This window comes from Patagioenas fasciata, chromosome 21, assembly GCF_037038585.1.
Source record: "Patagioenas fasciata isolate bPatFas1 chromosome 21, bPatFas1.hap1, whole genome shotgun sequence".
Taxonomy (NCBI): Eukaryota; Metazoa; Chordata; class Aves; order Columbiformes; family Columbidae; genus Patagioenas; species Patagioenas fasciata.
The window spans coordinates 15,104-288,171 of NC_092540.1; the positions used below are offsets into that span (position 1 = coordinate 15,104).

The window sequence follows — 273,068 nt, forward strand, 5'->3', positions numbered from 1 at the left end:
TAACCCTAACCCTAACCCTAACCCTAACCCTAACCCTAACCCTAACCCTAACCCTAACCCTAACCCTAACCCTAACCCTAACCCTAACCCTAACCCTAACCCTAACCCTAACCCTAACCCTAACCCTAACCCTAACCCTAACCCTAACCCTAACCCTAACCCTAACCCTAACCCTAACCCTAACCCTAACCCTAACCCTAACCCTAACCCTAACCCTAACCCTAACCCTAACCCTAACCCTAACCCTAACCCTAACCCTAACCCTAACCCTAACCCTAACCCTAACCCTAACCCTAACCCTAACCCTAACCCTAACCCTAACCCTAACCCTAACCCTAACCCTAACCCTAACCCTAACCCTAACCCTAACCCTAACCCTAACCCTAACCCTAACCCTAACCCTAACCCTAACCCTAACCCTAACCCTAACCCTAACCCTAACCCTAACCCTAACCCTAACCCTAACCCTAACCCTAACCCTAACCCTAACCCTAACCCTAACCCTAACCCTAACCCTAACCCTAACCCTAACCCTAACCCTAACCCTAACCCTAACCCTAACCCTAACCCTAACCCTAACCCTAACCCTAACCCTAACCCTAACCCTAACCCTAACCCTAACCCTAACCCTAACCCTAACCCTAACCCTAACCCTAACCCTAACCCTAACCCTAACCCTAACCCTAACCCTAACCCTAACCCTAACCCTAACCCTAACCCTAACCCTAACCCTAACCCTAACCCTAACCCTAACCCTAACCCTAACCCTAACCCTAACCCTAACCCTAACCCTAACCCTAACCCTAACCCTAACCCTAACCCTAACCCTAACCCTAACCCTAACCCTAACCCTAACCCTAACCCTAACCCTAACCCTAACCCTAACCCTAACCCTAACCCTAACCCTAACCCTAACCCTAACCCTAACCCTAACCCTAACCCTAACCCTAACCCTAACCCTAACCCTAACCCTAACCCTAACCCTAACCCTAACCCTAACCCTAACCCTAACCCTAACCCTAACCCTAACCCTAACCCTAACCCTAACCCTAACCCTAACCCTAACCCTAACCCTAACCCTAACCCTAACCCTAACCCTAACCCTAACCCTAACCCTAACCCTAACCCTAACCCTAACCCTAACCCTAACCCTAACCCTAACCCTAACCCTAACCCTAACCCTAACCCTAACCCTAACCCTAACCCTAACCCTAACCCTAACCCTAACCCTAACCCTAACCCTAACCCTAACCCTAACCCTAACCCTAACCCTAACCCTAACCCTAACCCTAACCCTAACCCTAACCCTAACCCTAACCCTAACCCTAACCCTAACCCTAACCCTAACCCTAACCCTAACCCTAACCCTAACCCTAACCCTAACCCTAACCCTAACCCTAACCCTAACCCTAACCCTAACCCTAACCCTAACCCTAACCCTAACCCTAACCCTAACCCTAACCCTAACCCTAACCCTAACCCTAACCCTAACCCTAACCCTAACCCTAACCCTAACCCTAACCCTAACCCTAACCCTAACCCTAACCCTAACCCTAACCCTAACCCTAACCCTAACCCTAACCCTAACCCTAACCCTAACCCTAACCCTAACCCTAACCCTAACCCTAACCCTAACCCTAACCCTAACCCTAACCCTAACCCTAACCCTAACCCTAACCCTAACCCTAACCCTAACCCTAACCCTAACCCTAACCCTAACCCTAACCCTAACCCTAACCCTAACCCTAACCCTAACCCTAACCCTAACCCTAACCCTAACCCTAACCCTAACCCTAACCCTAACCCTAACCCTAACCCTAACCCTAACCCTAACCCTAACCCTAACCCTAACCCTAACCCTAACCCTAACCCTAACCCTAACCCTAACCCTAACCCTAACCCTAACCCTAACCCTAACCCTAACCCTAACCCTAACCCTAACCCTAACCCTAACCCTAACCCTAACCCTAACCCTAACCCTAACCCTAACCCTAACCCTAACCCTAACCCTAACCCTAACCCTAACCCTAACCCTAACCCTAACCCTAACCCTAACCCTAACCCTAACCCTAACCCTAACCCTAACCCTAACCCTAACCCTAACCCTAACCCTAACCCTAACCCTAACCCTAACCCTAACCCTAACCCTAACCCTAACCCTAACCCTAACCCTAACCCTAACCCTAACCCTAACCCTAACCCTAACCCTAACCCTAACCCTAACCCTAACCCTAACCCTAACCCTAACCCTAACCGTAACACGGGGGAAGTACGTCAGAGGAAGCACGTGACAGGAAGTACGTCAGAGGAAGCACGTGACAGGAAGTACGTCAGAGGAAGCACGTGACAGGAAGTACGTCAGAGGAAGCACGTGACAGGAAGTACGTCAGAGGAAGCACGTGACAGGAAGTACGTCAGAGGAAGCACGTGACAGGAAGTACGTCAGAGGAAGCACGTGACAGGAAGTACGTCAGAGGAAGCACGTGACAGGAAGTACGTCAGAGGAAGCACGTGACAGGAAGTACGTCAGAGGAAGCACGTGACAGGAAGTACGTCAGAGGAAGCACGTGACAGGAAGTACGTCAGAGGAAGCACGTGACAGGAAGTACGTCAGAGGAAGCACGTGACAGGAAGTACGTCAGAGGAAGCACGTGACAGGAAGTACGTCAGAGGAAGCACGTGACAGGAAGTACGTCAGAGGAAGCACGTGACAGGAAGTACGTCAGAGGAAGCACGTGACAGGAAGTACGTCAGAGGAAGCACGTGACAGGAAGTACGTCAGAGGAAGCACGTGACAGGAAGTACGTCAGAGGAAGCACGTGACAGGAAGTACGTCAGAGGAAGCACGTGACAGGAAGTACGTCAGAGGAAGCACGTGACAGGAAGTACGTCAGAGGAAGCACGTGACAGGAAGTACGTCAGAGGAAGCACGTGACAGGAAGTACGTCAGAGGAAGCACGTGACAGGAAGTACGTCAGAGGAAGCACGTGACAGGAAGTACGTCAGAGGAAGCACGTGACAGGAAGTACGTCAGAGGAAGCACGTGACAGGAAGTACGTCAGAGGAAGCACGTGACAGGAAGTACGTCAGAGGAAGCACGTGACAGGAAGTACGTCAGAGGAAGCACGTGACAGGAAGTACGTCAGAGGAAGCACGTGACAGGAAGTACGTCAGAGGAAGCACGTGACAGGAAGTACGTCAGAGGAAGCACGTGACAGGAAGTACGTCAGAGGAAGCACGTGACAGGAAGTACGTCAGAGGAAGCACGTGACAGGAAGTACGTCAGAGGAAGCACGTGACAGGAAGTACGTCAGAGGAAGCACGTGACAGGAAGTACGTCAGAGGAAGCACGTGACAGGAAGTACGTCAGAGGAAGCACGTGACAGGAAGTACGTCAGAGGAAGCACGTGACAGGAAGTACGTCAGAGGAAGCACGTGACAGGAAGTACGTCAGAGGAAGCACGTGACAGGAAGTACGTCAGAGGAAGCACGTGACAGGAAGTACGTCAGAGGAAGCACGTGACAGGAAGTACGTCAGAGGAAGCACGTGACAGGAAGTACGTCAGAGGAAGCACGTGACAGGAAGTACGTCAGAGGAAGCACGTGACAGGAAGTACGTCAGAGGAAGCACGTGACAGGAAGTACGTCAGAGGAAGCACGTGACAGGAAGTACGTCAGAGGAAGCACGTGACAGGAAGTACGTCAGAGGAAGCACGTGACAGGAAGTACGTCAGAGGAAGCACGTGACAGGAAGTACGTCAGAGGAAGCACGTGACAGGAAGTACGTCAGAGGAAGCACGTGACAGGAAGTACGTCAGAGGAAGCACGTGACAGGAAGTACGTCAGAGGAAGCACGTGACAGGAAGTACGTCAGAGGAAGCACGTGACAGGAAGTACGTCAGAGGAAGCACGTGACAGGAAGTACGTCAGAGGAAGCACGTGACAGGAAGTACGTCAGAGGAAGCACGTGACAGGAAGTACGTCAGAGGAAGCACGTGACAGGAAGTACGTCAGAGGAAGCACGTGACAGGAAGTACGTCAGAGGAAGCACGTGACAGGAAGTACGTCAGAGGAAGCACGTGACAGGAAGTACGTCAGAGGAAGCACGTGACAGGAAGTACGTCAGAGGAAGCACGTGATGGGTAATTTGTTTGTGTGTTTGTAAATTTGTATGGTTGTATGTATGAAGTGTGGGGGATGAGTTGTTAAGGAGGTGTGAAAGGGGTGTGAAAGGGGTGTGAAAGGGGTGTGAAAGAGTTCTGAAAGGGGTGTGAAAGGGGTGTGAAAGGGGTGTGAAGAGGTGTGAAAGGGGTGTGAAAGAGTTCTGAAGGGGGTGTGAAAGAGGTGTGAAAGGGGTGTGAAAGGGGTGTGAAAGAGGTGTGAAAGAGGTGTGAAAGGGGTGTGAAAGAGGTGTGAAAGAGGTGTGAAAGGGGTGTGAAAGAGGTGTGAAAGAGGTGTGAAAGGGGTGTGAAAGAGGTGTGAAAGAGGTGTGAAAGAGGTGTGAAAGGGGTGTGAAAGGGGTGTGAAAGAGGTGTGAAAGAGGTGTGAAAGAGGTGTGAAAGAGGTGTGAAAGAGTTCTGAAGGGGGTGTGAAAGAGGTGTGAAAGGGGTGTGAAGAGGTGTGAAAGAGGTGTGTATGGTGGTATTTCTGGTATGTATTGTTTTGTTTTTTTATGGTTTTAGTTGCGGTGGTGGCGAAAAAAAATTTTTTGCCTAATTTGCATAATTAATTAGGTAATTTGCATAATTAATTACTAAATTTCCTAATTAGTATTTGATTGTTATGGTTGTGTGTCTTTTATTAAGTTTGATTTTAGGTCTGGTTGGCTTTTGTAGGTGGTTCTTGTGTATTGAGTAGCTGTTGATTTTTGATGTTTTTTTTTTGTATGGAAAAAGAAGAAAAACTAAAAGTCCGGTGCAGCAGTAGGGGTTTGGGTGCTCTAGGGGAGTTCTGGAATTTATTTTTAATTTTTTTTTTTTTCAAAATCCCCTAGAGCACCCAAAGCCCTACTGCTGCACCTGAAAAAAATAGAGGAAGAAGCAATCCTTAGTTTATTTCTGAATTAAGACTGTATTTTATTTTATTTTTCTTTAGTTTATTGAAAATGACAAACTCATCTGATGTGACAACCAAAAGAAACCCATCTGGAACTTGGCGCTCGCTGCCGTTCGACCTCTCCGACCGGTCCGCTCGCTCGAAGTCCGTCGAACTGACGCTCCGACACGGACGACTCAGATGTGCGTACCGATGAAGTCCGACGCCCGGGCGTACGAAGTCCGGCACGGAAGGTCGACGCCGACTCCGGCGTGCCCGTAGATGGGGACCGAGTCCGACGTGCGTAGTGGCGAAGTCCGATGCGACCGTGGACGCGGACGGACCGAGTCTGACCCTCGCGCCGCTCGGGACGGATCGCCGCGTCGACGCGCTCTCGAAGCCTCTCGCGCCGGTGAAACTTCTCCGACTGAAAATGATGCCGCACGATGACGAGGTACGGCTGCTTTACTGCCTGTGTGAAGGAACTGACTCTGGTAGAGCTAGGTCCCTCAAACTCAATATTACCCAAGAAATTACAGGGAGTCGTAATAAATAGTAACATCACATACAAACGGCTTGTTATATCGTCCTTCCCTTATCGCTATGACCGTAACACAGAAAACTCCCCCACGTTACTGCATTTTGTCGTAACCTGTCGCGGCGCCGAGGCTACGGGAAATATCGTGGCCTTCGTACGGAGCCGTCGCGAAGGTTCGTTCCGGACCGCGGCGATTTACGGACTCTTCGCGACCCCGTCCCTTTGACCGCGCCACGGAAGGGACTCCTCCCTGCTCTGACTCTTTAACCGAGTATCCTCCGGACGGGTAACCAAAACTGCTAACACACGACTCGATAACATATTTTACCTATTTCCTTTATCACGCTAAGCAGAGAAGCCGACTCCTCTATCTCACGGCATCCCTGACGTGGCATTACGGAGGACGACGCGCTCCCGTCGCGACCCTGACCGACTCGTGGGCCGTTTGGTTCGACCGCTGCCGGGGCAATCGCGACCAGCTTTCCGGGACCGTTCCCTAAACGAACCTCCCGGCCGCTACCGACCAAGACCGCGATCCGGAATGACCGTCACCTGAAAAGCTGCTCCCGGAGCCTGGACGATCTCCCCGCCTCCGAAACCACCGTCCCGGTCGGACCCGAAACGAAACGCTGACCGTGAACTTCACCTGGCGGCCGGGACCTGGGAAAAAACACCCTCCTGGGGGGGCAGAGCATGGGAATCCCCTGGCAGTGGCTTCTTTTCCTATTTCAACTTTTTTCTCCTTTTCAGGTAAATTTCAAAATAAACCTGCAAAGAAAACAACTACCCCAGAACACAATCCTACCAGACGTCACAGCTAAACGGCACCGCTCGCTCCGATACCAAACCCACCGCCCTCTCGCACGGCGGCCGTTCTCCCGGCTCGAACCGTGGCCCCGTGCCCGCGTCGCCCCTCGGGAACGTCATTCCCAGGAGCCTGAAAAATGGCCCTGCCTGCCAAAACCCCGGTCCTACGGCCAACCCTGTGCAAACCTTGGTGACAAATGTCACCTCACAGAGTGGCCGGGACCAGGGAAAAAAAAACCCAGCCGGGGGAAAAAAAAAATCCCCCGGCTGGGGTTTTTTTATTCTATTTTAAAATTGAAATGTACCTGAAAATGAAAAACCATTAAACTGCAAGGACAAAAGCCCACAACCCAGAAACACAAACACACCGAATCTCACAGCTCACCACACCGCTCATTCACCCGACAAAGCCACCTCACGCATCACATCCATTGTCCCCTCTGTGCCGTCGCCCCTCAGGAACGTTGTTCCCGGGAGCCTCGCATGGCCCTGCCTGCCAAAACCCCGGTCCTACGGCCGACCCCGTGCAAACCTTGGCGACGAACCTCGCCTCGCGGAGCGGCCGGGACCGGGGAAAAAAAAACCCAGCCGGGGGAAAAAAAAAAAATCCCCCGGCTGGGGTTTTTTTATTCTATTTTAAAATTGAAATGTACCTGAAAAGGAAAAACCATTAACCTGCAAGGACAACAACCCACAACCCAGAAACACAAACGCACCAAATCTCACAGCTCACCACACCGCTCATTCACCCGACAAAGCCACCTCCCGCATCACAGCCACTCTCCCCTATGCACCATTGCCCCTCGGGAACGTTGTTCCCGGGAGCCTCAAATGGCCCTGCCTGCCAAAACCCCGGTCCTACAGCCGACCCCGTGCGAACCTTGGCGACGAACGTCGCCTGGCGGAGCGGCCGGGACCGGGGAAAAAAAAACCCAGCCGGGGGAAAAAAAAAAAATCCCCCGGCTGGGGTTTTTTTATTCTATTTTAAAATTGAAATGTACCTGAAAAGGAAAAAACATTAACCTGCAAGGACAAAAACCCACAACCCCAACTATACAAATGCATCACAATCACACGGCTCACCGCACCGCTCATTCACCTACCAAACCCACCCCACGCCGCACCCATCGTCGCCTCTATGCCGTCACCCCTCGGGAACGTTGTTCCCGGGAGCCTCGAATGGCCCTGCCTGCCGAAACCCCGGCCCGAGGGCCGCCCGCCTCCGAACCTTGGCGACAAACGTCGCCTCACGGAGCGGCCGGGACCGGGGAAAAAAAAACCCAGCCGGGGGAAAAAAAAAAAATCCCCCGGCTGGGGTTTTTTTATTCTATTTTAAAATTGAAATGTACCTGAAAAGGAAAAACCATTAACCTGCAAGGACAACAACCCACAACCCAGAAACACAAACGCACCGAATCTCACAGCTCACCACACCGCTCATTCACCCGACAAAGCCACCTCCCGCATCACAGCCACTCTCCCCTATGCACCATTGCCCCTCGGGAACGTTGTTCCCGGGAGCCTCAAATGGCCCTGCCTGCCAAAACCCCGGTCCTACGGCCGACCCCGTGCAAACCTTGGCGACGAACGTCGCCTCGCGGAGCGGCCGGGACCGGGGAAAAAAAAACCCAGCCGGGGGAAAAAAAAAAAATCCCCCGGCTGGGGTTTTTTTATTCTATTTTAAAATTGAAATGTACCTGAAAAGGAAAAAACATTAACCTGCAAGGACAAAAACCCACAACCCCAACTATACAAATGCATCACAATCACACGGCTCACCGCACCGCTCATTCACCTACCAAACCCACCCCACGCCGCACCCATCGTCGCCTCTATGCCATCACCCCTCGGGAACGTTGTTCCCGGGAGCCTCGAATGGCCCTGCCTGCCGAAACCCCGGCCCGAGGGCCGCCCGCCTCCAAACCTTGGCGACGAACGTCGCCTCGCGGAGCGGCCGGGACCGGGGAAAAAAAAACCCAGCCGGGGGAAAAAAAAAAAACCCCCCGGCTGGGGTTTTTTTATTCTATTTTAAAATCTAAAAGAACCTGAAAAGGAAAAACCATTAACCTGCAAGGACAACAACCCACAACCCAGAAACACAAACGCACCAGATCACACAGCTCAGCACACCGCTCATTCACCCGACAAAGCCACCCCACACATCACAGCCATCGTCCCCTCTGCGCCGTCGCCCCCCGGGAACGTTGTTCCCGGGAGCCTCGAATGGCCCTGCCTGCCAAAACCCCGGTCCTACGGCCTCCCGCCTCCGAACCTTGGCGACGAACGTCACCTCGCGGAGCGGCCGGGACCGGGGAAAAAAAAACCCAGCCGGGGGAAAAAAAAAAAATCCCCCGGCTGGGGTTTTTTTATTCTATTTTAAAATTGAAATTTACCTGAAAAGGAAAAAACATTAACCTGCAAGGACAAAAACCCACAACCCCAACTATACTAATGCGTCACAATCACACGGCTGACCGCACCGCTCATTCACCTACCAAACCCACCCCACCCTCACACGGGACCCATCGTCCCCTCTGTGCCGTCGCTCCTCGGGAACGTCGTTCCCGAGAGCCTCGGATGGCCCTGCCTGCCGAAACCCCGGTCCTACGGCCTCCCGCCTCCGAACCTCGGCGACGAACGTCGCCTCGCGGAGCGGCCGGGACCGGGGAAAAAAAAACCCAGCCAGGGGAAAAAAAAAAAAATCCCCCGGCTGGGGATTTTTTATTCTAATATAAATTCTAAAAGAACCTGAAAAGGTAAACCATTAACCTGCAAGGACAAAAACCCACAACCCCAAAATACAAACGCACCAGATCACACAGCTCAGCACAACTCTCATTCACCTACCAAACCCACACTCACACTGCAGCCCTCGTCCCCTCTGTGCCGTCGCCCCTCGGGAACCCGGCTCCCGGGAGCCTCCGAAACGGCCCTGCCTGCCGAAACCCGGCCCGAGGGCCGCCCGCGTCCGAACCTCGGCGACGAACGTTGCCTCGCGGAGCGGCCGGGACCGGGGGAAAAACCCGGTCGGGGGGGATGGATCCCCCGGCTGGAGTTTTTTATTCTTTAACTTTGGAATTTACCTGAAAAGGAAAAAAAATTGAACCTCCAAGGACAAATAACTACAGCCCCGAGCCGCATTCGCTCGAGGTTTCGCGCTATCCGAACGCTCTGCGCGTCGTCTACCCCGTCGACCGCTTGTTCCTCTCCCGAAGATTGGCTTGACACGGGGATTTCACGCTTGGCACTTATTTCCCTTGCCGTCCTTCGTATAGTTCTTGACCGTGGTGACCTATTCTCGCTCGGCTTCCCGATCCCGTCGATTACCGTGACCTCCTTCCTCTGAGATTCCGCGACTCAAACTCGCCCCGCGTCTCCGTCGCCGAACGCCGACGACGCCCGCGATCCCCCCGACGTCGCTCGGTCTCGCCGGACGGCTTGGGCTGAGGCGGAATGTAATGGCGAGGGACACTAATGCTGACTAGGAGGACAGAACATGCTAAGCGAATTCGGCTGAAACTTGATGCGGAGCGATTTCGACGTGGACGGGAGATGCCGAAGGCTACGGGGAGGTCTTTCCGTCGAGACGTGAGGTTGGGATCGGACCCCCTCGTTTTCTAAACTCCTCTGCGGACGGGAGCCCGGGTGCGGCCGGATCCGAACTCGGCCCCGCGCTGGATCTACGGTCGGCCTCCCGGCCGTGCGGGGAACAGGGAAAACACCTAAGATATTATATTGACATATGGCTAAAGGACTGGATGTGCACACCTGACTCCTCATACCGCTCAGCCTGAATTTCAGAATGGCATCGCTCTACGCCTCGGCGTCCGTACCACCCTTCCAGAGGCACGGGGACGGTTGATCGTGGTCTAAGTCCTCGGTCTATCGGGGCGACCTCTCGGGCAAAATCCGTGTAAATAACCAACCGAACGGAGCGGTACTGCGGGAAGGCTGACCGGAGCTGCCGCTTCTGCTGAGGTCCCGGCCGAGCGTGGAAATCCCTGGGTATTTATACCCTTACAAACTATTCACCCGCCCCTCTACGCTGCGATTCGGTCCGATAGCGATAGCCGAGTCTCCGGTCTTCTCGCTTCTGGGCGGATCCTTTGCACCGACCTCGCGCCGGACTCGGCTCTGCGCGGCCGTAGATTCGGTTTACGGTCCGTGGGAGCGTCCCGACGGCCTCGAACGTGGCGTTTTCGGCGACGGAAGCCTATTCCTGCGGGAACGTGTAAAGCGCGCCTTACGGGATGGGTGACGATCGGAGTCTGTAGCTGCTTTTGTTACCGTCGAGTAAAGGCTATAATTATGAGTGCTACATAGCCTAATAAAACGCCTTGTTATAAGTGAGTCGTGTTCACAATGTAGTCCCCTGCAAAAAAAAAATACAAAAAGATTTCATTAAAACAGGCTTTGTCTATGAAATAACAGCACACCACAGAAAACACTAGTCAACAATGGTCTCTGTAACAACTGCAAAACACCACTAAAAGGACTTGCAACTCCCCTGCCCCCAGCTACTGCGTCCCAGATGACTACTGGCTACACATTTTAACACGTCAACAGATTAACCGTGGACTCCTAGAGCTCACTCCACCCGCCCCTGACTCCACACCGCCGGGCAGAGCAGCTCCAAGCCGAATGCGCACGTGCGCAGACCAACACGCCACAGAACGTTACAGACGACATCATGTCAACAACACCAACAACACCCAACGATGGCAACAACTCCCAAGCACAGAGGCATTGATCAAAAGAACCTGCAGGGGGGTAGTGGTGTGGCAAGGAGCCTCCACTGCAACCCCAGAAAACAAAGGAGCCAAACGTCACGGCCCCTTATGAGACGGCGGCACTGGAGCACACACACGCAGAGACGGCGGCACTGGCGCACACACACGCAGAGACGGCGGCACTGGCGCACACACACGCAGAGACGGCGGCACTGGCGCACACACACGCAGAGACGGCGGCACTGGCGCACACACACGCAGAGAGGGCGGCGGCACTGGCACACACACACGCAGAGGAGACGGCGGCACTGGCGCAGACACACGCAGAGGAGACGGCGGCGCTACTTAAAAACTTCAAGATGCTGGGAAGAAGTGCCAGTCCCTTAGACTGGAGTGGTACAGAGCAGAGCTGCTGATGCAGCCCAGAACTACACCATAAAACACAACTGAGCAGAAACATCCAAAATGCAAAAACCATTCACACTTTCAGCTACTGATACAATAAAACTGGGACCCAATTGGCGCTACGCCAATTGGCTCTGGCATTCAAAATCCCAGGACGGCGCCCGGGATCCCTGTCGGGTCCCTCAAACGCGATGAGACCCCGGGATCGTCTGACAGGCACAATGCAAGCCTCCCGACCTGCAACACAACACTGACACTGCTTAAAAACTTCAAGATGCTGGGAAGAAGTGCCAGTCCCTTAGACTGGAGGGGTACAGAGCAGAGCTGCTGATGCAGCCCAGAACTACACCATAAAACGCAACTGAGCAGAAACATCCAAAATGCAAAAACCATTCACACTTTCAACTACTGATACAAGAAAACCGGGACCCGATTGGCGCTACGCCAACTGGCACCGGCGTTCCGGATCCCGGGATGGCGCCCGGGATCCCTGTCGGGTCCCTCAAGCGCGACGAGACCCCGGGACCGTCTGACAGGCACGATGCGAGCCTCCCAACCTGCAATACAACACTGACACGAGGCTGGAGCTGCCCTGCCCGGGACACGCTGGCATCGCACTGTGAAGTTCCCTGGACCCTTCGCCTGCCCAAAAGGGACTGTTCCTGGATCACCCTTGCCCCAAAGAGAACTTTACCCCCCTCCCTGCAGTTCCCAACCCCTTCCCAGCCCCCCAGCCTCCACTTATCTTTCAGAGGGCCAAGAGACTGAATCCATCTTCAACAGAGGAAAACACCACATGTGCTGATGGAGATCTTCCTGCATCGCCGGGTTCCTCCTCGACATCTGCAATAACACAAGAAAACACACGCTCACTAAGCAGAGCGAGCACACAATATAAAGGCACAAGGCACATCTTCGCTCTGACACCACGCACCCACCCACCTGCTTACGGCGCTCTGCTCGGCTCTTCCGTCGCTCTTTCGTGCCAGGTTGTCCCTCTGCATCTGAAATCAAGGTATTCAACAAGTCACCCAAATGCTCATCAACAGCTTGACCATTCCACAGGTCTGCTTTCTATTCAGGAATCCCACCCGACACACTAATTGAGTCCCTAAAACACTGGGGAAGGGACTGCCAGCTCCCCTGCCCACAGCTACTGCATCCCAGATGACCGCACAACCTTTGCCTACACAATTGAATCTGTCAACAGATTAACCCTGGACTCCTAGAGTTCTCTCCACCCGCCCCTGACTCCACACCGCTGGGCAGAGCAGCTCCGAGCCGAACGTGCACGTGCGCAGACAAACGCGCCACAGAACGCTACGGACGACACGACCGCAACGGCACCGAAAACGCTCCGCAACGACAGCGACGCCAAAACCAGAGACGGCATCAATCCAAATGCCCTGCAGGGAGGCAGTGATGAGGCAAGGAGCCTCTTCCGCAGCCCCACGAAAAAGGAGCCCAACGTCACGGCCCCTTATGAGACGGCGGCTCTGGCGCGCACGCACGCACGCAGAGACGGCGGCTCTGGCGCGCACGCACGCACGCAGAGACGGCGGCTCTGGCGCGCACGCACGCACGCAGAGACGGCGGCTCTGGCGCGCACGCACGCACGCAGAGACGGCGGCTCTGGCGCGCACGCACGCACGCAGAGACGGCGGCTCTGGCGCGCACGCACGCACGCAGAGACGGCGGCTCTGGCGCGCACGCACGCACGCAGAGACGGCGGCTCTGGCGCGCACGCACGCACGCAGAGACGGCGGCTCTGGCGCGCACGCACGCACGCAGAGACGGCGGCTCTGGCGCGCACGCACGCACGCAGAGACGGCGGCTCTGGCGCGCACGCACGCACGCAGAGACGGCGGCTCTGGCGCGCACGCACGCACGCAGAGACGGCGGCTCTGGCGCGCACGCACGCACGCAGAGACGGCGGCTCTGGCGCGCACGCACGCACGCAGAGACGGCGGCTCTGGCGCGCACGCACGCACGCAGAGACGGCGGCTCTGGCGCGCACGCACGCACGCAGAGACGGCGGCTCTGGCGCGCACGCACGCACGCAGAGACGGCGGCTCTGGCGCGCACGCACGCACGCAGAGACGGCGGCTCTGGCGCGCACGCACGCACGCAGAGACGGCGGCTCTGGCGCGCACGCACGCACGCAGAGACGGCGGCTCTGGCGCGCACGCACGCACGCAGAGACGGCGGCTCTGGCGCGCACGCACGCACGCAGAGACGGCGGCTCTGGCGCGCACGCACGCACGCAGAGACGGCGGCTCTGGCGCGCACGCACGCACGCAGAGACGGCGGCTCTGGCGCGCACGCACGCACGCAGAGACGGCGGCTCTGGCGCGCACGCACGCACGCAGAGACGGCGGCGCTACTTAAAAACTTCAAGATGCTGGGAAGAAGTGCCAGTCCCTTAGACTGGAGGGGTACAGAGCAGAGCTGCCGATGCAGTCCAGAATGACACCATAAAACACAACTGAGCAGAAACATCCAAAACGCAAAAACCATCCACGCTTTCAGCTGCCGATACAAGAAAACCGGGACCCGATTGGCGCTACGCCAACTGGCACCGGCGTTCCGGATCCCGGGATGGCGCCCGGGATCCCTGTCGGGTCCCTCAAGCGCGACGAGACCCTGGGATCCTCTGACAGGCACGATGCAAGCCTCCCGACCTGCAATACAACACTGACACAAGGCTGGAGCTGCCCTGCCCGGGACACGCTGGCATCGCACTGTGAAGTTCCCTGGACCCTTCACCTGCCCAAAAGGGACTGTTCCTGGAGCACCCTTGCCCCAAAGAGAACTTTACCCCCCTCCCTGCAGTTCCCAACCCCTTCCCAGCCCCCCAGCCTCCACTTATCTTTCAGAGGGCCAAGAGACTGAATCCATCTTCAACAGAGGAAAACACCACATGTGCTGATGGAGATCTTCCTGCATCGCCGGGTTCCTCCTCGACATCTGCAATAACACAAGAAAACACACGCTCACTAAGCAGAGCGAGCACACAATATAAAGGCACAAGGCACATCTTCGCTCTGACACCACGCACCCACCCACCTGCTTACGGCGCTCTGCTCGGCTCTTCCGTCGCTCTTTCGTGCCAGGTTGTCCCTCTGCATCTGAAATCAAGGTATTCAACAAGTCACCCAAATGCTCATCAACAGCTTGACCATTCCACAGGTCTGCTTTCTATTCAGGAATCCCACCCGACACTCTAATTGAGTCCCTAAAACACTGGGGAAGGGACTGCCAGCTCCCCTGCCCACAGCTACTGCATCCCAGATTACCGCACAACCTTTGCCTACACAATTGAATCTGTCAACAGATTAACCCTGGACTCCTAGAGCTCACTCCACCCGCCCCTGACTCCACACCGCCGGGCAGAGCAGCTCCGAGCCGAACGTGCACGTGCGCAGACAAACGCGCCACGGAACGCTATGGACGACACGACCGCAATGGCACCGAAAACGCTCCGCAACGACAGCGACGCCAAAACCAGAGACGGCATCGATCAAAACGCCCTGCAGGGAGGCAGTGATGAGGCAAGGAGCCTCTTCTGCAGCCCCACGAAAAAGGAGCCCAACGTCACGGTCCCTTATGAGACGGCGGCACTGGTGTACACACACACGCAGAGACGGCGGCACTGGCGCACACACACAGAGGAGACGGCGGCACTGGCGCACACACACGCAGAGAGAGACGGCGGCACTGGCGCACACACACAGAGGAGACGGCGGCACCGGCGCACACACACGCAGAGGAGACGGCGGCACGACCTAAGAACTTCTTCCCAGCATCTTGAAGTGCCAGTCCCTGGGACTGAAGGGTAGAGAGCAGAGCTGCTGAAGCAGCCCAGAATGACACCATAAATCACAACTGACCAGAAACGTCCAAAATGCAAGCACCGTCCACGCTTTTGGCTGATGATACAATAATCCAGCACCCGACTGGCACTACGCCAATTAACACCAGCATTCCGGATCCCGGGATGGCACCTGAGAGGCCCGTTGGGCCCCCGGAGCGCAGCGAGACCCCGGGATCGTCTCACAGGCGCTAGGCAGGCTTCCCGAACTACACGACAACGCAGACGCAGGCTGGAGCTGCCCTGCCCGGCACGTGCTGGCGTCGCGCTGTAAAGTTCCCTGGGCCCTTTATCCACCCAAAGGGGACTTTTCCTGGACAGCCCTTTCCCTTATCGGAACTTTACCCCCAGCCCTGCGATTCCCGGCCCCTTCCCGGCCCCCGTGCCTCCACTTATCTTTCAGAGGGCCGAGGGATCGAATCCACCTTCGACAGAGAAAACGCCACGTGTGCTAACGGAGATGTTCCTGCATCGCCGGGGTCCTCTTCAACATCTACGGTAACACGAGAAAACACACGCTCACTAAGCCGTGCCAGCACACGGTATCGCGGGGTAAACGCCGACTCCTCCCGCGACACCCACCTCCTCCTAAGATCCTCGGCGTTCCGTTCGGCGCGTCGTGTCACGGGTGCGGTCACAAACCCTCGTCGCTCGTAACGCCTAAGACAGTGAGAAACGAAAGAACTGTAGGGCTTGGAGCGAGTCCCCAGCCCCACGCTCCTCCTCGCCCATACCCCGGCTCACCAGAAACGTTCCTCCGAGTCCAAAGGGCCCAAAAGGAGCCTGCAAAACAAGAAGGAAACGCTGAACCGAGTCACCACGCGACACCGGGCTCCTCGACACCCGCCGCCGCCTCACCTTCTCGGCTGCTGGTCGGCGTGCGGCTTCGCCCCTCCGAGCCGGTCTGCGGCACCTGCGAAAACAAAGGCACCTGCTCAGACACTACCTGAAAACAGCCTGCCCGCAGACAATTCCATCTCCCGCTCCTTTACCTTGGCCGCTCGCCTGCCTGGCCGCCCTTGCTTTTGACTGCAACGCTGTTGACGACAGAGGTTCAGCTGCCGCCTGTAAAACACAACCAAAGGACGCTCACACCTGCACTGGCAACACGGGAACTGAAACGAGCTGCTGCTCTGGCCAAACACTCGTTCCTCACCTTGCCCGAGGAGCTGCGGTGCCGATACCCAGCTTTCCTCTTCGCTTCGCACCTGTAAAACAGACAAACAACCAAACTTAAATAAAGACAGAGGGCACATCTTCCCTCTGACACCACGCACCGACCCACCTGCTTACGGCGCTCTGCTCGGCTCTTCCGTCGCTCTTTCGTGCCAGGTTGTGCCTCTGCATCTGAAATCAAGGTATTCAACAAGTCACCCAGATGCTCATCAGCAGCTTGACCATTCCACAGGTCTGCTTTCTATTCAGGAATCCCACCTGAAGCTCTAATTGAGTCCCTAAAACACTGGGGAACAGACTGCCAGCTCCCCTGCCCACAGCTACTGCATCCCAGATGACCGCACAACCTTTGCCTACACAATTGAATCTGTCAACAGATTAACCCTGGACTCCTAGAGTTCTCTCCACCCGCCCCTGACTCCACACCGCCGGGCAGAGCAGCTCCGAGCCGAACGTGCGCATGCGCAGACAAACGCGCCACGGAACGCTATGGACGACACGACCGCAACGGCACCGAAAACGCTCTGCAACGACAGTGACCCGAAACCAGAGACAGCATCAATCCAAATGCCCTGCAGGGAGGCAGTGATGAGGCAAGGAGCCTCTTCCGCAGCCCCACGAAAAAGGAGCCCAACGTCACGGCCCCTTACGAGACGGCGGCACTGGCGCACACACACACGCAGAGACGGCGGCACTGGCGCACACACACGCAGAGGAGACGGCGGCACTGGCGCGCACACACGCAGAGGAGACGGCGGCACGACCTAAAAACTTCTTCCCAGCATCTTGAAGTGCCAGTCCCTGGGACTGGAGGGGTAGAGAGCAGAGCTGCTGATGCAGCCCAGATTGACACCATAAATCACAACTGACCACAAACATCCAAAACGCAAGAACCACCCACGCTTTTGGCTGATGATACAATAATCCAGCACCCGATTGGCTCTACGCCAATTAACACCGGCATTCCGGATCCCGGGATGGCACCTGAGAGGCCCGTTGGGCCCCCGGAGCGCAGCGAGACCCCGGGATCGTCTGACAGACGCGAGGCAGGCTTCCCGAGCTACACGACAACGCAGACGCAGGCTGGAGCTGCCCTGCCCGGCACGTGCTGGCGTCGCGCTGTAAAGTTCCCTGGGCCCTTTACCCACCCAAAGGGGACTTTTCCTGGACAGCCCTTTCCCTCATCAGAACTTTACCCCCCTCCCTGCGATTCCCGGCCCCTTCCCGGCCCCCGTGCCTCCACTTATCTTTCAGAGGGTTGTGGGACCAAATCCACCTTCGACAGAGAAAACGCCACGTGCGCTAACGGAGATGTTCCTGCATTGCCGGGGTCCTCTTCAACATCTACAGTAACACGAGAAAACACACGCTCACTAAGCCGTGCCAGCACACGGTATCGCGGGGTAAACGCCGACTCCTCCCGCAACACCCACCTCCTCCTAAGATCCTCGGCGTTCCGTTCGGCGCGTCGTGTCACGGGTGCGGTCACAAACCCTCGTCGCTCGTTACGCCTAAGACAGCGAGAAACAAAAGAACTGTAGGGCTTGGAGCGAGTCCCCAGCCCCACGCTCCTCCTCGCCCATACCCCGGCTCACCAGAAACGCTCCTCCGAGTCCAAAGGGCCCAAAAGGAGCCTGCAAAACAAGAAGGAAACGCTGAACCGAGTCACCAGGCGACACCGGGCTCCTCGACACCCGCCGCCGCCTCACCTTCTCGGCTGCTGACCGGCGTGCGGCTTCGCCCCTCCGAGCCGGTCCGCGGCACCTGCGAAAACAAAGGCACCCGCTCGGACGCTGCTCAAAAACAGCCCGCCCGTAGACGGGCCCGTCTACCGCTCCTTTACCTTGGCCGCTCGCCCACCTGCCTGCCCACCCTTGCTTTTGACTGCAACGCTGTTGACCACAGAGGTTCAGCTGCCGCCTGTAAAACACAACCCAATGACGCTCACCTGCACTGGCAACACGGGACCTGAAATGAGCTGCTGCTTCGGCCCGACGCTCATTGTTTGCCTTGCCCGAGGACCTGCGGTGCTAATACCCAGGTTTCCTCTTCGCTTCTATGAAAGAGACAAATGACCAAACTTCCATAGAGCCACACGGCACATCTTCCCGCTGGCACCACACACCGACCCACCTGCTTATGGCGCGCTGCTCGCCTCTTCTGTTGCTCTTTCGTACCAAGTCATCCCTCTACCTCTGAAAACAAGGTATTCAACAAGTCACCGGGACGCTCATCAAGCGCTTGACCATTCCACAGGTTTGCTTTCTATTCAGGAATCCCACCCGACACTCTAATTGAGTCCCTAAAACACTGGGGAACGGACTGCCAGCTCCCCCGCCCACAGCTACTGCATCCCAGATGACCACACAACCTTTGCCTACACAATTGGATCTGTCAACAGATTAACCCTGGACTCCTAGAGCTCACTCCACCCGCCCCTGACTCCACACCGCCGGGCAGAGCAGCTCCGAGCCAAACGTGCGCGTGCGCAGACAAACGCGTCACAGAACGCTATGGACGACACGACCGCAACAGCACCGAAAACGCTCTGCAACGACAGTGACCCGAAACCAGAGACGGCATCAATCCAAATGCCCTGCAGGGAGGCAGTGATGAGGCATTGAGCCTCTTCTGCAGCCCCACGAAAAAGAAAAGGGAGCCGAACGTCACGGCCCCTTACGAGACGGCGGCACTGGCGCACACACACGCAGAGGAGACGGCGGCACTGGCGCACACACGCAGAGGAGACGGCGGCACTGGCGCACACACGCAGAGGAGACGGCGGCACTGGCGCACACACGCAGAGGAGACGGCGGCACTGGCGCACACACGCAGAGGAGACGGCGGCACTGGCGCACACACACGCAGAGGAGACGGCGGCACGACCTAAGAACTTCTTCCCAGCATCTTGAAGTGCCAGTCCCTGGGACTGGAGGGGTAGAGAGCAGAGCTGCTGATGCAGCCCAGATTGACACCATAAATCACAACTGACCACAAACATCCAAAACGCAAGAACCACCCACGCTTTTGGCTGATGATACAATAATCCAGCACCCGATTGGCTCTACGCCAATTAACACCGGCATTCCGGATCCCGGGATGGCACCTGAGAGGCCCGTTGGGCCCCCGGAGCGCAGCGAGACCCCGGGATCGTCTGACAGACGCGAGGCAGGCTTCCCGAGCTACACGACAACGCAGACGCAGGCTGGAGCTGCCCTGCCCGGCACGTGCTGGCGTCGCGCTGTAAAGTTCCCTGGGCCCTTTACCCACCCAAAGGGGACTTTTCCTGGATGGCCCTTTCCCTTATCAGAACTTTACCCGCCTCCCTGCGATTCCCGGCCCCTGTGCCTCCACTTATCTTTCAGAGAGCCGAGGGACGGAATCCACCTTCCACAGAGGAAAACGCCACGTGCGCTAACAGGGATCTTCTCGCAGTTGTCGCTTTCTCCATCGTCGCCTACGGTAAGGAAAGCGAGGACACGCATGCTATAGAGCGCCCAAATAATATTTATCCGTAGTAGCCTACGGTTCGTTGCTCACCTTGGCTGAGTTCTGGGAGGTACATTTGAATGATCCACCGGGGATCGCCGCACGCTGCAAAGGTTCTGGAGACGAGATGCTTCTCCAGGAGAAGAGATTATATTAACAACTATTAATACAGCAATACAAACCGAAAAACAACACTCCATCTCCATCGTGGTCAGGAGTTTTGGGAAAATGCAAAGCACCTGGAAATGAATCAACAAATGAAACATAATGAGAAACAACTCTTCTACTACAGCTATTGTTAAACCTTCGCTGTCCCTGAAGCTCTTACGTCAAACAGGCACCTCTGCTTGTCCAAAGACATCTGCCCACTTAGATTAAACGTCTCAAAAGCTGCTGGCTGCTGAAGGAGCAGCAGAGAACCACCACCCAAGCTGCCCTGGAGCAGAAAGAGCTCCCTGCCCGGGGACCGGGGCTCAAATACCCAGGGCTCCGCCCACCCCTTCCCACAAACCCCTGGGAAAGGGGCGGGGTCATTCACCCCAGACCCCCTCACCACCCTTACCAAATTACCTGGAATCTCCCTGAAAATGACAGCGCCTGCACTTTATTGCTGCTATTGCAGCTACAATGAGATTGAGTATGGATTTCAACTTAGTTTTTCTAGGGAGTAAATAGAAAGTGAAATACCACCACCAGCACTCCAGCATCTTCATTGTAGTCAGGAATTTCAGGAAAACGCAAAGGACCTGGAATTGAATCAACAAATGAAAAATAATGACAAACAACCTTTCTACTACAACTGCTACTGAACCTTTGCTGCTCCTGAAGCTCTTACGTCAAACAGACACCTCCGCTTGTCCAAAGACATCTGCCCATTTGGATTAAACAGCTCAAAAGCTGCTGGCTGCTGAAGGAGCAGCAGAGAACCACCACCCAAGAGGCTCTGGAGCAGAATGAGCTCCCTGCCCGGGGACCGGGGCTCAAATACCCAGGGCTCCGCCCACCCCTTCCCACAAACCCCTGGGAAAGGGGCGGGGTCATTCACCCCAGACCCCCTCACCACCCTTACCAAATTACCTGGAATCTCCCTGAAAATGACAGCACCTGCACTTTATTGCTGCTATTGCAGCTACAATGAGACCGAGTATGGATCTCAACTTAGTTTTTCTAGGGAGCAGATAGAAAGTGAAATACAACTGCCAGCACTCCATCTCCATTGTAGTCAGGAATTTTCGGAAAATGCAAAGCAGCTGGAACCGAATCAATGAATGAAACATAATGACAAACAACCTTTCTACTACAGCTGCTACTGAACCTTTGCTGCTCCTGAAGCTCATACCTCGAACAGACACCTCCGCTTCTCCAAAGACGTCTGCCCACGTAGATTAAACGGCTCAAAAGCTGCCGAGGGGAGGGGTCGATCGTCCCAGGCCCCGCCCACCACCCTTATAAAATCACCTGGACCCTAACTAGAAATGACAGCACCTGTGGGAGATTTAAGGGATGTTCTTAAGGTTGTTGTGCGGATGGGTTTCTGTTAGGTAGAGATTTATTTCTGACCTAGACAAAGCGACTCCGAGGCCGGCGTGAAGGCTGAAAAACACCACCTGTTATGAGAGTGAGGTAATTCTATAATAACGAGACCCGAACGTGGACGATATCCGATCAGCCGACGCGTGTTTGGAACGTGGACGCTTATCGGGAAACAACTGCGTATATAAGGAGGCTTGTCTCTGCAATAAATGGCTTCGCTTGAATTCGTATGGAATTGCGTGGAGTCCGTGAGTTTGCGCCCTCGCGAGCGGTGACCCCGACGTGATCCCTAAGGAGAATTTACGGAAGGCGCGCGACCGCTGCGAGGAGCGAGCCCCAGCTGGAACGGCTCGGCTGGACCGGGACCGGGACGCGGGCTGCGGGCTGCGTGACTCCCGATTGATGGCTACGGAGCGACAGAGGAGGGATAAAGGATCCGATATCGTCGCAATGGACGCCCAAAGAGGTGAGCGGCTAGGGGCGAGAGGAGATGGGGCAGAATATTTTTAAAGAAGAAGAAGAAGAAATACTGGGGGGTTCTCCCGCATATTCTCTCTAAGAGAGGGGTGAAGTATGAGGAGAGTAACCTCAAAAGACTGTTAATTTGGTGCAGAGGCAGTGGGTTTCCTGCTGAACTGTTAGGAGTTTTTCAAATAGAGACCTGAGAAAAAGTGGGAACTGTGTTGTGGAAGGCGATTAGTCGCAGTGAAAAATATATTCTCGGCCTTGTAACCACCTGTAAGCTGGTAATTACTACGGTGAAGCAATTAAAACCTGAAAAGACTGTTATGAGCATTAGTGACTCAAAACTTTAACTTGAACTTTGGGATGATATCTAAAAACCTAACCCTAATCCCTAACCCGGTGTGAAGTGGCGGGGGAGGGGGTGTGAAGTGGCCGGGAGGGGGTGTGAAGTGGCCGGGAGGGGGTGTGAAGTGCCCGGGGAGGGGGTGTGAAGTGGCCGGGAGGGGGTGTGAAGTGGCCGGGAGGGGGTGTGAAGTGGCCGGGGAGGAGGTGTGAAGTGGCCGGGGCAGGGGTGTGAAGTGGCCGGGGCAGGGGTGTGAAGTGGCCGGGGCGGGGGTGTGAAGTGGCCGGGGCGGGGGTGTGAAGTGGCCGGGGCGGGGGTGTGAAGTGGCCGGGGCGGGGGTGTGAAGTGGCCGGGGCGGGGGTGTGAAGTGGCCAGGGAGGAGGTGTGTTTACCTCATTTGCATATTTAATTAGGTAGTTTTCATAATCGGGGTTTAATTTGCATAATCAGGGTCTCATTTGTTTCATGTGTGTTTGGCTGTTTATTGTTTGAGTATTTCCTAGGGGTACGGTAATGTCATGTAATGGATCGGAACGTATAATTTAGTTTTTTCTTCTTTTTCCACACAAAATACCTACAAGTCTGGTGCAGCAGTAGGGCTGTGGATGCTCTAGGGGAGGACTGGAATTATTTATTTAATATATATTTTTTTTAATCCCCTAGAGCATCCACAGCCCTACTGCTGCACCTGAAAAAAACAAGACAGTTTAGTTTGCATTTTATTTTCAGTTTGGCAATTTAGGTAAACTGACATGCTGTCCAATAGAAACCCTGCCAGAACTGCACACGCGATCCCATTCAACCTCACCAATCGGTCCGCTCAAACTCCATCAAACACACGCTCGGACAGAGTCCGACACTCACAGAAAAAAAGACCGGCACGCACAGACAGACAAAGTCCGACACTCGCACACAACAGCGATAGACACCGAGTATAACGCGCCCACACGGATGCCAAGTCCGGCACACGGACGGTGACGCTGAGTCCTACGCGCACGCATAGACACAGACAAAGTCCAACACTCGCACGGCACGGAGTCCCACACGCTCACATACAGAGACAGAGTCCAGCACGCAGACAGAGAAAAGGACAAAGTCTAACACACGCCGCACGGTGACAAATTCCCGCACGGACACCAGCGCTCCAGCCCTCCCGCGCCCTCTGATTGGCCCGCTCCGCACCCTCGCTCGCCTTCTCGCCGGGACCCCCGCGCCCTTTGCCCGCGCGGCTTCCGGCAGCCGCGTTTGGAAGGAAACAACAAACCACGCTCCTTTGCTTTACGGGGACAAGGGGGGGCAGGTGGTCACCCCCGGCAGAACAAACCCTTCTATCTTGCATGGCCCTTCGCCATCAGAATCGCACAGGAGTGAACTCGTAAGAGCAAAGCAGCCGTCTGACAGACGCGCTCAGAACCAGACGAGGCTGGGGTTACACAAACGGACTCGCATTGTGGTAACATCGCTTTATTTATTGCCCCCCCGCCCCGTGCTTTAAGGTGGGTTGTGCGGGACTGGGCGGAGTCTTCAGAGGCACTGACGAATCAGGTGAGAGCGATGGTCACCTGCGAGAGGAGCTCGGCCAGGCGGGCGGAGCAATTGGGGGCGGCGGCTGAGGGCGTGTCGGCCGATCGGATGCGGCGCGGCTGGGGGCAGGTGGCCGATGGGGTGAGGGCGGAGGCGTCGTGAATCGCTGGGGTGAGAGTCAAAGGGAGGAACCAAGCAGAGCCTGACCCCAGCGCCCCCAGTTCACCACAGTTCACCCCAGTTCCCTTTGATCTTGTCACACTGCTCCCCATTGACCCCCACTGACCCCTCAGTGTCTGAACTCCTGGGTCCCTCCTGAAGTCTGGATCCTTTGGGGCACTCCTAGGTCCCCCCCCGAACTCCTGGGTCCTTTGGGTAACTCCTGGGTCCTTTGGGCAACTCCTGGGTCCCCCCCTATACTCTTAGTTCAATCCTGAACTCCTGGGTCCCTCCTGAACTCTGGATCCTTTGGGGCACTCCTAGATCCCCCCCCTGAACTCCTGGGTGGGTCCCTCCTGAACTCCTGGTCCCCCTCCTAAACTCTTTGGTCCCCCCCTGAGCTCTTGGGGGCCCCCCTGAACTCTTGGGTTCCCCCCTGAACTCCTGGGTCATTTGGGGCACTCCTGGGTCCCCTCCTGAACTCCTGGTTCCTTTGGGGAACTCCTGGTTCCTTTGGGGCACTCCTAGGTCCCTCCTGAACTCCTGGGTCCCCTCCTGAACTCTTGGGTCCCTCCTGAACTCCTGGGTGGGTCCCCTCCTGAACTCCTGGGTCCCCCCCTGAACTCTTGGGTCCCTCCTGAATTCTTGGGTCCTTTGAGGAACTCCTGGCTCCCGGCCGAACTCTTGGGTCCTTTGGGGCACTCCTGGGGCCCTCCTGAACTCTTGGGTCCCCCCCTGAACTCCTGGATCCTTTGGGACACTCTTGGGTCCCTCCCGAACTCTTGGGTCCTTTGGGGCCCTCCTGGGTCCCCTCCTGAACTCCTGGGTGGGTCGCCCCCTGTACTCTTAGTTCAATCCTGAACTCCTGGGTCCCTCCTGAGCTCTGGATCCTTTGGGGCACTCCTAGGTCCCCCCCCTGAACTCCTGGGTGGGTCCCCCCCTGTACTCTTAGTTCAATCCTGAACTCCTGGGTCCCTCCTGAACTCTGCATCCTTTGGGGCACTCCTGGGTCCCCCCCCGAACGCCTGGGTGGGTCCCCCCCTGAACTCTTGGGTTACCCCCTGAACTCTTGGGTCCCCTTCTGAATTCTTCGGTCCACCCCTGAACTCCTGGGTCCTTTGGGCAACTCCTAGGTCCCCCCCCTGAACTCCTGGGTGGGTCCTCTTCTGAACTCCTGGTCCCCCTCCTGAACTCTTTGGTCCCCCCCTGAGGTCTTGGGGGCCCCCCTGAACTCCTGGGTCATTTGGGGCACTCCTGGGTCCCCTCCTGAACTCCTGGTTCCTTTGGGGCACTCCTGGGTCCCGCCCTGAACTCTTGGGTCCCTCCTGAATTCTTGGGTCCTTTGGGGAACTCCTGGCTCCCGCCCGAACTCTTGGGTCCCTCCCGAACTCTTGGGTCCTTTGGGGAACTCCTGGCTCCCGCCCGAATTCTTGGGTCCTTTGGGGCACTCCTGGGGCCCTCCTGAACTCTTGGGTCCCCCCCCTGAATTCCTGGATCCTTTGGGGCACTCTTGGGTCCCTCCTGAACTCCTGGGTGGGTCCCCTCCTGAACTCCTGGGTCCCCCCCTGAACTCTTGGGTCCCTCCTGAATTCTTGGGCTCTTTGGGGAACTCCTGGCTCCTGCCCGAACTCTTGGGTCCTTTGGGGCACTCCTGGGTCCCTCCTGGACTCTTGGGTCCCTCCCGAACTCTTGGGTCCTTTGGGGCCCTCCTGGGTCCCCTCCTGAGGTCCTGGGTGGGTCCCTCCTGTACTCTTAGTTCAATCCTGAACTCCTGGGTCCCTCCTGAACTCTGCATCCTTTGGGGCACTCCTAGGTCCCCCCCCTGAACTCCTGGGTGGGTCCTCTTCTGAACTCCTGGTCCCCCTCCTGAACTCTTTGGTCCCCCCCTGAACTCCTGTGTCCCCTCTTGAACTCTTGGGTTACCCCCTGAACTTGGGTCCCCTTCTGAATTCTTCGGTCCCCTCCTGAACACCTGGGTCCCACCCTGAACTGCTGGGTGGGTCCCCTCCTGAACTCCTGGGTCCTTTGGGCAACTCCTGGGTTCCCTCCTGTACTCTTAGTTCAATCCTGAACTCCTGGGTCCCTCCTGAACTCTGGATCCTTTGGGGCACTCCTGGGTCCCCCGCTGAACTCCTGGTCCCCCTCCTGAACTCTTTGGTCCCCCCCTGAGCTCTTGGGTTCCCCCCTGAACTCCTGGGTCATTTGGGGCACTCCTGGGTCCCCTCCTGAACTCCTGGTTCCTTTGGGGCACTCCTGGGTCCCCTTCTAAGCCCTCGGTCCCCTCCTGAACTCTTAGGTCCCCTTCTAAGCTCTCGGGTCCCCTCCTGAACTCCTGGGTCCCCCCTGAATTCTTGGGTCCTTTGGGGAACTCCTGGCTCCCGCCCAAACTCTTGGGTCCTTTAGGGCACTCTTGGGTCCCCCCCTGAACTCCTGGATCTTTTAGGGCACTCTTGGGTCCCTTGGGGCCCTCCTGGGTCCCCTCCTGAGCTCCTGGGTCATTTGGGGCACTCTTAGGTCCCCCCCCTGAACTCCTGGGTGGGTCCTCTTCTGAACTCCTGGGTAGGTCCCTCCTGAACTCCTGGTCCCCCTCCTGAACTCCTGTGTCCCCTCTTGAACTCTTGGGTTACCCCCTGAACTTGGGTCCCCTTCTGAATTATTCAGTCCCCTCCTGAACACCTGGGTCCTGCCATGAACTCTTGGGTGGGTCCCCTCCTGAACTCCTGGGTGGGTCCCACCCTGAACTCCTGGGCAGGTCCTACACTGAACTTCTGGGTCCCCCCCTAAACTCTTGGGTCCTTTGGGGCACTCCTGGGTCATTTGGGGCACTCCTAGGTCCCCCCCTGAACTCCTGGTTCCTTTGGGGCACTCCTGGGTCCCCCCCTGTACTCTTAGTTCAATCCTGAACTCCTGGGTCCCTCCTGAGCTCTGGATCCTTTGGGGCACTCCTAGGTCCCCCTCCTGACCTCCTGGGTGGGTCCCCTCCTGAACTCCTGGGTGGGTCCCACCCTGAACTCTTAGTTCAATCCTGAACTCCTGGGTCCCTCCTGAACTCTGCATCCTTTAGGGCACTCCTAGGTCCCCCCCCTGAACTCCTGGGTGGGTCCTCTTCTGAACTCCTGGGTGGGTCCCACCCTGAACTCCTGGGTCCCTCCTGAACTCTGCATCCTTTAGGGCACTCCTGGGTCCCCCGCTGAACTCCTAGGTCCCCCCCCTGAACTCCTGGGTGGGTCCTCTTCTGAACTCCTGGTCCCCCTCCTGAACTCTTTGGTCCCCCCCTGAACTCCTGTGTCCCCTCTCGAACTCTTGGGTTACCCCCTGAACTTGGGTCCCCTTCTGAATTCTTCGGTCCCCTCCTGAACACCTGGGTCCCACCCTGAACTGCTGGGTGGGTCCCCTCCTGAACTCCTAGGTCCTTTGGGCAACTCCTGGGTTCCCCCCTGTACTCTTAGTTCAATCCTGAACTCCTGGGTCCCCTCCTGAACTTTTGGGTCCCCTTCTAAGCTCTTGGGTCCCCTCCTGAACTCCTGGGTCCCTCCTGAACTCTGGGTCCTTTGGGGCACTCCTGGTTCCCCTCCTGAACTCTTGGGTCCTTTGGGGCACTCTTGGGTCCTTTGGGGCACTCCTGGGTCCCCTCCTGAACTCTTGGGTCCTTTGGGGTACTCCTGGGTCCCCTCAGAAGTCCTGGGTTCCCCCCTGAACTCCTGGGTCCTTTGGGGCACTCCTGGGTCCCCCCCTGAACTCTTGGGTCCTTTGGGGAACTCTTGCGTCCCCCCCCGAACTCTTGGATCCCCCCGGAACTCTTGGGTGCCTCCCAAACTCTTGGGTCCTTTGGGGCACTTTTGGGTCCCTCCCGAACGCTTGGGTCCCCTCCTGAACTCTTGGGTCCCTTGGAGCACTCCTGGGTCCCCTCAGAACTCTTGGGTCCCTTGGGGCACTCCTGGGTCCCCTCAGAACTCTTGGGTCCCTTGGGGCACTCCTGGGTCCCCCCCTGAACTCTTGAGTCCTTTGGGGCACTCCTGGGTCCCCTCCTGAACTCTTGGGTCCCCTTCAAAGCTATCGGGTCCTGCCCTGAACTCCCGGGTGTGTCCGCTCCTCAACTCCTGGGTCCTTTGGGGCACTCTTAGGTCCCTCCCAAACTCTTGGGTCCTTTGGGGCACTCCTGGGTCCCTCCTGAACTCTGAATCCTTTGGGGCACTCCTGGGTCCCCTCCTGAACTCTTGGGTCCCTTGGGGCACTCCTGGGTCCCCTCAGAACTCTTGGGTCCCGCCCTGAACTCTTGGGTCCTTTGGGGCACTCCTGAGTCCCCTCTGAACTCCTGGGTCCCCCCCTCAACTCTTGAGTCCTTTGGGGCACTCCTGGCTCCCCTCCTGACCTCTTGGGTCCCCTTCAAAGCTCTCGGGTCCTGCCCTGAACTCCTGGGTCCTTTGGGGCACTCTTAGGTCCCTCCCAAACTCTTGGGTCCTTTGGGGCACTCCTGGGTCCCCTCAGAACTCTTGGGTCCCTTGGGGCACTCCTGGGTCCCCTCAGAACTCTTGGGTCCCCTTCAAAGCTCTCGGGTCCTGCCCTGAACTCCTGGGTGGGTCCGCTCCTGAACTCCTGGGTCCTTTGGGGCACTCTTAGGTCCCTCCCAAACTCTTGGGTCCCTTGGGGCACTCCTGGGTCCCCTCAAAACTCTTGGGTCCTTTGGGGCACTCTTGGGTCCCCCCCTCAACTCTTGAGTCTTTTGGGGCACTCCTGGCTCCCCTCCTGAACTCTTGGGTCCCCTTCAAAGCTCTCAGGTTCCCTCCTACACTCCTGGTCCCTGCAAAACCCTGGCCCGAGGGCCGCCCGCGTCCGAACCTTGGTGATGAACGTCGCCTCGCGGAGCGGCCGGGACCAGGGGAAAAAAAAACGCGGTCGGGGGGGATGGATCCCCCGGCTGGAGTTTTTTATTCTTTAACTTTGGAATTTACCTGAAAAGGAAAAAAAATTTGAACCTCCAAAGACAAATAACTACAGTTTCACGCTATCCAAACGCTCTGCGCGTCGTCTACCCCGCCGACCACTTCTTCCTCTGCTGACGATTGGCTTGAGACGGGTACTTCACGCTTTGCACTTATTTCCTTTGTCATCCTTCATACAGTTCTTGACCACGGTGACCTATTCTCGCTCGGCTTCCCGAGCGTGGCAGTTACCGCGAGCTCGTTCCTCTGAGATTCCGGAACTCAAACTCGCCCCGCGTCTCCATCGCCAAATGCCGACAACACCCGCGATCCCGCCGACGTCGCTCGGTTTCGGATGATCGACCGGGGCACAGCTGACCGAGAGCGGCGCTAGGTGGCTTGCGCTGCGGCGGAATGTAATGGCGAGGGACGGTATTGCTTACTAAGTGGACAGAATAAGCCAAGCAAATTCAGTTGAAACTTGATTCGGAGCGATTTCTACGTGGACAGGAGACGCCAAAGGCTACAGGGAAGTCTTTCCGTCGAGTCGTGAGGTTCGGTACAGACTGGACCCCCTCGCTTTGTAAACTCCTCTGTGGACGGGAGCCCGGGTGTGGCTGGATCCGAACTTAGCCCCGCGCTGGATCTACGGTTGGTTTCCCAGACGCACAGTGGATAGGCGAAACGCCTAAGATACAGTCCTTTGACCATATATAAATATAGTATGTGCACACCTGATTACTTATATCGCTCAGCCTGAATTTCTGAATTGCATCGCTCTATACCTCAACATCTCTACCTCCCTTCCAGAGGCATGAGGATGCTTGGGTCCTGGTCTAGGTCCTCGGTCTATTGGGGCAAACTCCCAGGCAAAATCCATGTAAATAACTAACCGAATACAGCGGTACTGCGGGAAGGCTGACTGGAGCTGCCGCTTCTGCTGAGGTCCCAGCCGAGCGTAGAAATCCCTGGGTATTTATACCCTTACAAACTATTCACCCACCCCTCTACGCTGTGATTCGGTCCGATAGCGATAGCCAAGTCTCCGGTCTTCTCGCTTCTCGGCGGATCCTTTGCGCCGACCTCGCGCCGGACTCGGCTCTGCGCGGCCGTAGATTCGGTTTACGGTCCGTGGGAGCGTCCCGACGGCCTCGAACGTGGCGTTTTCGGCGACGGAAGCCTATTTCTGCGTGAACGTGTAAAGCGCGCCTTATGGGATGGGTGCGGATCGGAGTCTGTAGCTGCTTTTGTTACCGTCGAGTAAAGGCTATAATTATGAGTGCTACATAGCCTAACAGAACGTCTTTTTATAAGTGAGTCGTACTGACAATGTGGTCACCTGCAAAGAAAAAAAACAAAGATTTCATTAAAACATGCTTTGTCTATGAAATAACAGCACACCACAGAAAACACTAGTCAACAATGGTCTCTGTAACAACTGCAAAACACCACTAAAAGGACTTGCAACTCCCCTGCCCAAGGCTACTGCATCCCAGATGACTTCTGGCTACACATTTTAACACATCAACAGATTAACCGTGGACTCCTAGAGCTCAATCCACCCGCCCCTGACTCCACACCGCCGGGCAGACCAGCTCCGAGCCGAATGTGCACGTGCGCAGACACGCGCCACAGAACGTGACAGACAACATCATGTCAACAACACCAACAACACCCAACGATGGGAACAACTCCCAGTCAGAGAGGCATCTATCCAAAGAACCTGCAGGGAGGCAGTGGTGTGGCGAGGAGCCTCCACTGCAACCCCAGAAAACAAAGGACTCGAACGTCACGGCCCCTTATGAGACGGCGGCACTGGCGCGCACACACGCGCAGAGGAGACGGCGGCACTGGCGCGCACACACGCGCAGAGGAGACGGCGGCACTGGCGCGCACACACGCGCAGAGGAGACGGCGGCACTGGCGCGCACACACGCGCAGAGGAGACGGCGGCACTGGCGCGCACACACGCGCAGAGGAGACGGCGGCACTGGCGCGCACACACGCGCAGAGGAGACGGCGGCACTGGCGCGCACACACGCACGCAGAGACGGCGGCACTGGCGCGCACGCACGCACGCAGAGACGGCGGCGCTACTTAAAAACTTCAAGATGCTGGGAAGAAGTGCCAGTCCATTAGACTGGAGGAGTAAAGAGCAGAGCTGCCGATGCAGCCCAGAACTACACCATAAAACACAACTGAGCAGAAACATCCAAAATGCAAAAACCATTCACACTTTCAGCTGCCGATACAATAAAACCGGGACCTGATTGGCGCTACGCCAATTGGCACCGGCGTTCCGAATCCCGGGATGGCACCTGGGATCCCTGTCGGGTCCCTCAAACGCAATGAGACCCCGGGATCGTCCGACAGGCACAACGCAAGCCTCCCGACCTACAACACAACACTGACACTACTTAAAAACTTCAAGATGCTGGGAAGAAGTGCCAGTCCCTTAGACTGGAGGGGTAGAGAGAAGAGCTGCCGATGCAGCCCAGAACTACACCATAAAACACAACTGAGCAGAAACATCCAAAAGGCAAAAACCATTCACGCTTTCAGCTGCCGATACAATAAAACCGGGACCCGATTGGCGCTACGCCAATTGGCACCGGCGTTCCGAATCCCGGGATGGCACCTGGGATCCCTGTCGGGTCCCTCAAACGCAATGAGACCCCGGAATCGTCCGACAGGCACAACGCAAGCCTCCCGACCTACAACACGACACTGACACTGCTTAGAAACTTCAAGATGCTGGGAAGAAGTGCCAGTCCCTTAGACTGGAGGGGTACAGAGCAGAGCTGCCGATGCAGTCCAGAATGACACCATAAAACACAACTGAGCAGAAACATCCAAAACGCAAAAACCATCCACGCTTTCAGCTGCCGATACAAGAAAACCGGGACCCGATTGGCGCTACGCCAACTGGCACCGGCGTTCCGGATCCCAGGATGGCGCCCGGGATCCCTGTCGGGTCCCTCAAGCGCGACGAGACCCCGGGATCCTCTGACAGGCACAACGCAAGCCTCCCGACCTGCAATACAACACTGACACGAGGCTGGAGCTGCCCTGCCCGGGACACGCTGGCATCGCGCTGAAGCTCCCTGAACCCTTCGCCTACCCAAAAGGGACTGTTCCTGGATCACCCTTGCCCCAAAGAGAACTTTACCCCCCTCCCTGCAGTTCCCAACCCCTTCCCAGCCCCCCAGCCTCCACTTATCTTTCAGAGGGCCAAGAGACTGAATCCATCTTCAACAGAGGAAAACACCACATGTGCTGATGGAGATCTTCCTGCATCGCCGGGTTCCTCCTCGACATCTGCAATAACACAAGAAAACACGCGCTCACTAAGCAGAGCCAGCACACAATATAAAGGCACAAAGCACATCTTTGCTCTGACACCACGCACCGACCCACCTGCTTACGGGGCTCTGCTTGGCTCTTCCCTCGCTCTTTCGTGCCATGTTGTGCCTCTACATCTGAAATCAAGGTATTCAACAAGTCACCCAGACGCTCATCAACAGCTTGACCATTCCAGAGGTCTGCTTTCTATTCAGGAATCCCACCCGACACTCTAATTGAGTCCCTAAAACACTGGGGAATGGATTGCCAGCTCCCCTGCCCACAGCTACTGCATCCCAGATGACCGCACAACCTTTGCCCTGCCCGGCACGAGCTGGCATCGCTCTGTAAAGTTCCCTGAGCCCTTTACCCACCCAAAGGGGACTTTTCCTGGACAGCCCTTTCCCTTATCAAAACTTTACCTGCCTCCCTGCGATTCCCGGCCCCTTCCCGGCCCCCGTGCCTCCACTTTATCTTTCAGAGGGCCGAGGGACCGAATCCACCTTCGACAGAGAAAACGCCACGTGCGCTAACGGAGGTGTTCCTGCATTGCGGGGTTCCTCTTCAACATCTACAGTAACACGAGAAAACGCACGCTCACTAAGCCGTGCCAGCACACGGTATCACGGGGTAAACGCCGACCCCTCCCGCAACACCCACCTCCTAAGTTCCTCATCGTTCCGTTCGGCGCGTCGTGTCATGGGTGCGGTCACAAACCCTCATCGCTCGTGGCACCTAAGACAGTGGGAAGCAAAAGAACTGTAGGGCTTGGAGCGAGTCCCCAGCCCCACGCTCCTCCTCGCCCCTACCCCGGCTCACCAGAAACGCTCCTCCGAGTCCAAAGGGCCCAAAAGGAGCCTGCAAAACAAGAAGGAAACGCTGAACCGAGTCACCGGGCGACACCGGGCTCCTCGACACCCGCCGCCGCCTCACCTTCTCGGCTGTTGTCCGGCGTGCGGCTTCGCCCCTCCGAGCCGATCCGCGGTACCTGCGAAAACAAAGGCACCTGCTCAGACGCTGCCCGAAAACAGCCTGCCCGCAGACAATTCCATCTCCCGCTCCTTTACCTTGGCCGCTCGCCCACCTGGCCGCCCTTGCTTTTGACTGCAACGCTGTTGACCACAGAGGTTCAGCGACCGCCTGTAAAACACAACCAAAGGACGCTCACACCTGCACCGGCAACACGGGACCTGAAACGAGCTGCTGCTTTGGCCAAACACTCGTTCCTCACCTTGCCCGAGGAGCTGCGGTGCCGATACCCAGCTTTCCTCTTCGCTTCGCACCTGTAAAACAGACAAACAACCAAACTTAGATAGAGGCAGAGGGCATATCTTCCCTCTGACACCACGCAGCGACCCACCTGCTTACGGCGCTCTGCTCGGCTCTTCCCTCACTCTTTCGTGCCATGTTGTCCCTCTGCATCTGAAATCAAGATATTGAACAAGTCACCCAGATGCTCATCAATAGCTTGACCATTGCACAGGTCTGCTTTCTATTCAGGAATCCCACCTGACACTCTAATTGAGTCCCTAAAACACTGGGGAACGGACTGTCAGCTCCCCCGCCCACAGCTACTGCATCCCAGATGACCGCACAACCTTTGCCTACACAATTTAACACGTCAACAGATTAACCCTGGACTCCTAGAGCTCACTCCACCCGCCCCTGACTCCACACCGCCGGGCAGAGCAGCTCCGACCCGAATGCGCACGTGCGCAGACAAACGCGCCACGGAACGCTATGGACGACACGACCGCAACGGCACCGAAAACGCTCCGCAACGACAGCGACGCCAAAACCAGAGACGGCATCAATCCAAATGCCCTGCAGGGAGGCAGTGATGAGGCAAGGAGCCTCTTCTGCAACCCCAGGAAAAAGGAGCTGAACATCACGGCCCCTTATGAGACGGCGGCTCTGGCGCGCACGCACGCACGCAGAGACGGCGGCTCTGGCGCGCACGCACGCACGCAGAGACGGCGGCTCTGGCGCGCACGCACGCACGCAGAGACGGCGGCTCTGGCGCGCACGCACGCACGCAGAGACGGCGGCTCTGGCGCGCACGCACGCACGCAGAGACGGCGGCTCTGGCGCGCACGCACGCACGCAGAGACGGCGGCTCTGGCGCGCACGCACGCACGCAGAGACGGCGGCTCTGGCGCGCACGCACGCACGCAGAGACGGCGGCTCTGGCGCGCACGCACGCACGCAGAGACGGCGGCTCTGGCGCGCACGCACGCACGCAGAGACGGCGGCTCTGGCGCGCACGCGTGCGCACGCAGAGACGGCGGCGCTACTTAAAAACTTCAAGATGCTGGGAAGAAGTGCCAGTCCATTAGACTGGAGGGGTAGAGAGCAGAGCTGCCGATGCAGCCCAGAACTACACCATAAAACACAACTGAGCAGAAACATCCAAAATGCAAAAACCATTCACACTTTCAGCTGCCGATACAATAAAACCGGGACCTGATTGGCGCTACGCCAATTGGCACCGGCGTTCCGAATCCCGGGATGGCACCTGGGATCCCTGTCGGGTCCCTCAAACGCGACGAGACCCCGGGATCGTCCGACAGGCACAACGCAAGCCTCCCGACCTACAACACAACACTGACACTACTTAAAAACTTCAAGATGCTGGGAAGAAGTGCCAGTCCCTTAGACTGGAGGGGTAGAGAGAAGAGCTGCCGATGCAGCCCAGAACTACACCATAAAACACAACTGAGCAGAAACATCCAAAACGCAAAAACCATCCACGCTTTCAGCTGCCGATACAAGAAAACCGGGACCCGATTGGCGCTACGCCAACTGGCACCGGCGTTCCGGATCCCGGGATGGCGCCCGGGATCCCTGTCGGGTCCCTCAAGCGCGACGAGACCCCGGGATCCTCTGACAGGCACAACGCAAGCCTCCCGACCTGCAATACAACACTGACACGAGGCTGGAGCTGCCCTGCCCGGGACACGCTGGCATCGCGCTGAAGCTCCCTGAACCCTTCGCCTACCCAAAAGGGACTGTTCCTGGATCACCCTTGCCCCAAAGAGAACTTTACCCCCCTCCCTGCAGTTCCCAACCCCTTCCCAGCCCCCCAGCCTCCACTTATCTTTCAGAGGGCCAAGAGACTGAATCCATCTTCAACAGAGGAAAACACCACATGTGCTGATGGAGATCTTCCTGCATCGCCGGGTTCCTCCTCGACATCTGCAATAACACAAGAAAACACGCGCTCAATAAGCAGAGCCAGCACACAATATAAAGGCACAAAGCACATCTTTGCTCTGACACCACGCACCGACCCACCTGCTTACGGGGCTCTGCTTGGCTCTTCCCTCGCTCTTTCGTGCCATGTTGTGCCTCTACATCTGAAATCAAGGTATTCAACAAGTCACCCAGACGCTCATCAACAGCTTGACCATTCCAGAGGTCTGCTTTCTATTCAGGAATCCCACCCGACACTCTAATTGAGTCCCTAAAACACTGGGGAATGGATTGCCAGCTCCCCTGCCCACAGCTACTGCATCCCAGATGACCGCACAACCTTTGCCCTGCCCGGCACGAGCTGGCATCGCTCTGTAAAGTTCCCTGAGCCCTTTACCCACCCAAAGGGGACTTTTCCTGGACAGCCCTTTCCCTTATCAGAACTTTACCTGCCTCCCTGCGATTCCCGGCCCCTTCCCGGCCCCCGTGCCTCCACTTTATCTTTCAGAGGGCCGAGGGACCGAATCCACCTTCGACAGAGAAAACGCCACGTGCGCTAACGGAGATGTTCCTGCATTGCGGGGTTCCTCTTCAACATCTACAGTAACACGAGAAAACGCACGCTCACTAAGCCGTGCCAGCACACGGTATCGCGGGGTAAACGCCGACCCCTCCCGCAACACCCACCTCCTAAGTTCCTCATCGTTCCGTTCGGCGCGTCGTGTCATGGGTGCGGTCACAAACCCTCATCGCTCGTGGCACCTAAGACAGTGGGAAGCAAAAGAACTGTAGGGCTTGGAGCGAGTCCCCAGCCCCACGCTCCTCCTCGCCCCTACCCCGGCTCACCAGAAACGCTCCTCCGAGTCCAAAGGGCCCAAAAGGAGCCTGCAAAACAAGAAGGAAACGCTGAACCGAGTCACCGGGCGACACCGGGCTCCTCGACACCCGCCGCCGCCTCACCTTCTCGGCTGTTGTCCGGCGTGCGGCTTCGCCCCTCCGAGCCGATCCGCGGTACCTGCGAAAACAAAGGCACCTGCTCAGACGCTGCCCGAAAACAGCCTGCCCGCAGACAATTCCATCTCCCGCTCCTTTACCTTGGCCGCTCGCCCACCTGGCCGCCCTTGCTTTTGACTGCAACGCTGTTGACCACAGAGGTTCAGCGACCGCCTGTAAAACACAACCAAAGGACGCTCACACCTGCACCGGCAACACGGGACCTGAAACGAGCTGCTGCTTTGGCCAAACACTCGTTCCTCACCTTGCCCGAGGAGCTGCGGTGCCGATACCCAGCTTTCCTCTTCGCTTCGCACCTGTAAAACAGACAAACAACCAAACTTAGATAGAGGCAGAGGGCATATCTTCCCTCTGACACCACGCAGCGACCCACCTGCTTACGGCGCTCTGCTCGGCTCTTCCCTCACTCTTTCGTGCCATGTTGTCCCTCTGCATCTGAAATCAAGATATTGAACAAGTCACCCAGATGCTCATCAATAGCTTGACCATTGCACAGGTCTGCTTTCTATTCAGGAATCCCACCTGACACTCTAATTGAGTCCCTAAAACACTGGGGAACGGACTGTCAGCTCCCCCGCCCACAGCTACTGCATCCCAGATGACCGCACAACCTTTGCCTACACAATTTAACACGTCAACAGATTAACCCTGGACTCCTAGAGCTCACTCCACCCGCCCCTGACTCCACACCGCCGGGCAGAGCAGCTCCGACCCGAATGCGCACGTGCGCAGACAAACGCGCCACGGAACGCTATGGACGACACGACCGCAACGGCACCGAAAACGCTCCGCAACGACAGCGACGCCAAAACCAGAGACGGCATCAATCCAAATGCCCTGCAGGGAGGCAGTGATGAGGCAAGGAGCCTCTTCTGCAACCCCAGGAAAAAGGAGCTGAACATCACGGCCCCTTATGAGACGGCGGCTCTGGGGCGCACGCACGCACGCAGAGACGGCGGCTCTGGGGCGCACGCACGCACGCAGAGACGGCGGCTCTGGGGCGCACGCACGCACGCAGAGACGGCGGCTCTGGGGCGCACGCACGCACGCAGAGACGGCGGCTCTGGGGCGCACGCACGCACGCAGAGACGGCGGCTCTGGGGCGCACGCACGCACGCAGAGACGGCGGCTCTGGGGCGCACGCACGCACGCAGAGACGGCGGCTCTGGGGCGCACGCACGCACGCAGAGACGGCGGCTCTGGGGCGCACGCACGCACGCAGAGACGGCGGCTCTGGGGCGCACGCACGCACGCAGAGACGGCGGCTCTGGGGCGCACGCACGCACGCAGAGACGGCGGCTCTGGCGCGCACGCACGCACGCAGAGACGGCGGCTCTGGCGCGCACGCACGCACGCAGAGACGGCGGCTCTGGCGCGCACGCGTGCGCACGCAGAGACGGCGGCTCTGGCGCGCACGCGTGCGCACGCAGAGACGGCGGCTCTGGCGCGCACGCGTGCGCACGCAGAGACGGCGGCTCTGGCGCGCACGCGTGCGCACGCAGAGACGGCGGCTCTGGCGCGCACGCGTGCGCACGCAGAGACGGCGGCTCTGGCGCGCACGCGTGCGCACGCAGAGACGGCGGCTCTGGCGCGCACGCGTGCGCACGCAGAGACGGCGGCTCTGGCGCGCACGCGTGCGCACGCAGAGACGGCGGCTCTGGCGCGCACGCGTGCGCACGCAGAGACGGCGGCTCTGGCGCGCACGCGTGCGCACGCAGAGACGGCGGCTCTGGCGCGCACGCGTGCGCACGCAGAGACGGCGGCGCTACTTAAAAACTTCAAGATGCTGGGAAGAAGTGCCAGTCCATTAGACTGGAGGGGTAGAGAGCAGAGCTGCCGATGCAGCCCAGAACTACACCATAAAACACAACTGAGCAGAAACATCCAAAATGCAAAAACCATTCACACTTTCAGCTGCCGATACAATAAAACCGGGACCTGATTGGCGCTACGCCAATTGGCACCGGCGTTCCGAATCCCGGGATGGCACCTGGGATCCCTGTCGGGTCCCTCAAACGCGACGAGACCCCGGGATCGTCCGACAGGCACAACGCAAGCCTCCCGACCTACAACACGACACTGACACTACTTAAAAACTTCAAGATGCTGGGAAGAAGTGCCAGTCCCTTAGACTGGAGGGGTAGAGAGAAGAGCTGCCGATGCAGCCCAGAACTACACCATAAAACACAACTGAGCAGAAACATCCAAAACGCAAAAACCATCCACGCTTTCAGCTGCCGATACAAGAAAACCGGGACCCGATTGGCGCTACGCCAACTGGCACCGGCGTTCCGGATCCCGGGATGGCGCCCGGGATCCCTGTCGGGTCCCTCAAGCGCGACGAGACCCCGGGATCCTCTGACAGGCACAACGCAAGCCTCCCGACCTGCAATACAACACTGACACGAGGCTGGAGCTGCCCTGCCCGGGACACGCTGGCATCGCGCTGAAGCTCCCTGAACCCTTCGCCTACCCAAAAGGGACTGTTCCTGGATCACCCTTGCCCCAAAGAGAACTTTATCCCCCTCCCTGCAGTTCCCAACCCCTTCCCAGCCCCCCAGCCTCCACTTATCTTTCAGAGGGCCAAGAGACTGAATCCATCTTCAACAGAGGAAAACACCACATGTGCTGATGGAGATCTTCCTGCATCGCCGGGTTCCTCCTCGACATCTGCAATAACACAAGAAAACACGCGCTCACTAAGCAGAGCCAGCACACAATATAAAGGCACAAAGCACATCTTTGCTCTGACACCACGCACCGACCCACCTGCTTACGGGGCTCTGCTTGGCTCTTCCCTCGCTCTTTCGTGCCATGTTGTGCCTCTACATCTGAAATCAAGGTATTCAACAAGTCACCCAGACGCTCATCAACAGCTTGACCATTCCAGAGGTCTGCTTTCTATTCAGGAATCCCACCCGACACTCTAATTGAGTCCCTAAAACACTGGGGAATGGATTGCCAGCTCCCCTGCCCACAGCTACTGCATCCCAGATGACCGCACAACCTTTGCCCTGCCCGGCACGAGCTGGCATCGCTCTGTAAAGTTCCCTGAGCCCTTTACCCACCCAAAGGGGACTTTTCCTGGACAGCCCTTTCCCTTATCAGAACTTTACCTGCCTCCCTGCGATTCCCGGCCCCTTCCCGGCCCCCGTGCCTCCACTTTATCTTTCAGAGGGCCGAGGGACCGAATCCACCTTCGACAGAGAAAACGCCACGTGCGCTAACGGAGATGTTCCTGCATTGCGGGGTTCCTCTTCAACATCTACAGTAACACGAGAAAACGCACGCTCACTAAGCCGTGCCAGCACACGGTATCGCGGCGTAAACGCCGACCCCTCCCGCAACACCCACCTCCTAAGTTCCTCATCGTTCCGTTCGGCGCGTCGTGTCATGGGTGCGGTCACAAACCCTCATCGCTCGTGGCACCTAAGACAGTGGGAAGCAAAAGAACTGTAGGGCTTGGAGCGAGTCCCCAGCCCCACGCTCCTCCTCGCCCCTACCCCGGCTCACCAGAAACGCTCCTCCGAGTCCAAAGGGCCCAAAAGGAGCCTGCAAAACAAGAAGGAAACGCTGAACCGAGTCACCGGGCGACACCGGGCTCCTCGACACCCGCCGCCGCCTCACCTTCTCGGCTGTTGTCCGGCGTGCGGCTTCGCCCCTCCGAGCCGATCCGCGGTACCTGCGAAAACAAAGGCACCTGCTCAGACGCTGCCCGAAAACAGCCTGCCCGCAGACAATTCCATCTCCCGCTCCTTTACCTTGGCCGCTCGCCCACCTGGCCGCCCTTGCTTTTGACTGCAACGCTGTTGACCACAGAGGTTCAGCGACCGCCTGTAAAACACAACCAAAGGACGCTCACACCTGCACCGGCAACACGGGACCTGAAACGAGCTGCTGCTTTGGCCAAACACTCGTTCCTCACCTTGCCCGAGGAGCTGCGGTGCCGATACCCAGCTTTCCTCTTCGCTTCGCACCTGTAAAACAGACAAACAACCAAACTTAGATAGAGGCAGAGGGCACATCTTCCCTCTGACACCACGCAGCGACCCACCTGCTTACGGCGCTCTGCTCGGCTCTTCCCTCACTCTTTCGTGCCATGTTGTCCCTCTGCATCTGAAATCAAGATATTGAACAAGTCACCCAGATGCTCATCAATAGCTTGACCATTGCACAGGTCTGCTTTCTATTCAGGAATCCCACCTGACACTCTAATTGAGTCCCTAAAACACTGGGGAATGGACTGTCAGCTCCCCCGCCCACAGCTACTGCATCCCAGATGACCGCACAACCTTTGCCTACACAATTTAACACGTCAACAGATTAACCCTGGACTCCTAGAGCTCACTCCACCCGCCCCTGACTCCACACCGCCGGGCAGAGCAGCTCCGACCCGAATGCGCACGTGCGCAGACAAACGCGCCACGGAACGCTATGGACGACACGACCGCAACGGCACCGAAAACGCTCCGCAACGACAGCGACGCCAAAACCAGAGACGGCATCAATCCAAATGCCCTGCAGGGAGGCAGTGATGAGGCAAGGAGCCTCTTCTGCAACCCCAGGAAAAAGGAGCTGAACATCACGGCCCCTTATGAGACGGCGGCTCTGGCGCGCACGCACGCAGAGACGGCGGCTCTGGCGCGCACGCACGCACGCAGAGACGGCGGCTCTGGCGCGCACGCACGCACGCAGAGACGGCGGCTCTGGCGCGCACGCACGCGCACGCAGAGACGGCGGCTCTGGCGCGCACGCACGCGCACGCAGAGACGGCGGCTCTGGCGCGCACGCACGCGCACGCAGAGACGGCGGCTCTGGCGCGCACGCACGCGCACGCAGAGACGGCGGCTCTGGCGCGCACGCACGCGCACGCAGAGACGGCGGCTCTGGCGCGCACGCACGCGCACGCAGAGACGGCGGCTCTGGCGCGCACGCACGCGCACGCAGAGACGGCGGCTCTGGCGCGCACGCACGCGCACGCAGAGACGGCGGCTCTGGCGCGCACGCACGCGCACGCAGAGACGGCGGCTCTGGCGCGCACGCACGCGCACGCAGAGACGGCGGCTCTGGCGCGCACGCACGCGCACGCAGAGACGGCGGCTCTGGCGCGCACGCACGCGCACGCAGAGACGGCGGCTCTGGCGCGCACGCGTGCGCACGCAGAGACGGCGGCGCTACTTAAAAACTTCAAGATGCTGGGAAGAAGTGCCAGTCCATTAGACTGGAGGGGTAGAGAGCAGAGCTGCCGATGCAGCCCAGAACTACACCATAAAACACAACTGAGCAGAAACATCCAAAATGCAAAAACCATTCACACTTTCAGCTGCCGATACAATAAAACCGGGACCTGATTGGCGCTACGCCAATTGGCACCGGCGTTCCGAATCCCGGGATGGCACCTGGGATCCCTGTCGGGTCCCTCAAACGCGACGAGACCCCGGGATCGTCCGACAGGCACAACGCAAGCCTCCCGACCTACAACACAACACTGACACTACTTAAAAACTTCAAGATGCTGGGAAGAAGTGCCAGTCCCTTAGACTGGAGGGGTAGAGAGAAGAGCTGCCGATGCAGCCCAGAACTACACCATAAAACACAACTGAGCAGAAACATCCAAAACGCAAAAACCATCCACGCTTTCAGCTGCCGATACAAGAAAACCGGGACCCGATTGGCGCTACGCCAACTGGCACCGGCGTTCCGGATCCCGGGATGGCGCCCGGGATCCCTGTCGGGTCCCTCAAGCGCGACGAGACCCCGGGATCCTCTGACAGGCACAACGCAAGCCTCCCGACCTGCAATACAACACTGACACGAGGCTGGAGCTGCCCTGCCCGGGACACGCTGGCATCGCGCTGAAGCTCCCTGAACCCTTCGCCTACCCAAAAGGGACTGTTCCTGGATCACCCTTGCCCCAAAGAGAACTTTACCCCCCTCCCTGCAGTTCCCAACCCCTTCCCAGCCCCCCAGCCTCCACTTATCTTTCAGAGGGCCAAGAGACTGAATCCATCTTCAACAGAGGAAAACACCACATGTGCTGATGGAGATCTTCCTGCATCGCCGGGTTCCTCCTCGACATCTGCAATAACACAAGAAAACACGCGCTCACTAAGCAGAGCCAGCACACAATATAAAGGCACAAAGCACATCTTTGCTCTGACACCACGCACCGACCCACCTGCTTACGGGGCTCTGCTTGGCTCTTCCCTCGCTCTTTCGTGCCATGTTGTGCCTCTACATCTGAAATCAAGGTATTCAACAAGTCACCCAGACGCTCATCAACAGCTTGACCATTCCAGAGGTCTGCTTTCTATTCAGGAATCCCACCCGACACTCTAATTGAGTCCCTAAAACACTGGGGAATGGATTGCCAGCTCCCCTGCCCACAGCTACTGCATCCCAGATGACCGCACAACCTTTGCCCTGCCCGGCACGAGCTGGCATCGCTCTGTAAAGTTCCCTGAGCCCTTTACCCACCCAAAGGGGACTTTTCCTGGACAGCCCTTTCCCTTATCAGAACTTTACCTGCCTCCCTGCGATTCCCGGCCCCTTCCCGGCCCCCGTGCCTCCACTTTATCTTTCAGAGGGCCGAGGGACCGAATCCACCTTCGACAGAGAAAACGCCACGTGCGCTAACGGAGATGTTCCTGCATTGCGGGGTTCCTCTTCAACATCTACAGTAACACGAGAAAACGCACGCTCACTAAGCCGTGCCAGCACACGGTATCGCGGCGTAAACGCCGACCCCTCCCGCAACACCCACCTCCTAAGTTCCTCATCGTTCCGTTCGGCGCGTCGTGTCATGGGTGCGGTCACAAACCCTCATCGCTCGTGGCACCTAAGACAGTGGGAAGCAAAAGAACTGTAGGGCTTGGAGCGAGTCCCCAGCCCCACGCTCCTCCTCGCCCCTACCCCGGCTCACCAGAAACGCTCCTCCGAGTCCAAAGGGCCCAAAAGGAGCCTGCAAAACAAGAAGGAAACGCTGAACCGAGTCACCGGGCGACACCGGGCTCCTCGACACCCGCCGCCGCCTCACCTTCTCGGCTGTTGTCCGGCGTGCGGCTTCGCCCCTCCGAGCCGATCCGCGGTACCTGCGAAAACAAAGGCACCTGCTCAGACGCTGCCCGAAAACAGCCTGCCCGCAGACAATTCCATCTCCCGCTCCTTTACCTTGGCCGCTCGCCCACCTGGCCGCCCTTGCTTTTGACTGCAACGCTGTTGACCACAGAGGTTCAGCGACCGCCTGTAAAACACAACCAAAGGACGCTCACACCTGCACCGGCAACACGGGACCTGAAACGAGCTGCTGCTTTGGCCAAACACTCGTTCCTCACCTTGCCCGAGGAGCTGCGGTGCCGATACCCAGCTTTCCTCTTCGCTTCGCACCTGTAAAACAGACAAACAACCAAACTTAGATAGAGGCAGAGGGCATATCTTCCCTCTGACACCACGCAGCGACCCACCTGCTTACGGCGCTCTGCTCGGCTCTTCCCTCACTCTTTCGTGCCATGTTGTCCCTCTGCATCTGAAATCAAGATATTGAACAAGTCACCCAGATGCTCATCAATAGCTTGACCATTGCACAGGTCTGCTTTCTATTCAGGAATCCCACCTGACACTCTAATTGAGTCCCTAAAACACTGGGGAACGGACTGTCAGCTCCCCCGCCCACAGCTACTGCATCCCAGATGACCGCACAACCTTTGCCTACACAATTTAACACGTCAACAGATTAACCCTGGACTCCTAGAGCTCACTCCACCCGCCCCTGACTCCACACCGCCGGGCAGAGCAGCTCCGACCCGAATGCGCACGTGCGCAGACAAACGCGCCACGGAACGCTATGGACGACACGACCGCAACGGCACCGAAAACGCTCTGCAACGACAGCGACGCCAAAACCAGAGACGGCATCAATCCAAATGCCCTGCAGGGAGGCAGTGATGAGGCAAGGAGCCTCTTCTGCAACCCCAGGAAAAAGGAGCTGAACATCACGGCCCCTTATGAGACGGCGGCACTGGCGCACTCACACGCAGAGACGGCGGCACTGGCGCACTCACACGCAGAGACGGCGGCACTGGCGCGCACTCACACGCAGAGACGGCGGCACTGGCGCGCACTCACACGCAGAGACGGCGGCACTGGGGCGCACTCACACGCAGAGACGGCGGCACTGGCGCACTCACACGCAGAGACGGCGGCACTGGCGCACTCACACGCAGAGACGGCGGCACTGGCGCACTCACACGCAGAGACGGCGGCACTGGCGCACTCACACGCAGAGACGGCGGCACTGGCGCACTCACACGCACCCGCAGAAAATCTACGGCACGACCTAAGAACTTCTTCCCAGCATCTTGAAGTGCCAGTCCCTAGGACTGGAGGGGTAGAGAGCAGAGCTGCTGATGCAGCCCAGATCGACACCATAAATCACAACTCACCAGAAACATCCAAAATGCAAGAACCGTCCACGCTTTTGGTTGATGATACAAAAATCCAGCACCTGATTGGCTCTACGCCAATTGGCACCGGCATTCCGGATCCCAGGATGGCACCTGAGAGGCCCGTTGGGCCCCCGGAGCACAGCGAGACCCCGGGATCGTCTCACAGGTGCGAGGCAGGCTTCCCGAGCTACACGACAACACAGACGCAGGTTAGAGCTGCCCTGCCCGGCACGTGCTGGCATCACTCTGTAAAGTTCCCTGGGCCCTTTACTCACCCAAAGGGGACTTTTCCTGGACAGCCCTTTCCCTTATCAGAACTTTACCTGCCTCCCTGCGATTCCCGGCCCCTTCCTAGCCCCCGTGCCTCCACTTATCTTTCAGAGGGCCGAGGGACCGAATCCACCTTCGACAGAGAAAACGCCACGTGTGCTAACGGAGATGTTCCCGCATCGTCAGGTTCCTCTTCAACATCTACGGTAACACGGGAAAACGCACGCTCACTAAGCCGTGCCAGCACATGGTATCGCGGGGTAAACGCCGACCCCTTCCGCAACACCCACCTCCTAAGTTTCTCGGCGTTCCGTTCGGCGTGTCGTGCCACGGGTGCGGTCACAAACCCTCATTGCTCGTGGCAGCTAAGACAGTGGGAAGCAAAAGAACTGTAGAGTTTGGAGCGAGTCCCCAGCCCCACGCTCCTCCTCGCCCCTACCCCGGCTCACCAGAAACGCTCCTCCGAGTCCAAAGGGCCCAAAAGGAGCCTGCAAAACAAGAAGGAAACGCTGAACCGAGTCACCGGGCGACACCGGGCTCCTCGACACCCGCCACCGCCTCACCTTCTCGGTTGCTGGCCGGCGTGCGGCTTTGCCCCTCCGAGTCGGTCCGCTGTACCTGCGAAAACAAAGGCACCTGCTCGGACGCTGCCCGAAAACAGCCCGCCCGTAGACGGGCCCATCTCCCGCTCCTTTACCTTGGCCGCTCTCCCACCTGCCTCCCCACCCTTGCTTTTGACTGCAACGCTGTTGACCACAGAGGTTCAGCTGCTGCCTGTAAAACACAACCCAAGGACGCTCACACCTGCACCGGCAACACGGGACCCGAAACGAGCTGCTGCTTCGGCCCGACGCTCATTGTTCGCCTCGCCCGAGGAGCTGCGGTGCTAATACCCAGGTTTCCTCTTCGCTTCTATGAAAGAGACAAATGACCAAACTTGCATAGAGCCACACGGCACATCTTCCCGCTGGCACCACGCACCGACCCACCTGCTTACGGCGCTCTGCTCGCCTCTTCTGTTGCTCTTCCGTGCCAAGTCATCCCTCTGCCTATGAAATCAAGGTATTCAACAAGTCACCCAGACGCTCATCAACAGCTTGACCATTCCAGAGGTCTGCTTTCTATTCAGGAATCCCACCCGACACTCTAATTGAGTCCCTAAAACACTGGGGAAGGGACCGCCAGCTCCCCTGCCCACAGCTACCGCATCCCAGATGACCGCACAACCTTTGCCTACACAATTGAATCTGTCAACTGATGAACCGTGGACTCCTAGAGCTCACTCCACCCGGCCCTGACTCCACACCGCCGGGCAGAGCAGCTCCGAGCCAAACGTGCACGTGCGCAGACAAACACGTCACAGAACGCTATGGACGACACGACCGCAACGGCACCGAAAACGCTCCGCAACGACAGTGACCCAAAACCAGAGACGGCATCAATCCAAATGCCCTGCAGGGAGGCAGTGATGAGGCAAGGAGCCTCTTCTGCAACCCCAGGAAAAAGAAAAAGGAGCCGAACGTCACAGCCCCTTACGAGACGGCGGCACGGGCGCGCACACACGCAGAGGAGACGGCGGCACGGGCGCGCACACACGCAGAGGAGACGGCGGCACGGGCGCGCACACACGCAGAGGAGACGGCGGCACGGGCGCGCACACACGCAGAGGAGACGGCGGCACGGGCGCGCACACACGCAGAGGAGACGGCGGCACGGGCGCGCACACACGCAGAGGAGACGGCGGCACGGGCGCGCACACACGCAGAGGAGACGGCGGCACGGGCGCGCACACACGCAGAGGAGACGGCGGCACGGGCGCGCACACACGCAGAGGAGACGGCGGCACGGGCGCGCACACACGCAGAGGAGACGGCGGCACGGGCGCGCACACACGCAGAGGAGACGGCGGCACGGGCGCGCACACACGCAGAGGAGACGGCGGCACGGGCGCGCACACACGCAGAGGAGACGGCGGCACGGGCGCGCACACACGCAGAGGAGACGGCGGCACGACCTAAGAACTTCTTCCCAGCATCTTGAAGTGCCAGTCCCTTAGACTGGAGGAGTAGAGAGCAGAGCTGCTGAAGCAGCCCAGATTGACACCATAAGTCACAGCTGACCAGAAACGTCCAAAATGCAAGCACCGTCCACGCTTTAGGCTGATGATACAAGAATCCAGCACCCAATTAGCTCTACGCCAATTAACACCGGCATTCCGCATCCCAGGATGGCACCTGAGAGGCCCGTTGGGCCCCTGGAGCACAGCGAGACCCCGGGATCGTCTCACAGGTGCAAGCCAGGCTTCCCGAGCTACACGACAACGCAGACGCAGGCTGGAGCTGCCCTGCCCGGCACTTGCTGCCCACGGCTACTCCATCCCCGATGACTGCGCAACCTTAGCCTACACAATTTAACTCGTCCACAGATTAACCGTGGGCTCCCAGAGCTCAGTCCACCCGCTCCCGACTCCAAACCTTCGGGCAGAGCGGCTCCGAGCCGAATACGCACGTGCGCAGGCAAACGCGCCACGGAACGCTACGGATGACGCGACTGCAACGGCGCCAAAGCCGCTCCGCAACAGAAACAACTCCAAACCAGAGATGTCAACGATGAAAATGACCCGTGGGGAGGCAGCGGTGAGGCGAGGCGCCTCTGCTGCAACCCCAGGAAAAAGGAGCCGAACGTCACGGCCCCTTATGAGACGGGGGCACTGGCGCAAACACACAGAGGTGGCGCAAACGCAAGAAGTTGCTGCAAGACTTAAAAACTTCAAGATGCTGGGAAGAAGTGCCAGTCCCTGAGACTGGAGGGGTAGAGAGCAGAGCTGCTGAAGCAGCCCAGAACCACACCATAAAACACAACTGACCAGAAACGTCCAAGATGCAAGAACCACGCACCCTTTCAGCTGCCGATACGAGAAAACCGTCACCAAACTGGCGCTACCCCTATCGGCGTTGGCGTTCCAGACTCCGGGACGCCGCTTGAAACGCCTTTCATGCCCCTCGAGCACGACGGGACCCCGGGATCATCTAACAGGCGCGAGGCAGGCTTCCCGAACTACACGACAACAGGCGCCGGCTGGAGCTGCCCTGCCGGGCACGCGCTGGCGTCACACCGTAACGTTCCCTGACCCCTTATCTGCCCGAAGGGGACGGCTCCTGGACTGCACTTTTCTGTCCGAGAACTTTAAACCCACGCTGCGATTCCCAGCCCCTTCCCGGCCCTCGTGCCTCCGCTTAACTTTTAGAGGGCCGAGGGACCTAATCCATCTTCGACAGAGGAAAACGTCACGTGCGCTAACAGGGATCTTCCCGCAGTTGTCGCTTTCTCCATTGTCGCCTACAGCAAGGAAAGCGAGGACACGCACGCTGTCAAGCGCCCAAATAATATTTATCCGTAGTAGCCTACGATTCGTTGCTCACCTTGGCTGAGTTCTGGGAGGTACATTTGAATGATTACCGGGGGCCGCCACACGCTGCAAAGGTTCTGGAGACGAGACGCTCTTCCAGGAGAAGAGATTATATTAACAACTATTAATACAGCAATACAAACCAAAAAACAACACTCCATCTCCATTGTAGTCAGGAGTTTTGGGAAAATGGAAAGCACCTGGAAATGAATCAACAAATGAAACATAATGACAAACAACTTTTCTACTACAGCTATTGTTAAACCTTCACTGTCCCTGAAGCTCTTACTTCAAACAGACGCCTCTGCTTCTCCAAAGATGTCTGCCCACGTAGATTAAACATCTCAAAAGCTGCTGGCTGCTGAAGGAGCAGCAGAGAACCACCACCGAAGCTGCCCTGGAGCAGAATGAGCTCCCTGCCCGGGGACCGGGGCTCAAATACCCAGGGCTCCGCCCACCCCTTCCCACAAACCCCTGGGAAAGGGGCGGGGTCATTCACCCCAGAGCCCCTCACCACCCTTATCAAATCACCTGGAATCTCACTGGAAATGACAGCACCTGCACTTTATTGCTACTATTGCAGCTACAATGAGATTGAGTACGGATTTCAACTTAGTTTTTCTAGGGAGCAGATAGAAAGTGAAACACAACCACCAGCGCTCCATCTTCATTGTAGTCAGGAATTTTGGGAAAATGCAAAGCACCTGGAATTGAATCAACAAGTGAAACATAATGACAAACAACCTTTCTACTACAGCTGCTACTGAACCTTTGCTGCTCCTGGAGCTCTTACCTCGAACAGACACCTCCGCTTCTCCAAAGACGTCTGCCCACGTAGATTAAACGGCTCAAAAATCTGCTGACTGCTGAAGGAGCGGCAGAGAACCAACACCCGAGCAGTCCTGGAGCAGAATGGGCTCCCTACCTGGGGACTGGGGTTCAAATACCCGGGGCTCCGCCCACCCCCTTCCCACAATCGCCTGGGAAAGGGGAGGGGTCGATCGTCCCAGGCCCTGCCCACCGCTCTCACCAAATCACCTGGGAAAGGGGAGGAGTCGATCATCACAGGCCCCACCCACCACTCTCACCAGATCACCTGGACCCTGACTGGAAATGACAGCACCTGCACTCCTGTCAGTCTGTGTCGGTCTTTGTCAAGCCCTATCCAGATGTCCTGGGGTCTGTCAGGCTTTGATGGGCTCTGTAGGGCTCTGTCGAGACCTTTTGGGCTCTGCCGAGCCCTGTCAAGATTTCTCAGGCTCTGTTGAGATGCCCAGGGCTCTGTCAAACACATAAAGGCTCTATCAGGAACTCAAAAGATTTGTCGGGTCCTGTCGGGCTCTGTTGGGATCTGTCGGACACCGCTGGGCCTTGTCGTGCCCTGTCGGGCCGTTTAAGGCCCTGTCCGGCTCTGTCGGGCTTTGGCGGGCTCTGTCGGGTGTTATCGGGCAGTATCGGGCTCTGCCGGGCTTTGTTGAGCTCTGTCAGGCCTTATCAGGCCCTATCGTGTCCTATCGAGACTTGTCGGGCTCTCTCGGGCTTTGTTGGACCTGTTTGAGCTCTGTTGGGCTCGTCGGGCTCTATCGGGCCCTGTTGGGCTCTCTCAGGCCTCGTCAGGCCCTTTTGGGCTCTGTCTGGCCCTGTCGGGCCCTGTTGCGCCGTGTCGGGCCTTGTCGGGCCCTGTCGAATGCTGACAGGCCCTGTTGGGCTCTGTTGGGCTCTGTCGCGCCCTTTCGTGCTCTGTTGGGCTCTGTCAGGCCTTGTCGGGCCCTGTCGGGATCTGTCCGGCTCTGTCGGGCCCTGTCGAGACTCGTCAGACCCTGTCGGTCCTTGTCAACCTCTGTTGGGCCTCGTCGGACCTCGTTGGGCTCTGTTGGGCTCTGTCGAGCTCTACCGGGCCGCGTTGGGCTATGTCGGGCCTCGTTTGGCCCTGTCAAGCCTTATCGGGCCCCGTCGGACTATGTGGGGATCTGTCAAGCCTTGTCGTGCTCTGTTGAGCTCTGTCAGGCTTTGTCGGGCCCTGCCGGGCCTTGTAGGGCACTGTCAGGCTCTGTCAGGCCTTAACGGGCCCTGTCGTTCTCTGTCAGGCCTTTTCAGGCCCTGTCGAGCCCTGTCCGGCTCTGTCGGGCCTTCTCGGACCTTCTCGGACCTTCTCGGACCTTCTCGGGCTCTGTCAGGCTGTGTCGGTCTCTCTCAGAAGCTGTCAAGCTCTGTAGGGCCTTGCCAGGCCCCATCGGGCTCTGTTGGGCCTCGTCGGGCTCTATCGGGCCCTGTCGGGCCTTGTTGATCTCTGCCGAGCCTTGTCAAGCTCTGTCAGGCTTTGTCGAGCCTAATCAGGCCCTGTCGGGCCCTGTCAGACCTTGTGGAACTCTGTCGGGCTCTATCGGGCCTTGTCAGGTCCTGTTGGGCTCTGTCAGGCCTTGTTGTGCTCTGTTGGTCTCTGTCAGTACCTGTCAGGCCTTATCGGGCTCTCTTGGGCCTTGTTAAGCTCTGTCAGGCCCTGTCAGGCACCGTTAGGCCTTGTTGGGAAATGTCAGGCTCTCTCAGGCCTTGTCAAGCTCTGTCGGGCTCTGTCAAGCTCTGTCGGGCCCTGTCGGGCTCCGTCAGGCCTTGTCGGGCTCTGTCGGGCCGTATTGGGCCTTGTCAGGTCCTGTCAGGCTCTCTCGGGCCTTGTCGGGCTCTGTCAGGCCTCGTTGGGCTCTGTAGTGCTCTGTCAGGCTCCGTCAGGCCTTGCCGGGCCCTGTCGGGCTCTGTTGGGCCCTGTCAGGCTCTGTCAAACTCTGCAGGGCCTTGTCGTGCTGTGTCAAGTCTTGTCGGGCTCTATCGGGCTTTGTCGGGCCTTTTCAGGCTCTGTCAGGTTCTGTCGGGCCTTGTCGGGCTCTGTCGTGCCCTGTCAGGCCCTGTCAACCTCTGTAGGGCTCTGCTGGGCCTTGTCAAGGGCTGTCGGGCTCTGGCGGGTCCTGTCGGAGCCTGCTGGGCCTTGTCAAGCTCTGTCAGGACTTGTCAAGCTCTGTCGGGCCCTATCAAGCACTGTAGGGCCTTGTTGGGCCCTGCTGAGCTCCGTCAGACTCTGTCAGGGCCTGTTGGTCCTTATCGGGCCCTGTTGGGCCTTGTCAAGCTCAGTCGGGCTTTGTCGAGCCTTGCTGGGCCCTGTCAGGCGTTGTCAGACCTTGTGTAACTCTGTCAAGCTCTGTCAGGCTCCGTCAGGCCTTGTCGTGCCCTGCCAGGCTCTGTCAGGCTCTACTGGACCTTGTTGTACTCTGTCAAGCTCTGTCGGGCCCTGTCAGGCACCGGTAGGCCTTGTTGGGAAATGTCAGGCTCTGTCGGGCCCTGGTGGACTCTGTTGGGCATTGTCGGGGATCTGTCGGGCCTTGTTGTGCTCTGTTGGTCTCTGTCAGACTCTGTCAGTACCTGTCAGGCCTTATCGGGCTCTCTCGGGCCTTGTCAAGCTCTGTTGGGCTCTGTCAGGCCTTGTTGTGCTCTGTTGGTCTCTGTCAGTACCTGTCAGGCCTTATCAAGCTCTCTCAGGCCTTGTCAAGCTCTGTCGGGCCCTGTCAGGCTCTGTCGGGCCCTGCCAGGCTCCGTCAGGCCTTGTCAGGCCGTATTGGGCCTTGTCAGGTCCTGTCAGGCTCGGTCAGGCCCTCTCGGGCCTTGTCGGGCTCTGTCAGGCCTCGTTGGGCTCTGTAGCGCTCCGTCAGGCTCCGTCAGGCCTTGTCGGGCCCTGTCAGGCTCTGTTGGGCCCTGTCGGGCTCTGTCAAACTCTGCAGGGCCTTGTCATGCTGTGTCAAGTCTTGTCGGGCTCTCTCGGGCCTTGTCAAGCTCTGTCGAGCTGTGTTGGGCTCCGTCAGGCCTTGTTGGGCCCTTTTACATCTTGTCAAGCTCTGTAGGCGTTTATCGGGCCCTTTTGGGCTCTCTCGGGCCTTGTCAGGCCCTGTCAGGCTCTGTCAGGCCCTGTAGCAGTCTATCGGTCTCTTTCCGTAGCTGTCAGGCCATGTCGGGCTCTATCAGGCTTTGTCTGGCCTTGTCAAGCTCTGTCGGTCTCTGATGGGAGTTGTCAGGCTCTGTCGGGCTCTATCAGGCCCTGTTGGGCTCTATCAGGTGTTCGTAGTTACGGTCTTGCGTTCGGAAGATCTCACGCTGTACGGGAAGATAGTGGCCCCTCCCCTGATAGGTGTAGTGTTTCGTGTGTTATCTGAGCAGGCGGATGTGACGTTGTAAAACTCAAGGTATATATTGCTTTATTGCCTACCAATAAACGCCATTTGCCGTCCACCACATTGGTGTCTGCGAGCTGATGGACCGAGCGACCTGAGGGTGGTTGCCGTGCCGTTCCTGAACCAGGACACCTACGTTGCAGGGTGAACCACAACACCTAACCCCTAACCCTAATGACCCTAACCCTAACCTTAACCCCTAACCCTAACCCTTCCGTTAATCAGGTGCAGTTTGCTTTTTATTTTAAATCTATTTAGAATTAACACCTGTGAGGTTTGCACGCCTCCCCCCCACCCCCCAAGTTCTGTTTAAATTTAGACAGTCATGACACTGTTTTCTAATTTTATTTAATGTTTAAATCTTGTTATGTTTGGCATCATTACTGCCTGGGAATTTTTTTAATAACTCCATTTATAAACAGTCACTATTTAGTGGCTCCTTTTTATTTCTCTCTTTTTTAAAAAAAAATCTACAGCTTTGACTATTTGGTTCTGAGTTTTGTTGCCTCCAATCTCACTCATGGCTCTAATTTAAATACTAAACACTCCCGATTACTTTCCAATGCTGTGTAAAATCTAACACTTCCTTACTTTGCTTCCTATACATTCATTTGTGTCTGCAGTTTATTTCATAACAGTTGTTCAAATGTGGCTACTAATGACTCCCAATTAGTTTTCTGCCTGTATCATTTAAAAGGAATTCCAAACTATGTGTTTCTCAAACTACGACACAGATTGGGAATCATTACTGCCTAGTTCACCAAGTAATAGCTGAAATTAGATTCAGTTATTGCTTACGCCTAAATAATTTCCTTTATTTACACTTTAACATTTTTATCATTAATTTACTACTAAGTGGATTAACTAGCACACATTATTTGTTATTATAAACTAGAGGTTTTTTTCTCTACAGGTGTTACTTCCAATTAGTGCTTCCAGTATTTATATTCCACTGTTTTAAAGTGTTTTATATATATTGCGGGTAATTACCATCTGCAGAGTTTTACGTAATAGCTGCAGTAGATTATAGGCATTATTGATTCCCAAGAACTCCTCTAGTTACTGGTATTTGAATTTTTATTCTGAGCGCTTTACAGTAAATAAGTAGTTAAAATTAAAATAATAGAACCCAAGGACCTGGAATGTCCAGAACAAACCCCCAAGATTGTCAGCACCGCATTGGGGCGGCTGGGGGCAGCACCGCGCTGTGCCCACGGGACAGCAGCACTGAGACCCGAGCAGCACCGCAAAGAAAGGATTTTTTTTTTTTCCATTAGAACATTTATTTCTCAGAGAGAAAATATAGTCTCAGCCAGCCAGATTACAGTAGGTAAAATTAGCATTTTTCCTTTACAAGCATTGATTCTTATTACATCTCTTATACCATCTGATATAAACAATTCTAGAAAGCAAATACTTCTACAATAAATACAGCAATCTGTGCTTTACAGCAGACTGACAGTAACGTTTAGGTCTCGTAGCAACAGCAGGATATTAGCCATTTCAAATTCTAAAATGTCATTTTAAAAAAGCAAAACAAAACCAAAAAACCCAGATCCCAAGATCTTATAACATATACACAGGTCACAAGTCCACAGCTGAGCTACCACCTGGAAAAGTGTATGTTCCTTTAAATAAATTACACTGTGTGCCTATAAAATACCCAGCAACACAACTGAGGACTTCAAGAATGGTGACAATAGGTCTAAATAATTTAGAACACTATTTTACAACTATATACACAACATCCTTCTGAAGCCACACTCCATAGGCATTATTATCAATATTTTTACAAAATCCCATGCCCCATCTCTCTTTGTTACAAGAATCTTCCTTAAAGTGTGGCTCCATGTCCCAATGTATAAGAAGTGGTAGTTTTAAAAAGTAGACCAGGTAGAAACGGCAGTGATTACTCCCCACTATTCATTATTAATTAACTATTATTATCTTGACCCCACATTCTCTTCAGTATGACAAAGTTAATTTTTTTTTTTTTAATTCAGTTAGAAAGCAAAATTATTATATTCAATCTACAATCTTGGTCTGCACCTTTGGTTCTTAACAGGAAAGCAAAAAGGGAAACACAACAGAAGAGATCAGAGAAATCATAAAGTCCTTGGCTAATAGAAAAGGTTTTGTCATCAAGTTTCCAAATATCAGTTGTCCCCATTTCTGCAATGTAAACCCCAAATCAGGGATTGTCTGCAGAGCTGGGTTTACTCGGGTTTTAATGGACAACAGCGCTGGAGACCCCACACCACGGAAAGGAGAGACGAAAAGGCAAAATGGTCATGTGCTCTAACTAGTGCTTGGTTTTAAGCCAAACTGAGCCACAGGAAAACATCAGAGACAGACAAAAAAAGGAACAGGAGCCATACACCAAATGTGCATAAATCAACACAAACTATGTTTTCTCCCTCCAAACCTGATCAAGCTCAGTACCTGCAAAGCTGCTCTATCTCATTAGACACCTCCAAAATTAGTTCTGTTTCTTAAAAAAAGGAAGTTATTTTTGCTTAGTACTGTACTAAAAACCATGACATGAAATGTTACTGAAACAACTAGAGTTACAGAAATCAGAATTTAAATGTGAAACTACCGAATAATTTTAGGACCTACACACAAAAATCAGGTAATTTGCTTTTCGTATTTAAAGCTCTGTGCATCTGTGTATGTAAGTGTGTGCAGCAGAGGGGAAAGTTACCAAAACATCTCCAGCATTTCTAAATGTAATGAGAGCAATCTAACACGAAAACACTACGTACATAGGCAGGAAAACGGTAACCTGGACTCCCAGCTATGATTTTTTTTTAAAAAAAGAAAAGTGATGGGACAATCACAACATCATTTAAAAAAAAAAAAAAAAAATGAAAAGGCCAGTGATGGTTAGGGTAATATTGGCACAAGAAGTCCAGTTGGGGTTTCCATAAAGGACCCTGGTTCGGTTACACTGGTGATGGGGCCCCAGGAATTAGTCAGGGCTGGTCAACGACTGAAAAGCCTCAGCAGCAGGAGGGAGGTGGAGGCGAGGGAGAGCGAACACTCTGCTCTGTGTGCTGTACCAGCTCACCTTGGCTCCCATCACCCAGCAGGTTTTCCCGACTACCTTATTGCTGGCCCTGTAGACTATATATTACATCTCCTGCCAGCTCTTCAGCAAGACACATTTTGAAATAAGCTGGACAGCCTTTTTGGCACATTTCAAGGTACTCTGAGGAGTGCTGAGAGCTACTGGGAACAGCATTCCCCATCCAGTCAGCGCACGGGACAATCCGCTCTGAAGGAAAAGAAGGACCAAAGACCCTGACCCCTCACAGATAACTGGACGTGACGAAGGGATGATCTCCCCGCACGCGACTCATGTGGATCATGGCTCGGTCATATGCCACCTGCACAGACTTGCGGATGCTGGTTTTGCGTCCTTCCATCATCTTTAACTTGTCCACCGTGTCATCCACGCCGAGGGGATAGACTTTATCACGGGGAAGCCACTGCCTGCAATGCAGAGTAGAAAACCACGTTACTGAGGGCATCAAGAGGGGAAAATGGGTAAAGAGCAAATGCCTGGAAGCCTCTCACCCTTGCAACCCTAAGCCTGAGCTGTTTAAAGTCAAATGCTCTTTCAAATTTCCTGCAGATTCTGACTACTGAATTGGATTTTCATGTGTCTCAATATTTTTGTGGCAATCTGACCTCCGGGTGAAGGATGCTGGGCTGTCCACCGTGGAAGTGGAGCACTCAGATGTCACGCTCTTGGGCCAGGAAAAAGCAGGTTGGCTTCCTCATTTAGACTTTCTTGGCTGCTGCATGTTTAATTTCTCCAATTTACATGAAACATCACCATTATCATCATCCCATATACCAAAGATTACATTAAATCCTCCCTCTCTGCCATAGCACTCACCACAGGCCCCTGCCTCTCTGCACACACTCACCAGGTTCTCTTGTTGTCAAAGAAAAGGACAAGGAAGAGCTTTTCTCCTGCCTCCGTCTGCCTCTGCTGCCCCAATTTCAACACATCCATTGGTGGGACTGGGATGGGGACTCCATTGTGGAGCAAACCCTCGCGCGGCATCTTGGGATCGATTATCTAGTAACACAGGGAAACGACATTTAGGCACAAAGCCCTTCAAATACTGCAGAGAGTGCATTTTTTTTCCTGTTCTTTCAGTCTATCCAAGCTAGACAGTTAAAATCTACCTAGGATGGGTAAGCAAAATTACTTGCTCTGTCTCAGCAGCAATTTTTAAACAATTTTACTATTCTGGAGGCTTCCCCAGTGGAAAGGAAGCCAGTCAGCCCAAAAGCCAAGCACTCAAACTCAAAAAAAAACAAAAGGAAAGTATGTAAATATGTGGCTCTGTGTAGAAGTTGATGCATTTATGCTAACTGGTAATTTAGTACAAACTCAGCATTGTGTTCACCAAAGGATTTCCCTCCCACTCTCCCTCCCAGCTCATACAACAAATGCGGCACCGTTGCTGTACTCAGCAGGTGCAATTTCACAACAGCTTCGTTCTGGTGCAATTCAGTTGACTTCAGCAGCAATGCTCAGATTTATCCCGCTATTAGATCAGAATCAGGCCCAACATTTGGAGAGAGTCAACAAGCAGTGCCAGCTTTATCAGGCATGGTGAACACAGATTATAGGCATTTTGGAGAGAAATAACAACAGGTCCATCAAGTCTCCCCATACGAAGCAGAAATGTCAGTGTCCAGCATTTGTGCTGTGATCACAGGAGGTGAATAAAATAGCAATGGGTAGATACAATACTCAAAATACTCTTCTTTGCCTCCTGATTTTGGCTCCTAACAGCTTGAAAAAGCAGTTTGGCTTTGACATTGGCCAGCTATAGGAATTAAGACACTTTGCAACCACAACAGATTGGTATTAAAAAGCCTTTTTGGGGGGGTGATTTCACCCTTTAATGCCACACTAAAGCACAATTTAACTTCAGCTATAGGCACAAAGATCTAAAAATGCTTCGGCTGGCCAACATGGCTAGGAGATTGATCACCGTTCCCTCCTCTGGCCTCCCACTTTGAGGAAGAACATGAATGAGGATCGCTCTTTAGCAGAATCTGCCCTTTTTGACAGCATCAGAACTGTGCTCGGTGCCGGCCAGGCAGACATGCTGTGTCAGCTCATGCCTGGTTTCACAGAATCCCAGAATGTTAGGGATCGGAAGGGACCATGAAAGCTCATCCAGCGCAATCCCCCCATGGAGCAGGAACACCCAGCTGAGGTTCCACAGGAAGGTGTCCAGGCGGGTTTGAATGTCTGCAGAGAAGGAGACTCCACAACCGCCCTGGGCAGCCTGGGCCAGGCTCTGCCACCCTCAACATCAAGAAGTTTCTTCTCAAATTTAAGTGGAACCTTTTGTGTTCCAGTTTGTACCCATTGCCCCTTGTCCTGTCATTGGTTGTCACCGAGAAGAGCCTGGCTCCATCCTCCTGACACTCACCCTTTAGATACCTGTAAACATTAATGAGGTCACCCCTCAGTCTCCTCTTCTCCAGCTCCAGAGCCCCAGCTCCCTCAGCCTTTCCTCACATGGGAGATGCTCCACTCCCTTCAGCATCTTTGTTGCCCTGCTGCTCTATCAATTCTGTTATGACCACACTTCCATTCACCCCCTGCAATCTCTCAGCAGTCACAACGATAAAGGTACTAAAGGGGATGGCTGCAGCCACACAAAAATTAGATGGCACAGAGATGGCGGGAAGAGACACATTTCAAGGGACGTATTTTAAAGTAGCAGAAATGAGAAAATGTAGTCAGCCTGTCTCATGTTCTTACTTGTATACTTACTTCAGCAAGCTCTGTTCATCAGGCTTGGGGAAAAGCAGCTGGAAAGCTGCCTGGAGGAAAAGGACCTTGGGGTGTTGGTCAACAGCAGCTGAAGATGAGCCACCAGGTGGCCAAGAGGCCAACAGCATCCTGGCTGGTACCACCACTGGTGTGGCCAGCAGGCCCAGGGTAGTGACTGTCCCCTGTGCTGGGCACTGTTGGAACTGCACCTCAAATTCTGGGGTCAATTTTGGGCCCCTCACAACAAGCCCTTGAGGTGCTGGAGCGAGTTGAGAGAAGGGACCGGAGCTGGTGAGGGGCTGGAGCACAAGTGTGATGGGAGCGGCTGAGGGACCTGGGTGGATCAGCTGGAGAACAGGAGCTGAGGGGAGACCTTCTGATCTCTGAACTGCCTGAAAGGAGCTTGGAGTCAGGAAGGGGTCGGGCTCTGCTCCCCAGGAACAAGTGCCAGGACCAGAGGAAACGGCCTCAAGTTGCGCCAGGGGTGGTTGAGGTTGGATCTTGGGAACAATTTCTTCCCCAAAAGGCTGTTGGGCATTGGAACAGGCTGCCCAAGGCAGTGGTGGAGTCACCATCCTGGAGGGGTTTAAAAGACACGTAGATTAAATTCTTAGGGACAAGGTTTAGCGGTAGACTGATGTTGGGTTAACAGCTGGACTTCACGATCTCAAAGGTCTTTTCCAATCAAAATTATTCTATGATTCTATGATAACTTAACAGGCACTTAAAAGCCTTCAGTAGTACTGGCACTCCTTAGCACGAGCTGCATATCATGTCTTGCATCGGAATGGATTATGGTGCTCACTGCAGCCAGGTTTATGGATTTCATCTTGATTGTCAAATATGCAAAGATGGACAAGTATTAAGGAAATATCGTCCAAAGGAACAGGTGCAAACACATGCATATGTTCTCATATTTAAATCAAACATATTGTTATTGCAAGAGGATATATACATCACAAGGCCAGTTGGGCACCTACAAATGGAGTTGTACTCACTATATAGGAAAATGTATGGGCAGTTAGACACCAGTGGAAACTGGTGCATGCTTTTATAAAATTTAGGTCTTCTCACTCCAACAGTACCGATTACTTTTCCCATAGCTGAAGAGAGGAGAGATCTCCTCCTGTCCCTGGCACCAAGAGACCAAAGTTTTAAGAATCCTCTGCAATGCTCTGAAACAACAAGCACAGGGAAAATTAACTGTGCAAAAGGGATACAAAAATTTTAAAAGCACATATCGCATGACTTTGGGAAGTTTTCCTTGTCTGTCTGGTTACACTGCACATTAGCACTGTGTTCTGTGCTACCTGCACTGCCACAGGGTACTTACCAAGGCAGGGTAGGAGGGATAACCACGGCACTTGGCCCACACGAGCTCCAGAGGCTCCAGCTCAGCCTGACTCTCAAAGGACATCAGTAGAGGCCTGCCTAAGGGACAGGAGAAGATACAGCTTAGGAGAGCAATTACTGTAGTAGCAAGAGGGTTATGATAACGCAAGAAATGACATCGTGATCTAACCCAGGCATGATGGCCTGCATTGTCTCAGTAGCTACCAGCTAAAACAGAGGAACTACTGTTGTACTTAAAACATACTGACAATATTTCTATTTTATTTCTTTAATCTATTTGCTTCTGCAGCCAGCAGAAAGCTGAAATTTCACCTATTTTTCATAGCAGACCAGCTATTCATCACACAAGAGCATACATTTAATCATTACTGTGTACACATATGCATAATTCCAAACCGTTTCTCTTAATCAAGACCTAGAGCAAAATGGAAAGCAAATTATTGTTTGTACCTATGTGCATCAGGTGTCAAAATGAAAGGTGATAGGATACACATCTCATCCACAGTAAGTTTATGATAAAATTTAACATGCAGTGAGAATCCAGCCTGGCCACAGTGAATGTCCAGCCTTCTTTATGCTCTGTCAGTACAACCATGTCCTGCATTAAGATAACGCCATGATCTCCTAAATCACAAGTCTAAGTCTATGCATGTGTGTAGTTTCAGATGAACTCCTCAATATGCAAATACTAATCAGAGTCAGTTCTGGAATGAAAAGCTGCTATATCACTGAAATTAAATGGGTATAGAAGAGATTAATTTGGACTAGTAGGCTCCCCCAAGCCAAATCCATCCTCAGTTGGATTGATCAAGGGCAACACAGGGCACAGGCAATCAGAAGAAGTGAAAGCAGGAAAAACCTTTTATGCAACTACCTTGACATGCCTTAGGGACAGGATCTGTCCAGTGGGACCTGGACAAGCTCGGGAAGTGGGCCCCCATGTGAACCTCCTGAGGTTCAACAAGGCCAAGTGCAAGGTCCTGCACCTGGGTCGGGGCAACCCCTGGTATCAATCCAGGCTGGGGATGGAGGGATGGAGAAGCCCTACGGAGAAGGACTTAGAGTGCTGGGAGTGAAAGACTGGACACGACCCGGCCAGGTGTGCTTCCTGCCCAGAAGGCAAATCATATCCTGAGCTGCATTCCCGGCAGCTTGGGCAGCAGGTGGAGGGAGGGGATTCTGCCCCCCTACCCCACTCTGGTGAGACCCCCCCGCAGTGCTGGTCCAGCTCTGGAGTCCTGAGCACAGGACAGACATGGACCAGGTGGAGAGGGGGCAGAGGAGACACAGAAATGATCTGAGGTTGGAAAGAGCTCTGCTGGGAGGATAGGCTGAGAGAGCTGGGCTGTTCAGCCTGGAGAAGAGAAGTTCTGGGGAGACGTTATTGAGGCCTTTCCGTACTTGAAAAGAATCTATAAGTAAGAGAGGGACACACTTTTTTGCAGGGCCTATTGCAATAGGAGAAGGGGTGATGGTTTTAAACTAAAAGAGGGGAGATTCAGGCTGGACACGAGGAAGAAATATTTGACACTGAGAGTGGTGAGACACTGGCCCAGGTTGCCCAGAGAGGTGGTGGACGCCCCATCCCTGGAGACATGCCAGGACAGGTTGGACAGGACTCTGAGCAACCTGATCTGAGTGAAGATGTCCCTGCTCATGGCAGGGGCTGGACTAGATGAGCTTTAAAGGTTACTTCCAACCTAAACTATTCTATGATTCTAGGTACCTAAATTTGTAACAGGTAATAACGCACATGCAAGTCAGCAGCCTGATCGTACAACCTGGATAGTTCATTCAGGACTGGAACCTTGTTCCCCTTTGTTCAGATGGACATCAGCCCTACGGGATGGTCGGACCAGAGCAGGGTGTTCCCAAAGCAGGGCTGCGGTGCAGCCATTCTCACCTGAGCTGCTGTAATCAGAGTCTCCATTCACGCCTTCCAAGAAGGGTACCCGAGAAAGAGCTGGCTTTCCTCGACTTCGCTTGGGAGGCATCAAACCACTGTTAGAAAGATATGGAAAAGCAGGTACTAAGAGAAAACAGATTACCCTTGAAAACAAAGCCAAGTAAATGGATTCCTCAGCTCTGTTTAAAATGCTGCGCAATTACCGTATTGGTGCACCCTTGACACAAAAAGGACACCGAGTACTTGAGGAAAATGGCATCAAAACATCTCTTCTGGTGCAAGTACACTGGACATCACATCATTTGCCACGAGCAATGAAAGGGGCCTAATGGAAACCAGGCTATGAACATGAGGAAGAAACCCAGCAAAGTCTTCATGCTGGAGAGCATATACACAGTTGGACTCTATCAGTCCATGTCCTGAACGCCCTTTTACCTCATTACTACAAACATTTCAGAAAATTTACTAGCTCCACCTCAAGTAATCATATTTTTTCACTTCCCGTAATTCTATATATTTGTTAAAATTTTTCTAATAACCAGCCCATTCTGAGTGAATTTGGTGCTCAAAAACAAAGAGTTGAGAAAACAGAGTCGTAACTACATAGAGTAACTGTACAAGCTATCGAAGAGACAAACGCTTGGTTTTAATTCCTTGTTTTGTGGGTGTCACATAGCTCTACTGTAATTTTTGCTATGTGAATTGCTTGCAGTTATTTTAATAAGAACTTATATCACACTTTTCATCTTCAAAGTACTATACAAACACCAACTAAGTCCCCATGCTTCCCTGTGAATTCAGATTTGTCTCCCTCGCCTACAGATGGTGAAACAGAAGCAAATATGGTGGGGCCATAAGGCCAAGACATGGTTTGAAGATGAGTTTCTGGCTCACGGTCCTGTTCTGAGAGCATATATTGCTCAGAATATCAACTACGAAAGTCTTGCTTCTGCCTGTCCTGGACGATCTCACTTACCAAGGTCAAATGTTCTCAGCCTGCCACTCACAATGCACACAAACAAGATTCTCACATAATACAGGTTTTACCATGCAGTGAAAGGGCTGTGAAATGACTTGAGCCAGCATTAGGAGGGCGGCATAGGTAGGGGCGACCAGAAAACGGGTATGGTACCCACTTTAAGTCTGCTCAGTGCTGTTTGAAAAGCCCAGTTCTGCTTTTAAACCTCTGACAGGAAAAAAGCAGCAATTCAGTAGGTGGTAGTAGTTCAGCTTCACCTGCAGTACTGAACTGGGTATGTGAGTTCAAGTTTTTTCTAGCTTTGTCTCTCAAGAACTGCAAGAAGGTACGCATCAGCACAGGGGATGTGTATGTATTGAGAAACAGAAGTGTAACATACCCATTTGCTTGAAAAATCAAGCACTGCTTTTGGGATCTATAGCTTAAGAGGACAGGATGAACCTCAGAAGCTTTTTGTCTTTAGAGTCAACACACAAAATAGGTAGCAGTTTGGGCTGGGTTTGAAACAAAGACGACAGACGATAAAACCAGGCAGATTAATCCACACACAGTAGGCGTTCTGGGGAACAGTTTTGCATGGGGCACTTACCCGCAGGCTTCAAACCCCAGTCTACCACCCAGGCCAGAGCCGCACTCAGAGTCAGAGCCGCTTTCTGCGTGTTTTGCAAAGCCGTTAATCACTCCTGCCAACGAGACAAATGGGAATCAGGTCAAAGAAGCAGCAGCAAGACACAGAGATGGTACCAAGACTGGCAGGGTCACTGTCCTATGACTGCTAACCACAAAGGTGTTGAGTACTTCAGGCAGAGAGGGAAATTCTGCACAGAGTTCCCCACACTCAGCTACAACCAAAATGCGATTAATAAAAGGTATTTCTACCCCCAACACATGAAAAATTAGGCTGTCTCTGAAGAAGCAAGTGCTGGAGAAGTGCCCAGGGATGGCACAGGAGAGCTCCACACAGCACCCAGCCCAGAGGCCAGGAAATGAACCATTTGCTCATATGGCCTCAGGTGTACTTGGAAAAGACACAGAGCCTTCACAATGACTGCTGTGGACTTCTCCTCACCTCACCCCAGGTCTGGCTGCCGGGCTAGTTCCCGCCCACTGGAACAGAAATATAAAATGATAGCTTATTCAGCTACAGGTTCCTTGCTGAACAAAACCACTCTAGGAAAAACTCACTCCTTCAGTTTTTCAAAATGAGATTTTCCAGCGGACGGAGCAGACACTGAGAAAGCAAATTTCCCTGGGGTAGAAGGTGGTTCCCCACCACCTTCCTCTTCAGTCACTATAAATGTCACTGTAGCTGCAAGTGGAACATTTGACTTTGCCTCAGGCACCAGTAGTGCTGGAAATCTTCCCTTCACTGCCAGGTTTACTGCTCAGTGCACCTACATAGAGAGCAGCGATCACCTCCAAGTTTAGACAAGAACCACAACAGAGACAGACAGGTGGGACTGGGAACAGCCCCCGAGAGCATCCCAAAGCCCAGAGCTGGCACAAGAAGCCAGATGACCATGGCCTTCCCCCATTCAGAGACACATCACCCCCAGTCACAGAAAGGCCAAAGTCATGCCAAGGTCGCTATTTTTTTTCCAGCTATAAATATGGAATGGCCACAAGGAGCACATTTCTGGGAAAACACCTTGTTCTGACAATGCAGATCATGCATAAAGTGAGTTTCAGGTGAGTAGTTTGGATGCAGACATCTTTACTCAGCCCCAGGATTTCCATTCCCTCAGCCTGATCTCACAGTTTCCAAGGGTACAGAAGGAAGAGAAATCCCAAGGAATTACCTCTCTGTCCTGACTGCCTGGGTGACTTCTCTCCATCGCTCTCATTGCAGTTCCTGCTCTGCGGCCGCTTCTGAGCTTGTCGCTCCCTGTCAGGGCGGGTGGGCAAAAACTGCCCGCTCTGCCCATGGTCCTCCCTGTTCTCCGGGGAGCAGTCCAGGCCTCTTTGCAGCTTCACCCCATTCTTAGCTTTTTTAAAAAGGACAGATGTCCGTCGGCCCACACCACTGAAGAGGGGGCTGGTGGGGGTGTCTGCAGGTGGCAAGGCCAGTCCGTTCAGGCCATTGTCACTGAGCAGGCGCTGGAAGGCTCGGCTCTCCCGCTGCAGAGCCTTCCTCTCGAAGAGATCCCTGTCCGATATCACTCTCTTCTGCAGCCAATTCAAGGACTTGCTTTCATTGATGGGTTTGAGCGTTGGAGGATCCTGCAGAGACTCCAGCTCTGAGAGGGAGGGTGCAGGTCCTGTGGGCTCCAGGGTTGGAGGGTGCAGGGCCTTGGTATCATCTGCTAAAGGAATAAAGAATCTACCTGAACATTTTAGAAATATTTGTTCCCAAAACTACCAACAGGCATTCCCATCTTTCACTAGGGCCTCAGACAGGAGAAAAAGCAAGTGCTGACTGTTGACGAGCATTAGAGAGCTGGAGCTAAAAATCCTGCTGCAACCTCTCACCTTTCTCCCCTTCCTCATCCTCTTCCCTTGATGTTTTATCCAGTTCCTCTTCCTGTGGCAGAGGCTCCCCATTGGGCACAGTCTTGTTCTGCTGCTGGGCCAGCTTCTGCCGAATGGAGTTGATCTCCCGTCTCAGGAGTCGGACACGTCGCGTCCGGGCGCCACTGGACCGCATGGTGCTCACTATGTCCAGCTTCTCCAGCAGCTCCTTCAGCTGGGCCTCCAAGGAGAGGTGAGCTCGGTTCTCTCGGAGGAGGATGTTATCCACTGCACCAAAAGAGATTGTAACAGTGAAGAGAAGGAGTAAGACTTCTCGAAGAAGCATTTGGGACCACTGCCGTGCCTCATTCCCCTTGATGCTCTTCGTGAACTAAGTGCTTTAGTTCATCGATTTAGCAATTTTTAATCTCGGAGCTCAGACTTCCTTCCTTTGGGTAAAGAGCTTACGAGGAGCAGCTGAGGGAACTGGGGTTGTTTAGCCTGGAGAAAAGGCGGCTGAGGGAAAACCTTATCGCTCTCTACAACTACCTGAAAGGAGGTTGTAGTAAGGCAGAGACTGGTCTCTTCTCCAAGGTAACAAGTAATACAACAAGAGGAAATGGCCTCAAGTTGCACCAGGGGAGGTTTATATTAGATATTAGAAGAAAATTCTTCAAATAAAGGGTTGTCAGGCATTGCAACAGGATGCCTAGGGAACCCCACCATCCCTGCAGGGGTTTAAAAGATGCAGAAAGGAGGTTTGTAGGGACACGGGATACAGCTGGACTTGGCAGTGCTGTGTTAAGGGTTGGATTCAATGACCTTAAGGTCTTTTCCAACAAAAATGATTCTATGATTTAAGTTGCACTGTCCTCCAGTTCCCATTACTGTCCCAGGGACAACAGTGAAAAGATGTGTGTCTGCACCTCACACAAGACAGCTTACAGTCCAGGTCCTTGGCAGAAACCTACTTCATAGCCAGATTAAATGACAAAAATCAGACCACAAACAGAACTGGCTAAATAGCCTAACGCTTGCTATTTGCCTGGCTCTGCTGAAGGGCTGGCATCTGCAGCAGCATGGCAAACAGCTGAGAGACCTACTATTATACCCCAAACAAATCTAATAACAGACTGTCCACGTGCATCCACGAGGGCTGCAACATTTAAGAATCAGACAGCACACTGTGAGCTCTGCATGCTGGGTAGCAGCAGTATTCTGTCTTAAAGTTTAGCCAAGTTACTCAATGCTTTGGAGTGGCATCTCAAGACAGCTGTGGGAGTGGATGTGGTCATGTTGTGCATAGAAAGCCTCAGCTAGAAGGACTGTGTGGGTCCCACATCACCCCCTCCCAGCCCTCAGTGCTCCATCTAACCCAGTTTCTCTTTGCCTTCCCAATTTACAATTAAATGTATGAGCTTTCCTTAGAGTAAAAAATCCTAGATCCCCCTCTTTAAAATACCAAGTTTGTACTACAGCCACGGCACAAATCAAACAGTATTGGCAGTAACAAGGCTCTTTCGAGACAGACACGCACTAGGAGGGCTGGAGCTAAGCCTCACCTAGCCCAGAGTGCCCGGATCACCTGATATCCCGCTCTTTGAGGCTGTAAAGGAGTTAGATGTATGCTCCGGTAAATAGATGGATAGGGAAATTCCTGTATGCTGAATGATGGCTATGATTTCCATGCAGGCTGAGTGACATGCTCAGGACAAAGAACACAGTAATGATCTGCCTGAAAAAAACAAAAAGGTTAATAAAGACTCACCATCCTCCCAAGAAAAGCGGTAAAAGTCTTCAGTTTTGGGTGACTCAGGCAGGTGAATCCCCATATCGGTGTCAAAGCCAATGTTTTCAGCCTGTCGCCGTGCATGACGCAATATCGCTCCTCCAAGGTCTCTGAGCCGGACAGCTGCTCGGTGGAAAATCGTGTCTTTAGCATTATACCTCATGCAGTTGGTAACTATAAGGTTAAAGTCTTCCTCAAACTCATCCAATGTTCGGTACAGGTGGGACTCCAGCTTCCGCCTCATGGTGGAAAAATCCATTGGGTTGGAAATGAATTCCAGGTAATCTGGAACCTAAACATATAAAACCTGTACAATTACAAAAACCATTTACTAGCCATCTAGAGCGCATCCATCACAAGCACTCTTATTTCTGTGTCACCCAGTCAAGGCAGACACATCCTGGCTCTGCAAAACATTACTTGTCTGAGATGTGCTGAAGTTTCCACAAAACAATACCTTTTTTTGGCCTGGAAGGATACCCACATTATGAGTCCTCTTTGAGATATTCTTTAGTCCACCAGCAGCTTGGGACAAGGTGGTTTGTGCTTCCAGGATTATGAGAGCACATGAGCTTCTGCCCAGCAATACCTCATCTACAACCCACTAGACACCACTAGGAAAGAGACTTGCCTCTTTCAGGTTAACAGGCTCTGCAAAGATCTGGGCAGCATCCTTCTCCTGCAGCAGGTCCAGTGTTGTGCGCAGAAGTACATTGAAAGGAGTCAGCTGTAGCTCCATAGCAGCCTGCTGAACCTTGACCTGGCAATGGAAAAACAGCGATGAGCACAGTTATTGAGGACAGGACATGTGAACAGTGTCTCCCTCTGGTTTCTCCTGAATCATCACCCCAGCTCTGCTCAGTGGTGGAAACCTCAGGTGATCGTACCATGAGCCTGGCAGACTCACTGCTGAAGAATTTCTATCAAACACCTTGTCCCTTCCATGTGCAGGATGCACATTAGCAGACACCACCTTGCAGAGTCTAACTGCACAGTCCAATCCTTTTGTATGGGGAACTCCTGTTTAACCAGTCTCATAAAGCCAAAACAAGAGAAAACCCCCTAAAATTAAAAGATAATACAACTAAAAACGAAAACAGGAAGAAGCTTTTCATGCCTGGTAAATTATCCTGTAGAACTCCCTACTTCGAGATCTTATTATGCCAATTAGCAACACTAGATAAAAGTTAGAAGTATGTGGACGTTCACATGAACAACATCATCCATAATTAGACTACAAAGCATAAACAAAGCTTAAGATATAAGCTCTCACACTCCAAGGCAGAAGTCAAACAACAGTGTTTAGATGTTTGCAGCTTCCTTATACAGTTTTCTGTATTCTTTATGAAGTCTCTAATACTGTCTGACTTCAAGCCAACAAGGATAGAAGTGTTTCTTTCTCTTTTAACATTTTAATTTATTTGATCTTATAGTCCCTCATTATGTCATTAAATCAACCCCTTCAGTAGCAAAGCAAAACAAGACTGTTTACACAAAGCAAACTGTATTTGAAGTGCTCAGCAACAAGACAGCATCAACAATAGAATGAATGAAGACAGATATGAAGACCACAGTACCCCCTCAAAACAGGCAAGCAGCTGAACAGACTCAGGACTCTACCTGGAGCTCCAACTAGATATATCGTCTGTGAAATCTCATCCTTTCATAAAGCACACCGTAATTTCAACAAGCTTTAATGGATTTAGCCAACTATGATATAGACATATCAAGATACCAAAAGCAAACCAAGCCCCAGAGTGATTTTATTTTTGATCCTCCTACCTAAAATACACCCACACAGCAAGAAGGACTGAACCTCTGCTGTATATCAGGGACAACATAGCAAATCAACCAGTGCTGGCATCAAAAAGACTCCACAAAAGCCGTGGGTAGTTATTGCCACCAAAAAAAAAAAAAAAAAAAAAAACCACAACAGCTCGCAGATGGGCTGTGATCACAGAGGATGCTGCTTTCCCTCTGCTTGGTGCCCTGCAGGCATCCTGGGAGTGCCCTGGCAACACCTGAGGCCACATGTCCAGGCTCACTGTGCGCAGGGCGAGTCTTTCACAAAGCTGTTCTTGAAGATACTCATTCCAGAAAGCACAGCTGTGGCTGCAGTGACCAACCAGGTATGGCAAGCAAAGCTGGCAAGCATGGGAAGCAATCTTAACTGGTACAACTTTGGAGAATTGCACACAGATCAAAGAGGAAAGTAGGAAAGGCAGTAAATGGTCTCCATCTTAAAACTTTTTCTTCCAAAAAAATGTACTTAAAGGGCAAAACACAGCAATTTTTAGCTTTAGAAATGAAGAGTAGAATTGTGATTTAGACCTCTCTCTGGAGCAGGTGTTACCGAGCTCCTGAAAAAAATAATTAAAGAGATCAAACTTCTACTCCGCAAAACACCCGGGCCATGCTCAGAAATAGAAGAGGGGCACCTACCTGCTCCCGTTTGAGTTTTTCCCTCTTACGGATAAGCTCAATGAGCAGCCGGGCCCGCTCCAAGTCATGCCGCAGTTTTTGCCAGTACTTCAGCTCTTCCTTCACTGCACTGGTCTTCTCATCCTGCTCCTTCTGTGAGATAAAACAGTGCGGGGAGATTAAAAACACAACTGGCTTCCTGCATTTCCTCCTCTTTCATGACATCCCCTGTGAATTGCTCTCATAGTCTTCGTCCTGTCTGCTTCTCTCTTGTTCAGACTATGTCTGCTCCTTCCCACATCATTTAGCTGTCTAACAAACACAAACCCAGTCTTTCTGGATTTTATGTTACCTGTGAAGTTAGGCCTAAATCACACTGTAGCTAGACTCTAGCAACACGCTTCAGTGCACGCTCATTTACACCCTCCCTGCTTTTAAATCCAAGTTCATGACAGAAGCCGGACATTATATCTGTTGGCTGCACTGAAGAGGCAACCCAAAGCACCTACAGTACAAATGCAAGGCAAGCAAAAGCATGGGAGAAAAGAGCTATTATTATCCTCTTTGTAACCAATACGAAGTAGAGCCATGGAAAGAGACTCACCAAAACTCAAAGGAACAGCCAACACTGGGAGATGAACTCACACCTTCCAAGACACAGTTCAGTGGCTTTGAAACACAATCATCTCACCTCTCAAAAATCTGCAGCTTTATTAATGGTTTTGAGGATATAGATGAAGTGTGTACACTTGAGCATGATTGCCAAGAGAGGACAATCGCTTCACAAGATCTTGATGGTTTATACTTATAGAACTTTTGTGTTTAAGAACTTACTAATTGTAAATGGCCAATATGATACACCAAGGAAATGCTGCACTTCCTCAATCTCCAGACTGATTAGTGGGAAATATCTTTTTTTATTAATCACCCAGAGCAGTCTTCATGCAAATCAAAAGCCTATAAATTCCTCCAAATACAGTAAAAATATACATGCACAACAAGCACAATGCCTACTGACAGGCTACATTAGAGGGCAAAGTCTGACAGCTTCTCTACTTCACCAACTACTTCTTGTGCCAAGCGCAGTCCTGTTTTAATAGCATCGAGATCGAGTGACTCTGTACACCAGCACAGAGGAGGAAGCAAAGGAGTCCAGAGCTCATGAAAATGACTAAACTTCCATATGAATGTGCATGGGAGGGTCAAAAATTGAAGCTGCAGGAAGAATGACCCAAACTGGAATCCATTTTCTTGAGGAAGGGATCTTTAATGACTTGTGAGGAATGTGGTTTTATGATTAATCTGAGAGATTAGTCCACCAAGGGCCCATCATACACTTGCACAATTCCAGGTCTCCTGACTCAGGGGAAAAACTCTTACCTGTTGGTTCATCCACACCAATTCTACTGACATGACAAAGATCCCACTGATACACTAACTCAGCTCTTAAGGTATGAGCATATGAAGAAGAGACCGAAAGAGACTTAAATCAGGTCACCCTCTGATCGTTTCACCCTTATTCCCCTTCCCATCCACGCACCAAGCACATCTCCCCGCAGGCTGCATGCTCTCCATCCTTCCAAACACATCCAGCTGGGAACCAGTACCTGCTCCACATTCCTCTGGGACTGGAGATGCGAGTGCAGGCGCCGGATCAGGGGCACCCCATTCCTTGCCTGTCGCTTCAGCAGCCAGTAGTTGTGGAGCCTCTGCATGAACTGGTTCTTCCTCTGGAGGGAGAGGCCACTGCAGATTTTGTTCAGCCTGAAGGACGCAAAGAGATGACACGGAGGGAAATGCGAATCATTTGTGACTCTGTGGACCCTGGTGATACCATCAGCTTTCCCAATGAAGCTTTGCAGTGTTGTGTCAATGTGCCCACTGAGCCATGCACACAACTGGTGTACTCTGGGATCTGCCCACTGCAAAGATGTGCCTGCTTTTCACAGAATATCCCTATGTTAGTAGCAGCTCAGCTGGAGATTCTTACCAAGCCCTTGCCACAGCACAGTTGAAGTACACAATCAGCAATTCGGCTCCAAGCCTTAACTTCAAAACTACTTCCAGTGTCAAAAACCTTCCTGGGAGCCATTGAAGTCTGATGTTCTTAAGCTGGAGTCTGGGAAACTAACTTGAGGGGAGCCCAAGAAAAATTTGCCACCTCTTTTAACCTTTTCAAACCATTTGTTTGATTATATGTGGTGCTTTATCAGCATCTTTCCAAAGCTGATCTGTTAAAATACTGGCGACACATCATCACGCTTCCTAAGGCATCAAACAAAAAATCAGCCCTACCTAGTTCTGCATGAGAGAGCTGGGAGAAAAAAAACAGACAGCCAAAGTCAAAGCAGCTTGTAACAGTGAGAAGTCTGATATGGTCTGTAATAAAATAAGGAATTGAGAAACTATAAGAGATTAAAAAAAGAAAAGACAGCAGGATGACCCCTATCCCCCTGCCAACTTGTAATGCCTGAAGTATTTTAAAAAAACTTTCACAGCCATCTGTGTAAATTCAGATGCTAGATGCGTGTTTGCCATTAGGGACTACCACAGATTCTGCGTTACACGACAGTTTGGGATGACTGCTTGGCAAAGCAGGAAAACTAGTGTGCCAACAACACTCACGCAGAAGAGCACTGGTCAGGGACGATCCTGCAGAGCATGCTTTGAACACAGTTATTGCTAAGTCTTGACGATAGATGGTGCTTCCAACATCCACGAGAGAGACTGAGTCCTCAAACCAGACCCTGTCCAGCTCCAGCTGTCCAGTTCCTTTCCATCCACCTGAAATACTCACCTGTAAGAGGGGATTTGTGTGACTGTCAGCATGGGTGCAGACGAATGCCCATTGGTCATATCACCAGGCTCCTTTTTGATCTTCTGCTTCAATTTCAGTTGGTTCTTTTTCAGAGACCCTTTGGGAGGGCCAGAATTGGCTTCCTCCTCTCCCTCCTCCTTCACAGTGTCCTCCTGCCCCTCACCACTAACAGCCGGAGATCCTTTTTTCACCATCCCAGGTGGGGAATGACTCTCACAATAGGCAGTCTTGCGCACGCTGAACGTTGTGCCATTGACACTGGTCTCTCTCATGGGTTCAATCTTCATGAAGAGACCAGCCCGTTGGGCACAGGTGACATGGAAGGCAGTGTAACAGTTCACCTTGTGGCACTGGATAGCAGCTCCCATGCCCTTCTGCTTGCAGATATAGCATGTGAGCTTCCACCGAGCTGGGGGGATGTTATTTATCCCTTCAATGGGCTCCAGGAACACAGTGTTTGCAAAGCAGACCTCTGGGATCCAGATGGCGCAAACCACGTGAGCCCAGCGGCCATCGCTGGTCTGCTTGAAGGCTCCACCTTTGTTCGGACAAAGGACACAATCCACAGGGTGAGAAGGGGACTGTAAGCAGCAGCGGCAAAGCCACTGCCCCTCAGGGATGTAGGGCACGCCGTAACATTCCTGGTGCACGGCCAGATTGCAGATATCACAGAACAGGATGACATTGCTGTTGTGACACTCATCGTCCATGCAGACACAGCAGAAGGCATCCTCATCAATGAGAGACTGTTGAACCCCGTTGTTCCGGCTCTCGAGGTATGACTCCTTTTCCAACCTATCCACCAATAGCTCAAAAGTATCAGGAGAAACCGCCCCATAACCATCATCCCTTCTCTTCTCATTGACCATTTCCAGCCATGCCAGATCCTCCTCATCCATATCATACTCCACCTCTACATCGAGATCCTCAGGAGGCTTTTCAAAGTACCGGTAGTAGGCAGCAGGGAGAGGAGGAGCATCTGACTGGCTGAAGGAGTCCACCACACGGAAGTTGGGCTGGGGTAAGTGTAAAGACATCCCTGTTGCATGTTTGGAGCAGGACTCCTTCTTCCTGCCTTTGGAAGGTATTTTCTTAGATTTGGAAGGGAAAAGGGGCTGCTCGCTGTTTTCCTTGTTGCTGTTACACTCCGTGATGTCCTCGGCAGTCAGCTCATCCTCTGTGATGATTTTTAAGGGATCATAGATGCTGATGCGATGAAGTCGCCCATCGATGTCTACCTCCACGATCCGCTGGGCCTGAGCGTATGTCAGGGTCTCCCGAGTCGGTGAGCACTTGAGGCTGTAGGGTGAGGGAGAACGCCTCCCGTCCAAGTTCTGCCGGGACCTCCTTCGAGGCTTCCTCATTGCTGCAGTCCAGAGACCCTGTAACAAAAGAGGACAGCATAAGCCAAGGAGACATACAAACCCCGTTCAACCAGATGTGAAGGGCTGAAATACCTCTTACAGCATAGTATCCAGTCTGCTCTGAATTCAGCTCAGCAAACCATTCAAGATTCCCGGAAATTCAAACAGCATTCATCACATTCGCTTGCACCATCCACATACCAAGTTCATGCAAGCCAAGGAGCCCTTCTCCATTCTTTTGCCTGTGGCTTATATACTCAACAGCACACAAAATGTGCTGGATATTTTCCAGATGGAAAGGAAAGCACGGTTCCTGCCCTACAAAAACTGTTCTCAATTTTTTTTTTTTGGTCACTGAGCTTCACATGAGAAAACTAGCGGTGCTCCCTCACTGCAGACACAAAAAGTCCCACAATAAAGGTCATCCTCCAGCTTTGTTTTCCCTTTCCTTGCAGATGCAGCTGTTCCTTGCATCACTCTCTGGACAGTGTGCACTGAACCAACTGTGTTCTTCCCAACACGTAAAATGGGTCACAAAAGCCCAAACAGAACCAGAGCATGAACTGAGCAACGTAGCAGGTGCTAGAGATGCATCTATTCTGCTCTTCAATGAGATCCAAGAGGAAGCAAAGGGGAAGAAGCATGATGACAAGCAGCATGGATCCAGATGGACTTACCAGTTTTGGCTCAGCATTAGCCCCTCTGGAGCCCAAATCCATGTTCGGGCACTTGAGCTGGAAGCACCTGCATGGAGGGTCCACAGGGGTTTGGGCAGGAAAAGAGCAAGATGGGTTCCAAACCACACCACGAACTGTGCAATAGGTTCACTCAGAGTCTTAACTAAAAGCCCAAGTCAGCTCTGCCCTTGCAAACTGCTAATCAGCAACCCAGATAATTATTTGAGACTCCGCTCCTAACACTAAGGAGGTTCCCATCAAGGGGGAGCGAAGCTGAAGCCTGGAGCCAGTGAGACAAGCTGGGGGAGGATGGAGATGCAGGAGCCTGCTGAGCTCAAGGGGAAGGAGGGAGGCAACAAAGAGGAAGCCAAGTGAGTAATGCAAACGAGAAGGGCAGTGTCAGAGCTGGCAACACAAGCTATGGGAAGGAAGGGGCTGAGGCTGAAACACGACAGAGAGGATACAAAGAAAAGCAGGTGTAAAATCTCTCCAAGAAAATAAGTCAGCCCAGAGCTTATCTTTTGGTACGCAGAGGCCCAAACCAGCACCTCACCCTTCTGTAGAGCAATCCACGCTTTCAGCCTCTTTCTGTAGGACTCACAGACAAGAAAACACACTACAGACCCATGATTTGTACTCAGCTGTTGCATTATTTCTGCTAAGGACACAGCACCACAAACCCTCAGCCGTGTAAGAATAAGCAGCACCTCGCAGGACCAGGACCCAACAACAATTCCTGAGCTTATTCTAAAAAGAAGTAACAAATTCCAGGAGCAACATATTTTTCTTCAAAGTACTGGCTCTGTAAACCATGAAATTAAGCCACGACACAACGTGTCCTGAGAAATACACAGGCTCTGGAAAGTTTCCAAACTCTTCGCACGCACAGAGGTTCGCCGCGCTCAGCACCGGACCCGCCACCTCCGGGACAGCGAAAGAGTCGCTGAGGAGAGCGTGACCAAGAGCGCGCACGCAGCACCAGAAGACTATTGGCAGGGTCCATCCCAACTCCATAACCAATAGCGAAGCAAGGTGCTGCGGGTCTAAACGAGCGTGCGCTGAGCTCCCCTCCCCCGCCCCCCGGGCCAATAGCGTGGGAGAAGGTGGGCGGGGCCCCCACGGACACAGCGAAGAGGGGGGCCAAGATGGCGACAGGGGGGCCCGATTGACACAGAGCTCCCCATTCCCCAGTGTAGGCGCTTGCCGCCGTCACCCACTCCTCGGCGAGGGGCCGCTGGCCGCTCCCGCCGCGCGGGGACTGAGCAGGGACGCGGCGAGCTCCCGCAGGTGCGGCGCACCGACCTCCCCAGCTCCTTCCCGCCGGGTCACCTTCCCGCGACCCCGGCACGGGGTGCGTGAAGAAGAAGAGACCCCTGAGGGAAGGGTGTCGCGGCCTCCCGCGCAGCGCGTTACCTGGGCACTTGAGCGCGCCGCCGCCGCGGCGTCTTCACTGCTGCCGTCGCCGCCTCTTTGGGGGAATTTTTTTTTTCCTTTTTTTTTCTTTTTTTTCTTTTTTTTTTTTTTTTTAATCCTCTTTTTCCACCACCCCTTCCCCTCCCCTCCCCCCTGCGGCGGACGGGCTCACCCAGCCGGCGGCGGGAGGGGAGGGCACAAGATGTCGGCTCAGTCCGCTCCAGCTGCCGCCGCCTTCTCAGCGCCGCCTCCTCATGCCGTTGCCGCCGCTGCTCCTGCCGCTCCGACCCCGGTGCCGCTTCGCCCCACGCCACCCTCACCTTCCCCCCGCCCCCCCCACCCCCGGGGCCCCGCTTGCCCCAGCGCCCCCGCCGCTGTGTGGAGACGAAGCGGGGGAGCAGGGGACACACGCACAAGATGGAGGCGGCGGCAGCAGCGGGGCCCGGCCGAGCGGCGAGGAAAGGCGGCAGCCAGCGGGCAGGCGGGGGAGGGGGCTGCCGCGCTTCGCTCCCCCCCCCCCGCAGGCAGGGACCGCCCGCCCCTCACCGATCCCTTCCCACCCCCGGGCCGCGCGGAGCGGGAGGTCCCCGGGGGCTGCGGGGTAACGGGAGGGAGGGGGGCGTCCCTCCGCGGTAGCCTCATAGTTGTGGGGGGGAACACCGCTACTTCCCACCCCCGCTCCGCGGGGCAGCGGCTTCCCGGACCCTGCTTCTGGCTCCGGGCAGCCTGAGGGGAACAGATCCACCTTCCTCGGGCTGGGGTTCAGCCCCGGGGGCACTTGCTAGGCCGGTGCCTTTCTTCCCAGAGGCCCCGTACCGCCCGAGTTAGACAGCTTGGATTTTTGCCCCAGACTCATTGGAGTGTCCTCATCCTGCACTTGCTTTTTGCAGGAGCATCACCAGGGTCTGACTTGGCTGCACCTCCAGGGAGCCTTTTGCCTTATCTCTGACGCTGGTAGACCAAACAAGCAACATCAAAAAAAGGATGGGAATAATAAGAGCCTGTGTTTATTTTCTAGTCTGATACTTTAGGTCCAGGTGGCCTGTGAATGTGCAGAGGTGTCACAGGGTGCAAGGACAGTGAGAGGGGGACTGAAAGGATGAGCAAGGAAGAAGTTATGTTTGTAGCTGAGGTAAGTGGTGAGATAACTGCAGAGGCTCCTACAGTTATCTTTTATAGTGCGTACCACATAGTTGGGCACATGCACGCTCCACCTCCCACTCGAGATTGTTGCAAGTATTGCATAATTTTACCATCTGATTTTATGGAATTAACCAAATTGCTTTCAAAGGAAAAAATGAATGCTATTTAACTTCATTTACAGTCAACCATAGAGCTTTTGTCTTTTAACGTATGTTAACCGCGGAATCTGACAAGAGCCGAACAGTCCATGACACGTCTGTTTTGCAAAGCATGCAGGTTGGACCGGAGCTCACCGAAGCCTTAAAAGCATGGGAAAGCATGTTATTTAATGCTGAACAGTCTTACATGTCAACCTCTAAGTGCACCTTTCTGTGTATACTTTTTAAAGAAGCTACTGTTAACACATCAGAACTCAAAAGTAAATAATGATCTATTGTGTTCTTGTCATGCATGAAATGCAACGTATAAAAAGATTTAAAGTCCCAATACTCCCACTGATTGACACAGGATCTCCCCTAACCTCATTAGAACAGCTGTGCAACAGCCCAGTCCGAGCCAACTCCAATCCAAGTAGAGTTTTGGGAAGACAGACAAAAAATAACTCATTTCCCTTCATTATGTGAGAACTTAATTTTGATTTTAATATTGGGGTTTACTTGCATTTTTTTTTCTAGCACTTTTAGTGGTGGTTCTTTTTTTTCTTTAATATGACAAACTTTTTTATACTCTTTCATCTTTACCTCAGTTTTGAAACTCAGATTAGCACTGGAATTGGCTTATTAGAATCCCATCAGGTTCCAGTCTTGCAAAGGTTTGCATACATGCTTAACGTCAAACATGTGAATAGCCCTGTTCGGTAGGATGAGTTGGGCGCAAAGCAGTGTACAGACATCTCCAAAAACTGGGGGACACATGTTAGAACATCAAAACAAGTTATCCATCATTTAGTTTTATAGTAGAGCCATGGAACTAATGTGTTATTTGAAAAAACATTCTGACCTTACCTCAAATCCCAGATGCTCAACTTAATTAAATTTCTTCACTCTCCTAGTTTTTAAAGGGTGCAAGTTTGAAATCAGTCGTGTCGCTTCAAATGAAAGTAGCAGCCAAGACAGCTGAAACAGAGCTGGGCACCTTCAATCATATTATAATTTTCTTCATATTTATTCAAGTATACAAAACATACTTAGGGAGAAAATTATCATTTGGAATTGAGGACTAACCTTTTTTGTGTGATTCATTAAGCCTCAAAAATTAGTAACGTTTGTATCTCTGCTTCAGTTGTTTGTTCTGTGGCTATTTTCTCCACAGTTATTGAAATTATTGCAATTGCTAAAAAGGACCTGTGTGCATTGAAGGTTAAAAATCCTGATCTCTCAAAGGGATTAGCTTCAGCTGCCGTTTTTTTCAGCTGGATTTGCCAGTGCTCAGCTGCACTTTCTAAGACCTTAGTTTTGTGTGGAGCATATATAACCCTATTCGGTGTCATTAACTTCAGAGAGGTGCCGCAAGTACCCAGCACTATCACCTCAGTGATGTTCTTTTTTTAAATCTTAATATGCAAATCACCGTTTTAAAACCCTTTCTCAGGTGAAGTGTTCTGAAATTATGGCTGATGGTAGAAGAATTTTTATTTCTTCAACAAAACTTGGCTAAAACCAGTTAACTCACTCTCATTTAACAGAAAATCAATGAGGGCTGAAGATATATGCTAACTTTCAGTACTATTTAATAGAGCGCAGTCCAACAAAAAAGGAGTTATCAATTAGCTGAAGTGCTGACTGAATCAGTTGTGAAGCAGCACTTTAGGTGAACATTGCAGTATAAACTGTATAAACCCATGTGCTCAGAAAATGGCCTTGTAGAGAGAAATTGAGCATAACATCCTGTATATCACATTCTCCTGGAAACTGGCATTTTCACAGTGTATAAGTGCTGACAGCCTCAAACATAACCACAATTAGGGCAACAAGCTTTCAGCCGTTTTGGGGGAAAAATGAATTAGTACTGGCTATTTTGGTCTTTGTTCAATCTTTCTCTTTCATGTCTTGTTTCTCTTAGTTGGGAAAAGAAAAGGAGCCATAATCGTGTTATGAGCCAACACTCCGCTGACCCCTGATACTGGAAACTGCAGATAATTCACAACACTTTCCCTGCTTGCTCAGGCAAGAGTGAGACATTGAAATATGAAAAGGTATTACTGTCCTTCATACAGTATCTCACCAGAGTTCTCAGCTATGTTTATAATTTCCTATGTTTTTCTTCTCTCCCGTTTTCACATGCTTAAAACCTGAAAATTGTTTAGTCTGCTACCTAGAACGTGAAAAGGTTAAATATCAAAACAGATTCTTTTTCCTATAGGGTAAAATAAGTATACAGTTTTCCAAGAGGCTGTAGATACTTTCAAAGCTCCGCACCAAAAGGTTTCTAGGTGGTGTCTAAAATGTGGCAAGTTAAAACATGTCTCCATTAAAAAATCCTCATAATTTCATACTGTCTCCTAAGAAAAAACAAAATAATTAAAAAAAAAAAAAAAGTTCCATGTGCTTTTTTTTCGTCCTCTTACATTTGGAAGTACCTAATAAACATGGCCCAAAGTTGCAACAGTTGCAACATCACAGACCTATTTAGCTGTCAAAACTTACACAGAAAGATTGTCTACAATGAAGACTTCCAAATTAAAAAAAAAAATGCTTAGATAATAAACTCAGAAATAAATGCTGGAATAACAAGTAAGTCGTATTTCTAGATAAACATCTGTACATTATTTGAGACAGGCACAAAAATTCTATTCATATAAACTTCTATCATACATCCTTAATATAAAGAGCAAACATATTTCTGTCTGGCCTAATTTATCGAATTTAGCATGTTCACTTAACGGCTGAGTGATTTTTATGACTAAATTTTGGGTTTAAGTATGAAAAATACAGAAGGAAAAAAAAAATCAGGAAAGCAATATACATCAATTAAGTGTCAGTGTGGGTCATATAACACACACACACCTGTGCCTTGGCTAAGATCATTTCTTCTTTGGCTAATGGTGTCTGTCAGGGTCACACACCCCCCTCTGTTTCTTTCTCGTGCTGCTTTTGAACTGTTTCAAAGTTGGTCTGAGTCACTAGATCTGTTGAGTAGGTGTTTTTCAAACTCCTTCAATGAAATGTGAATATGATGCAAGGAAACGCGAGCCCCACTGAGAGATAAAGGTAGCCTGCAGTAGGCAGGGTGGCTCCAGGGAGACGCTGCCCAGTGATAGATAAGCGTGGTGAAGAGAGAACCGTTGGGGAAACCAGGCTGAGCAGAAAGGGCAGCAGGACAGTTAATTATAACCCAGCTCCTTGGGATACCCAGTCTATCAATGGGGGAAGTGACCATAATTTCCCAGGCTGTGTTTGCAGCAAGTAGTAAGGAGTAGATGGCACTGATCAAACCCTAGGGAATGCAACAAGCTGAGCAAAAAGAGGAGACAGGAGCTGTCTGGAGGGGGAAGCACCCTGGCATGGAGTTGTATGTATAGCAAAAGTTTGGAGTTGTTCTGAACACAGGCCACTCCCATGATCCACTAGATTCCCACAGTGTCCTGGGGTCGAGACCGTCCCAGCAACCTCACTGTGCTGGATGCTCTTTGATTGCTCAGGGAAACGGAATGCACTCAGAGTTAGACTGGATAATGTCGTCTTAGGCTGAATTTCACTGTTTATTTTTCTTTTGCATGGGACTCACTTGGGCCTCAAGTTGCGCCAGGGCAGGTTCTTCACCTAAAGGGCATTGGAAGAGGCTGCCCAGGGAAATGGTGGAGTCACCATCCCTTGGAGGTGTTTTTGAAAGATGCGTAGATGAGGTTCTTAGAGACGTTGTTTAGAGGTGGGCCTGGCAGTGCTGGGTTAACGGTTGGACTTCATGATCCTAAAGGTCTTTTCCAACCAAAATAATCATATGATTTCTGGAAAATTTTACTTTTTTCTCTACCTTATATATAAATAATGTACTAAAACCTGTGCTTGGAAAGGTTAATGAGAAAGGAGCAATGAAACCCCTGCACTGTCACGTGGATGAATATGGAAAAAAAATCAAACAGGTAAAATTGTCACACTTGAAGTTTTAAATGAGAATATATTTATCTTTTGCACTGAAAACTGTTTAGGCTCAGGAGAAAAAAGTCTGATGCCCACAGCATGGTGTCATCCTTGTGTTTGCACACAGAGAAGTCCCACAAGGCCAAATGCTGGCCACCAGCAAGGTAGCGTGGAGTAAATCCAATTGGTCATCCAGGAGAATGAAATCCTGGCCAGAGCCATACCAGTTGCTACAATGACATCCCACTTCGCTTCTTTGAGTCCTTCCGTGCAATGGGACTGAAGGACAAGATCTCCTTGTAAATATGCTCTTGAAAAATAGAAAGAAAACTTATTGTGAATATCACTAGCATGCGGGATTTTAGAGGACACAAATTAAGTTTGACCATTATATGTGTGGAGAGGAGGTATTCAGTAGAGAGGATATGGCAGGTACAAGCTGGAAGAGAAAGACAAAGCAGAGAGGAAAAAAAAAAAAGTCTGGCTGAAGAGATGGAGAGACCTTTGCTGAATATATGAAAGCAAGAGAGCAAGAAAAGGGAGATGTACACGATCATTGAGAGGCAATTACAGCCTTACTCAGCATGTGCACAGGGAGCAGAGAGAGGCAGGAAAGTCCCATGCTAGACAGGAACTTCAAAGAAGATAAAACTTCTTACTTCTCCACTCATCTATTGAGAGCTTTTCATGTTCCAGAGAATCATCATAGGACTGTTGCGCTTCTGTCTCCTCCTCAACATCTCGGAACTGGTCGAAGTAGGGGTGAGCCAACGCCTCCGTCGCTGTGAGGCGCTTTTCCACATCGAGCTGCAACATCTTGTCAAGCAGGTCCACTGCTGTAGGAGAAGACAGGAATGGAGCCAAGCAGGGTATGACTGAGAACGGGCATGCTGTGCCTGAACCCAGTGATGGGACTAGTGTTTCCGGTACTACCTTTCCAGACCTGAAAATGAGAAATTCCTCAACCTGGCCAAGGTAGCGTGGAGCTCCTTTCAGTGGGTATACAAAATCTGCCCAACAGCAGCCTCAGGGAGCTCTTGCTAGCAGAAATGGGCATGTAAGTTGTGTGAAAACAACAGATTAGTCTTTAATAAGCCATGCTGCACAGATGGAGCTGCAAGAACATAAACAGTGAGCTAGTAACATCAAGATATTTTTCAATTTTAATAATTTGCTTTCACTCTGACCCTTACAACTCAAAGTAGTCTTAAGTCTATATGTCCCTGGTAAACAGGAAGGCAGGAAACTCAGATACTGACTGGTCTGTCAGCCCCGTTCCCCCTTGGTTTTAACAGCATAATGCTTTCTTCCTTTCAGCTTTTAGAAGAGTTTTGCTCTCTCACCTCTAATCTGCTTGGGAAAAGAGCTCCTTATAAGAGATCAGTATTTACACTGAAAATTGCACATCTCAGCTGCCTGTTAAGTATCAATAAATCCAGGTGTTCAAACAACAGTTAAGCTCTAAGCTGCCCTCAAAAAAAAAAAAAAAAAATTGAAGTGAAGAAATCACTTAAGTGGACTGTGGGGCTCTCCTAGTACATTATCAGAACAAATGATGTCTTAGATGTGGGGCTAGGAAATAATAATGAAAAAATAAGAGTTTGTTGGGTTTTGTGGGGTTTTTTGTTTGTTTGCTTGGCGTTTTTCTTAATCTAAATGCTACTGATCTTAATATCATGTGCTTGGCCACAACCGTCAAGCTCTGAAAGCCAGTATCAGCCAAAATTCATCCCAACTCTCATACGAAGTGGAGCTGATAATAATGCGACTGTCCTATTCTCATAATTTGCATCCCGCAACCTGGGCATCCCATTATATACAGCACTCACTCTCTTCTGGCTCGTTGATACCAGAGTCAGAAGTTTCTCTCTTCCTTAAATATTGTATGTTACAGGCTGTGTCAATTTAAAATTAAATAAATATTTTTTTAAATAGAGTAAATTACAAAGGACAGCAGAACATTGCAACTCTAATGCCAATAAAGAATAATTTTGCTTTAATTCATACATATTTACCCTGGGGAGGAGCAAGACACAAACTGCAAGGGAGGAAGAAGCAAGAAGTCACAAGAAAGAGAAGGAAGAAAATCGCAGCTGTGGCAGTCAGCCTGCCTCCTTTCCAGCTGTGAAAACTTGTGAGAAATGCTGGAGATTACCTACCCTGAGGATTGGCTTTGGGGAAAAGCACAGACAAATCCTTCTTGGGGATTTTAGGAAGGGACTTGATATAACTCTTGGCCTGAAACAGAAAGGAAAGCACAGACATTTACTGCACATGCACAAGTGCCAGGGGGATGGGAAATACAGCTCTTGCGTCTCATGACTCAGGTGAGCTAAGGCAAACAAACAGCAAATCATCCCAGATGTCACATTTCAGTGATCAGTTTGCAAGGAGATACAGAAATATTCCTGATTTAAGGGCCCAACTGGAGAAAGGAGGAGGTTGGTGGCTTGCTGGGGTGTCAGGCACCTCACACAGGAGTCCTTGCAATCCACACATAATGCCAAATCCATCAGATGTGGCAGTACCCCACTTCTTTGCCAAGGGGGAAGAGACTGCTGTGGCTTCTCTGCTGCTGTAGAAACAACACCTCTCCCATCTCAAAGACATGGCCAAGTTAACCTCTCCCCATCACACCTCTGCCAGCGAGACCTGAAGCCACAGTGAACCTTCTTACCGCTTTGTCCTCCAGCTTCTCCATGAAGTCTTCTCCTGGATGCCCTGTTACTTTCAGGATCTGAATCAGTTGATCTAGGTCTGTCAGGCCATGTTAAAGATCACCCATTCAGGAGTGAGCCCTGGGCACCCCCACCCGCTCAGCCTGCGGGCTGGGTGCAGGAGAGCCCGAGGAGCCGAGCGAGCTACAAGTAGGTTATGGTACAAACTCAACAGAACTGCCCAAGTGGAGACTCATGAAACTGACAAAAAGAGCTCCAAGGCTCTCCTCCAAGGATGCCATTTTCATTAACAGATAATTTTGCTGGCACAATGCTGCCAGGGTATGTGCCCTCAGGTTTGGGCATGGAGCTGTGGCTGCGCAAGGTTGAACTGCTGATGTGGAACGCATGTGGCCCACACAGGTGTATTTCTAAGGGTGGCTTGGTCCCTTCCTACCATCTGTGTTTTCCTCACCAAAAAGACCCACAGGTCCCTGTGATTACCTCCTGGTAAACTAGACTGACACCTGTTTCTCTCAGTAGCTTATTTCATAAAAGCTCTTTTACACATGCCAGGAATTATTACCCCCCTACCCAGGGAGAAGGTTTAGCTTCAAAGGATACAATCTTTTCCTTTAAAAAGTGTTTTCCCAGTCAGCATCTCTGCCATGATGCAGCCAATAGACCAGATATCCACTATTCAGAGAGAGAAAGGAGAAAAAAAAAAAAAAGACAGTAAAAGCAAGTAACCATCTCTGGGGCTCTCACCTGCTTTTTCAGTCTGCAGCAGGCAGTGATTTAAATTTCACTCCCACTTCCCACCTTCCCATGTTGTTTCTAGGCTGTAAAAACCTCTGCTTTCATCATTTCCCCAAGGCACTAGCTTTGGGAGTCATGCAACAGCTTTGGGACTTGCTCCACCCCAGGGGACACTGATGATAAACTGAAAAAACATCTGGACAATTACATGAGATTTGACCCAGGCATGACAGCAGGATCCCTTGGCTTGTCACTGGACATTCATACCGCTGAAGCAACCCAGCTCACCTGTCTGGTTGTAGTGCATCCAGTTCAGAATTACTTCTGGGGCTCTGTACCAGCGTGTAACCACGTAGCCAGTCATTTCGGCATCAGCATGTCTGGCCAAGCCAAAATCCAAGATCTGCAGTTCACCAAAAGAAAAGGGAGAAGGAAGGGAAGGGAAGGAAAGAAAAGAAAAGAGAAATCCTACGAGCGAGTAAGAATCTACTTCTAACAGGAAACAAAGCAGATCTAGTCAGATAATAAGGAAGCTCCAGCTACACACCACAGGGACCCACAGGATGGTTCAAAGAACTAACAAGTTCTTAATTTTCTTAATTCCACCATAAATCACAAGCTGGCTTCAAAACCAGTTGTTGTGCAAAGACCTTGCAGAAATAATCGGTGCTGTGTGCTACCTGAAAGGTCACTTCCTTTCTTGAAGCTTTAAGTAAGTTATTGTATAATCCAGAGGAGGAGGCATGCTCCCAGGCCACCATGACTCACCATTTCATGTTAAAACACCCTGCAGCTGATAGGGGTGGCCTCTCCCTCAATACTGGAGATGAGCATGGCTTGACCCAACCTTTACAGGCAAGGGAGCCATTCCCTGTAACATACATTGCAGAAAATGTGTGCTACAGCACCGCACCAGTGAGCTGCAAGGAAACCCTTCAGTGCAATACTGAAAATTACTTTGTCTGGAATCACAACCATCATGTCAATGAGAACCAAAGAGTAACTGTAGTTATTCTTCAGGGATCATTCACCTAATGCAAGTATTGCTCAGCAGTAGGAAGTCATTATGAACTGCCGTGCCACAGGAATTATGGTGACAGGATGTTCATTCCAAGTCTTGAGCCCTGATTCAGCAAGTTACATCAGCAGGTGATTATTTCCCACTGCCTGCAACCTCCAAGTAATGAAATGCCTTGAATCAGGTCTCAGAAGGCAAGAGGAAACATGACAGTGCTTAAACGCCGGTATTCCTGCTGGCAGAGCAGTTCCTCCGCAATCTAATATGCTACACACTACAACGTGGTGCTATTCCACTTACCTTTAGCTGACAGTCTTCGTTCACAGCCAAGTTGCCTGGCTTCAGGTCCTACAACAAACAAGAGCAGAATAATGAGGAAGTTTTGATTCGCAACACATCAACATGAGCCTCAGCCGAACCTCTGTTGCCTTTGATGGAGTCCCATAAAATCCCAAGTCCAGTATCAATACAGCAAAGACACCATGTCTGATACATCGTACAGCTTTAGATTACTATTTTATTTTTTTCTGAAAAGGTTTTAATTCAAAAAATAATCATAAAATGCATCAGAAAATACAGCATTACCTCAAAATTACGCGCAAATGAGCAAATCCAAACACATATAGGGTATAAGAGGGAGAAGAGGGAGGAGGAGACCTTACAGCAGACAAGGCTATTAGTGAAATGATGTTTAGGAATTTGTTAACTTTACAACCAAGCTGTGTTTCTCCTAAACAGACAAAAATCAGAATCATAGCACATATGAACTTACCCTGTGGATGATGCCAGCTGAATGAATATACTGCAATGAAAAGAAGAGCCACAACGTGAGCACCAGCAGACAAGACTTTCTGTTCTCCAGCAGAGAAACAAGAGCTACAAACACGAACTTGCTGAGAACACAATGCTGCCACCTGCAGCAGGTCCCAGGCCCCCAGGGCAGCAGTTTGAAAAGAAATCTTTGCCTTGAACTTCTGACAGTATTTACAATGATATTGCCAAGTCTAAAGAGGCATAGAGCAGAAGAAGAGGTATGGAGTAGTATTTCCTTAGAGCAAGTAAAATAATAGTTTAAATTATATAAGCCATCAGGAATCCAGATAGGAACATGAAAACTTTTTTGGTTTGGGTGTTCAACTATGTGGAAAAAAAAAAATCTCATAATTAAAACACAAAATTGGAAATCAGATTTGAGTTACAAAAAGCTACTGTAGCTTTTATCACACCAGTTAAACATTCTGTGTGTTCTTCTCCCCTTTATTTAAACTCAAGATAACGGTGATCTGGGGAAAGGTGTTATTAAGGTGAATTCATTAACGCCTTTAAGCCACTGCTCTGAATGAAGGTGACAAATGTTACAGAGAGCAGCATTAAGACACAGTCTCTGCATCCCAGGGTTTGCAGAGATTGCTTTCTGCTCTCTCGAAGCCAGTGAAAACAGCATATTCCTTCCTTATTCTACTGAATAGAAAATCATTCCCTCTGTTTTCTCCTTAGAAAGCCTCTGTTCAGAATCCAGTAGAAGGTCCTGTTGCTGCCAGCCTCTTCCTTTCTATGCAGAGTTTTGCTAAGGGTGTGGGCAAGTCACATAAAAACTATCCCAGGGTCTGTGACTGACAATTGCTTCAATACCCAATTGACAGATATGAACGAGCAGTCATTTTGACTGATGCATGCTGGAACAAGAGTAGTTCAACAGCAAATATCTGTTCTCAAGGGATGCCATAAACCCCCCAAATCTTCCTACACAGCGTTGGAAGGGGGGTTTGTTACAGCCAACCCAGAGGTGATGTGTAGAGGAGACATGAGGAGTCACTAAACTCCCCCAGACCCACCTACCTTCAGCCCTTTAAGCATTTGGTAGACCAGGTACTGGATCTTTTCATCACTGAATTCATGTCCCATGATCTTTTGTAAATCTGTCCGCATGTATGGCATCACCAGGTAGCTAAAAGGCAGTAAGACAAGGCCCTTGAGTCTATAAGAAAAACACAGGGCACCAGGCTAGCCTTGTTCTCACTTTGGGTTTTTTGGCTGTGTAACTAACTTACTGTAACTAAGACGAGGTTTTGTGACAATGTTCCTAGCATAGCCACAATGATCCTGAGATTTCAGCCTGCCCTGAAAATTGTCCTCTCTCCTCCCCTCAAATCAGATATCTGATGTCAAGGAAGAACAAGGATCTTCTGAACCTCAGTGATCCTGAATTAGTTTACTGTAGACTTCAAGCGATGTTCAGTTCTGGATGGCCTTACCCCATCAGGGAGCTGAAACGTCTTGCACAGCTTTAAAGAGTCTTGCAAAACTGCTGTGTTGGCTGCTAAATTTGTCTTTGTGATGTTCTGCAGCCGTGCCTCGGAAGACATCATCTAGCTTCCTTCAGTCTTTGGGTTGCCTGCTGAGACTGCTAATTAGTCAATGGTCTTCCAGCAGGAACTCCTCTGAAAGTCTTCAGACACTTTTCCTGCAGACTGCTAAATCCCCAGGCATCAGCCAGAAAACCCAAACCCTGCTTGTGCCCAAGGATGGGGAGTGAAAATGACTCATTCAACCTGACCATCAACACCAAGGGAAACACCAAAAAAATAATAATAAAAAAAAAACAACACCAGTCAGAACCAAGATGAAAAGAAAGCCAGATCTTTAAAATTCTCAGTTTAATTACCCCAGGGCCTGATGAATACCTTTCCTATTCTGACTGCAGCCGCTTAGCTCAGCAATCACACAGGCCGTGTGTTAGCATGGATCACACTACACATCACACACCGTGGAATGTACTGCCTCTTCATTACATGCATTGGTCTATATGTACTGTGTTCTCCCGGCTGTGAGCATGGCACAGGATCATGTTATGTATTCTGGGTGTTTTAGCCTTTGCAACTGACTTGTGCTTTTGATTCTCCTCATTACTTGGGGATGTCTGGCTTTAGTCTGGCCCCTTTTCAAGTCAGCCTGTTGGAGTGCACATCAACCTGACCTGTTATCCTGCTGCTAGGTCACCAGTGTTTTGGGCAAAGGCTCAGTAGGCAGAGCAAACATGAATTCCAAACTTACAAGTCCTGGAATCCCTGGTAGGAGGCAGCGGAGGTGAAGACATCAAGCAGTCCAATGACCTTATGGAGAAGAAATGTCCAAATTTAAACCTGGAAAGCATTTGGTGTGCACACAAGACTTGGGTAGCAGCTCTCCATTAGCACCACACATGTGGGTGAGCACCAAGAACTCCATCTGAGGAATCTGACTCCTCCTCACTATGCTTCACAGCTGCTTTTCGTCTTACTAATACACAGGAGCACCCATTACACATCTGCTTCAGCCTGGTGCCAACTGGGCACAGCAGACAACAGTTAAACCATGAGACTGCCCGCACATGCCAAATGTCAGGACCGCTCAATTAAAATAAAGGTGATGCCACCAGAAAGGACTTGCTCCCGGGTGGCAAGAAGACCCCCTTGTTTCATCAGGAATGGAGAGAAAGGAGTACTTACGTTTTCATGCTGCATATGCTTCAACAGCATCAGCTCCCTGTATGCTCTCTTGGCAAAGATCTCTGACTGGAACGGGCGACAGAGCTTCTTGATAGCCACTTTCTCCCCTGTCTTCTTGTCTGTGGCTGAACTGTGGCAGACAAGTAAAACCCAGTTCTGACATTGGTGGTATGTTTTGACAAATTTTACCTAGAGAAGAGCTAATTCTGGAGCTCACAGAAGAACAAAGAGATGCCCTTTGAGAAACCTCATGGAGCTCTGCACACATAGAAGTTACTCTGTCTGAGTTTGGGCAGCAGCCCACAGCCCATGGTCTTTGGAGGACCAGGTGGGATACCAAGCAAAGTATTAGTGACTCATTTTTATTCCCCTTAACCTGCAGAAATGAGCTGGAGCTTAACAGAGCCATGAGAAGAGGGAAACACAAATGGTTAAAGGTCAGGATTAGTTCAAACTCTGTCTGGTCCTCTAACTCATGGACATAAGGTAATTTCTGCTTTGCCATCTGCTTGGAGAATGTGGTCTTTTAAGGTACATCAGCCACCTTTGCTGTATTCTGGAGCCAAGACAGCGGATGTCATGCACTGACAATACAGGCTGCTGGAATTAATTCTCCTGCATTTGGGATCTTCGATGCTCTATGTATGCTTCTGTGTAAACACATTCTGGCTGAAAAGGATAGTCTTTTATAAAGCTAAGGAAAACATGGTACAACAGCCATTGCTGGAGTTGTGACATGTTACTCCCTCGGGTCACGTTTGCTGTTTGCGGCTGGATAGGGCGATCCCATGACACTTTCTCTGCTTCTGGAGCCTCTTTGATCAGATGGCAAAGGACACCTCAGGTTTCACCAGGTAAGAAGTGGGGAGGGAGGTCCTCAGGCAGAGATAGGCATAATTAGGGATTCTGGGTGGTGTCAGTGTACCCCATTACAGATTGGTGCTTCAGACCTTCCTTGACCCCTCCAAGAGGCAAACAGATGAAGAAAGGGCTTTCCTTGCCAAATCTCACTGGGTTTCCAGAGCAGTTCTCACTGCTTTGTAAACCCTTATCTCTTGGGGAAACGAAAGGGCTTTAAATCACATGTTCAGTCCCACGGCTTCAGTTGCAGAGTACCCAAGCCCACAGGAATGCCAGCACCAGGACTTTGCACTCATCGTCCAGCCTCGCACAGACACTGCTGCTGCCTTCTCAGAAGGGGCATGTGACTCAGCCCCACCAGTCCCAGCATGCTGAACTCCAGCCACCGCTCCTGCCTTGAGGCTCTGTGGACACAGACATGCTACTGTGACCTCCAGAGCCATCACTTAGAGGCAAGACTCCATAAACAGGGAAATGCCATCTATAACGGTGCATTTTGCTGAGTTTAGGGCTGATTACAGTAGAAGATGGGGGGAATATCCCACTCTGCATGGCTTTCCCTTCAGTTTAGTGCTGAGGGTATGAGTTCCTTGCTGCAAATTTTGGAAGTCTCTTGCACAGCTTTATCTGATTGTCAGCCACAAGTGATCAGATTTGGTGCATACTCCTGCAGTCTGGGCTATTAACAGCTCTCAACAATCTCCCCAGTACCATCAGGCAACCTCTGTGCTCTTGGCCACGGCTCTGAATGAAGGTGATGAGAGCAGACACATCCTTTGAGAGGTGCAATGGTGATTTCATCAATGCATTCAGCCAGGAAAAGCAAAGGAAGGGCTGGAACTGCCACAGGAGACATCTTTGGTGCTGCAGATGACATGGGGTATCTTAGGAGGGCAGGGAAGAGGTCTCTCAGTTTCAGGACTTCAGTAGGTGTCAGCAGAGGGGACAGCACAGTGTAAAGTTCTTCGAGGAGCCAGGGAAGACAGAGGAAGGGACTAGAACCATGTAATCAAACAGCTTCTGCTGAATTCAAGGCAGATTTCCTAATCTGAGGGTGCATGTTCTTACGGGCCTTCCCAGCTGCCAACCTGCAGAGCATCAAACCTCACCACTCAACCAAGAAGAGTTGGGGTGATGGAGCTTCTGCCTACCCAGCACAGACAGCGCTGCTTTGTCCCCCACCCAAAGGCACAGCTGAGAGTTAATTCAGCTGGGAGAGCCCACCACATTTTTCCCAGCACAGGTTTAATGAATGGCTGAAGTTGGGGGGATGACACCAAGCAGGCAGAGGTCAGCAACACCAGCATCAGAGGGGTCAGAAAACTCGTTTTCCACAGTTACATTCAGCTGGAAGCCAAATCACTACAGATTTTGGCAGAATTAATGAGGGAAGAAACCCGCCTTCACTGTTTTGCCTGAGTTAGTTTCTCAGTTGCTTAAGGAGGTTTAAAAGCCGGCAGCTTTGAATGCTGCCACGGTAGGAAAGCTTCCTAGCAATTCCCAGCAGAGGACAGCAAATCCTCTCTCTACCCACTTCCACCTGGCTTTGTGCAGGAATCAGCACCAACCCTCCCTGCTGAGCACTGTCCAAGTGACACCTCCACTCCCTGGCACCTTGGGGCTCTTTTAACACTCATCCCTCCCCCCAGGATCTCCAGAGTGACTGAAAATTTCCCTGGGACCAGTAAAATACTTGTTTTGTTGGTTGGTTGTTTCTGGCAGTCAGAAATTTTTGAAGGACTTATCTCCCAGTTCTTGGCCTGTTTTTTTTTTGGTTGGTTGCTTGCTTGCTTGCTTTTGTTTTGTTTTAGTCTTCCTGCTTTGCACTATGGAAAAACCCAGAAAACGCTGTACAGATACAAATAATGTCTTTAACCTTGTCTGATTTTGTAGGCCTTATTTAAGTGTCTCAGAAGCTTAAATGCACCCGAACAGTAAAGTGGGGAAGGTAATCTCTGGGTGACTCCTTACAAATCGGTAGCCAGGGGACAAGGACAGAGCCTGGGTCCCAGGATTTCAAGATCCATGCCAGGACAGTCAGAGAGACTTTGCCCAACACCTACAAAAGGGAACATGCCTTATTTTTTTATTTATCTCTGCATGTTATGAAACAAGAGCTCCGTTCAGATCCTATCAATGGACTGCTTCATATTTAACCTATCGAAAAGTCACCTATCTCCTCCGGTTTGTCAGTGTAAACCAAACAAGCTCTGACTTCTGTGTACTCTCACTACAGCCACCTTTGATGAACTAATTACAGCAGCTCATGCAGTTTGAGGATTACAATCAGCTGGGAAGGAAGTCATAGTCTGTTACTGATCCTGGTTTACAATAATGTCTATTTGATGATTTCAAGCTGGAAGCAGTATCAAGGCAGAGTCCTATCAGCCCAGCATCAGCTGCCTTAGACAAAGCAGCAAGGACACTCCACCCCTGTTCCAATACCCCCCTCTGTTATCATTTACAAATCCCCTGCCAGACAGAAATCCTCCCTTAACACAAGCTCGAGACCAAGGCAGCTCAAATGCTGCCTGACCCCCACCCTCAAGGTGACACCCCACGCTGCCGCACTACACATGGCAGCCCTGTGCCTACCTGGTCCTTGAGCTGCTGCCCAAGGACACCTGCCAAGGGAGCTCAGGGGGGGAAACTTTCACCTCTCTGCCCACCCGTGGTGACCACAGGAAGAAACATCTCAGTTTCTTCAAGCGACCAAGCCTGCAACCCGCTGTCCACACCAGGGTGGGAGGCAAAACTCCATCACACATGCAAATGGCCTTTCCTAATGGAGGGGTGCCAACAGACACCTCCTTGTTTGCCCCCCGGCACAATACTTTAAACACCCCCAACTTGCCCCTTGCTGCTGCCTGCTGTGCAGGTAGGACCCCACTCACCACACTGAGCCGTATGCTCCGGACCCCACGGGGTGGAGGGACGTGTATCTCCTGGGCAGCTCCCAGAGGGTTTTGTTCACCTCCTGTCTGTAAAAGCCTCTTCTTCTTGCGATGTTCATCGCCCGGCAGGGGCAGGACAGCTGCCCCCCCAGAGTACTGGAGTATGGGAGGGCTTCGGGGGTGAGAGAAGGACTGCGAGGCCTCCTGCACTGCTAAAAAAACCGTCTCTAGTGAGTTTCCTTCTTGGTTTTCAGCTGTTGCGAACTTGAAGGGACATGTCTTTGAGCCCTCCTCCCTCCGCCTCCACATCCGTGGAGGTGAGGCATCACGTTTCCTGACACGCCTCAGTCTTGTACAGGTGCCTCTGGACTCTGGTGCAGGTACAGAGCACCCCACCCCGTGGCAGGGACACCTCCGGGAACCCCACTGTCACCCACAGCTCTTTTGCTCCTGCTTCCACCAGGCCACCAGCCCAGAAATGTCCTGGTGGGGCTCAGAGGGGGCCTCCTGAAATCCCTGCTCTGAGCAAGTGGATGAGTAAGGACTCGTCGAGCCGGGGAATCTGGGGGACAAGCCACAGCACCTCGTCAGACAAGCTGGGACATTCTTCTGTCCAGCTGATGGAGGACAGCTCCAGGCTCATGACGAAGGACACCACAGTGTTAAATCCACCGAAGAGCAAGGAAGCTATGGTGATTTCCTCCCAAGCCTGGTTTCTCAGCAGAACGGGAATGTGGCAAAAGCAGGATGAGGTTCTCCACCTTAGTACAGGTGACTGCAGCAAGGCAGCTGAGGAGTAGATGTGATTTGGGACCATCCCGAGAACGGTTCATGCCCAAGGCTTTGCTGGTTCTGGTTTAATTTCCTCCAGCAGGTCTGATCCCTCCTTGGGTATTCTTGAGCAGCACAAAACCCAAGTTCTCTGCTGTGCCTACTGGTACCACACCAGACCAGCACACCCAGCCTGCAAGAAGGTCTGTTCCCAGTAAGCAGCAAATGCCTGAACATTTTACTCCAACTTTAGGAGGCTCAGGTGGGGCTCCCCCAGGAGGTGGGTGCATCCTCCATACTTCCCAAAGGAAGTGACTAAGCTGCGCCTTACCAGGCCAGCCCAGCTGCGTTCACTGTGCTCAGAGCCCACCAGCCCTCACCCACAGCCTAATCCACAAGGGTGTCCCTGCTCCAAGCACGTCTGTGCAGCCAGATCAGAGCCAAGTTACCTGATAAATAGGAATTACTGGAAAAGCACCATCAGGGTCTTAGGAAAGACTCATTTTATGTGCTCACAGGCAACTGCTGCAACACATATTGGCGTTGGCCCTTACAATCTTCAAATAGGCACAGTAAGGTCTGCTGTTTCATAATAAAACACAAACGACGGACAAAGTGCTGTGGCAATTTTTGAAACCTTGCTTATGTAAATACCTGCAAATAAGCCCTGGCTGTAGCAGCAGCACAGTAAGGAAATAAAATGGCAACTGGCTTGGTTCTATAAATACACCTGTGAGCAAGAGGTGTTACAGCAAAAACTCCGGGTACATAAGCAAACATGTAACTCATTTGCCATTTTATGAGCACAACTCTTGCTCAACTATGCATGCACATGCAGGTAATCAACACATAATTAAGGAGTTTCAAATATCTAGGGCATGTCTTGGCTGTAGAAAGATGAATTAATTCAAGTGACTGATTCAAATCGAATAGGAATCCTTAAGTAATTTGATTTTTTTAGATATAGTTAATTTTTTGCTCCCAAGTCAATTTTCAATTATTTTAGTGGGGTCTTTTTGTTTGGTGTTTTTTTTTTTTTTTTTGCTAACCAGGGCAACACATTCAGGAATTGTAAATCTTGTGTGTTTTGGATTTCTTTTTTCTCCCAGAAAAAAAATGACAGGTCCCCTGTTCAGGCTTTTTCCCCCCCTCACCTCTCAGTTCATACCAAGGCAAGCAGAGGGTGAAAACAACCAGGAAAGCAGCTCCTACGTCGCTAACACCCCCGCACTTTTCTTTGTACTCACTGAAATCAGCTGCTGCGCAGCCATACACCTCCTGGCCATCTGCCACCTGGCTTGGATCAACACAAACCACCCAGCTTTATTGAGGCTTTTGTTAGTGTGAGGAACACAGCCCTGGTCATTCTTCCAAGTGAAAGTCAGAAAATCTCCACTGCAGCGAGCCATGATGCTCCTGCTCCCATTTGCACTGTTCCACCACGAATTAGATGGCAGCTGAGGGAGGGGGAACAGAAAAACCAAATCACTTCTAAAGAGCAAACACACACCAACCAGTTGTACTGGGGAAGGTCCCAGGTCGGGCAAGTAGCAGGACGCTGGTCTGTTGTGTCGAATAAGCACTTCCCTATACTAAACATAAAATACAACTATTTTTCTGTGTCTACTACTCGTGCTTGGACTCCAAGCTGCTTTTGTAGCAAATAATTCACTTGGGACAAACATGGACACAAGCCCAGCGTCAGAATCAATCAACAAGTCACGCGGCCCTGGCCCCCCGCCCCAACCATTGCACACGGGATCCTGTAATGACAAGAAGGAGAAATTCATACCGTGCTGACAACAACCCATTAATGCAAGAGGTTTTTAAATACCATCAGCACAGTAAATCTGAAAAATAGGTTTTATTTTTAACCAGTGGTATTGTGACATCTGGCATAACCAATTACAGCAAAATTCATGGATAGAAACAAAATTACGGATCTTGTCTTTGAAGCGAGTCCTCCTGTACCTTAGGCCTTGCGCTGAGGCAGGGAGCACACGAGTGAAACCTTCCCACTCACACCCCCACACAGACACACACACAACATCTATATTTTTAAAAATCTTTAGCAGTATTTCCACATAAAATCACATTGTAGCATCTACACATAAAATGGCTGATAAAAATAATCTTGCTGTAGGTTTACATAGTGTATCTATATTTTCATTTGGATACCTGGACTGCTGGTCCAGCAGAAAAGAGAGGTTTACTGTCTTCATTTTGTTGGGCTGAGCAGAGTTTTATCCCAGAGCAGGAAAGAACTACTCTCTTCATCTCACCCCAGACCTCAATTAAGTGTTTGACCTGAAGAGATCACTGGAAAGTAGCCTAGGAAGAATCAATGGCTTTATCATCCATGTCCCATCCATTCGTGCTGCCTCTTCGAACACGGGGTAAAACCACTACAAACAGCTCCTGCTCTGTCCCATCGGTAACAAGAACACAAAATACTGCAAAAAAGCCTTTTTTCTCACCTTCGCAGGTATATTGTCCACACAGGATGCTGGCAACAAACCAATGTCTAAAAGTCATTCACCCCATGAGCCCTAACATCAGGCCCCTGGGCTCCCCAGGTATGGTTCCAGCACACTAACACGCTGAGAAGCCTCCCTTCAGTTCTGGCATTTCATTCACGCAGAGTCCTACTAGAAAATACACAATATTTGTATTCAAACATACTCCCTTTTCATGTTTCCTCAGGCTGAGATCAACCTGCTAAAAAACAGCCAAGAAGCTCTTAGATAAGAGGGTAAAAAAAACCTCTAGTAAATGTTAGTTTTGTATATATAAATATTTATTGATATAGAGAGTGAAAGGGAGATTGTGGTTTTATGAGTGCTTATTTCGTTGCTTTGGATTCAAATACTCCTAAAAAAATTATTTTCAGAAAATAACTTAAGTTTTGGCACAAGATGCTGTAGCTGTTTCTCTGAAGAACCTTTTTTCACACTTGATCACGCAGGAAACCCTCGGTCCCAAGCTCTCCTTCTCTTAAACCAGAAGGTCAGAACAAAGCAAAAACGTGCATGTTTCTGTGCCCTATATTTTACCCTTTCCTCAAAGCTCCAGAATGGCGGGTATTTCACAATGAGCTGTGGCACAAGAGGAAGGATGCTATGATTTTATGGCACTGGCTGAGGTACTCAGTAAAATAGTTCACTGGTGATTTAACTGACCCAGTGCCATCCCCAAAAGGTAACTACAAAAATCAAGAAGCTTTACATGCACATACAGCTACAACATGCACAAACACCCACCTGTTAAGGAACAAAATACACAAATGTGTGGCTAGCAAGAATCTTCTCCAGACTCCATCTCCTGGGAAGTAATGCTGGGGAGCCTCAGAACAAGAGAAAAGGAAGAGGGAAAAATACAGAAATACCCAACCCAGGGGTAGAGGCTCTTGCCTCAGAAAGCTGTTTCCTGATTACATCATGCCTGGCTATCTGGGAGCCTTCGCCCTGAAAAACAGCAGGGGCAGAGATTTCCACCCCAGACTTGCTTTCCCTCTCTCCCTATTCAATTTAAGGCACAAACATATTTACAGTTTCAAACAAAACCTTTTCATGTCCCAAGAATCAGACATTGGAAGGCCGGTATGTTCTACTGTACCAGGAAGATCTGGATGTACATCAGCAATCTGGCACCGAACAAGGACACTCCCCAACCCCAACATCAGTCCTGAAGAAAACGGGCCTCTCAGCCTATAAACCAACCTCCGTTATTTTGAGGTTACCTTAATTGTAGAAGAATTGATAAATGGCAACAATTGTAACCAAACTTTAAATACCAGCTTCCCCACCTTGCCCAGCAGTGTGAACCGGGTGAGCGCGGTCGCTCCGGCAGGACCGACAAGCAGCCGGAGCAGGTCTGCAGAGGCTTTGCCCCAGGCTGGACAGACACAGGAGAGCATGCAGCACATTCACAGAGACTCAGCTTTCTTCCCCCCCTCCCTCCCCAATTCCACACACACAAAACCCCTCCACCAAGGAGAATATTGTTGTGATGAGGCACTTGAACAATAATTGCAGAGTCCGTAGGAAAAGGCCTTCCCCTCACAGTGACGTGGGACAAAGAGACAAGAGCAGCTTCTCAGGACTCCATCTCCTCTTGGTCAAGCGGTGGGGGCACAAAGCTGATTACTTCGTCGTAAGTCAGGCCTGGTGGGAAAAGCATGACAGAAACTTAATAGGCAGCACTGATGACATCCCTCACGCAAGAAAACCTGCAATCATCTTACAGGTTCTAATACTATTTTAAGGAAAAAGCATGGTTTAACTGAGAAGAAAAAGAATGGATACGCCATTCTCAGAGACTAGTATAGACAAGATACTTCCAGAGCATTGGGGAGATGTGAATAAGCTTGAAAACAAAGATATAAGCAACCATGTCACCTGCAGACTTGTATGGTCATAGTAATAATTAGTTACCAGGGATTACGCTAATTAGGTGCGCCACACGCGACAGACTCACTCAGTATATAAGGACCTCAGAACAAACAGGATGCCCATGTTTTTATCAGTTTCTTTTGTGCCTCTAACTACCACAGCTTAGCTGAACCACAGCTTTGGAACAGAGCACAAGGCAATCAGGTCGGCTCTGTCACCTGTCCCCCAAACTCACTTTTCCATTCTTCAATCTCAAGTTCTCTGCTTTCAAAAGACTGGTCATAAGGGTCTGCCACTGGTTCATCATCCGGGTCGTGATACTGAGCAAAGTAGGCATGAGCCAACGCTTCTGCTGCAGTAATTCGTTTGTCTGTATCCAGTACCAACATCTTCTCTAGCAAGTCCACAGCTGCAAAAGCACCAAAACACAGAAGGATTTTATAGAGAGCCATGTGAGGCTGTATTCCAAAATGTAAGCTCATAAAAGCCCAATGTTACAAGGAATCTGTAGCTTCTCAGGACCCACCCGTCATCCACAATTTCTTCCTCTTATACCTCAGACCACACGTACTTTGTAAACTCCAGAAGTGGTCCTCAGCTCTGTTCTGAGCTACTTCTGCCGTCCAAACAAAACTTTGGGAAAAGTCCTGGTGTTCCAGGCCATGCCAGCTTCAGAAAGAGCACAACATTTAAAAAGCAAGCCTTACCTAGCGGATTGGCACCAATAAACACATTTTCAAAGTTCATTTTCGGCATGTAAGACAAAGACTGGATGTAGTTTCTTGCCTGCGAAAATAAATATTCTGTTGAAGCATAATACAATCCACAGTACATTTCAATCATCCTAAAGCACTGGCTGTTATGGTTTGTCTCCTCGCTTTGCCTTCTCTTTACTTATTCTAGTACTCAGCCCATCATTGTTATCTCTTCCCAACTAAACGCCACTCAAGACGGCAGAGAAGAGCTGACGTGACGTGGGGTTCACGCAAGACTGAAGAGCAAAAAGGTGCCGCAAGGGCTGACCGCCTCAGAGCCTGGTATGGCTGCGTGCAGCCCGGTGTCTGCTGGGAGGCCCCACAACGTGGCACACAGTGCAAAACCAGCTCCCATCCAAGCTCTCCTGAGAAGTCTGTGCGTGTGTACATACTGTTCAAGCCTCACGTCTCCATTTAGTACAAAAATCTTGCTGAAGAGCAGGGGGCTGATCGCCCACCCATGCCACATGCGAGTAGATCATCTACAGAAGCAGCAAAAGCAGCCAGTGAAGACCTGCCCTGCAAAGCCCGCTCATCTGCTCAGGTCTCACCTCATGGCTGGGCATCCTGTTAATGAGATATGCAGGGGGTGTTCCCGTCAGACGCATGATCTGCTGAAGCTGGTTAATATCTTAAGTGCCTAGTCAAGGGCTTTGTTAAAAACAGTGCAGAAACCATTTTAAACAGAAAAACAGCTGCATACAAAGCATCTCTTCTGCAAACCACAAGGCAAGAGCCACACAGGCAGAGTCCACTAATTTTTTTCCAATTCTTGTGAAAAGTTTAGCAACTGCGTTAGCAAAACACTTAAAACAATGGAGAATTACTGATCAGTTGGTAACAGTGTCATTACAGAAAGTATTTCTGTCCACCATAAATAGCACTATACTACAGCATGGTTGCGTTCACATTTCCCCACTGTTTTCATCCACCAGAATGGATGTTTCCTTTGGCTGAAGCTACACCTCAAAACTTTTCCCTAGGCTGCTGCAGCTACAAACAGCCTCAGGCAAACGAGCAAAAATTAAACTGAAACAAAACCAGCATCCTCCGCACTGGTTACCAGGTTTTTTTTCTTGCTGCATAGAAAGTACTTAAGTTCCTTGTGGTGCAAACTGAAATCGGCTCACAAATGACACCTTCTTCTAAACAGCTTTGAATGCACTTTGATATGTGGGCGAGGTTACAGAAGGCAATAAATGCAAAATTAGCAAAACATGAGCATTGCGTAAGAGAGTCAGCGAGCGTCGGTGAACAGAGAGAAAGCAAGAGCCAGTCAAGTAACGCAGCAGAAAACCACCATTTGTTACTGGTACGCTAAAGGCCCTCAAACACCTCATAGTTTTGCTATCTCCAGAAAATGGAAGAAAAATAGTAGAAACAGTACTTTACTGTATTTTGATTTTAATCAGACTCTTGAACTGGAACTGGCCAAGAGCAATTATTTTTTTTTATTGTGCAATCTTGGGGGAAGAAAAAAAAAAAGACCCCCTTCAGTGGTACGTATGCAAAGTAATAAAGTAATCTCGTGCTTAACCTGGCCAACCGCTAAGCTGTTCTCTGTCGCTAATCCCTGTACTTCAGACGCCAGACTACCCTTAAGGTCACTTCACAGGGCACCCAAAGCACCCTGTGATATTCAGTTCTAACCTTTCCAGGGCTTTTTAAACTGCTGTGATATTCAGCAAGTTGTCCAATCGGTTCCAACTTGTACCACAGGCCTACCTTCACCAAATATAATTCAAAGCTAACCTCATATCTGGCATTTATCGTCACTGTTGCATGAGAAAGAACACAAGCTGCAGCACAAAATAACCTTCTCGCCACTCTCCACCGCACTGATCCTCCACGAGGAGGCAGAGCCAGCAGCGCCCTGCTGAGGTGCGCTGCACGTCACCTCTGCGCAGCTCACTGCTCGCTACGTTCACCCGCAGTTACGGCATCTCTTGCTCCAACTTTTACACATTTCGCCTTCAAAACCATGTAAAATTAAATGCCATTTAACACTGTCTTTGCAGAAGTGCACAATTCAAGATTAGAACAACATAGAAGAGGCAGTATGGCTGAAAACAGAGGTCACCCTTTAAAATGGAGACTGCAGAAAGCTTTTTGCTATTACCTTGATAAAAGGGCCCCGTACAGCAACATCCTTTAAATACACGGCACAGTTAGTTATATTCTCAGCAGACTACACACTGTGTGCCCTGGAAACAGCTGCCACATGAAAGCACCTAAAAGGCATTTTGGATTTTATGCTACAAAACCAAAGATGGTGGCAGGAGTGCTTCAGAAACTGATCACACTACATAAGGGACTGTGTGCATTCAGAGGATAACACACTTGCTCTGGTTAAGATTCATCCTCACGTAGGCAGTCTGGAGAAATAATAATTGACACAAGCCTCAAGCTCTTAGCTGTGAAAAATACTTCCCCAGCAGCATCTGATCATACAATACATCACCAAGTATAAACCCACAAAGTGGAAAAAAGTCACAAAGCAATATAATAAAAATATGGAAGAAATCATAGCACAGGCAGAAGAATAAAGATGAAATACACACAGCATACGAACTCAAAGCCATCCAACAGCAAAGAATGAATAAGGAAGAAAGATGACAGAAAATAAATCCCAACACATACTACAGGAGGGCAATACACAAATTTGGGACTTCCAGAAGGGCAGATATTACAATTGAAGTGTAAACTCACAGACTCTGAGGAGATTTTCTTCAAAAGCTCAGGCCCTGGTGTTCCAACGAGTCTCAAAATGAGCTTCAACTGATCAATATCTAATGATGGACCATAAAGGAAAATGCTGGGACAAATCAAAATGAAAAGCGCAACATATCAGCCTGTCAATGTTGAAAGTTAATGTCTGCCAAGGCCTGGACTGAAAAGCTATTTCAAGCAAACTGTATTAATTCTTCTTGCTTACAGTTGAATACCCCCTTATAACACAGCTCTGTCTGCATCAGACAGACTGAACAACTTGTCTACAAATACCCCATATGCACTGAATCGATCACTGAATCCTCAGCTATCGAGGAGCACAAGTCAAAGCTCTCGCGCCACTGGCAGCGGCTCAGCTCTATGCTCACCCTTCTCAGGCCCCACACCAACGCAGAAGCAATTAGGAGGATTAGGTTGTGTTAGTGACGGATGAAGTAAAGCAGAAGGCTGGAAAGCGCAGGGGCTCATATTAAAAAGTCAAGACGGTTTGTGAACACCCTCCAAGGTGATTCAGCCACTTCTAAAACTTAGAAAGTAAGAAAACAACTTGACACTGCAGCATCTCTGCACCCAAACGTGGGTGCGCACCCCAGCAGCTCCCTGACCAGCACCCGAAGGAACACAGCATTGGCTCAGACCCAAAGGCTCTATGTAGGAAGCTCAAGGGATACAACATTGCATGTGCAAAGAACGTTTTATCCACAACAGAGCTCCCACCAGGCCGTGTGCCAATCTGAGCGGTCCTCACTAGGAAGGCAGTGTATTTAAACATTTGGCATAAGTGACACAACACACACTTGAGGGGAAAAAAAATCCACTGAAGACACAGTTTTGTGTCTAAAATTCAAAATAGTAAGGAAACCCAATGTTTTTAAAACCATTAAAAGAGTACTCTCCCGTCTTCTCTGAATTACCCTCACGGCTGCTCTTCAGAACCTGCTAGCAATTTCAGACTCTGTCTGTAATGTTTATATTTGCCCTTTAAACTATGTCAAACCAGTTACAGATTTTACAAGTAATACACAAATCTCTGGGCCACCAGTATCTGATGGACTGTAAATAACACCACAGCATTTCTGCTAAATCCTTGGTGAAAGGGATCAGTATTTCAAACAGGAGAATCATCTGAACAGGATGATCATCCTGAAAAAGCATTACCTATTCTATAGCTATCTATTTCACTTTGGAAATGTAAAGCTGTATCCTTGAGAAAAATCACATCTTTAGATCAAAAAAGCAAGAATGTCAAATGGCAGCAGTATCCAGCTTCCTGAACATACAGAATACATAGCGACATTGCCTCCAACTGCAAAGTCAATTCCCTAGAACCGCAGTGGATTTCGATATACGCTATCCTTACCTACTAGGAGCAGAGTAAATATACACTGGATTAAGCATGTTAATATTAATTGCAAAGTCAGTAAGCCAGCAATTGCATAGTGACACTGCAGGAAGAACACAGGTCTCAGCAAAACCTGTGGGTACCAAGAAACTATTAAGAGCCCAGAAGTACCCAACAGGATCTAAATCTGGAAAATTCTTAAAACCTTCTCCAAAAAACAGGCATATATAAATATTTCACAGAATCCCAGAATGTCAGGGGTTGGAAGGGACCATGAAAGCTCATCCAGTGCAATCCCCGCTGGAGCAGGAACACCCAGCTGAGGTTCCACAGGAAGGTGTCCAGGCGGGTTTGAATGTCTGCAGAGGAGGAGACTCCACAACCTCCCTGGGCAGCCTGGGCCAGGCTCTGACACCCTCACTGAGAAGAAGTCTCTTCTCATATTTAAGTGGAACCTCTTGTGTTCCAGTTTGCACCCATTACCCCCTGTCCTGTCACTGGTTGTCACCCAGAAGAGCCTGGCTCCATCCTCCTGACACTCACCCTTTCCATATTGATCCCCATGAATGAGTCCCCCCTCAGTCTCCTCTTCTCCAGCTCCAGAGCCCCAGCTCCCTCAGCCTTTCCTCACACGGGAGATGCTCCACTCCCTTCAGCATCTTGGTGGCTGCGCTGGACTCTCTCCAGCAGTTCCCTGTCCTTCTGGAACTGAGGGGCCACAACTGGACACAATATTCCAGGTGTGGTCTCCCCAGGGCAGAGCAGAGGGGCAGGAGAACCTCTCTGACCTGCTGACCACCCCCTTCTAACCCACCCCAGGTACCATTGGCCTTCCTGGCCACAAGGACCCAGTGCTGGCTCATGGTCACCCTGCTGTCCCCAGGACCCCCAGGTCCCTTTCCCCTACACTGCTCTCTAATAGATCATTCCCCAACTTACACTGGAACCTGGGGTTGTTCTGCCCAGATTCAAGACTCTACACTTGTCCTTGTTCTGTTTCATTAAGTTTTTCCCCACCCAGCTCTCCAGCCTGTCCAGGTCTGTGGATGGCAGCACAGCTTCCAGTGTCACCACTCCTCCCAGGTTGGTGTCACCAGCGAACTTGCTGACAGTCACTCTATTCCCTCGTGCAAATCATTGATGAGTATATTGAATAATACCGGTCCCAGCACTGACCCCTGAGGCACTGCACTGGATACAGGGCTTAACGGGACTGTGCCTCTTGGAAGGCTCGTGGTCAATGGGGCAAAGAAGCTAGAGCCCATGGTTACTTTCCTTGTGCTTGCTGCCCTTAGATGCCAGCTAAGCCAGAGTGAATGCTGACAGCTTGCTGCCTTTCTAGGTCCTTGGAAAGGTGTTACATGCAGAAATGAGATCCATAACCACAAACTCTGCTCCCCTTACAGTTCTGACCTCCTGCTCAAACAGCAGGTACATTGCTTAAAGTAGGGATCCACACACAAACTGTAACAACTGTAGCACTACAAAGTTTTATTTACAATGGGAGAGAACTGGGCCTTATTTTTCTTAAAATCTAACCAACTCAGAACAGAAAAAGCATTTAATTCAAAAGCGTTACTACCATTCGCAAAAGAATTTGAGCATTTAAGGTAAAGAATCACAAGCATCTGCTAGGAGATATAAATTAGTAAAGTACCTTAATGTGACAGAGCTAACAATTCAGATTCTAAGAGTAACCTTTGTTTTGCATTGCAGACATTATTTGCTATAATTCACAGCTAAGAACAGAGTTGGAAATAAATTTTTCAGGCTAGGAAGATAATCATTTTGTTTAATTCATGAAGAACACACAAGTTTGTCAAAGTGTCCTATCCAGCCCTGTCCTGGTTTTGTTAAAAAACAAGTTTCTAGTGAATTTACCTGTCAGCTAAAGCTTTCGTATTAGCTGCATTTTCCTGGAGAACCAGATACATGTTTTGATAAACGTAGCAATGGAATGCAAAGCTATTGATAAGCACACATTCACATCTCTCCAGATGGGCAACGAGAAACAGGTGACCAAGAAACTGACCAACTGTGTATAACATTCCATTCACACGAATGCTTCATATAAAAGTGGGAGATCACGAGGATCTCGTCCCTTTTTTGCCCCCTTTTTTTCCCTTTTGCTTACGGGCAACAGTTAGGAGAGGACCTCACGAGTCGTCCCTGCGAACCGAGGCCTGGTGAGAGACTGAATCCAGCTCTCTGTCCTCCTTTCCCTCCCGATCGCCTGTCCTTAGTGGGAAGGGGGGGAGAGGAGGTTAACAACACATCTGCCATGGTTTTATTGTCACCCCGCAATCTAAACCCTTGACAAGCCCACCTTGGTGATGCAAAGAAATAGTTTTGAGAAGATGTTATTCAAGCTTGATTTTTCACATTAGTACAAACATACAGTAAAAGAAAGCTCACCATCTGTTTATGCTCAAGCATGGAAGTAGAACCTAAACATTTCAGAGCAATTTGGTACGAGACCCTTGGCGCTACAGAATCTGCAAACCCGCTGCTTTCCCAGCACAGAACCAGCACACAGAGGGGAGGCCAGAAGGGATGCTTCACATTCGCTAGAAACCTGAAGCGTGGAAGGATTCATAGCAGACAGCCTACTCCATGCAGTTATTTTCTACAAACTCAAAGAGCAATGAATCTAAATAAAGGAAAGTAACTCCCATAAACAAAAAACACATAATTCTACTGATACTAATAAAGAGGAATAGATTTGCCTTCTTGCACACTGTGACTGTTTAATGTGCAACAAAATCAAGAACTCACCTCCTTGTACTGTGAGTAAAAGAAGCCATTAATTTACAAACAAACAAAAAATCACAACCAAACAAACGCAGAACATCTTTCCTTGTGAAGTGTGTGAAAGCAAAGATCTCTAACTTCCATTTCAGGAAAGTATATTACTTTTAAAGGATACGGTCTGTACCAGGAAACAACGTTCTTCCAGTCAACAGTTCAGCCATAATGCATCCCACTGACCAAATATCAACTGAACAAAACAAAATAAAAGAACAAAACAACATAATGGAGAAAAATAAAAATCTCAATAGAATCACTCTATCCAACAAGTACAAACAACTTTATCCTTAAATAGTCTTATGGTGTTGAAACAGTCTGAGATACGTTGCAAGGTAACTGATTTTGTTCAGAGACTGCGTCATCTAATACTTGTCCAAATAACAGAACCCTAGATCAGGAAAACTTTCCTTCCAGAGCACAACATGCACTGAACACCAAAGAGCTGGGAAGGAATCTGTACCATCAAAGAGGAAGACACCTGTTCAAGACAACTCTGAGGAATGAATTTACATATGGCCTTACATAAATGCTACACAAACCACCACCAACTATTATACTGTATATACGAGTCCATAGACATGCAAGAGGAAAAGAGAAGAAAAAGTAATGACTTATGAAATCAGAGTCACACATTATTTTCTTTAATCCATATGCTTTAATCCGTACAAGAACTATTCCCAGATTTTTATCTTCTTTTCCATGCCTGATCTGGAAGTATTGTAGGGAAGCTGGAAGTTTCCCTGTGTGTTGCTCAGAATATACTGGAAACTGTGAGAAAGATATAACTGTGAAAAGTGGCTAAGAGAGGAAAGGGAGATTTATATGGTTTTTAGTGTTTCTTCACGCCGTCACTCCAGACATTTTTCAGTGTATTCCCAGCAGCTTCCTAGAAACACACCTTCACCTCATCCAGATACATTCACTTACTTGAAAAACCACTGTGCTAGGAAAAATAAGGGATAAGTGCAGAAAATATTTTGCTGATTGCCATTTCAAAGGCTCAAGTTTAAAATCTTGTGAATGCTATCACAATGATTCTCACCTTACATGTGGCAGACTGTGGTTCAAATACTAATCTAAGCCTTCCTTCTTGCAATCACCCTTACTGAAGTCTGATTAACATGACTACCAACTTACACTGTTTTCTTTCCTTTATGGAAAGGAGCATGTACAAAGGAAAACCTCTTTTCTCCACAATTCAGAAACTGAAAAGCCTCGTGTTAGTTAAATGCATTACCTGTCTGGTTGTAATGCATCCAGTTCAGCATGATCTCAGGAGCCCTGTACCACCGAGTAGCCACGTACCCGGTCATCTCATCATCTGTGTGTCGGGCCAGGCCAAAATCCAGGATCTACAGAACAGAAAAGACATCCACCAACTACTGCAGTGGAACAATGCCAACTAGTTAGAGCAATTAACTAGGCAGTTATTGGACTGGGTGGAGGAGAGGTGCTGCAACTGCAAAATCAGATTATGACAGTAAATTTCACAACCTGTTCAAAGAAACCAGCCTACAACTGCAGAGGACTCAACTATCAGAATTACATCAGGGTCTCTCTAAAACAACTCGACCCAAACTAAAGATGTTAAATCTTCCCTTTCATGATGATTCCTTAAAAACACATGAACAGATACAGGAAAAAGGAGGCCTTACGGTCCTTTACAGTTTAGAATGACATTATTACTTTGGACAACAATAGTATTTCCATAAGGCAATATTATGTCCCTTGGATTTCAAGGGACATTTACAATGCATTCACTCAAATCTACAATGTATTGAGTATGGTCCAGGAGTGGATGAGGAGCGAGTTTAGAGTCTATGGGTGAAAGTTAAGGGGCAGGCTGGCAAGGGTGATACTATTGTGGGTGTCTATTACAGGCCACCAGATCAGGATGAGGCCTCTACAGACGGCTGAGAGCAGCCTCACAGTCACGGGCCCTGGGGTTGTGGTGGGGGATTTTAACTCCCCTGATGTTGGAAGGATGACTCGGCCGGCAGCCACAGTCCAGGAGGTTCCTCCAGTGCCTTGACGATAACTTTCTGATGCAAAGGGTGGAGGAGCCGACTAGAAGAGGTGCCCTGCCGGACCTCATCCTCACTGACAAGGAGGGTCTGGTTGAAGTGGTAGAGGTGGAGGGCTGCCTTGGTTGCAGCGACCAGGAGATGGTGGAGTTCACAATCTCCTGTGGCAGGAGCAGGACAGCAAGCAGAATTGCAACCCTGGATTTCAGCAGGGCAAACTTTGGCCTTTTCAGGCAATTGCTGGGGGAAATCCCATGGACAAGGCTGCTTGAAGGTAAAGGGGCCCAAGATCGTTGGTTGGTGTTCAGGGACTGTTTCTACCAGGCACAAGATCAGAGCATCCCGACACGTAGGAAGTCAAGGAAGGGAGCCAGGAGACCTGCGTGGTTAAAACAGGGAGCTGTTGGGTGTGCTCAAGTGGAAGAGGAGAGTTTGTAGATCATAGAAGGAGGGGCTGGGCACTTGGGGGAATATCAGGCTGTTGTCAGAGGGTGTAGGGAGGCAACTAGGGAAGCTAAGGCCTCCTTAGAATTAAACCTGGCGAGAGCGGTCAAGGACAACAGGAAGAGCTTTTTCCAATCTGTGGCAGATCAAACTAACAGCTGAAGCAATGTAGGCCCACTGATGAACAAGGTGGGTGCCCTGGTGACAGAAGATACAGAGAAGGCTGAGTTACTGAATGCTTGTCTCTGCCTACTCTGCCAGGGGCTGTCCTGAGGAGCCCTGCATCGCTGAGGCCCCAGAGGAAGGCAGGACAATGGAGGAGTTTGCCTGGGTTGATGAGGACTGGGTGAGGGAGCAGTTAGTCAATCTGGACATCCATAAATCCATGGGTCCGGATGGGATGCACCCACGGGTGCTGAGGGAGCTGGCTGAGGTCATTGCTGGACCGCTCTCCATCATCTTTGCCAAGTCTTGGGAAACGGGAGAGGTGCCTGGGGACTGGAGGAAAGCAAATGTCACTGCAGTCTTCAAAAAGGGCAGGAAGGAGGACCCGGGTAACTCTAGACCGGTCAGCCTCACCTCCACCTCTGGGAAACTGATGGAAAGACTTCTCCTTGGTGCCATCTCAAGGCAGATCAAGGATAAGAGGGTCATTAGGGGCAGTCAACATGGCTTCACCAAGGGGAAGTCGTGCTTGACCAACCTCATTGACTTTTATGAGGACACAACAAGATGGATGGATGGTGGCGGAGCGGTGGACGTGTTCTGCCTTGATGTGAGTGAGGCATTGGACACAGTCTGCACAGCATCCTCACAGCTGAACTGAGGAGTGCGGTCTGGATGAGCGGGCAGTGAGGTGACTGCGAACTGGCTGAAGGGAAGAAGCCAGAGAGTCGTGCTCAATGGGGCAGAGTCAGGCTGAGCCCTGTATACAGTGCAGTGCCTCAGGGGTCAGTGCTGGGACCGGTATTATTCAATATACTCATCAATGATTTGCACGAGGGAATAGAGTGACTGTCAGCAAGTTTGCTGGTGACACCAAGCTGGGAGGAGTGGTGACACTGGAAGCTGTGCTGCCATCCACAGACCTGGACAGGTTGGAGAGCTGAGTGGGGAAAAACTTAATGAAACAGAACAAGGACAAGTGTAGAGTCTTGAATCTGGGCAGAACAACCCCAGGTTCCAGTATAAGTTGGGGAATGATCTATTAGAGAGCAGTGTAGGGGAAAGGGACCTGGGGGTCCTGGGGACAGCAGGGTGACCATGAGCCAGCACTGGGCCCTTGTGGCCAGGAAGCCAATGGTACCTGGGGTGGGTTAGAAGGGGGTGGTCAGTAGGTCAGAGAGGTTCTCCTGCCCCTCTGCTCTGCCCTGGGGAGACCACACCTGGAATATTGTGTCCAGTTGTGGCCCCTCAGTTCCAGAAGGACAGGGAACTGCTGGAGAGAGTCCAGCGCAGCCACCAAGATGCTGAAGGGAGTGGAGCATCTCCCGTGTGAGGAAAGGCTGAGGGAGCTGGGGCTCTGGAGCTGGAGGAGACTGAGGGGTGACCTCATTAATGTTTACAGATATATAAAGGGGCAGTGTCAGGAGGATGGAGCCAGGCTCTTCTGGGTGACAACCAATGATAGGACAGGGGGTAATGGGTTCAAACTGGAACACAAGAGGTTCCACTTAAATATGAGAAGAAACTTCTTCCCAGTGAGAGTGGCAGAGCCTGGCCCAGGCTGCCCAGGGAGGTTGTGGAGTCTCCTTCTCTGCAGACATTCAAACCCGCCTGGACACCTTCCTGTGGAACCTCAGCTGGGTGCTCCTGCTCTGGCAGGGGGATTGCACTGGATGAGCTTCCCAGGGCCATTCCAGTCCCTGACACTCTGGGATTCTGTGAAACCACAGTCAAACCAACTACAGCTTGTGATTACATTACCTTTAGCTCACAGTCTTCGTTTACAGCTAAGTTACTAGGTTTTAAATCCTAAAAAATTAAACAACATCAGCATTAACAGTGGTATATATGCTGTTTCATAAATCTAAAGTAGGTAAAAATGTAAATGCAGACAGAAAACAGATTCTAATTGGCTGTAAACACCAACTCCATACTCAGGAAAATTATGTCAGAGTCAGCTCTCTCTTTTGCAGTCCTCAGAGGTGTCGCATATAAGCAAAAATGCATTAAGACTTATTGCAACACCAGTGCTGTATATGTATATTTACCACATAGAGAAGATATTTCACAAAGATACAAGTCAAACATAGGCAGGAGCAGAAACCTTTGTTTAACCTCTGACTGTTTAACCAAAATAATTACAAAAAAAAACCCTTTTATTTCTATAGGTACTACATTGTAAGACTCTGTGCAACATTTTTTTGAAGACATTGGTTCAGAACAGGAAGCAATCTCAGGATAAATACTCACCCTGTGTATTATGTCAGCTGAATGGATATACTGTAAGGCAAGATGACAAATTTTATACATATAATTTTATACTCCAAATAGCCTACTTCTCATTTCTTCACTAGACAATACTGCCTTACCCCATCCCACACAATTCAAACACTACAGCTTGTCTGCAGAAGGGATCAAGTGGGTGTCTATGGGTTTCAAGCAGGTAGGTGTTCCACTTTGTCTCTCCTCAGGAACACCCAGGAGCTCTGCCACCACGAGCAGAACACCAAAAGGAAACAAAACTTAAGAAATGGAAGATTCATAGCCAGAGCAGATTAGAGGGCAGTATACTTCGTAACTTTCCAAACTCTGCCCATAGCAACGTGTAGAAATATCTTCTTAAATAATACATAGCTCTACTCGGAGCTGCAAAGAGGCATGAACAGAAGGAAAAATAACAACAGGTCATCCTACCATATGTTAGAAAAGTTACAGAAGCCCCACTATGTACTCAAACGGATCTCTGAGGATATGATGTTCATCAAGAACTTCCACCTTCTGATGATAAGCTATCAACATTCAGGTAGGACAGGACCAAGTACCTTCAGTCCCCGAAGAATTTGGTATATGAGGAACTGCACATGGTCATCGGTAAGTTTCTGACATTTCACAATGTTGTTCAGATCTGCTCCCATAAGGTGTGTCACCAAGTATCTGTGAACAAAAAAGGAAACACAAAGGCTATGAGGCACTCCGTTCAACAGAATTAGGATTAAAACTCCCTACGAAGCTCCAGCAGCAGAGCTGACTGTCTCAAAGCCTGTTGCTGAATGAAATACAGTTCACGATACTTCAAATAATGTAGCAAACTAGTGCAGCACTGGTAAATAGAATACAAGTGAACAAGTTCAAAGAGTCCAACAGTTCAAGATGTCCTATTATCTTTTCTGTAGGAATTCAGAATTTGTGAGAACGTTGGCACACAAATTAAGGTAGCAAATATATCCAGAATAATCTGGGAGATGTAAGATACAAAAGATTTTTTTGTTGCAGCCTTCAGAGAAGTTACCTACACATCATTGAATTCTTCTAGTGACTTGGCAGGGGTGAACACATCCAACAAGCCAATCACCTAGAAAGAAAACAAGAAAGTGAACAAGATGTGAAATACATTTATAATATAATGCTAACAAGATCCTTTGTGGGACAGAAATTCCATGTTTAATTTCTGGCTACATTAATCATTCAGGTTTACAGAAACCAGCATTTATAAGAAACAAACGTTCAATCCTTGTGCGAAAAAAAAAAAAAAAATTAAGGTTCAAAAATCCACAGTTGTCCTCCCACACCAGCCATCCCCTGAGAGCACCCAGCAGGAGCCGTGACAAAGGCAGGTATAGACACTGGTTTGGAATACCTTATTTCAAAAGACAGCTAAAGACTGTTCAGGAAATAAAGGGATAAGGAAAAAAAAAAAAAACAACAGAAAAAACTCAAACATAAACCACAGCCACCACCGGACAAAAGTTTGCTTCCTGCTCAATTCTCAGTTATACTGTTGACTACATATTAAAATACCTGTGTCCTAAATCCTAAAGGCAGCATGTCCTTTAGCATGAATCTGCTAAACCATAATTTCCAGATTATTCTAGGAAATATTAATTTTTTTTTTAATATAAAATTGGGGGGGAAGGGTGCTTGGTTTTTGTGTGCGTTTGTTTTGTTTTAATCTGTATGCTTTTCTACAACTATAATCCCCTGGACCATTGCAAGCTTTGTATTTAGTGTCACAAAAAAAAGGTGTGCAAAAAAATTCTTAAACGCAATCATGCTGGACACTCGGGATGGTCCAACTGCAAACCAACTGTTTGTACTGTCTCCTTCCACTTACATTTTCATGTTTCATGTGCTTAAGGAGCCGTAGCTCTCGGTAGGTCCTTTTGGCATGGATGATAGACTGAAATGGTCGGGACAGCTTCTTTACAGCCACACGTAACCCAGTTTTTGTGTCAAAGGCAGAACTACAATAAAGAGTAATCAAATTATCAAAATGAATTATTTACAAATGCCTTCAAATCCACACTTAGCAACTCCAGATAGCAACTCTCTAGACACGGAGTCACAGTCAATGCCATTTCTCCATTCCTGCAATGAAAATCATTTCTAGGCATCCTGGTCCACAACCTGCCACCCGACCCAAAATCCCCACATATTTACCAAACGTTGGTTTCTACAGAAAATATTTAAAAGATGAGTCTTCTTCACACAGTATAGGGAAATTTTGTAGAAAAAAAAAGAAATGTTTACAATTTTTCTGTCTAAAACCAACTGTGCTCTTAAGTATAAATACGGCAAGAACAGGCTGAAGAGAGGAAGAGTACTTGCAAATATTATCTGCATTCCTAAACATATTTTCATACACCACACTCCATCACAACCTGCTGTGCTCAAGATGCTATCTTTTATGGTTTTTGTCCACACAAAAATCCAAGGCCTGTGTCTAATAAAATCAACTCCGATTGCTGTTAATCACAACTGAAGATGAAATCAAACCTCTCTGGTAAATCACACCTAGTCCTAAATTCCTGTTACACAAAGTGCATGTGAATAAGTGATATTTAGCTGCACATTGCTAAAACTTGTCCCTTTAGCAGAAACTTATATGTAAAACCTGTACATATAAATATCATTTATTCTTAGAACCCACAAAGACTAATTAAGGAGCATTTTATTACATTGTAACAGAATAATGTAGTAAACACACATGGAAATATATTTAACCATTCAGTTTAAGCATTGTTAAACCCCTGCAATTTGCTACCCCAACACAGAGGTACCCCAAACACAAAGTCTCACTAGGTAAATTTTTACTGGGGACAGGGACAGACTGGGGAACAAGTCCTTGCATTAATACCCTAAATACTATGGATCACCATTTGCAGCTTAATAAACTGGCTTTGTTGGTTGTTGTTTAATTCTTACAGTTTCTATACCACTCATCTTTCTGAACTGTATCTTTTATGAAATACATTTTTAGAAGAACATACAGAAAACCATTAACATGGACTGCACTAAGGCTCATGTGTCACATGTCTGAAATTGCTTCCAATACAAAATTGTTTCATCTTGTCTGAGCACAGTTGCACAATTTTTGGAGGTTTTGACGCAGCAAAACAGGAAATTAATGATGCAAACTCTTTGGTTATTGGTTTGTGAAAACAAACTTTGGAAGTATTACACACACAATGGAGATAGCGGGGAGGGGGAAACAGAAGAGGAACTGACCAGATGGTGTAGGCTCAACCTTAAACATACAATGGACAAGGCGCTGAGCAAATTAATTTCCTATTACATTCAGGGAGTTACGAAACTGTGGCACTTAGAGGAGTATTTATCAGCTATGGCAGCGAGGTCCTTCTTTCACCAGAACTATAATCTTCTATTTAAAAAAATTCAGTAAGTACATTGATTAATCTTGCTACTAGAATTGACCAGCCTTTGCCTTTTTTGAAACATAAGCATTTTGATATTTGAACCACAGCAGTTTTAAGAAATGCATGTTATTTAACCTGAACTTACTAATACTTTTATAACAATAATTCAAGAACAGCTGAGAACTTTATTTCTTTGAAACTGCAGCGCATGCAAACCTACTCCTCTTCTTTACTAGTAGAGTGCAGTATGCAAACCTCCTTATGATATAATGCAAATGATATTCATGGTATAAATTTGCATATTATGTTAATGAAAAATATGCATGCCTGCTCAAACACAGCAGCAAAGCAAACATGTAATCCTTAGGCACCTGTATTTGAAAATACTGATTGCACTTTGACAGAGCCAAAGAACAGAGAGCAAAAACCAGAACATCAGTGGGGGAGACATTTCTTAATAAAAGGACACAGTGATCTGTGAACACTTTCATACAGTTCTGCTACATGACTGCTGAAGTCCAGACGTCAAAGCAACCCAAATACAACCTTCTCTTTAAGACTAAGCAATGTATGCAGCCCAGTTAACTTATGTTTAATGATCCAACATACTTCACCTACGAAACTAAAAATTAAGGAAGTATTGTATATCCCACGTGTAACCTGTCATATGTTTTGTACCTATTAGGTAAGCATTAAAAACTAAAATCTTATCTTCGAGCTCTCCATATTTCTGTAGGTCTCATACCAAGACTTTACTCTCCCAGACAGCACATACTGCAGTAATTCTGTCATTCTACAGTAATAAAACAAGTTTTCCTGTGTTGATTTACTATTGCCAAGAAAATATCAATACTTGCGTACCCACTGTTAAAGCCAGAGATGCAAAAACAGCCCCCACAGCCTTCCCTCTACCCTTCTTGCCTACCAACAGGATCCAGCTAAAAATATAATTGCCTCAACATAATCTATCCTTCAGATACAGCAAGAAACTGGGACAAGACCTGCCAGGCCTTCAGCTCTGCAAAGCCGGCTACAGGGGACATGCCAGCCTCCATCCCTCTCCACCCCCCAGTTACTAACAGCAAGAAAGCAGAGGAAAATATGCCTATATGAGATCACTGAGGGGGGCTGGGACATGATTATCTTCCCCTGCAAAAATGTTTTAGTGCCACCTGCCAAGTGGCGCAATCCCCGACGCATTCCAAAGACAAGACTGCAGCTTCCCGGCAGTACAGCGCTTAAACCGGGAGGAGAAGCGTTTCTTGCAGCAGATTGGTAAAAAGCTGGGGGACGAGAACCCCCGGAGAACAAGCAAGGCCCGCTGACCTCGCTGCGCGCCTCGCGGTGACCGCCCCGCCCGCCGCCGGTGCCCACAAGCCGGGGCAGGTTTGCAGGCAGAGAGCCCGGCGGGGAGGGGCAGCGACCTGACGCGATACCCCCTGCACACACGCCCCCTTTCCCCAGTCCCCTCCAAGCACTCACCAAACGGAGCCGTAGGCCCCGGAGCCGACCGGGGAGAGGTTCTGGTAGCGCTCGGGCACCTCCCACACCGTCTTATTCAGCTCCTGCCGGTAGAACTTGGGCCGCTCCTGAGACATCTCGGCTCCGGAGCCCGCCCCGCCCGGCCCGGCGGGAGGGGGAGGCTCTGCCCGCAGCTGCAACAGCAGCAGCACCGCCACCTCCTCCTCCAGCAGCGCCCGCTTCCTCCTTCCTGCTCTGCTCTCCCCGCCTCGCTTCTCCCGCGAGCGGGGGCGGCCCAGCAACAGCAACGCCCTCCCGCCGCCGTTGGCCGCCCCGCCCGCCCGCTCGTCCTCGCGCCGGCAACTGCGCTGCCCTCGCCAACTCCCGCCTTCACCTCCCCTCAGGGCCGGGCGCGGCGGCTGCGAGGCCCTGGCACCGCTTTCCCCCCGCTTCTCTCCCGGCTCCCTCTATCCCTCCCCTAGACCGCAAGGGGCGGGATAGCCCGGTGAGGCCAGGTGAAGCAGCGCGCGGCAGGGGTTGTCTGTCCAGCAGCGACCGGGACGGAGGGGCGGGCAGACACTCCCGTCACAGGTAGGACGGCGCTGACGACGCCACAGCCGCTGCCTCCACGCCTGCCTGCCTCCCTCCCTCCCGCCCGCCCGCCCGCCCGCCCGCCTCGCCTCAAGCGGCACAGCCCGGGCTGGGCCCGGGCAACCGCCCCTAAGCACACCCCAACAGCGCCTCCACAACGCCCGGCCGCTCGCTATGACCGCTCTCGCGAGACCTGCAACACCTAGCGCAGAGATGACCCAATATGGAACCAGAGCGGCGACCTCTCGCGAGAGCGGCCCGGCGGGAGGGGCGGGGCCTGCCCGGGTGGCGCCGGGTGCCGACCTTGTGCGCGTCTGCTGTTCCGCGAAGTAGGGGCTGCGCTGGTGTTTCCGTGAGGGCCGCTTAATTTATCTGCAGCGTCCCTCTTAGGGTGTGCTGTAACTGAGAAAAGGAAAAGGAAAATAGATCAAAAACCTTACCTCAGGCAGCACTTTGCAGGCCCAGGGTAACCTGGCAGGGTCACTGGTGAGTCACAGCTTGTCAAGGTGTATCTCACGCTAAACTTGAGTGCCTCCGAAGCCTTACAAGCTGGTATTAATTGTTCTTGTAAGCTAAGGACATGTTCCCTTCCAGTGGCTTCAAACCGGCAGTGATGGGGAGAGCTGAGCTCTCCCTGCCCAGATTTCCCAGTGTCCTGATCTTTCTGCATGTGTATAGAGAATAAGCTATTTCTCAATACTGTAATAGTCCTTGCAATATCAAAGATATGCACGCGTTTGCTTTCAAGTACATGCCTAAGACTCAGGTCACCAAGTACTGCAGGTTAAGCATGCTTTGGAGTGGAGCCCATGGTGTCTTTACCAGGCAGTAAGTACAGAATGCCACACCAAATAAATAGTGTTAGGCATTTGCATTTAAGGCCACTTGGCTTTTGATGTCAAGCTTGAGATGAGTGTTGTTAGGAGTACTGTGCAAGACAGGCACATTCTGAATGGCATATGGAAGCCTGCTTTTAAAACATTGGCTTCCCATGTCAAAACTCCTCTCTCTCAACACAGCGTAACAGCATGGGACCTTGCCCGCTGCTGCCGTGAGTCATCACTGAAGTCCAAATACCAGGAGTGAACAGCTGAAAGTTACCACTACTTGCGTCTAAAAAGTGACTGCTTCTTGGCATACAGGCATTTTTAATGCCTTTAGTTTGCAAACTCTAGCTTCTTGTTGGTTTTTCTTGTTGTATTCCTTGCCTTGAAAATAAGTGATTGTGCTCTAAGATGTCAAAAACAGCTAAGTCTTCAAAAGCTCGTACTGGGTATGAAAAGCTAGTGAACAAAATGGTTCTTAAAGTCATCTGCGGACAACCTTGATTTATCTTCTCTGTAAAAAGAGGGAGAAACTCTGCCCTTGGGATGGAGTGTGTTTGAGACGTGTCTACTAGTAGCTGCTTCTGTGGTTTAGAATGACAAGGGGGTGTATGTGCTGGTAGGTATGTCTCACCAGACAGTCAATACCATGCCGGAGTCCGTGTTCCTGTATCAGAAGTAGCCAATCTCAGTGGTGCAAAGCGCTAGACCTGTACAAACTGATCCTGGCAGTGCAGGAAATAAACATGAAGAGAAGACTTAAATACTAATGATTTTTTTGCAGGTTTTGATACTTAAAACTTAGATTGCATTCTGAATAGACTCTCAACTGCTTGCTTTTTATGTTTCCTCTTTTCTTTCTGCTTCTGCCCATAGCCAAAAAAATACGTTCCTACATGTCACCACCCTTCTTCTATGTACTTCAATTTGGTAACTCTGGATGGGGATTTTTTTTCTGCCTCAGCTGTCTGTATGAGAACTTAGTTTGAGATCTGCTCTCGCACTGGATTTTACTTACTCGGTATTCACTTTGGGAACTCACATCTTCGCTCCTCTGAGTTATAGTGATTTAATTCAGATCTCCTTCCTGATACTAACATTCTAAGGAGCTGGAGTCAGACATTTTGGGGATTTAAAAACCTGAATGGTATCAGATACCGATTTTATACAGCAAATTGCGGCATTTCTACAGCCTCACATTAGAGCTGCTCTCTGTGTGTCAGACTAAGCCTTTTTTCTCCAGGACTGGAGCAAGGAGAATCCCAATGGGTTCCTCAGCTCTGGTAGGTTTATGGAGAGGGATTATATTTAGTTCCCTGGCCGGCTTTTGGTATCACAAAATGGAAGGGAATTAGGCTCATTTTTCCTATGGAGTAGGAGCAAGGCAAGTTCCAGAAGGACCCAGTGTTCCTACAACTGATTTGCAGTTGATTATTTTTGATCCTAAAAGCAGCATGTCTTCTTGCATGGATTTCAGTTGCCAGAGCCTTGCTTATCCCTGCTGTAACTACTGGCTTCACAGGAGTTATCTTGGGATGGACCGATCGCAAATCATACTTTTAATTTTGGTTTTCGTAGATACTTCAGTCAACGGCCCTATTTCTTTCTTCCAGTCTCACTGCCAAGAAAGGGAGCTTTCTTTGTGGTCTCCAGCATTTGCTGTTCCTCTGGTTTTGACTGGGATCAGAAGGAAAATACAGCACTAGGCAACGAGCAGCCTGCAGGGTCCAAAGAGAAATGCAGACCGAGGAGCACTTCCAGGCACACTTGGAAAGAAAACTGCCTTCCGCCTTGCATGGAGCACTACAAATCTCTCAGGAGAACAGACGGCTGCAATGCAGGTGAGTTCTGTGCCAGGAATGTATCGGATGTAAAGGAACTAGGGAGGCTTCAAGCCCAAATGTAAAAAAGGTGCTGACTTCCCTACAGCTGGTAATTAAAATGCTGAACTGCACTGACTGATAACTGAAGCAGAACACCAAGTTGCAGCAACTTACACCTGAAGTGTACAAGTTCAGCTTAGGATTGCACTACCAAAGTTGCTATTTGCAATTTGCAAAAGCGTGTGTTTGCTTCAGGACTATGATAGTATGAGGGATGTATTCACTGTAAAGCCAATAGTTGTAGTTCCCTCCAGGGCTTACCTCAGCCCAGCTGCCAGACACAAGCTTTCCTTGGCGTTTTTCTGATTTGTGCCTTTTGATACTTTTATTTCTTAAATTTCAAGAGTCTTTTTCTGTTGTCTCTTAGCTGGGGAAATGGAACGTTGCATAATGGTATGACTGAGATTGACTGAACCGCTTTGGTATTATTTTGGAGCTATGTTCCTGTGTTCTTTGAAGAGAAGGGATGAGGCTGGGGTACTGATCAAGCATTAATGCTTCCACAGCCTCTTTTTCCTGTCTGGCCAAGGTCTCTTTTGGGCATTTTGCTGTTCTGAGCAGCCCTGCAGGCGCACCAGAAGGCCATCCCTGTTGGCAGCACAGAATTCCTGATGTTCTTTCATCAAGGCAAACAGAATAAAAAAATAGGAAGCCTGTTAATCAGCTTCCCTTTTAGTTTTGTTTGACTATAAATACTCTCAGTTTTCTTTCTGAATCTGGTTTTGGATGCAGAGTGGACTGTCAATGGTTATGGCTATGTCTACAAAGTCCTCCTAAGAAAGTAAATACAAGATTTCTGATTCATCATTTATCTGCGCTTTGTTTCAGCACATATACTGAATCTATACTGAAACTTAAACTGTCGTTTTGAGTCCATGGCAGCACTTGAGACTCAAGTCTAGCTATGGGTGAGCTTCTGGAGTCAGAGAAACAGAATTACTCGATGGAATTACTTTGCCCAGAGAGGTTGTGGAGTGTCCTTCTCTGGAGACGTTCAAAACCCAGCTGGACACAATCCTGTGCAACCTGCTCTAGGTGAACCTGCTTTAGCAGGGGGTTGGACTAAATGATCTCCAGAGGTCCTTTCTAACCCCAGCCATTCTGGGATTCTGTGTGAAAGGGTTGAATTGTGTATAATTATGACATGACCTAGAGTTAACAGTCTATTCACCCAGAAACACAATCACAGGAAGAATTTTGTTCTGAAGTCATAGCTCATACTGTTGGAAACTTTACCATTGCACTTCATGCTAATAAGGAAATCTCTTTTATTTCCTCCCCCAATTTGTCGTTTAAGAGCTGCGTCTGCCTTGGTTCCTTATATTCTTTTCCCTGTTTCTTTTCCACTTCCCTATCTCCTGTGTTTTCTCTCTTCTCAACTTTGTACCCATTTGTCAGCCCAGTGTGTCATCACCTTGGACAATAAAATGATGGAAAGAGACTCAACTCTATAATGTTAATTGGGGGTCAGTCCCCACAGCCACTGGTCAAGGATGCCAGAAGCCTTGGGCAGATGCTACATCACTTATATTTAGTTTGTAAGTAGAAAGTCACCAACATTGTGAGGGGATTAAAGAGGGAAAGAGGGAACACAAGACTGTGGGAATTCTGATTCAAAAACATATACACAAAATAAATCATGTAGGTAAAGTCCTGCTTCCATCCCCTTATTAAAAAAATGTAATATGGGAAACATTTGACTGCGTTTTGGAAGGTGGGATAGACTTGCCTATCTTCCCCACCCAGATGTAGTGTTTGTATGTTTTTTTCTAGATTAGGAGGAATCAAAAACTATCTCCTATTTTTCTGTGGTGTTAACAAGGTCAAATAATAGATGCATTGAGCTCTCTGGGCTCCGGTGCTGACAGGCTATCTTATGGATCTCACACAGAGTATTTGCCGTTCATCTGAAAGGAACGCAAAGGCATGGGGGTGCCTGTGCTGGATTCGTGTTCGGCGCCAGCCGGACCTGCAGAAGGCTGATACCTGTGTGGGTTCAGAGGGCTCACCGTGGCCTCTCTGCCTGCGGAGCATGCACTGCAGAGACGGAGGTGTAAAAGGCATCGCACATAGCTTCACTTATCTGCTTCTTTCCAGCTTCTCCTGGGGAAGGTTCAGAAAGATCACACTCCAGATGTTCCCTGTCCTGAACTGGCTGTTTTCGTATCGGTTCAGAGAATGGATCTTGAGGGATCTACATGCAGGCCTAAGTGTTGGGATGGTTCAGGTTCCTCAAGGTAGGCAGAGAGAAAAAAACACTCCAACTTCCTTCGGTATATCATGCTTTTCATAATCTATCTCCTGTGTGTGTTTCTGTTCTTTCTAATATCATGAGGTTATGTGGGAACTTGAACGTTGGAAGTTCCTTAAATCATTTGTTTGCATATTTGCAGGAGAACTTCTTTTCTATAATCAGATGTTACATGGTCCAATTTCAAGGACAGGACACTTCTCAAAATATAAACTAATAGCAGCATTTTCCTGTATTGCAAACAAAATAACCTGCTCTTTAAAATCCACCTTGCAAAATCAGGTCTGTTAGATATTCACGTACATAGCCACCCCACTAATAGGTGGCCTAAATTAAGAGTTGTTCTGGTTCTCTGCCTAATTTCTAGTTAGCAAGGGCCCGTGTTGTAAAACAGTGTTGGCTTTTGTCACTAACTGACCTGGCTTTATCAGATCATGAACCTGGATTTTCATAAAGGTTGTCAGGTTTTCACCAGCAAAATTTTACTTAAAAATAGTAACCGAAGATAGAGAGCTGTCCCAATTTGCTTGATTTTAGAAAAATATTTTTGTTTTCCAGGGCTTTTAGGAGTTTGGCTGACCAGGTTACCTCTACCAAATGTGAATGGCTTCCTTTCTGCATTCTGCTGCTCGATGACATATGTCATATTTGGGACTTCACCTCATATCTCAATTGGTGAGGTTTATTTTGTACTGTGAAATGTTTCTGCAGGATTTAGAGATTATGTTCGGTGCTGCTTCAAAAAACTGGCAAGATGTCCTATCTCTTTCATCTGATAGGCAGATGGTATTTAGGTGACAATCCAGACCCCCAGCTTCTCAGTTCATTGTTGTTGAACTTCTGCAGCTGTTGTGCAATGAGAATTTTCACCGAATCGGTCAAGTTTCAGCTGCGAGGTCCTTTGTGCCCCTGAGGACATGAGCTAGCACAGCTCCTGTGCTACAGCCACCAGTGCAAAGGACATGGCTGGGGTGGCACACAGTCGTCTCCTGTGTGAGGTCAAGGACAAGTGCAAGCTGCTTCCCATTTACCCCCAGGATGTTACTGTGAATCGTGATTTGGCTTCTGGTCTTCTCTGTGCAGTTTCTTGCCATGAATGAACAGTCGATGCGTTTCCATTCTTAATTTGTTCAGAAACTAGATTATTAAAATGCCGCTTACACGTGACAAGGCCCTTCACGCCATCATAATAAGTGGATGTGTGGAACTCTGGCCTTTTGGGTAACCTGGCAGTTCTTTCTCTATGTTTTTTCAGCCTTTCTGGCGGCTCATTGTAATGCATCCATTTTTTGTGCTTTACGTTAAAATCTTGTTGTTGTGCATTTGACCAGTTGAAGACTTCACTCACAAAATGGCAGGAATCTGAAATTTTCAGACAGGACTTTGGAAATTTTAGGTACTTAGTCAGAAATGGTAAAAATGAATTATATAAGTGGATTATATATATATGAATGAAAATAGACTGTCTCATACTGGACAGACTGACAGTGGGGGAAGAGATGGATTTGTGGTTTTAAGATAAGTCTTTGTTGCAACATCTCATGTAGTTCCATTTTCTGTTCTCTGTTTTGTTGGTTCCAGGCTCGTTTAGCATCCTAAATGTGGTGGTGACAAACATTCTGAAGACGCTTAACTTCAACCAAACATTGTCCTCTAATGGTTCCTTGGACAACTTCTCAGACCCTACTTTTATGAAAGATTACATGGAGGCCTTAACATTTACAGCATCAATAACATTTTTTACTGGCATAATTCAGGTAGAAGATGAACCTGTTTTATGTCCTTCGTGATGTATCCTTGTGCGCATTCTTTGTTCAAATGTAATAATTGGTACTGCTTGCTTATTCTTACCACAAATACTAAGTTCATCACATTTGAATGCATACGTTGTGCAAAATGGGCCATGAAGGTCTGTCTCTTCCTCTTATGCTGTCTGAAAGACATATGATAGCTTAAGATTAATGTGTCCATGATTTATATATTGATGTGTGAACTAAATTATTATATTTTATGTCCCCCAGTTCTGCAGTACTTGCACCCTTAGGTAGACCTGCGTAACTGCACACACTTGATGCAAAGTGCTCCTATTTCTGGTTTGGCAGTGTATTGCTTAAATGTGCATAATATGTTCAAATGTGCATGTATGTTCAAATGTATGTGCAAATAACTATCCATCATGTATGGCAGTGAAGAGTCATGCCCTTCAAATATGAAAAGAAGAAGGGTGGATTTAGACATTGATCATTATATCACGTCTTGCTTCTCATTTGTTCCATGCAGTTGCTCCTAGGCTGCTTCTGCCTGGGGTTTGTAACGACTTATGTGCCGAAGACTATAATTGATGCTTACCTCACTGCAGCAGCGTTGCACGTAATCGTATCGCAGTTTGCCTTTATCTTTGACATCGTGCTTGATTTCCATGAGGGCCCACTTGGCATTTTCTATGTGAGTAAATTCATTGTTAAGTCAAAGAAACACCTGCTTCTTGGAGGTGGGGAGAAAAAAGAACAGCTTCAGAAACAGAAGGCAATTGCCATCTAAGTCCATTGCTAAGGGCTATGTGTGCAAGCCTCAGCTGTGGTTTACTTTGCCCTCCTGTTGTCTTGAACAGTGTATGAAGCTTATTGTGTGACATGCAAGAAGAAAAAATATGTATGCATATTTTAAATTACTTACGTAGCTCTATAATATATTTTCAGTATGCCTATAATTGTAGCAGGGCACAAGCTAGAAGAAAAGCTACCTTTCCCCTCAGTAGATTGTCATGGGCAAGCCATTGGGCTCACAGTATCTTTATTGTATCTAACAGAGACTCAGGAGAGTCCAAGTTAAAACAAGTTAAAGCTAATTCATCCTAATTTACTTTAGTAATGTCAATCAGACAACTTGAGAGAAAGATAGTGTAGAAGAGAGAAGAATGACCGTACTAGATCTGAGCTATTTTGTGGCGGTGTTTTCTCTGCAGATACCAATACACAAGATAGATTTTAAAATACTGTTTTTCTCTTAGCATCTCTTTTCTTCTAACTGAAGATACCACCATAGCAGAAAGGATGAATTCAAGTGTCAGGGCAACCTATGTCAGTCTCCTGGAATATAGAAATAGTTGTAGTATCTGCCTCTGATCCTCCTATTACGATTGTTTTCCAGAATCTCTTTCATTTCTTCCTGGCTCTCCCAAAAGCTAATGCCACCAGCATCCTGCTGTTTTTAACTAGCACGGCTGCACTACGAATCAGTACATCTATCATGATAAATTATAAACACAGTCCTATTGTATTTCCCATGGAACTTCTCTTGGTAAGTGATCTCCAAAATGTCATTGTGGTAACTGAACTGACACAGTGTATAATATACTATATTTCAAAAAACATTTCACATATTACTTCAGGATGCAGTTACGTTTACAGACTGAGTCTTTGCTTAAGTCCTTTAAATACTCCTACAAGATTAACTGTCTTTAGATGTATTTTGCACAGTTGCAGGAGCACAGAATCACAGAATATATCTGTAAACATGAACGAGGTCACCCCTCAGTCTCCTCTTGTCCAGCTCCAGAGCCCCAGCTCCCTCAGCCTTTCCTCACACGGGAGATGCTCCACTCCCTTCAGCATCTTGGTGGCTGCGCTGGACTCTCTCCAGCAGTTCCCTGTCCTTCTGGAACTGAGGGGCCACAACTGGACACAATATTCCAGGTGTGGTCTCCCCAGGGCAGAGCAGAGGGGCAGGAGAACCTCTCTGACCTACTGACCACCTCCTTCTAACCCACCCCAGGTACCATTGGCTTCCTGGCCACAAGGGCCCAGTGCTGGCTCATGGTCACCCTGCTGTCCCCAGGACCCCCAGGTCCCTTTCCCCTACACTGCTCTCTAATAGATCATTCCCCAACTTACACTGGAACCTGGGGTTGTTCTGCCCAGATTCAAGACTCTACACTTGTCCTTGTTCTGTTTCATTAAGTTTTTCCCCACCCAGCTCTCCAGCCTGTCCAGGTCTGTGGATGGCAGCACAGCTTCCAGTGTCACCACTCCTCCCAGCTTGGTGTCACCAGCAAACTTGCTGTCACTCTATTCCCTCGTGCAAATCATTGATGAGTATATTGAATAATACCGGTCCCAGCACTGACCCCTGAGGCACTGCACTGTATACAGGGCTCAACCTGACTCTGCCCCATTGAGCATGACTCTGGCTTCTTCCCTTCAGCCAGTTCGCAGTCACCTCACTGCCCGCTCATCCAGACCGCACTCCTCAGTTCAGCTGTGAGGATGCTGTGCAGACTGTGTCCAATGCCTCACTCACATCAAGGCAGAACACGTCCACCGCTCCGCCACCATCCATCCATCTTGTTGTGTCCTCATAAAAGTCAATGAGGTTGGTCAAGCACGACTTCCCCTTGGTGAAGCCATGTTGACTGCCCCTAATGACCCTCTTATCCTTGATCTGCCTTGAGATGGCACCAAGGAGAAGTTGTTCCATCAGTTTCCCAGGGATGGAGGTGAGGCTGACCGGTCTAGAGTTACCCGGGTCCTCCTTCCTGCCCTTTTTGAAGACTGCAGTGACATTTGCTTTCCTCCAGTCCCCAGGCACCTCTCCCGTTTCCCAAGACTTGGCAAAGATGATGGAGAGCGGTCCAGCAATGACCTCAGCCAGCTCCCTCAGCACCCGTGGGTGCATCCCATCTGGACCCATGGATTTATGGATGTCCAGATTGACTAACTGCTCCCTCACCCAGTCCTCATCAACCCAGGCAAACTCCTCCATTGTCCTGCCTTCCTCTGGGGCCTCAGCGATGCGGGGCTCCTCAGGACAGCCCCTGGCAGAGTAGGCAGAGACAAGCATTCAGTAACTCAGCCTTCTCTGTATCTTCTGTCACCAGGGCACCCACCTTGTTCATCAGTGGGCCTACATTGCTTCAGCTGTTAGTTTGATCTGCCACAGATTGGAAAAAGCTCTTCCTGTTGTCCTTGACCGCTCTCGCCAGGTTTAATTCTAAGGAGGCCTTAGCTTCCCTAGTTGCCTCCCTACACCCTCTGACAACAGCCTGATATTCCCCCAAGTGCCCAGCCCCTCCTTCCATGATCTACAAACTCTCCTCTTCCACTTGAGCACACCCAACAGCTCCCTGTTTAACCACGCAGGTCTCCTGGCTCCCTTCCTTGACTTCCTACGTGTCGGGATGCTCTGATCTTGTGCCTGGTAGAAACAGTCCCTGAACACCAACCAACGATCTTGGGCCCCTTTACCTTCAAGCAGCCTTGTCCATGGGATTTCCCCCAGCAATTGCCTGAAAAGGCCAAAGTTTGCCCTGCTGAAATCCAGGGTTGCAATTCTGCTTGCTGTCCTGCTCCTGCCACAGGAGATTGTGAACTCCACCATCTCCTGGTCGCTGCAACCAAGGCAGCCCTCCACCTCTACCACTTCAACCAGACCCTCCTTGTCAGTGAGGATGAGGTCCGGCAGGGCACCTCTTCTAGTCGGCTCCTCCACCCTTTGCATCAGAAAGTTATCGTCAAGGCACTGGAGGAACCTCCTGGACTGTGGCTGCCGGCCGAGTCATCCTTCCAACATCAGGGGAGTTAAAATCCCCCACCACAACCCCAGGGCCCGTGACTGTGAGGCTGCTCTCAGCCGTCTGTAGAGGCCTCATCCTGATCTGGTGGCCTGTAATAGACACCCACAATAGTATCACCCTTGCCAGCCTGCCCCTTAACTTTCACCCATAGACTCTAAACTCGCTCCTCATCCGCCCCTGGACAATACTCAATACATTGTACTTGCTCTCTCACATAAGGAGCAACTCCACCACGTCGCCTGGCTGGCCTGTCTTTCCTGAAAAGGACACAGCCATCCATGCCCACATTCCAGGCACGAGTGCTGTCCCACCGTGTCTCCGTCATTGCCACCAGGTCATAATCTCCTGCCCTAACACAGGTTTCTAACTCCTCCTGCTCATTCCCCATGCTGCACGCATTGCTGTGCAGGCATTTCAGAGAGCGAGCCGAGCACACCCATTTCACCCCAGGGGTATGGGAGGCCTCCCAGCCTTCATCAACTCTGGAGTGATGCCCCACTGATGCAAGCCCAGCTACAACCCTATCCCTCTTTGAGTCTAGTTTAAAGCTCTAGTTTAAAGCAAATGCTGTATAATCTCTGGTATTGCTTTTTGTTTTCTTTCCCAGATTATCACAGTCACCATTATTTCTAATCGCATTCATCTTCATGCTGAATCTAGTAATGCTGTGCTCAGTATGATTCCTCAGAGGTTAGTTGTCTATGCTGTTAATGAGGTTGTACTTTGGAGATACAAAAAGATTATGTACTTGTTTTTGAAATCTGACATGGGCTGATTTTACTGGGAAGTAAAAGGAATAACTCTTCAAGAGATTTAATTGCATAATCATTTACGAGCAAATGCAGAACTCCAACTACAGTTTTCTTTTGTTAGATTCAGGTTTCATTTACACACAGAGGAAGGAACTTGCATTTTTTGTGAGGTGGAGTTCTTACATATTGAGATCATCTCCTACGGGGTGCTGGATGCCTCTGATAATGATCCTGGGTTTGGAGTAAATGTGGACAGAGCTCAGAACAGGTCTAAACTTATCTGTTCTCTGATTCTGTAGGTTTCTGCCTCCTACGTGGCCAGACTTATCAAAGCCAAGCAAGATCATACCACATGCCTTCTCCCTTGCTATTGTAAGCTATTTCCTTCTTGTTTTTGTTGGAGACAGGTATGCTTTGCTTCACAACTACCATATTGCCAGCAATCAGGTGAGAGCAAAACTGTGCATACCTCCTAGGCCAAGAAGCAAGTTGAACTTGACTTAGAAATGAAAGGATGGAGTGAATATGCCAGACAATGATTTTGTAGCAACTTGCTACCATTCCCTATGGAAAGTGGATTTTATAAGCCAGTAATGTGAAGGCCAGAACATGTCCACCTTTGACCAACAGGCCTTCGTAACTTCCCAGTGATTAGGATGAACCTCACACACAGAGTGCTGCAGCTGATCCGTGAGAACCATTGCTGTCATGAATCCAAGAGACTATAAAAGCATGATAAATTAATAGCTGAAACTGTACATGGCCAGAGAAGCTGTAGTGTGGCTGCTGCCCCAGTGTGTGGATTCTCTGCCCAGAGCGACTGCTCTGAGAGGTTTTTAGGCTGAAACTGTGTTAGTTTCCAGCGTGCTAGTAAGCATTAGGTGTTTTGCACTACTCCAAGTTTAGCTTGTTGTGATGACTTCGAATCTTCACTAGAATGAAAATAAGCCAGTAAGGAACCTGCCCTGACTTCTCAAAGCCTCTGGGGATAAAGGGAATGTCTCTTCCACTCAGCTTTTGTCCAGGTGCTGTGGGCTGACATATGCTATATGTTCAGCCTGAAAGGCAGTGCTTCATAGCTTTGGGGTTCTAAGTGGATTTCTTTGAAAGAAGGAACTGAATTTTTGGGTCCATGAGATCCTCACCTGTGAAAACTGTATGACTTTTGAGATAATTCATTTAACCATGGGAGACGTTGCTTCCCAGAAGGTTTCCTGAGCTCAGCAACACAGACGAGCAACAGCAAGTGTGAGCAAAGGAAAGGACTTCCTGATAAGCTCCTTCTATGAAGGTAAGTAATTCATTTGGGGTTTCCTCTGCATGTTTCTGTTTTACAGGAGCTAATAGCTGTGGGGCTATGCAATATTTGCAGCTCATTTTTCAAAAGCTTTGCTGTCAGCTCTGCTATTTCTGGAACTGTCATTCAGGAGAAGACAGGTGGGAGAACACAGGTGAGCTGGCCTGGATTTGTTAAGGTTCCAAATTCTCATCTAAACTCATTGTATACTGAGCAGAGGCTGAGATTAAATCTAAACAATTTGTGAGATATACAGTTATGCACCCATGGATCATGAATTCAGATACCCTCTGTGTGTGTGCTATATTATGTACTATACTTACATGATCTTTACAACACATAGTGTGCCACGAAGAATGCCAGGATAATGTGGGGAGAACAGGATATGTTCATGCAGTTTAAAACTGTATTTCAGTGAATATATGGAAAAAGCCACAGAATCCCAGAATGTTAGGGATTGGAAGGGACCATGAAAGCTCATCCAGTGCAGTCCCCCCATGGAGCAGGAACACCCAGCTGAGGTTCCACAGGAAGGTGTCCAGGCGGGTTTGAATGTCTGCAGAGAAGGAGACTCCACAACCTCCCTGGGCAGCCTGGGCCAGGCTCTGCCACCCTCAACATCAAGAAGTTTCTTCTCAAATTTAAGTGGAACCTCCTGTGTTCCAGTTTGCACCCATTGCCCCTTGTCCTGTCACTGGTTGTCACCGAGCAGAGCCTGGCTCCATCCTCCTGACACTGCCCCTTTCCATATTGATCCCCAGGAATGAGTCCCCCCTCAGTCTCCTCCAGCTCCAGAGCCCCAGCTCCCTCGGCCTTTCCTCACACGGGAGATGCTCCTCTCCCTTCACACAGGTCTCCATATGAAAAATAACTCACACCCTCTTAATTCTGCCATTTCTTCCTAACTTTTGAGTACTTGACTTCATGATTTTTATTTTTTTTTAAGGGGGGAAATGAGGATATCATATATAATAATATGTAATAATGTTTTTATCGTACCTTTTAACTGAATACCTGTAAACACTTCACTGCATCATAGAAATAATTTTGTTTCATAAAGAGTTCATTCCAAAGTCTGACTTGCAAGAGAAGTATCTTATTACTCAGGTGAAATTATCAAGCCAAAGTCCTGCATTGTTCCGTTGTGCCTAAGAATAGTCCATTTAGGAAAAAATTTTAGCTCCAGAGAGCTCTTGCAGCTCGAGTATTCCAGAATTTGTACCGTGCATTGCAGCATACCTGTGCCCTTTGTTCATCGCTCCCTGGTGATTCTTCCCAGTTGGTGGTGCTACATGGCCCATACCGACTTGTTTAGAGAGGACAAGTAAGGAAATGGTTCTGTCAGGCCTCTCTAATAAAGTATTTCTGCGCAGTTGGCAGCAGCGATTGGAGCATCTGTGATGCTGGTGACTGCGCTGAAACTAGGACACTTTTTCCAGATGATACCTAATGTAAGTGAACCTGAAATAGTTATGGCAGCAGCCTACTTACTTCCTAAGCATAAAATAAGTGAATTCAGTTATAAGACTTTAATTTTCAATTTTCTTAGCATGCTTGTGTTTGCAAATAAAAAATAACAAAATAATAGACACTACTTTTCTGATTTGCACAGGGTATATTTGCTGCCATTGTGGTATTTAACGTGCTCCCTTTTCTTGAAAAGTTTCTGGACATCCCCATCCTGTGGAGGCGGGATAAGTACCATTTGGTGAGTGGCAAAAAAAAATAGCCGCCTGGAGTTGGGAATGTGCCTTCAAAGGAGGAATGGATGTTGTGCGAGGGCAAGGCAAAGCAGTGGTCGTTTCCTTAGAAAAGGGATCCTTTGAAATATCCGCTACAAGAAGTGTATTGAAATACCTTCAAAACAATTTCCAATTAATTCTATACAGGGAGAGCTGGTTATTGTTGTTGCTTCCCATATCCCCTGAGAAGGAAATTGTCTGGCTGCCCATGGGGCCACATTCCCCTGTCAGCTCTTGTGCAGGACTTCTCATGAAGAGAAAGACCCCCGATATGATGCGGTTTTTCCTAATAATTGAAGCTATTAAAAAGTCTGGAGATTTGAACTGTCGTTCACGATCCTTGTTTGTGACTACTTCCAGGACGGGGTTCGAATAGATGTGCCAACAAACCTTTACATGTATTACCATTTCTAGACTTTTTCTCTTTTTTTGTCTGCAATTTGCAAGTGCTGGGGCTGAGTTGCAGGTCACTGTGCATCTTTTTACCCTGCATGTTCTCTCTCTCTTGTTCAAAGGTTATCTGGCTTGTAACTTTTGCTGCAGTGCTTTGTGCTGGTCTTGATGTTGGTTTAGCGATTGCCATGGGATTTTCATTCTTCATAATCACCATTAGGTCACACAGGTAATTGTAACTTTTCAAACCAATTACTAGTTTCTCTTATAGTTGATGTTTTAGTCAGACGTGTGACAATGAAAAATCTGTTTCACGTTTGTAAACACTTCAGTCAGGTCATTTTGGAGTCTCTCTCGTGCTGTCCCAAACTGGTAATTCCTTCAAGTTTATGGGCTCTGGATTGGTCTCTTCTGCAGCTCTACCATGCTGTTGCAGGCTGTTTATTGAGGTGTAGGCATCCGTTGGGATAAACTATCTGTGTACATACTTCTACAGGGATAAAATGAGATGTCGTGCCTTTCTTTCACATACATTCCTCAGTCTTTGCTGCCGTTTACCAAGTTGCTTTGTTTTCTCCATAAACTCAGTTGGGGATCAGGGAGGGTGTTTATGTCAGGCACACATTGCTCAGTTATTAGCTGCTAATCCAAACAGGAAAATTATTCATAAATCCAAGCCACACCTCCTGAGATTTACCACAGTAGGGAGATGCTTGTCTGAGTAGACTGAAGCCTCTAGAACTACATGGAAAGAGTTAGGAAATAACTCCGTTGCTGCAAATACCGAGCTGCTTGTGATCTGATCCGGAGTGGCTCTGAGGGAATACCTTTGGGACGAACTTCAGTTGCTGTCTGAAACCCACCACATTTCCTCTGCTCAGAGGTATCCTCTTGGCTTTGCCTTGGGGTTTCTTGAGCATTGTGAAAGGGCATTTCTGCAGCCACTGTTCAGTTAAGTGTCCCTGTTGTTCATACTACCTTCAGGGTATATAACTGCTTATCAATTTCCTCCCAGTGAGACCATTGTGCTGACAGCACTCAAAAAAGCTTGGGAAGTTATCTGCAAACAGTTTGCTTTGAATAGAGTGTTCTGACAACAACTTTCCATACATGGGGGCAAGCAAACAGCCAGCTAGCCACATGTTTATTCCACCCGTAGCCTGAACTGACCAGAACTTGCCCGAAAACTATGCAGCACCATTGGCGAAGCGTGGTCCCCAAACCAAGATATTCTCCTTAGAGGCGAACCCCTGCACTAATGCTGCTCCACAACCTCTGGATCAGACCCGGCCTATATGCAGCCGGCTCTAGCCCAAGTTGTAGCTGCCTCCACCTGCCTGTGTAGATGTATCTTTGAGAACGGCTGTGGGAAGGCTGAGAGGGAACATGCTCCCTAGCATAATAACAATAATGCAAGTGTTCCAGAGCTAGAAATGGGACATTATACATTCTTGAGGGCACCGGTGTACCTGAAGGCTCTGTTCGTGTACTGCTCCCCTACTCAAAGAACAATAATTATGAGTTAATAACTTTTTGTACTCACACCCTCTAAGTTACAGCTGGCATATTCAGTGAAGAGGAGAGAAACGGAGATCAAGCTTTTGGGAACAGATGGTTTTTCTCTGTTCTCTCTGAAAACCTAATAAACGTCTTGTTTCAGAATGAAGATGGTGGTGCTGGGACAGATTCCAAACACGAATATTTATAGAAGTTTATCCGCCTACAGAGCTGTAAGAGGAAACAAAAGCAAAATGTTCCATCTCTCTCTGTAATCCAGCTTCTTCCCTTAAGTGCCCAGGGGTGACCATTCAGACTCGGCTCGTTTGATTCAAAACTCTGAAGAATGCTTAAGTATCTGTAGTGTGAACTGAGTCAGATACTGAGCTCGTCCTGCTTGGGCCTTTGGAGCTCTTTGTGTCCGTCTGTGCTGTCTCCATGGTGGAAGCTGCACTGCTGTCATTTCCAGAGCTCTTTGGCATTTCTTCCTGACCTGGTTTTCTCAGTCTGGCTTTGTCCACCCTACATCTGTTTTCACAGTAACAACTGTCCATGTACTAGACTGACTCACAGGTTAGGTGCTCCTGGTGATGGGATAATAGGTAGGGCACGAGCCTTTTTAACACGTTATTTTCAAGACTTGCAACATACTGAACTGGGCAACACAGTAGTAGGGAGCTTTGCCTTTGCCACATGGGTACATTCCAAAGAAACATTTGCAAACAGTGGAATCATATAAGGACAAGGTTAGTAAGACAAAGGTATAGTGTATGTTTTCTGTAATGAGCATTAAAAATAATGTGACTTATTTTATAGTCAATCAACCAACCGTCATCTGTGATAGATCTGCTGGAGGTGTGTTTTTAATTGCAAGAGAAGCAGATTAGTTTATGGTAATCAGGTCCATGTTGCCAATGCCACTACTAGTATGCAATGTCATCAGTGATGTGACCAGACAAACTCTGTCCTTAGGGTAGAACCTTTTAAACTACAACACAGACAGGAGGGGAAAAATAGCTCTTGCTAGGTACAGCTTTTGTTTTACAGGCAAGGGAGATTGAAGGTATCAAGATCTTCCAGTGCTGTTCTTCCATCTCTTTCGCAAACGTGAATCACTTCAAAACCTATTTGTTACACAAGGTAAGCCACTTCTTCTGCCAGCGGAAGTTTCTCCCCTGCATTGGGGAGATAAAAACTCTAATGAACTGCCTTTCTTTTTCAGATGGACATGAAAGCAGTGCCTCTAGATGAAAGTGAAATGAGGGCTTTAATTTCACGTAGTGTGTCTGACACCACAGTGGAAAGAAAAGATCTGAAATTCATTTGTGTCTGTGATCCGCCTCTACCACCACCTACGGTCAGCTTTAAAAGTGTATTTATCTAGTCTGTTTGAGGTGTTACTGAGGACAATGTTCTTAACTTGCCAGTACCAAAAGGCTGTAAATGTTTATCTGAAGCATATATATATTTACTGTATGAAAATAAGCAGACATTACCCCTGTATTTCTTTACACAGACTTTATGTGATAGAGCAATTGTAGATCAGCATACTGGGTGAATTAAGTAGCAGTTGAAGTATTCAACGTATCCTCTCCTCAGCTGAAAGAATTAATTTTGTCAGTGCTTCAATAGGGATTTTCTTCTGTTTCGCCATAGAAGTCAGAGAATTCCCGTGCGTATGAGGAATTTGTTCCACTGCCAGTACTGCCAAGTGCAAGTACAAAACACCTCAAAGGCAGCTACGATTATCATGAATAGAGGATTTCTCATATTTACAATAACTGGCAGCTGTGCATCTTCTAGGGTCACTCTTATCCCTCTTTCCCTGAAGTTTCTGAATTGTCTTAGACAATGAAAGGAAAAGGGAATGGACTATCTTCAGAGATATTTTTCAAGCAGTTACCTGTGATTTGTAAAAGCCATTGTAAGAGAAATGGGTTGAAAGACAGTGGTTTGGAAAACATAGCACCAAAGTGCTTAAGAAGGGGAAGTGATAGATAATTTAACATTATCTTCCGAAGTACAAAAATGCAGAGAGTGAGTTTTCCTTTCTTGCATTATAAAAATTAAAACACACATTTGGAACTATTAAGAAAGAAAGAATGATTAAATCGGTCCATTCTGTGACCAGCTGCCATGCAAGAAAGCCGATGAATTGAGGTGTGCAGAACTCAGCTCCTCATGGTAGGGTCAGCTCACTGCTGCTCAGACGGCAATGGCAACGGGCAATCTTGTTGTTCCTTTATTTTCTGAAAGGTAGAAGTAACAAGTGAGATTCCAGCATCACAGGCCATTTCAAGGTGTGGAAGAGTGAGGTACCACTGTACCTTTTATTTATTTCTTTGGTGGCCCAAGGCACTCTGGTTAACCACATCTGAGGCTTGCTAAGTTCACCTGCTACTTTGCATACTCGTGTGGCTTACTGCTATATTTCACGTGTGTTTTTTACCATGAAATATCATATAATTTACAGGGCTGTCTTACTTGCAGTAAAATATTTTCTGCCTCATGGTCCCAGTTCTTCCAGCCACTGGTGTACTCTCCATTCTCCATCTTAGGCACCATTTACAGAGAAACTGGTGAAGCAACATCACAAAGACAGCAATTCCTCATCATCTTCAGCTAATTTGGTACATTGGTCAAAGTATGGAGACAATCTCAGCTCTAGGACACTGTTGGTAGGAGCAGCCGATGTGCGGTGTGTATCCCCAGGCTCTAACGCCGCATTTTGGACTGAAAAGACCAAGGATGAAGGGAGAGGAGCCTGCCTGTCACCAGGCTCTGCAATAGATAACTCATCAGTGCAGTTAGAGCAAGAAGAACAGCCAATGCGTTTGCCATGTTCGGTTCACACCATTATTTTAGACTTCAGCATGGTGCAATTTGTGGATTTGACAGGTTCAGAGTTACTGCGACAGGTAAACAACCCAACTGATACAAATGTGAAACTTGAAGTTTACCCAATGTCTTACGTTTCTTGCTAGCCTAAAATATCTTGCTGCATAACAATCTATGCATCTTCCAGTTGACCTTTAAAGGTGCAAGATTTAGCTATCGCTTCAGATTTCAATAAATTCCCATTTAAAAAGCCCCACCATCCATCCAGAGGAGGTGCAAAAACCTGTCCTCCACTGTGCCCAGTTGTAAAATCACGTATACTAAAACTCCATTTATCAAAATGCCTACTTTGTTTTTTCCATTTTGGCTGTTTATTTTTTTCTCCTTTCCCTGTTTGTTTTACCTTCTAGTACACTTTCACAATGTGGAATTGCTCTAATGCCTGTATGGATTTCTTTCCACAGCTCATCTATATGTTTCACAATATTGGCATTACAGTCCTTATAGCTAGCTGTCACGGTGAGTATAGCATTTGTTCACTAATATCAACTTATCTCCTGGGATAAGTTTTAAACTTTAGTGGAATGTTCTAGCCGTACTGCTTGAAGTGATTTCGCTGCTTTATGTATTTTCCTCCATTTTTAATAGACTCTGTGATAACACACTTCGAGAAGAGCGATTTCTTTGACAGCTGCGTCACCAAAGAAATGTTTTTCCTAACTCTTCATGATGCTGTGCTGGCTGCTTTGGGCAGGCATCAAAAGCCAGATGAGCTGGAACCTTCTGCCAAAGAGTTTCCTGAAGAACCACTTGCTGAACAGCAGAAGGTAGAATGTTTATTAAATTATCCTGTGAGTAACTTAAATTTTGTCATGTGGTTGAGGAAATAGGGCAGAGCAGATGCTCTTTCGAATTCTCTAGTTTTTCACAGGTACTTGCCTTTTCACAGTGGATCAATAATGCATTTTGTCTCTTGGAGTGCTGTGCTCCTTTTTGGGGAAAGGCATCTTCGTGTGCAGGCTGGAAAGACATCCAGCTGAGTTTTATGGCAAGGAATGACTGTTGCATTTTAAGTGGTTTCCATTTCTCTGACAGAGCGAGGACCCTGCCAGGGTAGAGCAAAAACTCCAAGTTTTTTATTTCCAGAGGTTACTGCACCAGCTCCCCTGGGGCTGATGGGGGAAGTGAAGGACAGTGCTGGTTTATGCACATACTCCTGTCAGCACTCTGCAATGATTTTCAAGCTCACCGGCTGTCTCAGCCAAGTTCAAATAGGGCAGATGGTTGCAAATTCCAGGAAAAGCCCTTGTTCTGCATAGAAGATTGCAGTAATTGCCCCGTCTATGGAAAGAACCCAGCTTTGTTTAGTCATCCAATGCATACCTCCAGGCTGGGGTCCTATAGCTGAATGAGGTGAGAATGAAGGCAAAAACCTATCCAGATCTTCAGGAAAACAGGGTTCTTGAGTTCTGCTGCTCATGGAACAACTTGTGTAACTCTCTTACCTTGGCATTGTACAGAATAGTTTATTGCAGGGATATTGACCTACCAGACTCTCTCCCCCATAGAAAAAACTAAAAAACTGAAGGTGACAGTATATATTCACCAGTGTCCCTTTGATGGAGGCGAAGAGGGCTGGGAGCAGCTACCAGGCAGGAGGTGACAATGCTCAGCGGTGGGGCTGGGCTGGGTGTGCAGGGGGACCCACGGCAGCTCCCACAGTGCCATGGGCCGACGCAACAGCCACCCCTGGCTTACAGAAGTGCTTGTGTGCATTTCAGGGAAGAAGTTTGCTTTTGACGAAGAATAAAGATTTTTTCTCTGCAACGAATTCTGACAACAAACTTATGCATGAAGAGTCAATATCAGATACCTCAAGCTCAGCCCAGAACAGTGCAGAACCAAGCTCTTGCTGGCAGTACGATACTCGGCCCCTTCAACCGGATTTCCAGGACACAAGCTGGGGGGAGAGGTGGAAGTACACCAGCAATCCCTGAGTTGCAAGTGTTGGGGAACTGGGAATTCAGTAGAGAGGAAAAAGGTACAATCTAAGCAACAGTTCTGGCGCTTATCAGCCTTCAATCCTCATATTTTTTTCTATTCCAGAGTTCTCAAAATAGACAGCCTGACTAATGTCTCCAGTAATTCTGCTCTCCTAAACAAAACCCAACATTTTTGTTATTGCTTTCAAGCATTTTCAAGTAGATATGCTACCCGGAAATGCTGAAAGCAGAGAAGTTTCAATGTATAAGTTCATTCCTAGTTTTGTAGTTCATTCTAGGAAATTATTTATGTTTGTTTTCTGAAATTTTGTAGAAATTTAAATGTCCTAACTTAGCACTTACATATTTATTGCTTGCTAGTAAGTAAAATTAATCTGCCATATTTCAACAGATTACATGCATTATTTTCAAATGTATTTAGAATGATGTGCAACTTCAAAGAAAACATTTTGTTATTACTCTTCAACACTGAGCTGAAGTTGATAATATCTGCATTAAAATAATGTTGTGTCCGTCCCTTATTTCTTCCTCAGGCCCTTTCTAATCCACCAGAACTAAATCCCATAATATTTTTTTTTATGGCTTTGTAGTCATCTGCTGAAATAGTGAAGAATGGAGGGATGTGTTCACTTTGTTCTGGAGAGCCAGGAAAATTGTAGACTTAGATACAGTCAGAAAAAGAACCAAAAAGTAGCATAGTTCTATTTTCTGTAGGTCAGGCACGGAGTCAGCTGCAGTGATACCGGTACAGGGGTGTGAGCTTGGATTCCACTGAAAGCAGCAGCATTTAACAGTTCCAACAATACGCATCGCAAAGTTTCACCATTCTCTCATCTGGAGGATTATCCCATGGCACAAATTGCCTAGAATGAAGAGCTGCAGGTGAATTACTTTTAGGTGGGTGGCCAGCACTGTGTATATACACTATTCAGACCCTATTTTAAGGCAAAACTTAGACTGAAATGATGGATTTTTTGTGTATAGATCCTGTGGTGTGGGCTAATTCATTAACATGAACAGTTCTAACTTCTGCTGCTGGGCATTGTGTGGTATCTGGATGTGCCGTAACAGCAAGGCAGCTCCTCTGAATTCTGCTGCTCCTGGCTGCTAAATTTTAGCAATGATACAACAGCTAATAGGAATATTAAAATTAAACTATCTGTAATGTATTCCAGTGTGTTCTTCTAATATTTTTTTCAGTTAAATTATTATTGCTTCCAAGCAGTTTCTAGAGGGAAGCCACAGTATTGCACGTGTAAACTGCAATGGTAAAGGAGTTCAGTGAACATTACTGCGTAGAGTTGCTTACTGTAGAGGAAACTGAGTCCTGGAACCCTCATCCCTTTTGGACTGAAAGACAGGAAAAACTGAAAGCTCAAATGGTGTTGAGTAATTCTCAAACCACATACGCTTCCCTGCATTGTTTTGGATACTGGCTTCACGCCAGGCCCCTCTCAGCTCTGTTCAAAACAGTCATACAAAACTCACGAGCAACATAGCCCTGATTTCCAGATTCTGTTGGCTCTCCTACCACAGCTTTGATTCAAGATGAAATGGCATACCTAGCTGTTGGCACGATGGAAAGCCTCTGTTGCATACTTAAGAGATTTCTTTTTTTGCTTGTTCTGCAAAGTTCCGATTCTTTCCTTCCTCCCCCCATGATTCTGCAGAGTTGAGCACCAGGGGACAACTCAGACGTCACTATGTTAGTGTTCAAATTGGGTTATATTCACCTTGCAAAACAAAGATTTTGCTGAGGGGAAGTCCAGACGATCTTCTTCCCCTATAGCTGTGCTGTGCCATAACTCCACTCCCATGTAAGTGCTTCTGTGTTTAGCCAAGCACAAATCCCTGGCCACACACTGTGAAGTGACAAAGCACAAACTTTATGGCCAAGGACTCCACCTACACCTCTAAAAATCCACAGAAGTCAGAGTTCAAAGGCCTGTCTGTAATCATGTGTTCATGGGCAGCTTGATGTTCTTACCTGACCTAGTTGCAGCTACAGTTGTTCTGTGCACACAGCAACTCTTCAATGTCCTTTCCATGTCCAGTGCGATGCCATGACGTTTTCCTAGCAGGTTATGCTGCGGAAACACGCCACATTGAATCAGAGGCTACAGATCCCCAAACATGCACATTTATCGTTGCAGGCAGTGCAAAGTGTCTGTAACCACCCCCCATCCTGTTGTCGTTTTATTAACATCTTACTCTAGTGCATAAATGGCTGTAGAAGTTCAAAAGCAGCTGAGGAACCTCAGGAGTCTGGCAGAACGTGGCAGAGGCAGTTCTTGGGGCAATGCGCTGCGGTGTGTCATACTGCGCAGGAAGCCAGGAGGAAGGACCAGCTAAACCAGTTATGTAGGGCCATAGTTTGGGGGCATTTATTCTGCTTTAAAAATGAGTGCCAGGCTGGTGTGTATCATGGCTTGGGCCTGGCTCAGAAACCCTTTGAGGGTGCTGCCCCACACTGTGCTTTCCTATCCCAAATTAGAAAAGTCATAGAAGAAACTTGGCAGGAGTAAAGACGCTCAGTAATATCTTCTTTCTGTAGGAGACTTTTGCATGAGGCTCCTCATTCAGACAGTGGTGGCAGCTATTGTTTGAGGGAAATGATACCTGGCTGCACACTTGCGTTGCTGTGTGGTGTTCCAAATCCAGCCCCGTGCTATCTGAGCTGTCCTCAAGTGAAGAAACCCAGCCGAAGTACGGAACACTGCAGCAGTCGCAGCAGTTGACTTACAGCCCAACACCAAAGGCGCCCGGCACGCTCTGCAAGGGTCCTGGAGAGCTGAGGCGCAGCAGCCGCTGGCCACGACTCCCTCTGCCGCACCCCAGCCAGTGCGGGCACGGCAATCCCTGACGGAAATCCGACAGGATATATAATGTGCCCCTAACAGAGCTGTGAGCAATTTTTATGAGAAAAACTGCATTAAGCAAAACTGCAGATAGGACTAGAGCTTGCAAAGTTCTAAGGTATCTTACTACCTTAAAACGGATGCATTTCTTCAGTGCTTACAGCGAAATGCCTGAGTGGCCCAGTAGCTGAAAAGTTTTTTTGAATGTAATTATTAAATAAATAAGTTTAGACTCTGTGACGGGCATTTCACCCCACTGAGGGCAGACGGCTTGCACATCTCGTCAAGGCGGGGACCCGCGGTGACCTCGAGCGACTCCGCTCTGCCCGAGCTCCCCGCGGGGCGACCGCAGCTTCCCGGGCCCCGTGACTCGCACCGTGCGGTCCCTCGGGAGCGCCCGCCCGCCGTGACGTCACCGCAGCCGAGGGACTGCCGGGTCGCTTCTCGAACGCCGTCGCGCGCGGCGCTGACGCCACAGCCGCGGAGCTCTCGTCACACGCGCGGCGCCCGCCTCCAGACGGTCGGAGCGCCCTGCGCATGCGTACCGCCCGCCATGCTCTTGCCGGCGGCGCTGGCGCCCCCGGAGCCCCGCCCCGCGGAGCGCGGGCGGGGGCGTCACCGGCACGGAGAGGGCGTGGCCTTCCCCCACAGCAAGAGCTCGAGCTCGAGCTCGAGCGGCTCCCCCGCGAGTGGGCCCGGCGCCGCGGGGGGGCGCGGGAAGGTGCTGAAGCTGTGCGCGCGCCTCCTGGCGCGGCCCGGCGTGGCGCAGGGGGCGGGCGCAGCGCGCAGGCGCGTGCGGCACCCGGGGCTACCGGCTCTGGCGGCCATGGAGCGGAAAGGTGAGCGCGCGGCTTCCACCCCGCCCCGGTCACCCTCCGCCGGGCCCGCTGCCCCTCACGCCTCTCTCCCCTTCTCTCCCCAAGTGCTGGCGCTGCAGGCCCGAAAGAAGCGGACCAAAGCCAAGAAAGACAAGGCCCAGAGGAAGTAAGTGCGGCCCCCGGCTCCCCTCAGTCGGCAGCTCCCACCGCCGGCCCCGGCGCTGCCTCCCGCCGGCCCCGACGCCTCTTTGTTCCAGTGGGCCCTCCCCACGGGAAGGGGCTGCCGAGCACTGGCGGGAGCCGGGTGCTGCCGGGGCGGAGGAGCGTGCAGACCCCGCGGGGCAGGCGGGTGTTGACGCGCGGTTAATTGGAGGCACGTTCCACGGCTGGTGGCCCAGGGCGGCTGGTTTTGCCGCCCAGCCCCGCTCTCGGCCAGGCCTGGTTTTCCACGGGACTTCCCGGCGCCTCGTCGTCAGCCGTCGGGCCGTGGGCGGGGGAGCGGGGCGGCCTCGGTGTGTGACGAGGTTCCCCGTTCCCCGCGGCTGCCTGAGCCCGGGGCACGGAGCCGCGGTCGTGCTTCCCCTCTGCGTCGTGCTCTGTCCTTGCAGGCTCCTTCCCCCGGCCGCGGGCTGTACCGGGGCTCTGCTGCAGCCCCTCCAGAGCTGCCCTTCGGAACCAGCTTCTCTTGACTCCCCCAGCTTTTCTTTTTCTTTTATTTTGGAATCTCACCATGAGAGCCCTGCGATGCGTTGTTAGCCTCTTTCCCAAACTTTGATGCTCTTGTGTGGTTTCTTTCCTACCGCAGGAATTTCACAAGTCTTTATATGCGGTGAACTTTTGGATGCAAATACAAAAATGAAAAGATCTCGAGTAAATGCTAAACAATGGCTTCCAACAGATTGCAGTCAGTGCTGCTCGTGGATCCCTTTCTAGTGAAAGGTGATGTAAATCCTAGGGCTGATTCTGTGTGCTCAGTAAAATGCTGCTTATTTGTGTAAAATCTCTGGTACCTCAGGAGGTTTTGTACTTGCTGGTGCAGGTAACCAAAGGTATTTAGTCAGTAAGGCTTTGGGAGTGGGAGTCGGAGGGGTTTTTCTTTAGACCTAGGGTAACACTTTCTTAGTCACTGCCTCAGAAAAATCACAAGATTTTTACTTTTTTTCCCTGGTTAATTACTGTTTCTAGTGAAGATTCATCTGTTTTGATGTGGGATTTCTGAGGGGTGAAACACATTAACTAAACTCTTTGGGAGACGTGTGCTATGTTCCATGCTGGTTTGTAGATTTTCCTGGTACCTCTTGAGTATAACATTAGGACATTTTCCTCTTTCTGTGGCATCATCTTTGTCCTCATCTCTGGAACTGTAATCCATTGTGCAGTTCTATACCTGCTACTTTCTTTTTTTCCTTGTCTGGCTGCTGACAAACAATATTGACTCTGCCAATAGAGCCCACAGTGGCAGTTGGAAAGGCTTGTCTGTGTAAATCCTGAGGCTGCTGAACAATGCCTTTCAGTGCTGGCATGTTTTGGGGTTTTTTTAAATCCTGTTTAACTGTGTAGCCAGAGCAGGTTACCTGCGCTCCTAGTTAGCTCTTGATTTGAGTGGCGAACTGTACTAATTGTAAAATGCTGTGCTTGTCTTCTTAAACTACACAATTTAATTGTGTTCTAGTACCATAGGTTTACTAGATCCTACCTCTAAATTTGAAGAAACTTGCATGTGCTTTATGCTTTACTTAGTACAACAAAAAGAACCCACTGTCAGCCTCTAACTTTTAAGTGCAGTTCCCTAACATTTATACTATTTAAACACAAAGCTCCTCTGGTTAAATCTTCTAGAATAAGGTTAACTGGGTTGTTGCAAGACAACTTCTGTGAAATCAAAACTTGAAACCACATGGAATGTCCTTTTAACATCTAATGTTCTGTAGTAGCTGGCTATATTACACATTGTGCAGATGAAGGGCAGTAAAAAGTATTAAACAACTGATTTTAAAAGGTTAAAGTTGGTAAGTATTAGGAATTATCTTATTATGGGTAAGTATAAAAATGCAAAGAATGTTCTGAAGGGTTTTAAGGCGGTTCAAAATGGACTGCACCTGCTTTAAGGGTCCCTATCAACCTGACAGTTCTGGCAGCTTGTGAAGTGGCTGTGTGGTGGAGTGGGTATGGGGAGCAAGAAACTTGACTGCCTCTGTTATTTTTATTAATACATTAGTACTGTTCTCCTGTGAATTCATTGTTACTTATCTTCACACTGAACACCCACTGATCTACTAAACCAAAAGTATATCTTGGGCGCCTTTATTTCACAAAACATTAATAAAAATAGGGATGAGAGAGTGAAAGAACTGCATGTAGTTAAAAAGTAACGTGGATAATAGATTCGTAAGTCCCCTACAAAGTATGATTTATAATTACTCTGAATCCCCTCAAATACTTGAACATTTCTTGAGCAGACAGGTAAAGTGCATGCAAGCAGGAAAGTACTTTTATCATTTCAGACCTGAGTTTGTACTGGCAGTTTGAGTCTAAGCAGTTACCGTATTTATCGAACGCTAGGTTTGCCGGCAGACCTGCGTGAAGCGTGTTGGAGGCTGGCACCAGAAGCACTCATTCTGAGTAGATGTGCCTTAACACGAACTTGGAATAACAAATGCACTAAGGAGTAGTGATGGCTGTGTACTTACTTTCAAGAGATGTTGTTTTGATGCACGGATGTGAAAACAGGAGAGAGAGATTTCAAATCCTCACTTTTCACCGTTCACGTGGAGGGTTTTTTTCCTCTTTTTCCAAGTGGAAGCAAGGAATCCTTATCAGCGCTTGAAGTGAGGTCTCGCTGCGGTGGGTATACAGCCCTGGAAGGCACTGGATGGTTAAAGGGGAAAGCAGTACTTCCTTTGGCGAGAGTCCTGGGGTGTGTTGTGGTACTATTATCTGCATCTACTACAGTATGAGCTGGATTTGTCATTAGTCTTCAGTGAATTGAATTCTGTTTGGGGATGTTTCATGTGTGTAATTTGAGCTCACAAATAAGGAATTATAGTGTTTATAGAGATTGTGCTGCAGGTGGCTTAATCATTTAGGAAAGCAATTGTTTCCACATTCTTGCAGACGGGTGTCATCTCTGCAAATAGCATGGGATGGCAAACTGAGGTGAAGAGGAGGAGCAAGGAGAGCATCTTTTTTGTCATACGTAAGGGTGATAGGTGTGAAAAGCAATTTGGATTGAAGATATGCTGCCTTCCTTGTTTGAGGGTTGGAGGGGTCTGCTTTTCTATCTGTTCAAAGCAGGTAGATAGATAGCATGGACAGTGTTTCTGCTGTTTTGGGGACCAGGAAAAATACTCATTTCTTGTACAAAAAAGTTTTGGAGAAGTCACTCTTAAACAGGAGTGAGGTGCCTCTCTTCAAGTGTTTTGTTATGCACGTTATCAGGGTGGAGAAAAGTTCTGAGTTTTGATGATGAAGTTGCACGTGGAGACACGGTGCTTGTGGTGGCTTGAACAGTAATTTGTAGAGAGCAGTGAAGGAACCTGTGCTGGTGCCACTCCATAGCACTAGAAACATGGCTTTTTTTATTGCGCTTTATTGTCCTAATCTATGTGCCTGTGGTCTCCCATCTTCTCATTCTGATGTTGCTGGATCTACTCCAGTGCAAATCTGTAAATATGTGTTGTGGGACTGAGGCTTCTTAACTGTTCTTTTCCTTATTTTTAGTGTGTGCAGCAGCTAAGTGATTCTATGGGGAGCTGGCAAGAGAACAGAAAAGTGTTTTTTCAAAATTCTTTCAATGCCTTTTGTAGGGAAGAAGTGAGTGACTGAAATCTCGGTTCCTGCAAGTAACTGTTGCCGCCCCTGCCACGCATTGCAGGGGTGAGCGGAGTTGCTGGGCAGTACATTCAGTGAATGTGGAGCAGAATTTTTTCCACGGTGGAAAATTTTGCATGTTGTTAGTACCTATCCTGATGTGAAGAGGTTTGGTAGTGCTAAACTGTTGAAAGAATGTTCAGACTTCAGTGACATTTAAGGTGAAAATGTTTTAGATATCCAATCGTATTAATCCAATTCTTCTTTAAACCTCTTGGTTTCAAACTGCAGAGCCAGCCTCAGAGTGTCTTGCGTTAATCAACAGTCCCCTGTAGTGCAGAAAAATCTCTAAATTATTATTTGCTCTGTCACATTGTTGCTGACTTGTTTCCTCTATCAGTTCACTCTCATAAACCTGCAGGATAAACAGGCACGGGAGGTGTCTGGTAATTCTGATACATGGTGGGAGGATGGTGCTTAGTGCCTGCCGCTGCAAAAAATAATCAGTTCACCTTTTTAAAGAAGGTTTAACTCCTGCTACTTTTCAGCATAAAGGATAAGTTTTTCTTGTAATTCTGGATGGGGAGGTTTGGAATTGCTTCAGAAAATTTATTTTTACTTTGAACGCCCTTTCTCTTCTGTGTGATTGCGATGGCATTTCTGTATCAAAAGGGTTGGACTGTCAGCAGTTACCACGATCCTTGTCTTCCTCTGAGCTTTGAATCCAGCGGACTATTGAATAGGCAAATAAAACTGGCTTGTTCAGGAAGATGAAACAAAATATCTGACTGAATTTCTAATTTCATTAGAGGGGAAGGTTGAGACAGGTAAACATCAAGAGAAGGTGATGAATCTAGTTATGCTCAACCCCTAACAAGACTGAATTTGCAGGAAGATGAGCTGAGAGCAGCCCCCAGCCTTGCTGCAAGGCCCTTTACCTGCAATGCAGAGCTGTGAATCTGCAGCTGGGTGGTGAAGGCAAATCCCTCCTCTCCCTCAGTCCTGCACAAAGCTTTGCTGCGTTCCAGACGAACCAGACCCTCCACTGATGTCCCCCCTGCTTTCTGAACGCTGTGGCATCTGATTTTTAATGGCTCTTTCAAAAACGATTGGGCTGTCTTTGGGAATATCTTTATCAATGGGAGGCCGTGCTTCATGCAGGTAGGTTACCCTTTTTTGTGTGGTTTTTTTCATTTTTGGCTCATGAGTATGCAGTTCTTCCTGCATTCCTGAGGGAATAATGACTTTATGGAGGGTCTCTAGATAAGGATTCACAGTCTGTAAAAGATGTACTCCTTTGCCTTAGCATGGCTGTCCCACTTTTTTTTCCTTAAGTAGAAAACTGCTGTATAGTTATAGAGAGACCCTGCAAATCCAGTTAATTCTGATGATTAATTAGCACATTAACGGAACAAAAGTAAAAGGTGATTGAGGTGTTCTTAAGTATAACAGAGGTGGCTATGAAAGTACTCAACACTTGATTTCTCAATGTGTAAACTGTTAACCGTTTTTCTTAGACTGTTCATATATTTTAGCTGCATTTTGCCATATTGCTGACAGCTGTTTCAGCTGTCACCTTTAATACCTAGTAGGGATTTTTCTGCTGTCTTTAGCAGCCTTTTGTGCCTTTTAGAGCACTGCCTGTATGAGCAAAGCAGATAGATCAGGGATGTAGTTTTGTTTATCAGTTTTTCTGTGGTATTAATACATATCTGCACTGATTAAGTCTCAGTCTGTGTTTGCAGTTGACATGGTCGCTTTGGGTGAAGAAGGTGGTGGGATGTAATAACATCTAATGAATTTTGACAGAAAGGCAAAGGAAAGAGATGGCTTTTGGACACGATTTCATAAAGGAAATAGCAGTGTAGAAATGTGTATGACCTGATTACAGCTCTGTATCGCGTTAGCTGCTGTAATAGATTATAACACAGGAGTGAAGTGCAGCTGGATGCCCAGGACGGACTCCGATGCAGACTCCAGGGTGTGTCAGCAGCAGAAAGCTTCCCAGAGAATGGGCTTTAGTGCTTCCAGTAACTTCTTCTTTGATGTATTACATTACTGTTACTGAGAAGCACTGGGACTGCAGAATGGCATAATGTTTGTCTGCATCAGTGGTTCTTAATCTTAACTTGCTTTTGAATCCGTTCTAATCCCTTACATCTTGCACAGTTATGAAAGTGAAAATCTTGGAACAGCATTGGGGAGAATTACTCTTTACTGTTTATGCTATGGATGTGGGTATTGGGCTTAAATTCTCCTTTCTATCCAAATCCGCATTCTGGTTCTCTTTACCCTGTCTCTAGGATTTGTTGTATATGAACATCCAGTCTCCCCTTCAGCCATTCTGCCCATGTCCCTTTCTTGCCTTTGCTGCCTGCTCTCGTTTGGGGACAGGCTATGACTATTTGTAGCTCAGTTGTCCTCAAAGGAATGCAGCAGTTTTAAAGTAGCTTTTTGACCTCCAAGGCTTCCTCCCCCTGCCTTGTAATTCTGTGGCTTACAGAGGAAAAATGTCTAAATACTAGATATCTTGGGGCTGGATCAAACTACGAGGTTGTTAATAAATGTCTCATTAGCCTGACAGCAAAGGAATGGACTGTCTGACCGTCTTGGTTTATGGTTCAGGAGCAGTAATATGTGCTGCTTATCTGTTCCTGAATCAAAATCAGCAGAACTTACTAGCTCTGACAACTGCCTGAAATGAATGTGTAGTGGTTTGATTGTGCCTGAGATGACCTTTGTAGCTTTGTTGCTTTAATGAACTAAAATTCCAGATTGTAAATGGCTACAAGTTTCACAGAATCACAGCCACTCCTCCCAGCTTGGTGTCACCAGCAAACTTGCTGACAGTCACTCTATTCCCTCGTGCAAATCACTGGTGAATATATTGAACAATACAGCCCCAGCACTGCCCCCTGAGGCACTGCACTGGATCCAGGCCTCAGCTGGACTCTGTCCCATTGACCACGACTCTCTGGCTTCTTCCCTTCAGCCAGTTCACCCTCCACCTCACTGCCCGCTCATCCAGACCACGTGGTCATGATCAGATTGGAACGGGGGATTGCTTTCTTTTTATCCTCTGTAGATATTTAGGATGGCTGTAGTTTTAATGTGCAGTAGTGTATTTAATGTACGAAGTGTCAGCAAAGTGCATGTGTAGTAGGTAAATGCTGAGGAATCATTCTACTGTATAACTACTTAAATTTGTCCTGTGAATTAAGAGCAGTTATTATAGCCGTGATGTGACGCACATGACTCCAGCTCAGTTATAAGCTATAAAAACTGCATGTGAAAGCCCATGTGCATTAGCATATCCACCACCATAACTAGTGGCTGTAAGAATTAATTGATGTTCGTCTTTAAAATAACATTCAGCGACATTTAAATCTTCAGCTTTTATGTGAGGTAACATCTTAAAATATAAATTTGCTTTAGAGAAATCCTCACTGAATGAAGCCTGAGTAGGAGTTCAAAAAGACTGATGTTTTGGCGGGATCACCGAGCTTTTAACTGGTTTTGTCTGGTTGTTTCTTTTTTCAACTCTGAAAGTGAATTTAGGGTATTAAGCTGTATTTCTCACTAGCATATGAAAAATTGGTTTTATCTACTTTTATACTAGCTTAGGAATAAAAGCATTTAAATGTGCAAATAGTTTTTCTGAAGGGTGAATGTTGCATTTCCTCCATTATCAGCAATCCCTCATGTGAAAGGAAAGCTACTGATCTGAAGAGTAAATGCGCGAGACATGCAGTGTGTTCTCTTTCAGACCTGACACTCAGCACCGGGGACCTGCTGCTCATTCGGAGAATGATCTTCCAGAGCAAGAGGAGGAAATCCTGGGATCAGATGATGATGAACAAGAGGATCCAAATGATTACTGTAAAGGTGAGAACTTCCCCGTTTACGGTGTGGTATTTTCAATGGAATCAAGAAGGTCCCTTGATTTTTCATTTTCTATGGTAGATCGGAAATCAAGGGAGTTTCTTGAATCGATGCAGCTATCCCCATTGTAACTGAATCCTTAAGTGAAGGGACTTCTGGTGCTTGAGCTAATCAAGTAATGAATAGCGATTCTGTGTCTTGTTTGTGAACCAGTCAATTGAGAGAGATGAATCTTCCTGGCAAAGCATGCATTTCATGGATGGTATTTGCTGACCACAACTGAAAAGTAAGTGCCTGGAATCTAGGGTGTAATTCCAGATTCTGGCAAAATGCTGCAGTGATGACCTACATTGAAAAGGAGGAAAAGTCAGTCACTCCAGTTCAATTACATTAAAACTTTTCAATCAACTAGAGTGCTGTTCACAGCTCTTTGCATATTTGTTCTGACAAGATCCAATTAGAGAAACATTTGCATTTGTTTATATGATTAAAAATCTAAACACATCAAATGAGTCTGCTTTGAGTTGTGATGCTTGTTCCATATACCTGCTCCTCAGGACTTGTATGATCTCTTAATATATAAACCTCTTGCCTGCTTTTTTAGGTGGTTATCACCTTGTGAAAATAGGCGATCTCTTTAATGGACGGTACCATGTGATTCGGAAGCTTGGATGGGGCCACTTCTCCACTGTGTGGCTAGCCTGGGATACCCAGTAAGTCTTTCTGTTCCAGCAAGTGTTTCTGGTGGGAACGTACAGCTTTGCACAAAAATGGTCAGACAGAATCTTTTTACTTTAGAACACAAAACATAGCTGTCCTCATCCTGACACAAGTTTCTTTTCGTATTGTACATGCAGGTGTGCGGGAGGGAATTAACAGGGCAAACCACATGTGGGAAGTGTGCCCTTGTGTTCAGCAGTCTCTGACCTGTTATTTCATTTTATGGGAAATTACTAACATGGATGTTTTACAAAAAGAGACCCAAAGACAGTCTTCTCGAGTGCTTAAACCTTATTTTTCCTTGATGCCTTAAATAAGTAGCTGCCTTATATGCAAAAGAATTAGGATAATCCTGGAGAATAAGTTCTTTGTGTGAGTGTTAAGAGTCTCCAATGTACTTACTGTGTCTGTAGAGGGAGGAGATTCGTGGCAATGAAGGTGGTGAAGAGCGCAGAGCACTACACCGAAACAGCACTGGATGAAATCAAGTTGCTAAAATCAGTGAGTACCTGAGAGTGGGGTTCAGCTTTGGGTTTTTAATTCATTTTTGAGGAGTTCACGCTAGTTACATACTTGATATTTCTGGGCCATCTAGCTGCAAAGAATTTGGATAGGAACCTAAAAGCGGTGCGATAGGTCTGACTTCAAAATATATTCTTGACTGGTAATTACCTCTAGGAACACAAAATTAATCCTCTTTTTCTCTACAGGTCCGCAACAGTGATCCAAATGATCCAAGTAAAGAGAGAGTTGTTCAGTTATTAGATGACTTCAAGATTTCAGGAGTTAATGGTTCTCGTATCCTTTTGTGGAATAAAGGCAAAGAATTACATGAAGATGGGAGTTTGCTGGGCAGCTGTCAAATTGGGGCTGGTGAGCAATGCCTACACATCCCTGTGAGTGCCTGAGGAAACCTCCTGCAGTCATCTCCCTCCGAACTGCCAGCTAAGCTCAGAGCCAGAATGATCGTTCAGCCTGACATGTGTGAGCTGTGGAGACAGCTCTGCTTGGTCATGCTTTGAACATGAGAGATGGGGCAGCTGCATCTGACTTGTGAATACGGACTGAATGGCTTAGTGTTCAAGGTACCTTTGTGGTCCGAGAGCCCATCCCTCTCAACCTCTCAATTTTGCAAGCAGCCTGGTAGTAACCCATTATTTATGTGAAGAAATACAAAATGCTAGGATCAGTAACTAAAAATAGCAAACACATGCAGTCTATAACTTGATAATAAGGTTGTTTTCTAGTTACAGAAGCATCTCACTTTGGACTTGATTGACATTTTTAGGATGTTTAAAGTGTATTGCTTTGAAAATGCTCTGTAGTTCTGTGAACAGCCTTCTAATAGGCAGTAATTTTTGGCAAGTCCTAATTATGCACCCTTAAAATTTGAAAGGTCAGCTCTTGTCAACGTAGGGGAGACCTGCGTGGTTAAACAGGCAACTGCTGGGTGTGCTCAAGTGGAAGAGGAGAGTTTGTAGATCATGGAAGGAGGGGCTGGCCACTTGGGGGAATATCAGGCTGTTGTCAGAGGGTGTAGGGAGGCAACTAGGGAAGCTAAGGCCTCCTTAGAATTAAACCTGGCGAGAGCGGTCAAGGACAACAGGAGGAGCTTTTTCCAATCCGTGGCAGATAAAACTAACAGCAGAGGCAGTATAGGCCCACTGATGAACGAGGTGGGTGCCCTGGTGACAGAAGATACAGAGAAGGCAGAGTTACTGAATGCGAAGGCACAGTACTGAATATGTCACCAGAGTGACTGTAGAGATCTTACAGACCAAAAGCAGATAATGTAAATACTGTTCAAGTCCACGCTTGTCCAAAGTTTCTTTTGCTGGTAAAGAGGCAAGGGAGGGCAGAGAAAGTAATTATTCTGAAGATGATTTATGAATGGAAATTTTGTTATCTTTTCAGGTAATGCTGATACAGAGAGATCTGGCTTTGAGTTTTGCCTGGGGCAACATAAGTTGTTGACTCAGAGCTGCTTCAGTACTAGCAGGAGGCAGTAATGCAGCTCGCTTGTGTACCTGGCTTCCATCCAAAGCAGGAGATTGCTACTGCTGCCTTAGGAGCGTTGTTCTAACCAGCTCCAGCCCTCTGTGTTTTAGGTTTTAGATGACAATGTTGATGTGTAGGCTAGGATGGTGCTGTTAAGGAACACAACTTCTGTAAGCTGTGTCAGAAGGATGAGGGTTCTTTAACATAAAACACTGAACTGGTATGGATTCCTTTTGATCCTCAGTCATGGAAATTCAGGGCTGCTTGGGTCAGGATGTCCATCTTTTTCCTTGACTGGTTTCCAGATATCTGTATGGTGTTTGAGGTTCTGGGACATCATCTCCTGAAGTGGATCATCAAGTCAAATTATCAGGGGCTTCCACTTCCTTGTGTCAAAAAGATCATCAAACAGGTAGATTCCAGTTCTGACTGCACTGTTCCCCTCAACCCAGTGAGAACCCTCACTAATGTCTCTCAGATCTGGGAAAACTAAAGTTAAAAATCAGTGGTGTCTCTCTCATGCCACAGAATCATTCTTGGGATAGTGTTTCCTTTTTCTACTGCAAAAGCCTTTTGCTACAGATGTTGTATTTTATGACACTTAAACCTTAATAGGAGGATGCTTTGCTTTTAACCTTCTCTTGCCCTGGTTATTCCTTGGAAGTGCAAGTATTTTTTTTAAGCTCTGGCACAGTAAATACAGTGCTTAATGATGGGAAGAGCAAGAGAAACCTGTTCTTCCTACTGGATGGTTGCCTAAGAAGAACCATCTTTCTACATGTGAGTGGAGGGGAGGAGGAAAGCATGGTTTTATTGTAGGGTATTAAGATTAGATTTTCAACTAAGTTATGAGGACGAAGAGACTATTTCTAATTCATAGCTAAAATATGTATACAAGTCTCTATTTTCTGCAACTGAGTAGTGATTACTACTCACGCGCTGATCACATTAGCTCTAATCTGGACTATCATCAAACACAAAAGTCCTTGAGGTTTGCTGGTCATCTTAGGCAATTCTGCATTTTCATTTTGCTCTGTTTGCTTGTTCTTTGCTTTTTCTAATGGTTTATTTCCTCCTGTCTCCAGGTTCTTCAGGGTCTGGATTACTTGCACACAAAATGTCGAATCATTCATACAGATATTAAGCCTGAGAACATTCTTCTGTGCGTTAATGACCAGTACATCCGCAGGCTGGCTGCAGAAGCAACAGAGTGGCAGAGATCTGGGGCTCCCCCCCCATCAGGCTCTGCAGGTGCTTTATTCCTGAAAATTGGTGCTATATCCCCCCAGATCCCCAAATCCTAACTTACTTCACTGGGGAAAGCTTCCTGATTGAGAACAGTGGAACAATAATACAAGTAACCTCTGAAAAGCCAACCGTAAATTATTAGATTAGTAATAAATTATAAATTATCAGGAAGGCAGCTGTTTGTGTAGGAAAAGTGGAGGGACGATACGTGCATGCTGGCACTTGCTTTTAACACACTAGTCTGGCACTGCTGAAGTGGTAGGGCAGCCAGTCTGGTATTGCACACCCTGCATAAATTAAACACTAAAGCACTCACAACAGCGCGGGGGTGAAAATGTGATGAGGTACTTCTCATGTTTTCTTCAAAAGTTTGTCATTGTGTGATGCTGGAAATGCATTTCGTGAATGTCTAAAGATGATTTACCTGGTGTCAGTGTGCAAAAGTCAGAAAAACTTGTAACAGAAACAGCTTCCTTGACGTGCTTAGGTTCCTAAAGATCTGAGAGGACGTTTTCTCTTGTTCCTGTTTCCTCACGTTCCTCCTCAAATATCCACCTGTACCGGTGCGTGGTTTTCAAGAGCTACTGCAGTGTGTATTGGAACGCTCTGTCGGTCATAACCTCACAGCGCCGGCGTTTCGCTGGGCCCGTCATGGCTCAGGGAGGCTCCCTGCGGTGTTTCGGAATTTCAATGTTTCAGTTTGCATTTTCTTTTCAGTAAGGCACATAATGCATGCGTTAAATGGAGCTGCGTGACAGGGAGTTTAAGTCTCTGATATCAGTCAAGCAAATCTACTATCTGGAATTTAGTTATGCATTTACTCATTCAATGTTTTTCTCTTTTTTTCCTTTTAAATTCTGGTTGTGCTTTTGTAGAGAAGTAAGCCTTGGAAATAATGTTTGCTAATGTCTTTAAAATGTTGTTACCAAACCACATAGGAAAAAGCTTGCCTTAAGATAAGAATGTAGTTGTGGTTTTTGACTATAAACATATAAATTTACTGTTTTTTTTTTTTTTTTTTTCAGTGAGCACTGCACCACAGCCAAAACCAGTAAGTGTAACAGCTTTCGCGTGTCAGTGTACATCTACTTATGGTAGCTACTACATTGTTTCATAATGCAGTCAGTGTTAAGGGAAAGCAACCTTAAATCAGAAGGAAAAGTTTGATTTGTGTTTGTCATAGACACAGGCATCAAGTTCAATGCTGTCTTGGAGATATAAGTAGTATTAGCTCATATATCAGCAGAACGAGTGGTCCTTGTGGTGGTGTCAGGGTCTGTTGTGAAGGTGATTGTTGCCTGTGGAGTCTGAGATCCCTCATTTGGGGAACACTGTGGGTTTCTTGGATCAGGACAGAAGTGCACTGATCAGAGCCCTTGACAGCTGCTCCAGAAACCTTAGTATCTGCTGCTTATTTAGGAGAACTGTCTCAGGGAGTTTACATCACGGACTGCTTCCTCAGCTCTAAAACGAATTAAAACTTGACACATTTTAGCGTTATTGAAATACAAAATGCCAAGTCAAATTTATCTGCTTGCTTCTGTGTAGGCTGACAAAATGTCAAAGAACAAAAAAAAGAAGTTGAAAAAGAAGCAGAAACGGCAGGCCGAGTTGTTAGAGAAGCGAATGCAAGAGATAGAAGAAATGGAGAAGGAAGCAAGCCCTGGGCAGGCACAGCCTGAAGAGGAGGAAGAAGCTCAGAGCCCTCTGGAAATGCTCATAAAAGTTAGTCCAACAGAGGAAAATGTCAGCAAAAAGACAGGTATGGACCTAAGGTATTGCTAAAGTAGCACAGTGTTGTCCTTTCACTCGTGATGGCATGGGTGAGCACCTTTACTAGAGGTGGCTGTTGTCATTTAACCTGTTTGCATTGCTTTCTATCTATCTAAAGAGGTTACGAATGAAATTAATGAATGATTGTGTTCAGTTACGTTTTGAGAACTATTTCTGAGGGCTCCCTGAACACACTTCAGCTGTTTTGTTTAGGCATACTGTGCTATCTTCTCCTCTTCCGCTCTTCCAGCTGAAGTCGTACAAGAGCAGTCTATTCTAATGGAAGGCAGCGTGGAGAAATGTGTAACAGAAATAAATTGCAATGGAGTGATACAAATGACAGACTTCCCAAACTCCTGCAGTCAAGGGTCTGTGCAACTTGAGGATGACCTTCATAATGCCAATAACTGTGGCGATAACCCTCACACACAGAAGAAGGAGAACTTCCGCAGTTGTAATTACAGTCAGCGTAACGGTGACTCGGAGAACAGTCCTCAAGAAGCAGTGTCAGACTCCTTCGTACCCTTAGTTTCAGAAGATTCCATGGTGTGCCAACCCATGTCCAGTGAAGAGCAGTCGTTCAATGAGCAGGAGATCAACCATTTGCAGGAAAGCATCCGGACAGAGATACCTTCAGAAGACGAGAATGAGAATAATAGCCCATCAGACAACAAAGGTATAAGAGGCATGCTGAGGAAGGTCAGGGTGGGAAGAGTTCGGATCCTAAGCAAAACCCTTTGTGGACTGGGAGAGGGCAGCAGGACCTGGATGGCAGATGGTGATGCTCTCCATGTAGCTTTAATCAGCTGTTGTACTTGTTGCCTCTAGGAAAAGCAACTGCTGGGAATTTCCTTCTTAATCCTCTTGAACCGAAGAATGCAGATAAGCTCAAAGTGAAGATAGCTGACTTAGGAAATGCTTGTTGGGTGGTAAGTTTAAAAACTCTTCACATTGACTGTTTAAACCTGCTGATTCATTCACTTTATGCCAAGATGGAAGAGAATTTGTGAAACAGATTCTATCTTAGACCTGCTTGTGAAAGTAGTGACAGTTTGAAACTACACTGGGGAGAAAGAGCAGAGAGGAGGGACACAAAGAAAGAAATGATCCTTTAACATAGGATTTCAGTTTGTGTTCCAGGTGCCTGCCTTGTCATTAGATTATTTCTAATAGGCCTGTGAACAGTGTCTCATACAGTGTGTAGAAATCTGCATACGTGAAACTTCTGAAAGAGTGGGTGGCTCCCCTGGAGAAAGAGAAAGTTGCATACAATTGCTCTGATGTGCAAGTTGTGGAGTTTATTAGCTTGTCAAACCATTTCGGTGGATTCAAGACCTGTGTTAGGGCAGGAGATTGACCTGGTGGCAATGACGGAGACACGGTGGGACAGCACACGTGGCTGGAATGTGGGCATGGATGGCTGTGTCCTTGTCAGGAAAGGCAGGCCAGCCAGGCGAGGTGGTGGAGTTGCTCCTTATGTGAGAGAGCAACTACAATGTCTTGAGTATGGTCCGGGGCAGATGAGGAGCGAGTTGAGAGTCTGTGAGTGAAAGTTAAGGGGCAGGCTGGCAAGGGTGATACTATTGTGGGTGTCTATTACAGGCCACCAGATCAGGATGAGCCCTCTACAGACAGCTGAGAGCAGCCTCACAGTCACGGGCCCTGGGGTTGTGGGGGGGATTTTAAATTCCATGATGTTTGTTGGGTGTTCCTGCTCTGGTGGGTGGATTGGACTGGATGAGATTTTGAGGTCCCTTCCAATTCCTGACATTCTGATTAGTTTTATTCTTTGATGATTGTGCTGTGCTGCTTTTAAATAGAATGACGCTTCAAATAGAAGAAATATCTATTTTGCTTGGCTTTTTAAATGGCAAAATACTTGAGGTCTTGTGGGAGAGAGTCTCAGACTCAGAATTGAGCACCTGGCAAGGCAGCCTCAGCTCGGTGTTGCTGGCGTGCTGTGGGGTCGCCTGTCTGTCGTGATGGGATCGGAGAGGGTGCAGCTCCTGAAGGAGTTTTCCCTTATGCTATTTTTATGGCTTGCTTTCGTCTAAATTGCTGCCCTGTTTTACTTAAGGAGGAGTGTTTCATGTAGAGCTTTTAAACAGCACTTGTAGGAATATAAGGAAATATTTAATGAGGATGCAAAATTCAGATGCAATGGGAATGAGCTTTGATCTGCTCTGGCCTTCTAGATTCTCCTTTTTAAAACAATCTCCAAACTGTTCAGTAAAATGTTCCTTTTGTTCAGCACAAGCACTTCACTGAGGACATCCAGACAAGGCAGTACCGGTCCCTGGAGGTGCTGATCGGATCGGGGTACAACACCCCTGCTGACATCTGGAGCACGGCGTGTATGGTGAGTGGCGTCATTCGGGGGGCTTTAAACCGTTCCTGGAAAACCCGTGTCCGCTGTGCGCTCCGGACGCTGAGTCGCTAGCAGGGCCTGACCCACACCCCTCACAGTATTCGGCCAACTTCCAGACTTGCTGAATGCCATATTCCCTACCAGAGTTGTTTCTGTTCTGTTTTCTTGCCACGTGTAGCTTTCTCTTTGAAAGATAGTTTTGTTGTACAGCACGGGCAGATTCTGAATGTGATTGTACTTTGTCATTATGCTTTGTGGAAAAATGAGGCAACTGTGCAATTCTAAAGACAAAATATTTTTATATAAAAAAACCTTTCTGCTATATCCAGCATTGTGTCACAGATGTCTTCAGTATAAATTCACATTTTAATCATTTGCATCCTCTGCATGTTTGGAATCGTTTTATAATCTGAGTAGTGTTGAAATGAGGCCGAAGCTGCTCCTGTAGTAGCTCGCGAATGTAGAATATGGCAATTTAAAGAACCAAACAAACTAGTCAGTTACTGTGCATGTCTCTTTGGTGTCTCCATTCTGTGTTTTCTACAAATCAAAGCTTGTGTTTAATTTTTTAAGCTCAGGAAATAGTGAGTGAAGTCATTTTCACTGCCTTGGAAAGACTGTAGCAGGCCGTACAGAAAACTAAGATTATGGAATGTCAGAGATACTGTTTTGAGTAGAAGTGAATAAAGGGTAAATGTGTCATGGAATTAAGGAGTGGTGGGTTGAAATGAATGCAGATGTTTTTCTCATTTAGAACATGCCTTTGTATCTACAGATAAATATTCAGAGACCGTTTGAAAAATGTCTTTAATATCTGAAGTAGAGAGACGGAGGAATCTTTGTTAAAAATCTACAGTTTACATATGATGTTTTGCAAAATGGTGTTGAGGTGGGAGGAGAGGCTAAAACGTGAAATGCCTTCATTTTGTACATTTCACGCAAGTGTACTGCATTATCTTGTGATCCAGAATTCATCATAGATATGCCCATGATGTTTTTCAACGCAGTCATAAATACGTTACAAAGTAATTGCACGTCGTAAGATGGTAGTGGTGTACTAGAGTTTTGCAGATTATTCCTCCAGCCTTTTTGCTTCTGGCTAACAGAGTTATGCAGAATCAACCCGCAGTACCTCCAGCAGTGTGTGAAGTGCGTTTACAGTGATTTAACGTGCCCATTTCTGTTTGTTCAGGCCTTTGAGTTAGCAACAGGAGACTATCTGTTCGAGCCTCACTCTGGGGAGGATTACTCGCGGGATGAAGGTGTGTTTGTCTGCATCTTTCCTTTTTAAAATGTGATGTGAAATACAGTGGATGTTTCCTCAGAATGAGCATTCTATTACTAGTTAGCAGTGCAAAGGCTCCTTGCAAATACATTTTTTACCCAAATGGGTGGTGTTAGGGGACAACTGTACTCAAGCCTCTGCAGTAAACCATCATGCAGTAAAGTCCATGTTCTTATTCTGATGTTTTCCATTCCTCTTACCACTGGATTCTCTATCTGGCATCTCAAAATCTTCATGCCCCAAATAGCCCTTACCTTTTTCCCCCTTGACTTTGTCCTTGCTTGGTGTAATCTGATTCCAGGGGAGTCTCGGAGCAATTTTTAAGGGAGATAATGTCTCTGTATCCCAGAGAAGGAAACTGGGGCATAGAGATGTCTTGTGTGGATGTGTCTCATTGTCTTTTCTTTCAAAAAATGCAGATCACATTGCATTGATCATAGAACTTCTGGGGAAAATACCTCGCAAGCTCATTTTGGCAGGAAAATATTCCAAGGAGTTTTTCACCAAAAAAGGTAAAAGGAGGCAAAGCAAATGTCACTTATCCCCTTATCCCCTGCCCCAAATATACAAGAGCGCTGTGTTGGAAATACTGGTTAACAATAGATGCTGGCGAAGATGCCTCTTCGAGTCTTTTCTTTGTCTTATGAAAGGCTTTCTCAGTAAAACTGCAGCTAAATGTAAGGCACTCTTGTCTAACTGCTGGCAGTGCTCTGCATCCTAGCACATGACAACGCAGTGTAGATCAAATGCACCAGGTAGGAAAACAGTACTGTAGATATTTCTTAAGACTTGGTTTGACTTTATGTAGCTGATCTTTGTCAAGTAGAGGTGTTGGCTCACCTTTGAAGTCTTCTCTAGACAACTTCGTTCTGTTTCTAGTGTGCCAGTTGCCTAAGTAGTGCCTTGCATCCTGAGCCATGTTGCTCCGGATACATCCTACCCTGTTGCTAGTCGTAAAACCCTTCCTACCTCAGGAATTTTTTGAGTCTCAAGAAGTTTTTGACCTAGTTTAATGCTCTCTTTTTTTATAAAACAAACCCTTGTTTGTTAATGTATTGCTTCCTCAAACAGCATTGCATCTGTTGCACGTATCCAAAGTCAATGGCACAGCATTTATCTGTCATGTCAACTGGTATAGTGATTTAATGAAGTTAAACAATATTTGCTGATATTGGATCAAAAATAGGAGTGAAAAAAAGCAGCCTTCAAGGAAGGACATTCTAGAACAGTCTTCAAAAGCAGATAGGAAAGGGGGTTAGTGTACTTTCTTCCTTCAGGATGCTGTATCATTTTATATTCCCTGTGCCAAACTATTCAGAACAGTTTGAGTTCAGTCTGTCTTGTTTAGCTGTTCAGCCTTTTTATTCAGCTTCTCTGCTCCTATGACTTGACTTTGTCTGTCTTGGTTTTCAGGTGATCTGAAGCACATCACCAAACTGAAGCCGTGGGGCCTTTTTGAAGTTTTGATGGAGAAATATGAGTGGTCCCCAGAGGATGCAGCTGCATTCACAGACTTCTTATTGCCTATGTTGGAGTTGATCCCAGAGAAACGAGCTACAGCAGCAGAGTGTCTCAGGCACCCCTGGCTTAACTCATAGGAGCTTCAGAAACAGCACTACGCCCTGGTTTACAGCATACCATACATGCACCCAGATGCCCCTTCCCAGATCTCCTGTTTGTTTTTCATGTTAATTTCCAGTGTGAAGTTCTTCCTTCAAGGCTTCCAAGATTTTAGATAAATCTAACCTGTTCTGCTGAGTTTGCTTGTGTGACTCAATGGGGACTCCTCAGCTGGTGGGCAACATCTGTGTTTTGCCTTGATTAAGCTTCCCCGAAGACTAATTGACTAGAATATGAAGGGTTGTTTTTTCTGAGTCTCCTCACTGTTAACCACTGTGTTTTACAGTTGTGAGCTCAGATGTGCTCCCTTATCTAACGTTCAACTTTCCTTTCTTCATGGGGGGAATATGAAGATCCAAATGCCTCCTTATCTCGCTGACTCAGGAGTTGGTTTCCTGTTGTTGATCCAGTAGCTAGCAATGGGGTGAGAAGTAAAAGATGGTGCCAAGGTGGTGTTACTTCCTCGTAGTATGAAGACCTCCAAATCCTCCTTTTCTAGGTGTCTACTGTGTTCTTTGCTTTCCAGTCATGTAACTTTTCTTTAGTTGTAGCTGCTTAAATCTTCTGAAAAGAGCTATTTAAGCCTAGGTTTTAGTATCCTTAATTTCTCCCTCTGAAATGCCCTGTCCCTTTCCTTTTTCTGTGCCCAGATAGTCAGAGTAGTTTTTGAAATCGGTGACATTTTCTACTTTAAGGCCTGTGCCTGTGACTAAAAGGTGACAAGCAACATAAGCAAAAGTTGGAACTGACGCAGTACACAAGCGTCTGCAGACAGATGAGTGTGCTCTTTGGCTGCAGATGGGTCACCTTGTTGAAGGAAACTCTTCTAACATTTTAGTGAGCCACAAGGTGATGTTTTTATCCCCTACTGGCACTTTTCTGCCTTGCTTGAGGCAGTTGCTGTATCTGTGAGATTGGCAGTCTACTGTGGCTCTTGATTTTTGACCATTCACTTTTTCCCAAGGAAAGGGTGGCAGCATCTGTACCACGCTGTAGCTTGTGACTTTCAAAATCAACACTTGAAGGGGCCCGGTGTAAAGATTTCTTTAAATCGCTGTAGCGTTTGGTAGTCTTACGATGGCTTCTTCTAGACTTGCCCATCCTATCACACTTTGAGTGCATCCTACTCTAGAGCAAGACTTGGCAGCGTGGGGACACTGGAGGCCCTTCCTTTCCCTGGACCAAACAGACCTTTGGGTGCGTGGTGGCTCAGAGGAGCGAAGCTGCCACAGGAGTGTGTGGGAGGCCACGCAGATGCCACCCGAGACTGCTGTTGGCAAAGCTGCTGAGACCACTGTCACGTGTCGCTTCTGTGTATGCGTTTGGAGATCCTGGTTTGTAAGGCTCGTTCATTCAGAAACCTCGATGTCACTTAATCCACTTGAAAAGGAATTTCTCCAGTCCAGTGCCTGATTGGGCTTATTAATGCAAATCATGCTGCATGTTCTTTTAGGGGTAGATCAGGTTCTCTATGCATATAATTTAAAATTAAAGGAAAGTAACATAGCAAAAGAGTTTTAAACTGCTGATTTGACTTTTTTTCCCCCCCTTTCATCTGGAGTTTTTCCAGTTGTGTGTTGCTTCCATATCTGATACAGAATGACTGCAGACAGGACCAGGTTCAAAATACCTTCTGTGTACTGTGAAGATACACTGGCAGAGCAAACCACTTCTGTTGTCTTCAAAGCTGCTCCAGTCCTGTGTACCTGAGACTGGCTGACAAAGAACTTTTTGGGAACTTTAGAAGGGATCTGCATGCTTTGAGAGCTCCTTCCCTTCCTTCTGCCACCCCCAGCTGGAGGAGGATGTGTTTTTACCATGATAGCCAAGGCAGGAGCCACCCTGTGAGTTGAAGACCTGCAGAAGCAGCAGCTGTCAGGATTCAGTCTTGTACTGTTTGTTCATTCACTTAGGGTTTGTTAGATTTCCAGATTGCCGTAAGTGCTCACACTGAACAATTTGTATTTGCTATGTCAGTCTAAAACCTGAAGGAAAATACATTTTTATTCTTTCTACTTGGGTGCTTTGTCTTTTTTTCCTTTGTTGAAAGCCATACAATAAACAGATTGTCTAATAACTAAGCCCTGTTCCTCATGTGCTCCTGCTCTAAGTCTGTTCTTTGAGAGCTGGTGGCTAGGGAGCACTTGTTTGTTTTTCCAGAATGAGACACAGGGAGAGGTGAAGATTTTGCTGCTGGTATTGTGATCTGTTTTAAAAGGGGGAGAAAAGCAGTCAATAGCAGGGCAACTCCACTGGAATTTTTCCATTCTAAAGTGTTTTTCTCTGCTGTATCTCTGCTGTCTTGCCTAGCAAAGACCCTTAACAAAACCTTCCCTGGCACTTTTTTAGAAGGTGCTTGTTAGAGACAAATTGGCTGCTGCAGCAAGTAGAAATGAAAACCATAATACAGGGTAATTTGGGGTTCTGAGCAGGTAGGAGCTGGACAGGATGATGCGCTGCTTTGTCTTCTGCAGAAATGGGCTGTGCCCAATGCAGGCGAGTGCTGATGCAATGACAAATAATGGCTAAATCAGATGAATCGGGTGGTGCAGGGAGCTGGTGCTGGCCAGCACCATCTGCTGTAGTTTGCAGGTACTGTTACAGGCCCCACTGCAGCCCTGCAAAATAATGAAGTGCCCTTTTAAAAGGTTGTATTTGGTTATTGCCGAGAGTGGGAAGCTGCTTCATGGCTTTACGAGGAATTGGCTGGGTTATATTTTTTCAAGTACAGCCTGGGGCAGGCCCAAGGAGACTAGCACAAAATCCAAAATGTGTATTTTTATTCAGAAGTAATTTCCTTGAAAGGAGGTATACAAACCCCAGGAAGAAACAAATTGTCATCCTTCTGCTTTTCTCCAGGTTTGCTGATGGACTCAAAAACACCCAAAACTTGTGTCCAGTTTGGGCTCTTCCTCTCACCTCAAGGCCACGAGAGCTGCGAGCTGGTAGCAGCCCCTTAGGTGAGAAGAGCAGTTGTAGAAAAATCCACAGAAGGTGTAAGTTTTCATTTCCTGGAAAAGCCACTTTAAAGAAAAGGGTTGATGGAAAAGCAGCTTCCACATGTCCCTGGGAAGAGAAAGAATAGGTCAGCTGCTGCCAAAGGGAGTGCGACTTCAACTTTGAACTCTTAGGTTTTCCTGGTTTCAGGAGGCAAAGGAAAGACTATTCCCCTTTGATCACAACTGAAACCAACGTGGCTATAGCACCAAAATCGATATAGTTGTCAATCCTTTAGCAATTAAAATACACAGCATCATTCTGTGTGCTGGGAATAAATGTTTAAAATCACTGTAGGTGTCACTTACGTGGTGATCAGCTCTGTCAGTCATTGCCCTCTTCTGTAACACAAAAAGATAATTTGAGTGTTAATGGGGTACAGTATAAAACTTAAGGGGCAGCTTTGTTTTTCAGGTTTGTTTTCAAAAAGGGGTAAAACTTTTTAAAATGGGATGGGGAGAAAGCCCTGGGTGTGCAAAATGTAGCCTGGCTCAGTTTGGGCTCCTGCTTGGTGCTGCTTCAGCCTCCTGCTGGTTCCCTCTGCGTCCCTGTGAAGCAGCGCGTCCCAAACAGCAGCCATCAGCTGTGGGATGGAAATGCTCTGCAGGAGGATGGGGGCTCGGAGCTCAGCTTCCCTTTACCTTTATTTTCCACTTTAAAGTCAGCCGGGAGGAGATTGTCCTGCCGGTTCCCCAACACAAAGGCCAGGAAGGAGAGTATGAGAGCGTCGAGGATGCCAATGATGCAGAGGATGTAGGCCCAGCGCACAGTGCAGGCGCCCAGTGTGTATTTGTCTGTCTTGTCCCCGCACATGCGCTTCACCTCGCTGGAGTCCCAGCCGTCAGGGTAGATCAGGCAACCGATCATCAGCCCGGTAGCTGCGGAGAGAGGGAGGTGTTACTGCCCAGGGCAGTGGTGGAGTTGCCAACCATGGAGGGGTTGAACAGATGTGGGTATGAGGTTCTCAGGAACACGGGTTAGTGCCGGGGTGGGTTAATGGTTGCACTCAATGTTCTTGAGGGTCTCTTCCAACCAAAATGACTCTGAGTACAGTGGCTGCAAGCTGCCTGCTGAGCTGGTACTGGATGTAGAGGAGAAAGGCACAGTTGCATCCGGCCACAAACACAATGTTACAGACAAGTAAAATACTACAGACTGGCTAACGAGGCTTAAACTCTCCCCATGCCCTGCAGTTGCCTGTCACACGTGGGCTCTGCTCGTTCACGCTGCTGCAGCTGGGGAGGAGCAGGATCCCGTGCGCTGCTCCCAGCGCTGCGTTGCCCAGGCAACATCTCCTCTGCCTCCGCACGCAGCCCTGGCCATGTCACTCCAAAGAAATATGTTCTCCAAACAAAACTGGGATGGGTTTAGTGTGTGTGAGGTGGAGAACCTTGATAGTGCCCTGAGCTTAGCTGGATTTTGGCTTATGGTTTGCTAAAGTAGAGCTGCTGTCAGCAGCAGCTTTGCAAGGCAGATTAATTCTGCTTGTTCAGCTGCGCTGGTTCCAGCCCAGCCATGAGCCACCAGCTCCTGCAGCTGTTCCCGGCGCCTGGCCCTGGCGCACACAGCGTCAGCGGCTGCGCCGGCCCGGCCGCGAGGGCCTCGCATGTTGCCTGCGCAACAAACCCAGCGCGAGCTGCCAAAGTGTCATCTCCTGCCAAGCAGCTCATGACCCAAAATCTCAGAAGTGTTTTTCTTTTGTTTCCCCACACAGAGAAATTGTTCTATTTGCTGGACAAGAGGAGTGACCAGGCACAGGATGGAAAAGAGCCAAGCTCATCTTTAAGGCTTTGGGATGCGATTAATAAAGGCTCTTCGTGGTTCTCCATGGTCATCTTGGTGCAAAGCATGGAAGTAACTGCATTTTTATGTGGTTTTGCTCAGGTCTGAGGCCCTCCGGAGCTGCAGAGAGCATTTCTCTCCATTATGAAGTAGCTGGTTTCACCTGTATTTAATTATTCTTCCCTGTAGCTAACAGAGAGGAAGAGCACAGGAAAATGGGGTAAGCTGGTAATAAATCTCTTCTGCTGTGAAAATGCACCCTGGCACAGAGCAAAGGCCAGAAAATGGATCCTCCTGTCACCTGCCCCCTTTTTAAAATAACTCCCAGGAAAGCAGCAGTACCTGCATTGCCTGGTGGCAGCTCAAAAGCTCCCAAGGGCCTGAGTGATGCCCAGAAACTGGGGTGTCAGGATGATTTGGGTTTGTCTACCTGGCTAGCGCTGCCTGCACTGTGTTTCTCTCCCCATCCAGTGCAAAAATGTACATAAAAGCTCCAAATACAACAGCAAAGCCTTTTGCTGCTCTGGCTCCCCAGGAGGCTGAGCTGCCACAAGCCTCTTATCTAAATCTTTGCTTGAGCTCGCTGCTTTAGCTGGGAACTGGTGCAACCCCTATGCCATCCTCCCACAGGGTGTCAGCCAGGGTGTTGCTGCCACAGGGGCTCCTGGGGTTGGCAGGGGCTGCAGCCGATCCAGCATGAATGATTCAGGAGCAGCAAGGGGCTGGGTTGGGTTTCAGCTGGGGCTGCAAAGGCAGGAGCTGGGTTACCATGTGTCTCGGGTGTCTGGCTGCGTTGGGGGAGGGATGGGGAAGGCTGGTGATCTACAGGGGTGAATGGAGGGATGCGAGGAGAGTGGAGAAGCGTTGGTGATGGCACAAAGTTCTACAGTCGGTCCCCTCCTCCCGCTCCCCCTCCCATGGTACGTCTTCCCCCAAGCTCAGGGATTTAACAGTTGCTGCAGAGAGTATTGTAGGTACAAAATAACCCAGCAAATGTTGTCACTGTCTCCCTGCTTAATTCTTGCAGGAGCCCTAGCACATCAGGGAGCCCTGGCCCTGCAGCCTTTGGTGCTCTGGGATTGATGCTCTGAAGCCACGACCCTGCTGCACCGTGGGGCTGAGCAGGAGCGATGGCGTTGGGCGTCAGCCAGGGCAAAGCTGCCCCAGGAAAGCGGGGATGGGCATGGCTGGGCTGGTGGTGGCACGTGGCTTTGCAGCAGGAGCAGCAGCACATGGAGGGGAGCATCGCCTACGTGCAATGAGTCCGCTGGGTCTCAGCTGCTTTACTTATGCAAATTCCCCAGCTGTAACCAGTAAGGGGGAGTAAATGGAGCACGGAAATTATGCTGGTGTCCCTTTCCTGGCCACCTCCCCACCATGGCAGAGTCAGGGTGGGGACAGAGAAGGAAAAGCAGCTCTGGCTGGACCATCAGCAGTCCCCAGCCCCCCGTGCATCATCCCCAGCTTTGCTCACCTGCTGCCAGCTGCATCCAGGCACAGACTTTATAGACAGTGGCTGCATTGCAGAAGAAGAAAAGGCTGAAGCAGAGGATGGAGCCGATGATGAGGAAGGTGGAGATGCCTATGAAGAACATGGCAGTTTTGAAGGCGCTAGAGGGGATGGTGCCAAAGTCAAGGGGGCTGCCCTTGCAGATGAGCTCCCCGGTGAGCGCGTTTCCAATGCAGTAGGAGAAAAGGCCAAAGTAGCCAGCCTGAGGTGTGTCGATGCTGTCGCCGATCCAGTATGGCTGGATGAAGGTCACCACCATCAGGATGGAGAAGCAGAGAGTGAAGAGAGCCCAGAGCACCCCCATGGCCCGCGCGTTCCTCACGTAGTTGGTGTGGTAGATCCGCGCCGCCTCCTGCGCCGGCAGCAGCTGGGGCATGGCCGGGGCACCGGCACCGGCTCCGTTCCCCGGGCGCCCGGCGCTGCCCCGCCCGCCGGAGAGCGGCGGCAGGAGGCTCCGGCGGCTGCGGGCGCTGCGGCTGCACCGCCCCGGGGGGCGGTGGCGCGACCCACACCCCCACCCACGGGCCGGGGAGGACCCGAGAGGAGCTGAGCGGCGCGGCTCGGGATGCGACCTCGGGGTGAGTTGTGTGTCCCCAGGATGTGCCGTGCACCTCCGAGATGCACCCCTAGGGTGTGCCCTGTGTCCCCGGGATATGCCCCTGCGATGAGCCGCGTACCCCCGGGACGTGCCCTTAGGGTGCACCCCGTGCCCCTGGGGTGCTCCCTTGGGATGCGCCCTGTTCCTCCATCATGTGCCCTAGGATCCACCCTGGGATGCACCCTGTGCCCTGCTGTGCACCCTGGGACGCAGTCTGTGCATCACTGTGTGCTCTGGGATGTGCCATGCACCCTCAGGATGTGTGTCAGGAATTGTGTGTCCCCCAGGATGGGTCTTGCCCCCCAGGATGTGACAGGGGCTGTGCCATGATTCCCAGGATCCACCTGGCCTGTGCTGTGTGCTCCAGGATGTGTCCCAAATGCTGCATCTCTCAGCTGCTCCCCTCTGCCCTCCCAGCTGGTGTCACCAGGGTCTTCCCCACTGTGGGGGGGGTGCACAGGGTGCTGCATTATTGTAGTGGGGGGACTGTGGGACCTTGGACCCCCCTGTCAGCTCAAGGGCTGGCTGGGGCTGCACACAGGGCAGGGAGAGGACTGTTCCCACAGCACCACTGCAGAACGGGAAACGGCTCATCCTGCCACCAGGACACCCCGACGTGTCAACCTGGGGCAGAGCTGAGTCTCTGGCCCCCATGTCCCACTGCCAGAGGAGTGTGGTCAGCCCCAGGGCCTGCCCTGACAGGCTGCGGGCACTTGGGACCTTTCTCCAGGAGCCATATCTGCCCTGCATCCTGAGGGACCGCAGAGGCTCATCTCCTGCTCTGGGGTCCAGATGCCATGTCCCAGCGTGACAGCCACCCCACAGCCAGTGCCAGCCTCAGTGTCACCCCTGCAGCCACCAAAGGTCAGGGCTGCCCACGTGTTAACTATTGCCAAGAGCAGCTGGGCCAATGCAGGTGCAAAAAGCCGTGCTGTTCCCAGGGCTGTTTTCCTTTCATCGGCTGCATCCCCCAAGCACTGAAACATTCAGAGCAAATACCTGGCAGGGTATGGTGCGGTGATGGTCCATGGGCTGGGCACCTCAGTGGGCTTTGGAGCACTGAGCAAGGCCAGCAGGACACTGGCAGGGGGAATGGGTTTGCTCCTGCCACACTTTGGACTTTCTGGAGTGGGTTTATTGGTATCTGTGATCATAAGGCTCAAGTGATGGAAGATCCAGGGGTGAGCGCTCTCCTGCAAAACAGAGTTCCTGCCATGGCACCAGATCTTGCTTTGCCCGTGAACCCACCAGCAGCGCCCAGCAAGGAGAGCATCTCAGAGAACCTCAGCCCCGTGGCTCCCTGCAGCCTGGGTGAGGGAGAGGAGAGAGGGCTGGAAGTCCACCCTGGGGGAAGCACAGCAGAACCATTGCTTTGTGTTCACTTCAAAGGAGCTGCCAATGGGCAGGCTGGCATCTCTGTTGCAGGACAGCCACCTGGGGACAGGGCAAGATGTGCCCATTGTGGCACCATATGGCCATGTGGGCATCGCTGTTCTCCTGCCCTGGGCAGGGTGTTGTGGCGCTGCCCCAATGCCACGGGTTGGGGTGTGATAGGAGCAGCCATATCAGCTGACAGAGTTGCTCACTATAAAGCACCTGCCGGCCCTGCGGCAGAGACAAGATCAAGCCCACCATGGCCAAGGCGATGGCGCTCTACCTGCTCCTGGTCCTGCTGCTCCTGGCTCCAGCGCTGCCTGCGCCACACCAGCGAGGGCTCATCTTCAACTTGGTAAGAGCGACACTCACCCCTCCTTGCCACAGCTGGGGGATACCCCAAGCGCTACAATGGGGCATGTGGCACGCTGAGACATTGAAGAGATCCGTGCTGCTTTGGTGTCTGGCAGCAGCTGCAGCCACTGAGAACAAAACTTACTGCAGCTGGGGAAGCTGAGGCAGGTGGGGATGGTATGCTGGGTTTTCTAGGGTTGTGAGGGATCTCGGAGCCTGGGAAAGCAGCTGTATAAAGGAACAGGGAAGCCTGAAAGTGGATGTGACTGAAGCTCACACCTGCCTGTGCCAGCCAGGACCCCCTCCTTGGTGAGCTTGTGGGGAATGGGGGGACACTTTCCCTGCAGTGCCTCAGCCCTATTCCTGTGAGCCAAGCAGAAAGCAGCACTTCAGCTGGTGGTATTTTGGGCCGGACTGAGGAAATCCTGCAGGGTGGGAGGCTTGGGCATGCTGGCAGTGTTTCTGAGCCCCACCTGAAAGACACAGACAGCGTCCGACACCCACCCAAACCCACCAGGCCTGTGGCTGGGAGGATTAAGGGGGGGACAGAGAGGGACCTGGTGCTCATGCCTCGCTTCACGGTGCAGAGCACCGGGGAGCTGTGCCTGCAGAGTGTCCAGTGCAAGAGCGGCTGCTGCCACCGGCAAGATGGCCTGAGCCTGGCCCGTTGTGCACCAAAGGCAGCAGAGTCCCAGGATTGCTCCCCAAAGGTACGTTCTCCCCTGCTCCCAGGGGTGGCTGGGGACAGGGCCATGTCCCCTGCACTGCACTGTGCCTTGGTTCCCTGCAGAGCCTCTATGGGGTCTACTACCGGTGTCCTTGCGAGAGCGGCTTGACCTGTGACGCTGATAAGACCATCATAGGTTCTATCACCAACAGTGACTTTGGCCTCTGCACGGATCCCAATGAGTCACGGTGAAGGAGGAGACCCCCTGGTGCTGTCCTGCGTTTCCCCCTCCTCAGGGATGCCCAGATCTGCCCGTGCTGCCCTGGCTGCGGGGGCGTTGAGTAAAGAGCATCTGCTGAGCTGCAAAGTGGTGTCTTCACTCCATATATCCCCGCTGGCCTGGGATGGGAGGAGCAGGGCCAGAAGATCCCAGCAAAAGCTGCAGAGACATGATGGCCTTACCTACATGTGTGTGCATATCATATGCAATTGTATAATAACCTGGGCCAAGCCAGCGGTTGGGGGGCCACAGTGGGCAGATGAGGATGTCCTGCAGGAAACTCTTATTTTCAGGACAAGGGTGACAAGCAGCTAGAGGTTCTGTGTCAACACTGGGGACGTGGCTGGGAGGGTGGCATAGCCAGAGGGGTCTCCGCTGTGGGTAAGGACATAGAGGCAGTATGGGGACAGGGCTGGGGATGCTCCAGGGACCTGCTGGCTCCTGCACACCGGGCTCGGCAGAGCTGCCAGCGGCGAAAGTGCTGACCTGGATTTTTGTTTAAAACTTGTGGTAGGTGGAAAAATCCTTGAGGGTCTTGGTCTTGTCGTGGTGGTCGTGGCAGGAGGCCACCAGGTCAATGTCCTCCTGGGTGTGGGACAGCAGCCCCCCTCCTGCTGCAGGCAGGCACCCCCAGGCAGAGCAAGGGGACGTGGGGCAGGAAATGTGAGGAGGAGACCCTGGCCTCACTGTCTGCATGGGGTCCTCAGCCCGACACGCTGTTCCACACCAGTGAGGAGCACCCCAGAGAGGCTGGCACCACCGAGGACACAAACTGGGGGATACTGGGAGCCCTGGCTGCCCAGGGCCGGCCTTGCCTTGGGCTTTGCATCCTTGGCAGGGGCAGGATGTGGCCAGTGCCTGGGCTCTGGGGCCAGCAGAGGGCAGTCACAACGAGCCCACAGCTGGGGACCCCCCAGCCCAGGGACAGCTCAGCCACGGGGACACAGGCCTGAAAGGCACCCAGCCCCACAGCACTGACACCCCTTGAGCCCTGCTCTGGGGGTCACGCCCTCCTTGTAAGGGTGGTTCGGGGAGGGCAACTTCTGGTGTATATGATGGGGATTTTGTCATGTCCCCATTTTTGGGGTGTCCCTGTGTTGGCAAGAGGAGGATGGGGACACCAGAGACATGGGAAGGGGGTGGCTGTGCTGGTCGGGGGGGCACACATGAACAGGGGTCCCCCATTTTAGCCCTATATTTACTGGTGAAGTGGTGGCTTTATTTTGGCAGCTCCCTGCTGGTAAATATTGGCTTAAACCGAAAACCAGACGCCTGACTCACGGCGTCTTAACAAACACAGGAAGGGGCCCCAGTGTGTGTGGGGTGCTGCCAGCCCCGGGGATGGGGGGCTCCACACCAGGGTGGGGGCACCCCGAGTTGGGGGGGATGGTGGTGAACTGGGCATCCTTGTGCAGGCAGATTTTACTGCAGCAAGATCCCTGGTGGGGGGTGCATCTCCCTGTGTCCCCCCCAGCTCTTTGGAGGGATGCACCCCCAGCCGGCGATCTTTCCTCACCCTGGTAGATGGAAGGCTGAAAACATCGGGTGCCCCTTTGTCCCACCCTGCTTTGCACAGGGTTCCCCCCCTGGCTGAAAAGCAACAAGGAGGAGTACTAGGCTGAAGGGGCATCGGGGGGGGGGCAGCCCCCCAGTCTCACCCCATCACCAGGGCCGCACCCCACTTTACACCCCCATCCCTACCTCCGGTGTCCTCCCCCTTATATCGTGGGGGGTGCCCTGGAAAGTTTCCCCTCCCCCCATTCCCCCCCCTCCGCCTGGGCTGTTTTTACCAGGAGGGTACAGGATGTTCTCACACAGCCTCCCTCCCTCCCTCCCTGCAACCTCCCTCCTCCCTCTCTCTTCCCCCCCCTTTCCGCCAGCCCTCGGCCTTCACCTCTTCTCCTCTGTGCTGCTTTAACCCTTTTTTTTTTTTCGAAACATTGCCTTTTCCTCTACTTATTATTAAGGTCTTTTTTATTTATAAAAAGATGTGGATGAACCTCCTGGTTTGACCACAGGCACAGCCTGATTTCTCCCCCCTGTTTGCTGCAGACTGGTGCTGTGCAGGGGCCTGATCCCGTGGCAGGGTCAGGGGGTCTCGTGGGGCTGGAGGGTGCGGGGATGTCTGTGTTTTGTGGGAGGCTTGTGCTGTGTGAACATGCCCGAGGGGCTGCCCAGAGGCGTCTGGGAGTGTACGGGGCTGTTTGGGGGTGCCCCAGAGGTGTTTAGGGGTGCCCAGAGGCATCTGGGGCTGCCTGCTTGCTTTTGGAGATGGATTTTATTTTCCTCCCTCTTGGGGCTTACTTTTTCACCCCAGGTTTTGACCAGGGCATGGCAAAGCAGTGGCCTCTCTTGGGGTGTCCCTTGGCCAGGGTGGCTTTTGGCTGGAGGTGGCCTCTGTGTTTGCGAGGCAGGAGCTGCAGGGTGTGGGACACCCCAGCCAGCACTGTGGGCTCACAGAACCCCAAATCCCTGGGGAGATGCCCCAGTCTGTCCCCACCACCCATGCTGATGTGGGGACACCTCAACCTGCCCCCGTAGCAGTGAAATCCCCATGGTGGCTCCAAGCCATGGGGCACAATGAAGTGCAGAGTCCCCGCTGTGCACCCAACTGCAGCCCCCAGAGATGTGGAGGCCTGATCCTGACACGCCCCGATGGATTTTCCTAAGTCTGGGCTGATTTTGCACCATCGTGGGGAGGCAGTTCAGGGACGGAGCTGGCGGGCAGCTGTCCTGCAGGCTCTCGCTGGAGGAAAAGTGACCTTTCTAGCAACAACAAAAAAAACAATTCATGAAAAGCTCTGGTTTGCCTCTTGCCAAAACCGATTGTTGAAGATTTTTCCCGGCCTCTCTGGCTTTGCCTTTACATGTGACAGAAGGAACAATGTCAGACGCTCTCCTGTTTTTCCACTCTCACATTTTTCCAAGGGTTGGAAGTGGGGAAGGACCCAGCAGGAGGGCAGGGACCAGCTCCCGGCAAACCACAGCCCTGGAGGACCCAACACACGATATGGGGTCCCTGTTCCCCCTGCATCCTCAGGGTTGGTTTTGGCGCTGGCAGCATAGCTGGGGTGGGGTCCCTTGAGGATGCTCCCCCAGCCCAGAGCAGCCAGGAAAGCTCAGGGCAGTAGTGGAGGCTGTGAGCAGGATGGGGGGACACAGAAGTAGCCCTGGGTGACATCCAGGCACCTCAAGAACCCCTCCTGATGTTTTCCAGCAGGGCACAAGTGGGAAAAGTCCTCTGGCTGAATTATTTGTGCTACTGGAGGAATTAATTGGCGCAATATGGGGAGGTGGGGAGGGTGATGGAGGCTGAAGGGCTGCGTCAGTCCAGGGAGAGCTCGGGGCTGGACACTTTGCAGTGTGGAGGGAAGATCTCCCCCAGCTGGGATCCCCCTTTCTGGGTATTTTTAGTATTGCATTCCCCAAGATGCTGGTTAGCTGGGCTGGGGGAGCAAGCCAGCACTGGGGGTGGGAGGAAAATGCAGGGGCACATGGGGAGGGGGCATGTTGAGGGGGGTGGGGGTTGACACCAGGAGTGATGCTGGGGGGGCAATGCTGGTGGCCACACCGTGCGCCCCACCCAGGGGGGACCAGGCCCGGGCCCACGGGCTCTGCGGGTCGTCCCGGCAGCAGGGAGGGGGCTCCCGCCTGCGTGCCCGGGGGCAGCGGCCGGCCCCCCCGCAGGCAAGGCCCGCGGAGCCCCAGCGCACACCCGCTGCCCCGGCTGCTGAGTCAGGCTGTTCCCGGCGCTCCCGCGGCCGGGACATCGCGTCCCTGCGCCGGGCGCCTGGCACCGCGCCCGCCCGGTGCTGCTGCGGGCAGGGCCCGGCCCCGGGCGGCCCCCCCGGCTGCCACCCGAGGGGCTGGCGGTGCTGCGGCTGGGAGCAAAGCCCCGGGAGCCGCAGGGGTGGGAGCTTGGGGGGGATGCAACTGTAGCTCTGGTCTGAGGCATCCTTATGCGTGCCCCTGCCGGGTGCAGCGTCCCTGCTGTGGTGGGTGTCTCCCCACCCCGGGGCTCCCCAGGCGCCCAACAAGCATTAGGACAAGCAGGGAGGGTCTCCCCTGGGTGATTTTTGGGTGCAGATCTTTCTGGCAGATGCATCCCCATTGCACAGCACAGCCTCGTGGCTGAGCATCCCCGAGGGTGCTGCACCCTCCACCCCTGCACACCTGCACCCCCCACCCTGACACCCCATCCCGGCAGGGCTGGCGAGGAGCCCTGGCCGCCCCCGGCAGAGGCTGGTACAGTTCGTTACGTCCAGACCGGAATGTACTTTGTGTTAGAAGTGGCCCCGGGCCAGGACAGCAAAGCTGGACTTTATTTATCCTCCCTGTGCTCTGGTCCTGCTGCATCCTGCAGGGCTGGATCTCCAGCAGGGCTGGGGGAGCCCTGGACCTTGTGTGTCCCCCCACACTCATCTCCAGCTGGGGACTGTGCGGGTTTTACCCAGGGGAGAAATAATCGGGGAAAATATTTGTGTCCTTTCAGCCGGTGAAAGTTGTCCTTGGTGCCTGGGGGGAAGCGCTGCGGGGGAGATGGGGACTTGGGGACGGATCCAGCCCTAGCAAAGCCTCCGGCTGGAGATGCCCCCCTGCCTGCTCGCATGAGGATTTTTGCAACAGGGGCCAGTGTTCGGATTGCAACCTGGAAATTTATGGGTTGGATATGCGTGGGGAAAGGGCCAGCCCTGGACACGCTGGAGGGAGCAGGGCAGGATCAGGGCTGCGATGACGCTGGGGCTGCTCTGGGGATCCCCCCGTGTGCTGGGGTTGCCTCAACCCCTTTACCTGTAACATTTCATTGCAGGAGCCATGAGCCAGAGCGAAGCAAGAAGGGTGGCAGTCGGAGGAGGGGTTGCCCTGGGCTGGATCTGGTGTTTGCTGCTGGCCAGGCCTGTTGCTCACAGCCACCATCCCACCCATGGCCTCTCCGGTAGGAAGATTTGGGGGGGGATTTAATGCAGAAAACAGCTTGCTGGCTGCTTTGCACACGTTGGGTGATGCAGCCCCACGCTGAGTGGGTGGTCCTGCCCTGCTGCACATCTCCGTGTCACTCCGTGTCCCCCCATGTCCCCAGGGTCTGTCCCTGCTGCTGGCACAGCTGCACCTACGGCCAGCAGTGAGGACATGGTGTCCTCCTGTACTCTGCTGCCTGTTGTGCAACACCCAGCCGCACCTCCCGTAAACACCCAACTCCCCACAGCCGCACTGCCGGGTCCTGCCACGCTGCACGGCCACCCTGGGTGACAAACCGGGCCCTTGGAGGGGTGGCCTTGGTGGGAGGGGTGAGACCATAGCATCACCAGTCTGCAAAAAGTTGCTTTGCTCCCCAAAATGTGCGGTGGGTGAGTATCTGGGTACTGGGAGGAAAGATAGATTTGGTCCCCCAGGAGGGTCACCTGCCCCGGGCCATTGATTTGCACCAGAGCCATTGATTTGTGCTGTCACACGCAGAAGGAAACCAGAATAAAAACCATTTCCTCAGCTCTCCACACTTGAGAGATTGATGCAGGTTTTAGATGTGAAGCCGAGGTGGAAGGACGCCTCTCCTCCTCGCGCTCTCAGGGCAGATTAACGCAGTTATTTTTAGCAGAAGACAAGGATGAATAAAAATATCCAGTATTTTATTTTATTTTATGTTTTTTCTTTTTCAGGAATTGCCACTCTCACATCACACAAGGTGCTTGAGGGCCGCTACAAGGAAGGACATCACTGACAGAGGGGGTCTCAGGGTTTTGCCCCCCAGTTCCAGTGGGGGGTGAGGCTTTTCCCTGGACCCCACATCCTTTGGGGCCAGGTGATGTCCGTGCGGTGGGTGCAGGGTACATGTGCAGCCAGCTGGATGGCGAGGGGGAACAAGCAGTGCCCCTGGCAGCTGCCCCGAAGTCAGACAGGATTATTTATGGAGCAGATACCCTCCCGGTTGTGTTACACTGATGAGAGGGACAGGGCAGACCGTGGCACTTAAGGTGAAGGGCGGTTTGGGCATCTCACCACACAGAGCGAGCCGGAGGATCTGGCACTGGTATCACAGCAATTTGGAAAGTGTCTTAAAAAACCCAAACAAACAAAACTCCTGTGCTTTCTTTCCATCTATTTTTCTTTTATTATTATATGCAAACAAACAAATTTACCATTTTTGTGGTGCAAGAGCAAACCAGGCTGGAGGCCCCTGAGCCGCTGCTGTCAGCCCCATGGGACTTTTTTCAGGGATTGAGTGTTATCTAAGGGGCCTGCACAAAATTTAGCTGCGAGGTTTGCTGGTATTGGAAACACAATATTTCTTTGGTACATGGAAATTTAAAGGGCTCAGAGACCAGGTTGGAAATACTTACAACCAAACCGCAAGATTCACCTGGTTTATTTTAGAGAGGAAAAAATAAAATGTCACTAAAATAATTTTTTAAATATATAAAGTGGGCTTTAATTTTAACCAGAGATTCCAAGGGAGTGCCATCAGTATCTAAATTACAGCTGGGAAAATCAAACAGCATCAAAGAGCAGACTCGCAAGCAAGCATCCATCAGGGAAGTGCTGCCTTGGGCCTGGCCCCCGTGAGTTTGTTGGACCAACAAGCAGGAATCGGGTGCAGGTTGGGAGCTGCATGCATACAAGCCCAGTAAAAACAAACGCTTCATAAAAATACTGGGAGATGCTGTGTTTTAAATCTGCCCAGTGATCCACCCCCATTTTTTTTTGCCCCTCCGGGTTCAGTTGCTGCAATTAGCCGAATGTGCATCAGATGAGATCAGATGTTTAATGGCAGATGCACTTTATTTTTAATCTCAAGGGTATGTTGAGGCTCTAAACCAAAATCTTATCTCCTTCATGCTGAACGGGAACATTTCTGTGTGTCCCAGCCGCTGTGTCCTCCAAATGGGTGCCTCCCTGAATGCAGCTGCAGAAGATTATTTGCTTTCTAGTGTGGTATTTCCCTTAAACCCGACGAGGTCGCACGGGGTTGGTGTACCCATGGGTGTTGCATGGGCCTGGGGGCATCACCGCGGCATCCCATGGGGCTGGTTGGTCCTGGGGTGTCCTTGGACAGCGGGTGTTACACGAAGGTGTTCCCCCCGCAGAGGCGCTGCTTAGGGCTGAGGGAACCTTGGAACACTGCGTGGGGCCCGGGTGTCCTTGGAGCGCTGCATGGCGCTGGCCGCAACCCCCGGGGCATCGTACTGCGCCGAGCACCCCCGCAACCGCATTGCCCGAAGCCCGACCCGCCGGCTCCCGCCCCGCTCCGCCGCCGCTGCCCCTGCAAAGTGCGCGGAGCGGACCAGCTCGCCAGGGGAGGGGAGAACGTGCTGATTTGCATACTGCCGCCACACTCGAGCCAATGAGAAAGCGTTGTCGGCCTCATCGCCGAGACGGGCAGGCAGAGCCACCAATGGAACGTGGGCACAGAGGCGGGGCGCGGCGGCCGGGGAGACTCGGCTGGCGAGAGCGCACGGTGCCACTCGGAGCCCGGCGGCGGCGGCGGCAGGTGGGTGGTTGCGGTGCGGGGGACCGTGCGGGGCCGCACGAGGGGCAGTGGCGTCCAGCGTGGGGCTGGGGAGCGGCGTGGAGAAGGGGATGGTTCCCCCCAGATGTTGCTGTGGGGTGAAATAGGACGGGGGTCCCCACCCCTTTGCCCACCAGTGCAGGGATGTCTGGGTGGAGTTAATACAAAAGCTCCCGAGCGTTACGGGGGGTGCTGGGATGGGCGCAGGGGACGAGGCAGGATGGGGTCACACTGAATGGGGATCAGTGTCGCCGGTTGTGCCAGCGGGACAGTGCTCAAGGGAGGGGATTTTTCTTTATCCCACTTTTCCTCACAAAACGAGGCTCCTGTGCCCAACTGTCAGGTTTTCTCTAATGCCACCTTGTCTAAATACCCCATAAGGTGCAGATGTAAATATGTAGTTTTGTTTGCAGTAGCTATAGGTGACAGCACAAGGTAAATGTAATGTTTCTTTTTCCCAAGCTTCTGTTATTTTCCCTTCCTCTCTGGGCACAAAATCTCTTCCAACGGCTGTTTTCAAAATGCGCGTGTGAGGGAGCGTGCTCCGGTCGGGGAGGAGCGCGTTACGGTGCGCTCTGCGGGCTGGGGGGGTGGGTCAGCCCTCGGCGGGGCCCTGGCAGCCGTTCTGGCGGAGGCTCCGGCGCTGCAGCTGTTCCTGTCCTGGCCGTGCCCGGCGTGCAGGGCCGCGCTGCTGCTCGCGGGAAAAGCCTTGAAAATAAAAAAAAGAAGGTGATACTTTAGGGCTTTAAAGGTAGATTTAGAGTGATGTTTCTCCATAATAAGCTGTTGTTGAGGTGGATTTGGGACATCACTGGGGCATCAAATCCAGCCTGGAAGCTGGGATTACAAGTTAAAAAAGAAAAGTTGAAGGCACAGATCACTTCTTCCTTTAAAGTGCAGGCAAAGGGCTGGGGGAAGAACATCATTAAATCTGTCCAGCAGAGCCTGTATCTGGCTTTTATGGGCTGTTTTCCTGGAGCTGTGGTGGGTTTGGGTTGGGCAGTGATGCTCTGACTCAGAGATGCTCTGGTTTTATTTCCAACCAGGTACCCTAGAGATGGGACAGAACTGCTGGGGGGGGCAGTAATGCCACCAACGCAGGGGGAACAACGGGCACTGCTGGCAAAGGGGTTAACCAGGAGCGTGGGGCTGGGCAGAAATAACTTCCCAGTGGTGCCGCGAGTTTTGCAACCAGAGTGACGGGATCCGTCAGTGGGGGGCTGGGGTCCGTCACTGGGGTGCTGGGGTTGGTCAGCGGCGTGCTGGGGTCCATCAGCGGGGTGCTGCTCCTCCTGGTTCTGGTTGGGGGCTGAGGGGGTTGGAAGGGGGCTGGTGCGGCGCAGCGGCTCGCGGTGCCCGTCGTGCCCGGGGCACAGTGGAGGTGTCTGCTGGGACGACACCTTGTGCAATTTTTTTTCTTTTCTTTGTTTTTAATAAAAGCACATGATCATAGCTTCCCGAACCTTATTTGCACAGCACATGCCTGAGTTGTATATGTTGAGGTCCTTTCCCAGTGCTGTTTGAGCATCTCTGCACTGGGCCGAGCCAGCAAATAAGCATGGTTCCTGAGTAAAAACCAGTCTGCATCCTTCAGGAACATCACTGCTGTGTAATTAGCTGTGTTTAATTGCCAGCTTGAAGGAGAAAGTTTGCTGTAAGGCCTGAGATGCTCAGCGCCAAGACCCCTCTTCCATCCAACTGCGTCTCCCTGGGCTGGCTCGGGAGGGAAAGTACTTTCTGCAGTACTTGGAGAATAGTTTGCTGTTGTTTATATTTGTATGCTTCTTGATATTTTATTTTATATTATCTCTCACATATATATTTATAGAAAGTTGTTACAGCCCATTGAGGGAGCTACCGAGCTTGTACCAATCTCATGTATATCACAGGAAAATAATAGATTACTTAGCAAGGGTTATTTTATTTTAACACTATATGTTTGTGGGCATAAATAAACGGCCACAGTGCTCTAATGTGTGAGTTGCTCACGTAACTTGTTTGTCATGGAGCTGACGAGCTTTTTCCATAATCAGTAATTGTGGTTGAAATAAGGATTTCTGATTTTGCAAGTGAGTGTATTGGAAAATGGGGAAAATAGTAATAAAGTAACTGTCAGAAGCGAAGAGGCGAGAGGATGAGGGATGGCAGTTAAATTGTGTTCTGCCTGTGATGTCCTGTCTTCATAAATGGTTATATCGCTCTTAGAAAATCAGAATCATTAAAAGTATTCCTGTTTCAAGTATTTTTTGATTTACCTTAAATTTAATCACTTAAATAAAAAGAGCTCTAGGAGACACTGCCTCTCCTTGCTTGCCAATAGCATCATTTTGGGGGTGCAACCCCAAAGCCACAGCACCCTCAGCAGCCCCCGCCAGCGTGGGGCTGAGCCCCGCGTCCTGCAGCGCCCCGGCCCCCGTGTCGGCGGAATTGCCGTTTGCCTGGTATAATCCGGCATTTGGGGTTGCCTGGCTGTGAGTCTGTTGGAGAAAGCCCTAAATCTGTTGCAAGCAATGAGATGCTTTTAGAAATTAAATAAAATATACATATATACCTCTCCAAGTTTAATTGTCAAATTTATTTTGGAGAAAAGACTAAATTGGAGGAGAATTGGCAAACAAGGCATTTCTTGTTTGTTCCTATTTTATATTTGTTTTAGTTCCCCCCAGCTGTCTCTTAAACTGAATCTGCTCGGCGTGGGAGCGGGGCTGCCCCGGGTGCGGCGGGGGCGCCTTCACGTGGAGCAGCCAGAGCTGGAATGTTGGTTTCCTCTGTCCCGAAAAGCCTGGCGGGTCTGTTCTCCCTGGTTGTTTTGACCGGGGGAGAAGACGCGATGAAAAGAGCCTGCTCATTTTTGATGGCAAAAAGCCCACTTAGGGGGTGCCGAGGAGTGGGTAGTGGGATGTCAAGTACTTTCTCACTTTTTAAAGATGGTTTATATAACCTGCTTGGCTATATTATTATATTTTTTTTCCCTCCAGTTACATAATCCTAATTTATGAAAACATTAGGAAATTGCATTCCCCGCTGTTACATGAGCATCTGCACATAATGACCACTGAGCTTGTTAGGATGCTCAGCTCCTCTGCCAGCCGCCTCCCGAGAAGCTCAGGCAGGTGTGGAACAGGTATTTGTACACTTGTTCCTCTTGCTGCAGCCTCCTATTCAACATATTAAAAAAAATAGTTATGACTTGGATCTTAAATAAAACCACTTCAGAAGCTTAAAAACATTAGCTAGGAAAAATGATTAAGCAAGCGTGACAGGAACTCACACCGCTATATTTAAGTTAGCTGCATGCAGTAGTTTGCTCTTCTCCTAATTGCTTAAAAACTTCCCTTAGCTGCTGTAGCAGGGATAGCCTCTGGTCCCCAGGAGGCGGATTGGGGCAGAGGTGACCGTGTCCCTTTCTGGGGGGGCTGCGGGGCGGTGGCACCGGGGTGCTCAGAGGATCCTCGGAGGATCCCCCGGGTGCCGTGGGCAGGAGGAGTTCGCCCTGCAGCAGCCAGGCTGTGCGTAAAGGACACCGGGGGGAACTTCATCCCCAGCGAGTCACGGCTCGCCCTGCGCCAGAGGGAGGTTCAGCGGGGTGCTGGGCGACCAGAGCACCTCTGTTTGCGTTTTGGTTTTTTGCTTGAATAAAAGTTGTCGTGACTGGCCTGCCAGGCTGTCAGCTGCTTGCACAGTGTGCATGCTAGGAAGTAAATCAGTACATGGGAGCCTTATTCAGCTAGCAATAACTTAAATTTATGACTTCCCCATTTATTTTAAAGGAGCAGGAAAAAATGTCAAGTGGCCAGGATTTTTTTAATTCAAGCTGTGATGTATGAGTGTGAGAAATGGCACCTGATGTCTGGATGCATTCTCATGTGTTGGGATGGAGCTAAGGATTACATGGAGCTGCCTTGTCAAGCTTAAGAAGGCTGTGTTTCCCTAGAAATCCCGATTTTAATTTATTAACGGCTCAAACGCCGTCTCCTTGGGTCTCTGCTCCACAGACTGGTGTTGCAGGTGTCTTAAAACACCCTCATCTGGGGGAGGTTTCTTCCCTTCTGCTGCCCGGGGACAGGTCACTCGGTAAGCGGTGTTTGGCTGGACACGGTAGTGTTTGTGGTCGGAGGGGACGCGGACCCGCGGCGGCGGTGGGGGCCGCGCAGCTCTGCACTGGCGCGGTTGCTCTTCCGTATCTGTTGGCGGGGGATGGGGGGTGGCGGGGCTGGATTTGTGGCCCCGCATTGGGGTTGGTTGTGTTTTTAGCTTGACTGTTGCATTTTAAAGAAACTCCGTCCTGCGTTGCAATCCAAAACTTTTAGGGCTTTTGTGGTGCCATGGAAGTGAAAGCAAAACAAACCCCAGAGCAGTCAGCTCTTATTTTTCCATCCTGTGAGTTTTCATGCTTGACTTTCAGCAATGGTCAATAAAAAGTTGGACAGGGTGTAGCTTTTTTTTTTCTGCTGGTGGTAAGATGCTAGATACTGTTTTATGGAAACGGTGAAGTCCAAGCACCATCCCACGGCTGTGGGGAGCCCAGGAGCGGCCACGGGAGGTTTTGTCCACGGTCCATCGCCCCTTTCTGACTGTGGTGGAACACGGTCTGCGGCTTAAAACTGCTGTCTCTGTTCTCCGTTCTTCTGAAATCTTGTTTTAGAATAACGCCCATGTGTGTGTTTTGTTTTTCTTACCAGCTATTTGTGTGAAATCCCCACCGTGTTGCTGGTGGGTACCTCCCAGGACCCCGGACATTCAGACCTTCTCCGGCAATCACATGGTGGCAAGGTGAGACCCCTCGAAATCCTCCCCAGCCTTTCTCTCCCCGCGTTCCCCTCCTGAGAGCCTCCGGGAGGGATCTGCGATGTGGAGTTTCCATTTGCAGCTGGCGGGTTCCTGGTATGCTGATTTCTAGGAAATGTGGCTTGGGATCGTGTGCTGGGTGAAACTCTAGCATGTGTGATACCTGTCTGTCCTCATCCTGGGGCTGGACATCTGCGTCCCATTCCCCGCTTTGAATTTCCTCGTGTTTCTCTGGGCTGGAAGATCGCAACATCTGTGTGGAGAGGGAACTGTGAAAACAAATGGCTCGTTTTTGTGGCGTGGGTTCCCGTGCAGCGCGCTGGCGTTGCGGGGCGTGATCCTCTTGGAGCAGTATTTCTGGTGCAGAGGTTGTCATTTGAAAGGCACTTGCAGAGGGGAGGTGGCTTCGGGATGCTGCCACTGCAGGTCACAGCTGTCTGTTTTGCCTCCAGCGTGTGTCTGGCACTGTTTGCAGACAGCCTGAAAAATCACACGGCTCGGGATGACGAAGGTGAGGGGACACCAACCACCACACAGCCTGGAAAGGAAATAACAGCGTTTTGTTTTGTCATACCTGCTTAAAAAATAAAAAAGAGAGGGAGCAAAAAAGCGCAGAATGCGTCTTTCTGAAGCAGCAGTGAATTGATGAATCTCTGATGGTATGTGGGTGCTAAAACTGGGGTCGGAGCTGCAGTGCTGCCGGCTGTGTTGGGATGCGCAGGGGCTGCTCTGCCTGCGCGGCCTGTGCTGCTTTGTTGCTCGTGGACATCGACTGCAGTTTAATGGCTCGTGAGCATCCACCCCACTGATGCCACCGGTGCCACTGATGCCACTCTCCATCTGGAGGAGGGCAAAGCAGTTTGTAACTGCTCACGCCTGCGTGCAGAACAGCCTTGGGAAAAGAGCAGATTTGCAAGGAGGAAGGGTGCAGCAGTCGTTGCTTTTGAGCAATTCAGGGAGTTTATATTAGTTTAGCGGGGCTGAGAACAGGCATGTGCCAGCATCATGGTCTGGCTGTGCTGGTCCCAGTAAAGAACACATAGTGCACATGTAGGAGTCTCCTGCACTTGTGAGCCTTCTAGCTCAGCTAGAAGCTCTTTAATGTATTTCATATTAATTCATGCTGAAATAGTTGCACTTGAAGGAGATCTGTCAAGAACTCTGGATTTTGAACTTGTTTATTATAGCTCCTAAATTACAGTTTAAACAGCTATGCTGAATTTTTAGATCATCCAGTAGAGCAGAGACTGATGAAAAGCAACCAAGTGCAAACCCTAGAGCCTTTCCTCGGGTTCTGAAGAATAACTTTGCCCTTTCACAGGGCCTGGGAGGGTGGAGGTGGCGGCGCTGGGTGCCTGTGCCGGTCAGGCAGCCCCATGCTTGGCCACAAATGCCTGGGCAGAGGCTGGCGGTACGGACCGGACCCCAGTGCTGGGCTCAGAGCTTGACCACAGGCGTTTTTGGGGGGTCTACAGGCTCCCGCAAGGGACTTTTCCTTTAGGATGTGAAGAATCAAGCTGTGCAAAACCACCCCAAACTGTGCAGAACCTCGGAGGAGGGAGGATGGTTTAGCCTGGCTGCATTTACAAGACTTACAATATTAAGCTCGTAGGTAAGGGAAGAACAGGGTCTGCTTGGGGTGTCAGAAACACCCAGAGGCTTTTGCACAGGGTAATTAATTAATCCCCTCCCTGTATCTGGAGCGCTCTTGGTTCCTCAGCAGGGTTCAGGCTCTGACACCTCCAGCACGCGTCCCTGGCTCTCGGTGACAGCCCCGGCTCCCTGGTGTTGAAATCTGGGGGAGGAGCAGATTTTTTTCCCCTACAACTGTTTGTTTCAAATTAATTGGGATTTTGAACCCCAGCCAGCCTCCTCCTGCTGCTCCAAACCGGAGATAAGCAGGAGAGCCGCGGTCTTTTCTCTAACCTAGTTGGAGCCGTTCTCACTGGACCGAGAAGTCTCGAGGTCTTTCATAATGTGGACCACATCTTAATAGCTGGTCTTGCGGGCTCCATCCCTCCCACTGCTTCTGACGCAGAGCGTCTCCCCTCCCGCTCGCCTTGGCCAGCTTCCCTGGAAGACTCTACTAATTGCTTACGTAGAAAAATAATGAGAAGGATGCGTATGATATATTTTTAGATGTCTCTTGGTGGGATTTAGCAACCGGCAAGCTGGAGCCAGCACCTCCCCGTCTGCCTTGTGCATCCCGGCGATGCTGCTTGGTGGACCTGGGGAGGTTCTGCCCCAGGAGGTGGCACTTCTTTTGCAAGCTGCTGTTTTGGGTTGGAGAGACCTCCCCGGCCCCCCAGTGCCCCCCTGGCCGTGACAGGGACATCGTCACCAGCTCAGGTTGCTCAGAGCCCTGTCCAGCCTGGCCTGGGATGTCTCCAGGGATGGTTCATCCACCACCTCCCTGGGCAACCTGGGCCAGGCTCTCACCACCCTCAGGGCAACAATTTCTTCCAACGTGACCGACGGTATGTTTTCCAATGTATAAATACCCATGAGATGACGAGTCTCACCACCAAAGTTGCTTTTCTAGTGTTTTTTAGGTGTTACGATCTGAAACCTCAGCAGAACAGGGGAAAGGGAGCAGACACAAAATCTCATTAAATACTACACCAAAGATGGTCATAATTGAGCATTGCAACAAGTAGTTCCCTTATTTTTCTATTTGCTTCTCCCATTGCAGGGCTCTTTGTGTCTCAGTGGCTTCCTGTGCCGGGGGGGCCGGGCTCCAGCTCTTCCCTTTCCTCCCGGGTGCGAGGAGCGCAGTTCTCCTTGCAGCACGGCTTATCTGCCCTTAGAGCTGAAAACATCCTTTCTTTGCTCTTTTTGAATCCCCCGAATGAATAATTTCTCCTGCTGGTTAACGTCAGCTTCCACACCAAAGGCTGTGGGAAAGTTTTGCAATTACAGTCACTTTAATAGATCTGGTTTATGTCTTAAAAAGTGCATCGCTTTCTAATTCTCCGTTGCATGTTTCCCTGATTATGTGTCGCACAGCAGTTTGGCTACCAAAATAGCCTTATGGTTTGAAGGAGATCATCAGGAAATATGTTTTTTAAACCATAGGCAGTTCTCTTTTTACCAGGCAGCATTGGTAAAAGTCTGCATTTGATGAAAATCATGGCTTTTCTGGCATCTCGGCTGCTCACACAGTGATATTTGGAGCGTAGTGCAGCAGCAGTTTGCCCAAAAAAACCCCAATTTCTTCGAGTCTTGCTGTGAATTTTCTCTTTAGCAACCCAAATGGCTGGGATTCTTTTGGTGCTGGGTTTTCTTTAGTTTTTGGAGAAGATGCTTCTGTTTGTTCAGGTCTTCCCATGCAGAGTGATGCTCTGCTTGCCGGAGACTCAGAGCTTCGTCTGTCGTCTTTGGGTGGTTTTGGTGGGCAAGAGAAAACACGGTTTGCCTTGGGTTGAGGTGCTGCTTTCCAAATAGCAGGGTGTCTGACAAACAGGTAATTCCTTGTGGGAAGGGATTTTCCGCTCTGCACACTTGAGATGTGCTGGAAGCTTCCTGCCCCGGCTCTGCAGAGAGCGAGCTGCTGGTTTCATTTAACCCCTTCCTCTTGCACCGCGTCCCGTGGTGCTGCCAGGCTCACGGGGTTTGTGCCGTGTCTCCCCAGGTCCGGGGCTTATGCAAGGAGACCATGACCACTGATGAGGCCACCAAGGGCGAAGGGGAGGTGCAGGCGGTGGCTCTCGCCGAGCGTGGGGAGGACATCACACCAGCTCAAGACCGAGGGGTCCTGAAGGTGAGGGGCTGCCAGGAGGGTCCTCCCTTCTGTGTGCTGGGTGCGTGGTCGTGTCCGCATCCTCAGCCCGCAGGTCGTGGGGCGCTTCCAGGGCTGTCGGACTCTTTTTTCTCTTTCATTTGGAAGGCAAAGGAGATGAGCATCACTTGGCATAAAGAAGGATGGGGTGGTGTTTGAGACTGATGGTTTCAGGCTGCTCAATGAATTTCGCTGCTATTGTGTTTCCTAATCAGATTATTAGCTGTAAATCCACAAAACATTTTTGTGCATGACTCACAGACACTAGAGAGAGCACATTACTGAAGTCATCCAGTCTGCTCCACGACCCGTTTTCCATATTCAGGGCCATTTCTGGATAGTTCTGCTCCCCAGTACTTGCTCTTCTCCAGTTGAATAGGACCTTTCCTCTAAGAATAGCATCCTCCCCTGCTCCACGCTCAGCTTGGGAACTACTTGTTCCAGGCTGTAGCATTTGGAAAATACAGAAGTGTTGACAAGAAGCGAGTGGTGAAGTGCACAGCCCTGCGCGTGGAACGTGCGCGGACCGAGCGCGAGCGTGGCTGCGTCTGCTTCGGGTGCTGAGCGCCGCGTTCCGCAGGCACCGGGCAGGGCCGGGCAGGTCTGCGCTCAGCGCTGCCCGGCTCCCGCCCCACAGCTCCGCCTCGGGATTTATTTTTAGCGGCTGATGGAAGGATAAATTGAGGGTCTCCCCCGCAAGCCTTCCTTTGGCTTTGAGCAGCACTGGGGTGTATGTGCGTGCGTGTGTATATATTTTTACATATGTGTGTGTGTGTGTATATAAAACTGCAGAGGTGTGTGTGTATATCTCTATATCTATATCTCTCACTCTCCATATGCATCCTTGGCTGTCCCATGGCCTCTTTTTCTCTGGTTTCTCTCTCTCAGATCGTTAAACGACCCGGGAGTGAAGATGAGTCCCCCATGATTGGGGACAAGGTTTATGTCCACTACAAAGGCAGACTCGCCAACGGTAAAAAATTTGACTCCAGCCGTGATCGAAATGAGCCCTTTGTCTTCAGCCTGGGCAAGGGTGAGCTGGTCTGGGGGCTCCGTCCGTGGGGATGATCCGGGGGGGCGGGGTGATTCTGGGGGGATTTGGGGTGATCCTGGGCGCTGAGACCCTGTTGCAGAACAGATGGACAATGTCAGCCCTGCCTTAGGTGACTTCTGAGGGTGTTTTTTTGGGGGTGCCATCTTTGCAGCACCCAGGCTGGGTTCTTCCTGGGCCGCCAGCTGTTCCCTCCCGCCTGACATCTGTCTGTCTCCTAGGTCAGGTAATCAAGGCATGGGACATCGGGGTCGCTACCATGAAGAAAGGAGAGATCTGCTACTTGCTCTGCAAACCCGAGTATGCGTACGGCTCTGCTGGCAGCGCCCCCAAAATCCCCTCCAACGCCACCCTCTTGTTTGAGGCAAGTAATGCCAGGAGCTGGCGCGTGGCTGAGCTCGCTCGCTCCCTTCCTGCCTTGCCAGCCAGCTTAAAAATTTAAAAAAGAAGAAAAAACACAACAAAAAACCAAAAACCACAACCAAAAAACCAGTTTGGATTCCTGAAACGTGTCCCTGTGCTCCAGGAACTGCTGCCAGGGTTTTCTCAGAAATGTGTGTCTGAGCCGGGACTGGAACCCTGGCTGGGGAGAGCCCCAGTGCCGGGGGGAATGGGCAGATTCCCGGTTTAAAAATGCACATGGGAAGGAGAAAGCAGCTGGGAAATGCCCCTGGGTGCTAAAAAGCGATCAGGGCCGCAGGGTGGCAGGAACGCCGAGGTTTTGGCACGGTGCGCTGGCTGTGCAGGGCTCCTCGGGACAGCGCGGTGGGGAGGGAGGAACGGGTCTGTCCTAAGTTAAAGCTTAGTCCTTCCAAGTCCAGTGGGACTGAGCTGTGGGTCAGAACTGGTCCCATCAGAGGATGAAGGGGAAGCTGCTGCCCATGCTGATCCTGGGCAGCTTTCACAGCATCTTCCAGCACCAGCGCTGTTGTACCCTTACAGGTTAATAAACCTATTTTTGCTGTTACTTTGTGTTATGCTTCAGGTACTGGATATGTCCCAGTTTCTAATAAATTGGGTGTATTATGCTGTGGCTTGGAGCTGGCTTTTATGAGCGACTTCTGCTTGTCAGCTGAATGGAGAGTTAGCTGGCGTGGCTCTCCAGCGGGAGGATGAAATGCCGCTTTGTGGCTTTTCTGTTGTTTTTCTCCACTCCTTTTTCCCTCCTCAGGCTCTGCCCACCTTTTTTTTTTAGGTTGAGCTGCTTGACTTCAAAGGCGAGGACTTATTTGAGGATGGAGGGATTATCCGGAGGATCAAGAGGAAGGGAGAAGGTTACTCCAACCCTAACGAAGGGGCTACGGTGGAAAGTGAGTGCCTGTCTGTCTGTGGCGGGAGCTCGAGGGGTGACCACGTCCCGAACAACCCCGGCGCTTCTCCCTGGCCAGGCGCTGCTGGCCCTGCGTAGGCTGCAGGGGCCGCGCGTCGCGGTGCGGTGCGGGCAGCTCTGGCTGGAGGCCGGAGGGGATGGAGCGGGGCGGGGGGTGGCGGTCGCCGCCCGCCCGGGGACGCGCACCTGAGCTCTCCCTGGGACAAGGCTGTGAGCCGGGGGGCAGCCATGTCTTGTCTCAGCCATATATTGCTGCTGGAATTAGTGTGGAAGAAACCGTGCTTGAAGAAACGAGCAGCTCCAGGCTGGAGTCTTGAAAGCATTTTTACTAGTTTTAAGTTGTACAGACCCTAATTCACAGTTCTGGTCCCTAAAACCCAGGCTGTAGTTGAAATCTGGCATTCCAGCTTTTGTTACAACCTTTCCCCCCGCCCCTCCTCCTTCTTCGTTTTTAATCTGAGTACAAATTGCTGTCAGCACATCAAGTTCGTGTGCCAGCCGCACTCGGTACACTCTGTTCTCTCCTCTTCAAAAACAAAATCGCTGCAGGCACCGAGAGAACAATAAGTCAGGGCTGCAACCAGAGTGATGTTCCTTCAGCAGCTTTTTTTTCCCTGTAATCCAAGAGCAACTGCAACCAGCTGACCTGCTCCTGGAAACCTGAGCGGAGATTTTCCCCCTTTGCCTGGTGTATTTTTTGTGCAATTAACGCAGAGCAGAACTGTCCTCGAAGGGAAGGATCGCAGCATCCTCCTGCGTGTTCTAAAGCGGGATCTTCCTGTCCCTGCTGCATCCTGCTGGGGGCGGGGGCCCGGGGAGGGCTGTACGGCTGCTGGTGGGGTCGGGGACTCTGGACCCGTACGCGCTGGAAACGCAGGGAGAGGGCATGGTGGTGTGAGCTTGCTGGGTTACCTGTATTTTAGGCTCAATTTTCCACTTCCCTATGCCTAAGAAAATAGCCATCTTGGTTTTGAGCTGGGGGGTGATGAGGCAGAGCGCGGTGGGGAGCGCATCCTCGGGCAGTGCACAGCGTTGGGGGGTGGCACCGCCCCGGGAATGGGGTCTTGCTTAGTCCCTGTGTCTCGTCCCAGGGACTTTCCGTAGGTCCCGGGGCAGGAGTGTCCGTGGGGCGGGGGGCAGGTTTCCTTCAGCCCAGGCTGCGACCGCCCTGGACGGAGCCCGGAGCCTCTCGGCCGTGTCCAGCGCCATGGCTGTTTGCTCTCACCTCCTGCTGCCCAGGATGAGATGCTCGGTGTCCTGTGGTATCTCGGGTCACATCCTGCAGCTCTGTGCGGTGCTGGAGGGGCTCTGAGAGCAGCCCCTGGCCCCAGGGTTGTTTCCTTTCCAAGCGTCCCTTCCCTCCGTGCTTCAGCGCTGCTTGCACGGGCGATCTCTGCACTGCAGCGAGCAAAAGTAAAGCTTGTGTCCTTCCAGGCTGCGAAGTCCTTAAGCACAGTTGTGATGCCCACCATGAAGTTTTCCTCTTAGAACCTTTTTTTAATTTGTTTCGTCTTTTTTTTTTAATGCTACATAGGTGTTCCTTGTGAAATCGCTTTTACTTTTTGGCTACCCACGTGCTTGTGGGTACCTTGTACCCTGCGAGCAGAGTGCAAAGAACATAAAACTGTCCCCAAAGCCCAGAACGTCTTCAGGATCAAATAAATAAAGAATAATCCTGCTGTGGAAGCCCAGCCAGGAGTACCAGGTGGTGAATGTGCCAGGTACCTCGTGTCTGCTACGGCTGCGCTTCTGCCAGCGTCTGGGGCTGGAACAGCACGGTGATTGGTTGAAGATTAAAAATAAATAAATAAATTAAAAATGTTTATCTTGTACTTTGAGTTCCTAGAGGCAGGAGAACATAGCCTTGTTTTCAAGGTAGAAGGCAAGGCGGTATAGCACTGTATAGAAGATTTGTAATCGCTGTGATAAATTCCGCGTGGCGGCATGCCAGGAGCAATATCCAGTTCCAGTAAGACTTGTGCAGCTGAGTATGAGGGGAACATATTAGTCACGATGTTTATCTGTTGTCTGGTCCTTGGTTAGATGAGATATGGCTGGCTTGCTTTTCAGCAATGTTTCAAAGCCCTCCTCATCCCTCTCTGCTTACCAGGGGCTCCTCGGCTGCCCCCAGCCCCGTGTCTTCCCCCTTCCAGGGCCGGAAGCTTTGCTGCATTTCAGGAGACGATGCTTCGTAAGACACTTTATAAGGTGCTTTCTTCGGAACCCACCTTGCTTGGTTTGGGTGGCTCCGGGTGCGATCCCGCCCGTCCCCTCTCCCCGCAGTTCACCTGGAGGGATTCTGCGGCGGCACCAGGTTCGACTGCAAAGACGTGAAGTTCGTCGTGGGTGAAGGGGAGGACCACGACATCCCCATCGGCATCGACAAAGCCCTGGAGAAGATGCAGAGGGGAGAGCACTGCGTCCTCTACCTCGGGCCACGGTAGGGAGCATCTCTGGGGGGTGCTGTCTAGTTTTAAGCTTCCAGCGCCTGAGGCCGTTATGGCACTGGTGGAAGACGACGACCCCAACAACAGGAGTTCCTGGGAGAGCTCTGGGTTAGCGGTCCCGGCAGGGACAGCAAGAATGTCCAGCAGTGCGTAGGCAGGAATTTCAAGACGCTTTAAAATTAGGTAAAGGGGCTTTACCCAAGTCCTGTGTCTGAAAGGAAAATGTCTTCCTGTAAATTGCCAGGGCTGGGTCCTTACACTGGAGAGAAACCTGTATAAAAAGACAGATTTGATGCAGCCAAACAGGATGATTCCCTATATATAATGCATCGTATATTGTCAGATGTCTTTGCTCGTAGAGAATAACATCACCCTGGCCCCCAAATGTTGGAAAGCTGCCGGCATGGAGCTGAGTGTGAAACCAGAATTAGTAACCTAGGCCTGTGTTCATGGCCAGGCACTGCCGAAGTGAAGGTTTCCCCACCCGCCCCCTCTGACAGCCTCTTTGTGCCCGCCCAGGTACGGCTTTGGTGAGACGGGGAAGGCGAAATACGGCATCCAGGCAAATGCAGAGCTGGTGTACGAGGTCACGCTGAAGAGCTTTGAAAAGGTGAGGGCAGGAGCAGGCTGGTCCCTCCCTGGGTCACGGAACGCGGGTCCTTTTGCAGTGTCCACCCTTTGTCCCTGGCGTGGTGCAGCCTGGCCCCTGCTGAAGTGGATACGTCACCAAGGATCGTAGTGTTCTTAATTTGTTCTTCTCTTTTGGTTTGTTTTATTTCTCTGGCTGGAGTCCAAGGCTGGTTCTCTGATTTGTTCCTAGCCTTGTTCCTCTTGTACTTTCTTTTTTTTTCCTTTTATTTTTTCCTTTTAATTTTTGCTTTCTTTTCTCCTCCTCTGGCTGCGCAGGTCACGGCCCACATGTCCCGCTGGCCCCGAGGCGCTCGGCAGCCCCACCGAGCTGGCTCTCTGGAGAGGCTGGGGCCAGGGTGCGGGAGGTGCCCATGGGATGGGGCAGGGTCTGCTGTGCCGCGTCCCTGGCTGGGCCACCTCCCCACCCATCCCCTGGCCGGAGCAGGACACCCCACATCCCCTGTCTGCTGGGGGATGTCTCTCCCCACCCTCCTCTTGCCTTTTGGGGGTTTATTTTTTGCCAGGATTTTTCCTCCCGTGGGGTTGCAGTGGGCAAAGCACCTTGCTCAGGGTGAAGTCCCGAGCTTGGCAGGGGCTCCCCTGTTGTGAAGGGCTTCAGGTATGCACCCTATGTGTGCTCTTGGAGTTTGTTCTTCCCCGGCCCCTCAAATTAAAGAAACTGCCAGATCCATCCTCTGTAGTACAGCCCTGACGAGCCCTGCTCGTTACCGAGGAGTTGCGGCGGCCGTGGGTCCTGGTGGTGCGGGGGTTGCTGTGCCCCGCTGGGATTGCTCTGGGTGTTTATTTGCAGGCCAAGGAGTCGTGGGAGATGGACACCAAGGAGAAGCTGGAGCAGGCAGCCATCGTCAAGCAGAAAGGCACGATGTACTTCAAGGTTTGTAAACTTAGGGGTGGTGAGGCAGAGCGAGGGAGCTGGAAATAAGTTTGGGGTGATCGTAAGATAAATGACTCGAGAGTCATCGGTGTCAGAGCAGCTGTGTTCCCCCCAGTGCTGGGGAAGGCGAGTCCTGCTCTTCTCTGCCTTTTCCTCACTCCCTGAGATTCCTGCTCCTCTCCCAGCGCTGCCTGGCGCACGTGTGCTGCCTGCGGAGCAGGACCGCGGGTCGGATTCTGCCCGGGGATGGATGTGGCCAGGGCTAATGCGGGGGGCTCTGTAGCTCCCATTCCCAGGATAGAGCATCCCGGTCCCCCGCTGCTCTGCACAGAGCTTGAGCACAAGCTCCGACTTGGCTTTTTGCAAGGGCTGCACACCAGCAGCTCCAGCCAAGCCCCAGTGTGGCTGCAGGTATTCAGCATCCTCCTTCATTCACTTGGTTATGTGAGACACTGTGTTAAACTCATAACCTGTTTGCAGGATGTTCTGGGAGCCGACCAAGCATTGTCAGCACAGGTTCCTCTAGCATCCTCTTCTTTGCTCCATCCCAGGAAGGCAAATACCTGCAGGCGGTGATTCAGTACGGAAAGATCGTGTCCTGGCTGGAAATGGAGTACGGCTTGTCTGAGAAAGAGTCGAAAGCCTCTGACTCGTTCCTCCTGGCTGCCTTCCTCAACCTGGCCATGTGCTACCTGAAGCTACGGGAGTACGCCAAAGCTGTCGAGTGCTGCGATAAGGTAGATGTGCACAAGGGCTGGAGCATCCTCGCCTAAATGTTCCACCGGGAGTTCAGGGGTTTCTGAATTTCTTTTCATATGACAAGCAATTTCTAAATGGCAGTGGGGTGGTGGCATCCCTTCTGCACCTTGAGGTCTCTGTGGATGCTGTGTGCTTGGAGACTGCGGTAGCAGAAGTTCCCTTGGGGGTTCAAAGTCCACCTGGGCATGTGCTCACAACAGCTTTTCTTCCAAAATCAGATCGACATGGGTGGATCTGTGTCGACCCACAGCCTTAACATGCTGTTTGGGTCTGCCCAGGCTGGATCTGGGCACTGGGTGCTGATCTGGGTGCGACAGAGACTGCGCTAGAGCTGCAGCGATCTCTCAGCCGCTGGGATGGGCCTTGGCCAGTCCCTGAAAGAGCTGCAACCTTGTCTTTGTTAGGAAACTATTAATTCTTTCATAAAAGGCTTAGATTTAAGCATCTTGCATGTGGTAAAGCTGGTTGCCTTAATCTAAAAGATTAATAATCTCTGGGAGGCATATGTGGCTTTCACTACAGGAAAATCATGTCATTGCTAAAGCAAGGAGACAAAAGCACATTTAATCCATCAGCTCCCTTGCCTGTGAACTCCCTGTGCTCCTCTGGCCTCAGGTTTAGCATTTACAGCTGATTTCTTGTGTGTGGATTTGTCTCCTGTCAACTCTGCCACTCTCAGAAGGATTTTAAGCAAATAGAAATAACTGAACTATAGCAATGAGCTGCCAGCTGCTGACGGAGACACGTCAGTTCTTGTAGAGCAAGATGGAAGCGCTCCGGAGACCTGAAGCTGCCTTGTCGTAGTTCTTGGCAGATTTAGTGAGGCTGTAGCCATAGGGGGGTCTTTTTGAGGATCCCCGAGTTGCTAACAGGGACCTGTGTGTTTCCAGGCGCTGGGACTGGACCAGGACAACGAGAAGGGCTTGTACCGGAGGGGCGAAGCCAGGTTGTTGATGAATGAGTTTGAGCTGGCAAAATGCGACTTTCAAAGGGTGCTAGAAGTGAATCCACAGAACAAGGCAGCAAAATCCCAGATCTCTGTGTGCCAGAAGAAGACGAAGGAGCACAACGAGCGGGACCGGAGGATCTACGCCAACATGTTTGCAAAGTTTGCGGAAAGGGATGCAAAGGTGCGTGTTGCCCATTTTTTGCCATCTAGCAGTTTGCACCAAAGGATATTCAGCAGGTTTGTGATGGGAAAAGATGGGTTAAAAGCAATTAAATTATAGATCAGGTTGAGGATGGAGGGATAGAGCCTGCTGCAGTGGCAATAAATGTATTTCTTGGTCTCTCTTACTCAGAGACTGCTGTTAGGTGCTCTGTCCTCAGTAACAGTGTGTGCAGTGTGAGCTCCTGAGGGCTGATAACAGGGTTGGCACTTCATTTTGCTGTTCCCAGCTAGTGGCTATTGATGACCTCCTGGTTGCTGGTAAAATGAAATGTCATCCTGTCTCTGGCAAGGCCAGGGGTATTTTGAGACGTGATAGTATGGATTTCCTGAACCTGGTAAGGCAGTAGCCTGCTCCTCTGCTTCTGCGGAGAGGTCGCTGTCTTGTGACAGCCTCTCACCCAGAATTCCTCTAACAAAACCGGTGTGCTGTAACGAGAGCAGACACAGCTTTGCAGGCTGTCTGCGCAGGTCATTTTTAGTGTAATCTCTGGAGGTTGAGGCTGTGGAATAAGTGACCAGTGCAGACTGGGGGGCAGCACGTTGGGTTCACTGGCTGGGGGCAGGGAGTGCTGGGTTGGCTTGGGCACCACTGGGACGCAGACACGTGCTGGAGCGGGCGCAGGGCTTCACGGTGCCTTGGTGCTCCTCTGCTGCACCCACGGCTGCGCGTACGGGCTGCACCTACAGCTTGGTCCCATCTCCAGTGCTGGGCCGACGCAGTTTAACCCCTGCCAGCCGCTGAGCCAGGCGAACAGGAGCCTGCGGTGTGAGCGGCAGTGTTGATGGGCAGGGGAGCCCAGGGGAGGATTCCGCTGGCCCTGCGGGCTTCGCTGTCTGTATCCATTCCCAGCATCGCTGTCACCTGCCTGCTGCTTCTTCCTCCTGTTGCCAGCTCCGTGTGCTTTATCTGCTGTTTTTCCAGGAAGCAGCTAGCAAAACCAGGGTCAAGACAGCAGCGGAGAAACCAGCTTGTGAAAAGGGACCTGAAACTCCTGGTGTCAAAGATGAAGAGGCTGAAGGACACGTATGATGGAGGAGGAGAGGAGTGGAGAGCCTCCTGCCCTCGGCCCATGCAGAACAAGGTTGCTGCCAGACCTCGGAACACGCCAGTGTTCTCTTGTAAAGCTTGTTACAGTTTGTGTGATCGTGGAAGTAAAAAGCGCCTCACAAAGAAAAACAAACCCCATCCCACTGCCCTGGGTGCACCCGGCAGCGGAGTGGGGGTGGCAGAGCGCCGTGGGACCACCGCACGTGGAACAAATAGCTTGTAAACGGAGAGGAAAAAACACAAAACTGAAACTCTTGGCTCTTGGGAGGTTTCCGTAGACAACTCGTCCTGACTCCATTGGCTTCATGTCAGCTGTTGGTGCAGCATCCCAGGTCCTCTGCTGCGAGTTGGGATGCAGGAGATGCTCCTTGCACGCTGCAGCGCTGCCTCTGGTTGTACCCGGTGCATGATGGCGCCGCACTGGCACCAGCACCAGGTGCCACGGTGCCTCCATGGGCACGTGGGCTCGTACAGCCCAGGGCTGGCTCATGGGGCCCAGAGCACCCAGCAACTCGCTCACCGGTTGGGTTGGGGGAGAAATCAGTTTTGCTCTCCTGGTGGCTTCTTGCCTGTGGCCGAAGGGGTTGCAATGTGGAGCCAAGTCTGCGGGTGAGGACCCCCCCACCTTTGCTGCGGCCTCTCAGTGCAGGAATGTAATTTGCCCTTAAAGCGCTGTTTTGTGGGGAATTTTACCTTTTGAAGAAGATGGTTTCTTTGTCCTTGGAGGGCAGAGCCTCCTGTCCAGCTCTGCTGCTCGCAGGTGCTCAGTTGGCAGCCTGTGCCCCATCCCTCAGCTCCCATCTGTAGATGAGAGTTTTACTGCTTATTTGGGGTCTGTACAGGGAGAAGAACTGCGGGTCTATGTGGTTCAGAAAGCAGGTGGCTGGGCCTCAGCTGCTGCTGTGGGTTTACAGTTCGGCAGCGAGCACCTTTCCTGTGGCGAGGGGGGACCCCAGCGTGCATGGGGCACGCGTCCCCACGCTGGTGCTGCTGCCACCTCGGCCTCTGGCCCCTCCTGAAGGGATACCGTCACTACCGTGTGAGAACAGCTTTCTGGTTGGTATTTTCCTGTCTGTTCTTTGTAATACCCCTTTTGGAGCTTGAAAATAAACAACTGAAAGAAAAAAAAACACAAGGTGCTTTTTCTCTGGATCCTGTGCAGCATGGGAGGTCGCTGGGGGAGCCGTGTCTGCTGTCCCCACTCCAGCAGGAGGCTCCTTGAGGAATTACTGGTGTCCCCAGGGAGCGATGCTGCCCGTTCTCGTCAGCACCACCCTTCCCAGAGAGCCGGGGAGGGGCTGGCGCCCCCTGCTCCAGAGACACCTGATCGGGGGTTGCTGCCTGGGGGCCTTGGCTGCGTTTCCAGCATGGGGGCAGCCCAAACAACGTTTTTCATAGGAAACAACCCTCTACAGAAAAAAAAAAAAAAAAAAAACACACAACAAAAAAAACCCCTTGCGTTGCAGTTCTGGGCTTTCCCCCTGTTTTTAACCAGATTTGTGCTTTATTTTGCTTTGATGCTTTTCTCCTCCCCGGAACAGAAATTGAACTCGGGCAGGTGATGGGATGCGGTTTAGAGACTTTTGTACGGGGAAGATTTTGTACAAAGGAATCAAAACCCTCGCGGTGCCGGTGGGTCCCGGGTGTGCGGTGTTCAAATGCCACCTAGTGGCACTGGGCACAGGGTGGGAAATAGGGCGCCAGGGCATTTTTGGGGTGTTCGTGGTGGGCTGGGCAGGGCTGGGGTCTGGTGGGGACACTTGGCTTGTCCGGCTTTGCAACCAGAGAGCAACTGCAGGCGGCTTTGAAAGGGAATATTGACAGCTAAATGTTAAGTGCTGTTAATGAGGAGGCAGTGACAATGGGCAGGGTGTGGAAACCGTCAGCCAAAGGGACCTGGGGACATGGGACGGGGGTCAGAGCAGAGCAGTGACCCATAGGGAAGCCCTTGGCATTGCAAAACAGCTCAAATCCTGCTTTTCTATAACCAAGATGACATTCTTTGGTGGAAAAGAGCCACATGCAGGGAGGGTAACCCCGAAGGAGGTCAGGCAGCATCCTCTGCCCAGGCTGGGGATCCCACCCAACAAGGGGGGAAGCTGTGCATCCGCAAAAGGCACCCAGGGCCCAACTGTGCCCCCGTGCCTGCCATGGGGCCCCCTTTTCCTGGGATTATTGCCCTGTCAGCTGCTCTCCCTGCCCGCCTGGCCAGCAGCCCCTGAAATCCTATTACCGAGTTTCAAGAGAAATAAAAAGTTAATCATCTCCTTCACCTGCTCTTCCTCCTCCCCGGGGGCTCGTGGAGGCGCTGAGCCGATCCTGCCCGGCCACTCTGGCCGTCGCTGCCGCGCTGAGCGCGCTGCCGGTGCCGCGTAGGGAGCTGAGCCGGTGCCGCGCAGGGAGCCGCCGGTGCCCGGGGAGCAGCGCCGGTGCCGCGCAGGGAGCCGCCGGTGCCCGGGGAGCAGCGCCGGTGCCCCGCAGGGAGCCGCCGGTGCCCGGGGAGCAGAGCCGGTGCCGCGGCCATGCCGCTGCAGACCGAGATCCTGCGGGAGGTCTGGGCTGCTGACAGGTGGGTGCCAGGGCAGGATGCGACCCGTGCGGGGGCGGGGGGGCAATGGGCAGGGCAGCCCCACTGGATCCCGGCTCCTCCAATGCCTTTTTCTGTTATTTTCTGTTTAATTGAAATTTAATGAGCTGGTTTGTCAGGTTTTTGCTCGGGGGCGTGGTGTGACGGTGCTTCATGGGCTTGCAGAGAGGCGAAGTGTCTGTTGTGGGGGGGTCCCAAAATTAACCTCATTGCTGTCACCCTTGGCCACGGCAGAGCCCGCCCTGGACTCCACGCTGCGCGGGGTGCTGCCCGCTGAGCTTGACCCCGTCCAGACGGGGAGCTGCTTGAGTCAAACGAAAGGTTGACCTTTCCCACCCCAGGACACCGGGGGGTCACTCAGCTGGCAGGTTTTGCCCTCCCTCCCCAGCCCAGGAACTGCAGAGGGCTGAAAGCCCTCACCCCTTTGCTTTCTGTGCCCCACAGCCCCAGCGAGGACCTGGGCAGGCCCCAGCAGCAAAAGCCCAAGCAGGTGAGAAAAAGAATCCTTCCCACCCCGTCCCTGGTGCCGCCGTCCCCTGCTGCAGCCTGTCCCCGAGGGCTGGGGCCACCAGAGATCCTCAGACCCCGGCCCCACACCAAGACCAACGTGGGGACCCCTACTGCAGAGCAGCTGCTCCTTTGTGCATCCTTCCAAACCCCTTCTCCATCCTTTCAAATTACCCCATGAGGTGGGCTCTCAGTCCCTAATTAACACTTAATTAAGCCTCTCAGTTAAGCCGTCAACCGTGATTCACTTTCCCCAGACTGTGATGTGGAAAGGCCAGACCACCTGTATTTTGGCACAGCCCTTGGGTGCTGCCGGCCCTGGGAGGGGTCTGCAATTTCATTGACCTCCTGATGTAATCAACAGCCCCTCCTTGAAGGGCTTCATTAAGTAACGAAGCAAGTGGCTGTCCTCCCCCAGCTGCTTAAGGGATTAAAGGATGTGAAAGAGCTTTTCGATGTGAGCTGATGACATGGAAGAAACCAGCAAGTTCTAAGATCTGTCATGGGACCCCCCAAGCTGCACCACCCCAAATCTGCAGTGCTGGGATCCAGCTGGATGCCCCTTTTGCAAAACACCTTCACCCACTGTGCTGGGACAGAAGCCCCTGTGAAGAGGAAGGTGTTTTGTTGGGTGGTAGGTGCCCTGGTGCAACTGGATTTGCTTAAAACACTTTCTGAGGGCCCTGGACCTGACACTCCCCAAATATCTCCTGTCTGGAGCCAAGTGCTGCCCTACATGCTCTGTATTTGGTAAATCAGGGTTATTAATAGGCCCAGCTAACCCGGATTAGGTGTGCTGTGCCTAATCCCCCTTCTCCCCGCTCCTGCTGACCTCCATCTGGCATGGCCCCGCAGCTCCTTGCCTTCCGCGGGACCTTCCACAGGAGCGAGAGGCGATGGAGGTGCGGAGCCAGGCTGCCCGCCCTTGTCCCCTGTCCCAGCTCAGGTGCCCTGCGATGCCCATCGGCAGATGAGCCGGTGCCCGGGGTGGCTCTCAGCTGGAGTCCCCATGGCACAGTGTGGCTTGTCCTTCCGCGCTGGTGTGGTCTGTGGTGCTGGGGCAGTGCCAGCATCACGTCCCTTTTCCCCGGGGCTGGCACACAGCTATCTGTCCCAGAGCTGGTGCTCTCCTGTCTGTCTGCTAACAGACCTTTCTCTTTTCCTTCCTCTGCCTTCCCTGGGTGGCTGCCCCATGGTAAGTTGCTCATTTGCTAATGACTCGTTTTAAGGCAAAAACGTGTCCCCATCCCTGGAACGGGTCCCTGCTTCCACGTGGGGTTGGGGTAAAGCCTGGTCCTATCTTGGGAAGAGAGCTGGTACTGTGTAAGCAGGGGTTACCTTGCAAAGGGAAAAGGGGTTTAGGGGCGGCGTTGTCTCTGCAGCGCTGTTCTGCGGGGGCAGAAGGTGAAAAAGAAGCGGCAGGATCCTGTGTTGGAGCCCGAGGCCAAGCCCCGGCGCCTGCGGGTGAAGAAGCTGGGTGAGGCGGGCGCTGCAGAGGAGCCCCGTGCCCTGGCACAGGGTAAGCGTGGACCCCCCCAGCTCCCATGGAAATGGGGCACACGCTGGTGTTCACCCACCTCAGGGTGCACCTGCGGTGCTCTCCATGGCGGGCGTCTCTTGGCGTGCACAGGGGTGAAGAAGCTGAGGAAAAAGAAGGAGGAGAAGGGGGAGGAGGAGAGTGACAAGGACCACTTCTCCAAATTCACCAGGGAGCCTCGGAAGAAGAAGGAAAGCCCTCCCTCCCGCTCCCGTGTGGCCAAGGGCCCCAAGAAGCAGCAAGGTGGGGGGGCAGCACCCACCTCTCTGCGGGCACCCGTTTGTGGCACCTCATGTCCCCGTGCACCATGTCCTGCCACTGCCATCCATGGTCCTGGTGTCTGCAGGGGTTCTGCACATCCCTGGGGAGCTTTTTGGCCAAAACCCATCTACACACGGGGGAGGAAAGGGGCAGAGGAGCTGCGTGCGTGGTGCTGGGTGCAGAGTTGGGATTGCATGGGGACACAGTCCCTGGGAACGCTGCGGTGCTGGCTGCCTGGTGCCACCAGCACGCTGGACATGTCTCTGGAGCAAAAAGATGGGGTGGGCAAAAAGTAGAGGCTCTCCCCTCCTCCCCCGGTTCCACACTCCAGGGCTGCAGCCGCGAGATGGCGATGTGACTGTGCACGCTGTGTCCGGCACCGGACACGTCCAGCACGCCGCGGCCACCGCGCTTGGCCCAGCACCCTGCCCGCGGCGGGATGAGTGCCCATGCCGGCCAGCGCTGCTGAGGGGCGTTCCCTGCTCACACACCGCGCGGTGCGGGTCCCCTCAATGCACAGTGTGCTCGCATTGCTGATGCCATAGTGTCCCCTCTGGGTAGAGGCGGCTGAGGACTCGAAGGATGAAGAAGAGGAAGAGGAGGTGGAGAACAAAGACCCACCAAAAAAGCTCAAGAAGAAGCTCCCCCAAGAGCCTCCCTCGGGCGAGAGCCGGGAGAAGAAGCTGAAGCCAAAGGGTAAGTGCCTGGGGGAAGGGGACGGCTTGAGCCCAGCCCCATTGTCACCCGTATCTGTCCTTGCTGGGATTAAGGGACCGCCTGCGCCCCATCCCCATTGCTGTCCCGGGAGGCTCGGGGGCTGCGGGGCAATTGCCTGCTCCCCATACCACCTCCCCCAGCTCACACCTTCCTGCTGCCCCCTCCTTGTCACCTCGCCGTCCCCTGCCACTGCCCATCCCCATCCACCTGTCCAGCCACTTATCATCCCCTCTGAACCACCAGGAGAGAAGAACGACCCCGATGGCAAAGCCAAATCTGCCAAAAGCACCAAGAAGGAGCCAATGTCCATGTTCCAGGTGAACGGGGAGAGGAAGGAGAAGAAAAGCAAGAAGAAAGGTATGGGGTGAGTTGGTGGGGGCAGATGGTCCTGCTGCCTCACAACACCACCCCAAGCCAACAGCACCCAGTACTGAGTGATGGTGTCCCCTGTGTCCACCCCCAGCCATCACCACCAGTGATGAGGAGGATGATTCTGACTCCAGCACCAAACCCATCAGGTCAGAGAAGAAGAAAAACCCAGTGTCCCTCTTCCAGACTGGGGGGGATCCCCCCAAGGAGAAGAAAACCAAAAAGAAAGGTGAGACCCAGGTGCCACAAGGGCTCATGGGGCGGGGGGTGAGCCTGGCTGCGGAGAGGGGTGTTATGATGGATGGTGTTGGCATGGATCTATGCTGAGCTCAGTTTTGGGGTTCAGAGGAGCCAGACTCTTTATCCCCTCCCGTGCCTTGCCTGTTCCTGCCTGCAGCTCCTCCCAAAGCGGCCGAGAGCGAGGAGGAGACCCCAGAGACCCCGCAGAAAAACTCCAACAAGAAGGGGAAAGGGAAGAAATCAAAGAAGGTACAAAATACTCCCTGGAGCTGCAGGGCTCCCCTTGATGGTGGGGGCAGCAGCTGTTTCTGCCCAGGGCGGGTCAGGGGGCTGGAGTATCCCCTGGGGAGACCCGCTGCAGCGTTGTCCCCAAAGCCACCAGCTGCAGAGCTGCAGCCCAAGGGGGAGTCAGGAACAAGGAAAGGAGGGGAGCTTTTGGCAGGTTTGGTTTTAGGGTCACCACCCCCTCTCGTGTCACAGGTGAAGGAGGAGAGGGCCCCGTCGCCTGTCATCGAGGTGGACAACCTGGAGGAGTTCGTGCTCCGACCAGCGCCACAGGGAGTGACCGTCAAGTGCCGGGTGACACGGGACAAGAAGGGGATGGACCGGGGGCTTTACCCCACCTATTACCTCCACTTGGATAATGACAAGAAGGTGAGCTGGGGTGGGGGTGTGGGGACCCCCAGTATTTTGGGGTTTGTCTTTGCTCCATTACTTGAGCAAGGTCATAGCAGTGACCTGTTGGGCCAAGCCTCACACAAACAGCACAGTGGGGTGGCAAGCTGGGGACAGCAGCGCCAATGGCAATGCCGCGTCCCCACGCAGTCCCACGCCCCCCCAGGTGTTCCTCCTCGCTGGGAGGAAACGCAAGAAGAGCAAAACCTCCAACTACCTCATCTCCATCGACCCCACCGACCTGTCGCGGGGGGGAGAGAACTTCATTGGGAAGTTGAGGTAGGAGCAGAGGCAGCACCCCGCTCCAGCAGCACCCCATTCCGGCAGCACCCCGCTCCGGCAGCACCCCGCTCCGGCAGCACCCCATTCCGGCAGCACCCCGCTCCGGCAGCACCCCGCTCCGGCAGCACCCCGCTCCAGCAGCACCCCATTCCGGCAGCACCCCGCTCCTGCTCCCCAGGTTGCTGGCTGCCCTGAGCGATGGTGGGGTCAGGCAGGAGGCTAAATTCGGCATTTCCCACTGCCAGGTCTGACCTGAGGAGTGTCGGGGGGCCAGGAGGGGAAAACAGGCTTGTCTGGTTCCTCCTGGCAGACAGGTCATGGCTACAAGCAGCACCCAGCAAGTCCCAGCCTGCTGCACCGCTGGCAGCCGCACAGTGATGCTGGGGGGTCCCCATGGTGGCAACACCCATAGCACCCCAATTTAGAGGTGTCCTGACCTCCTGCAAATAGCTAAAGGGTGGGAAAATTGACTTTGGCCAGGGGCTGTGTATGAGTTTGGCAGCTGGGGCTGTCCATGGAGGAGTGGGGTCAAGGGGGGTTGGCAGGGATTCAGTGGCACTGGCCAGGGCCATCTCCTATCCTTGGCTGCAGATCCAACCTGATGGGTACGAAGTTCACGGTGTTTGACAACGGTGCGAACCCTGACAGGGCCAACGCCGACTGGTCCAACGTCCGGCAGGAGCTCTCGGCCGTGGTCTATGTAAGCAGCAGCACAGGGACCCCGCCAGGACCTCCTGGGCAGGTGGCAAAGGGGTCCTGACCTGCACCCTATCACTGGGCTACTGCCCTGGGGGGTTGCAGAGATGCAGGACGGGCTGGATCCATCCCTGAGCCCTCATTCAGCTGCTGGCGAGAGATTGCAGCCCATGGCGGTCACTGGTTTTACGGACACGGCTTCTCTTGCAGGAGACCAATGTTCTAGGGTTCAAAGGCCCCCGGAAGATGACAGTCATCATCCCCGGGATGAACGCTGACAACGAGAGGGTGCCCATCCGGCCCCGAAATGTAAGTCAGGGGCCAGACTGGGAGAAATTCCTTGGGGACTGGATTTGCTGGGGCTTACCTGGGTTTTTATCAGTTTTGGGGCATGGAAACACTTCCAGGTGTCCCTGAAATTCAAGGCACTTCCCTGGGAGGAGGCAGACATGGGGTCTGTATCTTGTTCTCTCACATCCCAGCTGGATCCTGCCACAGAGCATCGTCCTGGGCACGCCATGGCGGGTGCAGGGCTTGGGGGGCTCACCCCAGCCCTGCTCTTGCCCCTCTCACCCTCCCCAGGATAACGACGGTCTCCTGATGCGATGGCAGAACAAAAACATGGACAACGTGATAGAGCTGCACAACAAGGCACCCGTGTGGAACGACGAGACCCAGTCCTATGTCCTCAACTTCCACGGCCGGGTCACCCACGCCTCCGTCAAAAACTTCCAGATCGTGCACGGCAGCGACCGTAAGCCGGGGAGGGAGTGGGCTGGGGTGATGAGGCAGCAGGGCCACCAGCTGGCCCCATCACCCTCTTTTTTTGCTGAGGCTCGGTCTTGTCGCGCACGGCGGCCCCGGGGTCCCGCCCGTCTCGGCCGGGGGGTGAAGCCGGACGGTGCGAGCGGCGCCGACAGAGGGCGCCCGCGGTCACCTGTTGCCAGGCAGATTAGGGGAGGACAAATCCTTGGGGACGCTGAGCTCCCCTCACCTCGCTCCAGCCACGCACTCGCCCCACGGCGTCACCCCCGGCACGCAGCCCACACTGCCAGCCTCTCACCCCGGGGTGCATTGTGCCTCAGGGACAGTCCCTCCGGAGTGGCAGCAGCTCTGTCCCCGCGGCCGTCCGTCACCTGTCTGGTGCAGTCAGAAACCTTCGTCCTCCGGGGTGTTGGGTTACAGGACAGAAAAAACCTCTCGGGGGGCCCCTGGTTATTTTTACAGATTTCCTGTCACCCGCCCTCCGGTAGCAGCAGTCCCATGGGGGGGTGAGCAGGGTCCCTGTCCCTTGGGGAGGGCTGCAGCTCCCGGGGGGCGCTGGGGGCACGGGAGGGCGTCATGGTTCTGTCCTGGATCACGCAACGGGAAAACGATGCTTTTTGGTAACACGTGCTGAGCTGGCGTGAGCTGTGAGCAGAGCTGGGTGCCGGGGGGATGCTGCTGTGCGGGCCCCTGGGAAAAGGGCAGGATGGGCGCAGAGCTGACGTCCCGGTTCCCTGCCCCCTCCCTGCCAACCGGAGCCGTCCCCTCCCTCTCTCCCACAGCCGACTACATCGTGATGCAGTTTGGGCGCGTGGCGGACGATGCCTTCACCATGGACTACAACTACCCGCTCTGTGCTGTGCAGGCCTTCGCCATCGCCCTCTCCAGCTTCGACGGGAAGCTGGCCTGCGAGTAGCGCCTGTGCTGGGCACCGGGCTGCATGCCGGTGCCCAGCGGATGCTCCTGTGTCCCCATCTTGCTCAGCTCCCTCCATTTCCACCTCTGCCAGCAAATGCTTGTGGCTCCAACTGCTCCCAGGGTGGCTCGAGGTGCATGGTGCCCCCAGAGCCCCGTGGGACACTCATCTGGCCATAGCCATCCCCTCCGGGCAAACTGGGGACAGATCACTGGTCTGAAGCTGATGGCAGAGTCAGGCTCGGGGTATATTTAGCAGATGAGGCTGACTGTGATCCCAATCTCATCCCTTTGAGACGTTTCTTGGACTCAGATCCTGGAAACTCATCCTCCTTTTTTTTTTTTCTCAGATTCTGGTTTGTATTTTGTAACTCGGTCTCAGTGAGAGGGGGATTGATGGTCTTCTCATTTTGCATTTCCTCATCCCTCTGTGTGTGCGCAGAGCCCACACGTGGCTGGGCTCTGCCCAGACTTCTGGTCAGGGACCCACCGCCCGGCCTGATGGGCACCGAACCCCTGTTTTGCCCGATTTTGCCCTGGCATGAGTGGCCGTGTTGTGCCTACATTGTCTTTTCACATCCTGGGCTCCCCACCCACTGAGTCTGACCTGGCTGGAAGCGGCTGTGTCCCTGAGGAGCAGCCTGGCACCCGGGGCGCTGGTGACGCACGGGCACGTGCCGAGGGAGGCCGGTGCCGGCGGAGAAGGGCCGGCAGCCGCGTGAGGCAGAGCCGGCACCGCCGGCACGGGGCTGGGCTGGGTCGGTGCTGCCAGGAGGGACCTGGAAGGGAAAACTCTGGGTGCACCAGGAAGCTGCAGTGACTCACAAGGTGTGGTGCTGAGTCACACGCAGTACCCGTATGGGCCCCACTGAGCCCCCTGTGTCCCCACCACTCAGGGGGGATGATACAATTTGGGATCCCCTTGCCAGAACACATATAGGTCTTTCTCCCACCCTGGGCATGAACTGAGCCCCTCAAGTTAACCCTGTGAGACACAGCCAAAGCGAAATGGCCGAGGGGTAGAAGGCAGATGAGACAGATGTGGTTGTGCAAGAGGGATGCTTGTCCTCACTGGGCAATGTCGCAATGCTACCACGGCCCGAACCTGTCCCTGTGTGCGGCACACACAGCCGCGGCAGTGGGACCATGGGCTGCAGCCAGGCCGCTGGCAAACATCTGCTTCAGCGTCTTTGCAGAAAGAGCCAAGGTTTTCCCACCAGCTGCATGAGTCCGGGCTCTGTGAGTCATCGGCACACGCTCATAATGGGGGCAGACAGAGGCGGACAGGCCAGGGAAAACGGGCCGGTGTGGGACATCGTCCCTCACCCACATGGTGAGATCTGAGACCTTCTTTGTGAGCTAAAGGGACAACCAGCCGCTGCGGTTCGGAGCCAGCATCCCCTGGCTAGGTGTGGGCAGCAAATGTGGAGAGAGCAAGAGCTTTCTGCCCAAATCCAGCCACAAACCCAACATCTGTTTGAAATTGGGAAAAGCTCAGCTAGCATTTGAGCTGACAGTTTTCCTCATTTCCTTCGGTGAGGCAGAAAAGACGAAGCGGGGTGAGGGAGAGAGGTTTGAGCTCCCCGGACTCTTGCTGGAGCGTGAGCCGCCGTTATCCCAGCTGCTCCCCAGGGATTTTCTCCCTCCATTCACCCAAGAAGTCTCCATGTTGCCCACTGTTGCTTGTAAACCCCTCCGAGTTCTCAGCCTGCAGCCCAAGCTGAGCAAAAAATCTTCCAGGGGTGTCCAACGCGATGATGCCACCTCCTCCCCGAGCACGGTTACCGCGTCAGCTGCGGGCCCCGTCGCCTGCACGAAAGCTCTAACCCAAACCAACTGCGGCACAAGAAACAAATGAAAACAATTTAATGGGGCGATGGATATTTGGGCCCTTTGTTTGTGCTGGCTGTTAACACCAGAGGAGAGGAGGAATGGAAGCAGTGGAAATGTGTATCTGCTTTGGCCGACGGAAAGTGTGACGGATGCGCCGGCAGACCAATGGCTGAGGACGCTGGGGGTGCGTGGGTGTGAAAGGAATGCTTGCTGCAACAAAAGATCAAAAACAGAGAGAAGGAGACTTATCAACAGCATTTGAGCCCAAAGCGTGCGCGTCTTCCTTCAAGGAAGAGTTTTCTCAGTCCGCGGGGATGCTGTTTTCCCTGTGGCACAAGACTTTGAGGCTTCTGAAGCTTCATTTTTAGGGAGTTGGTGTTAGGGATGGATTTAACCCCATGAAGCGCTCTCGTGGGGACATGAGCACAGCCAGGGGCTGCAGGTGACTGTCAGAACCTCCTCGAGGCAACCTCCTGGCAAATGTGTTTCGTTATTGCACAGACGGTTATAAGGCAAAGGGGAGGACAAACAGATGAGGTTGCACCTCGATGCTGAGCACTGCACCCGAGCCAGGACCGATGTCACCGCGGTGCTGTTGGTCTCGCAGGCCATGGTGCCGACATCTCCATCCTGTGCTGGTGAGCAGGAAGATGGAAGCAGGGAGCCCTTATCTGACCTCTCGCTTCTCCATCTGCCCCAGAGCCCTGGGGTTCTGGCAGCCCCGCGCACCCGGCCCTGAGCTCGGGCTCAGCCCCCGCACTCTCGGGGGGCTGTGGGGTGTTTCCGTGGAGCTCCAGGAGGCAAAGGCCCATCAGCCCGCAGAGGGGGACGTGGGGGGAGGCCAGCAATGGGCAGCTTCTGACCTGGAGCTCTTTGGTTCCCAGCAAGCGCCCTGCCCAGCAGAGAGCATCGCCCCAGCCTCGGGGGCTCTCGCTCCCTGCTTTGAAGCGGTGATACATTAATTAATTAAAGAAGTGATTGTGACAGGTTGTTTTTCTCTGCTCTTCTCCTCCCTGTGTATTTATTTCAGCGATGTTTTTTAGAGGGAAAGGCGGACCCCTGCACGGCGAGCCGGGCTGTGGGTTTGCAGGACGGGAACTTCCTCGGCTCAGCCAGCGACAAGCAGCAATGGGAAAGCCAATATTTTTCAGCTGCTTTTAAAAAAAAAAAATCATTTTTTAATTAGTGAATCCATTCTGGAGAAGTGTTGGAGTTTTACAATGTTGTAGCTGTTCTTGGTGTCTTGCCTAGGCTTGGATGTTCTGGCCATAAGAAAATATTATTTATGGCGTTGCTGCTTGCAGCTCTTTTATATTATAATTTAGGAAAGGAAGTTGCTGTTCCCACCAGGGGATGAAGAATAGCAGAAATGAGGCTTACGGCCTTCTCAAAAAGAAAAGCCCGAGAGGCAGGACTGAAACAAGCCATGGAGCTGGGCTCAAATCACCGCACTCCAGAACGAGCTGATCCTGGCACTGCCCGCGGCTGGGTCAGGCGCTGGGGCTGAGCTGAAGCCGCTCGCTGCCCGAGCGCCAGGCCTGGCGCAGCGGCGACCCCCTCGGCACTCCCCTGCTTGGCGTTACGTGTTCCTAAACGTTTGCAGATCAGGCTTTTATTCATGGGCTAATGCATGCTTGTTTGCTCATGCCTTACTCAGTCTAAACTCCTATTGAACTCAATTAAGCCTGTCATCTCCAGGAGCAGTCAATGTCATTTTTGCCCAAGTAAGGGATGAGTAACCAGTGCTCCGAATGGCCCTTGGAGAATAGCAGCCATTTTGCTGCAGTTTTCGCTCCAGATTTCTTACAAGTTAGCACCAGGCCAAGGATGGAAGAATGTGATATGGCTTTATTAATCACACACGATTGCTGAATGTGCTAGATGGTTCAGAGACTGTCGCTTTATGGGCTGCAGCATTGGCTGTCTTGTCCTGAAATGCTTGAACACAACCAAGCTCGGCATGAAAATTAGAAAAACATGTTTCTAGAAGGGATGGGATGCAAAGAGCATCCTTTCTCCAAGCAGGGCTCCAGGAGGATCCCACTCCTCCATTTATCTCTGTGGGTTTTGGGTGCTGGGCCGCAGGTCCTTGGCATGTGCCAGAACCCATGGCCAGTGGGGCTGGGGTTTTGCTGCGTGTTGCCTGTATTTGGGCTGTGGTTCCTTGACAGTCGGGCTGGGTCACGGCCAGGGACTCGCATGTGATCAGCTGGGTTCAGCTTAGCACGTTACCACCCACCGGCTCGCTCAGAGGGAACGACCGCAGCCCGGACCCTGCTTGGGTTCCCTCGGGAAACTGCAACATGTGAGCTGAGGTCCCCATCCTGGGTACCACGGGGGGTGAGGGCCCAGGAGAGATGGAGAATCTACATGGCGTGCTGGGGGCATGAGGAGGGCGATGTGGAGGTGGATGAAGATGTGGGGCAGGGCATAAGGGTGTGCAGAGGTCAATGAAATTGTGTGCAAGGGGACGAAGGCGAGCACAGGGGGATGAAGGGGTCAGAAGAGGAAGAGGAGGGTGAGGAAGGCTCCTAGAGGGCGCTCCCAGAGCCCGGGCCGAGCTCCAGGGCTGCCCTTCTCCAAAAATCCTCCGGCGGAGGGGCAGCCCCGCTGCCCCGTCTCGTATCGCTGCCGCCGCTGTCGCCCCGGGGGCGCGGGCGGGGAGAGAGGGAGGGTCGGTGGAAGGAAGGAGGGAGGGCCGGGAGGAGGGTCGGCCCAGCCCCGCCGCCTCCTGATTGACTCCCAACTTTCTGCTCCTCCCTTGCATAAACTTTCCCGTCCCTGCGCCTGGCGCCGTGCGCGGACCCGGGAGCCCGCCGCGCTCCCCGAATTGCTGCCGCGCCCCCCCGGCCCGGCCCCGGCCCCGGTCCGGCCCCGGTCCCGGCACCCACGGCCGGCCCAGCCCCTCCGGAGCACGGAGCAGGTAAGTGCTCGCCGGGAAGAAACTCCCAACCCCCCTTCCTCCTCCTCCTTCTCCGGCGCCTCCTTCCTCCCGGCCCGCAGCCCTCCGGCCGCACCGAGCCCCGGCGGAGGGTGGGGGCGGCGGGGTCGCTCCAGCCCTGGCCGCTCCCCCGCCGTCTCCGCAGCCTCCACCCCAGGGCTCCCCTGCCTCTCCCCCGGTGTGTGTGGGGACACAGCCGGGTGTCCCCAGGCTGTCCCCAACTCCTCCCCCGTCGGGTCCTCAGACTCCCGCCCCGTCGGGGCTGCGCTGCCCCTCCGGCGCTTCCGCTGGGTCCCCCCGCTGCGGCGCATCCCGGGGTGCGCAGCGGGCGCGGGCTATAGGGTTACAAAGAGGCCTTGTGTACGGTATAGCCCATACGTCGGGAGCGTGTAGGGCGCGGGCGTCAGGCGTTACATAAAGCCACAAACCGCCCCGTCTGCCTCCTGCCCCGGCCGAAGCCCCCTGGGAAACGGCGCTGGAGCGGTCCCGGGTGGGGTGTGGGCGCTACACGTGTGTCACGTTACATGTGTGTCACACACATGTAGGGGACATGACCATATGCTGACTGTATGCTAAGCACTTTGTGCCTCGTCATAGGGGCGCATTGGTAACGAGGCAGCAATTAGATGTATAATTTTCAGCAGTGTGTCATCTTTATTATTATTATTATTTTATTTTTACACCCTCCTTGGGTTTGGGGTTGTTTTTTTCCCTTAACCCCCTTTGGAAGGCAAACAAGGCCAAACCCTTGCAGTGCCGCCCGCTGCCGCCCCCCAAAACTGCTCAGGCCCTGTGCAACACGTTTGTCATGTACTGGCTGGAAAAATGCCCCGTATTTTGGGAGAAACCAGCTGGAGTGGTACTGGTGGCCCTGCCCCATTGCTGTTGGGTGGTTGGCATGGGGTGGCAGGGGGGACAGGCAAGGGCAGATGTTTTGGGGGATTTTGGTGCTTCGCGGGGAGCTGGGGTGAGTCGGGCCAAGTGACCGGCCCACCGGCGAAGTGATAATCTCCGGTGTCAGGCGCGCCGGGGTATTTTGGGCTCCAGCGTCCTCGCTCCCCTCCTATCGCTTTACCCTGTGCCGGGTACATGTGCACCATGAGTCAGGGCTTTGGCACTGCCCAACCACCCTGGGGGGCCCTGCCAGCCCCACTGCCGTGCCCTCCCCAGTTTTGGGGTGCTTGTGATGATGGGTGGAGAATTGGGGGTCTGCCAGGCTTGTGACCCCCTCATGCACCCACTGGCCCTGGGGGCCTCTGCGGCCCCAGAACCCTTCCTTGCATCCAGCTTTTGGGGTGGGTCACCAGGGTGGGCCACCTCCCCGTGGGACAGGAGGAGGAGGGTCTCCAAAGCGGACAAGGGATGAGGACTCGCCCAGGTGACCCAACGGCAAAGCTGGGGAAGAAGTGAGTGGTGGTGGCAGGGCTGGGACAGGTGACAGCCGCTACAGCACCACCTGAGCAGCCTTCCCAACGCTTCCCTGCTGGAGACAGGCGTGAGTGTCCTTTTGGGAGAACGTGCTGGATTTGGCCCTGTTTGGGTTTGCAGGGCTGGCGTTCCCATGGGAAGGGTCTGCGATGGGTGCGGGGTGAGCAGCTGCCCGCTCCTAACTGGGCGACATGGAGGGACCTTCTTGTCCCAGGGGACGTTGAGCACGCAGCTCTCTCCCTGGGTTGGGCATGTGGATGACACTGTTTTTTCTGACCAAAATAACCCTTCAGAAGCGGCAGGCTCTGTGGGGGGCTCCAGCCGCCTTGTGCAAGTGACACCTGGGTATTTTGGGGACCCTCAGCGCGACCATCAGGGCTCAGCTCGGAGTGGGGGGGTGCTTCAGCCGCAGTGCTTTTGGGGGACAAAGGGACGCAGAGACAAACCCTCAAGAAACCGTCCTACCTCTAACATCCCACTCCTGCAAGGCAAAACCCCCTCCAGTCTCCACGTCCGTCAATGAAAGGGGCTTGCATCCATTTCTCATGACGTATGCTCGCTATTTATCACAATATCAGAAACAGCATCTCCTTTTAATCACCATTACTCCCCATCTTGGCACCACGGAGCAGGCTGGGAGCTGGGTCCTGCTGGCCCTGGCGCTGTGCGGAAGGAAGGAGCCTTCTCCCGGCGGTGTGTGAGCAAGTCACGGCGCTGGGGCGGTGGGGGTGGCAGTGCTAATCAGCTCTAATTAATGTATTAAAAAGCAGGTAACCGCGCAGCTCCCGTCAAACACACAGAGAGCACGAGGCTGGTGGCAGGTGAGCTCGGCAGCGGGAGCAGCCTGTGCACACGGCTGGTGGAAAGGGGGAAATGGGCAATTTTGGGCTGTTCACAGGAAAAAAATGGCTTTTCTTGCCTCAGTGGTTTTTGTCCTTCCGTGGAGTGGAGGTTGGAGGGGAGGAGTGGAGAAGGGGCTGCAGAGCCCTAACCAAGGGTGCTGCTGGGGTTTGTGTGGCAAGAGCCAACCTGGGCTCTTTCTGAGGCTGGATCTCTCTGTCTGTCAACAGGCAGGATGGGTGCTGTCCAAAAAACGTCCTGTCTCTAGGAGTTTCTCTTATTAAATCCTTGACAGCAATTGCAAGGGGCTGGCAGGGCTGCCGTGGTGTTTGCGCCACCTTGGGTGCTGCCGGTGGATGGGATATAGCCACAGACCTTTGATTTTGGGAGCTCACATCCCTGGAAGATGGGCCAGCCTGCGCTGAGCTGCGCAGCCGCGTGTCCGGGCTGTTCTGCGGGGCCGCGGCAGCTGAGCCCGGGCACCCGCGCGCTGCGGTTGGGGCAGCACCTGAAGCGCGTGGGCGTTCGCTGCTGCCACCGTCACGTGGTGGCTTATGAAATGTTTTTTTGGAGGGAGGGAAGGTAATGATGGGGTGAGCCGCCGGGGCCGTGCCCGCGCTGGGCCGCAGCGAGCGTGCGGCGGGAGCAGCCCCCCCGCGGTAACGCGCAGCCGGATCGCGCTGCGGGTCTGGACACGCCGCTGCCGCTCCCGGCGCTTTGGCTTTCCCTGCCTGTTACATGGGAGTGAGGTGCCCGGCAAACCCCCCCTGTGGTGCTGGCAGCCGCTGGCCTGCCCGTGGTGCGGGGGTAGAGGGTCAGGAGGTGCTGGGCACCGGTTCGCGCTCCCTGTGCAGCTGGTTGCCGGGTTTCGTGGTGGCCGAGCCCTTTGGAGGTGATAGGCCATGAGCCCCGTCTCTCGTCCCTGGGGGTGGCAGCTGGTGGCCCTGCAGGGATGGCGCTTGCATAGACCTCTGCAGTGGCACAGCTGATGGCATCCTGAGGGCGAAGGGTCTGGAGAAACGTGAGTGTGTGATTGCATGGAGCACGTCCTGTTGCGGTGGCGCGAATCCCGCCAGAGCACGTCCCCTCACCTGGTCCCAAATGGATGTGACACTGACGTCTCCAGCATCCCCCGTTACGTGCTGTGGGACAAAACCCCCTGTGCGCTTCCAGCTGCGTCACGAGCTGCGCGGGGCCTCGGCTGGCTGGAGCTGACCCGGAGCTCATCCTCAGCTGTTGTCTTAGGAGCCAGAGGCACAGAGGTGACCTCAGTGCACTTCAGGGCTGCACTTTGACCTGTAGGAAATAACACCGGGCAACGCTTCTGCGCAGCTGGCGAGCGGGATGTGAGTGATGGAGGAGGCTGGTTCATCCCCTTCCCCCTCGCAGCCGGGGGCCCAGAGCGGGCCCGGAGCGTGCGCTGGCAGAGCTCCCTGGCTGCAGGGGGCTGCGGGGCTGGGCTGGCAGAGCTGGAGCTAATTTTAGGAGGTGGGCAGAGCCTCGTGGGAAGCAGCCGGCTGGCGGGATGTGTCGCGCCGTGGTGCCCGCAAGCACTGAGAGCCAGCGCTGGGGGTCCCCGAGTCTGAAGATGCTGCCGTGGGTTGAGGAGGTGGCCCTGCATCGGCAGCTTGGCTTTCCACCGTGGGGAAGAGCTGTGCCGCTGCTCCTGCCTGGGCTGCTGGAGGGGCGACAGGTCTGGGGACAAAAGCAGGGGCAATGTCCCGGGTGCCTGACGCCTGGTTTGCATTATCCAGGACGCGGCCGGGTCCCACGTCACTCCGTGCCTCAGTTTCCCCGTGGCCGTCTCGCCGGCGCTCCCCCAGCAGGGTGCGGTGGAGGCAGGAGGGCTGGCCGGGCTCAGGGATCCTCGCCCGGGAGCGCCAAGCCTTATTATTTCCCCACGACTGTCTCCTCCTCGCTCCTCGTAAAATTAGATCCAGCTGTTCACAATAGCCACTAACTTCTCTCCGGAAGATGTTCAAAGTTTACAGACGCGGAGCGGCGCGGCGTGCGTGGAGGATGGGCTGCGTTCCCATGCCAGCTCCTCGCTGCCTGCCCTTCCCCCCGAGGCAGCCGGCTCCTGCCTTCCCCCAGCACCTCGGGCAGTTGGGGTTTAGGGAGCAGCACACCCACAGGCAGGCGTGCGAACCCCCAGCCCGAGCGAGCACTGGCTTTTTATTGAACCAGATCTTCTTGATCTGGGTGCTTTGTAGTCCAGGAGCGAAGATCTGGTGCAAGACCCCACTTTCTCCCTGCCCAGCTTCTTGCCCGTGTGCTCGGCAGGCGAGCCGGGAAGGGTGCGTGCTTGGGGCTCGCTCGGTGCTCGCGCGTGCCTGTGCTCATCTGTGGCCTTCATTTGGGCCCTTCGTTTGTGTGGGGTGGCTGCTGTGCCCCACTTACAGCCTTGTGCGGTGGCATCGCAGAGCCGAGGGTCAGGGTCTGCCTCCAGTGTTTGGGCATCACTGTGCTGAGCAGGGGATAGCGCTCCATGCTGGGCTCCCCGCTCCTATCGGGCCACACTTCTTGCTGGAGCTCCTTCATTTACTAAGAATACTGCCTTTGTGTATTTTTAGCAACTTTCCTCCCCAAGGATTCCAGAGCAATTTTTCAGTCTGCGGGAGCAGGAGTTGCGGTGCCCATTTCCAGCTCTCGCCTCGGGCACCGGCACCGGCGAGAGGTGCCGGAGAAGGCGATGGATGCTGCGCACGGGCACCCGCTGTGCTCCTGCTGCGCAGGAGGGTTTGCACACCGGCCCGCTGGGCTGACAGCTCACAGCAAAATGGTGCTACAGCAAAATATCCCTTTCTGGGATTGCTGATGTGGTTCGTGTGGGGCAGCGTCTGCCTGTTAATGCAGCTCCCGCGTTAAATGCGCGGCCTCTGCCTAGCGCTGCGCCAAGCTTTGTGAACTCATCGCAGGAGGCAGGGAAGTGTGTCTCCTCACACGGGTGGCAGTGGCCAGGTGACATTGCCGTGTCACGTTTTGCGCTGGCCAAGGACATCTCTGTGACTCAGCCGGGATGGTAACACCCGACAGCCCCCACCGCTTTGTCTCTCGGGTGCCTGGGGGGATCAGCTCTTGCACCCCCAACTCCGCTGGGTGCCTCCTCCTGGTTGCTCGACCGGAGCGTGGTTGTGCCGGCCCCGGGTCCCGCTGGGTGGCCGTGGGTGCCGCGGCACGGGCAGCAGGTGCAGCTGCTCCCTTGGCAGGGTTGAATTTCGTGGGGGTGGAGGTGGCTGGGGGTGGGTGTGAAATGCATTGCAGCCTTCCTCCTCCTCCTCCTCGCCCGGCAGCCAGCGTCCACTGGAAGACATTCTCCCTGGTCCTGCTGCAATGGCATAAAATTGGGCGAGCAGCAGCCGAAACTCCTCGGTGGAGGCGTTTCTCCCCCCAGGAACGGGTACCTGGGACACCTGGCCCACCCAGCACTGGGACCCCATCCCACGGGGCTTCCCCTTGGCTTCCCTGACCCAGAGACCCTTGGCTTCCCCTTGGGACAAGCAATGCTGGTCTCTGGGGACTTGAGACACAGTGGCTGCCCTGAATTCATCTGTAGGGGACGGTGAGTGGGAGACACCCTGGGATGCGCATATTTTGATGCAGGAGCAAAGCCAACTCAGCAGTCCCCAGTGGGTGCCGTGCCCTGGCACTGGCTGTGACATGGGCCACCAAGGCTGGGGCTGTCACGGGACAGCTGTGGCAGTGGCCCGTCCCCAGCAGGCAACTCCAACCCTGTTGTTTCCATCCAGCTCGTTTCACAACGCAGAAAGCAATTAATGCTGCAAAAGCTTTCTATTTATGCGCTGCTGGGTGAAACGCCCCGTCCTGCCTGGGCAGGGCGGCCGTAATTGGGCCAGGGAGGGAAGCCAGGTTACGGTGTCCGTATGTCCCCTGCCCTCGGGTCTTGGACCTGGAGCTTGAGCAAAACTGGCTCAGGTCCTTCAGCAGCCGAAACCCAGTTCTGCCACCCTGCTGGGGCCGGAGGAGACGGAGGGGTTGGTTTGCGCACCTGTGGTTCTGCCGCTAGCAGGGAGCATCTTGGTGAACGGGGTCATCGGTGGGACTGAAAAGGGTTTGCTCAATCCCCTTCCTACTCCCTGCCCAAATTTTCTCTGGGCAAATCACTCAAGTTCCCCTCTTGTTCTCTCCTGGCCCTTTGGGATGGGGGGCTGAGCATCCCTTAGCCTGATGCTGCCGGGTGAGGATCAGGCACATCCCTGCTGGGCGGGGGCTTCGGGCTTTGCTGGGCGGTGGGGGAACCCTTTGGCTGCGGGGGTCTGGCCGGAGCAGGGGACCCCGTGCCCGGGGTGGCCATGGCAGTGCTGCGGACCCCAGTGGGATGCTGCCACGTGGCCTCCTGCGGTTTCCCTGCTCTGATTGCTTCCTGAGCTGCCCGCCAAGCCGGAAGGGACAGGAAGCGATAGAAGAGAGGAAATTAGTCGGGCTGTCTCACAGGGAGCCCGCCAGGCGCATGGGGGGCTCTGCCACCACCTGGGTCCCCAGCCCGTGCCAAGGGCTCCTGCATGGGGTGGGTGGCCGGTGGTCCCTGGAAGGGAGGTGCAGACCTGGGTGGGAGGTAGCAGGGCGGCCGCCTTTCCCTTCCCTTCCCGAGGCAGGGAATCCCTCACCACAGCCCCAGAGCTGTTGGGAAGAGGAGTGCGATGTAAACAAACCTCCTTCAGCCGTCCTGCCCGCCAAGCCCTGTCTTGCTTGGCTGCTGCTGCCTGCCCCAGTGGGTGCTGGCCATCCCCGGGACAGCCACATGCCACCCTGGACGGTGTCCCTTGTGGCATCGGGGCAGAGTTTGGGGCAGGACGTGGGGCAGGTAGCTCCTGAAGGGTCCTTGGGTGAGCTGATGGGGATACAGGGCTACTGCAAAAATTTCTTGGCTATTGCAAGGAGAGTGCTGTGTGGTTGTGCGCAGCTGAGCTGAGGGGTCAGGGCCCCGTGCGCAGTGCCGGGCTCATCCGCACGCGGGGCAGCGTCTTCCCTGGCATGTCGTGGCCTTGCTGGGGTCCCCTGGGACCCCCAAAGGTTTTGGGTTTGCTGTGAAGGGCTCTCCAGCGGTGGTGTGTGGCTGAGCGCTGTGCCTGCCCGGGCTTGTCAGTGAACTTTTATCCTTTCGCCCGGGGGGTCTGGGTGCAGGGGAGAGGGAGGAGGGCTGTGTCGCCCTGGGCCCCTCGCATGGGAAGGTGGGATGGAGCTGGGATGCAGCCAGACCTCCCCCCAGCCTTGCAGGGTCTGCTGGGCCCCCAGTGTCCCCAGCACCATGGGGGCTTGTCCTGTGGGGTCCTGGTGCTGTGGCTGAGGGAGCCCCAGGTAAGGAGTGGACCTTGGGGCTGCTCTGCCTCACACCTTGTCCCCCAGGTGTTGTCAGCGGGGGGTATGCTCTGCTCCAGACCCCCCGTGCAGCGGGTGCCCGTGGCTGTGCTCCGCGTCCCCGGCGGTTTGGGGGCGCACTGCGCGGTAGCCTGGGTGCTCTCCCTCGCGTGGCTCTGCCCCGGTCCCTGTCGCAGCTGGTGGTGCTGGTCCCGGCAGCACCCGCTCCTGACCTCAGCCCCCGCACCCGGGGGTGCCCACCACACCGCGCCAACCACAGACGCTGCCTGCAAAACCTTGCCTTCCCCTCACCCGCCAGAAAACACCCATCTCCTGAGCACCCCTCCTTCTTTGCCACCTCCTCTTTGCTTTTGTAGGTTTTAAAGAGGCTTCTCATCATTTTTCGAGGCTCTGCAGCCCCAGGTAGCCCTCGCCACCCGGCAGCTGCCTGCACCAGCCCTGGGTCTCCTTCGCACCCCCTGCACACGGTGCCCGAGCCAAGCTCTGTGAGCCCGTGGAAGCACTGTCCCCATCCCCTGGCGCAGCCTTGGCCTTGAGGGGAGATAAGGGTGGCCCCGGCAGCATCCTCCCACCCGTCCAGCAGCCGCAGGGGGACCTTGCAAGGGTGCAGCACCCTCTAAAGCCTTGGGCTGGAGCATGGCACCCCAAAATGGCGGGGTGAAGAGGGGCAAATGAGCTGGGTGCGGAGGCTCCATCCTGGCATGGGTGCCAGCAGGCAGCCCTGCTCACAGGGGGCGAGTGTCCCCCCTATGGACGGGGGGCCCTGGAGTCCCCAAGCCCTGCAGAGGTGCCTGTGCTGTGGGGGAGTGACTTCTGCCCCTGGTCCCCGGGGAGCAGCTGGGAGGCAGGAGCGGGTGACATGTTTTCAGGTAGGTCCAGTCCCCTCCCTGCCCAGAGCAGGTCTGGCCGGTGGTCCTTCCGCAGCCGTCCAGCCGTGCTGGTTTCCTAATTACTCCTGTTGTTGGTGTTTTGTAAGGGCTGGGTGGAGCGCGGCGTGCCTTGCGTCAGCGCGGTGCCTTGCCCCCTCCCTCCAGGAAATCCAGTGTCTCGGCCTGGCCAAAAGCAGGTTTGGTGGAGGAGGAGGAGCTGCTTCCTTGCACCTTGGCCAGGTCCCCGGCATCGCCCTCCCTCCGCTCCTGGCTTACCCCGGCCGAGGCACCGCACGCCCTGTTGTCGGAGCCGTGCTGTGCTCGCTGGGGAGCGGGGGATCCTGCCGAGGCCGTCCCCATATGCCACTCTTGCTGTCCGTGCCTGGTGCCGTGTCCCGTTGTCCCCTCGCCCTCCTGTCCCCTCACCCTGCTCAGTTTGGCCAATGCATCCCCTGGGGCTGCTCTGCGGGGCTCAGGGGGCGGCGGGCCCGTCCGGCACCGCTGCCGCCGTCCCTGCCTTGACTGGCTGGCTCGATCCTACAATCCAGTTCTCCTTATTTGGCCACAGCGCTCGGCAAGAGGGGGGCGGCGGGCAGGGGCGGACGCGGGGACCAGAGGGGCTGACATCACATCGCGGCGAGAGGGAGCGAGATGGGGAGAGGAGGGGGGAAAGTTTCTTTTTTTATAAAAGGAAAAAAAAACCAACAAACCCAAAGCCAGGCCTCGCAGCGCGCCCGAGCCAGCAGGCTGCTGGAGTTCCTTTAAAAGGAGATGTCTGCGCCGGAGACCTTTGTACACTCCCAGCCCGGCCGGGAAGCGCGGCGGCGCAGGAGACACCTCTCCGCTCCCATCACCGGCAGCTGCCGCCAAATATGTTATTGCAAAACACTGTGCTGAGAGCTGGGCAAAGGGAGGAGGAGGAGGGTGGGAGGCTCCCCGGCATCCCCCACCAGCCGGGGAGTGCCCAGGGCCCTGGCTGAGCTTCCGCAGGGTGAGGGGCTCTCCCAGTGCCAGGGCAGGGCTGCCGTGGGCTCCGGCCACCTGGTTCCCATTAGCGGCTCTGACTGCAGCTGCCCAGCATCTCCCTTCACATCCCGGCTCGGCCTTTGGCAGGCGCGGTGGAGCAAGGAGTTTTGGGCCGGGGGTTTGAGGCCAGCCTCCCCGAGGAGGCGGCGGGGTGGCAGGGGGTGCTGGCGTGGTGTCGGGGCTCGCAGGCCGGGGGCTGCTGCTGCTGCTGTCTCAGTGTCACCCGGGGGTGCCGTGCGCCTGAGCTCCTCGTGTGGACAGTGCAGCATCAGACTCTTTTCTTCCCAGACGTGGTTTGGGTGGACTCTACACGGCTGCTTGTGTTTTGGTTTGGGGATACTCAGTGGAATCCTGTCTCTGCCCCCAGGGAAAGCCTTTTTCTGTCTCTGCCCCACATCGGGATGTTCCTCCCAGCCCTGGTGCGAGCAGGGACAGGGCCAGCATGCTGGGACCACACTGTCACTGCAGCCCCACACTCCCAGCACAGCTGGGGATGGCTGCAATCCCAGTTCCTCCGTGGGACCAAGGGTCTCCAGGTCTAACAGGTGTCCCCTGTGTCCCGGCAGGTTGTCACGTGTCCGTGGGGGCTCGGGGTCGGAGCCCAGAGCAGCCAGCACCATAGCGTCCAACAGCTGGAATGCCAGTGGCAGCCCCGGGGAGGGGCGGGAAGATGGCCAGGACGGCATGGACAAGAGTCTGGACAATGATGCCGAGGGTGTGTGGAGTCCGGATATCGAGCAGAGCTTCCAGGAGGCGCTGGCGATCTACCCGCCCTGCGGCCGGCGGAAAATCATCCTCTCGGATGAGGGCAAGATGTACGGTGAGTGATGGAGGCAGCACCGTGCTGGCGGCCAGGACGGGCGGCGGGGCGTGAAACAAAACTTCCTGCCCCAGACCCACAGTGGGGAATTGCCCTGGAGCACCCCCAGCCCTGAAAGCATCTTCGCAGGGCCAGGCCGGGGAGGTGGCAGTGACCCACGTCCCTTCCCTCTGTGCTGGCTGTCCCTCCCGCTCCCTCCCTCTCTTGGCCATGCCGGACCGACTGGTTTGGTGAAGCCATCGGGCAGGGAGTGGGTGTGGGCGGGGGGCGAGTGTGGGACTGCGGGGCCAGCACCAGCCCTCCCACTCCTGTGTGCCTCTGCATCGCTCCCCAAACCTTCCCCAACCGGACCTGGTGACAGGGAGCAGCTGGTGACAAGGGCCACCCGCCCAACCCAAGTCACCAGCACCTGGCTCAGCTTTCCGTGACTGTTGGCAGCAGTGGGGCTGGTCGGCCCCACTGGGGCAGTGAGTTTTGGGGGGTGTCTCAGCCTGGTTTTTGTTGTCTCCCGTAACACCTCTGTCTGGGAGGCTCTCTGCAGTGGGGAGGAAGAGGCTGAGGCTGAGTGATGCAGGCGGGGGCTGGTGCTGGAGCAGCTCACCTGCTGCTGGCACAGGGGCAGATGGGACATGGCTTTGCAGCAAGCACTGTGCTGCTGTCCCCATGCCAGCTCCCTGCGGCACCCTGTTTGCCAGAGCCCCCAACCTGGGGTGCTGGGGATGCTGGCCGGGGGGAGCTTCCCAAGCGGGTGCATTTTTTGGATTTCTCCTGGGATATCTGAAGTGCCGCCAGGAGCCGGGCCCTGTGCTGCACGCCGAGCCCCGACCGGTTTTTCCAGCCTTTTGGAGACATCTGGCAGCTGCTTAAAGAGGCAGCAGCCTCTGCCGGCTGACTTTCATCTCCCCCACCCTCCCCAGCACCTCCCCACTGGGACCCCCAGCACCCCTGGCCGGCGGTGCTGAGTTTACCAGGACCCCAGGACCACTGGCAGCACAGGCAATGCTGGCATCCGAGATCAAGGTGTGCTGGTGCCGCTGCTTTCCGTCACTCTCCTTTTTGGGGGCTCCATGGGATGCCCGTGGCCTCGCCAGCCCATCCCCGCTGTGCCAGCGGTGTGGGGGCGGCGGAGCAGGTGGGAGCTGGGGGCAGGGACGGGCACGCTGGCCCCCGCGCTCCCTCACTGCCCGCCGGGTTATTTTTAACCCAGCCTGTCCAACTGGTTCACGTGGTTGTGTCAGGGGAGAGGAATTTGGGGAATGTGGTAATTTGGAGCAGGACGTGCCCTCTCGGAGGGAATGGCACGGTCTTGGGTGAATCACGGGGGGACAGGGACGGTGGTGGGGACGCTGCCAGGGTGCAGCCCAGCGCGGTGGCCAGGACGTGGTGCAGGGCAGAACAGGTACAGGAGGTGCCGGGCACCGGGTGCTGGGCTGGCGCTGCCCCACCGCAACGTGTGAAGACTCCCACATTTGTTTCCCATATATTTTCTCCCGTGTTTCTTTCCCGTGGCCTGGGGACGGGGAGGCAGCGGGCGGGGCTCGGGAGCGGGCTGTGCGCAGGGGACGCTGCGGTGCTCGGTGGAGCCAGGGCTCGGCACCGGGTCCCCCCTGTCCGCACTCCGTGTCAGCGCCGTGCCGCGGGTGTCACCGCCCTGGGCGCACCGGACAGCCCGAGGGACCTGGCCCTCGATGGGCGCCAGCGGGGCCGGGAGCTGCGCCGGCGGGGAGCGGCGGGAGGGACGGTGCTCTGGGGGCGCCGGGGCGCCAGAGCGGCCGTGCAGGGGGTGTCCTGCTTCCCAGACCCGCAGCGGCCCCAACCACCCACCCGCCAGCTCCTGCCCGGCCGGGGCACCGCGCGGCGCGGCCGCCCCCCGTGGCACCTGGCCCTGTCCGTCCCCGGTGTCCCCCAGGAGTGCCCAGTTGCTCGGGGCTGGGAGGGGCCGGGCCGGGTGGAACAGGGAGGGAGAATTTTTTTTTCAAGGAGAGTTTTTTTTTTAAAGCCGAAACCCGCTCCAAGGGCATTTCAACAAGTTCCAACCGCGACCATCTGGTCCATTAAAATAAATCTGGCGTGCCTGGCCGCCCCCGTGTGTGGGGGGCGCGGCGGCGGGGGGGCTGGGACCAGAGCTGGGGGAAGAAAGCTCCCAGCTGCTCTGACGTTTGAACGTAGATTGGCCACAGCTGGCCCCTAAAATGTGGTGCAAAAGCAACTTCTGCTTTGAATTAGACCCAGGACGTTAGGAAATACTGGTGAAAAGGCCAGCGCAGCTTGCAAACGGGAAGCAGGGTGCAGGGGGCACCCCGGGTCCCCTGTGGGAAGGGCTGCGGGGAGCGGGTTGATGGGCTCCCCCGGGGCTGCTCCAGCTGGGATGGCTTTTGGAGGGGTCTGTGGCTGCCGGTGCGTGGGGACACCGCTGTGGCAGGGGTCCCTGGTTGTCGCCCCTCTCCGAGCCCCCTGTGTCTTGAGGCTGCCAAATCCGGTGGGGTGGGGGACACAAGGTGAGTCCCACTGGCCTGGAGGGGGCTGGCCGCGTCCCCTCAGGCCACCCCCACGTCCCCTTGGGCCAGACAGCTGTGGTGGCAGCGCCATCTCCTGGCAGTGCCTCCTTATTAAGGACCAGCCTCATTAAGGACCAGTGTGGGGTGGGACGGGGTGGGGGCCGAAGGCTCCTTTTGGGGCTGATGCTCCAGCCCCCCCGTTTCCCAAGCACTGACCCCTGGGCTCTGCCGACAGGTCGTAACGAACTGATAGCCCGGTACATCAAGCTGCGGACAGGGAAGACACGGACGAGGAAGCAGGTGAGGCCATTGTTCTGCTTTTTCTGGTGGGAGGGCTCGGGGGGGCAGCGTCAGGCAGGGCTGGGGGGAGCGGGTGTCTGCCTGTGTCACGCGTCCTCTGCATCCCCTGCTGGAGCCACCGTCACCAGCGGGGACCCTTGTCCTCTCCGAGGAGCTTTGTCCACAGTTGCAAACACCCTCAGGCTGGTCTGTCCCAACCTGACCTGAGGATGCCCTGAAATTTGGGGTGTGGGGGCAGGCAGCACCCAGCTGGGGTCACCCCTCAGGTGGCAGGAGCCCCTGGAATCCCCATCCAAGCAGCCTGTGTGTCTGTGCCATTTCTCCTGGCTGCTTCACTGGGTCCGGAGACCATTCCTACCGCTGCCCCTTGCTGGGCTCTGAGCTGCTGGTGCCAGACACCGCAGTGAGGGAGGGACACTGGTCCAGCACACTGGGGGGGACATCCCTCCAGGACTGATGCCACCATCCTTGTGTTCAGACCAGCTGAGCAGTGCTTTATTTCTGGCTTGAAGCCCCAACTGGGCCCCCTGAGCACCCCCTCCATGGGGGGAAGGATGCGATGCTGGGTGAAACCCGTGCTCCGGGGGTCTCGGGAAAGGCACAGGGGAGAGCGGATGTGGCACTGACCCCTCTGTGCTGTTGTGTTCTGGACAGCCTGGTGTCCCTTCTTGGATGGCCTGGCGCTGGTGGGAGAAAGATCTGGCCAAAATCAGCCCCGGTGCCTGTTAGGTGCAGGGACACTGATCTGCGCTGCGCCTTTCCTGCCTGTACAGCCCCTCTTCTTTGGATCCTGCTCTTATAGGGGTCCGGATACACAAAAATCTCTCTTCTCACCTTTCCCACCTGCAAAATCAGCAGCAGCCCTGGGGGAACGAACTGGACCATCCTGGATCTCCCTTGGGACGGGTGGCCCCCATGGCAGCCCCAGCTGGGGTGACGCAGGGGCACCCCAGACCAGACAGGCCACGTCCCCAGTGCCGTGTGCGCGCAGCAGCTCGTTGCGCTCGCAGGGGCCGGGAGGATCTGCCTGGGAAACCCCAGGAGATGGGAAACACCGACCCTCCAGCTGCAGCAGCTTCACCCTCAGGAGCTTCCCCCCAGCCAGGGGGACACAAACCAGCATCAATCAGTACAGCACCAGGGTCCCCCCCAGTTTTCCTCTCTCCAGCTCACAGCAAGCACAGGACCCTCAGCACCTCCAGGAGCATCGCCCTGGCAGCCCCGCACACCACCCCCTCTCTGCACATTCCCTTCCCCCGGAACAACGTCCCCCCTCGTGGGGGGGAACATGTCTTCACACTCTGTATTTTCCTTTCTGAACGGCGTGGCGGGCGCTAGGTGTCCAGCCACATACAGGTTCTAGCTCGGAAGAAGGTGCGGGAGTACCAGGTTGGCATCAAGGTAGGTTCGCCGCCCGTGCCCAGCGTCTGCGGTGGTGTCTGTGAGCATGGGCAGCCCTCTCCTTCCTCCTGCTCTCCTCTGGTTGACGGCTCTGCTGTTCCCCTCTCCTGCTCTCTCTCTGCAGGTCTCTAGCCACCTGCAGGTTCTTGCCCGGCGGAAATCTCGTGAGATTCAGTCCAAGCTGAAGGTACGCGTCCCCCGGCCCTGCCTGGCCCCCCGCCTGCTGACAACTAACACACTCGGCTCTGTGGTGCGCCGCTTGCTTTCCTTTATTACCTCTCTTTTTTGGTGTTTTTTTTTCTTCCCCCTCCCTCAGCTCCTGGGACTAAATGGTTTTTAGAGGCATCATTGCAGGATGCCCAGAGGGAAATGCAGGGAGGGTGGCAAAACCTTCCCTCTCCCCCAGGAGGGTGAATCTGAGTGCCAAATCCTCTCCTTTTGCCCAGGCAAGGACTCTGCTGTGGGGAAATGGGGGTTAAAACCCTTCTCCAGTGATTCACAAGGGCTGCTCCCTCTTTGGGGGCACCGGGGGGGCTCTGGGGGAAGAACACCCCCGGGCAGCCAGCGAGGCAAAGTGAGGTTCAAGCAAGGGGTGCAAAGGGGCCCCCACCAAATCCCAGGTGACTGCAAGCCTGTCCCCCCCCAGCTGAGACCTGGCCCCACTCGTGATGGGTGCTGGGGGGATGTGCCAGACCTGGCCCCACTCGTGATGGGTGCTGGGGGGATGTGCCAGCCTGGTGGCTTGTGGTGCACCAGGCTCTGAGTACGGCCCAGGCGACACCTTGGGGATGTGAGTGGCAGCAGGTCCAGCTGGGCCTGTGCTGCTGGGGAGGGGACACAGCAGTACCAAGGAGGGGACACGGCAGTGCCAGGCAGCCCATGGTTCCAGGGACCAAGGGAGCTGAGCGAGGAAAACTGGATCATCCTCTCTTCTCTGGTTGGCTTTTCTTTCCTTCCTTCCTTCCTTCCCCTGGCTGCAGCCCGACTAACCCTTCCGTAACTCTTCCCACGGAGCTTTGTGGCAGTGGGGGGAGGATAAGGGTGGTGAGAGGTGGGTGGGTACGAGCAGGACTGGGGGCATTGCTGAAGGAACGAGCCCCGCTCGGGCTGGACCCACGTGCTGCGAGGTGGGGGACAGAGATGTCCCCGCTGTGTGACTGCCGCTGGGGACAGTGGCTCCAGGCTTGGCTGTGCTCCTGGGTTAATCCCTGCTCCGTCACCTCAGGGAGCAGAGCCTGGAGCAGGATCCAGGGGACCTTTCAGCCCCTTGCCGTGACCTCAGGATCCCAAAAGCATCACCAGCTCCCTGTCCCCCTGTCCCTCTGTCCTGGGCGCTGTGTCCAAGCCGCTGGCACCAAAGGCATCGGAGCCCTTGAGCAATATGCTGTGCACAAATATGGATGTAAAACATCCTTTCCCAGCCACATTTCAAGGCAAATCCCAGCGCAGGCAGCCCAACGCTTGTCGTGTTGAATGGAAACTCCCTTCTGTGAGCAATATACATATTTCGAAGCTGCAGTCGTGTGTGTGTTAGTGTCGCCCAGCATGTGGCCGCTTGCCCTGCCCCAGGTGAACAGAAACGAAGCGACTGACCCCTGCGGAGGGGTCGGGGTGAAATCGGGGGGCGTGCAGTGGAGCAGCGCCCGCCAGCCCTGGCGAGCGGCTGGAGGAGCTGCCCTGTGCCGGGTCAGACCGCAGCGCCCTCCGCTCCTGCCTGGTGCTGCTGCAGCCTCCAGAGCAAAACGGAAGAGGAAGGATAGTTGGTGTCCTATCTAAATGCACACGTGGCATAGTGGGGGCTGTTACCAGGGTCTCCCTTGCCGTGCCTATAGGGGAGCTGGTGCCACTGTCCCCAGGTGCAGGTGACTTTTGCTGGGCAGGAGACGGGTGGCTCTTCCTCTCCATGCTTTTTGCGAGTGTTTGGGGGCTGCTGAGCAGGTTTTAAAGGATAATAGAGACTGCAAAGAATATTAAAAAGCCAACAAAGGTGCAGGTCAGGCCCACCACAGCAACCCCCAAAAACCAGCATGGGGCTTTGGAGTCCATTCCCACAGGATAAAGCAGGAGCATCAGCACCTGCGTGTGCGTCCTGCGGGGGGTGAGGGGTTCACTCCCCAGATCGAGGGATGAGCTGGGGGTGCAGCTCAGGGTGGGGCGCAGGGCACACGGCGCCTGCAGCCTCCCATGATGCTCTAACCATTTTTTCTTTCTTTCTTTTGCGGACAGGCCATGAACTTGGTAAGTTGAGCTTGTGTTTGTGATGCCTTTCATTCCCTGTTGCCTTTTGCCCCCTCGCGTCTGGGGGGACACCTTCCAGACCTGGCAGCTCAGGGGACATTTGCGATCTTATCAATTAAAATGGGTGAATTTGGCAGAGGGAACGTCTACACCCTGCTCCCTGGCCAGGCTGCAGGGCTGGCTCCGAGCTCTGCAAAACCTGCCAGGCGATTCAGAGGGGGGTCTCAGTCTGCCCGTGTAACTCCCCATCTCCCTCCTGTCCCCCTCAGGACCAGGTCTCGAAGGATAAGGCTCTGCAGAGCATGGCTTCCATGTCCTCCGCGCAGATCGTGTCGGCCAGTGTCCTGCAGAACAAGCTCAGCCCCCCGCCTCCCCTTCCTCAGGCCGTCTTCTCTGCTGCCCCCAGGGTGAGGACAGCCCCTGCTGGGGACACGGATCCCGTCCATGGGCTGCACAGGGGGGAGATGTTCACCAGTCCATTGGTGCTGGTAGCAATGCAAGGGGGGTTTGGGGACTCCCCCTGGGTTGCAGCACGTGAGGAGGGGGAATTTAGGAGGTGTCAGAAGCCACTGACTCTTCCCTGTGCTCTTCTCACAGTTTTGGAGTGGCCCTATCCCGGGACAGCCTGGACCCTCTCAGGAGTAAGTACAGGAGCCCTCCCCTGTGTTGGGCAGACCCCCGCCTTAGCGAGGGCTGGGGCAACCCAGGCTTCGTTAACTTAACGATGCTCTTCGCTTTCCAGCATTAAACCGTTTGCACAACCAGCTTACCCCATCCAGCCACCCATGCCTCCATCGCTAGCCAGTAAGTGCTGTCCTTGCCCCCGATGGGTCCTATTTGTCCCCTTCCCATGCCATCATCCCACTCATGGTGCCACCCACCTGCCGTCCCCTCCCCAGCCCTGCCGCGGGGAAGAACCTGGGTTTGAACCTGTCCAAAAGCCCCATGGTGAGCAGGACCCCGCTGCTCCCAGCTGTGCCCATCCAGTCCCTTTCCACCAAGGAGTGGGACCAGCACTGGGAGACACGGGAGGGTGGGGGACATGGTAAGGACAGCAGAGCTGCGGCGGTGCAGGCGGGCTCCCCCGGCTCATGGCTGTCCCCCCGCCAGGTTACGAGCCCTTGGCTCCGCTCCCACCAGCCGCCTCGGCCGTGCCCGTCTGGCAGGACCGCACCATTGCCTCCGCCAAGCTCCGGCTCCTCGAGTACTCCGCCTTCATGGAGGTGCCGCGGGACGCTGAGACGGTAACAGTCCCCTCCGCGTCCCCACTGCCCGGGTGGGCCGGTGCTTGTCCCTGTGTTTGGCGGCATCTTGCTTTCATCTGACCTCTCATTTTAACTCCCCCACCCCGGTCCTTACAGTACAGCAAACACCTCTTCGTGCACATCGGCCAGACGAACCCCTCGTACAGCGATCCGCTGCTAGAGGCCGTGGACATCCGCCAGATCTACGACAAGTTCCCTGAGAAGAAAGGTGGCCTCAAGGAGCTCTATGAGCGTGGACCCCAGAACTCCTTCTTCCTTGTCAAATTTTGGGTATGATGCTGAGAGGAGGAGGATGGGGAGGGTTGTGCTTGAGCCACGGGCTCGTTGCAGTTGGGCGCCCTGCCAGTGGAGCGGGAGCATCCTGAGCAGCTCCGTAAGCCGGTGCCCCACATCCCCAGTGGGAGGTGGGTGTGATGGCACCTAATCAGTCCCGCTTCCCGCTCTCATCTCTCCAGGCGGATCTGAACAGCACGATCCAGGATGGGCCAGGGACTTTCTACGGTGTCAGCAGCCAGTACAGCAGCGCAGAGAACATGACCATCACGGTCTCCACCAAGGTCTGCTCCTTTGGGAAGCAGGTCGTGGAGAAGGTGGAGGTGAGTCCTGTGTCCCACTCATCTGGAAGGGTTGAGAACTGGGCCTGCTGTGGGTCCCGGGATGGAGAAAGCCCCGGGGTTGTGTGTAGGACACAGGGGTGCATGCCTGTCCCGTGGGTGGAGCGGCGGGGACATCTCCACCATGTCGCAGTTGGCGGACGCTGCTGGTGGGGATGCTGCTGACTCTGCTGTCCCCACAGACGGAGTACGCGCGGCTCGAGAATGGCCGGTTCGTCTACCGCATCCACCGGTCCCCCATGTGCGAGTACATGATCAACTTCATCCACAAACTCAAGCACCTCCCAGAGAAGTACATGATGAACAGCGTCCTGGAGAATTTCACCATCCTGCAGGTACCTCCCTTTCTTTTCCAGGGAAGCATTTCCCACTGGGAGGGTGGTGCCTGTCTTGGAGGAGCGTTTAGAATTCTGCTTACTGCAGAACAGTGTTTGGATTTCTCACTGACCTGAAAGGGTTCAGTGGCAGGTTCGCTCTGTTATTCGCTGCGAGGGAAACACGCCGAGCCGGACGCTGCTGCCCCGCGCTCCGGGAGGCTGATACCTGCTCACGGAGCAAACCTCCAGGATTCCTCTCTCCCTGATAACCGTTTGCTCTGGAGTCTGTACCTGAGAACCCCAGAGGCTGGGTTCAGCTCGGTACCTGCGCAGTGGCCCAACCTGGGCATACAAACCGCAGATTTTTAAGTCCTTACAGACCATTCGTACCATGATTCAGTCCAGTAGCAATATTTCAGTTTGGGTCTTCTTGCTTCTTGTTGGATCTTTTGCGCGGATCTCATATGTGTCTTTGTTTAGCTGTAGATGTTGTTTATGGTCCATAGCCTTGCAGGTGCTCTTTTGTCTGAATAAACCCCTTTCTCCTCAGGGAGTGCAGAAGGGGCCCCATTCTGCACGTCTGCAGTGTCTCCATGTTGGCCTTCAGGTCGTTGTTTTTCCCCAGTCAATTCTGTTCTTCCAAGCGAAACAGACCTTATCTTGCGGGTGTTCGGTGCAGTTTGTGAATGCTTTTGGTAGATTTGAGCAGAACTTTATAGCTTGAGCTTTCAGCAAATCCAGCTTACTAAGTAACATGAAGCAGAGAGTATATTAAAAATCACACAACTTTACACTTCTAGATGATCAATTGTATTTAGTATGCATTTATTTAAGCTAAATTATTGATGTAGAACTTAAATTTGGCTGATCCAGTGATCTGTGAGTAGTGAAGCCATTGCCACACAGCCGGCTTGTATAGCAGAGCTCGCTCACCGTAGCTGGCTCACCTGTGCTGGTGCGAAGGGGTCGACTCGCAGCCGAACCGCGGGCAGCGGGGGGGTCTGCGCGGGCCTCCCCGCGCCCGCAGCCCCGCGGTGTCCGCTCCCCCTTCTGCTTCCCTGTGGGTTCCCTAATGGGAGTCCTGGGCCCGATGCAGCTCTGGCCTCTCCCTCCTCTGGATCCTGCGCCAAACCAGGGCTGGTTTGGCGGGGGGGTCGGGTGCTCACGGTGCCCCCCTGCCCTCTGTCCTGCGTGGTGCAAACAGAGCGGCTGTGCCTGACTCTGCAATGCTCCAAAAAATGGGGTAGTAAATTTTTGGTGGGGTAGTTAAACTGGTTGTGCCTGAACCTGCGTGACCCCCCCTAAAAAAAACGGTAGCAGATTTTTGGTGGTGCAAATAATGTAGCTGGGCCTGAACCCATGCAGTGCTCGCACACTCCTCCCAAAATAACAGGTGGAACATTTTCCATGGGGCGGTTAAAGTCTGCGGTTTTAGTGTCTGTGCCTGGCCCATGCGACCCCTCCAATATCGGCTCCGGGGGCACGGCCCCTCCTAACGCGCTCTCTGCTCTGCCGCAGGTGGTTACGAACAGGGACACCCAGGAAACCTTGCTCTGCATCGCCTTCGTCTTCGAGGTCTCTACCAGCGAACATGGCGCCCAGCACCACGTGTACAAGTTGGTCAAGGACTAGGGGCCCTCAGGATGGGGGGCACGAGGGGAGAGCGGGGGGGGCGTGCAGAAAAGCCACCCGTGGCCATTGCCTCGTGAGAAGTCATTTGAAGAGAGGAGGAGGAGGAAGAAAAACAGTAGCCAAAAAAGACTGACTTGCAATCGCAGATGTTTTCTACTTAGGAAGAGTTTCTTTTTTTAAAAAAAAAAAAAATAAAAATAATTAAAAAAAAAAGAAGAATGGGAAAGGAAGCGTAGGGAGAAAAGAAACCAGTGTCTGGTGCTGGAGGGGAAGTAATTGGCCCCATCAGAGTGGAGGACAACCCCTCCCGTCCCCCCTGCTCCGGCGTGGTCCCGAGCAGCAGTGAGCGCGGACGCCGGAGGACGCGGCGTCGTGCCCGCGTGGTCTGGAACCGGTTGGCGCAGCCACAGCGTCGGAGCTGCCTGGCAGGGCCCGGCACTGCGGGTGACAGTGGGGACGCGGGGACAGCTGTGCCAGGGCAGGGCAATGAGGAGGATGTTGCTGCCTCCCTGGGGACCGGCCCCCCCAGGATGCTCCTTCTCTGTGCCCATCGGGGCGCCGGCGGTGCTGCAGGAGGGAGGGCATTGACGATGCAAACCACTTTTTATGGCTCTTTTTTTTTTTTTTCCCTTTTTTTAAAAAAATAAAGTGCTTTTAAATACTTTTTGAAAAAGACACCATGCTTGTAATTGGGCTTATGTCCCTGTATGGTGTCTGGGACCTGCTCCCCTTCCACTGTGCCGGTGACCGGAGGGGGTGACACAGCTGAGTTTGTTGGGTTGGAGCTGTGCAGCAAAACCGCTGGGCACAGGGAGCCGGCCTCGATGGCTTGGGGGGGGTCTCCATCACCTCTCCGGGGTCACTGAATACCGGAGGCTGTTTTTTTACGCGGTGGCAGGATCCCCCGAGCTCTGTGTGCGCTTTCAGGGATTGCACTTGGGGGGTGGCCCCAGCTAAATGTGTCCCCCCCCATGGTTGCTTGCTGAGGAGTAATGAGAGAGCAGTGAGGGCGGATTTGCCTGATTTACTTTGCATTATGTACATTTTCCGATTTTCCGGTTTTGTTTTTCCCCCCTTTTTTCCTGTTTTCTGTGTTGAGCAGTTCGAGCTGCTCCCGCGGCCGCTCCGGCTCCCTGCATCCTCCGGGGACAGCTGGGGACGCAGCTCATGCAGGGAGGAGCACGTTGTGCAGTGCAGGGCCAGGCTGAGAGTGGGCAGAGGTGGGGAGAGGGGACAGAGGACAGGAGGGACACCAGGACAGGGGCTGGGTCTGCTTGGAATTAGTTTTATGGCTGCAGCCCAAAATAAGCCAAGGCAGGGTGCAGGAGGGGATGCAGAGGGACAGAGGACAGAGGTTGGGTTTTTAGGTGGTGGCACAGAGCAGGGTAGCAGGGGGCTGGCAGGGGGGCGGGGAGCCTGAGATGGGCAGGTCTGGCCAGGTTTCTTGTGCTGGAGGGAGGTGCAGAGCCAGGGAGGGAGGGCAGAAGTGGTCTGAGGGTGCTGGAGCCCGGGATGGGGGGTACATGGAGGGTTGGGCTCGATGCTGCCAGGTGCGGAGAAGCAGAAATAGCCCAGAGCTCAGGAAAGGGCCTTGGCTGCCATCGCGATGCCGCGTGTCCCGTGAGGCATGGGCACTGTCACCTCTCACTGTCAGGAGAAGCCAACCATCCCCATGGGACAGGGCAGAGCTGCCCCGGCCCCGCACCCAGGCGAGGACACGGTGGTGGGGACGGATGGGGACAGCCACGGGGCGCGGGGTAAAAGGGAGGCAAAAATCCAGGGAAAGGCACTGGCATCCCATCCCAGGGCTGCGCTGGGGCCACCCGGCCGAGTTCTCATATGTAGCATGTTTGTTTGTTGTTTCATGGTTCTTCTATCTTGCTTTCATTTCACTCACTGATCTAAAACTCTGGGAATGAAAACTCAGAACTTCCCCACCATAAAACGCAGGTGGACGGGGGACGGAGCTCTTCGTGAACTGGACCGGTCTGCGCCGCCATCCCCGCGCCCTCCCGTGCCGAGCCCTGGGTGCCCTCCCGCACCCTGGCGGTCCCGGGCGCCGTTTCGCCAGATCCCAGAGACACTTTTTCTCAAACCCCATCCCATCCCTCCGTTCTCCTCCAGTATATTTATGAATTTCACATGAAGTACTGTTTATTTTTTTAAAGACTTTGTAAAGCTTACCAGGGTTACAATCACCATTTTTAGAGCTGTGTCAGTCCACAATGTTAAAAATCCATTTTTTTTATGTATTATATTTTTTGTGTATTTTTTTAATCCAGCTGTGATGGGTTGTATCATATATTTGTTGTGTTTACTGTATCTGTCCAACTTCAAAGAGAGGAGACTGTGGAGCTCCAAGAAAACTACGGTCTGCTGAAAAGGATATTAAAATTATTTGTTCATGGGTTGGCTCAAGCAGTTCTGAAGTTCCTTTCTATTTCTTGTGGTTTTCTTTGACAGCCAGGACTACGAGGGCTGCTGTGGCCCACAGACCCCTTGGCTGGGCACTGCTTGTCCCGGGACCCAGCCCTGGGCACTCGGATGCCACGTCCGGCAGTTTTGCTGCGGCTCCAATGGCTGGTGATGGGTTTCCCTCGGAAAGGCGCCTGGGGCCCAGCCCTCCCCGTGGCAAACGCTGCCCCGCAGCAGCAGTGGCTCCGGGGACACACATTTTGGGGGGGCCGCATCCTTGCCTACAGCAGCCCCAGGTAACGGAGCGCTGAGTCCGTCCTAGCGGCACGAAACACCCGCCAGCGCCTCGCTCGCGGCTCCCCGGCCCGTCCCCCCGACCCGGCCCTGCCCGGGAACCGCCCCCGGGCCGGCCCAGCCGCTCCGGCCCCTCCCCAGCTCCACCCCGCCCTCCCCTTCCGCGCCGCTGCGCTGCCGGGACGGGAAGTCCCGCGGCCCCGCTCCAGGTCCGGCCCCGCTCCTGCTCCGGGTCCGGCCCCGCTCCTGCTCCGGCTCCGTTCCTTGCCCGGTCCCGCTCCTGCTCCGGCCCCGCTCCAGGTCCGGTCCCGCTCCGCGCCCAACCGTCATTGCCGCTGCTCCGCCTGTTGTTCGTTCCGCCTGATGCTCCGCTTCTCCCGTCCCAGCTCCGCCTGTTGTTCCTTCCGCCTGTTGCTCGGCGCTCTCGTCCCCGCTCCGCCTGTTGTTCGTTCCGCCTGTTGCTCCGCTCCCCCCGGCCCGCTCCGCCTGTGGCTCGGTTCCGGCTGTTCGTTCCGCAGTTGCTCCGCGCTCCCGTCACGGCTCCGCGCTACGCTGCCCGCACGGTCCCGCGGGGAGCTCGGGGTGGCGGGGGGGAAGCGCCCCGGGGGCCTCGGCCCCGGTAGGAGACGCCGGTGTTAGCGCGGCCGTTCGGGAACCCCGCCGGGGCAGCGGAGCCCGGCTGCCCGCACCCTCTGCCCGCACCGCCGTCCGTACCCCCTGCCCGCACCCGCTGCCCGGCCCCGGCATCCCGGAGCCGCAGCTTTGCTCTTTTGCGGTTTTAGACTGCACAGCCCGCCCCGGGGTGGGCACGGCGGAAGCGGGGCGGGCGGAGTCCGCGGCGAGCAGCGCGGGGGCTGCGCCGGGGGCTGCCGGGTGCTCCGGGCTTCGCCGTGTGCAGAAGTGCCCGTGGGCTTCCCGGGGGGTGTCCCACGCCCGTGCCTCGCAGCACCGCTTTGAAACTGGGATTGACTGCCCCTCCGGAACACGACTCGCTGACAGACAAAGGGTTTGAGCCCCCTACCACATCTCTGGCCTGCCGGTGTCCCCTTCTATGGGATGGAGAGGTCACCTGTGTGGTTTGGGCACATGGGTCCCCGTTTGGGACAAGTTGGGGTTTGGGATGGCCCTTGCAGGTGGAACAGGAGGGGACGGTGTGGGCCCTGCGCCAGCTCCCTATGGCTGTCGCCCCAACCTGCTCCCCGCAGGAACCCCCTCTGCCCTGCCTTTCCCTACAGCTCCTGCAAAGCCCTAGTGAGCGATGGAGGAGGGAGATCCCACGCTGCGGCTCCGCATCTTTGATCTAAACTGCTGGTGAGTCTGGAGTTTGCCAGGGCCATACTGGGCTGTGTGGGCGGGGATGGGGACACCCGCACTAGGAGAGGGGTCCATCCATGGAGTCACTTTTGTGTCCTCTTTGTTTTGGGGTCCCACCACTGTCTCAGCTCCAGATGGTCATGAAGTGCTTGGCAGGGTAGCATCCCCTGTCCCCTCTCTGCCTGCTCGCCCAGGGGAGGATGAGCTGCTCCCCCAACCAGGGATGACCTGCCTCAGTTCTGCAGGCAGGAAAAGCTGTCCCCAAACAGCTTCTCTGCACCCCCCCCTTGTCCCCATCATGCTGTTGCTCCAGGCTGTGACATCCTACCCCTCTCCGGCAGGGCCATCCGGTACCTGAGCAAGTGGCGGCAGGAGCGTGTCCGGCTCATTGGGGACATGCTGCTCCAGGACAGCTTCGACCTGGTGCTTCTCCAGGAGGTGAGGGCAGCCCATGAGCTGAGCGTGCCCATTCTCAGGCCATGAGCTGTGGGATGAGCGTGCCCGTTCTCACGCCATGAGCTGTGGGATGAGTGTGCTCGTTCTCAGGCCATGAGCTGTGGGATGAGTGTGCCCGTTCTCACACCATGAGCTATGAGATGAGTGTGCCCGTTCTCACACCATGAGCTGTGGGATGAGTGTGCCTGTTCTCACACCATGAGCTGTGGGATGAGTGTGCCCGTTCTCACACCATGAGCTGTGGGATGAGTGTGCCCATTCTCAGGCCATGAGCTGTGGGATGAGTGTGCCCGTTCTCACGCCATGAGCTGTGGGATGAGTGTGCTCGTTCTCAGACCATGAGCTGTGGGATGAGTGTGCCCGTTCTCACGCCATGAGCTGTGGGATGAGTGTGCCCGTTCTCAGGCCATGAGCTGTGGGATGAGTGTGCTCGTTCTCAGACCATGAGCTGTGAGATGAGTGTGCCCGTTCTCACACCATGAGCTGTGGGATGAGTGTGCCCGTTCTCAGGCCATGAGCTGTGGGATGAGTGTGCCCGTTCTCACACCATGAGCTGTGGGATGAGTGTGCTCGTTCTCAGACCATGAGCTGTGGGATGAGTGTGCCCGTTCTCACACCATGAGCTGTGGGATGAGTGTGCCCATTCTCACACCATGAGCTGTGAGATGAGTGTGCTCGTTCTCAGGCCATGAGCTGTTGGATGAGTGTGCCCGTTCTCACACCATGAGCTGTGGGATGAGTGTGCTCGTTCTCAGACCATGAGCTGTGGGATGAGTGTGCCCGTTCTCACACCATGAGCTGTGGGATGAGTGTGCCCGTTCTCACACCATGAGCTGTGAGATGAGTGTGCCCGTTCTCACACCATGAGCTGTGAGATGAGTGTGCCCGTTCTCACACCATGAGCTGTGAGATGAGTGTGCCCGTTCTCACACCATGAGCTGTGGGATGAGTGTGCCCGTTCTCACACCATGAGCTGTGAGATGAGTGTGCCCGTTCTCACACCATGAGCTGTGAGATGAGTGTGCCCGTTCTCACACCATGAGCTGTGAGATGAGCGTGCCCGTTCTCACACCATGAGCTGTGGGATGAGTGTGCCCGTTCTCACACCATGAGCTGTGAGATGAGTGTGCCCGTTCTCACACCATGAGCTGTGGGATGAGTGTGCCCGTTCTCACACCATGAGCTGTGAGATGAGTGTGCCCGTTCTCACACCATGAGCTGTGAGATGAGTGTGCCCGTTCTCACACCATGAGCTGTGAGATGAGTGTGCCCGTTCTCACACCATGAGCTGTGAGATGAGTGTGCCCGTTCTCACACCATGAGCTGTGGGATGAGTGTGCCCGTTCTCAGACCATGAGCTGTGAGATGAGTGTGCCCGTTCTCACGCCATGAGCTGTGAGATGAGTGTGCCCGTTCTCACACCATGAGCTGTGGGATGAGTGTGCTCGTTCTCAGGCCATGAGCTGTGAGATGAGTGTGCCCGTTCTCACGCCATGAGCTGTGAGATGAGTGTGCCCGTTCTCACACCATGAGCTGTGGGATGAGTGTGCCCGTTCTCACACCATGAGCTGTGAGATGAGTGTGCCCGTTCTCACACCATGAGCTGTGGGATGAGTGTGCCCGTTCTCACACCATGAGCTGTGGGATGAGTGTGCCCGTTCTCAGGCCATGAGCTGTGGGATGAGTGTGCCCGTTCTCACACCATGAGCTGTGGGATGAGTGTGCTCGTTCTCAGACCATGAGCTGTGGGATGAGTGTGCCCGTTCTCACACCATGAGCTGTGGGATGAGTGTGCCCATTCTCACACCATGAGCTGTGAGATGAGTGTGCCCGTTCTCACACCATGAGCTGTGGGATGAGTGTGCTCGTTCTCAGACCATGAGCTGTGGGATGAGTGTGCCCGTTCTCACACCATGAGCTGTGGGATGAGTGTGCCCGTTCTCACACCATGAGCTGTGAGATGAGTGTGCCCGTTCTCACACCATGAGCTGTGAGATGAGTGTGCCCGTTCTCACACCATGAGCTGTGAGATGAGTGTGCCCGTTCTCACACCATGAGCTGTGGGATGAGTGTGCCCGTTCTCACACCATGAGCTGTGAGATGAGTGTGCCCGTTCTCACACCATGAGCTGTGGGATGAGTGTGCCCGTTCTCACACCATGAGCTGTGAGATGAGTGTGCCCGTTCTCACACCATGAGCTGTGAGATGAGTGTGCCCGTTCTCACACCATGAGCTGTGAGATGAGTGTGCCCGTTCTCACACCATGAGCTGTGGGATGAGTGTGCCCGTTCTCAGACCATGAGCTGTGAGATGAGTGTGCCCGTTCTCACACCATGAGCTGTGGGATGAGTGTGCTCGTTCTCAGGCCATGAGCTGTGAGATGAGTGTGCCCGTTCTCACACCATGAGCTGTGAGATGAGTGTGCCCGTTCTCACACCATGAGCTGTGGGATGAGTGTGCCCGTTCTCACACCATGAGCTGTGAGATGAGTGTGCCCGTTCTCACACCATGAGCTGTGGGATGAGTGTGCCCGTTCTCACACCATGAGCTGTGGGATGAGTGTGCCCGTTCTCACACCATGAGCTGTGGGATGAGTGTGCCTGTTCTCACACCATGAGCTGTGAGATGAGTGTGCCCGTTCTCACGCCATGAGCTGTGAGATGAGTGTGCCCGTTCTCACACCATGAGCTGTGGGATGAGTGTGCCCGTTCTCACACCATGAGCTGTGGGATGAGTGTGCCCATTCTCACACCATGAGCTGTGAGATGAGTGTGCCCGTTCTCACACCATGAGCTGTGGGATGAGTGTGCCCGTTCTCACACCATGAGCTGTGAGATGAGTGTGCCCGTTCTCACACCATGAGCTGTGAGATGAGTGTGCCCGTTCTCACGCCATGAGCTGTGAGATGAGTGTGCCCGTTCTCACACCATGAGCTGTGAGATGAGTGTGCCCGTTCTCACACCATGAGCTGTGGGATGAGTGTGCCCGTTCTCACACCATGAGCTGTGGGATGAGTGTGCCCGTTCTCACACCATGAGCTGTGGGATGAGTGTGCCTGTTCTCACACCATGAGCTGTGAGATGAGTGTGCCCGTTCTCACGCCATGAGCTGTGAGATGAGTGTGCCCGTTCTCACACCATGAGCTGTGGGATGAGTGTGCCCGTTCTCACACCATGAGCTGTGGGATGAGTGTGCCCGTTCTCAGGCCATGAGCTGTGAGATGAGTGTGCCTGTTCTCACACCATGAGCTGTGAGATGAGTGTGCCCGTTCTCACGCCATGAGCTGTGAGATGAGTGTGCCTGTTCTCACACCATGAGCTGTGGGATGAGTGTGCCCGTTCTCACGCCATGAGCTGTGAGATGAGTGTGCCCGTTCTCACACCATGAGCTGTGAGATGAGTGTGCCCGTTCTCAGGCCATGAGCTGTGGGATGAGTGTGCCCGTTCTCACACCATGAGCTGTGGGATGAGTGTGCCCGTTCTCAGGCCATGAGCTGTGGGATGAGTGTGCCCGTTCTCACGCCATGAGCTGTGAGATGAGTGTGCCCATTCTCACGCCATGAGCTGTGAGATGAGTGTGCCCGTTCTCACACCATGAGCTGTGGGATGAGTGTGCCCGTTCTCACACCATGAGCTGTGGGATGAGTGTGCCCGTTCTCACACCATGAGCTGTGAGATGAGTGTGCCCGTTCTCACACCATGAGCTGTGGGATGAGTGTGCTCGTTCTCACGCCATGAGCTGTGAGATGAGTGTGCCCGTTCTCACACCATGAGCTGTGAGATGAGTGTGCCCGTTCTCACACCATGAGCTGTGGGATGAGTGTGCCCGTTCTCACGCCATGAGCTGTGAGATGAGTGTGCCCGTTCTCACGCCATGAGCTGTGAGATGAGTGTGCCCGTTCTCACGCCATGAGCTGTGAGATGAGTGTGCCCGTTCTCACGCCATGAGCTGTGAGATGAGTGTGCCCGTTCTCACGCCATGAGCTGTGGGATGAGTGTGCCCGTTCTCACACCATGAGCTGTGGGATGAGTGTGCCCGTTCTCAGGCCATGAGCTGTGGGATGAGTGTGCCCGTTCTCACGCCATGAGCTGTGAGATGAGTGTGCCCGTTCTCACGCCATGAGCTGTGGGATGAGTGTGCCCGTTCTCACGCCATGAGCTGTGAGATGAGTGTGCCCGTTCTCACGCCATGAGCTGTGGGATGAGTGTGCCCGTTCTCACGCCATGAGCTGTGAGATGAGTGTGCCCGTTCTCACGCCATGAGCTGTGAGATGAGTGTGCCCGTTCTCACGCCATGAGCTGTGAGATGAGTGTGCCCGTTCTCACGCCATGAGCTGTGAGATGAGTGTGCCCGTTCTCACACCATGAGCTGTGGGATGAGTGTGCCCGTTCTCACACCATGAGCTGTGGGATGAGTGTGCCCGTTCTCACACCATGAGCTGTGGGATGAGTGTGCCCGTTCTCACACCATGAGCTGTGAGATGAGTGTGCCCGTTCTCACACCATGAGCTGTGGGATGAGTGTGCCCGTTCTCACACCATGAGCTGTGAGATGAGTGTGCCCGTTCTCACACCATGAGCTGTGAGATGAGTGTGCCCGTTCTCAGGCTGCGACCCGAGCGTGCCTGTTCTCAGCTCATCCCACTGTTCCCCAGGTGTGGAGCGAGCAGGATTACAGTGACTTGAAGGAGAAGCTGCGGGGCTGCTACCCTTTCTCCCATTACTTCCACAGGTGAGAGGGGCCAGGCCCTGGCCAGGGCCATCCCTGTGGCTGTGCCACATCCTTGGTGTTTGCACATGGAAACGCTGGTGCAGGTGCTGTAGGTCACCTGTCACTGTGGGAGACCCCGTGCCTGGAGAGCGGGATCCGGGGAGCCCCCTTGCTCGGCGCTGGGGGGAGGCAGAGGAGGGACTGCGCTGCCTCACTGTGCGTTTCCCCTCCCGCAGTGGGGTGATCGGCAGCGGCCTCTGCGTCTTCTCCAGGTTCCCCATCCTGGACACTCTCCTCTACCAGTACTCACTTAACGGGTACCCCTACATGGTGAGTGGGGCGGGGGGCGCTTGGCTCCACAGCGCCTGGTCCCACAGAGCCTCACCAGCTCCCCCTCCCTCGGCAGCTCCAGCACGGGGACTGGTTCTGCGGTAAGTCCGTCGGCCTCGTCGTCACGAAGATCTCCGGCATTATCTTCAACGTCTACGTCACCCACGTGAGTACCTCAGGGAAAGACCCGCACGGTGGGGGACCTTCGCTGTCCCCTTGCTTTAACCCCTGCTCTGTGCTGTCTGTCCCGGGACCACACACTAATTTAATGAGATATTGTTCTGGAGGGGGGCTGGGAGGGCCACTGACCCACAACCTGGCTGCAGAGCACCCCAGGCTGTCCTGGGCAGAGGTCAGATGAACACAGAGCCCCAAAGGGACCACCCAGAGGGGCTGGTGGGCTTGCAGCGAGCCTAGGAGCAGAGCAGGTGCCAGCACGGGGGTCACAGCTGCTTTGACCACCCACCTCTCATAGCTGCATGCCGAATACTGCCGGGAGAAGGATGTCTACCTGCCCCACCGCCTTGTGCAGGCCTGGGAGCTGGCACAGTTCATCCGGTGAGCAGCCACGGGTGTCCTGTGGGGTGCCCCCGGCTGTGGGTCCCCAGGGACTGCACAGTCACCCCTGCCCCTGCGGCTTCCACTGCAGAGCTCCCGGTTGCACTGGTCGCAGCCAGGAGTATGTGGGGAGCCCTGTGGGGCGAGGAGGTCAGCCGTCCTCGTCCCTGCAGACACACCTCGGGGGCGGCTGATGTGATGCTGCTGGGGGGGGACCTGAACATGCACCCCGGAGACGTGGGCATCCGGCTGCTGCGCGGCTGGACGGGGCTGCGGGACGCCTTCACCGAGGCTGCGCGCTTCGAGGTGAGCGGCAGGGGGTGCGCGGGGCCGGGGGCACACCGAAAGCCACCCCCACCTAGGGTCTTGCTCTCAGGGCTGCGAGGACGGCTGCACCCTCATCCCAAACAACCGCTTCACCGTCAAGGCAGAGCTGCTGCCCTTCCCGCAGGGCGTCCGCATTGACTACATCCTCTACAAGGTAGCGGGGGCCCTTGGCCACCAGCTGCGGCTGAAAGGGAGGGGAGACCAGTGTGACTCATCTGTCACCATACCCAGGCCATCTCCAGTGTCACGGTGAAGTGTGAAGAACTGAAGACCACCACAGGGACAGCCCCGGGCATGGACATCCCCTTCTCAGACCACGAAGCTGTGATGGTGACACTGCACATCCAGAGGCAGGGACAGGCTGCGGGTGACAACCTCAGCACAACCGGTAAAGTGGGGGGACACTGCTGGGGTGGGCTGGTGGATGGACCGATGGAGTCAGATGAACACAGAATTTTTGGGGATGTTTCCTCTTGCTTAGGGCATCCCTTGGGGTGGATAGCACAGAGAGGTGGGGATGGGGAGAAGAAGGGGCACGGGGGGGGTGCCAACCCTCTGAGCCACCTGTGTCCCCTGCAGAGCCAGCGCTGGTGGACGTGGTGACAGAGACGCGGACGGAGGTGGTGGTGGGGCTGCGTGCAGCGCAGCAGCAGCGTCACTCCACGGGCAGGATGGCGGCGCTGGCCCTGCTGCTGCTGCTGCTGCAGGCTGCGGCCGCGCTGGGCGCGCTGGCGGGGCTGGTGGCCGGGCAGCCCTTCCCCAAGCTCTCCTTCTCTCTGCTGGCCTTCCTTGCCATCGGTGTCCTCCTCCTTGCCACCGGCCTTCACCTCTTCCACACCATGGAGGTGAAGATGCTGCAGGGCACCGAGGAGCAGATGCGGATGGCGCTGCGGGTGCTGCGAGAGCGTCCCAGCGATGGCTGAACCAGGGCCAGGGGTGGCCCACGATGCCCCCTCAGCTCCATCCTGGCCCCTTTTGGTCCCTTTTTCTAGTTGACTTCTAGTTTTAGGCAACCAGTGCTGTGGCCAGCTCAGTAGCGCAGGTTTGACAGATGCCTCTCTGGGTGAAATTAAGATTTTTTTGGGCAGATTAATCGCATTTGCCCCTGTGGGAACCATGATGGAGGCAGGTTTTAATTGCTGGTTTTTAATACACCCTTTTTACCTGGAATGACCTGCTGGTGTGGCTGAGAGTCTCAGCCTCCCCCTGTTCGGGCAGCCTGGAGGGCTCCCGGTAAAAGCTGACGACTGCTCTGGCACCCAGATTTGACTCGGATAGAAAATAAAGGTGGTGTTTTAGCCCTGGGTGCTGGTTTGGGGAGGCTTTATTCAAAGGGAGGTGGGGGGTCACAGCAGGTTGATAGGGCTGGTTCAAATGAAGGGCAGAGAGGAGGGCTGGGGGAGGCACTGAAAGGCCCAGGGCTGAGCGTGGGGGGTGTCACCCGCACCCAGGACTCCTGTGCCCGATGCAGCTGGGGCTGCCGTAAGCACCGTTAAGCCATGGAGGCCACCCGCAACAATCGGGGAAGGTCTGTGCAATGGCCAGTGTGGCATTGCCAAGCAGGAGAAACCCCAAAAGGGCAGAGAGGACACAGACACCAGCATCCCTTGTCCTTGGTGTCGCACGGTGCCAGCCCTGGGCACAATCCTCTCTAGGAGCTGCTGGACAAAAAAGCCCTTCCCCAGCCTCGGGTCCTCGCAGGACAGTTTCTGACCCTGGTTTCCTGCAGCAGCTGGGGACAACACGAACGTGGCACCCAAAAGCAGTGATGGGGAGTGGCGAGATCAGCCCAGCCTGTCTTGTCCCCGGCTGGGACAGATGTTCCTTGAAGAGATGAGTGTCCTGGGCTGCAATAACGTCCTGGGTTAGGACGGATGTCTGCGGCTGGGAAGGACATCCCGGGGTGGCTTCCACGAGCTACTCCTGACGCTGCTCCCCCACATTCGCCATCTCCACTGTGACCCGCCTGCGGTAGCTCTGGTCACATCCTTGCTACTGCAGGCAAAGCCCTTCAGGACACAGCACTGGCTGGGTGGCAGTGGAACCCCCTGCAGGTCTTGTTTTCAAGCAAGCACAAGGCCAAGGTGATCCAGGCAGGTGCAGGGATACCTCGCTGCACCCCAAAGCCGAGTGTGCCTTGGTGTTTACCCACGAGGGTCTGGCCCCTCCACGGCAGGTTTGGCAAGCGGGGACCTGGATTCATTGCAGCAGCTGCCTGCAGGCAGCTTGGGCAGCACCACCTTTAGAAGCAGCTCAGGGTGATGCTCTGGGGGGGGATGACCACTCATCCTCCCCAGGGAGGAACCAGCAGGTGTTGAGGCCACAGGGATCAGGCCTGCAGCTCGCTGAGCCGCTTCTCCTCCTGCACGTGGATGAGGACATTGCGCTTGTTCACCACCTCCAGCAGCTGTACCAGGATCTCCTGCTCCGCCGCACAGTCTTCTGGTGTCTTGAGGGATTCTGAGAGAGCAGGGGGTGGGTGGGCCACAGCCCCAGTTCCCCCACCATGCACAGAGACCCCCCCAGCATGTGCCAACACTCACCCTCCATGTTCATGTAGCACCGGAGCTTCTGGTCAAGCTGCCACTGCTGCTCCTCCAGCTTCAGCTCCTGCACCCTGTGGGGAGGAAGAGGGTGCTGGGCTGGGGGGCCGGGGTGAGCCAAGCCCCCCACACCGCCCACGGGGCATCCCCCCCCACACCGCCCACGGGGCATCCCCCCCACACCGCCCACGGGGCATCCCCCCACACACCGCCCACGGGGCAACCCCCCCCCCACCGCCCACGAGGCATCCCCCCCCACACCGCCCACGGGGCATCCCCCCCCACACCGCCCACGGGGCATCCCCCCACACACCGCCCACGGGGCAACCCCCCCCCCACCGCCCACGGGGCATCCCCCCACACACCGCCCACGGGGCATCCCCCCAAGCCTTACGCGATCATCAGGTCTGACTCCTCAGACATCAGGCTGTTCTTCTTCTGGACCAGGTACAGCAGCTGGTTCATCCACTGTGTCTTCTGGTCAGCTGGGTTGCCTGCAGGGTGAGGGCTGTGTGTGAGTGGGGTGCAGACCCCCATCCATGGGAGTCATGGTGCCCACTCCACCCCGGCCTTACCATCCTCGTCCCGCAGCAACTTCTCTAGCTTGATGCCCTGCTTCTCCAGCTCCCGGAACGTCACCTCGATCTCCTCCAGCCGCCTCTGGATGGCCTAAGAAGGAAGGGCAATGCTTGCCCGTGGGCCAGCACCTCCCAGCACATGGCCACCAGCAGCAGGATGGAGGGGATGGGGATGGCACCGGGCTGGGGACCCAGCGCTGCCCCACAGGGTTACCTGGGCTTTGCAGAACCTCTTCATCTGTGCTTCCCTGGCCCGGCGGGTCAGCGTGCGCTTCCAGGTGGGGTATTTCTCCTCTTCCCCCAGACCCAGGCACTGCGAAGGGACGGTGACAGGCAGCGGGTCAGGCCGGGCACTGCGCACCTCCTGCCCTGGCAGCCACAGCAGAGCCGGACCCGGTGCCTCCGGGAGAGGAGACACTGGCAAGAGCCCCCACCACCGCCCCGGCCGGTGGGGCCACTGCTGCTCAGGGAAAGCACTCACTGATTCTGCCATGATGCCAAGGTCTGTGCCTTCCTCCTCCTCTTCCTCACTGTCACTCTCCTCCAAAGCTGCTCCAAAACAATGACCATTTTGTGCTAGTGTCTTATGAGCAAGACAGGCATGGCAGGGCACCAGCAAGACCTACAGCCCTGCTCAGCTAGAGACTCCAGCTCGCAGCCACCTACCTTCTTTCTCCATGGCCATTTCCTCATCCTCCTCCCAGATACCTTGTCCCTGCCACAGGGCAGGGAGGGCCTCAGGCGCTGCTTGGAGCCGCAGACGAGCAGGCTTCGGCGGCGGCTCGGGCTCCGCTTCGGTGGTGAGGAGGTTCAGTGTGGACAGCTTGAGCTTCTCCAGGGGTGTGAGGATGATCTTCCTCCTGCCCCTGCCCTCCTCACCCTCTTCTGCTGCCCCTCGGGGCTCCGCTCCGGGACCTTCCTCCTCTCTGGCATCCCTGCCGGGCTGTGCCAGCAGCTCCTGCTCCTCCACATCCACAGTGTCCTCAGCATCCTCCTCATCCCCCACTGCCCCTGGCTGTGGGGCTGCTGGTGGGGGCTGTGGGGGGTTGGGTGCCCCCTCCTTGGGGGACACACATGGTCTCCCAGCATTTGAGGGCGGGCGGGCAACAGCGGCATCCTGGGGCAAAGCCACAGCAGAGGGGTGATGGTGATGCAGCGGGGGCCATGCCCAAGCACCCCCTTCCACTTTCTGCCTTTCCCCCATCATCTGTGGGGATTTATGGTGACTCACCCCATCAGGCAGTGCCCGGGGCTCATCCTGGGGCAGTTCCATACCAGGAGGATTGGGGTAGTGAAGTGAGCAGTAAAAATGACCTGGGCAGGGGGGGCACAAACCTGTGTGATGACCTGGAAGGTGGAGAAGCCTTGCCCCAAGCATCCCCTCTCCCAGAACCCGCCTCACCGTCCTCCTCGCGGAAGGCGTAGTCGCCCAGGCGCAGGGTGGCCCTGCAGCGCTGGCACTGGAAGCAGCCGCGGTGGAAGAAGCGTCCCTCGGCGCTGGCGCGCTCCAGGATGTAGACACGGCGGCCGCAGAAGTAGCAGGCGTCACTGCTGTCCCCGTGGGATGGTGGCTGCAGGAGGACAGGACAAGCTGGGGTGGCACCAGCTGCTGGCACCCACCTTGCCCCAGGGCTTTGCTGGCAGCTCGGGAGGGGTCACAGGGGCTTTTCCCCTTTTGCAGAGATGGGTCTGGGTGCTCAGGACGTGGTTGCTGGCACCAGCAAGGGAGCGGCACGTCTCGGCTCCGGAAAACCAGTCGGGTCAGGAAACAGGCAGGGAGGAGCCCGGAGCCTGTGGGCGTTCGCTTGCGCAGCGCTTGACTCGGCCCCGCCAGCCCCGGGTGCCTGCCAAGCACCCACCGCCCAGAGCCGGACCCCCAGCCCGGGGTGACACGAGGACCAACCTGCCCTGCGTCTGTCCGGGCTGTTTGTGGTGGCTCGCGGGCGCCGTCCAGAGCGTCTCCATCCAGCTATGAGCAACCCAAGGGGAGGGTCAGCCCCTGCTCCCCCCAGGGACACGGCACCTCGTCAAGCATCCCTGAGGTGCCCGGGTAGACTCACCTCCATGTCCCTGCGGCTCCTCTTGGCCTCAGCATCTTTCTGGGCACTATCCTGCAAATACCAAGGGGGTGGCTAGGATGGGGAGGGCACATGGTTTTGGGGTGTCTTCAGGGTCTGGGTGAGGCCCCCACCTGGACGCGCTTGTGTGTCAGGCTGCGGTTCTTCTGCAGCCTGCTGAGGAAGAGGATGGCTCCTCGCGTACCCCGCGGAGACAGCGGCTTCTTGCTGAGCTCCTCTGCCTCTGCACAGAGGGGACACAGCCACGCTGTGGCAACCCACCCTACAAAGGTGGGGGCACCCAGCCAGCCCTGGTAGGGCTTGGGGTAGGATAAACCCCCCAAAATCTCGTACCTGGGGAAGTCTTGAAAGCTTCATAGAACTGGCTGAGGTAGGTGATGAGCCCCAGGCGGCTGGGCTCTGCCATGGCCGCCATCTCGGCACTAGAGAGGACAGGCTGGATGCCCAGCTCCTGCTCTGCTGTGTCCAGCATCATCTGGTGGGTCTGGATGGGATCCTGGGGGTCCACAGAGTCCAAATCCCTGTGAGGAGACACGGGCACAGTCAGGGTGGGCTCCGCAGGGGGGTTCAGAGCGAGGTCCTGGGCACTCACACCAGGTCGGGGCGGAAGCGGTGGATGAGGGCGCAGAGGGCCAAGCCGCTGGTCCAGGAGGTGGTGAAGTCGGTCACCGTCACCCCGCGGTACCCGGCCGTGCTGGCCCGGCACCAGCTCAGCAGCTCTTCGTAGGCATCTCCAGAGACTGCTGAGGAGGCAGAACACGTGTCCCCAGCCCAAAGAGGCAGAGGACAGCCCCTGCACGCTCCACCCTCCCAGCATCGCTGCTTTAGAGGGGAAGGCGTCCCACGGGAGTGACACAAGACCCCCCAGCCACGCTCAAGAAAAGAAGGATGAGGAGGAGAATCAGGGCAGGGGCTGCTCTGACATGGGCTGCTGGGGGAACAGGGGGTCCCGGCCCTGGGGAGCTGCTCCTACCGGTGCTGAGCCGGTTGTCGCTCTTCCTCTTGTGGTCCACGTCCACCATACCCACGAGGTAGAGGTCCCGGACCTGCCGATGGGACACACCGGTGGCAGGTCACCACCTGCACAGAGCCAGCACAGGGACCCGACCCCGGCAAGGGGGACATGCAGACAGCCCCACACCTCCCACCTCTGCAACAAGCAATGCATTAAATGTCCTGGAGACCAACAGCTTCAGCCTCGCACCCCCTGGGGACAAGGGACACCCCTGTCAGTGTCACCCTGAGCAGCAGGGAGGCTGAACTGGACGGCTGCCCCGCAGTAGCACCTGGGCCAGGTACCTGGCTGGGTTTGATGGCTTGCAGGTTGATGTTGGGGTAGCGCGTGGCCGGGTCGATGCTGTACTGGCTGATGTTTTTGTTGGTGTTGTCTGGGGAGGTCTGCGAGAGGTGCTGATAGATGCTCTCCCTGGGTGCAAGGGACAGGGCTGGACTTGGTGCCACCATCCTTGACCGGCCCAGGACGAGCCCGGCGGGATGGGGACACTCACCTCTCGGCCAGCACCTCCAGTGGGGGGGTCCCGGCCGCCCACCGCCGCACCATCCACGCTGCGTCGAAGGCGGCGAGGAAGCCCCTGGCCACACCGGTGCCCAGTGGCCAGAAGGGCTGTGGAGGGAAAGGCAGAGCCAGGCTGGAGCCGCGCGGCCGGTTGGGGCGGCTGGGAGGAGACGGGGAGCTGCCGGGCTTGGCCGGGGATGAAAGTGGGGAGCAGCGACAGGACGCGCAGAGACAGGACAGGTGTCCTGGCCGCGTCTGGGGAGGAGCTGCGCGCTCCTCCACCCTGAACCCGCCCCAGATGTCCAGGGGGGCTGGGGAAGGGGGCAACCCCACCAAAGCACCTGCTACTGGGATGGGGGAGCCTGCTTCAGGGATGGGGAGCACTGGGCAATCAGGGCAAGACACACTCAGGGAGGGCGACCGTATTGTGACCAACGCGTCGCAGCGGGAGGGGGAAGAGCGAGGCCCACGGGGGGTCTGCCAGCTGGACACTCACCTCCACCAAGCAGTCGCCCACCAGCCCCAGGAGCAGCCGGGCCCCGTTGTGCTCCCGCACCAGTGCCGCGTTCTCTGAGCGCGTCATGCAGGTGAAGTCGAACATGTCGACGTCCGGCAGGGCCCGGTGGTTGAGGGCAAACTCCAGCTCAGGCAGGCGGTAGTTGGTGGAGAAGTTGGCGGCTTCTTTGGCGTAGCTGAGGAGAGCGTCTCGGTTCACGTTCTCTGGAGACAGGAGGCTCTCGATGTCTGCTTTGTCCTGCAGGGATGGAGACGGGGATGGGGTGAAGCTGCCCGGGATGCAGGGGGTGGTGTTTCCCCCAGCCTGGGTGCAGCCAGCTCTCAGGTGATGCTGTACCGCTGCGTTTGGGGCTCTTAAGCCCCCAAAAGGAGATTTTCCCCTGGCACAGACCACCAGCACAGGCAACGGTTGCTGAAGCCCCCACCATCCCCGGAGCGCACGGTAAAACCACTGCCCGTGGTTTGCGTTCCACCATCCAGGGCTTCATCTGCCCATGGCTGCGGGACCCTGGGGCTGGATCCTGCCCCCTCACCTGGAGGATGACGCCCTTCTCGATCAGGCTCTGCTTCTTGGCCGTCATGACGAAATAGTGAGTGTCGTCCTTGTAGTAAACAATGTTTTCCAGGTCGATGCCTGGTGGTGGGGAAGGGGCTGAGCTGAGCCACAGGCAGAGCCAGGGCCACAGGGAGTCCCTGCACTGGGCTCAGCCACCAAATGTCCCCTGCTACAGGGCACCATGTGGGGACACACATCCCATCACACAGGGGACATCCCAGGGCTGTGTCTCCAGTTGCCCTGGGGAGGATGGGAAGCCCTGGGCACCCCCCACGCCGGGGCCGGGACCACTGACCCGTTTTGTTGTAGAGGTTCTGGAAAAACTTCTGGTTGTAGATTCGGGCCACGCCGCTGATCTCGGCCACCTCCACCTCGGCGCGGCTGTGGCGGTTGATGAAGTTGGTGGTGATGCCAATGGCCAACTTCCCCCGTGTCTCCTTGCGCTTGAACCCTGCGGGATGGGACAGCTGTGAGCCCCCACCCGGTCCCTCAGAGCAGCCCTGGGGGTGCAGGGACCCACTGCTGTCACCTTCGGGGACAAATTTGCCACCACCAGCTGAGATGAGGACATCAAACTCGTAGTTGCTGAGGGGCGAGGAGCCGGGCTGCAGCACAGCCCGCCAGCCGCCTGCGGGGAGAGGGACAGTCACAAACGCGCTGCACCTCGCCCCCCAGAAAAGGCACACCCTGGGGGAGCACAGGTACTGCCAGACCAGAGTGGCCACTTGCAGCCCTGTCCTTGTCCCTGGGGATGCCACCCGCCCACAGTGATGCCTTACCCTGTCCACCTGCCTTGCCCACGGGAGGGACGAGGCCCTTGAACTGCACGTTGCTGTGCACCTCCACCCCCAGCAGCAGAGCCACCTTCAGCAGGATCAGCTGGAGCTGCCGGATACCTGGGAAGGGAGAGGAGGCACTTAGGGCTGCACCCCCTGATCCCTGGGCTACCCGCAAAGGGGGGACCCCAGGGTTGTGGGGCCCGGGCCCCCCACACTCACTGATGTGGTCCAGTGTGCCGGTGCAGAAGCGCCCGTAGAACTTCTTGGCGCCCAGCGCCCGGAGGTCGTGGATGGTGAAGGGCCAGAGGTGCAGGACATTGTTGCGAGAGAAGGAGTCGCGCTTCTCCAGCAGCACCACGCGCGCGCCCAGCAGCGCCAGCTCGATGGCCGCCCGCAGCCCGCAGGGACCGGCCCCCACCACCAGGCACTGCCGAGGGACGGGCCCGTGAAGGGGACGGGCACCCCCAGGAGCAGGGCTTGGGCTCCCCAAGGAGCTCAGCACCACCACAAGCAGCATCTCCCCAATCCTGCCTCGGGCTGCAAGCACTGCTGCTCCCTGCAAAGCAGGGTCCCTGTGGGGTGCCCCCCACCCCCCGATTGCCTGAACCTTGCCTTCCCACAGGGCAAAGGCAGCAATTAAAGTGCTCGCAAGATAACGTGCGCACACAGCCGGGGATGGGGAGGTTTCACCAGCAACAGTTTCGAAACCAGGACTCAGGTTTGATCTCCTGCAAGCCCCTGCACAGGGCTGGGGGGACAAGGGGACACCAGCAGTGGGGACAAAAGCCACCAGCCCCAGGACAGGGGGACAGAAATAGTGACCTCAAGCCCCAGAGGAGCACCCTATCCTGGCGTGCTCCTGTCCTCCAGAAAGGGCTCACAGATCTCTCTGCCCCTTTGCAGCCCTCATGGGACGTCCCCAGTGAGGAGCAGCGGGAGGAGGAAGGAGGCTGCTGGCTGGGTGGCACTGAGGTGGCATCACGCCATGGGGAGGGGAATCGTACTAATTAACACCCTGTCCCATTAAACCCTATCAACCTCCCATCCTGCACATCCTGCATCCTCCTGGGGTGGGGGCCAGGTTGCCCCAAGAGATGCTTTCACCCCTGGGGACAAGGAGGGACCCAAACCCCATGCCCCATGTCCCCAGTACCTTGGTGCTGGCGCAGGCTGTGCCCTGGTCGTAGTCTTTGTGTTCGGCTTTCTTATCCAGTTTGCTCCACAGGGCCTTGGCACTCCAGGAGTTGAGGGCAGCCCGGAGGCCACGGTAGAGCTGCAGCCCGCTGCCCTGCAGCCCCAGCTGCCCGCACAGCTCCGCGAAGCAGCCCAGCACCTCCCGGCACTCCCTGGCACGCAGGAACCTCTCGAACACGGCGTGGGCCGGGTTGCCCGGCTCGTCAGCCGGCATGCTCATCCTGCTCCACGGCGCAGCCCGGTGAGGGATGGCAGAGATGAGTGTGGGGCGACCCTCCTGGACCCCTGTCCTCAAACCCATCTGATACCAGACCTGGTGCCTCAGCGTGAGGTGTCCCAGCCGCAGGTGTTGTTGGGGACGATGCTACTGAAATCGGGGCCCTTTCCGGCAGCAGCTGGTGGAGCCTCCCTGGGCGCTGCACCCGGCGAGCCACCGTGTCACCCTGCTCGGTGACGTCAGGGGAGGGGACGGGGAAGGCTGCGGTGGCAGCAAGCGGCTTCCTCCACACGCGTGTACCTGCAGAACCGAGAGCAGAGCAAAGTGCTTTGGAGTAAAGACACCACTTCCTTCTGGGGGAGCAACAAGGAGGGGGGTCCTGGCCGCAGGGACAAACTGCAGCTGCCCCAAAAACCAGCAAGAGGCAGGCCTGGGACAGGAGGGAGCAGGACGGGACACATCCCACCAGCCTGATTCTTGCAACAGGACTGGGTTCCCCGCACCTCTGCCACCCGTACAGCAGGGCGGAAGCAGATTAGCACAGAGGAAGCACCGTTAGGGAAATGAAGAACATCAAACCAGTATAAAAATGGCTATGTCACATCAGGGAACGTATGGGAGGAGGCGTGTAGCACATCCTCCATGGGCAGCCCAAAACCCCTTTCCCCTGGCACCTCCTGGGGGACCAACATGCCTTGCATCTGCTCCAGCACCATCCCATGCCACCTTCTGTCTTGCCAACCTGAGTACGATGCACAAAACTTTGGCCTTTCCAGCCGTTGTTGCCAAGCCCCAGGGCTGGAAAGGCTCGCGCAGCCCGGCAGAGCCGCGGCGCTGCCGAGGAGGAATGGGAGGAAAAGCTCAGGAACCCGGACTGCTCCTACCTTTGAACCATCGCTCTTTGCCCTCTCGCAGCTCGGTGTTACCAGTGGGCGCGCAGCGACACCCCGAAGGGAGCAGCAAGGTGCCAGAGGGGGAAGGACACCCAGTCCAGGCCAAGCTGTCCTTGAAAGGGCAGGGGAAAGGAGGCATTTGAGCCCGGGCTTACATTTCAGCTGGAAAGCCCGAATTCTAGCTGGGTTTCAAGTTTAGTCTCGCTCCAGCAGCTTCTGACGCCCGCAGGGCACTGTGCAAGGCCAGCTGGAGCCACGGAGGATGCAAAGCGCTCCTGCGGGTCACCTGCCCTCCCAGCATCACAGCCAGGAACCCCCAGCAGTTTAACCTGCTCCTTCCTGGGCAGACATAAGCACAAAGCATCCAGCTGGAGCAGGCACCCCCCGATCCCCAAGGCGTGGGGGTGGGCAGGGAGATCGTCTCGGCTGACCCCGTGGAAACCTCCTCTGATTCGGCTGAGTTTTAATCCTCAGAGGGAGCAAAAAAAAAAGCCCTGTCAGCTCCTCTAGTTTAAGCTGGGGATAGGGGTGCACGGGCACACTCAGGGTGAACCTCCCCCCCTTAGCAAGCCCAGCGGCAGAGCCCAGGGGCTGGAGGGGAAAAGCAGCAAGGACAGGGCGGGGACGGACCCTGCTGCCCCCGGGAGAGGGCTGGGGAGGGGGCAGCTGGCGGCAAAGCGCAGCCCCGCTCGGCATCCCGGGGACACGCGGGACACGGCACGGCGGGGCTGAGTGCTCTCCCACCATCAGCACCCCTGAAACACCCCTTGGTTTTGGCACCCCCCCCTCGCTGGCGCAGCAGGGCGGGGCCGGGGCGATGCTCGCCGCGGGCGCAGGGACCGGCTGGCGGGATGCTGCCCCCTCCCTGCCCGCATCCGAGAGGAGGGACACGGCGCTGGGGGGCAACGGAGCCTTGACCCCCCCGCTCAGGGGTGCTCTGCCCACCCCACCCCTCCACTCACCTCCAGAGCCTCTCGGAGGGGGAAACTGAGGCACAGCCCGGGGGCGGGGCGGGGCTTCGGGCCGCTCGCAGCCGGGCGAGGGCGAGCAGGAAACGGGCTCCGGCTCGGCGAGCAGCTGCGGCCGGTCCTTCCCTCCCTCCCTCCCTCCCTCCCCTCCCCTCCCCCCGGCCGGGGACCCAGGCGTCCGGGCTGCTGGAGGGCGGTGCTGGGAGCGGGCGGGGCGGGGGGCCCGGGGCCCCCGGCTTTGTGCTGCTGCGAACGTTGCTGCAATTTGGGCTCTTGCGGTGCTGGAGGCTGAACCGCCCTCGCCCCACCCGCCCGCAGCAGCTGTGCCCTCCCCGCACCGGGAGGTTTGGGGCAGGGGATGCACAGCAGAACCCCGGCTGGGGTTTTCCGAATTTGGGGCGAGAAAGTGATCTTTTTGCAAAGCAAACTAAGAGATTCAGGTGATGAAACAAAACCACTTCTCTTTCTGCCCTGGCTTCAGCCGCCACACCGTACTTCCCCCCGCAGCCAGAAACAGAGGCCAGCAGGGAGCTGCGGGTGGGGGCGCCCGCTCAGCACCCGACCCGTGTCCCAGAGCGCCCCAGCCCTCGTGGAAGCCCGGAATGACGTTCGCGCCTGGGTCCCGTGTTTGGGAACGGCCCCGGTGGGACGCAGGTACCTTGGGACAGAGGATGGAGCTGCCGGGGTCGCCGAAGACCACTCCTGGCTGGGTGCTGTTGTGGGGTTTTCTGGTGGCAGAGTCCTCAGGGTGCTGCTGGCCACTTGCCGAGGAGGGTGTCACAGCAAAGGGACTCGCATGCCAGTGACACACGGGTACAACCTGCCACGAGGCTGGGGACGGTGACTCAGGGACACGGGGCGGGGGTGACATTGGCTGCGCGTGAGTCACCGTGGAGGTGCCAGCAGCCACGGTGAGTGGGACCCCCCACCCCTTCCCGTGGCCGCCTTCCTGAGGGTCCCAGCACAGAACACTCCCCCCGGGCCTGCTCCGCATCTCCACCAGGGTGTCTCAAGCCCCCAGCCCCTGCAAGGCTGCTTGGTGCAGTGGAGCCCACCCACGTCTCAGGGCCGCGAGCGGCCGGGGCAGCTGCGTCAGGGTGTCTGCGCCAAACCAGGCAATTTTCCCAGGCACTGGAGTGGTCGGAAACAGCTCCCTCTGTTCGTGAGCTCTCTGTTGTGCCATGGGAAAGGTTGAACGCTGACCCCACTCTTCCACCCCCAGCTCTGTCCTCAGGCAGCAGCAGGGAATAGGGATGCGTGAGGTGGAGGGTGCCTGGCCAGCGCAGGGGCACACAGCTCTAACACAAAGCCACGAGCTTTGTCCCCAGCACAGGAGCACAGCCCTACACCCCTCGGCGCGCAGAGAACAGGCAAACCCACAGCACCAACGAGGGCTGCTGCTGCTGCTCTGTGAGCCCTTTGCACCTGTAAGGGTGGCTCCAACCAAGCCTCAGATTCTAGCAGAGGGTATTGCTCCCTGCTCCAGCATTAAAATTCCCCCATTTTTCCTCCATTTTTATTATTCTAGGGTTTTGGTATTTTACGGCGGGGGAAGCAGCAGTCCCTCCCTTCCTGCTCCAGCTAGGCCTTGGGAGATGCTGCCGGCTGCAGCTGCTGCAGCTCCAGGATGCGGACGAGGAGCAGGAAGGCGATGCTCAGGAGAAGCAGCCAGAAGAAAACCCAGTAGTGCTGTGGGAGGAAGAGCCACGGCCGCCACAGCTCCATGGGGGACCCTTTGGACCTGGGGAGAAGGTGACCAGGGACACTCATCATCCAGGGGGGAAAGCAAATCCCACTCCCACCCCAGATGGGTATGAGAAAGGTGTTTAAATCAACCCCAAACCTCACTGCCCCTTTCGCAAACCCAAATAAAGCAAGACCAGGGAGGGCACAGGTGACCTGCAATGCATGGGGAAAACTGAGGTAGAGCAGGGGTGAGCTGGACCCACAAGGATCGGACTCCAGCTCCCATCCCTGCACAGCACAACCTCAAAATCCACACGCTTCTCAAACACTGCCAGGCTCCCTGGGGAGCGGGTTCCAGTGCTCCAGCACTCTCTGGGTGAAGAACCTTCTCCTCATGTCCAACCAGCCAAACACCACCCAGCCTTCCATCTCCAGCCCGGAGCCCGTTTCCCGTGTGCTGGCCACTGTGGGACCCCAGGGAGTGCAGCAGCAGGGGGCGGTTCTGGGCACACACAGAGCACTGCTCACGTCAGCCCAAGCTGCTCCAGCTCCTTGTCCCCTGCACTCGAACCTCTGCCGTCTGCCTCGGTCACCGGCTCCCCGGTCACGGCACCGCTCTGGCCCTGCAGCTCCAGCTCACCGCTGGGGAGGGAGAGAACGGGTCTGTGCTGACCCCGTGGCCAGGGCAGACAGTGCCACGGCCTCCCCACCACCCGGAGCCGTTACCTCTGGGCACTGGGCTGACTCTGGGCTCCCTCCCTCACCGTCTCTCCGGCTGGGGCCGCGCGGCTGTCCGGGCTGGCACCTGGCTGGGCAGCGCAGGTGGGAGCATCAGGGGGGAGCCAGACCCCCAGGAGCGCTGGGCACACGTGTCTGACAGTGGGGCACAGCCCGTCTGTCCCCCCGTCCTTACCAAGAGCTGCTTGGGGATGACGGCGATACTGACTCTGCGGCGGGCAGACCCCTGCAATGGAGGGGCCGAGGCTGAGCGCTGTGCCGGCTGCCTCCCCGTCCCCTTCCCTCCCCATTGCCCCCCGGCACAGGCAAGGGACACCGAGGAAAATGGACACTGCCAGCCTCACACCGGCCCTGGCACTACAGGGAAAGCCAGAGAGATAGTGAGATGGGGGAAGATCAAAGCCAAGAGGTTTGTGCCTGTCCTTACTGCTTCAAGCCATGCTGGGGGGGCTGCCTAACCCCCCTCGAGTGTTCCCCTACCTCTTGAGCTGTAGGGGAGTCAGTGCCGAATTCGAGCTGGTGCTATAGAACAGCCAAGCCTGCAGCTCTTGCACTATGACCCTGCAACGCAGAGGGACCCGCCTGAGACCTCCCAGACCAGCAGCCCCCAGCCCCAGGCACCCTGTCTCCCCCCAGCCCCCGAGGCCGCCCCTACGTTTTGCCTCATCCCAGCCTTTCTAGCAGACCTTGCCTGCAGCAAGCAGCTGGCGGGGTGGCATTGCCCAGGGACTAGCGGGTGCATGGGGACCGCTGGACGAGGGAGAGTGGCAGGGCACGGCAAGGTGGTGGCTCTAGGGTGACTGAATTGGGACCAGTTACCTGCTGGAAAGTTCGCATCAGGGGGTGAGGCCTCAGCCGTGGCTCCATGTCATCTGGGAGCAAAGAGAAGCAGCTTACATCACCCTCAAAAATTAAGATGGGGCTGATACACAGCTGGTTGCAAGCCCCCCTCCCATCGAAAGCTGTCCTGGCCACACGCTCTGCGCTGGGCACAAGTCAGAGGTGCCCCGGCTGGGGGAGACCTCGTTCGCGTGTGTGGCGATGGCACGTGTGGGGTTTGGGATCCAGAGACGGATCAGCCTCTGTGCGCCCCGCACTCCCAGCTGGGCCGTGGGACGATGGCTCTGCAGCCACCAGCACCGGCTCCCACAGCGGCTGCAGTTACACCAGCCCCACACATTTGTCATCGGGTCCCAGCTGTCACCTGCCCCGGTCCCCAGCTCACACAACCGGTGTGGCGCAGGGTCACGCTGACCTCCCAGGGGGGTTTGGGACCACATCCACAGGGCCACCCCCGTGCAACCCCACGTGCCCAGCAGCAGAGCCCACCTCACCCTGGGTCTCCACCAGCTGCCGGTTGCGGGAGTTCTGCTGGATCAGGCGCTTCATCTCCTCCAGCTCCGCATGCTCCCGCATGTGGTGCCGCTTCAGGTTCTCCACGTGCTGGACCATCACCTCTGCTGCCCGGCTCATCCGGGCCTCCTGCGGCCAGGTGGGACGGGGATCAGACCCCAACCTCCTGTCGCCAGGGACTCAGGTCCCTACCAGTGCCTCACTGTGCATCCCAAGGTGTCTCCACCCAGGGTGGCAGACGCAGCCCCTTCCTGCTCCCCAGGACACGCAAACATGAGGTCAGCACCACGAGGAGGAAGGATGAACCCCCGCGAGCCCAGTGACAGGTCCCCCAGTGTCCCTCCCTCCCAGCCCTGGCACAGAGCCCCAGGTGACACTCAGACCTGATGTACAGCCCCCAGTTTCTCTGCAGCCCTGGTTGCCCGTTCAACAGTGGCTGCCAGCACAGCCAGGCTGCGCTGCAGCTGCTCCAGCGTCTCCTTGCAGCCCGCGCTGGCGCAGGACGGGCCCAGCCGCTGTGGACAAGAGACGGAGCTGCTGCAGACAGCACTGCGAGCGCTCTAAACCCCCGCTGGACGTCCCCAGCAGACGCCAGCCCCCTGCCCCGCTGCCCGCAGACGCCAGCCCCCTGCCCCGCTGCCCGCCTACCTCCAGGGCAGCGCGGCACTGCCCCAGCTCCTCCTGGATGTTTTCCTCTGCTGCATCCCGCGCCCGTTTCTCCACCTGCACCCGCTGCTGCAGGGTGAACACATCGCAGCGAAAAGCCAGGGCAAGGTGGGCAAAGGCTGCCTGCGGAGTGGGACACACGGTGAAGGGGAGGCCACCAGGACCCTGCGCTGCTGTCCCGAAGGCACAGACCCTCCCAGCATGTCACCAGCCATGGCTGTGCTAAGGATAATTAGCACTTGTCTTGCCCCAGCACCCATTAGGTTGCTGCACGCTAGGGACAGTCCCTGTGAGATGCCAGCCTGACCGGGACACATCCCCTGGGCAGCCAATAACACAAGGAATCCCAAGCCCTCCGGGCAAGCGCACGCGCCCGGCAGACGCCAGCCCTTGCTGGAGGTCCCGGCTGGCAGCAGAGCCTGACTCAGCCCTGGCACTTGCAGCAAAGTTATTTTTATTAGCATGGTTTTCACCACGTCCCTGGCTAAGGGCACCCTCAGCTGCAGAGCGCTTTGTGGGACTGCCGGGCACGCAGGGGACGAGCTGGTCTTGCCACGGAAATGCAGCTGCCTCTGAGTGCCACCACTGGGAAGGGGACTTGCAATGCAGCTGCCAGGGGACTGCAGTGCCTGGGGAGCAGCCAGGAGCAGGGCACAGCCCCAGGGCTGTGAGCCAGCAAGGCATCCGTCCCTTCCCCAGCCCACCCCTGGCCCCAGCAGCCCTCACCTCTATGTCCTGCTCTGTCAAAGCCACCCTGCAAAAAGAGATGTAGTGTCAGAGATGGAGGCACCATGGGGACTGCCTGCAGAAAATGCCCCTGGTCTGCTCCCATGAGTGCCAGGGCTGCCAGGCACCATCAGAAGTGGGGACCCAAGCGCCCCTCTCCTGGAGAGCGGCTCCTGTGGCACAGAAAAGCAGGCAAGTCCGGTCCCTGGACCACGCGGTGCCTTGGGAGCTCCCTGTCCTGCCGCCCCAGCGGGACACAAGCACTTGCTGGTCCTACCTGTGCAAGCCCAGCCTCTCCAGCACCGAGAGCTCACTGGGAAAACTCAGCAGTGGCTCCTCCGGAGTTTCCGCACCTGCAGGGAGGCAATAACGCCATGGGAGAAAGAATACGGGACAGCTTTTGCTTGACCTTTCCTCCTCCCTCTGTCCTCCTGTCCCAGCAGGTGCCTATGGTGTGGGACCATCCCAGTTCTTCCCCCAGTATCAGCGGGGCTTTGGGTCCCCCCGCTCCCCGTGTCCCCACTGAGGGAGACAAACCCCACCAGGCCACGCTGTTCCCACGCTCATCCTCAGCTGCTTGACACCTTCCCCAGGGGAACCCAGCTGGGACTCACCCACCTTCCTCAGTGCCGTCACTGTCCCTGGGCTGCACAGCCAGCTCCTGCCCGCCTGTGCCCGGCACCTGGGGGCACAAGGGCACTGTCGGAGCAAACCCCTCCCTGCTGCTGGACACATCCCAAAATGGGCAGCCCCAAGCGGTGGGGGATCCAGCTGAACCCCGGGGGCTGGGAATGGTCGGGGTCCACCGAACTGTCGCCCTCCTCTCCCTCTCACCTCACTGACACGCTCCACGCTCTGCTTGCTCCCGGCCAAAACCCCATCTGGCTGCACCAGAGCACTGCTCATCCTCCCTGGGGACAGAACGGGCGGTGGCACCAGGCAGCAGCGTGCCCTCCCCAGCCTGACACCAGTTCAGGGGAGACCCCTGAAAACACCACCGGCGTTGCTGCAGGCTCCAGGGGCACCGGCTGGCTGGTGCACCCCAAAATACCCCTGCAGGGTTCAGGAGCTGCAGCTGGGCTGGGCCAGGGCAGGGGAGGAGGGTGAGGGCTCCGGTGCAGCCGGGAGGCAGATCAGGGGTCCGGGGCTGGAAGGGGTGTGGGGCTGCAGGCAGGTGCTGCCAGAGGAAGGGTGCCAAAGCCACCCCTTTCTCCCACCCCACCCCACGCTGCCCCCTTACCTTCATCTGGAGCCACGGGGAGCTCGGCCAGCTGTGCCTCCTGCTCCCTGCAGAGAGAACCTGGGTGAACCCCAGAGAGACTCCGGCAGAAGGGGCAGCATCCCCCTCGTGCCTTCCCCCAGCCGCCCCTCGGTGGATGCTGCTCCGGACCTGGGTCCTTCCCGAGCATGCTCCGCAGCCCGCTCCGTCCTGCTGTCCCTGGCACCAGAGCAGCAGCCGCTGCAGAGCCTCCACCGAGGCCCGCTGGAGCTGCTTCCAGCCAGCAATGAGTCACCAGCCCATGGCCGTCCTTCTCCTCAGGACGTTCTTTCCCCTGGCTGCCAGCAGACCTCACTGCGAGCCGGACTCTGCACCGGCACCAGCAAACCCGCTGCCGCAGAGCCCGGGCCCCAGCTCACATCACTGCCATAGGTATGGCGGGCCTTGACACATGCTTTTGCTCCCTAAAACTGCGCTGGGATAGCCTCGCCACCCCAAATTCCTGTCCTGGGTGCAAGGAAGTCCGGCAGCTCTGTAGCATCCCTGCTGGGGCGGGAGGAGCACGCCAGGGATGGCAGGTCACCTGCGCATGGAGATACGGGAGTTTCCCTGCAAACAGCCCTCTGCAGTCTTGTGCTGGAGCTCAGCACCCAGCTGGGAAAGAGTTTGAACCCCTAAACTTTGCTCCTGGCTCCAGAAAGGGCTACAACACAGCTTTTCTCTCTCCTCCCTGCAAGTCAGGACCAGGACCAGAGGACAAGGGGCTGCTCTGCCAAGATGATGCTCGGTGCCTAAGAGCAGGTGATGCTCCAGCCAGCCTCCTGCCCGCCTTCGCCACCCCGTCCCATCCTCGCTAGCACCCCGAGGGCCGCAGGGGAGCCCTGTGCGCACGTACCTGCGGGGCGAGCTGCTGGGCCGGCGGTGCGTCCTCTGCCGCTGCCGGCGCCGGCGGCCCTGGGCGAGTCCCCGCGCCTCCTCGTCCCCCTCTCCCAGCGGGGTCCCTGCGAGCGGCTTCATCTGCAAAGCATGGAGGCTCCAGGACCAGCACACCTATCATGAAAGACACATATTAGCTGCGCACAGATGGGAGAACGCCTCTAAATGTTATATTTTTAAAGTGTTTTCTCACTCAGCAGCAGCTCCAAGCTCCTCTGCTCAGCGTGGAGGCATTTGTGGGAAAAGAGGGGGGGAGGCCTGCTAGGGTTCAGGAGATGCTGCTGGGATTCAGGAGGGCACGGGGCAAATGGGGAGTTTGTTACAAGCCCCGTAAGCGCACAGTGCTGAGGGCGGACGTTCCCACCGCCTGCCCCCGACTCCTCAGGAGCCACCAGGGATCAGCCCAGCTCGTCACACCAGTGAGCACCAGAGCTCTCCCCGGTCCCTGCTGCGCAGCGCTCGCTCCACGCCAGCCAGGGCAGACCCTGCTCGTCTACTGCAGCTCAGCCTCGCAGACGCTCGCTCCCTGTCTGTGTTTTGTGGATGGAAACATGGAGACGCAACTTGTTTGCCTGGCGTGGCATAAATAACCCCCGGGAAGCCAGACCGAGCACTTCCCCTTAGCTCGGCAACTTTACCAAATACTCCCCGGGTCATTACCTGCTTGGACTTGTCTCAAGAAGCCGAAGGCAGACGCTGGGGCCACCCAGCTTGGAGCCGGCACTCAGCGCTGTCGGTGCCCGGCAGACCCAGGGGTCGGGGCACCCGGTGCAGCCGGCAGACAGCGGGTCGGGGGCCGGGGCCCCACGCGGCACAGGCTGCTGGCGGCAGAGTCTCCCCGGAGGAGAGAGCGATCGCATCTGTGGCAGCGGGAGCTGCCAGGGCAGAGCTGGACGCCAGAAGGCCTTTAAAGGACATGTGCGAGAGTGGCCGGGAGCTCCCTGCGCGGCCGGGGGGGCGAACGGTCCGCAGGTGCCCAGGACACCTCTGCCCTCGGCGCGGGGCCAGATCCTGCGCCCGCTCTCTGGGTGGTGCTCAGGACCTCCACGGAGATGGGGGATCCCCCCGTGCCTTCATGGGGGCACAGCACCAGGCTAAACTGGGTGGCTGATGAGAAGCCCCCTGTAGCATCGTATTTGACGATGCAGGAAAGCTGCACTGCCCAGGTCCCCCACCACTCCTGCCCCTCTGGGCAGCCCCACATTCCCCCACTCATCACCCTCGGTGGCCCTTCCCCTGCCCGACCCCTTTGTTCAAATCCATCACGTCCTCCAAAGCCGCTTTCTTCCCCTGATGAGCTTACACGAGTCAGAGCCGCTGCTCCGCTACAGAGGACGGGGCTGGCAGCTGCTCGTGGCCCCCGCGCCCGGGTGCTCCTGCTGTACGCGAGGAACAAAGCGGGTCCTTGGGGTCTGCAGATCTCACAATCCCCCGGAGGTCGGCCAGCAAACGCATCTGCAGCCCCGGGAGCCCGCGCGCAGCTCCGGAGCAGGAGCTGAGCTGTGACACCGGGGATGAGGCTCCCGACACGGCCAGCGGGCGCTCACAGCCCCCAGCGGCCGCTCACAGCCCCCCCAGCGGCCGCCGCTCACAGCCCCCCCAGCGGCCGCTCACAGCCCCCCCAGCGGCCGCCGCTCACAGCCCCCCCAGCGGCCGCCGCTCACAGCCCCCCCAGCGGCCGCCGCTCACAGCCCCCCCAGCGGCCGCCGCTCACAGCCCCCCCAGCGGCCGCCGCTCACAGCCCCCCCAGCGGCCGCCGCTCACAGCCCCCCCAGCGGCCGCTCACAGCCCCCCCAGCGGCTCGGGTTTCAAACTCCCTCAGAGCCTCGAGGGTGGGCTCTCCCCTCAGCACGAACCCCTGCGGCTCACACCAGCCCCAAAAGCAGAGCTGCTGAGAAAGCATCGGTCATCTCGGGGAAGGAGGAGTTGCTGTCTTCCCTGTAACACACACACCTGGCAACACAAGCTGTGGTGTGCATGATTAGCACCAATTAATGACAATTAGCACATCTTAAGTTCGCATCACCAGCACCAGCAAGATACCAGACCTGCTGAAAGCCAGGCTGGCACTGCCACCCTCTGCCTTACGTTCTTACATATCCTCTGCCTTTGCTTAAAATACAGTACTTTCTGCTCAAAATCTCCTCCATTCCCCGCCACATGCTAAGGGTGCAATAAGAGGCAATGCCCCTCTGCAAATCAGCTCATTCATGCAGCCTCTAAAAGCACCCAGGGATTTTTATGTGTTCTTTTTTCAACCTGGGAGCACTGTGATTACAATCCAGGTTTCACGGGGCCTCACAGAAGCAAGAAGAGCCCAACTGCCCGTGCACAGACCTGTTTGTCAGAGATGAACGTGCTGGGAGATCTCTGGTCCAGGGAGGCAGGCGGCGGGGGCTCTGCTGTCCCCTCCACCCCGGGGGTCCCGGCAGCGACGGTGCCTTCCAGGGTCCCGGAGCAGCGCTGAACGCGCAGCTCAGACTGCGGGGACCGTGGTCATCCGGATTATCCACTCATCGGAGGAAAGCTGCTCAGAGCGACACCGGCTGCTACTGCTGATGCGGCAAAGGTGATTTACTAGGTCTGTGCAGGGGGCCCAACTACAAAGCAACACCCCAGCCCTCCAGCAAATCTGTCTTCATGTGGCCCCGATCCCCCCAGCTGACAGGGACCTGGCGGCCACCAGACGACACAGGGGAAAACACAGTTCTCTTGTTTGAATAAAAGGTTGTTGGCAAAAAAACAAAACGAAACAAAAAACCCACAAACAACAAACCAACAGATGAGAAAGAGGGGTTTTGCTTCTTTTGGTTCAGTTTTAAATTCCAGGTTGGAAAAAAACAAACCCAAAAGGCTGCTGAGCCTTCCCCTGAGCAGTTCAGCCTCACATCTGGGTGCCACAGCCACATTTCAATGCAAAACTGCACCAGCATATTGGGTTTTACGGGCACGTGATGAACAGGGTATCACTAACACGTGGTCACCTCCAGGGAGGAGCAGGGTGAATTACCAGCCCCAGCGCGCTGCCCGCGGGAAGGGACACAGCACCTGCCCACGGTGCTGCGGCCCCTGGGGGGACGGGCTTGGACCACTTCCAGGGCAGCCGCCGAGCTCAGCCCCTTCCAACAGGCGCTGGAGCGGCTCCAGCTCCTGTGCAGCGCTGGCGTCCGGCACCCAGCGCCCACGGGCGCAGCACTCGCGCACCCCTGCCCACCCAACAGGGGTCACTGCTGCCAGCGATGGCACCAAGGGGCACTTGGAGAGCAGAGGAGAGCAGACGAGAGCATCTGCTCGTGAGCTGGTTCAGAAAGGCCACCGCGGGAGGATGAGGAGGCAGCAGAGTGCACAGGTAACAGATACAATTAATTTCCTTAAAGACAAACGAACAGCTATTAGGTCAAAAAGGGAATTCCCCTCCCTACCACGAAGAAGGTAAATCTACCCAAACAGAAGACCAAGCAGCTAAAGCACCACTGTCAAATATCACAAGTATATGGGCTGAAAATGATGCACTGCCTTCTCCACACAGCCCAGGAAACCTCCACGACGAACGCTCAGACCTCCCGCTTCACCAGCCCTGCCGATAAACCACAGCAGGGACGAGCCCGGCCCGGCTCTCCTGGATGGTTCTGCTGAACTGTAAAACCTGACTGGTGTTTACGCCACATCCGCTCTTTGTGCTGCTCAGGCCGGATTTTAAACTTGAGAGAGTCAAGGGGAGTCAGAAGCAGAGTTTTCTGTGCACCACGCAACCAGCGCCCGCCCCAGCGCGTCCGGCGTTCCCAGGGTTTGCCTCCAGTTCTCCCAACGCGCCCAAGACCGCGCGCGTACACCCAGGAGCCTGCAGCGCGCGCCGAGCGCGGCCACGGGCAGACACAGGGCTAAGAAGCCTCTTCCCACAAACCAGCATAACGGCCCCAGCAGAACGGGAACCCCCCTTGCAGTTTGTGAAGCCGGTCCCTGCATGACTACTGTTTCTTGCAAAATCCACGTGGGCTGGCCCAATACACAGCTCCCAGCATTTCCAGGTCAGTCGGAAGCGCACGCTGCACGTGGCGGCCAAGAGCAGCCTGTCCAAATGAGACCATCGCCTAAGGAGAGCAGGGAGCAGCTGTGAGCCCAGCCGTCCATCGGGGAGGCTCCAGACCCTTGGTTATCTTCATGTGACTGACAACCGAGCAGTGGGGACAAGGACACAGAGGTCACTCGGTAGAAGCTTTGCAGGGAAACTGCAAAGACTGCAGCCTGCTGCCTAATAAAGCCAGAACAGCAGGCTCAGACCTTGACAATCGGGGCACAATTTCTATTTATGTCACATTTTGGGCAGCCATACAATAACTCCAATATACTCAGCCACTAACTCACTGCTATGCAAACATATCAAGCATTTGGCTCTCTCCCATTTTTATCTTTCCAGCCTTCTGAGCAGAAGGTGCCCAGACCAGGTTTCCAGTGGGCATTTTCAAGGACAGAGGGTAGAAATTTGGGAACAGTCACCCCATAACACCTAATTACCTTGGAGTGGGAAGCATCATCATCACCATATTGAAAAACAGAAACATGACAGAGACAGAAGGCCCTGGCCAAATAGAGAAAAGCCAGATTTAAAGAAGAAATTCCAAGTTTAACCAGTTCTTCCTCTAAACCCCACTCTCCTGCTATTTAGCAGTGCCAGGCTGTGGTTGGACTCAGTGATCCTGAGGGTCTCTTCCAACCAAAATGATGCGCGCTCTCTCTAACACTTGAGATATGAAGGTTTTGGAGCAGGTGTTTCTTTCCCTTGGCTGCCAGGCTGCTGCTGAAGTGAGGAGCGGCCAGACAGGGCAGAGCCAGGGCAGAGCCAGGGCAGAGCCAGGGCAGAGCCAGGGCAGAGCCAGGGCAGAGCCAGGGCAGAGCCAGGGCAGAGCCAGGGCAGAGCCAGGGCAGAGCCAGGGCAGAGCCAGAGATGGCTGCAAACACATCCATTGTTTAATCAAGAAAACCATCAGGGCACGAGTGGGGCTGGATGGCGTCGTTCAGCGACAGCTCAGCTCAAACCGGGCTGGCCAGCATTGCCACGAGGCCCCGGCTGCCACGGGCGCTCTGTGCCACAGCCCACGCTCGCCCGGGCGCCTGTTGGGCCTCCATGGCCCTGGTGAACCCCAGAGAGGGACTGGGCTGCAGCTGCCACCGTCTCAACGAGCATCCTCTGTCCCAGGAAGCCATCACCCTGCAGCCCCTTCGGTGCTCACCTGGGAAGAGGGAAGGAGAGAAGTCAAGAAAAGGGAAACCCAGCACCAGCTACGCTCCAGCACAGCTTCTTGCTGGCACGTGGTGGTTCCCCAGCACAGACCAGGAGCGTGGAGGCTGCTGTCCCCATGAGACACCCCAGCATCTGCCTCACCTCCCTCCTTCCAGCACAGCTTGCAGCGATTTCTTTAGAGCCGCGTTGCTGCAGCCCAGAGCAGCAGTCAGACGGCTCCGGTGCGCTGGGGTAACCTGGGATGGAGAGGAGCAAGATTCTGCCCTGCCAGGAGCCCACCTGAGCCCCCTGGCCAGGCCCGGGGTCCACGGCAGCCCCAGCCGCCAGCCCACAGCAGATGTGCAGGGCTCCGGTCTCACCTGGCTTCGGTACGTGGTGAGCACGGCCATCACCAGCTTGGCATAATTCAGCGATGTGGCAAAGGCTGGGGCCTGTCGGCACAGGGTCAGGACCAGGAGATCGAAGAGCTCGAGAGGCAGCTCCTCCTGGAAAGAGCCATGAGTAGCAGACGGTCCTTGCTCCGGAGCTGCTGGAGCTGGCAGAGAAACCTGGGGGACAAGGGGCCCCTCACCTGCCGGCCCAGCACGGCCTGCACCACCGGCAGCAGCTTCTCAGACAGGGGCACCTCCAGGACCTGGCTGCGGCAGACAGAGGGTGAAGAGGAGCCGCAGTGCCCACGCAGCCCCCCTGGAGCCGCGGGGCAGGGGGAGGGCAGAGGCAGAGCCGGCACCGCGCCGCCGCTCACCCGAGCAGCAGCCGCACGCAGTCCGGCGCCAGGCTCTCCTCCACAAGCTCGCACACCAGCTTGGTCTGCTCAGCACCTGCAAGGGCAAAGCAGAGGGGGCAGAGCCTCCGGACTGCCAGATCCACAGGGACATGCCTGACCCTTCCCGGCACCCCTTCACACAGGGTACACCCCACTCAGGACACCCACAGTGTGCCCCCTTCTACTGTCAGGGATAATCCAGCTTCTTTACCCACCCACAACAAGGGTTCAATTAGCTCCAGTCCCTAAGAAAAGGGGATGCTGTGTGGCAGAGGTCCACGCGGGACACCCCTCATGCCAACAGGTCCTTCTTGGGGCAGTTTCGGCCCCAGCGTGAGGAGCTGCCAGCAACCCTGCAGCTCACGGAGAAACGACAGCTGTCCTTTGGGAGAAGTGATGCTGGAACCAGCCCGGCCTCCCCTCCCTCTCAGGCACCTGTAAACCCACCTGCAACCCCAACTCCACCTGCCCAGATAAAACCAGCACCACCTCTCCGTGGCCGCTAACACATGTTCTGGTGATAAACGCCCCAGGAGACAACACGGCAGCTGGGGCTCCCCTCCCGCTGGGTGCGGCTCTCGGCCCCCCTGCCCTGTCTCCCGCGAGCCCACCGCACCTTCCCCCGGCTGCCGCAGGACCGCGGCCACCACGACGCCACAGAAGGGCTGGTAATACTTGGAGCAAAACGAAGCCAGGGCAGCCATGAGGTGTCGGGAGGGCGGCTGGGTGAGGGCCCGGACCTGCGGACAGAACGGGCAGGAGGTGGGCACGCGGATGAGGGAGCGGAGTGCAGGAAACCTCCGCCCCCACACTCACTCGCCCCAGGAAGAGCTGCTCTGCCAGGACGGCCGCGCTGGTGTAGCTGAGGTCGGGGCTGAGCGCCGGCAGCCAACTGCAGAAACGCAGCAGGAGGTGCTCGGGGCACGTGGAGAGCTGGAGGAAGGAGCACAGCCCCTCGAGCTGGGGACAGCAGAGGGACGTTCGGGACAGCAGCAGGCACCCACGGCACTGCTGGCGCAGGGAGGGTGCTGAGGCTCACCTGGCCGGGAGAGCAGCTGTTCAGGACACGCAGCTCGGGCGGGACGCTCAGCTCCGAGTGCTACAGGGAAACGCGGTCCCTGAGTAACACGCCAAACAAAGCAACCCACAAAATACAGCTCTGGGGCTTTTCTCTTCCCCACACCCCCCGGCCGGGCCAGCACGGACCCCGCGGGCTGCCATCGCACAGCGGATCCCTGCGGGGCAGAGCCCAGTGTTGGGGGGCAGAGCCCAGTGTTGGTGCCCGAGCCCAGAGGAGGTGCCCATGGGGTGCTTTACTCTTCTCCAGCCACCCCTGCAAAACCCACCTCCCATCCCTCTCCCACCCCTTCCAGCATGACCCCGGTCAGACCGTCAGCTCCAGAAGAGAGACAGAAGAAACCACTTACATTGGATTCCTTCTGCAGCAGCATTTTCAGCCTCGGTCCATGTACCTGGGGAAAATGAGGTGAAGGAACAGAAATCAGATTGCAAAGGCTCCCTGGCTGGAAGGGGAAAGCAATCCCTGTGCGGTACCTGGAGAAAGGACTGGAGCTCTGCTGCCAGCTCTGCCTGCGAAACCTTCCCGGGGCCGCCGGCCGCGTCCTGCTGGGAGCTTCCCTGAGCAGCTCCGGCCGGGCTCCGAGCAGATCTGTCCCCCAAAGGCTCCCCAGACACCTCCTCTTCCGTCCCTGGCACATCCCCGCTCTCCTGGGTTCCCGGGGGGTCAAATGCTGCCTCCTCCAGCAGCGGCCTCTTCCCCACTCTCCCCTCGTCCACCTCCAGGCTGCCCTCCAGCACCTTCTTGCGCTTCCCACCTTGAAGCGCAGAGTCGGTCACATCACCAGTGGCACTGGGCTGCTTGCTGAAACACCACTTCAGTTTTCTTCGCCCCTCTGGCTTGTTCTGGGCAATTTTCTGGCACAGACACCAGAGCTGCTGCCGGCACGCCGCAGACAAGGGAAGCCAAGGTGGGGAGCACGGCTCTCCCTGCAGCCCCTGCTGGAGCAGGTTCCCCAGCGCCCGCACCCAGGGGTCCCCGTGGGGGTCCCGCTCCACAGCCCGGAGCAGCCGCCCGAGGCAGCTCCCGGGCACCACGGCTTGCACCGCGAGGAGCAGGGAGAAGAGGTTTCTCTGGCACACGACAGGGAGCAGCAGCAGCCGCGGTTTGCTGGAAAAGGGGAGAAAAGGTAGAGGTGACAGGTCAGAGCAAAACCCGAGTCTTTACTGCCCGCCTGCCTCGTGGGGCAGAGCCTAACGGGACAAGGAGGCAGCAAACGCCCCCGCCAGCTCGTGCAGACACAAGCCGGAGGACCGCGGGTCCCTGCTACGATCCCGACCTCACGCACCGGCTGCTGCCCAGCGGGCAGACACACAGCGCCAAACCGGGCACGCAAGGCGCCAAACCGGGCACGCAAGGCGCCAAACCGGGCACGCAAGGCGCCAAACCGGGCACGCAAGGCGCCAAACCGGGCACGCAAGGCGCCAAACCGGGCGCCAAACACCGAGTTCAAGAAGGGCAGCTGACTCACACGGCCAGGGCCCCCTCCGGCCCCTCCGGTGCGGGCTCCTCGGCACACAGGGCTGCGATGAGCAGCTGCCAGGAGAACGCTGGCCCCGGCCCCTCCAGGGCCCGCGCCCGCTGCAGCATCCGGAGGGCGGCCAGCGGCCCGGAGCGGCTGGAGAGCGCGTGGAGCAGGAGGCGGCACGGCCGGTCCAAGCGCTGCAGCCAGGGGGGCTCCATCGCTGCCGGGGGTCTTCACAGCCGCCTGTGAGAACAGCGTGGCAAGCCCAGCGCGGGTCACACGGAGAAGGGTGTGGGACGACCTGCACAGCAGGACAGGGCCAGCCGTGCTCCGGAGCAAACCCGGGGCTCTGAGCAGCAGCAGCTGCAGCTTCGGGGCCGCCCTCACCTGCGCGCGCGGGCGTCCGTGGTTCCACGCATCGCCGCCGGGTGCAGAAGCGGGGCCGGGCCGGTGATCACAGCCGGGCCAGGGGACCGGGAGCTCCCGGAGCCCTCCGGCTCACAGCTGCACCATCACCAGCTCCGCGCTCCCAGGGGGCTCCCGGCCGCGGCGAACCCGGGAGCGCAGGGTGCCCGGTGTCCCCCCGGGACCGCCCGGTGTGCCCCGCGTTCCACCCCCGGGACCGGCAGCACCCGCCGCTTCCGGCCCCGCCCCCTAGAAAAGCGCGGCACGTATGCAAATCAACCCCACGTGCAAAAGTTACGCGCCATGCAAATGAACCCTTAAAGGAAAAGCGTCCCCCCCGGACCCAGCCCAGGCAGCGGAGCCCGCAGGCAGCGGCACGATAGACAGAACATTTTATTTGGCTAAAAGCAGATTAAAACACCCCCACAGCTGCCCGGCTTCCCCTTCCCCGGCCCCGTGGGTGTTAAAACCTCCCACTGCCCCCCCAGCTCCTGCGAGGTCCCCCATGGGTGCAGAATGCGACACCACCAAGGAGGGGAGGGAAAGAGAAGGGGGAGACTGTGCCCCACTGCCCAACACCCCCGGTTTCCTGAGGACGTGAGACCTGCATGGGGTGGCTGATCAACACCAGCCAGACTGTTTCCCACCCCTGCAACACCCTCCATACCCAGAGCCCTCCAAACCGATAGCGGGAGCAGCTAAACATGTCAAAAGCAGATGCCTCCCCCTCCCAGAAGCCATTTCCTTGCCCTTAACAGCACCCAGACCCGCAGGGGATCTCATGGCTTAGTCAGAGTCACTGAAGTTGGAGAAGAGCACCTCGTGCCCATAACTTGAGTAGCGAAAGTCCGTGTCCAACAGGGCCAGCGCGAGAGCCCATTCCAGCACGCAGAGCTCCTCGTCCTCCTCATCAGAGCTCTCTGAGGGAGAAGGGCTGAATTCCTGCAGCACAGGAGAAAGGATGAGCCCCGGCCCCCAGCCCCATGGCGCGGCCACACCGCCCCCGGCGCCGGGACACGCCGCCCCACTTACCGCGGGCACCCTGAGCCGCTGGCGCCTGCGCCGTGGCGGCCGCCCGGCGGGCAGCTCGTGCAGGTAGATGCAGTCTGACCTGAACGGGCAGCGGCCGCGCTTCCGGACAAAGAACTTGCACCTGATTTTCCTGCAGGATTCGAAGCGCAGGCGTGAGCACAGATCCTGGAGCAGCACAGAACCCGCAGCGCCAGGCACTCACCGGGTCCGTGCCTTGAAGGTTTCAATGAGCTTCTCCTTCTCAGCCCTGTCCGAGACCCAGTATTTGTGGGGGATGTAGTAACTGGAGGTGACCCGGCACTCTGGGCAGGCCCTGGGTAAAGGCAACGGGTGCAGGTGGGTCTACCCGAAAATGGAGCAGGGAGCACAGGCTCAGCACCCACTGACACAGCCTCATCCAACATCCCTATCCCAGCTCCAAACTGCCTGTTCCTGAAGTAAAGTTGCCACAATCCCAAAGCAACACCACCAGACCCAAGAAAGGATTTCAGGATGCAGAAGGGGCGATGGTGACCACCCTGCCATGTCCCTGTCCCCACTCACTTGATGACTGCGCTCTGGAAGTCCTGGCTGCGGCGCCACTTGCGGATGCAGCCCACGCAGTACGCGTGGCTGCAGTTTGGGAGGATCCCGAAGAGCCGCTCCTCCGGCAGTGGCTTCTCGTACACCCGGTCCATGCAGATGCCGCACACCACGGCCTCGCTGCGGGCCCCCAGGGCTGTGCTGGACGCCGGGGCTGCTGCAGCGCCCGGCTCTGCAGGGACCTGCACGCAGAGCAGCGCAGAATTGCAACCCCATCTCCATCACTGCCCCGGCCCAGGGGACCAGCACGGCACGAGGGGACTGCTCAGCCTCAGGACACGCCCGAGCCCACCTCTGCAGGGTCCGTCCCCGCCACAGCCTCCACCGCTGCCTCTCTGGGGTCAGAGCAGTTTGGATCCGGACCCAGCCCGCGTGGTTGGGAGCCTGCGGGCAGGAGAGCTCTTAGAGGAGAGAAGCACATCCAGCCCCATCATCAACGAGACAGGCTGGCTGCTGGGAGAGCACAGGCTCAGCAGTTAAGGTCCCCACCCTAAAAAAGCTGCTAAGAGAGCTTTGCACAGCCGCAGCTGGGCCCTCCCTGAGCTGGGGGGAGGGTGATTCGGTCAAGAGCAGACACAAGTACAGGGTGATCCACCGTGATCACCCCAGTACCCTCAGCTCCACACCTACCTGAGGCACCCCAAGCTCGTGCAGGGACGAATTCTCCACCCATGGCCCCATGCAGGGCATTATCAGGTGCTGGGATGTTCTCATCTTTCTCTTCCTCTTCTGCACTTGGGAGCTTGAAGGCCATGTACATCGTGCTGGGGACAGGATGGGCCATGCTGCGCTGGGCTCCCCCCCAGCCCCTGCCCACAGCCACGCTGCCGGGCTCTGAGACCCGGAGGCTGTGGGACACGGCGGGCACAGCACCACAGCGGGTCCCCACCGGCACCGGCTCGTCTTGGACGTGCTGGTAGCTGGAGGGAACCAAGAACACACAGACAGAGGGTCCCATCAGTCCAGCACGACACTTCCTGGCTCCCAGCCCATCCCCGTGGCACCAGGTCCCCTCCTCACTGCTCCTCACCTGCACCGCTCCCCGTGGCCGCAAAACCCACTCTGGAAGTACCGGCAGATCCGGGCGGGCTTTCTGTCGTGCGAGAAGCGGCAGTTCTGGCCCCATCGACAGGATCCACGGGCAAAATTCCTGCCAGGCGGAGAAGCCCCATGGCCGGGGTCAGATCCCCACTCCTGGGAGTAGATCCTGCTCCACATCGCCTGGGTGAGGCCATGTTTCTGGAGGCCCCAGGCTCACGTCTGGGTTCAGGAGCCCTCGCCAGGGCTCTCCCTGCCCCATCCAGCCCTATCTCCTGGCTAATGCGAAGCAAACAGAGCCCAGGGCCGGGCCCGACCGAGGGGGCTCCAGCAGCCGTTGCACAAGCCTGGGGGCTCCCCCCAGGGCCGGGGGAGCGCAGAGACCAGCCGGGGCGGCCCCCAGCTCCCCGTGGGGACACGAAAGGGGCAGGAGGCCTCGGCTGGGGGCCGGCGGCGGGGGGTGCCGGACCCTCCAGCTCCGGGGCAGCCGGACGGGGGGAACGAGTTCAAGGGCATCACAAACCACCCTGTGCCCCGCAGCCCCATCTCAGCCCATCTCCCCCCAGAGCTGCTGGCAGCCGCCCCCCCGCTGCAAACAGCGCTACCTGCACACGGGTCTCGGACCCCCCGCCCGGGCCCGGAACGCCCCAGACGCCACCAGCGAGCGTGGCTCCATCTGCTCCGGCCGCCGAGGGGCCAGGCGACCTCCCGGGGCTATTTATGGCCGCGGCGGGGCCGGTGGGCGCAGCCGGTCCCACCCCGGTGACCGGCCCCCCCTGGTGACCGACCCCATCTCGTGACCGGCCCCACCCCGGTAACCGGCTCCCCCCCGTGACCGGCCCCACCCCGTGACCGGCCCCACCCCGTGACCGGCCCCACCCCGTGACCGGCCCCCCCCCGGTAACCGGCCCCCCCCCCGGTAACCGCCGCCTGCTCGGCGGCCCCGGTGGCTCAACCCCCGCCCCGCCGGGCGCTGCGGGGCCCCCTGGGGTCCCTGCGGCACGGGAGCGGCTGGGGACCCCGCCAGGGGAGCCGGGGGGGCTGTGGCTGCGCCCCGCAAACTCCGGGCTGTCCCCGACCCCATCGCGGGTGTCCCTGGGAATCGCGACAATCCAGCAAACCGCACTGTCCCTGCGGGAAACGCTTCCCCCCCCGCCCCCAGGGAAGTCCCGCCAAGAGGGGCCGGGTGCTAAGAGGTTTTAAATATTTAGTTCGGGTTTATTTAAAGTCAAGTCAGTCCGCGGACACTCTATTATTAAAAACACTTGGAGGTTTGTACTTCTAGCAAAAATATACATTTCAGTTTGGGGTTTGTTGCACTGCTGAGGAGGGAGAGCAAGAGCACTCCCGAGGGCCACGCGTTGGCCGCGGCGGGAGGTGCCACCGGGGGCTTTGGGAAGCACAAATCCCCCGGCTCCGAGCAGCACCCGAGCATCTCCGGCTCCTTCCCCGAGAGGGCTTCAAAGTGCTTCAGAAACGGCGATTTGCGACGCTCCTGCGAGGTAGGGAGGGGAAGGGGCTGGGCAGGCAGGGGCAGGGAAACCGCGGCACGGCCGGGAGCCCGAGGCGGCAGCAGGGGCAGGTTCGGGTCCAGCCGGCCCCGCGCTGTGCAGGGGGAGCCCAGAGCTCTTCCCCTGAGCGTTCTGAAGTAGTTATTGCACCAGGGAAATCTGCTACCCTGAAGAAGAGGAAAATCAAACAAAACTGACTAATTTGTTCCCACAAGCCCTCCTTGGGAAAATCAGTGTTTTAATGAGGCTGCTGGGGACACGGGGGACCACGAGCTGCAGACGGGGCAGTACCGCTTTCCGGGTCGGACACCGCATCCCAGGAGGGGATGAGCCCTTCCCGCTGTGCCCCCGCCAGCGCCCGGAGCCGCGGCCCCGCGCCGGGTCCCGTCCGGGCAGCTCCGCCGCGATCCCCCGCAGCCCAGAAGCCCCGGGCGGACCCCGGCACTCGCAGCTGCCCCCGCACTCGGGGCGGCGGCAGGGGAGGGCAGAGCAGCCTGCGCCCAGCTGCGCACCAAGAGGCTCCTGCTCGCCCTGAGCATCCCGCGCTCTCCTCCCCTTTTATACAATCTGGCATCTACGCCGTGGCGCGCAGCTGCACCCCGAGCAGCCCCGGCCCTGCCCTGGCCCTACAGACCTTCCTGGTAACTCACATCTGCTCAGAACAGCCCGGGGGAGCAAAGAGAATCCGGCCTCTGCTCTGAAGGTGAATTTTCATGAGTCCAACTCTTTCCCTCTCCCCTCCTCACCCCTCAGTCCCTTGTACTGAGGTGCCGGGTACCTCTGAAGCTGGGGCACCAGGAGCAAAGGCTGCACGGCTCGCACCATCCCTCTGGAGACAGGAATGCACCGCGCGGCGAGTGCCAGGACAGCCCGACCCAGCTCCAAATACTCTGGCTCTTCTTTGGGAAAGAGAGAAACTTGCTTCTGTCACACTGTCCTAGACTTCCCGGCTCAGGACTACATCTCCGGAGTGCAACAGACGAAAGAAAGCAAAGACACAGGGTAAGTGCTGTTGCTGGCCCCGCTGGACACCCGCACCGCGCCCGGGCCACCTGGCGACCGGAGCGTCCCGCACCGTCCATCCGGGACACGCAAAGCGGGCAGCCGCCCCAGAGCTGGGCTGCATAACGGAAACAGCAGCTTACGATTCGCCTTTGTGAATCTGTTAGTGTGTGTTAAC

General features: G+C 53.6%; 16 protein-coding genes and 3 long non-coding RNA genes across 68 annotated transcripts in view; 8 read left to right on the forward strand and 11 right to left on the reverse strand.

The window, feature by feature from the left end:
* Window positions 1-15,393: 15,393 nt before the first annotated feature.
* Window positions 15,394-18,329, reverse strand: LOC139829599 (uncharacterized). The gene is made up of 4 exons (XR_011742148.1): window positions 18,271-18,329; window positions 16,130-16,168; window positions 15,968-16,045; window positions 15,394-15,878 (listed from the first exon to the last, which is right to left on the reverse strand). It is a non-coding gene; the product is annotated as an uncharacterized lncRNA (long non-coding RNA).
* Window positions 18,330-54,080: 35,751 nt separating this feature from the next.
* Window positions 54,081-76,174, reverse strand: BRPF3 (bromodomain and PHD finger containing 3). 6 transcript variants are annotated; one of them, XM_065854769.2, is made up of 13 exons: window positions 76,034-76,174; window positions 72,387-73,789; window positions 71,197-71,353; window positions 69,611-69,742; window positions 67,800-67,928; window positions 67,148-67,460; window positions 65,401-65,667; window positions 64,731-65,234; window positions 63,521-63,614; window positions 61,950-62,047; window positions 60,027-60,124; window positions 56,817-56,971; window positions 54,081-56,376 (listed from the first exon to the last, which is right to left on the reverse strand). In XM_065854769.2, the coding sequence occupies exons 2-13, from the start codon at window positions 73,769-73,771 to the stop codon at window positions 56,193-56,195; spliced, it is 3,516 nt and encodes a 1,171-aa protein (XP_065710841.1). In that variant the 5' UTR covers window positions 73,772-73,789; window positions 76,034-76,174; the 3' UTR covers window positions 54,081-56,192. The 6 variants fall into 6 exon arrangements, 4 of the variants coding, with proteins under 4 accessions (XP_065710841.1, XP_065710840.1, XP_065710843.1 ...); XM_065854768.2 differs by lacking the exon at window positions 76,034-76,174 and adding an exon at window positions 75,862-75,969 and having other exon boundaries at window positions 54,082-56,376; XM_065854771.2 differs by lacking the exon at window positions 76,034-76,174 and adding an exon at window positions 75,862-75,969 and having other exon boundaries at window positions 54,083-56,376; window positions 64,731-65,231.
* LOC136110989 (uncharacterized) lies at window positions 75,538-80,996 on the forward strand. 2 transcript variants are annotated; one of them, XR_010652695.2, is made up of 3 exons: window positions 75,538-75,640; window positions 76,880-76,993; window positions 79,066-80,996. It is a non-coding gene; the product is annotated as an uncharacterized lncRNA (long non-coding RNA). The 2 variants fall into 2 exon arrangements; XR_010652696.2 differs by having other exon boundaries at window positions 75,555-75,735.
* A 9-nt stretch (window positions 80,997-81,005) lies between these two features.
* MAPK13 (mitogen-activated protein kinase 13) lies at window positions 81,006-95,260 on the reverse strand. The gene is made up of 12 exons (XM_065854774.2): window positions 92,761-95,260; window positions 89,006-89,135; window positions 88,572-88,630; window positions 87,357-87,465; window positions 86,290-86,319; window positions 85,818-85,865; window positions 84,788-84,902; window positions 84,365-84,436; window positions 83,761-83,840; window positions 83,243-83,321; window positions 81,743-81,919; window positions 81,006-81,393 (listed from the first exon to the last, which is right to left on the reverse strand). The coding sequence occupies exons 1-12, from the start codon at window positions 92,877-92,879 to the stop codon at window positions 81,314-81,316; spliced, it is 1,098 nt and encodes a 365-aa protein (XP_065710846.1). The 5' UTR covers window positions 92,880-95,260; the 3' UTR covers window positions 81,006-81,313.
* A 120-nt stretch (window positions 95,261-95,380) lies between these two features.
* On the reverse strand, window positions 95,381-115,459 carry MAPK14 (mitogen-activated protein kinase 14). 4 transcript variants are annotated; one of them, XM_065854426.2, is made up of 12 exons: window positions 115,327-115,459; window positions 112,302-112,431; window positions 111,484-111,542; window positions 111,013-111,124; window positions 110,441-110,470; window positions 109,952-109,999; window positions 106,795-106,909; window positions 105,676-105,747; window positions 99,229-99,308; window positions 98,630-98,708; window positions 98,158-98,331; window positions 95,381-97,694 (listed from the first exon to the last, which is right to left on the reverse strand). In XM_065854426.2, the coding sequence occupies exons 1-12, from the start codon at window positions 115,440-115,442 to the stop codon at window positions 97,627-97,629; spliced, it is 1,083 nt and encodes a 360-aa protein (XP_065710498.1). In that variant the 5' UTR covers window positions 115,443-115,459; the 3' UTR covers window positions 95,381-97,626. The 4 variants fall into 4 exon arrangements, with proteins under 4 accessions (XP_065710498.1, XP_065710497.1, XP_071673963.1 ...); XM_065854425.2 differs by lacking the exon at window positions 99,229-99,308 and adding an exon at window positions 101,387-101,466; XM_071817862.1 differs by lacking the exons at window positions 99,229-99,308; window positions 109,952-109,999 and adding an exon at window positions 101,387-101,466.
* A 303-nt stretch (window positions 115,460-115,762) lies between these two features.
* On the forward strand, window positions 115,763-138,083 carry SLC26A8 (solute carrier family 26 member 8). Of its 7 annotated transcripts, XM_071817855.1 has the most exons (21): window positions 115,763-115,896; window positions 118,334-118,561; window positions 120,701-120,840; window positions 121,413-121,529; window positions 122,436-122,611; window positions 123,135-123,299; window positions 124,005-124,154; window positions 127,034-127,116; window positions 127,478-127,625; window positions 128,516-128,629; window positions 129,849-129,926; window positions 130,088-130,183; window positions 130,733-130,839; window positions 132,271-132,340; window positions 133,155-133,247; window positions 133,330-133,464; window positions 134,666-135,025; window positions 135,410-135,464; window positions 135,594-135,772; window positions 136,727-136,986; window positions 137,663-138,083. In XM_071817855.1, the coding sequence occupies exons 2-20, from the start codon at window positions 118,458-118,460 to the stop codon at window positions 136,940-136,942; spliced, it is 2,586 nt and encodes an 861-aa protein (XP_071673956.1). In that variant the 5' UTR covers window positions 115,763-115,896; window positions 118,334-118,457; the 3' UTR covers window positions 136,943-136,986; window positions 137,663-138,083. The 7 variants fall into 7 exon arrangements, with proteins under 7 accessions (XP_071673956.1, XP_065710499.1, XP_071673960.1 ...); XM_065854427.2 differs by lacking the exon at window positions 137,663-138,083 and having other exon boundaries at window positions 136,727-137,451; XM_071817853.1 differs by lacking the exons at window positions 115,763-115,896; window positions 137,663-138,083 and adding an exon at window positions 116,010-116,382 and having other exon boundaries at window positions 136,727-137,451.
* LOC139829595 (uncharacterized) lies at window positions 133,440-140,332 on the reverse strand. Its single transcript, XR_011742134.1, has 3 exons — window positions 139,568-140,332; window positions 138,936-139,035; window positions 133,440-134,356 (listed from the first exon to the last, which is right to left on the reverse strand). It is a non-coding gene; the product is annotated as an uncharacterized lncRNA (long non-coding RNA).
* Window positions 140,333-140,337: 5 nt separating this feature from the next.
* Window positions 140,338-161,343, forward strand: SRPK1 (SRSF protein kinase 1). Of its 2 annotated transcripts, XM_065854256.2 has the most exons (16): window positions 140,338-140,645; window positions 140,730-140,790; window positions 148,201-148,319; window positions 148,921-149,029; window positions 149,450-149,537; window positions 149,747-149,834; window positions 151,340-151,446; window positions 152,120-152,285; window positions 153,308-153,333; window positions 153,831-154,044; window positions 154,306-154,731; window positions 154,884-154,984; window positions 156,307-156,414; window positions 157,616-157,685; window positions 158,128-158,220; window positions 159,122-161,343. In XM_065854256.2, the coding sequence occupies exons 1-16, from the start codon at window positions 140,360-140,362 to the stop codon at window positions 159,304-159,306; spliced, it is 2,247 nt and encodes a 748-aa protein (XP_065710328.1). In that variant the 5' UTR covers window positions 140,338-140,359; the 3' UTR covers window positions 159,307-161,343. The 2 variants fall into 2 exon arrangements, with proteins under 2 accessions (XP_065710328.1, XP_071673961.1); XM_071817860.1 differs by lacking the exon at window positions 140,730-140,790.
* A 743-nt stretch (window positions 161,344-162,086) lies between these two features.
* On the reverse strand, window positions 162,087-165,993 carry LHFPL5 (LHFPL tetraspan subfamily member 5). The gene is made up of 4 exons (XM_065854518.2): window positions 165,582-165,993; window positions 162,967-163,203; window positions 162,634-162,666; window positions 162,087-162,394 (listed from the first exon to the last, which is right to left on the reverse strand). The coding sequence occupies exons 1-3, from the start codon at window positions 165,991-165,993 to the stop codon at window positions 162,650-162,652; spliced, it is 666 nt and encodes a 221-aa protein (XP_065710590.1). The 3' UTR covers window positions 162,087-162,394; window positions 162,634-162,649.
* Window positions 165,992-169,436, forward strand: CLPS (colipase). 2 transcript variants are annotated; one of them, XM_065854520.2, is made up of 4 exons: window positions 166,139-166,195; window positions 167,809-167,944; window positions 168,531-168,653; window positions 168,734-169,436. In XM_065854520.2, the coding sequence occupies exons 2-4, from the start codon at window positions 167,849-167,851 to the stop codon at window positions 168,860-168,862; spliced, it is 348 nt and encodes a 115-aa protein (XP_065710592.1). In that variant the 5' UTR covers window positions 166,139-166,195; window positions 167,809-167,848; the 3' UTR covers window positions 168,863-169,436. The 2 variants fall into 2 exon arrangements, with proteins under 2 accessions (XP_065710591.1, XP_065710592.1); XM_065854519.2 differs by lacking the exon at window positions 167,809-167,944 and having other exon boundaries at window positions 165,992-166,195.
* A 6,868-nt stretch (window positions 169,437-176,304) lies between these two features.
* Window positions 176,305-195,415, forward strand: FKBP5 (FKBP prolyl isomerase 5). The gene is made up of 12 exons (XM_065854345.2): window positions 176,305-176,376; window positions 181,077-181,167; window positions 184,814-184,942; window positions 185,849-185,993; window positions 186,233-186,375; window positions 187,207-187,321; window positions 189,625-189,781; window positions 190,308-190,398; window positions 191,230-191,313; window positions 191,865-192,050; window positions 192,963-193,202; window positions 194,166-195,415. The coding sequence occupies exons 3-12, from the start codon at window positions 184,838-184,840 to the stop codon at window positions 194,271-194,273; spliced, it is 1,374 nt and encodes a 457-aa protein (XP_065710417.1). The 5' UTR covers window positions 176,305-176,376; window positions 181,077-181,167; window positions 184,814-184,837; the 3' UTR covers window positions 194,274-195,415.
* Window positions 195,416-196,813: 1,398 nt separating this feature from the next.
* TULP1 (TUB like protein 1) lies at window positions 196,814-206,659 on the forward strand. Its single transcript, XM_065854648.2, has 15 exons — window positions 196,814-196,860; window positions 197,323-197,485; window positions 198,241-198,287; window positions 198,768-198,904; window positions 199,016-199,165; window positions 199,745-199,879; window positions 200,144-200,257; window positions 200,364-200,498; window positions 200,667-200,758; window positions 200,990-201,163; window positions 201,351-201,463; window positions 202,058-202,166; window positions 202,373-202,471; window positions 202,745-202,916; window positions 203,710-206,659. The coding sequence occupies exons 1-15, from the start codon at window positions 196,814-196,816 to the stop codon at window positions 203,841-203,843; spliced, it is 1,821 nt and encodes a 606-aa protein (XP_065710720.2). The 3' UTR covers window positions 203,844-206,659.
* A 1,782-nt stretch (window positions 206,660-208,441) lies between these two features.
* Window positions 208,442-231,625, forward strand: TEAD3 (TEA domain transcription factor 3). Of its 5 annotated transcripts, XM_065854347.2 has the most exons (14): window positions 208,442-208,598; window positions 218,686-218,939; window positions 221,673-221,737; window positions 223,076-223,138; window positions 223,263-223,325; window positions 225,365-225,376; window positions 225,646-225,783; window positions 225,974-226,017; window positions 226,119-226,180; window positions 226,487-226,620; window positions 226,738-226,911; window positions 227,097-227,237; window positions 227,438-227,590; window positions 229,091-231,625. In XM_065854347.2, the coding sequence occupies exons 2-14, from the start codon at window positions 218,804-218,806 to the stop codon at window positions 229,202-229,204; spliced, it is 1,299 nt and encodes a 432-aa protein (XP_065710419.1). In that variant the 5' UTR covers window positions 208,442-208,598; window positions 218,686-218,803; the 3' UTR covers window positions 229,205-231,625. The 5 variants fall into 5 exon arrangements, with proteins under 5 accessions (XP_065710419.1, XP_065710420.1, XP_065710422.1 ...); XM_065854348.2 differs by lacking the exon at window positions 225,365-225,376; XM_065854350.2 differs by lacking the exon at window positions 223,263-223,325.
* A 440-nt stretch (window positions 231,626-232,065) lies between these two features.
* Window positions 232,066-240,911, forward strand: SMPD2 (sphingomyelin phosphodiesterase 2). Of its 8 annotated transcripts, none has more exons than XM_071817874.1 (11): window positions 232,066-232,532; window positions 233,149-233,224; window positions 233,569-233,665; window positions 238,414-238,496; window positions 238,629-238,722; window positions 238,799-238,888; window positions 239,198-239,280; window positions 239,454-239,586; window positions 239,657-239,761; window positions 239,839-239,995; window positions 240,187-240,911. In XM_071817874.1, exons 2-11 carry the CDS (start codon window positions 233,172-233,174, stop codon window positions 240,528-240,530), a joined length of 1,239 nt encoding a protein of 412 aa, XP_071673975.1. In that variant the 5' UTR covers window positions 232,066-232,532; window positions 233,149-233,171; the 3' UTR covers window positions 240,531-240,911. The 8 variants fall into 8 exon arrangements, with proteins under 8 accessions (XP_071673975.1, XP_071673976.1, XP_071673972.1 ...); XM_071817875.1 differs by having other exon boundaries at window positions 232,066-232,476; XM_071817871.1 differs by having other exon boundaries at window positions 232,066-232,213; window positions 232,300-233,224.
* Window positions 240,912-240,913: 2 nt separating this feature from the next.
* On the reverse strand, window positions 240,914-253,017 carry MICAL1 (microtubule associated monooxygenase, calponin and LIM domain containing 1). Of its 7 annotated transcripts, none has more exons than XM_065854385.2 (27): window positions 251,440-251,566; window positions 250,469-250,589; window positions 249,681-249,884; window positions 249,327-249,588; window positions 248,393-248,600; window positions 248,174-248,290; window positions 247,924-248,022; window positions 247,690-247,845; window positions 247,372-247,472; window positions 246,819-247,076; window positions 246,315-246,430; window positions 246,106-246,232; window positions 245,780-245,852; window positions 245,399-245,546; window positions 245,140-245,327; window positions 244,920-245,029; window positions 244,789-244,839; window positions 244,632-244,697; window positions 244,131-244,299; window positions 243,960-244,042; window positions 243,395-243,845; window positions 243,210-243,277; window positions 242,943-243,041; window positions 242,726-242,819; window positions 242,545-242,644; window positions 242,151-242,224; window positions 240,914-242,067 (listed from the first exon to the last, which is right to left on the reverse strand). In XM_065854385.2, the coding sequence occupies exons 4-27, from the start codon at window positions 249,585-249,587 to the stop codon at window positions 241,937-241,939; spliced, it is 3,348 nt and encodes a 1,115-aa protein (XP_065710457.1). In that variant the 5' UTR covers window position 249,588; window positions 249,681-249,884; window positions 250,469-250,589; window positions 251,440-251,566; the 3' UTR covers window positions 240,914-241,936. The 7 variants fall into 7 exon arrangements, with proteins under 7 accessions (XP_065710457.1, XP_065710456.1, XP_071673968.1 ...); XM_065854384.2 differs by having other exon boundaries at window positions 245,399-245,549; XM_071817867.1 differs by lacking the exon at window positions 251,440-251,566 and adding an exon at window positions 252,104-253,017 and having other exon boundaries at window positions 243,395-244,042; window positions 245,399-245,549.
* A 54-nt stretch (window positions 253,018-253,071) lies between these two features.
* Window positions 253,072-262,907, reverse strand: LOC136110936 (inositol 1,4,5-triphosphate receptor associated 2-like). 3 transcript variants are annotated; one of them, XM_071817879.1, is made up of 14 exons: window positions 261,107-262,907; window positions 258,729-258,883; window positions 257,855-257,901; window positions 257,449-257,525; window positions 257,233-257,296; window positions 256,892-256,967; window positions 256,615-256,642; window positions 255,871-256,011; window positions 255,606-255,737; window positions 255,204-255,351; window positions 254,689-254,741; window positions 254,045-254,095; window positions 253,858-253,940; window positions 253,072-253,773 (listed from the first exon to the last, which is right to left on the reverse strand). In XM_071817879.1, the coding sequence occupies exons 2-14, from the start codon at window positions 258,848-258,850 to the stop codon at window positions 253,656-253,658; spliced, it is 1,140 nt and encodes a 379-aa protein (XP_071673980.1). In that variant the 5' UTR covers window positions 258,851-258,883; window positions 261,107-262,907; the 3' UTR covers window positions 253,072-253,655. The 3 variants fall into 3 exon arrangements, 2 of the variants coding, with proteins under 2 accessions (XP_071673980.1, XP_071673981.1); XM_071817880.1 differs by having other exon boundaries at window positions 253,679-253,773; window positions 253,858-253,936; XR_011742143.1 differs by lacking the exon at window positions 253,072-253,773 and adding an exon at window positions 254,350-254,430 and having other exon boundaries at window positions 253,874-253,936.
* Window positions 262,908-263,715: 808 nt separating this feature from the next.
* Window positions 263,716-267,959, reverse strand: FANCE (FA complementation group E). Of its 9 annotated transcripts, XM_065854552.2 has the most exons (12): window positions 267,708-267,955; window positions 267,327-267,563; window positions 266,332-266,965; window positions 266,205-266,249; window positions 265,817-265,876; window positions 265,594-265,737; window positions 265,394-265,517; window positions 264,757-264,832; window positions 264,583-264,649; window positions 264,371-264,496; window positions 264,153-264,247; window positions 263,716-264,000 (listed from the first exon to the last, which is right to left on the reverse strand). In XM_065854552.2, the coding sequence occupies exons 2-12, from the start codon at window positions 267,536-267,538 to the stop codon at window positions 263,997-263,999; spliced, it is 1,587 nt and encodes a 528-aa protein (XP_065710624.1). In that variant the 5' UTR covers window positions 267,539-267,563; window positions 267,708-267,955; the 3' UTR covers window positions 263,716-263,996. The 9 variants fall into 9 exon arrangements, 1 of the variants encoding a protein (XP_065710624.1); XR_010652686.2 differs by lacking the exon at window positions 263,716-264,000 and having other exon boundaries at window positions 264,583-264,645; window positions 267,708-267,956; XR_010652685.2 differs by lacking the exons at window positions 263,716-264,000; window positions 264,153-264,247; window positions 264,371-264,496 and having other exon boundaries at window positions 264,757-265,517; window positions 265,594-265,710; window positions 267,708-267,959.
* Window positions 267,960-268,079: 120 nt separating this feature from the next.
* LOC136110887 (uncharacterized) lies at window positions 268,080-271,177 on the reverse strand. The gene is made up of 8 exons (XM_065854594.2): window positions 270,983-271,177; window positions 270,370-270,489; window positions 269,970-270,259; window positions 269,632-269,723; window positions 269,301-269,521; window positions 268,960-269,070; window positions 268,758-268,887; window positions 268,080-268,667 (listed from the first exon to the last, which is right to left on the reverse strand). Exons 1-8 carry the CDS (start codon window positions 271,051-271,053, stop codon window positions 268,512-268,514), a joined length of 1,191 nt encoding a protein of 396 aa, XP_065710666.1. The 5' UTR covers window positions 271,054-271,177; the 3' UTR covers window positions 268,080-268,511.
* Window positions 271,178-271,574: 397 nt separating this feature from the next.
* Window positions 271,575-273,068, reverse strand: part of PPARD (peroxisome proliferator activated receptor delta) — a 16,131-nt gene continuing 14,637 nt past the window's right edge. For all 6 annotated transcript variants that reach the window (XM_071817616.1, XM_065854489.2, XM_071817615.1 and 3 more), the window contains one exon: window positions 271,575-273,068. This exon is cut by the window's right edge and continues 435 nt beyond it. The gene's annotated coding sequence lies outside the window, so the exon portion shown is untranslated.

Coding starts and splice junctions, on each gene's coding strand:
- MAPK13 (XM_065854774.2), bottom strand. CDS start 92,879: ATGAACATCGCAAGAAGAAGAGGCTTTTACAGACAGGAGGTGAACAAA. Junction 89,136..92,760: donor GGAGCATACGGCTCAGTGTG/GTGAGTGGGGTC, acceptor TGTCTGCCACAG/TTCAGCCACAGACAAGAAGA. Junction 84,903..85,817: donor ACGAAGACTGTCAGCTAAAG/GTAAGTGGAATA, acceptor GGTGAACTGCAG/ATCTTGGATTTTGGCTTGGC.
- MICAL1 (XM_071817867.1), bottom strand. CDS start 249,587: ATGAGCATGCCGGCTGACGAGCCGGGCAACCCGGCCCACGCCGTGTTC. Junction 245,328..245,398: donor CGCTTCCGCCCCGACCTGGT/GTGAGTGCCCAG, acceptor GTCTCCTCACAG/GGATTTGGACTCTGTGGACC. Junction 242,068..242,150: donor GTGCTACATGAACATGGAGG/GTGAGTGTTGGC, acceptor CTGCTCTCTCAG/AATCCCTCAAGACACCAGAA.
- CLPS (XM_065854519.2), top strand. CDS start 165,992: ATGGCCGGGGCACCGGCACCGGCTCCGTTCCCCGGGCGCCCGGCGCTG. Junction 166,196..168,530: donor GCTCGGGATGCGACCTCGGG/GTGAGTTGTGTG, acceptor TTCACGGTGCAG/AGCACCGGGGAGCTGTGCCT. Junction 168,654..168,733: donor CCCAGGATTGCTCCCCAAAG/GTACGTTCTCCC, acceptor GGTTCCCTGCAG/AGCCTCTATGGGGTCTACTA.
- LHFPL5 (XM_065854518.2), bottom strand. CDS start 165,993: ATGCCCCAGCTGCTGCCGGCGCAGGAGGCGGCGCGGATCTACCACACC. Junction 163,204..165,581: donor CTGGATGCAGCTGGCAGCAG/GTGAGCAAAGCT, acceptor CTCTCTCCGCAG/CTACCGGGCTGATGATCGGT.
- LOC136110936 (XM_071817879.1), bottom strand. CDS start 258,850: ATGAAGCCGCTCGCAGGGACCCCGCTGGGAGAGGGGGACGAGGAGGCG. Junction 256,643..256,891: donor GAGAGGCTGGGCTTGCACAG/GTAGGACCAGCA, acceptor CTCTTTTTGCAG/GGTGGCTTTGACAGAGCAGG. Junction 254,742..255,203: donor GCAGCTGGTGGAGACCCAGG/GTGAGGTGGGCT, acceptor CTTTGCTCCCAG/ATGACATGGAGCCACGGCTG.
- FKBP5 (XM_065854345.2), top strand. CDS start 184,838: ATGACCACTGATGAGGCCACCAAGGGCGAAGGGGAGGTGCAGGCGGTG. Junction 186,376..187,206: donor ACGCCACCCTCTTGTTTGAG/GCAAGTAATGCC, acceptor TTTTTTTTTTAG/GTTGAGCTGCTTGACTTCAA. Junction 187,322..189,624: donor CGAAGGGGCTACGGTGGAAA/GTGAGTGCCTGT, acceptor CTCTCCCCGCAG/TTCACCTGGAGGGATTCTGC.
- TULP1 (XM_065854648.2), top strand. CDS start 196,814: ATGCCGCTGCAGACCGAGATCCTGCGGGAGGTCTGGGCTGCTGACAG. Junction 199,166..199,744: donor GGGCCCCAAGAAGCAGCAAG/GTGGGGGGGCAG, acceptor CCCTCTGGGTAG/AGGCGGCTGAGGACTCGAAG. Junction 200,258..200,363: donor GAAGAAAAGCAAGAAGAAAG/GTATGGGGTGAG, acceptor GTCCACCCCCAG/CCATCACCACCAGTGATGAG.
- MAPK14 (XM_065854426.2), bottom strand. CDS start 115,442: ATGTCTCAGGAGCGGCCCAAGTTCTACCGGCAGGAGCTGAATAAGACG. Junction 110,471..111,012: donor AAATTCTTCGGGGACTGAAG/GTACTTGGTCCT, acceptor CTTGCCTTACAG/TATATCCATTCAGCTGACAT. Junction 110,000..110,440: donor CAGCTGACATAATACACAGG/GTGAGTATTTAT, acceptor TTAATTTTTTAG/GATTTAAAACCTAGTAACTT.
- FANCE (XM_065854552.2), bottom strand. CDS start 267,538: ATGGAGCCCCCCTGGCTGCAGCGCTTGGACCGGCCGTGCCGCCTCCTG. Junction 266,966..267,326: donor CCGGAGGGGGCCCTGGCCGT/GTGAGTCAGCTG, acceptor CCCCTTTTCCAG/CAAACCGCGGCTGCTGCTGC. Junction 264,650..264,756: donor TGCGTGCGGCTGCTGCTCGG/GTGAGCGGCGGC, acceptor TGTCTGCCGCAG/CCAGGTCCTGGAGGTGCCCC.
- SMPD2 (XM_071817870.1), top strand. CDS start 233,172: ATGGAGGAGGGAGATCCCACGCTGCGGCTCCGCATCTTTGATCTAAAC. Junction 238,497..238,628: donor ACATGGAAACGCTGGTGCAG/GTGCTGTAGGTC, acceptor CCCCTCCCGCAG/TGGGGTGATCGGCAGCGGCC. Junction 238,723..238,798: donor TTAACGGGTACCCCTACATG/GTGAGTGGGGCG, acceptor CTCCCTCGGCAG/CTCCAGCACGGGGACTGGTT.
- BRPF3 (XM_065854769.2), bottom strand. CDS start 73,771: ATGAGGAAGCCTCGAAGGAGGTCCCGGCAGAACTTGGACGGGAGGCGT. Junction 67,461..67,799: donor AGCCTGTTAACCTGAAAGAG/GCAAGTCTCTTT, acceptor TTATATGTTTAG/GTTCCAGATTACCTGGAATT. Junction 56,377..56,816: donor TTTGACAACAAGAGAACCTG/GTGAGTGTGTGC, acceptor TCTGCATTGCAG/GCAGTGGCTTCCCCGTGATA.
- LOC136110887 (XM_065854594.2), bottom strand. CDS start 271,053: ATGGAGCCACGCTCGCTGGTGGCGTCTGGGGCGTTCCGGGCCCGGGCG. Junction 269,522..269,631: donor CGGGGACGGACCCTGCAGAG/GTGGGCTCGGGC, acceptor CTCTGCGTGCAG/GTCCCTGCAGAGCCGGGCGC. Junction 268,888..268,959: donor ACCTTCAAGGCACGGACCCG/GTGAGTGCCTGG, acceptor CGAATCCTGCAG/GAAAATCAGGTGCAAGTTCT.
- SRPK1 (XM_065854256.2), top strand. CDS start 140,360: ATGCTCTTGCCGGCGGCGCTGGCGCCCCCGGAGCCCCGCCCCGCGGAG. Junction 154,045..154,305: donor AAATGTCAGCAAAAAGACAG/GTATGGACCTAA, acceptor CCGCTCTTCCAG/CTGAAGTCGTACAAGAGCAG. Junction 157,686..158,127: donor GGATTACTCGCGGGATGAAG/GTGTGTTTGTCT, acceptor CAAAAAATGCAG/ATCACATTGCATTGATCATA.
- SLC26A8 (XM_071817855.1), top strand. CDS start 118,458: ATGCAGACCGAGGAGCACTTCCAGGCACACTTGGAAAGAAAACTGCCT. Junction 120,841..121,412: donor GATGGTTCAGGTTCCTCAAG/GTAGGCAGAGAG, acceptor TTTGTTTTCCAG/GGCTTTTAGGAGTTTGGCTG. Junction 135,465..135,593: donor CCTTATAGCTAGCTGTCACG/GTGAGTATAGCA, acceptor CATTTTTAATAG/ACTCTGTGATAACACACTTC.
- TEAD3 (XM_065854347.2), top strand. CDS start 218,804: ATGGACAAGAGTCTGGACAATGATGCCGAGGGTGTGTGGAGTCCGGAT. Junction 221,738..223,075: donor AGACACGGACGAGGAAGCAG/GTGAGGCCATTG, acceptor GGCGGGCGCTAG/GTGTCCAGCCACATACAGGT. Junction 226,621..226,737: donor TGCCGCGGGACGCTGAGACG/GTAACAGTCCCC, acceptor CGGTCCTTACAG/TACAGCAAACACCTCTTCGT.